We start from the raw sequence: 251,267 nt of genomic DNA on the forward strand, positions 1-251,267 counted from the left end.
AAGAAAATAGATAATTCTCAGTATGAAATCGAAAGAACAGAAGCACTAAACTATCAAAATATATTTACTGGAGCCCAAGAAAAAATTAGTTGACTGCTTAAAAGCTACAGATGGTAAACTATTTGGTCTAAAGAGTCTAATTTCTTTATAATGTCAATGAGCCGAGCCAAATGAGCAACAGATTCAGTAAAACTGCAACAGCGACGACAGGTCAACATTGAAAGAGAGACTTTCTTTACAGACTAATTTAAGCATCCGAAAGCTAGAAGCTACAAATGGTACGAGAACTATGAGTTTCAATAATGTTGCAGTTGGAGCATTTTTTATCCTTTTGTAGAGACATTAGGTAATTTGGAAGCAGGGAAGATGAAAGATGAACAACCGCTTTCGCCGGGAATCGAACCACGGAACTCTGGAATATGCACCCACCGTGCAGACCACCGTACCACGAAGACGGGAGAAATACCTTATATACTCCCCCTTTTAAAGGGCGACTGGGGTTTTTAGGGGACCCAGTGGCCAAATCCTGGGTGAGGAGAATCATTATCCACAACCCTTTTAGTTCGGGCGGCACTTATATAATCGTTAGGTTTATTTCGGAAGCAAGAGAGATGAAAATTATGCAACGCCTTCGCCGGGAATCGAACCGAGGACCTCTGGATACGCGCCCAGCGTGCAGACCACCACACCACGAAGGCATGGTGGGAAAGCTGGAGAAATACCTTATACTTTTAACAGAAACCCGTGACAGATATTACCTAAACAGGTGACAATACTTCTACACGCCGCGAAGCTGCAGTTTCATTTAATTCTAAAACTAATTCTAAGATTATAGGCCTTTAACTTCGTAGAGAGAACATAAAGTGTAACTACTATTATATATACGCATGCAGTCGATCGCATACAGAACCCATCCTTATATTTTTAAGGAAAAGTAAATAGCAAGAGTTTTAAGCTCGGGATATTACCAGGATTATGGTCTGAAATTTACGACATTGGATGGATGACGAAAAATTTGTTTCTATCGTTATTTTAGAAATGTATTAGTTTTAAGGCACCTGAGCAATTTTCTATTCTCCTGGTTTTAGGTGGGCACTCTGCACGTACCAAAAATCTTATAGCCGTAGATTCCTCAAGAGATTTGCTATGCTTAAAAGTGCAAACTTCTAATAGGCCTGTTTTAATACTTTTGATATCTCCTTTGTGAAACCTTTAAGCTTTTCGTTATGCAAAAGAACTGAGGAAATAACTCAATTGCAGTTTCGAAAAAAAAAATGTTTCAAATATTAATTCTTTTTTAATTTGCTTTTTTGTTCTGCCATAATGAAAACCGCTGACCATAGTTTTGTAGTACCAAGAATGCTACTTTCTAATGAAAACATATTTTTAAATATTTTTTCGGAGATAATTTATATCAACTTGAGTGACATCTCCCTGAAATATGCTGCCTAATGTATGCAATTATCTATAGGTAAAATTGCACAGACGCGCATACTGTACCAATAAAAGTTTCCATTTTGTTAAGGAAGTCCATTCAATTGACGATATTTTGGCACGGCTTGAGTATTTTTGGAGGTCTGTAGTGGATGTGCCTGTATTAGACAAAGAACAATCTTTCTTCTAGTATACTGTGGCGCCTGAGATTCTCACACAAGTTCGTAAAATTAAAAAAACTGCCAAGAAATTATTTCGAAAGACGGGGGGGGGGAAGAACATTTTTTTTAAACTAATTCTCTCGATAAAAAGGGTTTAGAAAATACTCTAAAAAAGAAAACAGAAAAATAAAGGCGAAGTAAATGTTAAAGCGTTATTTAAAGATACACAGAAGAAGGAAATGTTACAGTGGATATTACAGGTTATAAGATGTTTTCTCCACCTTCCAAAATGCTTTCGTTGTGTAACGATAGCAAACTCGGAGCGTATTCGAGAGGTCCAGGTTCGAGTCCCGGCGAGGGAATTGCGCATTTTTAACCTAATATCTCTACAAGTGTTAAAATTAATGCTATGGAAAAAGAAATTAAAAGATTAGTTGTCATAAAACATAAATCCGCACCATATTCAAAGCTTAGGGAGAAGAATGTTGTTAATGTACTGATACTAGCCAACTTACTCCACATCTAATGAGAGTTTGGTGGTAGAAGTATACGATACCCTCGGATTCCATTCCCTTGGAGGCCCTTGGGCAAAACTGGAGTGGAGCTTAGACAGATTACCCTGGTGCTTTGTCTATGTTGTTTTTGAAAATTTTTGCTCTTTAAAGAACCTTGAGAGTTAAATGCAGTGGTTCGTGTAAAACAGAAATTCTCTGCTCCAGAAGTATAAATTGCACAAAGTTGAAAACATAAGATTTAATCGGTTACTTCCTTTCCGTTTAACAAAACAGATGAACATATCGTGTCAGACTATGACACATTAGTGGAAGTATACGATGGATAACATATGAATGCACTTGACTGGTACACCATGATTTGAGCCTGCATAACAGTCCATTCATACAGGCAGGTACTTAGTGATGTAGAACAATTATGCGCAATGCTTGGCTAGATTCCTATTACTATGTAGTCTTGCAGTGCGTTGTTCCATGCTAGGACTTTATCGCATTGCTGCACCACGCTCGAGAGAATCACGGTTACTGGCCACGTCGACAAACACCTAGGATAGGCATGGCAAGAAAGGACAGTTTTAGCACCATCAGAACTGGGACGACACACAGCCCTTTCTCTCTCCGTCGGGAGGTTTGTTCTGCGCAATTATATAGTTCATTTTTTCTGCTCATCGAAGTCGCGAACGGAAGGAATGTAAATTTTCAACAGCCTATATTAAATAGTCTAATTTAATCCACGTTTGATTAAGGGCTAAATTTCCTGTCAGGAGCGCAAAACATGGGCTCACATTTCATGTGATGGACTTGTATTTAAAAACACTGAAATTGTCTAGCTTGTGAATTATTTGGCATTAAGAGTATATTTACCAACATAGTTTCAGAGGCTGTGCTTTAACTGCGCTTTCATAATAATTTACCTTTTTTATCGCTGAAAAGGAGTCGTTAAAACTGAGTACTATTGATATTGCAATTACTTTTTTACTGAGCCAGATTTTTGCTTTAAATTAGTTTTCAGTTTTATACCCTGTACTGGCCAATCTTTTCCTACAGAAAAACGAGTTGAAATTAAAATTAAACAAAACATTAGTAAAAAACAACAAGGCAATCAAAGGTCATGAAATGAGAGAAGTACAAAGTATTTCTTAAGAAAAGGTGTGCTTTTGTATCATATATAGCAGCAGTGCATTACGATCAAACTTCAAATGAGCGAATGTAAAGTTATAGATTTATTGCAGTAGTTTTGTTGGTACAATATTTATTTCCTCTAGAAAGTTAAGATACTGAATAAGGCTATTCAGTAATGTATAGGGCCATTCACACTTTGGTTTATCTGAGCTAAAGGAGTCAATTCCATGTGTCGACTAGCTCCGCTATAGTTCAGATTAAATAGTTCTCTCGATAAAAAGCTGCTGTTCGATAAAATTAAATAGCTGTTAAATAGTTCAAAGTTTTCAATTTGCTGCCCTATGGGGAAAAGCTAGTTTTGAAGATGATTCAGCTACGTCAGCCATGTTCGTTAGCTCAGATAAATCCCAGTGTGAACGGCCTTTATGAGTCATTTTGGTCAGTTGGCTATAAAGTCATTAAAAATTAAAATACCGCCCCAAAAAGGATTAGTTTCTACAGAAAATAACAATTTTTATATGCACAAAATTGCTTAATTTTATATGCACAAAAATAGTTTTATGCGTATAAAATCGTTATTTACGCCATTTCAATTTTAACACCATCAGATAGTGAAAAATAATAATTTTGTGCTAAAAATAGTTTGTATGTATAAAATTCATCACTTTTAGGTATATCAATTTTTATTTTATATAAAGTAAACACCTTTTATTAATAACATTGCACTTTGTAGGGGATTTCCTTGGTGATTTTAATTTAATTGTTAAAACTACGTGCATGATTGTAAAGAATTATAGCATTTCTTCATGCGCGCTCTTATAGTGTAGGGTCGTCAGCACGTCCATCTAGCTCTGGAATATCCACGGCACAGATGATGTGTGAGAATACAGTTGATTTATTACGTTTCCTGCGGCTTTGAAACATTTAAGTGATCTTTACAGCGACGCTCGAGCTAAAATGCGACGGAAGATATTTTGCTATCACCTGGATTTGATTCATTGGGTTCCGAGCCTCTTCCCAGGGGATCTTTAAGCGGGGAATAATGTAAGGAATTATCACATTTCCCCGTGTGTGCGCCTTCGTGATATATGCGGTTAACATAGGAATATAACATGGTTCAAATTCCAGAGAGGGTACAGTTGATTTTTCACGTTCCCTGGTTTCAAGAAGATATAAATAGTCTCTAAGGAATAATTTAGAAACCTGAAGAACACACTTTTGTTCTAAATATACACATTGTGCTGAGTTTCTGTTTTTTATCAATTATTACCTTTGGGCAAAGAATAGATCTGTTGTTGTTGTGTTATGGCTTATCCCATTCGATAAACAGTAACATCAGATTAGGTATCTGAAATCACAACACGACAGCGAAATTCATCGGGGCAAGGAGTTCAGATAGCGCCTGCCTTTGGCAAGAGCCTTGAGCACCATGAAGGTGACAATATGACTTTGCAGCTCCAGTTTTCAAGGAGAGCACCCTGGGGATGTGTCCGAGGGTCTTCCCTACCACCAAATCTCGAGAGGACTTTCAGCTCGCAGCATATTTAAAGTGCTCCTATGCCCCACAGACACTATACATTTACAAACATCCGTGCCTTCTCCGGGATTCAGTACCATAGTCAGAATCGCTCACCTCTTTCCTAGTTGGGCGGCAAAATAGATCTTGAAATGATTAAGGCACTTTGAACTACTATGCGCAAACTGTGTTCTAAAAACGAATTATTATCCTTTGTGCTACGCTATACCTGCCAATAAATTTTAAGAAAGTGTAGTCTAGAAAATGTCTTTCATATCATCTTCATCTGATTTGGAACCATAAACTCTTTCTTTGCAATTTTTTTAACTCTTCCTCAAGTTTACTAACTTTCCTGTTTCTGGATTCTCGAGCTAATATATGGAACAAAGCAAATGGAAAAATCCCTCGTTCTACATCTTTAAATCAGAAATTTTTTCTAAGTTATACAAAGTTGTCCATCGGTTAACATCAAAATAGTTCTGAATTACTAAAATTTTAATTAAAAAATAATATGGCATCCTAATTTTACTATATTTATGGTTCTAAATAGCTATAACATAGAAAATATAACTGAGCATTAACTCCTTTTTAATATAATTTTCATGGGCTGGCCCATAAAACGTTTCTCGAGCTCAAATTCTTGAAGTTCAGTAGCTATCTGAAACAAGTAAGAAATAAAGAGCCAAAAAGTGTACAGTTAGGCTTCCATATGGGAATATGAATAATTTAAAGATGGACACACTCATCTGCTTGACGCTCTGCATATGTCTCCGAGTTTCTTTCAGTTACTTAAAGAAAATACCAGATAGTTGACACATAAACAACTTCCCAACGAGAAAATGTTTAGTTTGATCATTGTAATTATTTTGCTAGCACAGTGAGTAGAATGTTCTTTAAAACATGAAGAAAATTCAGGATGTTTGAGGTCTGAGCATAAGGCCGATTTACAGCATTGCTGTAAGCACAATTTTGAATCGATCGGTTAAATACAACATGCAGAATTCAAGTTGATCCTTAGTTTCCATGAGTAAATAAAAAGCAAACAAACAAATAACAGAAAAACCCTTCATTTTTGTGCATTAGTGTAAAAGTAAACATGATTTCCACATCCGATATAGTATAAAATGATGGTACATTACAACACGCTCAAGATCAGGAATCCAGCTATCAAATATAAGTTTTAATTACTCAAATTACTTAAGTTAAGACACAATAACACGCCGAATAAATACCAATTCAGAAGTCAAACAACAAAAATCAGCGTTATATTTACAAAATTTTCACAGAACTAGTTTCGATGGTTTTACCGAACCACCATCTTCAGCTGCAAAACCGGTTTTTTGCATTTGCGGTTTTGCAGCTGAAGATGGTGGTTCGGTAAAACCATCGAAACTAGTCCTGTGAAAATTTTGTAAATATAACGCTGATTTTTGTTGTTTGACTTCTGAATTGGTGATTACTTAAGTTGTTCACCGAGTGAAATCATAAACTTTCTTTCAGAGTGATATAAAAATTGTTATTTTTTATATAATTTCTTTTCCTTATATAATAAAAAGTACACATACATATATGTATTCCTTATTTATTTCTTGTATAAGAATATATTTATTCCTTCTTATTTCTTCTTCCTTATATACTTCCTTCTCCTTATATAAGTACTTTATACACTACCAGTAAAGCATAATATTTCAAGAATGTGCAACCAAGAAGGAAGCTCAGAAATTATTAGAAGGATCAGAGATTTTACCAATAAACAGGAGATTCCCTATAACAAGGCTGTTATTTATTAGTAACAGCTGTAACACTTCTACTTAGCTTCTCTTCTTCGTTAGTATGCTTTTAAATACAAACTGCGTACTGTTGTAAACACAAGTAGTAATTATATATTCCTCTGATTGAATTTCTAAATCTAAAACTCAGTGAAATGGCGCAGAAAGGATTGGGAAGGGCAAAAATATATTGTTTGGTACCTGTTGTTTTATATCTGGATATCAAGTAACGTAGCGTAAGAAAACATTACTAGGAGCTTGTTAAGCACTGTAGCGCATAGGGTACATTTCGTTTCTTGTTAACTTTGACAAAAGGCAATGGTAGTCTCGCCGTCCACGGCATGATTAAGAATGAGAAATAAAGATGAATTCTTCGACTGATTCTTTAATGGAAAGATTATATGAATTGAAAACGCTCTCAGTTTGTGAGAAATTAATGTCATTCAGAGCGCAGACCCATGACTGATAAATCAAATTTAAAAGACTCTGTCAGTGATGCTGCTGTCTGATAGATCATAGTACTTATATTAGGTTTCGGACACAGAAAGAAGACAGAGATACGATCTAATAGAATCATCATAAGAAACACTTCATTCACCAGGCTAAAGGAGCCAGAAAAAAGCTATATATTAAAACACTGAAAATTGCGCATACAACGAATACAGACGGTGTTTACATATTTTGAGAAGAATTTCATAAAGAATTAAAAAAGAAAATCATTTGGAATGAAAGCTTCAACAACAGCTCACTGTTTAAAATGAGAAGTATCATCTACTAGATTTAAATTCATTCTTCTCTCAAAATGCAAGCTGCGGATTGGAGAATATGTTTTTGCTCTTTCAGAGAGAAATGCTCCTATTATATAAATCAGAGAAGTTGGGAAATATATGGTATTAAAATTTATAAATGGAGAATAAGCAACAGCATTAATCAGAGAGGGAAAAGCTGTCAGTCATTACATCTACGTGGCAAGAAGACTACAAACGGTACTCGGAAAAAGTACGTACTATTTCAAGTGTTTCTAAAATTAAGTCATAGTAACAAGAAAATCCGTCGATGCAAAAATCAATTGCAAAGTATTTATTGTTATTTCAGATGTATTTTACATCTAAAACAACAATAAACAAAATAATAAACTAAGATTTACAACTTAAAAATGCTAAAAATGTAAAGTTCACCAGCTTTTACAGATACATGGGGCTCAACGAAGAACAATTTGTAGAACCTTATACGAACATTATTTTGCAGGAGATAAATGGAAATACATTGTGACCCTTGACGAACAAAAATAGTTATATTTATTACAGAAAATTAAGAGGAAAAAATTTACAAACCTGGTTCTATCGATGCAACGAAAGTTTCAGTAAGGAGTTTATGATTTTCACAGCATTCTCTTACAACGAGAACGACTAACTATCAAGAGAAAAGGAATGTAAAAAAAAAAAAAAATGTTAAAATCAACTCGACATATTATCAACAGAAATTTTTACGTGAGATATTTACAGAAGAAAATCCATTTCTTTATTCCAACGACTTTCAAAAAGAGAAAAGTATTCTAGAAAAAGCAATAAGTCATACTTCGAAAAGCACCACTGCATTCCTTGAAAAAATTAAGATTGATACTGGTATTGCATATGCACCTTTTCAACCTATTCCTGCGAAGTCCCCTGACGTTTCACCTTTGGTACTATTGTGCCTTTGGTTTTTAAGTCACGGTTGAACTAATTACGGTTGAAGTAGTGAAAAAGGGATGGAAATCAACACTCCTAGGAGATTCACGAAAAGCCCTTCTATCATGTAATCAGATCGAATATTTAAAAAATACTCTTTGTCTTTTAAACATAAATTAAACGGCCCCGAATTTGTTTTAAAAATGTGTAAACACCCTTTGTATATCCGACTTCTAAAGATACTTTCCAAAGACTTTCATACATTCAAACTTAAGCTTCTCGTTTCCTTTGAATCAAAAGGTAAATAAATGTTATTATGAGATTCAGAAGGCGCAAACGAAAGACAAGAAAACTGTAAGTTACATCCAGGTCCAGCCTCAAGCAGAGACGACGGTAGTGCATAACATAGGCAAGCATAAGCAAAATATAGAACCGATTTTCGGAAGTCGCAAGCTAAGTTATTCTTACAATTGATAGCTGACAAGGGTATATTTTTCTTTGATTTATTAGTATGTTTAAAACATATAGATCGTCAGCTGTACTGATCACCTAGAGGACCGAAAATATAGGAGTCTGACTTAGTAACAACTTCTCTTAAAAAACTAAGTACGATGCAGTATTTAGACTAAGATAAATTTTAAATAGTAATTGACTGCATGAACGAGATAGAGTTTACATAAAAAAGTTGTGGCCATGCTTAAATTTGCAGTTGATTTTAATGAGGAGTAGTAAAAAAAAAAAAAAAAAAAAAAAAAAAACTTGTAAGTACGTTGCCTAAGAAGTTTAAAATAGTGCACTCAGAGATCCGTTCTGCTTACAAAATACAGCGCTAAACCTGAGTCATTTGTAATCAAGAAAATAAATTATGTTACATCAACAATAATCAATGTCTTAGAAACATGCTTTAATCTTTATTTTTACATAAGTTTTAATGCAAAAGTTCTCAGTATTATTCTCTCGCTTTCTGCTTGTGCTCTAATTTATTTCATGCTTATGAGAAGGTCAGGCAATTAAAATCGGCGATATCAAGAAGTTTTTTATGATGAAACGGCAGTGTAAAGGCGAAAGACAGCATGCAAGTTACTCTGGCATTTTTAGCAAATTTTTGTCAACAAGCAATACTAAAATTACTTTCGTTTCTGGACCTGGAAACATATTAGAAAGCAAAGAAGATGACACAATTATTAAATAATGCTCCCCTTTCATGTATAATTCTTAAACCCTGTAATTCGTAGACGGCTCATTGGAAAATAATTAAATTTGATTCTATAGTTGTTTAAACGAGGCTCACCATAATAAACAAAATGGGAAGTAAATCAAGCATTTGGGTTACGATCAGTTACAGATCATTTGAATGGGAATATTTCTTGAATAGATTATTGGAATGTTTAAAAACACTAAGGATTTTTATTGCAGTGGTTTGTCAGAGAGCAATCATATTTCTTATGAGCTACTTCAGCATATACAGAAATACTTGGTATTAGAAAGATTTCCCTTACTACTTCTTTTGTGAAAAAAATTTGGTTTTCTGAGTTTTCCTGTCAATTTTTAGTTTTAAACGTTAAGTGTAATTTTGATTAGAACGTGCTATGTTAAACTGAAGGAAAGAAAAGGTTCTACATATTTAAACCCTATATATTTGCAAAGAAGAGGAAAGTTCAAAAGCTATTGCTTAAAAGTATGTTTTATACTGTAGTTCCTGAGTAAAATAGTTACACCATGTAAAAACAACAATACAATACTAAAGAAGCCTAAGTTATCCCGTAAAAATTTGATGTAAAAATTACAGAACGAGATAACTTCAAAAACAAAATGTAATGAGAAAAACTAATAAATTTTAAATCAAAAATTTTAAATTGTTAAATGATGCAAGCAAATAATTAAAAAAATTTCAAATACACAGAAAATATGTACAAAGAATTGCAATAAATGGTAAATTAGCCCAGCTCGAGGTTTAAGCCGGAATTATCAAGGGAAAAGGATCTCAAAACTCGAATTCAGCTAATGCCGTTAGCGCGTTTCGTCAGATGAAAATAATTGAGACTGAAAGCGGAATTTCATTAATAGAATAATCAAACTAAATTATCTTAATATAGTAAGTCTCAATGGTTTTGTTTCTTTTCCCGACGCACCTGCAAATTAAAATTGTAAATGTAAAACTTACTATTTAAGCAAGTAAAAACTATACAAGAAAGCCTAGTTAGGCAAATGTACAATTAGAATAAATAACTAAAAAGCTATTAGTCAAAAATTACACAATTTTAAGGGAGATACCAACGAGCATGAAGAATATAAATTTCTTTAAAATAAAAAAGACTACATAATAATAACGTCTCAAAATGGGTCCTGCTAAGTCAAAGAAAAATAAAAGAAAAAGACAAACATACCTGTGTCCATAGCAGTGGCCTGACCAAAGTAAAGTGAGCAAGAAATTGCTGAAAAGAGTTGCCGGAAGTAGAAAAATTCAAAGGAGTGCTACTACAAAAGAAAAGTAGCCAAAATTCTCCAATTTAGGTGAGAAGACGAAAAAGGGGGGAAACAAAAGTAAAGAAGCAGTAGCCAATGGTACGTAACGGCCAGTGGGCAAAACCTCGTATTGATAAATTTTGGGGGTTGAAGGCGGAGAACGCATGCTGTTCTTACAAAATGGCGTCTTGTTCAATATATATATATATATATATATATATATATACTTGTTATATATATATATATATATATATATATATATACATATATCCATTAACACATATATACATCCATTTATATATATGAATGGCTATATGTATTTCCTTCAGTTTAGCATAGTACGTGTAATTCAGAATTATATTTAATGTTTATATACACATACATACATACATTACATATACATACATTCCGATATATATATATATATATATATATATATATATATGGCATAATAAAAGCACAAGGAAAGACAGAACACTGTAGATGCGTGATTAGATTCATATTGAAGAAGATTTTGATTGCGTAGTATGCTAGTAATGGTAACTTGGTATTATCTAAAGAACTTGGCAGTCGAGGCAGTTTTAATTCCATTTTTATTTGCAACTGATATTTGTGGCCACAATCACTTGGCACTCTAGTCGTGCTTTTCCACAGAAGATTTACATTTTTGATATTGTTGAGATAGAACGCAAGCCAGCGAAATTACATCTTAGCACAGTAGAGAGCAAAAGCTGAAGTGCGTAGTTATGAAGGATGGAAGCACGCGAAGAGAAAAGTTTTGTTTTACAATGGCAGTTTCAGTTCGCAATTATTACGTTATCAGAGCTGCGCGGGCCATAGTGAGATCTAGAAATGACGCAATGCAGAGAAGTTATTACGATTTTAGAATAGAGAGGAAGAATTAATGTTTATAATTATATTATAATTCTGATTCATATAATTTTATCTTACATATTCCCCCCTTCAAAAAGAAAAAGGCGTAGCGATAGAGAAGCCTTTTTAAAGAGAAAGAGTTAAAGCACTAGCAAATGTAAAAAAAAAAAAAAAAAAAAAAAAAAAAAAAATCATAAAATTTTTGTCCTGTAAAGTATAATTTAGAAATGTCAATTTTTTTAAATAAATTTTTAATTTTTAGAGTCCTATTGAATTTTTCAGCATTTCAGTTCAGAAGTCTTTTTGTTTGAGAGTTCACATAATCATAATTCTTCAGGGAAGGTTCTTGTTATCACAGATTATCACAAGATAAAACTTTTATATAACTATTATATTACTTATAATTAAATGCACATAAATATTTATGATATTAAGTTTCATATTGATAAATTATATTTTAATACCATATAATAATAGGAGTAAGCTTCAGAAAATATGGTTTCACCGTTATTATCTTTCATTTACAATTCCTGTATTATACCAACTGGAAGGCTTCGCAATACTTCTAAACAAACCATATCCATCAATAGGGCTGTCCTCTTGAGCAAACCAGTGTGTTCTATGCACTGGTGGACCAGGGTGCCTAGGCAGTTTACTTGAAAAGTCCTCCGTTCCTTGCATTAAGGTAACTGGCCTTTGAGAACTGCACTAATACATTCCATAATAAAAAAAAGTATAATAATATAAAAAAAAATTACACACACTCATAAAATGGGAGCCTCCAACATTATCTTACTTGAAGAGGGCGAAGGGAACAACTGTACAGTGGTAATTACAGACATTCTGCTTAGGAACCCAGTACTCCCTCGACATACACTATACTTAACATACAATCACCCATGAATTTAACATGTATTTACCATAATTTCATATTACGTATCTGTAATAATTTCACTTATTTTTTACACCTACTTCATTTTTAGAATAATTATAAAATTCGCATTCAAAATTCTTAACAAATTTTCAAAAACATAAAAACTTAATATCCTTCCCTATGAATAATTTAAATAGCTTAAAATTCGTTACTTAATTTGCTCACACATAATTATGAAAAATTAAAAAAATTAATGAACAATAATTTCAGATTTTCTCAAAACAAATTGCAGAAATTTTAACCAAAGTTGAAATGGTTGAAATTAAAGTTGAAATTAACCAAAGTTGAAATAGAATCCGCAGCACATTAAATAATTTAGTTCCTGAGCTAGATTCACACGAATGTAATAATTTTTGAGCTGTTGAAAAAGCGGAAGTGCAAATAATTTTCTGTCGCACATACTTGCAAACACTAACTCAGATCGACCTCGAACCCGCTGTAATGCTTAATATCTACACGGTAATTCACTGATGATTTCCTTTTCACTAGGCATTCGAATTTCTCAATTTATCAAGAGATTACTTTCAATCTGTAAACACTACGCGTGATTATTTTTTGAAGCACTTACAAAACACCACAGCAGAAGAATGATCTGTTATCTTTTAAACACTGAAAAAACAAATTTGATGATTCACTTCTTTCACATTATCTTGGATTTATCACAAAAAGATGATTTGAAGAGCTGAACTAAATTTTCCATTGAAGTTTCAGGCTGAAGGAAACTATCCTACCGACTTAATTGGCATAATAAAAGCACAAGGAAAGACGGAACACTGTAGATGCGTGATTAGATCCATATTGAAGAAGATTTTGATTGCGTAGTATGCTAGTAATTCTAACTTGGTAATATCTAAAGAACTTGGCAGTCGAGGCAGTTTTAATTCCATTTTTATTTGCAACTGATATTTGTGGCCACAATCACTTGCCACTCTAGTCGTGCCTTTCCACAGAAGATTTACATTTTTGATATTGTTGAGATAGAAAGCAAGCCAGCGAAATTACATCTTAGCACAGCAGAGAGCAAAAGCTGAAGTGCGTAGTTATGAAAGATGGAAGCACGCGAAGAGAAAAGTTTTGGTTTACAATGGCAGTTTCAGTTAGCAATTATTACGTCATCAGAGCTGCGCGGGCCATAGTGAGATCTAGAAATGATGCAATGCTGAGAAGTTATGACGATTTTAGAATAGAGAGGTAGAATTAATGTTTATAATTATATTATAATTCTGATTCATATAATTTTATCTTACATATATATATGTCATAACAAAAGCAAAGGAAAAGACGGAACAAAAAAGACGGAACACTGTAGATGCGTGATTAGACCCATATTGAAGAAGATTTTGATTGCGTAGTATGCTAGTAATGTTAACTTCGTAACATCTTACCATCGTAGAGAGCAAAGCTGAAGTGCGTAGTTATGAAAGAGCGAGGCACGGCAAAGAGAAAAGTTTTGGTTTGCAATGACAGTTTCAGTTCCTAATTATTACTTCATCAGAGCTGCGCGGGCCATAGAGGGATCTAGAAATGACGCAATGCAGATCTGTGAGTTCAAAAGTGAAAAGTATGTCGAATCAAGGTCAGTGTCGCCAAAGTAGTGAAATATGGTTAATCTTCCTTGCTCGCTTCGAATATTCGCAATGTTTATGCATCTCCGATCATCGCGTAAAAACAAAATTAAACATCCAAAGTGCTTTGAAGGTCATCAACCTCATTAGTGAAATAAGGAATGCTAAATGGGATTTTGTGCTCTCTTGCATGTTCAGCGCTTTATTCGTCTAATTCTTCCTATTCAAAAAAATGCAATACTATCAAAAGTCATGAAATGTGATCATGAAGTGATATTAAGTTCCAAATTGAGTTTATTTCGTTTCGGAAAAGAAAAAAAAAAAAAAAGTTGCATTTTTAAGTTATTGTTTTATGATTTATTAATGGTAGTATTTTGCTTACATCATATTAAGATCAATGTTAATAATTCAAAAATATTGTGATTTATTTAAAATGTAGTTTTGTATTTCTGAATTGGGAAAAAGAAATTATTGAATTTGGTAAAAATTAGGAATGTTTTACGTAGGGAAGGTTTTTAATGCGAATAATATTTTTGTACTGATGTTTAAATTTTTTTTGAATTTTTACTATATTTTAAGAATGAAATTATTGTTTGAAAATTTTAAATTCTAGGAATTTCTTTAATGTTTTTATGATAAGCGTTGAAGGCTCTCACCTTATGAAAAAATACCTTTTTTTTTAAATCTGAGTATTTTTATTTTTTCATAAAATGGAGTGTGTTTTTAATATTCATATGGAAATGACAGCAGTTCGAAAAAGGCCAGTTGCCTCTACAGAAGGAACGGAGGTCTTTTCTACAGTAACTGCTAATTTGGCAAATCTTTTGGCCACTGGTGAAGAATATTAAACACCAGTTTGCTCAACTGATAAACCAATATGATGGAAATGCTAGTATTTAGATAAAGTTGTGGAGTCTTCAAGTTTTGTAAAGAATAAGTAAATTTTAAATGTCTTAATAATAGTGAAAAATTTGAAATTGTGTTTATGAATGGTGTTTTACAAAATTTTTATATTTTAAAATGCCTTCCTTGAAAAACATAATTAAATAATATGAAAATTGGCATCTTAATTTTTGGTATAATAGAAATATTTTCATCAACAAAAATTTGAAAGAATTTTATTTGAACATTTAGTTTGTGAAAAAATTTGAACTTTTACCATGTGGAACTATCAAGAACCTTACAAAATTTCATTGGACATTTTTATCTCAGAACTCTAAAATGTGCAAGTGTTTTAAAAGAATACAGTGCTAAAATTAATAATTCAATTCAAAATTTTATGACTTTCAGTGAAATCTTTCAAAGTGTCGGTCAAAAGTTTATGAAAATAATTTTTTGTTTAAAAGTCAATATGTTTGTATTTTCAAAATTATATCTTTCACATTTTGCTGCTCTAATGCTTGTTCTTCCACCCTGCTCACCCAACTTTTCTTTTGAAGAGGGGATATGTAAGATATAACAAAATATGATAGCTGTTTCAAAAAAATAATTGACGACCTCAAGATTAACATTCTAAATTTGGTAATCTGCCCCTAAATTCATCTCTTCTCACAGGTTCCAGACTTTTCTATCTTATGTAACGTTTTAATGCAGATGCCTCTAGTCCAATCAAATTAATTCGAAACCAAAACTGTGAACTGAAACTTCAGCCTTCTTGCTATGAAGGTACTATAGCCTTTCCCTTTTCCCCGCATAGCTTTCCTGCTGACAAGACGCTTTAACACCATGCTGCTGCTTACTTAAGATGACGTTCTAATTAAAAATGTAATTTAGGTATTCAAATATAATTAGGAAGTATCTTATCTGAAAAAGGATGATTTGATATGCATGGAAAAAATAAAGATTGTGATTTTTTAAGATATGTTGTGCTAAATTGCGTCATCATGCTTTCCACTCTGCCACCTTCAAACCACAATTTCATTACAATGATATGGCGCAGCCAATTTTCGACCCTACAGGCGTGGAACTTCAGTGTAGTTTATTTCAACTAATCTCACATCGTTTAACGAATGGATAAAATAAAAAAGGTAACTATTCATCTGAATTCCCAATCAAGCCACTACGGCCTTCTCGGTCATCTACGTAGTATCGTAAGCTGTTGGGAGGTCCACTGCTTTCATCTACGCATTTGAAATCATTACATTTTTATAAAAAATTAATAACTGTAATGTTTTCAGTTATTCCAACACATCGTGGGCGAATGGTCAGGCTATTCCATTATACGTTCTGGCAGATGGTTGACGAAGCTGGGATGTTTGAAGCATGGAGAAAAATGACGACTCAGGACTCAGCTGCGCGGGCCATAGAGGGATCTAGAAATGACGCCATGCAGAGAAGTTATTACCATTTTAGAATAGAGAGGAAGAATTAATGTTTATAGTTTAACCTATAATTTTGATTCATATATTTTTATCTTACATATATATATATATATATATATGAATGTATAATATAGGGTGGCGCATTAAAAATCGATTCTTCTGCCTACGACGAGACCGATCTATAGCGCTTCTTTGTTGAAGAGAGAGTGCGTCTTATTGAACTCATCCAGATGGTTTTTGCACCTGCGTCTTTATCGCTTTTCTACTGAAAATTGGATAGTCTATAATAACGAAGTACGCGAGAAGAGTTAGTATCTGTATACGCACACAGGTCTTTTTTTCGTGTGCTACGTTGTAGTAACATACATAGATACCTACATACGCACACGCACATACACAGACACAAATACATATATGTAGTATTTCAATTGCATAGGAAGTATTCGGTACCTTGAGTAGCTTGCAGTCGTGGCTGAGGGCTGAAAGCCTACAGACGCAGATATCAAAATTGGATTTTTACAAATAACCAATCTTTATTTTCGCACATATCAAATCATTTCTTAGCAGATAAGATACTTTTAGATCATAAGCAATTACAATAATTTTTATGTACACAGGTAAAGGGATACGACGTCAGTTTAGGCAAGTGGGCAGAGCAGCGTGCAGATGTTGGAAGGCGTGTCCTAGGAAAAGGAATGACGTATTTGTTTTTGTTTTGCAAAGCGTATTTAATCTAAGTATGATGCATAAGTACATCAAATCTGTAATTGGTTAATTTTAGGTTGTTATGTAACATGGAATGATCTCGAATATGGGAGAACAGATGAGCATATGGGGGGGAGAACACTAAATTTAGAATAATTAATTTTGAGGTCGCCAATCTTTTCTTAAAGCAGCCATCGTATTTTGTTATATCTTACGCACACACACACACACACACAGATATATATATATATATATATATATAAGCAAGGCATAATTAATTATATACGTATATAGTAATCTAATTAATTATAGAAGATTATAAATATATTAATTAGATTAATTATATCAAATTATAAATAGATTAATTATAAGATATATAATAATTAATTATATTACTACATATATATATATATATAGTAATATAATTAATCCTTACTTGTTGAAATACTAGTTCTATACTAAGTTAATGTAACAGAAAAACCTTGCCTATTAAATCATACCAGGCAGCGCACGTCTAAAGTTTCGCTGCTTACATTGCAAAAAAAGCAGTGATGTAAGTTCTAACTTTCGTTTACTTATTCATGCACATTTACTTCAGATAAAGAGAGATATAGCATATCAAGGGGCGCTTCTGCTTAATTTAGAATTAAAGCAAGGAAAGTTGACGTATTTCTGAGTTAAATAGATAAAGTTATTTATGTGGGGAAATTAAAGTCTGAGTTCTAATATTTTCCCCAGTAGAGCGTGCTATTGTCACATTAATAGTGCAGTTCCTATATGGAATTAGATAAATTCAAAACTTTAATTTTATAGCAGGACATCATATTAGTTGCTGTTGTTTGTCTCACTTGTCTGACAGTAACATCGGAACAAGTTCACGAAATTTTCATTGACGAGAAGTGCAGAATTGTGTATTCTCGTATACATGAGTCTTGCGTACTTTACAAATGACAGTAGGACTTTGCCCACTTTGATCCCATTTTTGAGAGAGCCAAGGGACTCCCATCCCTCTTCCCTTACCAGAAAACTACTCAATAAGACTTTCGGCTCGCCGTGTATTTTAAGGTTCCCCATCTTGCAAAGACATACATTACAAAAATCCGTAAGTTTTCTTGGATTCAAACCCGGGCCTTAAGACACGGCAGCCAACAAAACTAACTTTTATACCAACCAGGCTTGTCTCACTGCGAGAGAAAGGAGAACACCGACGTCTTTAAAGGCCAAAATTAGAATCGGATTAGATGAAAACATATTACAAATATGGCAAATAAAAATGTGCTCTCCTTCTGGCTATAAAAATGAGGAAGGTTTCTTAAAATGATTGTGAAGGCATTTTCAAATATTATTTAAAATTTATTATTACACACGAGCCCTTATACATACATGTACGTGTATACACGGATAGAAGGTAAAATAAAGCATTTTATAAAGTAATAGAGCCTAATAAACTATACTTCTAAGAGAAAAGCTGTATAGAGCTCAAATATTTTATCACGGAAGAAATAAAGGATCTAGAAAATGCCTTTATATCATTAATATTACTCTTTAAGACAGACTCATTTTTAACGCGGAAACGGACGCTCGTTTTGTCATCCGGTGTGAATCTGGTATATTTTCAGTTTGACGGAAATTTGGGTGCAAACAAGAATGTGAAGAAGTTTGAATGGGAAAATATTTTAGAAAACTTTATGTAACTCACTACTGATGAAAGTAAAGAAAAAGGAGTTATTTCTGCATACTATAGTAAGCATAAAAAGCCAAGGCTCTCTAAATCAGCGTATCAAATGAAATTATTCTTGAATACATATAGCCGAAGCAAAGGAGGCTGATTTAAGACTGAAAATTGAAGTTGCTGAAAGCAAGGGTAAAAAAGTATTTTTTAACGCCCAGTTTTATTTTACATTATAAAACATTTTACTTGCTTTGTTACGGTTAACGATACGGACATGCATAACTTTACAGCTATGCGAAATAAGGCGATAAAAAATTTAATACTTAATTAAATAATTTCAGCTTTTGCTGGTTATCTTAGAAACCTCCTCTTACTAACATATAAGGAAAAAGTAAAAGTAATTTTTTGAGACATAAAAATTTTCAGATTTTTTAAATTAATAATTAAACGTAAGACCAAGATTAAAAATCATTTGAAATTTTTAGATAGCACATGTGATGAAATATTGCTTATTGCTATAAAAATGTCATACAAATTATGACAAAATTATCACAACCTCCGATGAATTTGGAATGAAATTTTCATAAATGTTCAATTAATAAATATGGTCTCTCTGCAAAAATTCATGGTAGTTATTTAGGAACACGTACTTAGATCGATGCTTGCATTTCTTAATAAGAATTCTCAACATAATTCTCTGAAGGCCACAATCGGTCAGATCACATTCACTCGCGATAACATCGTTCAACAGCACTCGTAGACGGGGATATTTCATTTGGAAATTACCAGAAAATTGTTATTAGATTCAGTAGTTCAATCGCAGAGAAACTGACTGCCGGGAAAGGAGGATTTTGGTTGAATTCCTCATCAAAACTTGAGGTTTTACGATTCGTCTAAAATAAAATTCTGAAGATGTAGGGGAAGCAATCTAGTGATGTTGCACTAATCAGGAACATGCCCAACCCTAAACAAAACGGGGTAATTAGAAGTAAGAACTATTATTTACAAAAAACAAAAATAATGAACTTACAACTGGGAACATCTTAATGACGGAGATGCCATTTGATTACGAACGCTGTTTTAAGGTAGAAAAATTACTATACATAAATTCCTGTCCCTATTTTAAGATTCCATTTCAGTTTGGTTTGGTTTATTTGATTATGTCAAATCATTCGAGGGCTATCTGCCTAAAGGGAAGGATGACTTCGTGGAGGACAGTCTAAGGGAAACACGGGTCGTAAACACGTTACACATAGGGAAAACCACGAAAACGTCCATGCAACCAGCTCGTTGACTTAAATTAGATTACTAGTGTCGCTACCAGTGTCAAGCGACTTTACCGCTCGGAAACTGATGAGTCGAATTTCATTTCAGATTTTATTGTTTATCTCTCTATATAAAAACCTGTATGAACGTAATACATATGTATATGTAATAATTCGCACGTTGAAAATACGTAGATGGGTAAAGAATTAGTTGCAGACATGGCCTGGTTTGATATTTTTTATTTTCGCTAAGAAACACTTATTTGTGATGTATCACTGTGTAGAGACATTAGGTTAATTGGAAAAGCCGGAGAGATGAAAAATTAGCAACGCCTTTGCCTAGAATCGAACCACAGAGCTCTGGAATACGCTCCCAGCATGATGACCACCATACCATGAAGGCACGATAAGAAGGCGGCAGAAATACCTTATATAGTCCCCCTTTTAAAGAGCGACTGGGGTTTTTAGGGGACCCAATCGTCAAGTCCTGGGTGAGGAGAATCATCATCCAACACCCTTTTAATTCGAGAGCCACTGTAGAGACATTAGGTTAATTGGAAGCAGGAGAATTGAAAACTTAACAGCGCCTTCGCCGGGAATCGAACCACGGACCTCTGGAATACGCGCCCAGCGTGCAGACCACCAATCCACGAAGGCACGCCAAGAAGGCGGGAAAAATACCTTATAACTAATAATCTGTTGCTAAGCGCTTCCAATCTTGAATGATTTTTTTAGAAGGTGCTGTAAGAAAAGCATTGACCGCAATCTATCTAGACAAAGAAGCAGAGAGCGAATGCGATGTGTCCAAAATGAATGTCCCGTGTAGAAAAAATCAGTATGAGTTCAGATTAATACCTAATAATTGTTAAGAGTTTCAGTTGTCAAGAAATTTTTTAACTGGCTGAAGCTTTATGTAAGTCCCTGCGTCATTAGCTTTATGCAAGAATCATATGACAGCGACTAATTTTGATATTATGCTGCTTAGAGAGGTTTATTATACGTACATACAATTTCTAGGACCAAAAACGGAAATAATTAAAACGGAGAACCAGGGGAGTATTGAAAATTAAAGTTAAAATTTCGACTAACGTACTTTTTATCTTAAACACACACACACATTATGTATATGTTACCGTGAAAGACCGAAATTGGAGAAGGTCGACTTTCACCGGAGAATGTCAACATTCACCAAATACGTCGGTGAAAGATCGAATATTTCTTTACATTCTTGTACATTCGGACCCTCACCGGTGTATGTCGACAATCACAGATATGCTCTGGTGTAGGTCGAAAAGAGAGGAGTATATATATGTACACGCTGCCATTCCAAAAGGAAGTGTTCCACAAATAAATGCAGTTGTAAAAGCAAGGGCCTCTTGTGCAATTCAAAGTGTCAAAATAGTTTAAGTTGTTGCAATAAATAAGATTTGAATCACATAATTTAGTAAGTTTATAACTTCTATTATTTTCCTTTCTCATTTTGAATGTACTGTGTGTTTTAAGTTCTTAATGTTCTTAAGTTCTTATTCTGAGTCTCAAGTGCGTTTATTCGCGAAAGAATTACGGATAAGGAAATATAATATTCTTATATGTTCAACATTCACCATGGTGAATGTTGAACATAGACCATGGTGACATAGACAACATTCACCATGGTGAATGTTGTGAATGTACATGGTGAATGTCGACATTCACTGGTGTAAGTCAGAAATAAGAGTATTTGGAAAATATTTCGGACATACACCAAGCGACTATGTGAATGTTGACATTCACCGGTGAAAGTCGACATTCTCCAGATTTCGGTGTTTCACCTAACATATATATATAAAATGTGCAGTCTATAATAATGAGCACACATTTACCAAATATCATTCCTTACCAAAATTGATTATAGAAGCATTAAAATTAGCGATTACTCTACTCAAACTAAGCTGCTATTTAATCTTTTAGCATTCCTGCTCACATCCTATATAGTAAATCATTCATTTTTCATTTACTTTATAATACAATAATTTATGCTACTTCGAGTTAGGCGAACTCAAATTTAAGCAGTTCCTTTTATTTAACTTTATCTTTATGCTTGTAATTAATTTGCATTTGAAATCGTCGATTATTTAGAAAATGCTGATAAACAAAGCGTTACTCTGCCCATATATCAGAATTAATTTTAAAGGAATAATACGCATCAAAGCATAATTATCTGTACTAAATGCTCTACAACTTCTCACCTCCCTCAAAATTGCGGTTAAATTATAACTATGTTCATAGACGGTACATTTGTTCTACTTTTATGCACAAAGTGCAATCAATATTTTATTCTTTGAATACAGATAATGTCAAGAAAAAGGTATGATATTTTTAACTTGTTCTTTAACTCCGCTTTATAATTATGAATTGATTAATTTTTATGGAGCAAAATAACTCTTTTTATGTAGAATGTTTATTTTAATACTATTTTATATTGGCGTGTATAGAAAATACACCCTTTATTACATTCTTTTCTATAAGCAAGTGGGTTTTTAGCTCCTTCGTTCTATTTAACTAAAATCCACATGCATTTATGTGAAAAATTAGAGACCCCAAATTTACGCGCTTTTCGTCAGTCCCATCTATCATGTAGTTTTCGAAAAACTGAAGAGTTTATTTTTTAAAAACAATACGACCATGGGAGTTTATGTTTTTTCTTTTCGTTTTTCTTTCTTTTTTTATTTTTATGTTTTCCCTAAACGTAATTTGAAAGTACTTGATGAAAGGATTTTGAGACAAAATTAAAATCATTGCAATTGTACTTGTTTTTTTATTTTATAAACATTCCTTTTTGTAGCAATTAATATGACTTTATTTCATTAATAAAAAGAAATAATAATAAGGAAAAGTTTAACCATAACCAAAGAATAAAAATTTATTTTTACATTTTTCTTCAATTATTTCAAATTACGACACATATTTTACATTAAAAAATAAAAATTTCCAGATTTTTTATTAAAGTTTTATTAAGTGTGTTGCGTCTTGTCTCGATAGCTGATTTATTTTCACTTGCTTCAACAATGATCAACTTCTTTTCAGAAATCGAAGTAACCCACTTCAGGTTATTCAGAAAATTTTAAAACAAGCGGAAACCGCAGTCAGACGTGGAAGATACGATTTGCGAGTGGAAAACGCAATAATGTTTTGCAGATCCCAATATAAAAGCCCATAATGAATTAGTTTATTTTCTTATCTGTTTTTACTAAGCGTTCGTGTGAATATAAATACCTAATACGATTAAATTGTTTGACGGAACGAATTAACATTAAACCGCATTTTTTTTTACAGCCAGCAACCGAGCAACGCTCCTTCTTGCAGGTAGGAAGCGGAAAATTATCGAATGACAAGTACAGAGAAATTAAAATTCAGCGACCTTTTAATGAATGAGTATGATCTGTGGTCGTTCTGACTTTCGCCCTGTCCAGTGTTTGTAAAAGGAAATGAATGAATCAACGTGAGTGAGCGTTGATGTTGCCACAAGAGACCTTCATAAGAATTGCTGCTTGCAGACGAGCTCTCAGTTTAGAAACAAACGCGGAATCGTGAGGTTTAAAAAAATCATCGCTCTGACTGAACACCTCTTTACAGGATTGCTCTTTCTGCAAGAAGACAAGTTCAAACTTTTAAATATTACATGTGCTAACTATGATGTTGAATATAATTATTCCAGCGTTTGTAGTATGTTGTTTACTATTTCCTTCTCTATCTTTTCCTGTAAACGATGAAGAAGAAGCAGCAGTAAGTATAAAAAAATTTCATTCAGTTTTTCTTTGATCAAGTGAATGTAATATAGCTATAGCTTATATAACTAGAATATCCTAGCTCTGTAAACCAAAATATACTATCATTGGTTTTAAATTAAAAAGTCTAATATGTTATTTATAAATATACGCATAGAATTGGATACAGATAGATGGAAAGATAAAGAGAGTGGGGAGAGATAGATGGAAAAAAGAAATATTTATGAAAAAAATCACATCTTATTGCTCATTACATGTACGTTATGTGGTGGTTGGAAACTAATTATATGAAACCGTTTAATATAAATTCGTATTTGTAAGGTAAAGGCTAGGCTATAGTATGAGTTGGCAAAAAAAGCTTTTTTCTCCTTTTATTTTATAAAATTTTGAATAAAAGGAGCAAAATTGCTTTCGGCTTAAGATTAAAAATTAAATAATTAATAAAAGAAGACAGAAGAGATTAAAATATATGTTCTAAAACGTCAAGTAAATTAATTGTTCAGTATCTCTTTTATTATGGAAAGCATTTCAATAAACAAAACTGATTTTTTAATGTAAGAAATGGATTGAAATACATATTATTTTGCTTAAATACTTGAAGAAGAATAAATGTTTTTCACTATAAACATTTTGAGATCCTAAAATTCGAAGTTCTTTCTTAGTAAGAATATGAGCTGTTGTACTGAGGTATTATAAATAACATACCCTATTTATTCGACTTTTATGCATCATTGATTAAAATAATTATATGCCGCCAAAAATGACATCATTTTATGATTAAACTAAATTCAATTCTCTCATTCGCATCCATTTACAACTATGGAATTATCTTCTCGCGTGTGAATTCTTGTTAAGAGAATAACAGCAAATAAAGGTAGATTAAATTTTTTAAAAAAAGGATTCTCGTAAAAAACTGCTACTATGTGGAAACAAATTTAATTTTTATTATATTATTCAGAGTGCCTTTTTTAAATTATAAAAATTAAAAAATTTGCTGAAAATTTGACTTTGTTGAAAAAAAAAATAAAATTTCTATTTAGTTATTCAGAGCGCCTTGTTATAAATTATAAAATTTAAGAAAAACTGAAATTTAAAATTCGTGCACATATTTTCATGCAAAGTAATAAATTCTAAATTTCTAGAAAACAGGCTGCATAATCTTTAATACAATAGTAATGGAATTAATTGACTATTCATATATCAACGTCAACTGACGAGTGATCATGAAGAAGCTTTCTTAAAATATTTTCACTAACAAACCAAAAACTAATTCTTATTTTTAAATTCCCTGAAGACTTAATAGCTATTTTAAATACTAAAAAAGTTCCTCAAACATACATATGATTTCTTAATAAATGCCTCTGGAAAATATGCATGAAAGGCTCATGTATAGTTTTTAGCATGGTCGATTTTATATATAATTTCTTAATAAATGTGTCTGAGAAATATGTATAAAAAGTTCATATTTATGAGAAAATTATATATTAATTATATTTTAAATTTTAAATTTGACCAAGCACAGCAATTTATATTGAATAGTAAGCACTTTGTCTTTTTAAACAGTTCAAATTCAATGATAAAAAAGAATAAGTAAGAAGCGTAAGAATCCTACTTTAAAACTGAGATTCTAAAACTTCGAGAAATTCTTTTTAGAACTTTATCAGATAAACTCATAAAAGACTATCAGAAAATTTTAATATATAATTTATATGAAGAATTTCCATTTTTCATAAATATATCTCTTACTGCAGGATTTATGTCTCAAAAGTTACTTATCGACTATTTTTTAAAAATAGATCTGCTTTATTATTATGGAATTTAATTTAAGAGTGGCAAATTTTGTATCAGGTATTGTTCCTGCATTACTCTTAATGTAAAATTAATAAAGAAACTTGCTGTTATGCATTATTTATCACTTGAAGACAGGTTATTTCTTCCTGAATTAAATTCTATTCTGAATATTTTAGGAATTTACGCGGAACCATTTTAAAAGCTATTAGTTTATTTTGTAACAAAAATATTAACTAATTTAGCGTAACAATTGCCTTTGAGGTTATAGTATTTATTTTCATAAATGTGAATCGACTACTTAAAATGCAGAATTCCTTCCCCCCATCTTTTCCTATCCCTTTCTTTCATGCATAACAGCATTAAGTACAAGTACATTTCTGGTATTCAATTTCACTTGGGCATATTTAACTAAAATACCTAGAGGGGGATGAGATTTGGAAACGAGGTCTTCTGTTGACAAATTCACGCCGAACGTGCAGTGAATTTCACCAGTTTCTCAGCAGGAGAAGATAGGGCTTGAAGAATCAGCGTCCTATTTAATTATGTTTTATTTTTTAATTAATAAAGTTTTTATCCACTCTACTCAATGAAAATGCTGAGTATATAATTAGATTTTGATCCAGTTAGTTGTTAAATTACGTTGCGCACTTAATTTGATTTTAGGGTATTGTAAAGATTTTCCAAACTTGCTCCTTAAAAATTGTGATAAATTTCTAACGTGACAGACTTTGTTTTGAATTCATAGCAAAATGGACTGTTATTGTAGAGTATTATCCTGAAGCTGTTAATATCGGTAAGAAAAATATTATTATGCAGTCACCATCAAGAACTAACCAATAAAAATTTCTCATTGACATCAACAAATCAACAAAACTGTTGAAAACATTTTGAAAACTAATACGGCTCTCTGTTGTGTGAAATCAACTGCCAGACTGTGGTCTTTTGCTTATTAAACAGATATATCTTATTACAAAAGCAGTTTAGAGTGATGCACACTACTAAATGAAAATTATTATAAAGAATTATATATATATGTATATATATATTGACGTGCATTTAAATGCAGATAATTGGAATTTGCTTAGAAATCTCCTGAAATAACAAACGTTATTTCCGAATTCTTTTACGCAGTAATATATCTAAGAATTGTTTACTTTAATGGTCAATCTTTCAGTTTTCTTTTGAGATTTCAATGACCTAATACAACCCGAGCTATCACAGTGCTTTCAACAAATCTGAAGATAAAGCATCATGGTCTTATGACATTTAAGTTACAGAGATGCGATAAGTAGAATAGAGATAGAAGCTGCATTGTAAACATAACATTAATTTAAAGTGAAGTTGTTTTTGGATTCTAAGTATTGCACAAAACGTGTCTTCAGGCTACGTGAATGGAAACCACAATCTCATAACTTAATACTTTATTTGAAGCGTACCTTTGTGTTCTCAAAAGTGTTTGCATGACGAAGAGGCAGCTGCAGGCTTCTTAGGAAAAAAAACTGGGTTTATTAAAAAAATTATGAAATCTGTTTTGAATGTTACGCATGTTATATATTACATTTGCTGGGGAAAGGTAAGGGACAAAATGCGTAGGTGATCGGTAAAAGAAAAGCATCCCTAAATTTCTTTTTAAATAGAAAATTCAATTAACATGCTGATTACGCTCTAGATAAATACCATAAAAATATGTTTCATAATAAGTTTCTTGACTGTGGTTGCGGAGTCGTGAGAAAAACAGAATAGGTTATAGGAGGATTCCATAATAATAATAGTAATTTTTTTAATATGTATTTGCTAACAAATTTTTTGATATGTATTTGCTAAGAGGCTTACGCTACGTAACAGTAATTACAGCCTAATCGTATACCACATAACAATCAATTTACGGCACATTAGAGAACCCATCTGTTTATTAATAACAATAATTACCAGAATGGCAAATTAATAAGAGTTCATAATGGAGTAAACATCTCTCGCACCACTATTCTATTCATTCGGCAGATAAGGATTAGCTTGGTACCCAGGTGTGAACCAAGTTCTTGCAATCAGTCTCAAAAACCGCAAGGACTTGTCTGAACTCAGTAAAATATCGTTGACATCAGTAAAACTTTCAATATCCGTTAATATTTCTTATTTGGTTTTATGGAATCCGAATTTCTACATGCAGTTTTACTCAAACGCTTTTAAAAAGTGTCACTGACATATTAAACGTTCATAATAACAATAACGAGCGAAAAAATATATAGGTAATTATTTTCAGTACTGCAGTTTATAGAAGATATAAATAAACTTTAACTGTTCTTAACAGCTGTTGTCGCTACTCAAAGCGTTGTAAAGCGCGCAAAAGCATATAAAATTATTGCTTTCAGATATTTTCTCAGCTAATGCTTATGTATGAATTGATTATTATTTTTCATTTTTTATGCATTCAACACAAAAAGTAGGAACAACTCTAATTATAAGCACACTGTGAAACTTAGAGATGAAGGCTGATTTGCAATTCTAGAACTAGTGTATACTTTTAGCGATATTACGAAGACATTTGTTATGCTGCTGAAAGTTTACAACCGAATTTTAAATCTAAACTAAAAAGATAAGCGTAAAAGACAATAAATACGACTGCTATAGGAAAAAAACCTAGATTAAAGTTTTAATAATATTAAATTTCATATTTTGTTATTTAAGACGGAAAAGGTCTGCTAGTCATTTACTATTTTAAATTAGCATCTTTACTACACATGAAATAACTCATCATTGTTTAATTTACTTGCATGTCGCAGTAAATAACCGTTCTCCTTTTCTTCTAAAACATAAGCATTCCTGAAGCAGTTAGGGAGTAGTTGAAGCGGTAGAGGAATATTACTACTCTTATCGAATTTTTACAATATTTCATGTATGGCTAAAGATATGTTAAAAGATGGCTAGGCTAAGATTATTTGTTTATAACAAAGCATACCAGAGAGCTCTGCGGATTAAAAAGCGTGCATTTATGAGTACTTTATAAAAGAAACTGACCTATAGTTACGTCACACGGGAGAGAATAAATAACGCGAACATTTCATGAAACTAGCATTTTTAATAGCCGAAAATGAATCTGAGCTTATCTATTAGTGTTTCTCGGCCTTACCTAGAAGAACAAACTATATTGAAGAACAAATTATATTGAAAGATCTAAAGAATTATTCATCATCAATTGAACAGTTTAACTCTTGGGACTCATATTTAGATTTGGGGCCCGTGATAAAGGGCAAAAAATTACAATAAAAATAAACTCACGATCATATATTTGAATATATTACAAATAGTATTAAATTTAGTTCCGTTACAATAGTTAACTAATTCCGTTAGTTACAAATAGTTTGGATATTATTTTAGTTAAAATAAAGTGTGTTGGTATGGTTTTAGTCATATTTCCTTAAGTGCGATTTTCTTATATCTGGTATACTGATTAACAGCAGTTAACATTACTTTTAAAAGACATAATAATGATATTTGTTTAATACGCAGTAGTGAATGTAACCTCTAAATGACAGAATGAAATTACAAAAATTGTTCGCAGGATACTTACATGATTGTTTCTCGGAAACAAGAAAATGAAGTTAAATTAGGTACTTACTTCCTTCTAAAATTCTGCGTCAAACCCACTGTGTTCATTTTTAATATGTGAAATACAAATAGAAAATAAAAAATTCGATCTATAATGCTGTTAACAATAAAGGTACAAAAAGAGAAAAAAAATTTACGCTGAAGGCAATTTCTGAAACTCGTCTGGTTAGTATTCATAAATCCATAAAAGTAAAAAAAAACCGCTTTAAATAATCCAATGTATCATTGTCTTCCTTTCCTTTTCCAAAACCTCCGGAAAATCAGAATTAAAAATATGTGTGATTACTTTAAAGTGTTATCTAATTTGCTTTTAATTTATAAAAATGATGACATTATTCAGCGTTTATGTTTTGATGTTCTTCATTTTTTCTCTCGGTTAAATGAAGACATTAAATTTCTCTCTCACCATTCTTCACACACGCATTTCATAGAGAATATCTTGAAACTAATATAAGTAAGACTAAAAAAAAAAAGCATTTGTGCGCCTTTATAAACTGAAAAATACCCAAAATATTTAAAATTGTAGAAAGAGCAGATTACAGAACTTGTATGCTATTCAGTTACAAGAATATGTGTAATAAATAATTCATTTATGAATCAAGCCATTGGCATTTTGTGATCTTCATTTTTAAGACACTATATAAAATATTACGTAAAGAAAGAAGAACGGAAAGTAACTATCATAAATTCTGTTTAGTATCAACAGGCAGTAACTATTAACTGGCAAAATTCTTGCAACAAATAAATAAATGACGGATTCGGATGGAATATAAATAACGGATTCTGACGGAATATAAATAACGACGGAATAAATGACGGAAAAATATATGTAGTTAACTTCAAAAGTAGAGCGCCCATCTTTCATTATAGAAACCAAAAGGAAAGAGTACACGCTTCTCAAGCTACAGCACCAAGTAGAAAAATAGGGGAAAATGCTACAACAGTAAAGTTGGTATTAAATAAAGGGATAAAACGGAGGGTTCGGTTGTTTTGGTTTATTTGATTATGGCAAAGTTCGAAAGGCTATTTTCCTAAGCGGAGGGATGCCTTTGTGGAGGACTTTTTAAGGGAACTGACTCGTATACGCTTACACATACGAAAAACGCCATGCTGCTAACCCGGTCGCGAGATTCGAACCTCGGGCCGAACTACCAGTTTTCAGCAACTTTATCGCTCGGCCGCTGGTGAGATTCCATACGTTTCGTATAATCGTCTAGTGTTCAAAGTGTTTAGGAACGTTGAACTATTGACTATTAAACTATTGACTGAAACAGTTAAACTATTGACTGCAGCTATAGCAAAGGAAAAGCTACTTTTATAAACTATGTGAAAAATGTAGTAACAGTGGTCACAGTAAGATGAAACTGTGAGGAATTATGGCATTTCTCATTTCGGGCTACTTTACGGTGTAGCAGTTATCATATCCAGTTAGCAAACTCGGAAAAGTGTGCTTTGATTCTCGACGAGGGAGCAGTTGATTTTACTCGTTTTTCAAAACGCTAACAGTTTCTACAGTAATACCTTTGCCTTAGTGATGCCCATGCTCTTTCTAATATCTATATAATCTGACACAATGTTCGTAAGAAAGTAATCTGTGAAAGTAAAAATTCCTTCGTAACCTCAGTTCTGTATAACCATTAGTTCAGTTCCATCAGTAACACTTCAGTTCCACATAACTTTAAAATACGTTGCCACAGTTAGTTAAACAATGAGCCAATATCTGCGCAAATAAAAGTTTCTGATATTTAAATACTTGTGGCGTTGCACTCGAACAAGTTTCATTTTCAATAGCACAGCGGCAGACTTTTGACCCCTTGTCTTAAGATTTACGATATTTTATTGCATTCTTAAAAAAATGAATTAATATTTTGAGGGCTCCTTGCAGATACGATATCACGATTGCACATCACCATAATTTCGCCTCTAGCAATATCATACTTCTAGTATACTTACACCAAATGTTCTCTCGTGAAAGATCCATTTTAGGTTATTGTGTATAATTCTAAGACCCTATACTTGAAAATGTTCTGTGACATCAGTGTTAGTAATTGTTAGCTCTTGTTTGTGAATTTTACATCTGTAGTCTATTGAAGTGTTTTGCTAAGTATGCGCATTATTTCCTGTGAAAGAAATTCACGCAATTCATTTTGAAGAATGGCGATGTATAAATATTATATAGTTCACATAAAATACAGCATCTGCCATGTATAGTTGGAATTAGTCTTTACATACAGCATATATCAAAGAAAATGTTTTATTTCCTACTTCTCCTTTTATATTAGTTACTATAAGTAACGCAGAATTCAAATACTTGTGTCTTCCAATTATCAGCTTGTTCAGAAGATAGAATTTATAGAATTTGTTTTAGTTAATACTAAATTAGTCAATTCGTGTAGTTGTATGAGTAGCGGAATCCTAACCCATGTATTTTTATACTTTTATATCATCATTTACTTACGTCTTCCATTACTTACTTATTATAAGCATACTGAGTACTTTCTATATAAAGCTCATATGCAACTAGGTAAATATCGAATTCTATAATTGACTTTACTTACGCTTCCAAAGACATATTCTTCCTTTTCTTGGAAGAATTTCAAACAAATTTTTTCAAATGAAAATCTTTTTTTTTTTTTTTTTTTTTTTTTTTCAAACGAATGTTTGCGAAAACTACCATTTCAAACATTCATTTGAACATCTACACAGGATTTGGTTAAACTACCTATGAATTTAGTTACGTATCTGTCACCGAATTCCGCGTAACGTCGGAAGTCTAAACGCATGAAATCGACTTTAGTGTAACTTAGTACAAAAAGCTCAAACTTAGGAATTTCAATAAGAAATAACTTACATCAAACCCTATGTTTAGAAACAGAAGGTTCTAATGCAAAATTAAATTTATGTTAGCGTGATTTATATGCTATCATAACGGCTTTTCTTCTAGATGTAACTTCGTAACAGAGGAGAATACTGAACAAGAGACAAATTTTAATACTAATAATATGAATACTTATACACTTGTTTTAACAGCTACTTTCAATTTTAATATTCTTAATTTATTACAAAGAACCGAAAACTTAAGGTTTCTAATTTAAAAATAATTGAATAACCTTCTTGCTCTTTATCCGTATACAGGTCTGAAATACTTATATTTAGTGGTTTCTAACATTAGTAATAACGTTACACAATTATGAACGCTTGTTTATAACGAAAATTAAATTTTTAGTATAGTTTTAAATTGAAAGTTTTCCCCTAATAGCCGGAACACTTGCTTCATCCGAAACGGTCGAGCATTTAGAATGTTGCCTGGGGTGTATTGCAGAAGGCGACAGATATTACATCTCGAAGAGAGCAGGCGAGTCACATGCAGCCAAGACATGAGGGAATCGACTCCATACTTCGGGTTTTGGACTAGCAATCAACACCCGCTAGCTACACTATTTTTCAGGATAGCTTTGGATTTCAATAAGAAGTACTGAGTTTAAATAGCAGTGTAATGAAAGGCAAGAACCATTTACAATGGAATGACTGGGATTAACCAGACTATTTTACAGATTTCACTTTGAAACTATGTTAAAGTTATTTTGTCTAATTTATAGGCTGTATAGGAAAGCCAGTAGTGTTAAAATTTTGATCCTGTCCATTGTTACGTCATTTATCCTTCCAATGCCAAGTTTTGCAGATATCATCAAATATCGAACGTCTACCGCGAATCTTCTGTAAGAATTTTTGTATAAGTGTAATACATGCACTGTATATACAATACTGTATAAGATTTCGCTTCTTTTTTTTAAAATATATCTACTAATCTTATATAAACCTGAGTGGAAATTTGACTTAGAAACTATTTTAGAGAAACAAATTAGAGCGAATAAGCTTTACGCCTGTTTACTACGATGATGATGTGTGATTATGGCAAAGCCTCGAGGGCTATCTCGCCTAACGGGAGGGATGCCTTCGTGGAGGGCTTTCTAAGGGAAACTGGCTCGTATACACGTTACACATGGGGAAACCACGAAAACGCCCATGCAGCCAGCCCGTTCGCGGGATTCGAACCTCGGACCGAACTACCAGTGTTCAGCGACTTTACCGCTCGGCCGCTGGTGGGCTTACTACGATGATGAGTAATTCACATGTTACATTTATAAAAACAAAAATTTTCAGCAAGAAGTATGAATTCAATGCATGTAAAAAAAACGCACTAAAAGCATTTTATGCTATTTCAATACTGAATTAATAGATCACCAATGATTAAACGGAACGAATTTGCAAAATTTAGCAGTAATTAATAAACGCTATCTCAGAAAGGAAGTAGTAACTTCGTTGGATCTGGACAGTTACTTTAAATCAAAGATTTCAGTTTAAAAGGAATTAAATTCCGGATTTTATTCGGAAATAAGTGTTGTTAAATTTTTAAAAAGGAAAAGAAACATAACTATTGCTACTATTGAACATGATAAGCTATCGATGAGACGAAAGGTTTTTAAGGCTTAAAAATTAAACGAAAGATAGTGTAAAGAAATCATTTGTGGTTTACAATTTTAGGTAATTTTGGTTACCCGAGCTTTAGCCAGCTTTGGTACATATTCACAGGTAAATGTGAACAAATCAAGCAGTATCTCTATAGTAATACTAGACAGTGTTACTGGTTATTGTCTTCTGATAATAGTTTGAGATCTCGATCTGAAAAACGCAATTTTTAATAATTTTAGGTGATTTTATTGTTTTTATTGTTAGGAACATCGTTTAACCTCTCCCACAGAAACATAGAATTCTGTAATCTTTTTCATTAAAAATATAGAATATCTTTTAATTCAGAAAGCAATCAATTCCTTCAAAAAGAAATAAACATTTTAAACGTTTAAAATTCTCTTGATTAATTATATATGCTCGTATAAAATCTGATTTCCATAAAACTTGTTTCATGTAAAAATTATAAGGTATTTTATGTTAATTAAGGAACTATTATTATTTAAACTTCTACTATAACTTCTACTTTCCGTAGTCCACATCAGAATGCAAATTAGTTGTTTTCGTATATAAGCTGAGGTTTTAAATGTTTAAAATAGATTCTGGCAGCTGCATCTTAACTGTTATTTACTATCGCCAGCTCTGCCTAAGTTGTATGTTAACTTTAAAGGCGCAAGCAAGCAAGACGCTAAAGCCGGTGTTCCGGATTTAGAGTCTTGCTAGCCGACGTTTAAAATAGCGCTGTCAAATAATTTGAGCCAGCATAAAAAGTATATTTTATGTGTAGTAACCTTCTACTATGCTAGCGTAAAAGCCCGCAAGTCGCGGAAGTAAGACTGTCGCAATGCTTTTTTGTTCGTTTAATACTTAAACAAAAAGTCATTGTAGCATTCTTCAGACTTTGTGATTTGTTTCGGACTCATGGATAACTCGCTATCAGTCTAGTAGGAACTGCAGGACTTTGACACAAGCTTCTAGATACAGTATAAGATTACAAAATTAATATGAGATTCATATAATAATTGGAATGTTATTTTACTTCAACTATAAAACATTCACATAAAATAATGGGCTGTGAGAAACTTGTAATATCAGGTAAATGACACTGAAGAATTTCGTGATAAATTTTTATTTTCAATGATTAAAAGATAAGAATTCAAAATAAAAACACAATATTTTTCCTGTGTTGTTGGGTCTTTTTTTCATAACTTTAGTATTTTTTTTATGTTGATACAAGGTATGTAAAACATGAATGCGCATTGCGTGTGCTGAAATTATACTCTCTCTTGATTTTCATTATCAGGTCAATAAACTGTTTCAAAACTTCTGCTTTTACCGATATCTTGACAATTTTCGGTAGATGTTATACTAAATAATCAGTTTTAATCTATCTGATGCAAGTTACCTAACCCCTTTCGATAGTTCAATAACTCAACTATTGCAAGGCGCATGTAGACCACGGGTTTTCATGTAGCTAATTAGGAGAAAAAGGCTAACGGCTTTTGGGGAGATTTGAGTTCGCGCTCATCTAGCCCTGAAAACGTTCTGCATTCAGGTCTTAGGTGATGGAAACCTTTAAACACGTTCTAGTTTTGAAAAGATGATGCAAAATATATCAGGTATCAAAATGCATTTAGAGAGACAACTATTTGGAAACTTGTCTGCAGCAGAATTTGAAAAGAGACTGGAATACAAGTGCTGCGTTTATTATTTCAATTCTTGTTTACATAAAGGTGTTAACTTTTAAGCAGTGATGTTCTTACCATGTTTCTGACAGTCATGCAAAAAAACTGAGTTCTCCCATTTAGAAAACCGGGAACATTAAAAAAAAAATAACAATTTCAAAATTTTTATCTGTAAATTACGCAACGAATGTTTGCATAGATCAAAATTATATCTGTAAAAATTGCAATAAATAGAGAAAATCAAGAACAAGTGGATTTTATAAACATGTTGTCCCATTTCCATGCAAGATGAGAAATTTGAGATTGGAAGGACAAGTGGCGCAAAAATAAAGGAAATTAAAATTGTAATACCATACACTCTTACATATAGCTTATAAATTCCACGAAACAATAAAACATGCTCACAAATTATATTTATTTTTCTTACGTATTTCAGTAAACAGTGTAATCATAAAGGATCCAAAACATTCTAATTACAAACATTTGTTTTCGAAATTTTCTTGCAATAGTATTATGTGTAATACATGATTTCTCCCTAATAATATTTCACAACTAAATCTCGCATCACAGTCGAGTGAACAGATTTATTCGCATAAATAATTTTTATCTCTTTCTGAAAATCTTCATTTTTATTTGATTTCTCTTATTCATTATTTCGAATGGCAAATATTGTAAATAAAACATGTCCCTTAGTCATCGTAACTTCTTATGCGTAAACACATTAACCCATAAGTACATTGAAATAAAATATAAAATGCTGCAGACCTTTTAGAGTGTTTCTTTATATCAGGGTCCATTTTGGAATTATATTTGTATAAAACTATTAAAACAATGTCGTAAGGTTATGAAACTTAATAAAGCTTCTTACTTAATAGAACAAATTTCAGTAAATTACATAAGCCTATGATATTCGCACCTTTTTTTTCTTCTTTTTCTTCGATATGCCTCTCTTATTTATGATCGACTAAATAGGTTTGAAACAATATCAGACCTTCTCGATAGATTTTTTTTTTAATTCAGAGTATTTAAGAAAATTACATACTTATAGCTGATTAGGCTTTAAGAAAGCTTTATGTGATACTTACTGCTGAAAAAATCATTTAAATATATTAGCTATATTTTTCGAACACTAAATTTTTTGGGAAAGGTTAAAAATTATTATGTCATATTAAATAATGCAAGGAAGAATGAGAAATTTTTGCTTACGCTTAAGTAAATAATAGTTTTGGAGTACATCTCTACAGCAAAAGAGCAAAAATATTTTTCGCAAATTATATACTTTTTCCACGGAGAGATTGTGGTGCTCATTTAGCTACAATGCATCTAGCAACACAAGCGTAACGCCCAGAGAGAAAAAAGCGAGCCATTTGTTTCAATTCTTTGTGTCGTGCATTAATTTAAAAACATTTGCTGACTATTGTTCTCTATTATTATTTCTTTGCCGTGCAAAGTAACCTTGCATAAAAACCTGTCGATCCTTAAAAGAAGGGCGCTAAAAGGTTTAGCGCAAGGTAAATCCTTGTTGTTGTCATGTCCTTGAAATAAAAAAATAAAATGCTTGCATTGACGCATTCTCACAATAATGCTATAAAGTTTAAGTCAATTTTTCTCCCTTCATTTACGTAAAACTTAAATGATATAAAAAATTGATTCTCCATATTTAAGCTCATTGTAGATGATTTTTTGTTGTTGTTGACTGAAAGCTCGTGCATTGTGGTTTTTCGGCAGAATTAAGAAAATGAAGAATTCTGTCACATACTCTCACAATCATACTGCAAAGCTGCATTAACTTATTTGAAACTATATAAGCATAATATATAAGGACCAAAGGCGTCTCTAGTCTCTATCTTACCTTTTATCCTAAATGACCAAAAAAATTTAAAATAATAATAATGAAACCAACTATTCATATTTTTAATTTAATTTATTAATTTCCATAAGCATACTGAAATTTCATAAAAGCAATACTTATCTGGCATATTAAATTATTTGTAACGTACAAAATTTAAAAAACTTTCAATGGCTATGAGTTTAAAATGCTAATAGAATTTTCTAGCGTTAAGCAATTTGTAACAAAAGCAAGTATAAAAGTAATTAAATTATCACATAAATATAACTTGCTGTAATGTACGTTTGATAATTTAATAATTTTTTTTTCTGTTTAAACTGATTTCGTATTTTTATCACAACTAAACACTAATGCAATACTGTATGCTTTCCCTTTCAGTGAGTTTACGTTTTTTGCGCACATTTTAAAACTGGCATTTATCAACACACAATTGATGACAAACATATAGTTACTAATTCAGAAGTCAAACAACAAAAATCAGCGTTATATTTTCAAAATTTTAACAGGACTAGTTTCGATGGATTTACTGAACCACCATCCTCAGCTGCAAAATCCGGTTTTGCTCTTTAGGCAGATTATGCTCTAAAAATCAACGTGTTCATATCTCAGGTTAACAAGAAGTTTAAAAAAACTCCTCAAAACATGTTTACTGTACTATATATCACCACTATGTAACTTTAATCCTGTTTCTAAACATCATCTGAATCCAAATATACAGAAGTAAGGCAGAATGCCACTAAGACATTATTTCGTAATGCTTTCACAATCCCGTTAGTTTTTATCATATTTTTGGATTTAACATTCAACCTGAATATAAAATCTGAAGTGGGATGATTTTTAGAAAGGCCTCTGCTGGGAAAGCCTGAAATGGGACATAACCGTTAGAAGCATGTGTATCCAAAAGAAACCTTCAGTAATGAATCCTGGATAAATAAATTAAAATCTAATTAGAAAGTTTAGATCTTCTAATAATTCTGTCATTTTCAAAAGTTGATTTCGCTTATTAATTTTAAATAAGTAAAAGAAATCTAAATGCCTTAGATGAGAGTCGATAATTAAAATTGAAATGCAAACCTGCATGCATGTCTCATTCAGTCTAAAATTGCTTTCTTAAATGAACTCTATATTCGACGCACTCTTGCTAAAATACGTTAAGAACTACAAACAAGAAATTGCTTTAGGAAAGTTTAGAAAGTAAGATTTAGAAAAACCGAATTGTTATCAAGAATGAGATAAGAAAATCAATAGACCCCAAAATTATAAGATTATGCAAGTTAATATATATGAATCACTTCAGGCAATTCCAGCCGGTATTTATATATTCTCATTAATAAACTATATTCATAAAAATAGTACACTAGAAGAGGATTAGATAACCCGAAAAATGAATTATTAACAGGAATTTCTAACACAAATTTGCATGATATTTAAAACTTTTGTTACATGCCAAGGAAGTTAAATGTGATTTCACTTAAAACTTCATCCATTCGACTTACGTAGCATCCAGAAATGTCGGTCAGGGTGGGATTAGCCACAAACAAACAGCATTCAGAAATAAATTTTAAAGAACTTAAATTTTCAGAAATACTCATTCCACTTCGAGGAAAGTTTGCATTTCAATGTCATCTGGAGATTGCATTTTATGTTAAGCACTGATAAATTATCTACGATATTTTTACGCTTGCAGTAAAAATCGTTGGCCAGATATCTGAAGCCATCCTGCTTTTAAAGCAATTGATCATAAAAGGAAACGCAGAGAATGATCCTCAACAAAGAATGATTTCTAAAACCCAAGGAAATTAAATAAAACTTATTTATTAAACATCAATTATGAATTAATTTATTCCGTCTAATTTCGAATTCTCTCTAATTCAATATTACGTATTTCAGACACGTTCTTTCATCTTATAGATAAATTAAAAACTTTTAAAACTTCTATAACTATATGGTTAAACATTCACACACATAAATAGACGAATTTATTATGGCGTAAATATGTTTTTAAGTATATTATCATGTTCAATTTTATAATGATATAATTTTTATTTTTCTCCGAATTACCGCATAATGTTTTTAATTTAAATTTATTTTGCAGTCTTCAAATGTTATATATACATTTCAGTAGTTCTGTATGTTAAGGAAATAAATATATATTTAATTATATTTATAAATTTATGCAAATTGAGGATAAATATTTAACTATAAAAACGCAAAACATTTAAATTTGGATCAGTGCTACTCCCAGAATATCTGTATAATATTAAAATGGGGTAGCGTATCATATAGCCTTCGTTTTTATCTTTAAAATGGCATGAATGTTCAGCCCGTGATGATAACAGATATTGCGCTGTGTAAAAGCAGGAAAATTTATATGCCAATAAGATCTTGAGAATAAGAAATTTCTATTTTTAAATCGACCTGAAATGTACTTGTTTGCGTCTAATGTTATTTTATCATAAATTAAAAAGCGAAGTAGAGAATTAAAATATTTCTGCATATAGATCAGCTTGCTTAATTTTCTGTAAATGAACCACCTTTATTGACAAAACGCTATTATTTTGCAATATCAAGCTACAATATAGAAAAAGAATTTGATTCTAAGAATATAAGAACAAGCGTTTTGTATAGCATGCGACTTTAATTATTATTAACAATTATATTATTCAATCGAGGAAAGAAAAATTGCTTTTTACGCAAGAGGTTCTTGGTATTTGATTAGAGTTAGATTTTAACTATTGTTAAATGGAATTCGATAGAAGATTAGAGTATTTAAAATTTAAGTTCTGAATTTTTTTTCACTTTATGCTCCGTGGTCAAATGATGAATGAAATTTACCCGAAAATATAAAAGTAAATATACGAAGGAAACTTGACAATTATTAAAGTATGTCACATAAAGGACATTTAATAGTTAATAAACCATTAAATAAGCAAACATTTTCAGTGGAGAAAGAATGACAATCCAAGTAAAATTGAACGTAAGAAAAACAAAACAGTGATTGATTTAGATATTATTTCAGCAGAAGCTCTTTTAACAATTCAAACAGCATCGTTTTCTTCATCTGCAACAACAGATAAGTCGATTATAGTTGAGGCTGATTCCAGTTAAAACAACTAAAATTTAGTTCAGGATACGCAAAACCGGCCCGCAGGTTGAACGTGCCTTTCTAGTTGCTTAATGAGGCCCGTTGTGTAATTCTGTGCAACGGTGTTTTCATATCTTTCCTTTCCCATTTTATCCGAAAACTACAGAAAGCAGCAGCAAGAGTGTGCATCTATTATTACATTGTATATGAATATATGTGTACTATGTATATATTGTATATGCGCATATATGTATGATTATATTAACGATCAGCCTAAGCTGAGAACACTAGATATGGTAGAATAAATGTCTAATATATAGTCCTATCTTTCTAACAGCTTTAATTTACAAATTAAACAATGAAATACAAATATTGTTGCAATAAAAAGACCGATCAGAGAAGGGAGCTTAGGGGGGGGGAAACAGTTTACCTCTAAAGTGTTTACTTGAAAATGAAACAGCATACATGTGTATTATATTTGATGACCAACAGCAAGAGATCCTGTTTATAGCGTATTTGAAAATCCTTTTTTAACTTTAATTTTTTAAACAGTTATAAGGTATTTCTCCCGCCTTCTTAGCGTGCCTTCGGGGTGTAGTGGTCTGCACGCTGGGTGCGTATTCCAGAGGTCCGTGGTTCGATTCTCGGCGAAGGCGTTGCTAATGTTTCATCTCTCTGGCTTCGAAAAAAATCCTAATGTAATCTAACACAGTAATTGTAGTTTTTGAAAAAAAAATCTACTGATGGGGGTGTTTCTATTCCCCCATGGAGGCCTGCAAAATATGTACGCATTACAAAAGATTATCATGGCCCTGCCCATATGACGCTCGAAAAAAGAGCTTTCTGGCCAGTGGTTAAAAGTATTTACTCTCCCTGGTTTAGCTAGATGCAGGTTTAGTTGCAACTGAAAAAAATGATTGTGCACGAATCAGCGAAAGCGCATCTGCTGAAATAAAATCCATGTCGATTAATGTTGTGATTTCTTACACTTAAACATATTCGATGTTTTTGTATAATGCTTCTTTTGTAAAATTCATGAACAAAAGACAAATTAAAATACATCAATAGGCCTTAATAACTTAACTGACTCTCAAATTACAAAGTAATCTCTTACTTAATTTTATTTCATATTGTTAACTAAATAACGAGGGCTAATTTAAAAATAATTAAAGAAATTCTGAATGCTTGTTAATGCTTTCAATTTGTCAATGCCGTACATCTAGTAGTAGTTAAATTTGCGGACTACGTAAATGAAGCCTGAGATAAAAGTTGCTGAGACAGAAAACAGACTTGAAAAATGATAATCAGTTGGTGAAAGACTTAAAGAAATAGCAGAATAATGAACAACTCTGTAGACGGTTATTTGTTAGAGGATTTTAAATGCAATATTAGCTGTGATGTTAACTTGGAGCAGGAAGATAGCATGTACACTGGTGTGCAAAAATTAAGGACGAGACGGTTTTTTCAATATAACTTTGTACCAAAGCTTTCCAAATCAACACATTTAATACCGTAAGATCCCCAATACGTAAGGACATGAGTAATGTAAGCAACACTTACTAAAAGAGAAATCAGAGGGATAAAAAGAAGCTTTATTGAAAAAGTAGCATGGAGCGCAATGCGACTGAAGGCCGAAACATCCCTGTGATGGGTGTCCAGCAAGAAACATCCGGTCTTTAATAGGGGATATGATCTTCCCTGACTGCTAGGCAGGTTTCACAGCGTCTGCCCATGCTGAGAAGGAGGGTGTCAATGAGTTGTTGAGGCATTGCTGCCCATTCGTCTTGCAGCTCCAATCGAAGCTCCGGAATCGTTACTGGTGGTAAGGTACGAGCTGCCAAGCGTCTGCGTAGAAAATTCCATACATGCTCGATCGGATGGAGATCCGGAGATCGTGCCGGTCAATCCATACATTCAATATCCTCACTCTCTAAGAGCTGTTCGGCAGCTACTGTGCGATGACATGGTGCATTGTCGTCCATGAAAAGGAACTGCGGACCCATAGCGCCTCTAAAAAGACGCACATATGGAAGAAGAATCTCGTTACAATAACGGGTCCCGTTGACTGAACCTGCGTCGAAGATGTGAAGGTCTGTACGACTACCAAGCATGATACCTCCCCAAACGAGAACACCGCCACCTCCATACCTGTCCCTTTCAATGATGTTCGAGGGATGATTGCGGCTTCCCCGCTCTCTCCAGATGAGTATGCGATGAGAATCGCTACTCAGACTGAATCTGCTCTCATCTGTAAAGAGTACTCGTCCCCATTCATTGTCTCTCCAATTCCGGTGTTCCCGGCACCACAGAGAACCTCCGATGGGCAGGCGTTAGAGGTACACACCGTACAGGGCGTTGTGCAAACAGACCACCATCGTGCAGTCTTCTGGCCACGGTAAAACGCGATATCGGTCGTCCAGTCGCCTGTGTCGTGTGTCCAGCGATTTCTCCCGCTGTCTGCCGCCTGTTTCTTCTGGCCTGTAAGGCAATATACCGGTCATCTGCGGGTGTGGTTCCTCGTGGACGACCACTACTAAACCCCCGGATAGCTGTTCCTGTAGTTTGAAATTGTCTCCAAAGTCGTGAAACGATGCTGTGAGCAATTCCGAACTCTGCAGCCACACTTGTCACACTGCGGCCTTCCTCCAACTTCCCAATGATTCGACCTCGGGTAAAAGCATCCAGATGTCGTCTAACAGATTGATTATTCGCCATTTCTCGCTGAGGCAGCAACTCGGTGTGATTTTAACTGCTATACGGCGTGCAATCTCTTTGCCAGAAATACTGATCTTACACCGACAACATGCTTTATACTACTCAGACACTCCCCCATTACGTCTACCTGCATATCTGCGCATTTGCTACCGTACATCACCTTACTTAATCTCCTGATTGGTCTTTCTGTCCGCTCAGCCTCTTCGTTCAGCTGATATGCTAATTTTTCGACTTCGTCCTTAATTTTTGCACACCAGTGTAGATTGACTAACGCAATGCACGGTTTTTGGTGCATTTGGCTGCATATCTTCACAGTACTGATCTGCTGTGACGGTCTGCCTATGCAAGAGGATTGAATGGTGAGATGGCAGACTAAGACAACATATTAAAGAGTTCACCTGGATAGTGCAGGCGGTTTTGGTTTGACAGTACGACAAAGCACATGAGGGCTATCTGCCTAAAGGGGGATGCCTTTGTGGAGGACTTTCTAAGAGAGACGTGTCCGTATACACTTTACATATGAGGAACACCACGAAAACGCCTATGCAGCTAGCCCCTTCATCTGGAATCGAAACCAGGTCGGAACTATCAGTATTCAGCGACTTTACTACCCGTCCGCTGGTGGGCCACAGGTCGTTCTGGAGCACTTCTTATAATTACAGGAGCAATGAATTGCTTCAAATTTCGATAAATAAAATTTTTGAGGGCTTTTTTTGGTATCAGCATCGGGACAAGAATGCTACGAACGAAATATTCGCGAAGGAAGCATCGGAAAGGTCAAAATACATTTGTGCAAAAAGAATTTTGATACAATCAAAGACTTTGCTAAATATGATGAATAGCAAGATATCGTCCGACCACTGAAGTAAAGTGAAACATAAACTCAGAAAGAAGGCTGTTTTCACTTACATACATAATTCTGCTTTTAGGGCTTTAATTAGATGAGACATGCCTTTTATTAATTATGCTAATGGCATAAATGTTTATAAAAATTTAACTGATGGAATAATATCTTCTAAAATTTTTAGGTATTTTCATTTACAAAAATAAAATGGATCTAGTTTATGGAATATTTCATTCATAAAAAACGCGGAAGGCTCATTTTTTGTATTATGCCATAAAATGAGAACTGAATCTGTATAGAAGTTTCTAACGTCAAAATGAAATAAAAATTTTTTGTAAATACGCTATCAGAATGCTTCCTTTCTTTTTGCAACACCGGCGACCGAGCAGTAACGTCACTGAACACAGGTAATCGATCCCGTGTTCGAATCCCAGCGAATGGACTGACGGCATGGGAGTTTTCGTGGTTTTCCCCACGTATAACATGTATAGGAGCCAGTTTGCCTCAGAAAATCCAGTACGAAGGCGTCCCTCTCCTTAAGCAGATAACCCTCGAGAGCTTTGTCATAATAAAATATACCATACCATACCTTCTTGTAATACCGTTGTAATATTAATAGAGTTTTGATGATTTAAAAGACAAATAAAAATAGAAAGCATTAACAAGTATTAAGAATTGATTTAATTATTTAAACTTAGAATTCATTAATTAGTTAACAATATAAAATTAAATTAAGAATTACATCTTTATTTGAAAGAAAGTTAAATTATTAAGGTCTACCAATGCATTTTAATTGCCTTTTGTTGTTGAATTTTACGAAAGTGACGTTATACGAAAACGCCGAATATGTTTGAGTGTAAGAAATCGCAACGTTTATCGGTATGGATTTTATTTCAGCAAAAGAGCTTTCATTGATTCAGACACGATCACCTTCATCAATTGCAACTAATGCTGCATCTAGCTAAACTAGATGTGGTCAAATATTTTTAACACCGGTCCAAAAAGATTTTTTTTTTCGGGTATTACGCGAAAAAGGCTGTGATGATCTTTTGTGGCTTCTCTATTATTTGCAGGATCCGATGAATGAACGGGAATACCCATTTCGGTAGAATTGTTTCTAAAATTATAATTAAAATTGAAAAAAAAAATTAAATTTAAAAAGAATTTTGAATTACTCCAAAAACCGAATCTGTTTCACTAGTCCTCAAATACATCACATGTATACTGTTTCATTAAATTAATACTAAACTAAATACTTACTTGTCTACCTACAGGGCAGCAGTGTTGCTTACTGGTAAGCACTTTGATTAATTAAGTTTGTTGTTCTTTTTGCCTTTCTTTTTACACAATTACCACAATGAATTAAGCCAGTTAATTTGCAACATCCCAACATTTCTTCATATTCATTATTGATTTTGACATATTTCAGCTTATTCTAATGCAGTAGTTCTCAACCTTTTTTACCCCATGTACACTTTTTACCATCGCCATACGATCGTCCCCTCCTTTTTAAAACTCACAGAACACGTATACATTTGTTTAAATTCATATTATTTTTAATCTGTTTTATAAGTTAAACAAGAAAATGTATAGAGAATGTTGTTAAATACCTAAACTTGAATAAAAGTAGTTTTTTTATATTGATAAACTAAATCTAAATACTTAACAAATAAATAAAATCTGACCGCATCCTTCCGACACTATGAAATTACCCCCAAGGATGCATTTTTCCTCTAGCTGAGAACCCCTGTTCTAGTATTTATGTGCAATATAACTATTTTATATTTCATGTTTTCATATATACACACTTAAACGCAAATATGAAATGATTTTAAAAAATAAAGTGATTTTTTCGTTTTTTAAAGGATTGCGTGTTATAATGTTGTTACAAATTGGGAAGAGGCTAATATAATATTTTTAATGTAGAATCATGTCTATACTATATATTGTAGTTCTTTTAATTTAATTTTAAATAATAGAATTTTTATAGGAGTATTTCCCTTTAATTATAATTATGTTTAATTAAGTCATTGCAGCTTCGACAAAAAGTTCTTAATAGCCCTACCTTACATTTAATTATTTGTTAGTATATATATATATATATATTAAATAAATAAATAAGCTCTACACTTTTCAACATTATCGTTTAATAATTAAAATTAAATTCTGACAATTTGTAATAGAATGTTTTATTAAATAAATGCTTTAATTTCTTATATTGTTGAGTAATTTAATTACAAATAGTCATAAGTAATTGGACTGAATATTCAGCTACTGATATTTTGTAGCTAATATTTTAGATTCCACAATTAAAAACATTTTTGATTAATTCTACAAAATTCTTCAACAATTTTCAAAAAAGCTTGTTCCAATTATTTTAAACTTTTGGAAGCATCATTAGTAACATTATTTTTAAAAGCGTTGCAGTGCAACAATATCAACACATTATGTAATCACTTGAACAACATGAAGTTACTATGTGGTACGTTACATTACCTCCACACACGTAAAGGTAAACTGGAAGGTAAAGAACCAAACCCTGGTAGTGACGAAGTATTGTTCACCACATTTTAGTTGGGCTCCATTGTGTACAGTCATTTACAATCTTTTTTTCAAGCCTCGAAATTGAAGAATCAGCGAGGCCCTCTCCAGAACTCGAAGTCCGAACCTCCTGATTGCTATTCGTATATGTTTCTAATTACACCATAAAGGCAGGCTGTAAGGAGGGAGAAAATACCTTACAGGGTAATTAGATGTCCACAGGAATAAGAACAACTATGTCCAGCATTTGTTGTGTTGCAATATGTCGGATATATCTCAATACATATATTGACATCGAAAATTTCCAGAGACGCTGAATTTCTTTTTTAGTATATTTTTATTCAATTGCATTTCATTTGCCTCCCTATTTTATTAGTTTATATTAATATTTACTAGTTTTTAAGATGCTTGCTAATGACCAATCAGTTATTAGATCCATTTATATCGGATTTCATAACTTCAGTCTTTCAAGAGGTTATTATTATGAACTCCTCTAAAATTTTCTGTTAATATGTTTTCTTACTTTACATTAGACATCAAAGGGCTTTAAGAGAAAATAAAAGACACGCACTCAAGGGTAAAACCAAAACAAAACATAAAAAAAAAAAAAAGTCTAAAAATAAAGAAGCATTACTGGGAAATGAAATAAGTTGTAAGAGCTAAAGACATATTTCAAGGTCAAAGGCGACTGCTCTCGAAAATTTCCTGTATTTCGAGTTAGCCTTCAAAACTCTTTTAATCGGCCGAACTTGATTATCATATTAAAAAATAGCGTGTAAACAACATATATATCAAATATTCCACAAAAAAAAAAAAAAAAAAAAAAAAAAAAAAAAAATGCATTACTGGAATGAGAAAATTACATGCATGCCTTTTATATCCTAATATTGTCTTGTACAGTATTTTTAGATCTTAAAACTCAACAAGTAGAAATAAATTCCTAATCAAAATCATTTTTCGTTATACTGAAGGTTAATTATATATTTTTAGATATAATAGCATGCGCACTCCTGTAAGAAGTTATCGCGATCTCTCTTGAGTACTCTCATGATGTAAGTGGTTAGTGGTTAGTAAGTCTAGCTAGAAATTGGAAGATCTGTGGTTAGATTTCTGGAGAGGTCTAGTTGTTTCTTGTATCAGAAAAGCCTATTAATCTCTATTTGCTGCTCGGACTCAAAACGCGGTTGGCGATAACTCTTTACTGTCTTTATCTTTACTATCTAGATTTTGTCGATTGGGTCTCGTGCCTCTTCTCAGTTAGATTTCAAATAGGGGAGAAAGTAAGGACTTAACGTAACCCCCATAAGTGCTCTTGTGAGCTGGGGCAAGTGGTTAGCACGTTGAGCTAACAGCTGGAAGATCCTGACGTTAGCTCAAGTGGCTTCCCATTCTTTTTGCTCCGAGAAGTCTAAATAATCTCCTCCCTCGTACTTCCGCATCATAAAAACAAACTGTGGATAAATACAGAAGGTTGAAAGATTCATTTTGCACAAAATGACTTAATAGCTAGGATAATGTTCTCATCATGAATATTGATTCAGTGATAATCAAAGTTTCATAAAAATTGTAATTCGTGTTCCCCAAATATAACACAGAGTATTAGGAATAATTCTCATTACATAAATTATTAAATGTGCGCAGTTAATTCATTTACCGGATTGCTTACTTAAAAACTATATTTAACTGTATTTGAGTTTTTAATAGTAGTTAAAAAGATTGTATAGAGTTGTAATCTAAATTCTGTGCTGTTAATATTTAGACGAGCTTCGTCACTATATTATTTCAATAAGTATCAATATATAAAATATCATCATTTAGATAAAAAGTATTTTCTCCTTCTTTACCGCGTGCCCTCGTTGTGTAATTAGATACCACATCCGGTTAGCAATCGGGAAGTCTGGTGTGTGTGGATCCCGGTGAGGGCACTGCTCATTATTCTCGTCTCCTGCATGATGACTCTGCAAGTGGCGCAAGAACTAAAAGGTGGTGGACGCTAATTCGTCACCAACAGGATTTGGAGATGGGGTACCCTCCCTCCCATTCGCGCACTGAAAAGGGAAGTATATAAGGTATTTTCTCCTTCTTTACCGCGTGCTGTCGTGGTGTAACTGGATAGCACGTCCGGCTAGCAATTGGGAGGTCCGATTTTCAAATCCCGGCAAAGGCACTGCAGATTATTCACGTCTCCTGCATCAATAAACCTAATGACTCCACAGCTGTTAACCATTTAATTTCTAGAATGTTAAAATTTTGAAGCAGGGCTTCCTTTGTTCCTATCAATATACAGCACAAAGTAGCCGTAGCATATTTATTTAAAATATTCTTCTAATTTCTCTAGTAACAGACTATAGGATTATTTAGACAGGTAAGAGTTTCTTACCCATAAAAACAAGCAATAACTGCGCAGCTGCTTAACATTAAAAATGCAGATTCTTTCCTTTATGCGTTTCTAAATAGATCAGGCACACTATAACTAATTTGCCTCTAATATTTGAATTTTATAAGTTTTGTTTCAGAAATTTTTGTTTAGTTTCGAATCGTTTCTTAAAAACAAATCAATACATTATTTCACAGAGAAGTCTGCATTTTCTTCCTGTCTAAATACCGAGAAATTTGTAAAATGTTAACATAAAATACAAATATCACTGAAACAATGGCCAAGTAAGAAACGAATGCTTAGTATTGGTACTAGCTCAACCTGGGCACAAATCTCGGGGAACGGGTTGGTTATGTGGACGCTTTGGTGGCTCTTCTTATGTGAACTGTGAATGACAGCTGGCTTCCCTTGAGAACCTTTCCACGCAGACTATCCTTACTTTTAAAAGCAAATGATTATACAAAAGATTATAAAAACAAACCCTAAAAATAGATTTATCGATGAATTTAAATCACATGCTTCTGATGTGTAATCTGATCATTTCAAACTTTTAAAATTCATATTATAACAGTCACATTTTCTTCTGATTACTATTTGATTAACTATCACTTTCTCCTTTCTCCTTTAAAACTAGACAGGTTTATTATAAAATTTAATCAAAAGTTATAAGGGTTTTTTCTTTAATACGTAATACTTATCAATTTGCAGTATCAATACATCCATGATTTCATACGGTGAGCTGGACCGGACTCCAAACAGCAGCGTATGCTTCAAATAATTATTATTATTTTTTAACTACTTATTTACTTACCTCATAATCAATACTAATTTACATATTTTATCAATTCTTTCTTAGAGGAATTTTCGTGAAGACAGAAGGTCATGACACTTGGCAAACATGACCCTTGGCGGCAAATTCCGTCCAATGTTGTTCATCGGAAAGTAATCTGGAATTGGATATTTTTTAATTTTGTCGGATATATAACTTTATCATATTGCTTAGCTAATTAAAATAGCAGACAGAAAACAGGCTTTATATACGTTATCTTCACTTTTTAGGCTTTCTAAAGCTATTTTAATTAACTTTTTGCATACATTAATTGAAAGAACAGTAGAGTAACAGACGAAGATTGATTAAAAATTTGCTCCTGTCATGATAAATTAGGAAGCGGTTCTTAAGATAGCAATTATAATAATCAATATTTTACCTAAGCTAAAGTATTAATTTAACCACGTTTCATAGCAAAAAATATTATAACCATCAACTTCTATGTCTCAACATATGAAAAATAAAAGACTATATAAATTAGTTTATAAATATGATTTCAAATATATCAGACAAGAAATATACCTAAATCTAATTAAAAAAACTTCCAACATTGATATTTAAAATCAGATAATAGCCTAACAAACAACATATATGACATCAGTATTTAAAAAAAATAATAAAATAAAATAAACATGATCTATGTAGTGTTTGGAAGTATGATATTAGAAGAAAAGTAACAGAACTACTGTTTCCAAGTAATAAAAAACTATTTAGTGTTTGTTAAGCAATTATTTTTGTTTTCATGTGATTTTCATCAATGTGAAGACTCACAGTGCGTTTTTTGGTTTACAATGCATTACATTAACTTTTAACATAAGCAATATTATTTATATCAGTCATTGCTTGATTTAATTTTCAAGCATGAAGTCAGTCTTTTTAGATGAATTGCAGATGGTATCTTTATCAAATTACTTGCAAGAACTGCTTCATAACATGACATAGGTTTCATATAGTATAAAGAGACGGTAAATGCTGCTGCCACACCTTTTACCTTTGCCAAAATTTTCGAACGTTTAATTTGCTGCAAAATAAGCTAGATATTAAATTCCTATACATCAACCTATTCCTGTATAAAAACTTTCCAATTTAACAGCTATCTCAAAATTATTTTCAAGACTATCATCATTATTTGTCAAATTTTCAGCAAAAGTTAAAACATTCTGAAATTCACTCCACAGTGTGGTTTTTTTCATTTTATTGAATATGTGCTTTACTGTATCTAAATGAAGAGGCTTGTTGTTATAAAATATTTCAACATTCATTCGTTTATCTATTTTTAACATTTTTGAATGTATGGAGCTCAACAAAAGCATAAAATTCAACAAACAGTTCATCAGAATTTTTACAGACCATGAATTTTCTATTTTTTTCACAGCTTCTCTAAAATAATATCGATATTTATAATCAATTTATCAAACCTATTAATTTCGTCGTTTTTCGTGGAAAACTGTGAATATTTCTTCCTCTTTTCTTGTTAATTCTTCCGCTCTGCTTCTCCTCACTGCCGGTGCCTTTTCAGTCGCATGTATTGGACAGCCGTTTAATATGCATCGCCTTTTAATATTAAATATTTTCTCGGAATTCTTAAAATTGTTTTATTTTTATCACTAAATAGATATTCTCGCACAATCATATCTTCGCAAAAATGCTTTTCACGAATGATACTTGGTTTAGAGGGCACTAAATTCAAGCGAGGAAACTTACGGTTCCGCAACTGCTTTTTTGCGTCAAAATTCGTGCACGCTCACTTAATTCTAAGCTTCAACATAATTATAATGACACTCAGGTACACAACACTGATCAGGCATTGCTATCAATACTAACAAAGTCATCACTAAACAAGACACCATACTGACAAAGTCATCACTAAACAAGACACCATACTGACAAAGTTATCACTATACAAGAACGTCGTAGTAGTCACAAGACTAATGGTCGAAAAATGATGGCTGGAAAGGATCTTCTTTCTTGACGATCACCACCTAGAGCAACGTTATACGTCTGAGAGGCTAAATGACAGACGGGTCCGGTTATTACCGACGAAGGTTGCGTTAGCAAAGACTCCGACATTTGAAAAAAATAATATTAAAATCTCTATAATTACCATTAAATCTCTTTTATTGATTAGATTTTAAGATACTTCTCCCGCCTTCGTAGCTTACCTTCGTGGTGTAGTGGTCAGCACACTGAGCCGGTATTTCAGAGGTCAGTAGTTCGATTCCCGGCGAAGGGGTTGCTCAGGGGTTTTTCCCTTAGATCTCAAAGCAGAAATTGAGTGTGGTACTTATAGGTTAGTTCATTCTAAGGGCTCTTTCCACATTGCCACTATACTCTCGTCCACCCATCTCTCACAAAAGATGTAATATGGCTTAAGCATCTACCAAAAGGACAGGACTTAGAAATCTTTTCTGATGGCTCTAAAGTTTCAGAGCAAGTAGGTGCAGCCTATGTCGCTTTCTACAACAATACAGAAATTCACTCAGCACGGTTCATACTTAGCGACCACGCCTCGATTTTCCAGGCTGAGTCCTTCGCTTTCAAGAAGACAGCTCTCTGGGCAGGCAACACCAATTTTCCATCTATCAGCTTCTACACGGACAGCATGAGCGTCCTGCAGGCACTGAACAAGAACGGCATACAAGCCTTCCACATCTCTTCATTAAAAGAAGTGCTTTTTACCCTATCTTCTTCCAGGCAAGTGTCTCTATGCTGGGTACGAAGTCATAAAGGTACACAAGGTAACGAAAGGGCCGACTTTTTAACTAAAGAAGCCACAAGTCACCCCTTCATCGAATCAAAGTTACCACTTTCCATAGCCGCTGCCAAACACAAGATCTTCTGCGCCTTCATGTCCATCTGGCAAGCTCGCTGGGACGACTCAGACACCGGTCGACACACCTACTCCATCTTTCCCGTGGTTTCCACCAAAAGGCTCAAAACAGATTTCTATCTACAACAAGCTTTAATAAATCACGGAAGATTTCCCGCATACCTCAGCAGGTTCTGCAATCAAAACATAAAATGCGCCTGCGGTGCTTCAGCTTCTTCAGCAGACGCTTCACATTACATCCACGACTGTCCACTCATTTCTCCCATCAGAGCCTTCCTTCCTCAGCTCCAGAAATTACATAGCCTCAAAGACCTTCTTCAGGATTACTACGGACAGCGGGGCGTCAGAACTATCATAGAGTATGTCTATTCTAAGAGAAACATAATCATAGCAGATAATCAGGTCTAGGCACCTGACGAAATGTAAAGGCAGCAAGCCTCTACTCATGTATATATATAAATATCTCTAAGCTAACTAACCCTTTCTGCTAATTTTATACTAACATTCCCAAAAAATTGTAAGTTGGAGCACCCCCAACAAAAGTAATAACTACTGTTAAATCTGTTTATCTATAATAAGGTTGAAAAGATAAACAGCCAAAATAGGTCGATGTAGCAACGATCAGAATAACATGACTGACCTGTAGTGCCCATTGAGAGGTGAAGCAGGCGGAATAATAATAAATAAAAATCTTTCTGGTTTTTACAATTAACCTAATGTCTCTAGAAGTTAATATTCTAATTACCGTTTAAAATTTTGATCTTTCATTAGAAACAGCTGCTGGATAGGAATTAAAGTAATATTGATTAAATTCATTGGTGCTTTTAGGATTATCCTCTAATCTTAACAATATTTAAAACCAGCAAATAATAAGGCGTAGAAATTTAGGAGAGTAAAATTATCTTTCGTCGCAATGTAGAAGTATAAACTAAATTTTTCGAAACAGGAAACTACATATTTTGTAAAGATGCATTTCAGTCATTCTTTTATCTTTATAAGTGGAACGTAATTCTAAAATATTTTGAAAAAGAAAAATGCGTTTTTAAAAATTCTTCATGAAGATAAAGATTGCTACCTTGTGTAAAAAAGGAGTCTGTGTGTGATTTATCATTTTTCATGACTCATTAAACGAAGTAATGAGGAGTATTAAAAACATTAGTTAAAAATAAGTTATACCTTTTTAGAGTAATATATTTATCATTTACTGATAAGTAATTATACATATATATTTTTTTCATTTTCAGTTATATTTACAAAAATTTGGTTACCTTGAAGATTCTACAGGCTATAGAGTCGGAGCAATTTTAGGGCCAGATGCAATATCAAACGCAATTAAAGATTTTCAAAGATTCGCTGGTCTCAATCAGACTGGTAAGTATTTGCACAAAAAATTATATAGAGTATTTATTTATATAGTGCAAATTTCTAAATAAAACCCATAGATTACAGACTGCATTACCATACCATTAGTCATAACACAGAGATATAAAAAGTTTTTAAGAATGTAAATTGTTTATACTACTTATTTAATACAAGTTTAAATACAACTTTTCCCTTCTTAATAGCACAGAAAAGACTAGTACACATTTGACTGTGCTTTTAGCAAGTTGAATAAGTACTTTCATTATTAATCTAAGGCAGCTTCTAAACAAAATTAAGTTGATCTTAGTATATATTTTTTGCGTAAGAATAGTTTTCAGAAATTTCGATCATTTTTACTCTTCCGTAAGTCAATAATATTTTGATATTCCAATAAAATGATTTGGTTTCTTGGGAAACATCTTTAAATGTCTTAGTAGGATTATAACAAAGCATATTTTCGTAAATAAATAATTAACAACTCCCCCCCCCCAAAAAAAAAAGAAAAATTTTGTCCTCTATTCTTACTAAAAAAATTTCTTGAAATATATTTGTTGTAATGCTATAGAATAATTACAGCAGGGGCTTCTAAAAAACTTCAATTTAAGTCGAAAGTTAGTAAGCATTTTCTCAGAAACTGACTTCGAGAGCATCAACTTTGAGGAATATGCATGTTCTGATGGATTTCTAATGGAATAGCAAGTATTTATATAACATACGACACTAAAACATACAATCAGCAAGAAGACAACCTATTCAGTCACAATGAAAGTAAAAATCGTTATGAAATGTCTAATGCTTTTTTCTGATACAATAAAAGACAACGTTTCATTTTATTTTAAGTAGAATCTAATGTATCTTTTATTTGAGAGTGTAGTAATTAGTTCTGAGTAGCTTCTCATATAACTATATTGACGACTAAGTTTCGGAAAAGTTATCAGTATCTATATTAGTATCAGTAAGATATCAGTATCGACGCTATAGATTACATTTGATCTACTTCATTTAACCTCAGAGTGACTAGGCAAATTAAATAGAAAACAATAACAATTAATTGTATTATATATAAAGTATTTTTTTTAGTTTTAAGCCAAGAGTTTTCAATACAGTCTAAGGATCAGATTAATACGTCTGAGTTATTCATGCTCATGAAACAAACTTGGATAAATTTCATAATGTGAAAGGTTTTGCTCACATTTGATTTAAAAGTTTGTAAGTTAAGAAACTGCTAACAAAATAGATCAAATTAACTATGATAACATAATATTAATAAAAGATTAGAAGACATACAGTTTACAAAAAGAGAAAAAAATGAAATTGGGTTAAATGACATCTAATGTAAAAAAGTGCTAGCAGTTTTAAGTACGCACTAAATTGGTCCGAGTTCTTCATTACATCATAGAATTTCAATAATATATTTATTAAAGTGAACTAAAAATGATGGAAATAGCACATAAAATAAATCTGAGATCATTATCCATGCATAAACTTATATAACAATAATGAGATATATTATATAACAATAATGAGATACGTACTATGTTCCTTATACTTCATGCGGTGTTTTATCTCCATGTTCGTTCAAAATCTTTGATTTCCTTAAAATTCTCTCAATAATCTTTATTAAAACTGCAATCAAAGATAAAACGTTTTGACGCTGATATTTTGAACAGAACTTCATTTCACTAATGTGTAATAAAAATGAGATCAAATGCAAATGTCCATGTGTCATTGAACTAAAGGATTATTATCTATGTAACGATTTCAAGCAAGAACTTCTATAGATGGAGTTTAAAAGAAGTCTCTGGCTCTGGCTTTTGAGCTTTGCGCAAAGAAAATAATTCGAAGATTTATATTTCAATACGTAAACATCTATCTTCTTCAATCAGCAAGACATGAGTTTATTTGCTAGTGATACTTTTCATGTGTGAGCATATGAAGTACGTATTAACTGATTAAAATGAGATATTTTCTGAAGCTCAGCACTGCTGGAGACTTTAATAAGAAAAAGGAGAGAAATATAAAAGAAATCTTCGCAGTTTTTGCCGAAACGCTTCACTTAGGATATTTTGTTTTTTATAAACTATAAAATATTTCTTTGACAATCAGGAATTCAATCCATGCAGAAAATATCCTTCTTCGAGTGAAGAACAGAACCTTTAATTCAAAACATTATTTATTATAACACATGATATTTTTTAATACTACATTTCCTAGCATAAAGAACGCATATAAACGATTATTAATAAAGAGTGCATATAAATGGTTATAAATCTAAGTGAAATATAAAATACTAAAATAATGTTTAATAAAAGCAGTTTATGGTGTGCGCAGTAATGAACAACCCGATTAAGCAATTTTATTGTGAAACTTTCTAATCTTTCTATTATAATTTTATTGTGAAATTCTGTCCAGCAAAAAATTGGGAAATACTGTTTTTTTAAAAATATTTTTAATTTCATATATAATTTTGAAGAATTTAAGAAATTTTAAAATAAATAATTAATAAAGGAAATCAAAATATTCATAAAATCGCATTAGTATATAAGCAACTAAAAGTTTAATTTTGAGAGATAATAGCATCTCCTTTTCTTCTTCATAAGCTCTTAGAACTGAATTCAGTGCCTAAATCAGAAAAGATAATAAAGTAAGAACCGCCTCTTCAAACAAATCTACATACTAGTTAAAGTCAAATACTTAGTAAACCTTCGCAAATTTTCTCTTCAACTGATTACTCCGTTTAATTTGCTTAAATTTCACATTCTGAAACTAATTGGTTTTTTCCTTTACTCTGAAAGAATTATAGTCATTATTATTAAAAAGAAAGATATTAAACATATTTAAATTCTACGTATTGCCTTGTTACTCATATCTCTTGCAAAAACTCACTGAAATGCTTGCAAAATCTTGCCTAAAACTGTAAAGTATCTAGCATTTTTTATTAAAGTGACTGTATAACTCATAATATCACACATTTCGAGCTGAGAGACAGATTACATTATTTCGAACTGCATAAGTAACAAGAACAGAATGCAAGGGAAGAATATTTTATTATAGAAAATTTTGAACTACGCAAAATGGTATCGTCAAAGAAATGACTAGAAAATTAATGTTACGCATAACAGTTAACAGAATTTTAAACTTATGCAGTTAATTATTAAAGTTCATTATTTAATTAATCTCTTTTATAAAGTTGTATTGATAGATTTTTGTGAAAAAGTAGCCAAAAAATTATTAGAAAAGGAGAGATGAGTACAAGATTTAATTTTTGGTAAAAGAATATCACATTAACAAGGTGAAAGAAACTAATTTTACAATTTGATAATTAATTAAACGGTTTTGATGTCGGTAACCTCATGAAGTTTCTCATCTTCATTTTTCTAATCAATTTATTATTATATATTTCCCTTTCATACTTAAATGCATAAGTTTAAAACTGTACTGTTATGCGTATCATTAATTTTCTACTCATTTTCAGTTTTTGAATGCTTAAGTTTCCTTCTTGCTCTTTTAACAAAAGATTATTAATTAATTAAAAAATATGAAATAAAAATGTCATTCCGTCTTTCCCTCACAAACAATTATGCAAATATATAGTTATAAATGTTAGAGCCTAATATATGTCTTCAATGTTATGGTCATGCGAAGACTTTAAGCACTTTACTTTTTGCCGCGATATTTTCTACGACAAGGTTTTAAAACTGTGAATTTTTATAACCGCTTTATTTTCAGCGACGATGTTTTATACCATGATGTAATAGAATTGCTTTGTTTTCTCTCTGTTTTCTTTTCTCCCAAGGTATTTTCGCCTTGCATTGTTTCTCCGCAATGTTTCGCTTGTCACCCAACTATCTTTTCAAGAGTTGCAACAGTCGCAGTTCCTCTTATGAATAACTCGCTAACATATAATTTTGGAGACTAATAATTTGTTTGCTTAATTCAATACTGAAAGGTATACGAGTGCTATCTGCCAGATGGAAGATTTTCTAAAACCTGAATTGGATTCACGCTACATATGAGGAAAACCAGTTTAGAGATTACTAGCATAATACCTAAAATAAAACTCCTCATTACTAGTGATATATTTGCACATATATATACAATCAGGCTACTGTCTGTAAACTACTCTTCAAATATTTTAAAAGATTTTTGAGATTTCGAATATAAACCTTATAGAAAATTAAGTTGATATGAATCAGCATGACATATTATTTCACTCATAATACAATTCACAGAGAAAAGCAAATTCACAGAGAAAGCAAAGAAAACAGATGGCCGATTATGTGTGATTTGCTATACACATATAGAAAAGCAAACAACCATTACAAACAAAATTATTATATCAAATTACACAGATTGCTTCAAAATAAACAGAAAGGCGGAAAAAATTAAACTAACAGCACTATCTATAAGTAACAAATTATTAGTAACCCTAATAACTTTTAAATGGAAAGAACATCAATAAAGCAAGCCGTGATTCAAACGCATGACCAAAAAACACAAGATTCTGGATTCTTTAAATCCATAACCTGGACAATAGTAGTTTTCAGTGGCTTTTAAGAGACGTCGTGCAAATCCATATAAAAGTGTATACAGTCCCTGATTTCTCAACTACACTTTAATGTTTACTTAACTTTTCTGATGAATGAAATGCGAAAATTCAGTGTATACAGTCCCTGATTTCTTAACTACACTTTAATATCTACTTAACAAGTAAAGAGTATTAACCTTTTCTTATGAATAAAATTTGAAAATTCAACTATGCTCTCGTAAGGTTCGGACCACGGGTCTTTCAAATGCTAGCCAGACATGCTTTCACAGCAAGAACACGCTAGGAAACTGTACCTGAATTGGATTGTACTTAAAACTGAGTTTCGTGCCCCTAGGGATAAGATTGTAAGGATTAGATAATTCCTTACAATCTTATCCCTAGGGGCACGAAACTCAATTCATTAAATTCGAGTGGTTACGAATTATCGTCTGCCATATTTTTAGTTCCAACGCTACTTTACAGTTTATTAGACTTTCCCGATGCAGGTAACGCGAAAACTCAACTGTGCTTTAGCCAGGATTCGAACCATGGAACTTCCAGTTGCTAATTGGACGTGCTAACTCTTTACACGAAAAAGCACGCACAGAAATACTCAACAATTCCTTATAAAGGAAAAATTCGTATCCTAAAAATGAGGAAATAATACCATGCTGCGATCTCCGTTAAAAAAAAACTGCTTAATGACATTAATATTGCTACGGACTTTGTATTTAGTTGGCTATTTTAATATAATTGTACTTAAAATTGTTTTACTTCCCCGTGCAATGCAGCGCGTGACGAGTTTTAAGAGAAAGCTACGTTGAAAACGTAAAAATACAAGAGCACGAGCATTTAATAAATAGGATATCTCGTAATTTATATTTAAACTGTATAAATGTAATTGACTGCTGTGTTAGCTATGACCGTAATTTTTACGCTTTTTGCTTTCCAGAAATTGCTAGGATTGTCTCGTGCGGCCGATTTTAAAAGCTGGAGAGAAACTTCTCAGTTCAGTTGTTTAGATAACTGTTGTTTGTTGATTGCAGCGAATTCGCAGAGAGATCGGATTAGCTTTCTCTACGCTGTGTATTGTGTTCTTTTTAACGTTTTAGTAGTTTAAATATAGCTACTGATTATATTGCGTGATATTGTACGAATATCTTTGAGGAAAAATCCAGCGTTTTGTTATATTTCTTGTGATAAGAATAAATTTTATTAACTTTTTATCGGTCTTGTGCATTCAATCTATTACGAACCCGTACGCATGCAACAATATATGCTTGAGTTTAGTAGTTTCACAAAGTGGTAAATTTTATACTTCACATTGCATTTTCTGTCTCTGCGATTACAGACTAATGCATTCATTAATAGTTTCATAATAGAAACATTTCTAATAATAGAAAATAATAGGACAATTTCTCATTTAATTTTATTTTCGTTATTGCTAGGTAAAATGAAACAGGAAAGAGGAAGGGCACTCCTTTTTAATTTTTTTATATCGTTCTAAAACACAATCTTCAGAACAAAGTTCCAAATGCTGTAATATTACTGCAAACGTTTGTCAAAACACTGCTGTAAGTGTTAAATTAGATCGATTGTCCTTATCCTTTCACCGTATTAAAAAAACTAATAATAATAATCATACGATAAAATTTTCTAAAAAGTTTCAAAATTGGTAAAAGTTGGAAACAAAAGGGATATGCAATTTGAAAATATTGTTAGTACAGGATGTTTGAAACGTATGGACTATTATATTGAAAACGTTGATAAATTTATTTTCTTATGAGCAAAGTAAATCATGTTGGTAGCTGAAAGAATTAATGTTTTTTGCGCAAAACTGAGGGGTTTAATTTGTGTTGAGGTTTAGAGTGGAATTAAGCAAAAATTACATAAATTAGATTCAACAACAATACTAAGTTAATATCATGTTGTTGGTAAAGAACATTTCAAAGAATCAGGTGAATGTTGGATGAACACCTTTCAGATGGGCCATCAGTATTGATACAAATTATTTAAATTACTGAGGAAGAGCCGAGATGTCTTAAATCTTCTGTACAGGAACTGACTAGAAAACTTGGTGTTTCCTAGACAAACTTTTGGAGAATTCTACTCTATTCTACGATACGAATTTTTTTTTCAGTTAGATACCTACCATATTAGGTACTTCATATTCTCTCAAATAATCTAGATTATGCATGCACATTGATCATTTTTAGACTGCCGAAAATGAATATCTCGTGTCACATGTTTTGCTAACTACTGAGGCTAAATTGCACACATAGGGTATAATTAACCTCCACATCAGAAAGTTATGGGTTGGTGAATAGTCTCATATCCCATTTCAGTTAATGGCATAACTGCAGGGGGATGGAGGGGGCGGTACACCTAGGAAGGCACGTTTTTCACATGAAGCATTATTTTATAGTGTTTAATCATGTTCATAGTCGGGGTGGTAGAGGAAGTATTCAAAAAAATTGCCTTGAGATTTCAGTTTGTTAAAGCTTTTTTATACCGTAAAACGTTTGATTGTAAATTATGAAAATCAATTAAATTATAATTGCGGTGACATTAATAAGGAAAAATTTCTGATTCAGAGTTTTATTTAAGTTATTGCTAGGTAAAATGAAACAGGAAAGAGGAAGGGCACGCTGTTTGAATTTTTCTTAGATCGTTCTAAAATACAATCTTCAGAACAAAGTTTCAAATGCTGTAATATTACTGCAGACGCTTATCAAAACACTGCTGCAAGTATTGGTGGCTGTTAGAAGAGTTTTCTAAATAAAAACATTTAAAAAGTATTTAGAACTACGAATGTCTATGCATTTGAGAAACTTTTCTATTCTATTTATATATCAGCAATAGGTGAAATCAAAGTAGATCTTTAAATTGTCATCCATGATTTTGCGAACAAAGTAATAACAATAATAATTTTAAAGCGCTAGAATTAAGCTTTTTTTTTTTTTTTTTTTTAATAAACGTAAGAGTTTTGTTTCCCAATATGTCCTTTTTTTAAAAAAAGCTATTTGCTTATATATCCCGAGAGGCGGCAAATTCAGAGGCCGCCTATGACAGCGAAAGCTCTAACTACGCCATTGATTTCAGTCTCTAAAAGATTTGCCTAAAGTTAATGTCTGAATTTAATGTGATTAAAAGAAATGTCTATGGGTCATTCATGTTCCCCGGGGTGGCAGTGACAAGCAGTTACTTCCGATATGCTATAAATTTTCTTTGCTCCGCAACTACCTCCACTTACGCTTCATTACGATAGCTCTCTGCACCATTCTGCAAACACCATGAGTAAATTTTCCTGTTCCTAAGACCTTGGGTTAAGAAGTGCTGTAGGCTTCATGATCACCGAACCTGATACACTTTGATTTCTTTTCTTGAGATCATATAAAGTCAGAGCTGCACAGCGAGAAGACTAAAAACAATGGCCACCTGAAATTTAGCTTTTCAAACATTGTAAATGCCAAAAACGTTTCAAATTAGCTTAAGACAGGTCAGAGATCTGCGTCCAACGAACCATCAATAAATCCTTTTTTTTATAAAAGGGATCTAGACATTTGCATATAAAACAAAATAACATCTGGTGAATTTTAACGCCACGGGCATTTAATCAATGCACAGTAAACTCTGCGTGTTTGCTGAATTTCTACAACTGCTTGATAAGTTTATTATCATAATTAACATTATAAAGAATTCATTAACATTCGTAACATTAGTTCACTCATAGCTTATCGGTGCATAATGAAGGCAAAAAAATTCCCTCGTGTCTCTAATAATAATAATAAACTGATAGAATTTCATTCACTGTTTTTACTGTTATACATTTTAAAATGAATATTTGTCATATTATTTTTGTAAGTAGAACAAATAAGTAATCCCTCCCATAACGAAAGTACTGTTTATGATAAGATGCTTAATACGTTAAGGTGGGTGAACTAATTCATTTCATTAAAGCGTAGCACATGAGGGCTGTGAGTGCAGAGCATAAAAGCTCACATGAGGACAGGGTATGTCTAATATCCATCCCAGTTTTGACCGAGAATATTCCAGAAGTCAACAACAAGTTCAAATAAAACTGTGAGAAAATGATTATTTTATCAATTACTGGATTAAGACTGACTATTAAATTAATGAAACACTAAAAGGTTTAGGGTCGACGGCGTACTTCTGCAATGAGCAAGCTTAAAATGTATGTAGCGTTTAATACTAAAGCACTTACGATTCCACCATAATTTGGAAAAAAGTCATCATTGCTAAAATTGGCATAAAAATTTCAATGAATGCATATTAAAACCAGGATACTGTCTGATGTGTAAGAGTCACCAGAATTCAGCTAAAAAACAAGGACTGAATTTATTGAACTACAACAAAAGTTTCCTTTATTAGTGCATTTTATTAAACTATTTACTGGATGCGACTGAATGTTTGCGAGTTTTCTCAACTGAGATGAATCCAATGTAAAGAGTTAAATTACTTCATCTATCAGCTTAGGATGTTATATCAGGCAAATGCACGATAAGTACCTTTACCTCGTTTAAATACTTTTCTTACAGGAAAATGCTATATTGCGTGCAGATTGTGCATTATGTTCAAAAGAAAAAGCATCAGTCATTTATTGAAATGCAGTTGCACGTTAAACAACTCTTTTGGCAAATACAAAAGGATCGAAAATTCATGTACCATGAATGAAACTTGCGTGCAATTCGCGGCAGAACACATGTAATCAAATAGGCCCTTTCTCATTGTATGGATATGCGAATGCACTTAGATTTTACTCCGACCTACTAACTGTGCCTTTTGTGGTATAGCTCAAAAATTCAAGGCTATCTAATGTCAAAATAATTTTTTAAAGCAAGAATAAAACTATATTTTACGTAAAACTTATGGATGTTCCTGCATAGAACAGCAAGATAATGACCGGCAATAAAAATAAATATATTTAAAACTAATTTATTAAAACTGGTGAGCTGTGGAATTAGTGATAAAAGAGGAGGTTATGCGCAGTTATTCGAAATTTAAAAATCATTATGATTTAGCTCATTATGAGAGCTCAAAAGACTTTTTAGAATATCGATCGCTCTTAAGTAAGGCTCTTAAGTAAACATGGGTTATTTGATTCGTTCCTTTTGAGAGCTAATTTTTTAAAAGCTACTCATGCGATTTTTACAAAACTTGGCAATTTGGCATAATTTGAGTCGTGAAATCGAAATATGGAAAACAATGGGCATGTCATTTAAAAAAAAGTCCGATTTTGTGTCAAAATACCTATATTAGAACAATGCTATATATAAATCTAATACTTATCTTTAGTCGCGCTTTCGAGGCATGGAAAACGCAATCAAAATTTTGTCAATCGACCGATTAGAACGGGATATATAGAACAGTTACGCCTTTATTTTATTTTATTTTATTTATTTATTTTTTGCGGGGCGCAGTGTACAATTGATACAAATACATTTAAACTTATGCATTTAACACACTGAAGGTTAAAATTTCATGGTTTGAGAGGAAACTTTCTGCTTTACAATTCTTAGCGACTGTATATCTTGTATGACGTACAAACATACTCCAAACTCGCTTCGTGCATCACGTATGATGCAGAAGATAAATAAAGGACTAAACAATCAGGTAATTTAAAATAGCAATTTATAATTCGGCTGTTCTTTCATTTTTTTAAATCATTTCAGCAATAATTCTTAAAAGTTGAAACAAATTAATTAGAATTCTTGCCACTATTTTCCTTTAACTTAAATACAGTTATAACTCTTGGCACTCTCTTCATTTCAAACAAATTCTATCATAATTCTTGGCACTGAATTCATTTTTAAGATACAGTCTCTTCTCTCCAAACAAAAGTTAAAAACTAATATTAACTCTTCAGGACCTTTTTTCATATATTCACGAAAGAAAACAATAGAATGACTGAGGCGTTAATACAGATTATGAATTAATTTTGTTCATTGAAATTTGGCACTAAAAATTAATTGCGAGATTAAAAAGTCTTTTTTAGTTATTTATTTGTTTTATCATGTCATTCTTACCTAGCCGCGCTGGTCTTTTTAAATGATCTTACAAACGTCATTATGGATATTTAAGGCAATTCTTTACTTTTATTTCAATGTACATAAGCAAATAGAAACACCATCTCAAATTTGTAATTTATGTTGTAACTTCATTAAAGTAAATTGTCTTTAACAGCGTAAGAAATACTACAGCTTTTCAAGGTCAATGTCTAGAATGATGCTCACTGAGAAGATTGAAAAACTTTGGGCGTTTTAAGAAAGCTCTTGCGAATTCCTCCAATGCTTCGCTTCACTTGATGTAATTCTAATGGAAAAGAAAGCAGAACATATGGCAAAATGTAAGCTGAAATATCAGGAAGATCTAATGCATCTGCAGTCTTCTTTTACTATCACTATACGGATAAATACAAAAAAGGAATAACTTTTTGTGTTTATTGTTTGTATTAAATTAATAAATCTCTTAAATTACTTGACTCTCATCTACAGAAATTTAATATATCCCGCATTAAATGCTTTCCCCTCTTGCTCTCAAAACAGAGTGTTTGAGTTTCTAATTAAAATTTATTATTCTGAAATATCGCGCAATTTATTCATTCGGTTAACAACATTAAGCTGAACTATTTAACATCTGAATGAATTATATCTACATTTTGTTCTAATTTGTAATTTCATATTTCCATCTTTTTTTCTCTCTTTAAGAGCTGTTGATGTCAAGTAGAAGCTGAAAATAATTGCCTAAATATAAAGGTTTGTTGCATACAGTAAATAAATTAAACGTACCGTATATTTCCTTGAAAAGACGCTCCAGGTGTAAAACGCACCTTGATTTTGGGATCCGAAAATGGAAAAAAAAATAAGGAATTATTTGGTTGACGGAATGATTTTTATTAGCCTGTCAGATTACAGTTTAATAGGAAAAAACTTTACGTAAAGTTATTGAAATAAGCGTTTATTCAGTATACAACTCTCATCAGTGTAAAAAATTCCCATCCATTAGCTATTCTGTTTCTACCCTCCCCCTAAAGTATACAATAGCATAAGCGTCAGTTTTCTGAAATGCATTGCATCAATTCATCTTTATTATAGACATTCTTGTCCTAAAGGGGTACTTTTGTGGTTTCTTATCTTTAGGTTAAAGGTTATAAAGTATTTCTCCCGCCTTCTTAACGAGCTTTCGTGGTGTAGGGGTCTGCACGCTCAGCGCGTAATTTTTCAATTAATCTGAAGAAAAATAGCTAAGGAAAAATGATAGGTTTCACTTAAAAAATCTACGAAAACTCATAAGCACATCCTCAACATTATGTTATCGATAATTTTCGAAGGCATATTTCCTTTTGCAGGCAAACCTTGGACTAAACTAAAAATGCTGACGATAAATCATAAGTTTCCCTTGTGATCAGTTCATAGGTTTCCCCAATCATATTTAGTTGTTTTTTTAACTAAATGCTAGAATTAATAACTAACTGCTAATTCTTGGCTAAATCTTCATTATTTGCTTGTAAAATTATATAAATCAGTTAGAAATCATAAGAGAATAAAAAAAGGAAATGCATGACAACTTAAAATTCAGATTCATAAATATAGCAGATTCAAATTAAATAAGGGAGTATTTACTATATCTAGGTACTACTTCTTACTGTAGAATTTTATTTTCACTTCTACAATTTTTACAAACTATCTGCTTATTATTCATCAACAAAGAGGAAGTAATTCCATTTAAAGAAAAGTAGTAACCACATTTAAGCACAACTTCCTGGTTAACGTTTCAACTGACTAATTTAATGGAAAAATACTCCGTTAAGTGTATCGAGTGACATAGCATATATTACAGTTCTTACATGGCAAACTATTTTGCTTCAAATAATAATTAAATCAAGTTTACGGCTCGTATTTTCTTAGTTTCTGAAATTTATTTGAGTCTCATACACAAAACCTGCAGTTTCGCTTCTATTCGCTATTAAATTATCCACAGGTAAAAGCAGTAATTGAGCACCTATTATTTGACAAATAGTGGTGTTTCTTTTCCTTCTACTATTGTTGAACGAGACCATTAAAGACTTCAAAATATCTAGTTAGTTGTCCAACTATTTCTCAGTGTTAACAGTTTTGGCGATGCTAAAGTAATTATTTGCTCTAGATAAATTATTACAGGGCTTGTTTGAAAAGTAGCAGAATATACCAATTTCTTTTTCAAGAGAAGGATAGGTCACTTCATTACATAAGAACTAATTGAAGAACAGAATCTTTAACTACAAATAATTTTAATTCAAGAAAATTTGTATTCCTTCTTTTTTTTTTTTTTTTTCTTTTTACTTGTCAGTTGTCATTCTTCTGTAAATCTTTCATTGAAAGAGAAAATGTTACAAATCTGTAGTTGATTTACAAGTTTGGAAACACGGCTGCAGCAAAATACTAAATATTCTCGCATAGCTAATAGGTATAAAACATAAAATTTAATGAGATTCGCTGTGATGTAACGGGTGTTTTCATGTACACTTTTTTTTTCATTGGCGGACACTTAGCTGAATTAGGTTTGGCCGCTAATAAGGTCGGAAGGGGTGGCCACTTAATTGTGAAAGCACCTAGTAAGGGGACCACCGTTATATCTTATGGCCCTTTGGTATCGCAGTAGGTTCCCCTAACTACTACCATCTGGGCGGCTTTCACTTTTAAGTAAACGCTTGTTTTCACAAAGCTATTTCTGGTGTCGTACCTGCAGTAAAAAATTTAAAAAAAAAATAAACAACTAGCAAATAATGAATAACTAATTTCAGATGTGGCATATGTCAGTCATTTTACATTAAATTCAAATATACATCTAATTGTGAGGTCAAAAGGTTTCCAGATCGTTATTTGCACAGATTTTGACATGTAAACAGGTTTCTCCTCTGTTTGAAAGATCTAAATTTTATTGAGTGTTTTATATATTTCGGCATCAAACTTTAGCATTTGTTGTAATATCTACCATGACCAGTAATCGATTGCTACTGCAAAGTGATTATTTCTTGTACTTAATATTGGAATAGGGATTCACCTTTAATTTTTCTTGTCGTCTAATGGAAAAATCCTTTTAGCAGTGTAGACTTTTTTCATGCTTTATGCGAACACACATTCATTTTTATATTATATTTAAATACAAGTATGTATTTCTTAATCTGAAGTCGATCGTATTCTCAGTTTGCCACTTTTTCAAAATAATTTGATAGAGTGCCAAACTACGAAGTCAAGCTGACAAGTCACAGCCATGCTGTCAAATTAATGAGGAAATACGCCAATTCTCAGATATTAAATCTCAGACACGCTGATAAACACATCAGATTTCCTCTGTTTTGGATTGTGTTGTGCGGTTGGCTCGGAGAATGTAATTTAATATTCGAATTTGCACGAAAAGAGCCAGAATGTCGCACAGGCATAGTAATCGATTATTCTGCTTACAAAAACGCTTTTATAATTAGGTTTTTGATAGCTATGTGGAAGCTACACATTTTTCTCTTTTGAGTTTTTAAGAATCTTCCAATTAAAATAATAATTTCAAGGAAATTCGAGTTTTATCGCTTTCACGAAGATTGGGAGCATGATTACTCTTTTTCAAAAGTAAAAGAAAACTATTGTTTTTTAATATGTCATCCACCTGCATCTAAAACTGAAAAAGGTAACTCGGAAAGACATTTTATATTTTTCCATAATAAATATCAGTTGGAATATCCATCAAACAGAGATTTAAATAAAAGTAAAATTAGATGAGTTCAAGTTTAAATTATTAGCACAACAAAAACAGTTATTTTTTTTAAACAAAATATTTAAGAAAAACTCTATTAAAATCACTTTTAGAGGCTGGTGTATCACTCAGAATTATTTATCTTTTAACCCCAAATAAGCAAATAAAGTAAAATAAAATGCAAGATATCTTAATGGTGAATTTTCAAAAAATACTTTCTTGAAACTATCAGATTCAATTGTGAAAATTTCGAGTACAAAAGTGACATTCATGGCAATTATCACAAAACACTAAACTGTGGGGGTTTGAGGAAACGAGTGAAAACATAAGGTGATTAATTATAGAGTAACAATAACTAACTTATATTTTCCGCTTCAGTTCCACGAATTGACAGTTGTACATTATACAATTCAGTTTTTGTTTTCATTCTCATAACTTTTGAAGATCTTCCTTTAAAGAAGAAATAATGAGACTGATTCCTTTGAAAGATAAGTCCAGAAGTCAAGATATATTCAGTGCTTTAAAAATTAGTTTCAAAGTTGAAAGAAATCCTTTTTTAAGCTAAAATCAGTTTCAACGGATGTAGCAAGAGAAACTATGGATCATGTGAATAGATTTATAATATTCTATTAAAATGATTGTGAATTTCTGAATTTTGCCCTCTACAACTGAATAATCCGCAAGTATATTTCTACCAATAAGAGATTAAATGCGAAAGAAATCTTTGATTAGAATGCTCAAATTTTTTCAGTCAAATCAAAGAACGTCGAACAGTGGCCAAACGGACCACCGGTTGAGCAATTCAAAGAAGCAAAGCAATTTTAACTACACTGGTTATCATAAATTAAGGAAAAATCACAAAAATCACGATTCCTGAAAAAGTTACATGTAGAATTTTATGAAACTTACCCACAAAATACAACACATAGTAAGGTATCAAACAACATAAAAAGAAATTACCAGACAATTATGGTAGTACAGAAATTAGCACATGTATAAAATGAACAAATTGAAGATGTCAGTTTGCTGTAGTAAAAGTACCTTTAATATGGAATATAATCGCCTCTAGAAGCAATACAGCACATTCAGTGATGTGTGATGCTTTCAATTATGCGGTCTATCAGTTCCATAGGAAGCGAGAGCCATTGCTCTTGCAAAGCATTTGCAAACGCGGCAAGGGTCTAAAGAGGCGAATTGAAAGCAGCTAGACGTCTCCAAAAAGCATCCCAAACGCGCTCGATAGGATTCAAGTCCGGGGATTGAGCTGGCCACTCCATGCGCATAATTGTTTCCTGTTGAAGATAATCATATACGATGCGAGCCCTGTGTGGTCTTGCATTGTCGTCCTGTAACAGGAAAGCATCACCTATTGCCCCGGCATATGGGCGCACATAAGCATCAAGGATGTCATCTCTATAAACATGAGCATTCATGATTCCCCTTGGAAAAACATGAAGGTCTGTGCGTCCACCCAAAGAGATGCCACCCCAAACACAGACACTGCCCTTCCGTATGCATCTCTTTAACGGATGTTTGACGGATGATAACGGGTTCCAGGTTCTCTCCATATCAAATAACGCCTTTTATCGCGTTCTAGACTAAACCTGGATTCATCCGTAAAGAGAATAGCCCTCCATTGCTCAGGCGTCCAGTGGACATGTTGTCGTGCCCACTGCAAACGTGACTTGAGCGGCACGCGAATGGTTGTTCCCCTCGCGTACAGACCACCTTCGTGAATCATTCTACGCACAGTTGATGTTGACACCAACCTTCCGGTGGCTGCAGCAAGGGAGGATCTAAGAAGAATCGGAGTAGCGGTTCTATCCCTGAGTGCACATAATGTCAAATATCGGTCATCGGCGCTCGTCGTAGCAGTTGGCCGTCCTTGGCTGAACCTCCTTAGGTGCCGAATCTATGATTTGAAATTGTCTCCAAAGTCTATGAACTACAGAGGAACTCACATTTAGCCATCTGGCCACTTCTGTTTGACTTTGTCCTGCCTCTAGTCTCCCAAAGGCTTTCTATCGTAGTAGGCAAATTATGCCTGGAGATCATTGTTACGAATTGGCTATCTCAGATTTTTGATGTCACTATCACAGTGAAATATGCAGGCTTGCTCTCAAACATGGACTTTTATGCTCCTCGCAGATGACATATTCCGAGTGCAGCGCCACTAATTTGCATATTGTAGTTTTACTCAGCTACTCTTACTTAGCAACATATTCAAATTTTATACGATTTAGCTTGTTTTTGAGGGAGTTATCGCTATTTTTGTGATTTATCCTTAATTTATGATAACCAGTGTATTATATTCAAAAATTAAAACCCGAACATCCTGTTTGAGGTTTTTCTCTAACACGTGTAAAACTATGCGATCTGGACTTTGTTCAAGAGTGGTGGTGGTAGTATTACTTTGTAGTGGTGGTACTAAAGGTTTTCAGTTTTTGTTTAGATGTTACGGATTAGTCAAAAGGTTCAGAACCCTGACCTAGAGTATAGGATGGCAATGTTCACGTAAATTGCTTGGAAGGTTAAATATTCTAAAACAATAAATTTTCCCAAATATCGAGATACTGAATATAGAAATTTAGATGATGAAAGCTGGCTTTGTGATCTAATACATCTAACAGATTTTTAGTCTAAATTGAAGAACATTTGGAATTTAGACGTGAAAGAAAACAATAAGATGAATAATAATGTTTAAAAAATCAGTTTTTAATGTCAGTGAATCAAAGATCTCTAAACACACTCCTCTTACCTCCTCTCCCCCCCAAAAAAACTTTTATCACTTTCCAATTAAGAATGATAATTTCTAAGAATATCTGAATTCATCTTTGAAAAATACACCGTAATAATTAAAACTGGAGAAAAAACCGATGTTAGTTTCTAAAGAAGTTGAAATATTATTCAATATCTGTATTTTCTATTAAAAGCAGATTTAAATCTTAAATTCTTTCTTGAAAAATCTCTGATATTTTTGGCATGGAGCGAAATAGTCTAAAAAATAAAATTATAACATTGCAATTTTCTCTAGTCTTCAATCAAGAGATTCGAAGAAAGTTTATGAAAACATGTTAATCAGGAAAATTATACAGATTTTTAAATAAATGTTAAACATATCTATTCTTGTTTGGACCCATATACTTATATGAAACAGCATTTTAATAAAGCCGTTACGAATGCTCGGTAATGGATATGAATACACAGATTAATCATTCATAAACTTTAAGTTAGCTTTTGTTTTTAAATATTTAGTTTTATCTTCTTCGAATGCATCACATCTTTAATGTACGTGTACATTTTGTTTTACACAAATATTTTTAAGGAAGTGAACTTCAGCTCATTCTCTATAATAATAGCCTAATTATTAGTTAGAATTTTCTTAATATGTGTGCTTCGAATGCAAGTACATATGACCTTTTAACTTGCATTCAAGAGCAGCTTAAAATCTGGAATGATAGAACTATAGCCTTCGGACGCCTATTCATAAGAGTCTTTACAACTTTACTTCTTAAATATCTAGTTACCCACAATTAGAGAAAACTTCTGTTTTATTATGGTATACATATCACAATCTGCGTTTTTGATTACTTCAAAAAACGCATATTGGGTGTGATGAAACACAAACTGAGTGTGATATATTTTTTAATGTTAATAGATAGCTAGGGAATGATATTTTAAGCGAAAGACTGAGACTTAACGACAGATAAATTTGAGGTTCATGTGTATTATGTAAATTAATATGCTTTCTTAAAATTTAAGCAGTCCAAACATTCTTCAAAATTGCATAAGTTTTGATGTCCATTTATACAGGGTTGAATTATTCATGCTTTATTCTTTTGCTTGTACTGCTTCTATCATTATTTTATGTCGACGATATTTTAAGTTCTAAATAGTAATGCGTTCTAATAGCACCTAAAGATTTGTGCAAGACGCTGTAAAAAGGAAACCCAGAACACTTAAATATTGTTACAAATTTTGCATACATGTAAATAATTTTATTGAACTGATACGTAAAATTGTAGCATATATTGTATAATGTAACATGAAAAGTCTCAAACAGTGAAGCTTTCCTGGGAAAATAAGGTTTTAGGCGCATGTGCACTTAACATTGAGGTAAATAATGGCTAGCCAAGTTGGCGATGATTTTGTCGCCAAATTTGGTAAAAAAATCCCCCAAAGGCGCCAAACTTAACGAGCGATTGGTGACAATTTAGTTTTATCCCTACATAACTGTAACTGGTCTGATCCCTATATGTAAATGTAACTGTATCCAGCTCTATATATTATGAATCATAACTGTTATGACTTCCAGTAACTGCAAAAAATCGAAGTTACTGAAATTCTTCGGCGTCCGGGGGAAAATATATATAATCCTGGAGGGAGCATGAGTTCTCAATTTAGTTCAGAGTTTAGCTCAAAATTGAGTATACTGAGAGAGCACTGTTCAAGTTTACGCATTGGAGACTTTTTTTTTTTTTCGTTAAACGTTCTTAGTTACAAGTGGTAATTACAAATTATTCTCTGGCCGTAATACTGAAAAGAGCTGAACGAGTACTTTCGAGAAAATTACCAGAATTGTTAAGTATTTCTTTTGGAAAGTAAACTTTATCACGTTATCATCAGGTCTGTGTGCATTCAATCCATTACGAGCCCATACGAACATAATAATTTTTGGTGTCAGAAGTGGGCTTGAATGCCGGTGACATGAGTAACGGATGAGTAAGTAAGAAAGCTGGTGACAGCATTTGCTGCATTCCAAGAAAAGATGGATGCGGACCAAAAAGAGATGTAAGCGGACTAAGAAGAGAATAAGGGACCGTCAAATCAGTTCAAGAAAAGATGGATGACTCCATCAAGTCATTTTAAGAAAAGACTGAAACAGGTCAAAAGGAAATTAGAGAGAAATGACTGCTACAATAAAAAACGAATTCGAGGCTATGGAAAGCAGAATAGAAACAGTTTAAAATAAAGTTGAAGAAATCGAGCAAAGAGTTTTTTACTGTCGCACAGCAAGTCGAAGGCAAATTTTCTGCCATCGACAAGAAAGTTGACAGATTAAAGAAATTCATAGTGACAGCAGAAAAAAATTCTGAGGACTTTAAATTTTTGTGCTTTCTTTTCCTTCTCTAAAGCTATCCACGCTTTATAGAAAGACCTTCTGGCAAATGTACAACACTAGGTTCTCCAAATGCAAATGGATATGTTTCTGAAAGTAATGCCTGCCATCTCGCTGCTTCTGTGAGAGCAGACGCAGCGGATATCCTTCAAATTCTGCTCGACAAATCAGAGGCTAGACTTCGCCAGATGGATACAACAACAACAACAACAAGCTCTTATAACTGCGGGGCTACTGGAAGCAACTGTGGAGTTTTGTAATGATTGCTGCCAGTAAGTCGCAAGATGGATATACAGAGACTCCAATACGACATCACTATCCGTCATCGAAAAGAATCATCACACGGATACGCAGATACCCTGTCTAGAAGACCCTGCCCTCGAATCTCCGAGTATCGTTTCAGTGTCGATGCAAGCTAGCTATGAGCTAGTTAATCCGATCGTACGTCAGGTTACAAATTGAACATAGTCTGACCTAGACCAATGGAGTGACAAAAAAGTTAGGAAATACCAGTTGGAAGTCGGTGACATTAAACCCATAATAGAATAAATAGCGTCCTCAAATAGAAAACCTACCTGGCAGGACATTGCGATCTATAGTACAACAACAAAACAATGTTGAGCTGTCTGAGACTCTCCCTTTTCGAAAAGGAGTTTTATACCCGAAGTTCGAATCGGATGATGGAAAGTCTTTCCGAAGTTAACTGATACTTCCAAGATCCCGGACATCCTTAAAGAACTATACAGTATCTCTACTGAAGGTTACTTCGAATGCCAGTCTTGCTATACCGATGCGGTAAGAAAGGACAAAAAAACGTAGCCGAAGTAAGCTGCAGCCTTACAATGTACGACAGACTTTTGAATGCTTCGCCTTCGGCATTCTGGGATCTTCGCTACTGTCTGCTGATAGCAACAAATACATCCTCACTGTCACAGATTACTTTACAAAGTGATATGTTTACAAAGTTTTTCATATCTCTGATCAAAACGCTGTCACGGTTGCAAAGCTAATGATACAGCATTATACTTCCAGCTCTGGAGTGTTCTCTTAAGTTACATTCTGATCAAATGAGGAATTTCATCTCAACTTTAATTAAAGAACTCTGCAAGCTACTGAGAATCGACAAAATCCAAACGATACCTTTACATCAACAGCCAGATGGCATGTTAGAGAGGTTTAATAGAACCATTGTTAATAAGCTTTCTCTGTTGGTTTCGCAGAACTAACAGGACTAGAGCAAAAAGTTTCTTCTGTTCTTACTGGACTATTGCAGTGCTGTTCGTGAGATTACCGGCTGTTCCTAATCCCAGATGCTCTTCGGTCGTGAACTTCGTCTGCTTGATCTGTTGTTTGGTCGCACTCCGGATGTGCTTTCATCACTTGAGATAATAAGGTGTTATTATGGAATCCATTTCGAAGGAAAGGACTTTTTCCGAAACTACAGTCATCCTGGGAGTATCCGAACAGTCCTAAATGGGCTAAATGACGTCGTAGCTCGGATCGGGAAGTCATCAAATTCTAATCAAATTTTAAGCAAATTCATTACCGAAAGCCTAACCCCTTCCTATGGCTATAGTACGTACTCCCACAGTGTAACTAATGTAAATAGTTTTACGAAGACAATTGTCCTATTGCATATAAATTCGAAAATCCATGCATTTATTTATTGATTTAACATTTGGTTTGTTCTATGTTATTCATTTAAATTACTATTTTTATACTGCACTGATTTTCTTAAGTTCTAAATACGTACAATCCTTGGGAAGTGGCAATGTTACGAATTTTGTATGTAATTTTAGTAAAATTACATGTAAAATTGTAGTATCTGTTGTATAATGTAATATGAAAGGCCTCTAGAGAGTGAAGCTTCGCCGGAAATATAATATTACGAGGCAAATGGGTAACTGGCCAGATAGCGCAAGTTAGCAGTAGCTTCGGCGATTGATTTTTTACACCAATTTTTGTCAAGTTTGGCGACGAAACATCAATTTTCCACACGTTTGGCGACCATTTGGCGATATTTTGGTTTGATCCCTATATAACTGTAATTGATCTCATCCCTATATGTAACTGTATCCGGCACTGCATGTAATTGTAACTATATATACCTACCAGCATTACGAGAAATCGAAGGTACTGGAAATTTCTCTGCGGCTGGAGGAAAATTTTATAAGCCGGGAGAAAGCATCAGTTCTGAGTTTAGTGCACAATTTAGCTCAGAGTACTGAGAGTATAGAGAGAGTATTTGTGAGAGCTAACGCATTGAGGCATTTTGTATTTTTTTGTGTTTAACGTTCTTAGTAGTTTGAAGTACTAGTAACTACTGATTATGCAATGTCATACTGAGAAGAGCTTCACAAGAACTTTTATGAAAAGTTCTAGCACTGTAAAGTGTTTCTTTTGAGAAAAAATTATCAAGCTATCATCGGTTCTGTGTGTATTCAATCCATTATAAACCCGTACAGACGTAACCGTATTATTGGAACAATACGTGTCAAAATAAACTGAAATATCTTACAACTGCGCGTGTGGTGTGCAATCGTGGCTGTAAAATGTTTCATTTCAAATTCAATCAAGTTTCATTAATTTGGCGGATAAACTTTTCAGAGAGGAAAGAATATAAAACCAAAAGAACGAAAGCGTGATTTTGAAACAATGCAAAGAACCTTGACCTGCGCAATCTACCAGCTGTCAGAAGGCAGAGTAGGATGAAAACCTGATCTCGAATAACCTCGTTGAAATTCTGTTTAGATTATTCTAATTCGCGACATTTCTAACTAAATTGTTATGTGAGTCTAGAATTATAAATAGAATTATTATATTTCCTTATAGTTTAAAAAATAAATAAGTATTTTTTACATTTACTTATAAAACAGTATATTAGCAGTGATTTTATTATCAAATCGGAATAGTTGTATTTTTTGCTCATCCCTCACTGGAAGCGTAATTCTGACCATAAGAAAAAAAAAATCCTTTTTCTCATAAATCCCTTTTGTCTCAAAACTAGGGTTCAAAATAAATTATAAGGCCATGATAAAAGTCTTATATAATTTAACAATGCTGCCTGTAGTTTCAAAATTTTATTCCATTTGTTACTGTAAATTATTTTTTACGTGTTCATTTTGTATTTCATTCATTCTGCCACGTTTATTTCATTAAAAGGATATTCCATCTTTCCCATTCGTACTTAATAATTCCTTTAGGTTACAGAGATTATAGTATACTATTCTAAAACAATCTGTAATGATTTTAATAACTAATATTAAATTTTTCGGTGTAGTACTAATAAAGATCTAACTTATAAGTTTGCTCATGGATTTGTAAAACTGAAAAGCATATATTTCAGACAAGTAAAATTGCTCTAACTTTGCTACAATATTGTGAAGGAATTCTACAGCTTGTATGTATGAACATGCATGTCTGGAGTAAAATACTGTATGATATTTAAAAACGAATGCTATTTTATGTTAAATTTGAAAAGAGTTATAATGGATTTTTTTTTCTTTTCTTTCTTTCTTTTTTTTTGGGGGGGGAAGGAGCAGAGGGAATTTTGTCTAGTCATTTAACTGTTTTAACTACGCCAAACAAACAAATGCCTTAAGTTATCTTACTGGTGAAATGTCTAAACAACAAACAAACAAACAAAAAAGAGGGCATAACTACTTACTTGTCATGAAATGTTTTGTCAATTCTGATAGCAAATTCTTAATTGATATCAGCAGAAATGCTACATCAGATGCTGTCGTTCAAAATTTGTATTTGTTAAAACTAGTATGTGGCCCATTAATAATTTGTATCATGTTTAAAGTTGTCTTCTGAGAAATTATGCTTTAAAATATAAATTTTGTACTACATCGCGAAGATTCGAAAGAAAAAATAATTTTGAAATTTTATATAAATATACATTGCTACATAAAATATCATCAACGTCTTTCTGGATTTGATACACAATTCTGAAAGAAACATATTCCGGTATTTTTTGAGGAAAATAATTTTTCTAAAAGTAATTCTGCGCATTATACCATTTCATCGCTTGCTCAAAATAACTCACTTCAGCACCATTCGATTGAAAAATATGCAGCAGATAAATAAACATGAAGGACACAGCGATAGTGATGATGTCACACGTTACGTGCACCTCTCACTACACAGACTTAACCGCAAAAATGGCCTTCTTTTGATAGGCACAAAATGGTTTGGCGTCATACCTAGATATTGCTAGAGAAATGATGTAAATTCCCACCGAATGATTATGTACGAAAAGGGCTTTTCCGGTTCAAGACAAGTCATTACCGCAGCTGCGACTTCTGTCTACGATACCATTTCTAATTTTTAACCCCCTAAAAAAAACGAGAAACCGTACGTCAAGGTCTGAGAATGACGTTCATAGTTCTTTCATTAAAATATTTTTTTTATTACACCTATGATTATTTTGTTGGGATTTTTCTCACATGGATTTTCGGCAGACTACTCGTCTCTCCTCCTCCCCACGCCTTTTTGCACCGAAAAGGAAAGTTGCAAGGCGATCAGTTCAACAGTTGTGGTTAAACTAAGACGCAAGACAAGTACATTAAGTATGCAACAGATGCAAGCAATAGTTTCTTTTCGAGCTGGGCAGGACATGCTCTATACTACTTTAAGTATTTCATTTATTTTGGGTGTGGTGGTTTTGATTTAAAAAAAAAAAGACACAGCAAAATTTATACCTTTAGTTTGGAGGAAATAATATTGAACAAGAAATTATTTTTCGTGCACACTTATCTTTTTTATGCTTTATATATGCTCATTCAACACACTGCAAAATTACTTATTAATTACAATTAAACACACTTCGAAATTTCTTTGAATATTCTTGAGACAACATATAATCATTAATAAACACTTGAAACACGAAAATCCTTCATAGATAGCTCCTTTTCTTCCGGAAATAGAATGTAAACAAAACAATAAGCGTTGTGTAGTTTTATCTAATTCGGACCCATTCTACGGGTGGAGTATGAATTAAGAAGAAGGGGTAATTATTTTTTAAAAAAAGATAAATGTGAGTCGTGTGCAGAATAATAGACATTTGAATCCTGTGATAACAGATACTAATGTAAAAAATTTAATCTATAAAATCTTTTGCTTCGATGCTTTAAATTATAAGACATAGCATAAAAGCTTACTAAAGAATGCTATCTTCTGCACGAGAAAAGAAGTGAGTTTTCCAGTGAAAACTGTAAGATTCTTATCCTTCAATTAACACTTTATAAAATGGAGGACATGAAGAAATGTCTTTTAAAACACCAAAAATTTGAAAAAATTGAAATTCAAATTTTATAATATAAATACCACATGCCTATAATAAAATATTGTATGAAATTAATGAGAAACCGTACAATCGTATTTAAAAAAGAGTTTTACATACAATCGTACTTGAAAAACAGTTTTTAATTTATGAAGTACTTGCTTTTCGTTAAAATGAGAGGCATAAAAGCTTGTAAATTTTTATTTATACATTTGTGGCATATTTAAGCAAAGAGTTAACTAGCTTAGAAGATCAAGAAACTTACATTTTTGTCGATATTAGTTTATCAGCTTAACCTTCAAGGTTGCTTTCCTCATTGCGATCTGATATTAAATAATTATATGCGTGCATTTTGTGTCTGATTTGAAAATAAGAATAAATGCCAGTTTTTTCAAATGCCACGCTCTCATTGAAGTCTTATAAACAAATGGTAATTTTAATTTTACAAAATTCACTCCCGAGATATTTATATGTTTCTTTTACAAATATATGATACACAAATAATCTTTCCACTTAAAACAAACCCACTTTCCGAAATAAAATTCCATCTATTTTAATAATGATTAGTAACTTTGATCTACTTAATCCCACTGTATTCTCCAGCTTAGAAGAAAAATGAGTTATGGTCTAGCCCCAACTTCTAATGCTTTCTCAAATTACCGTGCAGAAGTTTAATTTGTATCTGATAAATTATCACCATCGCAGAAATAAACTAGATAATTGCTAAATGAGAAGATATAAACAATTAAAATATTATTGTTATAATCTTGTTACCTTTTGTTACTCGAAGTTCTATTTGGAAACTAAAAGTAATCGACGCTTAAAATCTGCTGCGATTGGCAGCAACCGAAAGTTGGTAAAAACAGATGTGTCAACAAAAATTAGAAATCCTAGCTGAAAGGATAAAACGCTAATTTAAGTCCCTATGAAATTCTAAACTATAAAAAGTGATTTAAATTTTATTTACCGAATAAGGATCGGCGATACTTGCTATTTGTTCATGTTACTGATTTAATCACCTCCAGTAGGAATGAAAGTTACCTAAAATACTACACAGCAAGACTTTTTCACAAGTTTATCAGTTAACAGCTTTATCTCTAACCGTGCCACGTTTTATTTATTTGCATTCCTTCAAAGTGAGTTATGCTAAAAAATGAGAGCATAAAGGACAGAGCGAAATAAAAACGAAACAGTCAGTTTAAACTTAAAGTGGAACCTTTAAATATTATACTTAATTTCATATTTAAGTAAAAATAAATGAACTATAATGGCAGATTCATAAAATTTTGTGTTTGATACTGTATTATTAAAAATAAAGTAATTATAAATTTTTGACATACAACAGCAAATTTTCTTAAAAGATGTGTCATCTTCATTACCTTGAGTGGAATGCTTTATGGAAAAAATTTAATTTGTTTTTCTAATGAGCTCAGGTGCTTCATAATGCCAATAAAGTATTTCTTGAAATTCGAACTAATTGTAGAGATCAATATGTTTTAGTTATGTAACTTGATATAAAATAGGTATTCACGTCATGCTTTACATTAGAAAGACAAAAAACAAAGGACACTTTTTTTTTTAAAATACTCAATGCTTACCGCCAAAAGGATAGCAAAAATATGCTGGATATTATTTAAATACAGAATTAAAAATTCAAATTAAGATGCAAAAAAGTACATGAAGATTAATCCTTTTACTGTAATCGGAAGTGGGAAAATGAAGAAATGGAAAAACAAAGAAAATTCTTCGTCATGCAAAAACACATCACGCAGAGAACAATGTACAATAACATATCCGCTACAATTCGTTTAAAACGCGTAAAAAAACAGAAAGCGTTGGACATAAAGAACAAACAAAACCAACCATCGGTATGTCGTATCATCACCTCAATGATTGCAACGTAAATCACTCATCACAATGTTTCGCGGTCATATTTCAAGGAAAAGGTACAATAGCGGATAAAGAAGAAAGTCAATCGAAAGAAGAGATGTGTACGGCACAGTCGCGATTACAGAACATTTCGGCCCACTTGTTAAATAGGTAAAAGGGAAACGAAGACAGGGAAACCACTTGTGTATACAACGTCCTTCGACACGCAGAATGTGACGTCATTAATAGGTGTGTTTTGTAGGGAAGGTCATGAGAACAAAAAGAAAAAAAGAAGTTGCTTTATTGTATTATTCAGACTGAATATCTTACATGTTAAATAAAGCCTACTTCAAATATAATTGAGAGAAAAATGCAGGTAAGAAACTCGAAAGTAAAGAATTCGCACAATAAGTTCAACTTAACTCAAACTTAAACTTCAATGAACTTAGCACTCACTTAGCACATTCTGCGAAGTTCTTGTCATTACGTTTCTGCTCTGAGATAAACAAATATAAGGGGGAAAAAATGTGCGTTAGTACTGAAACTGTCTTACACCTTCATCAAAAAATGCAGCAACAGGCAAAAAATGATGACATTTTCCATCATTGTACTCACATCAACATTTCAATAACTACACTCACGTGGGTGTTAAACTTTCTTAAACTCTTTGAAGGCCTAAATAAGATTTGATTGCCATTAATAAGAGAGTCATTCGCAAGCATTGCAAGGAGTTTAAAAGATGCTTTATGAAATGGTTGCAAGTGAAATCTTTTTTTATTTTAGACCTACAAGAAAGGCCATTTACACTTTTTATGTTTTGAATAAAAAAATATTTAAGGCTAATAAAACAATGAAATGAACTGTATGTAATATTTTAATATTTCCCGGTAAAATGAAAAGTGTTTCGCTCGTTCGTGCCCATTAGCCATAAGGATTTTGTTAACAATAAATTTTGAGTCGTACTAAAAAATGCTTTGAAAGCAAAAAATTGCTGCATACCTTTTTAAAAACTTAAATTTCTTGTGACGCAAATTCCCCAAATAAATATTCAGAGAACTTGGTTCAAATGTGGAACAGCAAATAAGTAATTATCTTGTGGAAAACCCACGACATTAATTTTAATTTTCTTTGCCAAGCAATATGAACACGATCCTTACGTTACATCTGAGAATCAAATATTTAAAAGAACTAATCTATAACTGACACTGCCAAAATATCCACAATTTTTTGTAATAATTTTATACTACTGCGGAAATTAGAGAACGAAACTTTCCAAGAGTTCAGTTCTAAACACGAAATTGTTTAATTTAGAAGTCAGACAACAAAAATCAGCGCGTTATATTTGTAAATTTTCACAGGACTAGTTCCGATGGTTTTACCGAACCATCATCCTCAGCTGCCAAAGCGCAAATGAACGAGATAAGATATAGTGATTAGATAAGAATGGCTGGACAGATGTTAAAAGCTATTGGCGCCATCTGTTGATGAAACGAGAACTAAAACATAATTTCCTAAAAGGCTGAAGGCAATGATGAATTGGAACTAGGGTTTTTAACTAGAACAGAAATATTTTTTTAATGTGAAACGTCTCTAGAAAATCTAATTCACCAATGGAAGATGTTTTCCATTGGTGGACATCTTCCCCCATCCATCATTCCAAACATCCATGCTTTTATGCTGTGAGTGCTTAACACATCTAACTAGTACTGGAAAATGCGTGGTTCGAGTTTCAGTGAGGGCACGGTTGATTTTTCATGTTTCATTTCTCTGAAAGGCATAATAATCTCTCCAGTTTTAGCAGTGAAAATTGTCCAGAACTGTGAGTTTATAAATTTGTGCGACTAATCAAACGCTAATGTTAAAACTCTTTCAAAATTATTTTGACTGGAACTGTTGAATTGTGAAAGAAGAAGGGAAAAGGCCTTGATTTTTAAAATGTTAATAACAGGGTATTAGATTATTTACCAAAGAAACATGAAGTACCTGATATTTAGAGAGTTATATAAATATAATACATTTAGAAGTTAACACACGAGATCTTGGCCCATTAGAATCAAAGTGGTGAAAGCTCTAGGACACAGGTAATCTTATTCTGAGCTTGAAATCCATTCGGCTAAAGGCGAGTTGCTACATGAAAAAATGCAACGTTAATAGCCCACTTTTCCAATTTATGATCATTACATTTCATTCGTCTATTTCTTTTTCAAAATGCGATGGTAAAATTTCGTTCTATCCGTTTTTACATTTTTAGAACCATTTTCTTTACTGTCAACATTTAAACGAGCTCCTAACGTTTACACATTGGCTTATACATTATAAATAAATAAGAGTAAATTAGGCATTCTAGTGCTAGGTTTTTGATAAATTTTACGACGCACATAGGCGTGATTGTAGTTCTGTAATATGGGATAGTCACCCCTGAATTATACACTTTAACGCAGGTTGCAGGTTAAGTGCAGCTTGTGTAGCATAGTAACAGGTAAAGGTAAAGGTAAAAGTATGGGGGACACCAGCGATGTACCATAGGTCAACTGGTAATGCCTTCCCATACTAACTCTTTGAGAGAGAAAAAAAAGGGGTTAATTTCAAGTTTTATAAGAATTTGCATAGACTGAAGCTTTTCAAAAGGTCTAAGGTTTGCCTATTATGGTACATCGTGGAATTCCACAGTACGCCCCGCATCCAGTATTTATTAAAAATAATGGTATAGGGCATAAGTAGATTACAAAATAGTAGGAACACAATTTGAGATTCACAAGATAAATTGAACATCTGATTTGGTGTAACAAAAATAGGAAATAAACATAATTAATAAACAAATAAACATAATGAGATAATTATAATTAGTACTGGCAACACAATGTTAAATGAATTGTTATAATAATGCTAAAGAGGTAGGGGCCCATGGGTTATTTCAGATATATTGGTTTATTGCAGTCTATAAAGTTCACGAGCGGATCCATTTTGTCCATAATCACAGCATGTAAAAGTTCACTAAGTTTAAACTGTATGTGGACTTACACTTGACAGAGATATAGGCCGTTGGAAGAGAGTCGTTGCATAATTTTCTGAAACTTTGGATATTGATGTTTATCTTTAATTAAAAATCTTTGGAATGCCAGGAGGTCAGTTCTTGGGGATTTTATGTGAATATCCTCAGTTAAGGGGCATGAGAAAACGTAGTGATTAGGAGATCCCTGTTCCCCACATATGCAGATGTCAGAATTTACCAAATTTCTTGCGTAGAAATATGTGGGGAAGGGTCCATGTCCTGTTATAAAGTAATTTAGGGAAGGATTAGAGTTCAGAGATGCTAAGCTTACATTGGGCATCAAGTTATATGTGCGTCTTCCCTGTGGAGCATTGTTCCACAAATCTTGCCAAGATTTTGAAGCAAGTTGTTTTAGTTGGTACTTGAAATTTGAGCGAGGCCACGGAATGATGATTTCAGTACCATCTTGATTAATAGCTGCTTCTTTGGCTAGTTTATCTGCCTGATCATTACCAAAATGGCCACTATGTCCTTTGATCCATGAAATTTGAATTTTGTAGTTTGGGATTTTTCCAAAAAGAGAATTTATATCGGATATCAATGGAGAGGAAGGTAAAGGATTTTTAATAGCTAGAATAGCTGCTTCGGAGTCAGATTTTATGCTAAATTCGTTGAGATTTTTGAGAATGGCTATTTCAATCGCTGCTTTTATAGCTGACAATTCCGCTTGGAAAACACTATTATTATTATGGAGATGGCCTTTCCATTTGATGATATTTGAGGGGGTAATTTGAAAAAAGACTGCGGAACCAACTTTTCCTTCAATTTTTGATCCATCAGTATAAGCAATTGGAGATGAACTTGAATTTTCTTCAGACGTGGGGAATATTATTTTGCTGAAGCGAAGCGCTGGATGGATAAGATTGGGGTTAATTTTCATTTCATAGTTGGATGGCCAAAAGGTTTGGTTGTTGAATTCTGCGGCTTGGTTAAGTTGGAGGACTTTCATATAGGTGCATTCCATTTCTGCACTGATTGATAACGAAAGAGTACCAGCTAGAGTATCAAGTGCTATATTTGAAGTTGTGCGATACGCCCGAGTAATGCAAAGAGTAAAAGGCCTTTGAATTGAATTTAAACATTTCATCTTTCTTACTGTCATTGGTTGTGCCCAAATTCCGGCTCCGTAATTTACCATTTTTGAGATGACTGTTTTTAGAAGAATACGTGTTATATGGGGATTTAAGCTCCAGTTATATCCATGCATACATCGTAGGCAGTTAGCTATTGATGTTGTACGAAGTTTAATATTTTGTAGATGAGGAATGCAGGAGAATTTCTTGTCGATTGTTAAACCGAGGTACTTGATTGTGTTTACAGATTTGATCTTTTGATTGTCAATTTTTAGAGCTAAAGCTTTAGTTATATTTTGTCCTGGTTTATGGATCACTAAGACTTGGGACTTACTATGTGAAATTTGTAGTTTTTGAATTTTGCAAAGTTGTTTAAATAACTGGAGTGTTTCGTTGCAATTATTCTGTAAAATGTCTCTGGTACGGCCACTTGTAATAAAAGCTACATCATCTGCAAAAGCTACAATTTTTGAGTGATCTGTAGCATAGTAACAGTATGCAAATTATTAGATCTTATATTGCTTGAAAAAGAAAACATAAATTAATCGCATTTCTCTATATCTGATCAAACATACAACCGCATAATTAATTTAATAAATGTATTAATGCAGAAGTTTTGCATAGTTAGCATTATTCTCATTATATAATTATGAATGTCAAATTCGTATCCAGAAGCTCGTATAGATGCTAATTTTGATATCAACATTAGGAACGAAAGGATTGAGACTTCGACAATTACAATGTATCTAGTTTATGGACAGCAATTTATTAATAACTGTTAGGAACACTGTTGTCTTCTACAGAATGACTTCTTTCATCTTTTGGGATTATGTTAAGGTCTAATACACTAGGGAACAGACTGCTCTCCATTTGATCACAAAGTGAGCTAAGGCATCTGTTTTCATTCTTCATTGTTCTGTTCCTTTTCATGTTGGATATATAGTCTCAGATCTCTCTTCTCACTTTTCTTTCCACCTCATTCAAAGAAAGTAAAATAAAATATATATTTCCAATATCCGACATAGCACAGAATATCCTCAGGATGTGCTGTTTAAGTCGCATTATCCCTGGATCCAGAGTATACTGATTTTCAGTTGTTGTGAGGACATGGTAATTTAGCATCCCGAGGATGTTTTGTTTAAGCTGCTGGTGTCCAGGCCTTATGTGAAGATGCTGATTCTTAAATGTCTTGAGAACTTGCTGCCGAGATACGGTCCAGAGACACATAACAATAATGTTATTATGTTATTCAAACGCATGAATTAATGAGGAAAATGCATGGCATAGTAAATTATTCTTCCCAATTGTGGGGATTTATTTAGTTTACTAACAGTTAATTTTTAGTTAAAGCAACTTTCCTTTCAGTCTCGTTTCTACGTACGCTTTCCTGCCAGAATGCTAATAAGCTAGGGCGCGTGCATTCAAGCTGAGGTAGAAAGAAGTGCTGTTTAAGGCAAGGTTTTGGAAGGTGATTTTTAGAAGGTGTTTATACCTGCTTGAAGGGTACGTTGCTATTTTGAATTACTAGCGATTTGATTTTGTGGCGTTGAGTGCTTCTAGCCATTAGGCTTGGGTTACGTCGACTGCTAAGACTCAGAGCCTTCCCGCGCGTTAAATTATTCTGTGAGCTGTTAGGCTAAAGTTAATAAATTTAAGTTCAATTTTACCTGTTTGAGTTAAGTCAGAAGTGTTGGCTTGTATAAGCCCAAGGGGGACCATCTGTGCAAATATATTTTATTGAATAAAGTGATGTTTTACACCCTTTTTTCTGACTTTTTGTTATCATTGAGACCTGTGGATAATTCCTCATACAGTCTTTTAGAGATCGTTAGTTTTATGCTACAAAAGAGAACGAGACTCTATGCAGTAATCAAAAAAATTGTATAAATCAAAATTAAATTCTAAAATATGATCAGAGATGATGTAAGTGTGAAATATATGTGAAATATTATCACAATAACACTCCTGCCCTTAACTTTCGGACTCAGATAATGTTATATACTACACTGATATCATACGGTGTTGACAATTAATACAGTAAGCACGAAAATTTTTTTATTTCATTATGGTTCAGTGCTGTTGTTATCTTGAGAGATGGCCACGTCAAATTTAGAAATATAATTGCTTTAAAATATTTTGAAAACTATACATTTTAAATGAAAATGAAATGCTTTTGTATTTGAATTTAAAGCTTTTGTAGATTGGTCTAGTATTGGCGATAAATCTAATTAAAAACCATAATTCTCCAAACACTCGAAGAAATCGTATGCTTGTTGAAATAAATGTTCTCCAGCCAACTTAAAAAGCTCTCCCTTTTTCGATTTTCCTTGTTTCATTCATAATTTTTTTCTGCAACTATACAAAATATACGAATTTCATTTTTCAGTATCTACTTCTAAATCAGACATTGAGCCAACTAGTTGATTTAATGTGGAATTAATGGAATCAATCTGATACGCCATCAAAACAATTTTCAGAGAAAAATTAGTTTTAATTTTTTTGAGGGTTAGAGATGACTATTTGTTAAAGAAAACAAAGAATTCTTCCATCATATGAAAGAAACGCTGAAATGGCACGCTTTTTTTAACACCTCCAGAAACATTGAAGTGGAAAAAGAGGATGGAACTCCAAGAACTCCATAATATTAAAACCATGATAAATGGTTTTAATGTTATGAATCTCAGATAACAGAATAATTTTCAAAGTGCTCGTTCTATTAAACAGTTTTAACTATAACTATAAAAACTAATTTATAATAAAAAATCTGGAAAATGGAAGGAAAGACTAGATTTTTTTCTGAATTTATCGTATAACGCAACTGAAGAGCTTAAAATTACATAAATCAAAACGCAATAATTCATCTTCGAGTTGCAGTTTTATTAAATTTGAAAAAATTATGTACGCTTTCTTTAGAGGTAAAGAAATTTTTAGAAAACTTTAAATAAGATAATGGATATCAAGTTAACCTCGACGTAAATCAGGTGTGTACAAAAACTAAAAGCTTTTCGAGATGTAAATCAAAAGCACAGCAGAATATTATTCATTTCGCAGGGCTTAAATTCAACCGAAGCCCACAAAAGCACGAGTGCGACATTTTCTCAGATTTTGAATGAAATGATAATTCAAGCTGGAGCACCAGATAAGGAAAACTCCAGTTTTTTTATTTATTTTTAACTATTTATCCTTAATTCAGCTTAATTTTTATCTGTTTGCGTTTTACTTAATTTTAGTTTTTCATTACTTTTTAGCATCAGAGTTGGTATTAGTCTCGATCCTCCCTTCTTTGTTCATATCACATTTGCGTACGTATCACTTCCCAAATAAAATGTTAATGCCGCCAGATGTTACCGCCGTGTATTATTTTCAAAAAAATAATGCAGAAGATATAAAAAAAAAATGTATGAAAACACAAATAAAAGGATGTTATCACCAACTGTTATCGCAATATATTATTTTTAAAGATGTAATGTAACGAATATAAAAACTGCAGGGAAAGATGTATGGCTATTTCGGCAATTCCAAAGATATTCTGCTGTTTAAATACTTTGCGATTCTGTTCTTGAATTTTACGTGGTGTAAGTGCGAATAAAGTGATGTTTAATCGATACAGTTAAAAAGGCCAAAAGTTAATAATAAAAAGACAAAAAAGTTGTATAATTCACTATAGAATTATACAACTGTATAATTCACTATAAGATATCTAATCATTCATATGATCAACTGAGAAAGACTGGAAAAAAATAATTGCAACATTTAACACTACATCGGAAATTCTGAATACAATCTGTTTATAGAAATTTTGCGATTTTTCGTTGAATTTTAGGGCGCGTAAGTGAAACAAAACCATGTTTAAAAAGAAAAAATATGTTGTGTAAGTCGTCTTATTAAAAAACCTGAAAGAACAGAAAAATGTATATCAACACGTTATTGGGAACTCTAAAAATAGGCTGCTTTTTAAAAGTTTGTGATTTTGCTTCTGAATATTATGTGGTATAAGTGCGAAGAAGCGATGTTTAATATTTAAGTTAAAAAAGATAAAAAAGTTGTGTTTGCAGGAGCGAGTCCGAGAGGACATTTGTTGTCTTCGTGCTCAACCGAGAGTATAAAATATCTTAACAAAATACTCTGGCGCGTCGTTAAAATCTAAATCCTCTCAGATTTTCTTTTATTATTGTTATTATTTTATTTTTTTACCTACTTTTTATTTACTGTACGGCCTCTAATAGGGCTCCGACACTTCTAATTCTAGAAATTAAGCACCTGCTATTTCTATAATTAGAAGACGAAAGTTTGTATTTTCAAAAAAAAAAAAAAAAGAAATTAGTCTTCTTTAAAAATGCATTTACACTTTTTAATCTCAAATTTACTGCATATTAAACAATGTTTTGATTATTTTTCGTAGCATGTACTGGCGCAGTTTCAGTCTTTTATTTATATATTTAGTACCTTTTTATTAATTTTTAGACTTATTCAGGGAAGTATGCACTAAAGCATAATAAGCTATACACAAATAACTTATATTGCAGGTGAATTGGACAATGACACAATTACCATGATGAATACCCCACGTTGTGGTGTAAAAGACAAAATAGGGCATTCGGATGCAGCCAGAAAGAAAAGGTATGCACTACAAGGTATGTAACATTTAAAATGTTTTGATTCCAAAAATTATTACGTTTTTATTTCTCGTATAAATGTATAAATTACCAAGTTTTTTAAATATGATACTTATAAATATACAATAAGTTTAAAATAGCTCATACAAGTAACAGAGTAATTTTGAAGGAAATGTAGAGCAGGCAAGCAAAGTTCATTCGAGTGATAATAATAAAGAAAGGAAAGGGGAAAAGAGCTTAACAGGATCTTAAAATTGTTTTTATAGCCGAAGAAGCTAAGAAAATTACGAACATCTCAAGTAAAACTGAAAACCCAAAGCTGAACTTTAAGAGCAAGCCATAAAGAAGTATTATTTTTTACTTCCTTGTACGAAGTAAAAAGGAAGTATTGTAATCGCGAAAAGTTTCAGGCAGCATATTTCACCGAAAATATCCATTCTGACCGCTATCGAATGCAATTTAACGACGTTTTTGCGTGATATCTGTACGTAAGGACAGAATAAAATACTCTTTTCCTTCAAAAAATTATAAAACTGCTTTAAAATTAATTCTGAAGAGAATTTTTCGTGGCGTCTGTACGAACGTATGTACGTACGTATCTCGCATAACTCAAAAACGAGAAGCCTCAGAACGTTGAAATTTTGTATATAGGACTGCTATAACATGTAGATGTGCACCTCGTATTTTGGTTGCAATTGGCCGCACCAAACGTATATAAATATATTTATATATATATTCACTCTGTTACCCGGCTCAGTGATCTCAGTTTCTTTACTTTTATATGTTTGTAAATTGTACATTTTTTGCTTTAAAAATGATTGAATTATGTTGTTTTTATCTTCCGGTTAAGGATTTTATGTCTTTAGTAAATCTGTGTGTAATATTTTTAGAAATATCAGCAATTTTAAAGTTGTTTAATTGCCGCTAAGCCTTTTTTAATGGCGGCCATTGATGTTTACATTTGAAACAGGAGACTAGTGAATTTGTTGCCAATCTAGAGAAACTTAGCTTCGCAACAACAAAGATAGCGCATTCATTTATTATTGCCAATTAAATCATGCTTAATTCTTTCTGGAATTTTTTCGAGGAAATAAGTGTTTGAGATTTACTTCGTAATTTTTAATATAGATATTTTTAAGTTTTTATGTATTTTTGCCTTCTCGCGAAGTGAGAACTGAATTAATTAAATGAGAAATACTCAATCGTCTGTGAAAAACTGTTCCTTTTTTGTTTTCTTTGCTTAATTTCTTTTATACATCATTCTAGCTTTATTATAGTATTTGAATAGAACATGTGGCAACGATTAGATAATTCTATTCTTTAAATGATATAAATTTTGTGCATTATGAGTTATAATATGAACGAAATATATAATAAAATAATTATATAACAGTTAACTTAGTTTCCGTTATATAATTATAAGTTAACTGTTATATAATTATTAATACTGTTAAGTGAATCTAGCGCCAGAGTGTCGCTATGGTAAACAAATACTAGAGTGAATTTTAAAGAATTCATTTATTCCATTGTGGTTTATGCGCTATCGGCGAAGTAGATTTAATTCAATCCAATAAGTAGTAGATATAATTCAATCCTAAATAATTTCAAATTTTTTAATTAAAGTATTATATTTTAATTGCATCTTTAAATCATAAACCAACATGCTATGTGCAATAAAGTTATCATGATATTATGAAATCAAAAATTACTAGAAATCTCAGAAAAAAAGTAATAAGGATAAATGAAGTTCGCATGAAACACTACATGACCGAGTGTCACATTTTAAAAAGCGACGATATGTCTCATCACGAGTATTGAGCACGCCGTGATATTAAAAGTTTCTTTTCTGTCTGCCTAATATTTCATTATGATCTTTTTACCAAAACAAGGCACTTTTGTACTATTTCAAAGTATATTTTGGATATAAGTATGCGCTATATACTTCACTTGTTGCTATCCATTTCGTACAAAATATTCTACTGAAGAAGCACATATAAAGGTTTTTTTCATGTTTTGATGAAGCAGTAAACTAAAACAAATATCATATATTAAAAGCGGATGTTCTAAAACTTTTTTAGGAAACGTTAAAAACCGCTTTCTTACCGAACATAACTTTCTAACTGAAACTGACGATTTATAAAGATAAATCGGAGTGAGCAAAGCGTTAAACCTTAAATGTATATATAAATAAATTTATGGTTGCTATAAATAAATGAGAACATGGCTCGAAATTATTCCCTTCTTTAACAACTACAAACTACTGTTTCATTTTCCTCTTTTAGGATCATCTTCATCTGATATCTGCTTAAGACATGACAGGATGCTGATCTGCGTCAGTCATTTCCTGCAAATAAACGTGACATCCGTTTGGTCGTAAAGATTGAGTAAAAAACAAAGGAATTCCTCTAGAATAAAAAACTGATAACGAAGCATTGAACTACCAAGTTGTATGAATATTTTTCAGTAACAACTGAGTAGATAAAATCCTTAGATATAAAAATTGTTTACATCTGATCTGTATAAAGCGAGCATTTATTTATCGCAAGAAAGCACAAGATTCAGTAACACCATTCAGAAAACTATCTCAGTTTTAGTTTTGAGTATTATTTACTTAATTTGAAATTTATTCCAATGCTAGCTCCTTATCAAAAATGTATTAAAAACAGCAATATATCTTATACAAACATAATATTAATATTTTACTATATATAATACTAATATTGCACGCTTGGTACACACTATTTTCAAAGAAAGAAACATAAAATATTTAATAACTAATACGAGTATTTAGATTACACAATTATTTTTATTTAAAAAATTTTATATAAATTATTTTTGTATTAAGAAAATATGACGGTTATTTCTGAAGAATGTCTTATTGCATACATTAACTATCATTTAAATGAAAGTTTAGAAAACAATGTAAACCAGTTTCTGGTTTGATTTACTTTTGGCTTTGTAAGGATCTTAAGTTTTACTAACGTTTATTTTATTTTAAATCTTTACTATCACTTCTTATTTTCTACTTCCGGCCAGAATTAAAAGCGTTAACTTATTTATGCAAAATTTGTCTGGCGAACGCCAAATACTTAAGTTGTGGCTTTTTGCCAAGCGAGAGGGAGGAAGGAGTTAGTCGAAGCAGGCCGCTTGCCTTAGAAGTTTTACTCGGTTGCTGGTTGCCTTCCAGGCCAGAGGTTTAATCCTCGTGATAATTTTTAAACGTATTGTAGTGTTAACAGTTCTCTGTACTACATACGGCTTCCTGTTAATATAAAGCCAATCTTCCATGTTTATGATTCCAAAGTTAAGTTAGAGTTTAGTTATATTTTTATTCTTACGTTCAGACCACAAGTAGTTGGTCTCTGTATTCCGAAGTACGGAAATTATTGTAAAGAGTGAAAAATAAAAGGTTTTGTATACCCTTCCTGTGGATCTTGTCTATTTCCCACAGTTATTGAACATAGCTTTAGTAAGCTCCCTGTTCCGAGTCAGGTCCTTGCATGTTCCCAAACAAAGTAAGACGGAACATTGAACCTGATAGTGGCGCCCAACGAAGAAGAATAACCATGGCCGAGTTTCAAGAAGAACCTGTGCTGACTGCAGAAGCAGCTCAGAATCCAGAAATGCCAGCTGCCGCCCTGGAAGGATTTGGTTACATCGTCCAGACCATGCGCGCTTCGATGAAACCAGAAGCAACATTTAATGGAAACTCACCGGTAACCAGTTTTTTGGAATAATTGGATGAGAAAATTGGAAAAATTGGATGGAAAAATTGGATTTTTGCGTATGCCGTTTGGCCTTTCAGGGGCACCGGTAACATTTCAGCGATGTATGGACATTGTGTTAAGGCCCGTTCTTGGAAAATCCACATTTATCTATTTAGACGATATCATTATTACTAGTGATAATCTCGACCAACATGTACAGGATTTAAGACAGGTGTTTGCTTTATTAAATGAGGCCGGTCTAAAAGTTAATGTCGAAAAGTGCAAATTTGCAGCCCCTGAATTAAAATATTTAGGTTACAAAATATTTCAGAAAGGAATCGAGACAAACGAATCAAAAATAATTTCTGTACAAAAGTATCCGACTCCAAACACGGCGAAGAAGCTCTCTTCTTTTCTAGGACTTTGTTCATATTATAGGTCCTTTATAAAAGATTTTGCAGCTATTGCTGAACCAATGTTAAAATTAAAAAGGAAAAAGGCAAGATTCTCGTGGACGGCCGAAGCCAATAGTGCGTTCGAAAAATTAAAGCAAGCATTAACGCAAGCCCCTGTGTTGAAATTTCCTGAAAAGGATGAGAATTTAGAAATTTCAGCGGATGCTTCGGATTAAGCGGGAGGAGCGGTACTTTCACAAAATCAGCAGCCCGTGGCATTTTTTGCCGAACTTTAAATCAAACACAAAGAATCCTATTCCGCGACCGAGAGAGAGGCACTTGCAGTTCTGTTAGCAGTGCAAAAGTTCCGAGTCTATTTTGGAAAGGCGCCAATAACAGTGTACTCTGATCATGCGGCGGTAACTAGATTGTACTCAGGGAAAAACTTATCCTCAAGGTTAGTAAGATGGGCACTCAAGCTACAAGAATATAATCTGGTAATCAAGCATACCCCCGGAAAGGAAAATATCGTAGCAGATGCCCTATCCAGAATTAAAATAGATGAAGAAGGTAATACTGTAAAGGTGGCAATGCTCACAGCATGTACAATAAATTCCCGAGAAACTGTAATAACCGAACTGGGTAAGGATCCTGAGTTTGGAAGCATTTATGAGTATTTAAAGCATCCTGAAAATTTTAGCCACCAAGATATTGTGGCGATAAGAAATAGGGCGGCCCATTACGAACTAATAGATGGTCTATTATTCTATACAAAAACTACGAATTCCAACAACGAATTTCGACCTGTTATCCCAGCTAGTCTTAGATTAAATATCCTGCAGGAGCTCCATGACAGCCCTTTAGCTTCTCATGCTGGTATTCGAAAAACTATACAACGCGTACGCGAGGCAGTCTATTTTCCTGAACTGCAAAAGTTAACAAGGGCGTATGTCCAGTCCTGCCCAACATGTCAAGCAGTTAATTATATTAATTTCCGCCCGGCCGGGTTTCTAAATAGTATTAAATCCGAATTTCCAAATGAAATAATTGGCATCGATTTATTGGGCCCTTTCCCAAAAAGTCAGTTAAATAAAAGTCGGTATCTCCTTGTTATGGTTGATCATTTTAGTAAGTGGACCGAAATTGTTCCCTTAAAACGAGCCTCCGCGAAATTAGTTACTGATTCTATTTTAAAATACGGGGCGCCCCTAAAAGTTATATCGGATAATGGTCCTCAATTTGTAAGTAATGTATTTGAAGACATGTGCCAAAAACTGGGCATACGTCATTTAAAAATGGTCCCGTATCGGTCGCAATCAAATATAGCGGAACGGGTCAATAGAAATATAGTGAAAATTATCCGTAGTTATGTTAAAAATTTTCATAAAATCTGAGATAACTATGTCAATGAGTTTGCTTTCGCCCTTAGGACCGCAAAACATGATACAACGGGCAAAACTCCTGCTGAGTTATTTTTAGGCAGAAAGATTATAACGCCGTTAGATAAATTATTTTATGTGCAACAAAGAGCCCCAGAATTTAAAATGGGTGATATAGAAAAATTAATTAAAGAAGCAAAAAAGTATACTGAAGTAGCACAGAGAAAACAGAAGTTTTATTATGACATGAAACGACGGGGAGTAACTTATAAAGTAGGGGATGAAGTGTTAAAAATTAAGCATTCACTTTCTTCAGCACCAGAAGATAAAACTGCCAAATTTTTTCCACGATTTGAAGGACCATATGTCATAGGAAAAATAACTCACGCTGTAGCGGTGTTAAAAGCCAGAAATGGTGAAACGTGCTCCGCAAACATTGATCAAATAAAACCCTACTATGATCGTAATAAAATGCAAATTTTCAAAGATCTTTTGCAGGATCCGGCACGGCAGACACGGCTGGCACAAGCTCCAGAGGTGGAACAACGTCAAGCACAAGGACAAGCCATTAGGAGGCAGGAGCAATTGAAAAGAAAGTTTCCCCGCTGGAAAATTGAAGGTAACAAGAAAAAGAAGCCGTTCCACCGTCCAAAAAAGAGAGCTCACGAACACCCCCAGAATGAAGAAGGGAGAAGTACGACGAATTCAAAGAAAGCCAGGAGAAATAACGGCAACTATAACCCGGCTTCCAAACGGAAGATCTACTCATCGGACAGGACTCTCCGCAGCAAATGTCGCCGAACTGCGGAAGGGCCACCAGCGGCGGAGGAAAAGATACAAGGAAAATTTGAACGGCCAGCAACGAGGTCCAAGCAGGAACGAGAAAGAAGTGTCCCGGTTCCGCCAAGACCAGCTGCCACCAAACGGCCAAGACCACAGGCAGAGGCGAAAAAGAAGGTATTCAAGGGTGACCGAACTGGAGGAAAAAGAAAGCTTCTAGAGGAAGGCACTGAAGGGCGAGCCCGCACAAGAAGGAGGATAAATCAAACCAGAATCTGCGCTACCTTTCAGGACTGGGCTCAGAAAAGAATGTCCGAATATCACAAAGATAAGTAAAATTTTATGTTACTTTGCAAACTTAAGTTAATCTTTCAGTCTTACTGCAACTGGCAGATTTCAAGAAGTTTTACCTCATGTGAGGTCTACCTTTATCGCCAAAAAGGCGAGAAATGAGTTGTTAACGATTTTGGTATTATGTTTTTCAATTACTCGCGCGTAAAACTAAAGTTGATGTATAATAGGAATGTGTAAATGCTTAAATATTGTAAAAGTTATTGTATAAATTTTATTTAAAACATTCTGGCAAGAAAGAAGTTTTAGTCTGAAAGACTTTTTGAAATGTAGTATTTCAATGTAGAAGAATTGGCACTTGCTTTGAAAAGAATAGAAGTTAACAATGTACTACTAATGTATGTTTTAAAATGCGTAAAATTAACGGCATGTTAATATGTTCTTATATACAATGTGAATTGTTATTTTAAATGTTAAGAAATACTATGATATGGTAAAAGTGAAAGTAATGCGAAAAAATTTTAAAACTTATTCATGTGACTGAAAAAAGACCAAATTATGGTGAATATGTGTTAAAGGTTGAATGAATGTAGTTAGGCTCTCTGACGCTACACTTCAGAGTTAGCCACTTTCAGAATAGTACCTCAGGGTTTAGAGTTGAAGATAGGGTGTGTTACGAGGTCTTGTGATGTTGAATTTTAACACGTTAGTGTTTTGATTGTAGGAGGAAGTGTTGAACACGTATACATAAACACATTCGTGTTTGGTGTTCTTTTACAACACATGTCAGTGAGCACGGGGAGAGATAATTAAAATAGTCATGAATGAAATAAGAATGTTAAGAGAAATATAAATATGCATGTTACTTGCCATTTTATTGTGTAACATTTCATTAAACTAGTTTTCCTTCCAGATCTCTGGAAGGAACCAGATTTGAATAAAAGCTCCTGTTTAGATGCAGTACAGATGAAAAATTGGTTGTCCATGGAGCTGCTATTGTTAAAACAATTTTTTTTTTAATTTCTAGTTTCTAGTGAGAAATGTTTGTAAAAGATTGGCCTCGCGTTAGATTCTATTTAAATCTTTACGATCACTTCTTATTTTCTACTTCCGGCCAGAATTAAAAGCGTTAACTTATTTATGCAAAATTTGTCTGGCGAACGCCAAGTACTTAAGTTGTGGCTTTTTGCCAAGCGAGAGGGAGGAAGGAGTTAGTCGAAGCAGGCCGCTTGCCTTAGAAGTTTTACTCGGTTGCTGGTTGCCTTCCAGGCCAGAGGTTTAATCCTCGTGATAATTTTTAAACGTATTGTAGTGTTAACAGTTCTCTGTACTACATACGGCTTCCTGTTAATATAAGGCCAATCTTCCACGTTTATTATTCCAAAGTTAAGTTAGAGTTTAGTTATATTTTTATTCTTACGTTCAGACCACAAGTAGTTGGTCTCTGTATTCCGAAGTACGGAAATTATTGTAAAGAGTGAAAAATAAAGGGTTTTGTATACCCTTCCTGTGGATCTTGTCTACTTCCCACAGTTATTGAACATAGCTTTAGTAAGCTCCCTGTTCCAAGTCAGGTCCTTGCATGTTCCCAAAGAAAGTAAGACGGAACATTGAACCTAATAGCTTAGCTGATTATAACAAAGTACGCTAGGGCTACCTGCCTAGAACCTTCATGGAGAATTTTCTAAGGAAACTAGCTCGTATACACGTTATACATGGAGAAAACCAAGCAAGCGTCGATGCAGCCAGCTCGTTCGTCTGGAATTGAACCCAGGTCAGAAGTGCCAGCATTCAGAGATTTTACAGCTTGGCCGCTGGTGGGCACCAGAAACTGAGACATGAAAAGAAAAAAATAAAGGAAGTAATGGAAAGATCAAATCTTCAGATCGCATTATTTTAGGAGTAAGATCCCAGATGCTAAAGGTCCCAGATGCAAGACTAATATATGTATAGAAAAATCGTGAACAACGAAATTTAGTATAACTAAGATAGCCCTAGGAATTTTTCCAAAAACGTTTCATAAAGGCATATAAATATTCAGCAGCGACGATCAAGCAAAAGAGCATGGGAACTAAACTTTCTCAAATTTCATCGCACCATCATCCAGTAAGAGCGTCCATATACCCAGCTTTTTGTTAGTTAATAAATGTGTAATTTTTTTCCAATAGCAAAATGAAAGGATTCGGAGAGGGAAAGAAAGAATTCTGATTTGCATGCTTTAATTAAAACTATTTATTTTTTCTTCTTTACATTTCCCTGATAAAATTTTTGGAAAGTATAATTTCTGAAAAATTTCAAAACTAGTTCAGTCACCTTTCTTCTTGACACAGACTTTCAGTTTATGACAGCTGTTTGCTTATACTGGTTAACAGTTACTATATCTAAGGTTGATAACATATATCCCCATTTGGGTACACCTGAATTTGTTTTAACATTTTAAAAGGTGCATGAACTTCCAAAAAAAGACGGATATCAATACATTACTTAATAGTACTAAAAACTATAAAATATTTATTTAAGTATTCCGATACATAACTTAATCTAGTTAAATCATAAGTAATAGTTTTTATTTTGTGCATGTTTTTTTGTTTTAAAGGAAAATCATTGCAATTTCTTTACAAAACAATAGCTGAAATGAAGCATAGCTGTAAGCGTCGTGGTTCTTATGTCACTATTCTTCATATACATTAATTTTTAATGTCATTAACAATTGTTATATGTGTGAAATAAATAAAATTCTTCACAATCAAAATAAGAATATAAACTAGAATTCTAGAACTTCTGTATAAAAAAAAGAAATTTGAACTCCTTCATAAACGTAGCTTTGGTTTAGTTTATTATGGCAAAGCACCTTGGGGCTGCCTGCTTAAGGCGAAGGATGCCTTCACGGAAGACTTTCTAAGGGAAACTAGCTTTTTATACACGTTGCGCATGGGGAAAGCCACGAAAACGCCCATGCAGTAAGGCCGTTCGCCTTAATTCGCCAACCAGTGTTAAGCAATTTTATCGCTCGGCCGCTGGTGGGCTTCGAAAAGTGGCCCAAAATGCATATAAAATTAATTTTGAATTTACGTTAAATATGTTTTGTTATTCCTGTTATGTATTATAGCCTTTTATTCAAGATGATTATTTTTCAAAAGTTATATATAGAATTACATTTGCAAATAACAGATGTGTATAAATAAATGTTTTTATCAAATTTTGAGAATGTAGAAAGAAATAACATAACTATTGTAATTCATTTATCAAGCAACCGTGGCTGTAAAGGGATTTGTCGAGATGAATTATATATGAAGTATGAGGAAAGTTAGTGGGCTGATCTTTGGAATACGGTAACTGGTAGTTTGGCGACATTTTGGAGGCGATGAAGGTTACTACCTAGGACTTTGGTAATAATGTGAGAAGTAGTCAGTTCCGATTATGCATTATTTTGTGTGAGGGAAATGAGAGATCATGAGATATGTCATGTGACATTAATGGACGAATTACAGTTCTTTAATCGGAAAAGGGGGGGGGGAATTTGGAAAACTGTAGTACTATATCATTTTGTATTAAGCTTCATTGTGTGTTGTGTGAAATAGTGGAAGTGTGCGTGCCATATAATGAAGATTCTGAAGATTAGGTAAGTTAGTATTTTTAATCATTTGAGGATATTATTTTTATGCATTGTTCTAAATGTAAGGAGTAAATAAATTAATATGATGATATTGGAAAATTGTTATTAGCAATGATTTAGTTTAAAGTAATTAGGATTGTAATCTAATGTTTATTAATTTAATGTATGTGCTTATTTATATTTTAAGTAGTGTTTTTTAATTTAATTATATTTTAATTTAATGATCGTGATTTTGTGAGTTATATGTTTGTAGTATTTTGGAATACGTTGAGTATTTTCATGCATTTTTCGTGAAATTTTTCTAATTTATGAGAAAAAAGCAGTGTACATGGATATAGTGAAGAGTGTGCGCAATGCCATTTTTGTGCAATTCTGGGATGTTTTTTAAGTAAAAATAAGTCGACGTGTACATGGTTTAGTGATATTTTAATTAAATGATAGTTATTTTGTGAATTTTATGTTTGTAGGAATTTGTATACGTTTCAGTTGAAGTAAACGTATATGGAAATAATTTAAATATTTGACACTAAGTATTTGTAACCATTTATAATGTTTGCGGTATGAATTCGTTGGTGACGTTTATAATATAATAGATAATTTAGAGGTAAAAGTTTTTGGATATTTTATTTATTTTATACGTGGAAATGTTCATCCTTGGAAAGGGTATATACTTTTCCGCGATCAGGTAATTTCATATATGTGCTTTTTACGGAGTTTAAAGATTCACAGAATTTTTTTTGCATTTTCGTGCATATTTTTGTAATTTATGAGAAAATAGCAGTGTAGATGGATAAAGTTAAGAGTGTGTGCAATGCCATTTTTGTGCAATTCTGGGAAGTTTTTTTAAGTAAAAATAAGTCGACGTGTAAATGGTTTATGTGTATGTGCTATTCTGAAAAAAGCGCAAGGAGTTTGCGATTGTGCACTTTTTTCCAATTTTGCTGTTAATATTTGTCATGATTAAGCAGTTTTGTTACATAAAATTTCTAGCATAAGTGTAATTCGGCTAGTAGATTGTTGGGAAAAGTGTTCAGTAAATAAAAAGAAAAGAAACATGTCTTTACTTCGTGAAGACAAAATGGCGGCGAAAAAAAAAAAAAAAATAGAAGTTTGCTGTAGCAGAGTTGGTCGCCAAATTTTCGCCAAAAAATCGCCAACTTACCATAATCCAAAGATCAACCAGTTAGTGTTTAGAATCAAACTTAAATTAAACCGGATATAAGAAAACCTAACATTAAATTGCAAAGTCATTAGGTTTATTGAAGCAGGAAATTTAAAAATTATGCGATGGCCTGACCCGGATTCGAAGTCTGGACCTCCCGATGCTAACCAGAATTACACCACGAAAACATATAGTGAAGAATGAAAAAAATCCCTCACAAACTTTTGCCAAATCAGGAGGCAAATCTTCTATATATTTTAAATTAAAACTATATACTCAATCCGTTTCTATTTATGGGATAACATCTGAGAATAATATTGTTTCAAGATGTAGGCTAATATTCGAAACTTTATATTTTATTCTTTGATAATGATTGTAAATATGCAAATTACAATTATTTTAAGTGCTCTTTTAACCAAAATGTTAAAAATACATTTTCGCGACAAAATTATGTAAAATTTATTCGAGAAACAGGTTTTCATTTTAATTTATGCATTAATTTACATAAATATACCTTAGGAAGCAAATGGAGAGTTACCCATTTAACATATCGAATTACAAAATACCCTACAAGGCTGAAGGATAGGACAAAGGTAGATAAAGAAGTAGCTCGTGCTTTCAAGGTAAGTAACTTATAATATTCTTTCTTACACCAGCTATTTCGGAAAGAATTGCTTACAACAGAACATTCTATAATTCAAACTTAACGCCTCAATACATTTTAGATTTGGAGTGATGTAACGACGCTGTCATTCGAAGAACGTAAAAGAGGAAGAGTCAACATTGATATTCGCTTTGAAAGAGGAGAACATGGAGACGGGGACGCTTTTGATGGTCCGGGAAAAACATTAGCTCATGCCTTTTTCCCACAGTTTGGTGGCGATGCCCATTTTGATGACGAAGAAAAATGGACTATTGATGAAAGGTCAGGTAAGACAAAGCATGCAATAAATGTGTTTAGAAATAATTTCACATATTCTTAAATCATTAATTAAAGTTGCATTTAGTATCAGTTTAACGGATATATTTTTAAATTTATCTCAAATACCTGAAAGTGTTACCCGTTTTGAACGTATATGTTCGAAATTTTTCCATTCCAAAAGCAAGTTGAATTAATCTTACTAGACTTTTAAAACGTGCTTTAGGCAAAAACGAAATAAATAAAAATAAAGAAAATTATTATGCGACCAGTAATGTTCATTAGGTTAGGTTATTTGAATACGATGTAGCACACAAAGCCTAGTTGCCTAAATGGCGAGATATACCTTCCTGGAGGACTTCATAAGAGAAATAGAGAAATGGCTCACATTCACACAAAGCATGTGGAAGTCCACAGAAGTGAAACATGAAGCCTGGATTTGATATTCGCCTGGATTCGAACCCAAGACTAACTACCAGTATTCAGCAGTCTTCAACCGCTCGGCTACTGATGGGGGCTCATAAATGTTGACCCTTATTTGTGTCAGCAAAGAAAAAAAATTAAAAGGAAAATATCTTCAACTAATAAGCTCTTCCCAAAAAGACGTGTAAGAACTTATAAAAGAACACTTCACTTCAGCGGAATACAGTTTCCGGTTTTTATTTAATATTTCTCCTTACAAGCCAGTTTTCCTTCCATGTAGGATTAGGATTAGGAACGGGGAACGTGGGCACCATCCCTTTACCGTTATGGTTAATTGGTTTAGCGCCACGTCCTCCAATACCCAGAGCAAGGCCAGAATAAGGCCACACGTGAGACTCGCACCAGACGCCCAGACCCAGCACCCTATTCATCCGGGTAGCAGTCCATCCGACCAAGTGCTCCCGAGGAATACTCTAAGCCAAAATGGCGGGTCCAGTGTTAATTTGTTTCCAGGAACAAAAGGTACAGTGCCAAACAAGGGCAGAATCTTTACATAGGTTAACATACGAGGGTTGGAACTTTAGTAGTGGCAACTATTTATTTACAAGGAATACAAAAGTGATTCATGTCACCATGTTTTACAGTCCTTCAATATAGTCGCTAGCATTGTGTACAACCCGTTTCCAACGATGTGGAAGTCGCAGAATACCTGTAGCAGCGCCTGTTTTGTTGATAGTTTGAATGGACCGGTCTACTGCCGCAAGAATCTCTAGAACAGTTTGGAAGCGAGTGCCACGAAGTGGTTCCTTTATCTTAGGAATTAAGTCATAGTCAGAAGGGCTTAGATCTGGGGAGTATGATGGATGGTAAAGCACTTCCCAGCCCCATCGCTTGAACAAATCAGTCACAGCTTGCGCTGCATGCGGCCGAGCATTGTCATGCAAAATGAGAGGAGCGTTCTGCAGAAAGGGTCGCCGTTTTTTTCTCAAAGCTGGTCGGATATTGTGCTCCAAAAATGAGCAGTAATATTGCGCATTGACAGTCTGCTGTGGGGGAACGGTATGCGTTAGGATGACACCATCACAGTCGTACACGAGAATCACCATAACTTTCACATTGCTGGGATTCTGACGAAATTTCGAACGTCGTGGTGACCCGTGATGACGCCATTCCTTTGATTGTCGTTTCAGTTCTGGCTGGTACGATTGGGCCCAAGTCTCATCCAGCGTAATGATATGGCGTAAAAAAGCATCTCGTTCACGCTCATAGCGCTCCAGGTAGGTTCGGGCAGCATCGTATCGTAGCCATTTCTGCATTTCCGTCAATTGATGTGGAACCCATCGTGAAGCAATTTTTCTCATGGACAGGCGTTCCTCCAGAATGTGCAGCACAGTCGTATGCGCTAATCCTGTTTGTTCGGCCAGCTGACGAATCGTTTGGCGATCCATTAGTGCGGCAACAGCTTTCACGTCTGCATCGCTGACACTCGGACGACCTGGCCGCAGCATGTCTGCCACGTTTTGGCGTCCTTCATTGAATGCTTTCACCCATCTTGCTACGGTTCTGTAAGGCAATGCAGATTCCCCGCAAGCCTCTTGAAGCCCTTGATGACACTGTCGTGCTGTACGACCTCTGGCACATTCAATTTTTATCCAACATCGTTGTTCTTGTTTTGAAAACATCCTGACAACACACTTTAGACCACGAGCTAATACAAGGAATCGTTCTTCGCGTCACTCCGCATGCGCGTAACATAGGCAGGACGAGTCTTTTTGCTGAGAGGTAAGATAGGTATGTAGTTTACGTGTGGTATACGTGATATTCTTTGGTTTTGTTGCGTAGCATTTTATCAGCTCTGTTGCCACTATTAAAGTTCCAACCCTCGTACAATTACGCGGCCGCAATGAAAATGAACCAAGGGGTATTTAAAGTAGAAATTAACAATTAAAAGTAAACATTACCAAATTGTTGTCAAGGAATAAAAATCATACAAATAAATAAATAAAACAGCGTTATTGTTCGCAGAACATGCAGCAAGACGGCATAATTCAGATATTTGCGGAAAAACATTGTTGCCTGTGTTGAACTTAGAAACTAACTTATATTTATAGAAGAAAGCACAATTTTTTAGCCCCAAACTTTTTTTTAATCTAGTTGAACTAAAAACTTACCGTACTTAAATCTCTTTATAAACGAGCATAATGGTCTAGTCCGAGAACCTTTGAGAGTGTATGAGTTAGGTGCTCGCGAATATTTTACAAACTAAATTTTGATTTGGTATTAAATTTCATTAGAAAAATTACAATAATACCATGAAATTTAAACATAAAGTGTCGAAGAAATGCGCATCTTATGAAAGAAGGAATCGAACTCTTTAAATATAATAAATACTCTGATAAATAGGGAAAATTCAAAAAACATCTGAAACGGTTTAAAAAATCACTAAATGATGGCAGCACTCCTAAATCGGTTAACACTTTAAAATATGACTAGTTAGCTTAATTTGATCTAGGAAAGGCTGATGAAAAGAAAATGTGATAATTGTTTATGCCTTATAGTTTTAAAAATTATTTTTTTAGAATTGTAGCCCGCAAAGCTATCAAATGGAATCAGCCAGCACTCGTTTAAACTCATACAAAAAACATTCGGAAATCTTATCCCAAACCGGTACTATTCCGTTTTGAAGACCGTAAAAAAATTGCAGCGAAAATGTATGCGCAAAAGCGCCAATTCTAGCAAAAGCGCCCGTTTAACAGAGCGCCAAATCTAGCGTACCCGCTGATTTCAGAGCGCGCACAAGTTTATATAGTTCTATATTTCTTAAGACGCCATTGAAATACTAGTTTAATTTTTAAATCCTTTTCTGATTTTAAATCCTTTTTTGATATCCTATGAATTTAACAATTTGGGAATGACGAAAAATCTGCAATAGAATTTTGGGTAAAGTGCAGAATCACCCATTGCTTGACGCGTTTTTAAGAATTGGACATACTTGGTATCCATGTACACATCAACCTATTTTCACTTAAAAAAAAAAAAAAAACCATTTGCCTCTTGCAATGTATTCGAAATAAATTTAGACATTTGGATAAAGTTTATCAATGGGAGATATAGCTCTAAACGTACGGTGATATCTGGAAAAAAATTTAAAAAATCGGAAGCTTTTTTAAGGTAAATGGCTCATATTCACTTTACCGATGGGAAAAACCACGAAAACTCCCCTGCAGCCAGTCTATCCGACGTGATCTGAACCCATTACGAATTACTTGCGGTCACAGATTTCACCTCTCGACCGCCGGTGACATTGCATTCCTCAAACCTGTAATTCGCTTCATTTCGCTAACTGTAACTGTTTCAAAATATACTGCCTAGATTATTTTTTTACTGCACCTCATTTGTGCTATACATGCAATCTGTAGTCAGCGTATTTATTATAGTGTAAAGTGTATTCTATCTGAATGGCGCTAAAATAACTACAGTATGAGACATGTTTATGCAGCAAAATCATTCCTGGAATATTTTGTATTCTGATCTAACTTTTTAAATATTAAACCTTCATTGGTACTATTTTTTTGTGTGTGTGGGCAGGAGCGGTTACTTAAGCTCCAACTCCTGGTGTTCATAAAATGTATCACGAGGCTTACAAAAGTAAGTTATAGCAATAACAGAGTAAATAAATAAATAAAAAACACAAAAATACTATAAAAAAGGAATAGAAAAAATTAAATAATAATTTTAAAAAGTAAAATTTTAAAAACTCAAAAATTTTAGAAATTCAGAATGAAATTTCAAAATCTGTAAATTATTTCTTCAGTCTGTAACAGTTCGTGTCGATCAGCAAAGTCGCTGAACACTGCTAGTTCGACATGGATTCGATTCCAAGCCAAAGGGATGCATGGACATTTTCGAGGTTTTCCCCTTGTGTAACATGAATAACAGCCATTTTCTGTTAGAAAGTGCTTCACAAACGGCATCCCTCCGTTTAGGCAGATAGCCCTAGCGGGCTTTACCATGATTAAATAAACCAAACCAAACCACAATATTTTACAAGATATTAGTGCTTGAGATGCAGGCAGATCCTTTGACAGTAGTCTGAAGGATCATTCTCTGCTGGACATGGTGAATACACTCAAAAAGAATATGAATAACGTCTTCATCGCCGCTACCGCGACTGCGCAAAGCATTTGAAGCAATGCTAATTGACAGCCAAAATATGTACCTTTCTATTGTTTTCACTGCATTCAATATTTTATGTTTTTATTGAAAGAAATGATCAACTTGAAAACTACGAATTTTGAAAACTTAACTTTGGAATTCTGATAATTGCTAATAGCATTGTATCTCTAAATCTGGTAAATTTTTAGGAAATTTTTATTATTATCCATAGAAAATTAGTAGCTAATCTTTTACGATTATTTATTTCTAGATGAGTGAATGCATACATACTGTTTTTAAAAAGCGAGAGTTTAAGACTGGAAGGCCTTCTTTGGGAGTACTTGAACTCATTGGGTCTTTAATCTACAAATTGATTAGTTGACTCTAACTGCAAAGCTTCTCGAGGTCTCTTCTTTATTCTCTTTCCAAAGAGGTTCGAAGGCGAAGGACACAACTAGAATATCCTGAGACAATCGGTTCCACGACCTTGAAAGTATGCTCTATAGAAAGTTCTGAAATTTTTAAGTTGATAGCAAATCCCCAAATTTCGGCAACTTGCTGCTAAAACTGGTAGATTTACTAGACTATATCTCCCACATTATTTCAGCTATTTACACAGTTCCACCGTTTTTACACATAGCGAATACTGCTGTACAGTAAGTCTTTAAACGCATACAAATACAATTTTACCTACAGACTAAAACACTGGTACTTGCATATTAATGCAACCACCTTGGCGCAATTTGGATTACAGATGAAGGAGAAAGTTGGTAATTTTCATGTGTTGTTTTTTAGATAAATTTCCAGTTTATTTATAGTTATCGTAAATCGGTGAACATTATCAACGTATAAAAAGAAAACATACTTCAGCAATTTAAAATTTAAAAAAAAATTAAAAAAAAAAAGAATTACGTGACACATTAAAAAAATAAAACACTTATTTTCTTCAAATCTTTCTGTGATTTTTTTGCGCTGTTCATCTCCCGAATTATACAAGGATGTGTTTCCGCTTAAACAAATATCTGAAAATTGCGGAGACTCGATTTCGTGCAAACCTCAGCAACAGCGGCTATCTAGAAACGCATTTCCTAGCTGTTCCCTTTAAAAAAATTTCTATCAAAATTCTGTATTCTTGCAGAAATCTTACCGCAGTTTCTTCCATTGCTGGTAAATTCCATAAACTCGTATTTTAAAACCAAGTTTAAAGCAAAATTATCACGACTTATTTATAAAAACAGTTGAAACTTGGAATATAAGAAACACAAACGCATACGAAAATGGCGGCGTTGCTTGACTGAAGGATTGTTATGCGTAGGGTTGCCAGAGTTTGGCACATTCTGAAAATTTGGCGACTTCTCTTAAGGTGGTTATGTTAATACGTAAGTACCAAAAATTTTTAAAAAAATACAATAAACAAAAACAAAGTTATAATAAATTAATGCGCAAAATAAGTAAAAGAAAGGAAGACATAAAGAAAGGCATAAAGGAAGAGCAGGGAAAATTAAAGAGAATCCTTGGAATGACCTATTAATTGGCAAAAAATATACTTCATCTTACTATTGCATTAGAAGCGAAGAGCTAAATTCAAAGGTAAAAAATTTCAGAGTATGTTATAAGAATACGTCAAAGTACACTAAAAAATATAGATGCTTAAGGCAGTTCTCGATTTGCACATATTTGGCAATTAATAGTAAGAACGTAATGAATCAGTACGAACTGCATCGTCATAGGAAACTTCATCGAATATATCATTAGTAAGTGGTACATCGTAGGTTCGTGTCTCGTTTTGACACAGTGCGAAATTTTAGATACAGAGCCGGTTGTAATTAAAGTGACTTTACTCAGATCTCACCTAATGCTACTTACGTCCCAATCAAAATTGGTCTTGCTTAGATCCCAATCTGATTTGTGACTCGTCAGATGGAAAAAGAGAGAAAACAGTTTCCATCACAAAGTGTATAATAAGAAGTAATAAATGGTGCAGTATATGTTCTTGTCTCACTGTGCTACACCGCGGAATTTCAGATACAGGATGGTTTAATTAAAGTGACCCTACTAAGACCTGCGTGGAACCCGTTCTGGTTGACATATTTTGCTCAAACTTTGTATATACGTTATATGGACAATGCGGAAAAGAAAATTGCAATAAAAAATAACTACTCAAAGCTTAACGATAGACAGATGAAAAGGGGAAGCAAAAAAATGCAAGAAACGTGAACTGGAAATATATAAATTTATTTAATTGCAGGGGGTATAGACTCCATTTGCTTTCAATGAAATCATTATCTTGTGATTGATCAATATGTATTATATCTGCATCAATCAGTTGGTCAAAGAGCGTTATAGCATGTTCCAATATCTAGCATGTTCCATCAAAAACTATGGTGTGAAAAGTTTTTGATGAACTGAAAAACATGACGTATTACATAATTCTTCAAGAATCGTTACTTTCAATTCAGGCACAGTTCGTATGTTTCCACCATAGACACTATCTTTCAGGAGACTCCACAACCAGAAATCACAGATATTCAAGTTTGAAAAAGAAAGAAACTAGGTATTCTCAAAACTTGCAATTACCCCATCATCTCAAAAGTTAGAACAAAGTAGCTTCTTTAGTTGTTGGCCAGTATGGGCATTAAATCATTTTACATGAAAATCATAGTCTTTAAGCATTCGCGTTCATATAAGGCAAAAGAAACTTGCTGCAACAGGAATTTGCATTAAAGGGAACTCTCGATACATATTAAGGCAGGGATAAATAGAAGGCCTGGGTCATTCCTTTGTTCGACTCCTCGCCGACGCGAGCCTGATGGTGCTGGTGTATTTAATTATGGCAAAGCACACTAAGGCTATCTGCCTAAGGGGAGGGATGCCTTTCGTGGAGGACTTTCTAAGGGAAACTGGCTCGTATACACGTTACACATGGGGAAAACCACGAAAACGCCCATGCAGCCAGCCCGTTCGCGGGATTCGAACCTCGGACCGAACTACCAGTGTTCAGCGACTTTACCGCTCGGCCGCTGGTGGGCCGAGCCTGATGGAGGGGGTCAACTGGAAGTAATCTGACGTGTCTGAGTTGCACCTGCTTTGATTTCGTGCATTTAAAACTGTAGTTTCATTCAGTTGCGAGACGATTTTTCTGGAGGTTGCATATCCCAAATTAATTTTAATCATACATATTTGTTTTATAATAATGCAAATATTTAATAATTTGTGTGTGTATATATATAGTTTTAGTCATCCTTCCTTTTAAATTCTATATTTAAAGTATCCTTTATGTAATATGGCTTCTTGTGCTGTAGCAACGTGCCGTAACACTTATAGAAATACGAAATGAAGATATATTGTATTTCATGCTTTCCCAAAAGACAATTTGTTTTGTCGAAAGAATGGATACATAAATGTGTGTGTGTGTGTGATTATGGTAAAGCATCGAGGGCTATCTGCCTAAGGAGAGGGATGCCTTCGTGGAGGACTTTCTAAGGGAAACTGGCTCGTATACACGTTACACATGGGGCAAACCACGAAAACGCCCATGCAGCCAGCCCGTTCGCGGGATTCGAACCTCGGACCGAACTACCAGTGTTCAGCGACTTTACCGCTCGGCCGCTGGTGGGCGGATACATAAATGTCGAAGACAGGATTCTATTAATGTGAAAAATGAAAGAATTTGCGGCGAACATTTTCTGTGCAGTGATTATGAAGATGACATGAGAAATAACTTGTTTGGATTGCCGCAAAAGAAACTGTTGAAATGCAATACTGTGCCGAAAGTAAATTTATCCTGTGAAGTAAACAAAATAACACCAAGAAATCGGAGACATTTGAAAAGAAAACTAATGCAGAGTGCTTTTGAAAGACTACAGGAATTAAGCCTAAAGAAAATTTATTTTGAGGCCGAAAACGAAATTGAAGCTGACAATAATAAATCAAATGTGAATGATTTTGAAATAAAATTCACAAGTGGTAATGCCTTAAGTGACAATATCCCTGAATGACCTAAGTGTAAAGATAAACAAGAACGTATTGATAATTTGAAGAACAAAATAATATTCTTAGAAAATTGTAATAAAATATTGAAAAATAGAGAAAACAAAAATTTTAGTATGTTTGCTCAGCGACAAAGAAGGTGGACGACATTTAGAAAGAAATTTGTATCGGAAATTCAGAAATTAAAATCCCAGATAGCGAAATTTAGGAAAAAACAGCACAGATCAGAGCATTTGGAAAAACGTCTGAAGCATATTTTTACAAAGACGCAGATTAACGCATTGCTAGAAAAGAAGGAAAAAAATCAGGTGGACTAGTGAAGATATTTCACGTTTCACTGTCATAAGAGCTCTGTAGAATACGTTTCTTAAATAGAAATGCATATGTTTTTTCCCAAAGAAAAGCAACCCAAAAGGCAAAAAAAGTAGATTGCTTCGATAAATAATATTTCAATAACTTGTAGTTGCATTCTGACTGTACAAGTAAGCATATATAATATGTTTTGATTTGAAATATTTCTAAATGACATTTTAGAAGTTAATAGCGTAAAGCATATTTCAAATGAGAACTAATTCTGTTAAGTTGTTGTTAAACTTATTTTTATTGTATCTTGTGTTATTATTGATTCGAGTTTGTGCTAGCTTAGCATTCTAGATAAAATATAATAGTATAACATTAAAGTAATTGGCATAAGAAAACCTGCCTCCTTAACCCCCACTTTTGAAAAATTAAATAATTTATTTAGGTACTGTGAGTAAAGTTCTTTTGTCTAAATTAAGATAACAATCTTAATGCATTTATTTAAATGTAATATTGATGTAAGCCTAAGTTACAAAATTATTAAAAATTATATATGTTATTATATTGAATCCGGAGAAAAATATGCCAATGTAAAATTTACAATTAGGCTGAAACTCAAACTTAGATTAGCAGAAAGTTTGAAAACTGCCAATTTAAGGTTGTTTTTTGATTAATTTTAAATAGCTGTTATTATAGTTATCTTAGAAGCAGTAGTGCAGTTCTCTTAGTTAACATGCAGATAAAGAAATGATTAGAAATAAACAGGCACTTAAAGAAAAAAAAAATCCCTGCAAATTAAAAAAAAGGAACTTTATGCTAAGAGTAGCGCATTTTATCTGTTATTTTAAAATTGAGTAAGTACTATTAAATTTTTTAATGTTCAGTGTAAAATGCATACTGCAGTAACATTGTCTCTTCTAACTTATAGCTATCTCTCACACGCAGCTCATTTTAAACGCTGATTCTTCAGATTTAAAACGCTAATTTCTATGTTGTCAGTTGCATCTCCATGCTCAGTGTCATCATAGCTACGTCATCACTCCCCACTGCCTGTTTCAGGGGGAAAAGCTCTATGAGCTAGCCCTTCTCTTTTAAGTCCTGTATTAAGGCTTTAATGCTTTATAGACCCATGCAGGGAATAATCAGAATGCAGAACATTTAATGCACAGCACTGGGACTTATATGTGACAGTTATGAGTTTTCACCTCTCCGGCTATGTCAAAATACATGTCGTTTGACCACAGAATATTCTAAGATCATACATTGTCAACGGTTAGTCTCGCTAAAAATCGGAATGAGCATCTTGCACGGATACCACTTTAATGTGGATTGCAAAACTTTTCGCACCGTAAACTAAGGCATAGTCCCTCGAGCCCTTGTCGAAGAATATCAGAAACAAAATTCTCTGCCGACCAGAGTAGCAGTGACTTTTTCAGTTTTCGGTTTCATTTGAAGTCTGTTTCAGTCCACTTTGCAGCACATCCAACTGGCTAATCTCTTCAGATGAAATAATCATCTTTTTCAAAATATGTTAAAACACAGGCCCTTTTCGCAAGCCTTTCAAATATCAACTTTCTGGCAGATGCAACTAAGCTATTACTACAGTTCTGATAAAATAACTTGACCGGTAAAGTTTGTTTTTTGTTCTGTGAATTAAGTGACAAATTATTTTACGACACAGACTACTAGCTCTTTAAAGCTCCTATTTTGCATTCCGTCCTTTCTTCATTGCAAGAAAAGCTCTACCTAGTGGTCGAAGTTTGAACTATTAATTTTTATTGCAGTTTTGTTTCCCCTATAGTCCTTAAAATGTTCATGACAAGTCTCAAAGAAATATGTCATTCGGAACTGGCTATATATAGCTCAACGTGGAATCACTCTAATTACAGCCAACCTATATATATATTCAAAGGTGTGCGCAAAAATTGAATTTTTTTGCTTGTTTTTCACTTTAATTACTAATTTTTATAGTTCTTTCACATTCATAGAAATTCAAAGCTTTATTGTTATTAATTATTTAAATTTTTATTACTATTATTATTTGGTACAGTATATTTTGCACAAAATAATAATAGTAATAAAATATGTAACAAATTATCAATCAAAGAAATATAAATATTATACAAAATTACAATAATATCAAGGTGATATACATTTCCTTCTGTTACTGATAGAGAGCTAGTCCACTGTGTAAGCAAATTGTGATATATATATTTTATCAGGCTTCGATTATGAATTTAAATTTATTGAATTTTTTAGGAACGAATATGTTTCAAGTCGCTGCTCATGAATTTGGCCATTCGCTGGGTCTTTCGCATTCCGATGAAAAAAGGGCTCTCATGGCTCCTTATTATAGGGGATATCAACCCTCATTTAAATTAGATGTTGACGACGTCAAAGCAATTCAAGCTCTTTATGGTAAGTTTATTATTTAATTGATTACCTGTTCTGACACATATCAAAAGTATTTCTGGTAATGGCGGGAAATATACATTTATATTCTTCTTTCGCTTAGTTTCACATTATTAAAATAATTTTAAAAAAGCCTAAAAATAAGCATTTTATTATAGGGCAGCAAAAATTATTGTATTATTGATTTACCCCTCAAAAGGCTGTTGTTATGTTCCCATGAAATGCTGTTTTACTCAAAATCGTGTTATACCAAATAAACACATATCATAAAAACGGTATTTAATCTTTCAAATATTGACAAAACTATGTTATTTTCTTTTGATAGTTCACAAATATTAACTATAAAAGATATATTATATTATCATATCATATAGAAATATTATATTATTATAATATTTACATTATTATATAGCTTTTATATAATTTTCTTTCTTATGAAATATTCTAATTTTCTAAGCTTTCCACCTAAAATTTTTTTTTCGTTTGTTTGTGTTGTTTTAACTGATGTTATTAAATTTCATTCTATGCAGTTAAGTATTTGTGAAACAATGATTTAGCTTTTTGGCCTTTTTGGCTTATTATTTCCCTAAACATTTCCCGCAAAGTTTCAAAATAATATCTGGGATTGCATAAACATTTTGCTTTATTCGGTAACAATATACTGAAATTCTTTTAAATGCTTAAGTTTGTTTATACTTCCCCCCCCCCCCTTTCTGCTTGTATGGCTTGGCTATAAATTAGAATTTTAACCAAGCAAACCGATTTTTGAACAATGCCTCACGTGAAAACATATTGCTTTGATAAAAGAAACTTTTCACTATATTAAATTCTCTTAAAATATGATTAAGTTTGTTTGGAATTCCCCCCCCCTTTCGAGTTGTATAGCTTGGGTATAAATTAGAATTTTAACGAAGCAAACTGGTTTTTGAACAATGTCAATGATTGCAAAGATGCTTTGTAATAGAAGATTCTCTGTAATTCTTTGATTGTATTATACTAAAAACCCTACTGTTGGAATGTTATATGGCGGCTGCAGGTACATATTACGTATGCGTTCTTCTTACATACTTCATCCTTCTAGAGTAACTGCGAACACATTTTCTCCGATTATATTCCAGCTATAACTTTAAATAAACTTCCTTATACTATATTAGAGAGCTGAAACGTAGTTACTCAAAGCCCCGGTTTGGGACAATACTAGAAATGCTTTGATACCGTTTTATAAAAGGAGCTTTTCACTAGATTAAACGCTTCACGCCTAGTAATTTATATTCATATTCTAGGAGCTATAAGAATTTATATTAAAACATTTCCGGCAGGGAGAGAATTGTCTGTTTTGCTACTACCGTACCCGCCCTTTATTAAACTCGCCTATCAATAAAATCAGCCGCTTACTACATTCAGATTTTCAGAAAACAGAACAAATGTATATTAATCAGATGAATAAATAAATTGATCTTCAATTGATCATCTGATTGATTAATCAGATGATAATAAATTGATCTTCGCCCTTTATAAAACTCAGATTTGCAGAACACTGATTTTTCAATGTCAGAATTATCCACTGCTATCTATCAAAGTAGTTTGCAGTTTTTCCATTTAACATACTGAAAACATTTAACTTACCGTGTCTTATTTATTGCTCAGGTATGTAGTGCTTCAATCAAAACGGTTTGGGCGAAATTTCGGCTAATGTAGTAATTATCCTTTCCGTCACTCTGACTTACAGACACTACTTGCGAGGCCTTTTGTCTAGACCAGAAGATGACAAAGACAGAACTTCTTCATCTAAAGGCTAAAAAAAGGTGGGTTTTCTTACAGTACACTGAATGTTTCTTACGAATTCCATCTGACAGAGGGTGCAGATGTAACCTCTCCATCCCCATCTTTCAAGATTTCCATAATCAAAATATTTCTATTTGGATGCCACATTATTTTATAATGAGCTCTCGGAGAACTTCATGAAACTTTTTTTAGCATTATCGTAGATTATTAGGTTTTGAATGAAAAGGAAGTGATCGGTTTAGGTTGAAAATGAAGCAGAGAGAGCATTAGTCATGCCTGTAATAGTGAAGCGGGAGCCCCCTTAACACAGTGCAATTTGATTTAATCGATCGAGATTGATTTGATCAACGAAGTGCTGGCTAAAAACACGAATTTTAATATTAAACAAATCACTGGAAGAAGCACGCTTTAATGAAATCTGTGCATAAATTTATAACATGTCGAATATGCCTAGTTTGAAGCCTGGAAGAACAGTATAAATTGTAAAATATTTCGATTCTTTTGGTAAGTGAAACCAAAGAAAAAGTACACTAAAACTTGGAATTTTCCAAAGAGAATTCTGCAATTTTAAGAAAGAATTATGAAAAACTAACAGAAAATATAAATTTCTCATGGAAGTACAAAGAGGATAGAAAATTGAAACTTGTCTCTTAGAATGATTTCAAGCTATAAGACTAAAATATATTCCTATTTCTAGAGTTTTCTTGACTGCAAAAGCTGTGGCATTCACTAAAATGCTAAGAGAGAATGGTTACCAACATATTGTCAGATCTTGTATTTTTACCAGCATTGTCAGATGGAAAGATGCAGATATCATTGTCTATTTGAAACTGTAGGCTAAGAAGAAATAGGTGGCTGATAACTAGATGTATCCTGTGGTTGATAACTAGATAAACTTTTACCTGGACTGCTAAAGGAATATGAGCTACATGAAACTTATAATACAGATGAAATTGGTCGGTTTTACAAAGTACTTCAAAAACACATACTAATGTTAAAATCTGAAACAACAGCTGGCTTTATGAAACTGAAGGAGTTGCTGTACTATTAACATGAATATGTATGCAATAATAAAGAATATTACCATTGGTTATTGGCAAAAGCAGAAAATCTCGATGTTTGAAAAGAGTCAAGAATTTCCCTCCAACTTACCGTAGCAACAAAAACCCATGGATGATTGATTGGCAGTACTTTTACTTATTTTATTCTGAAATCGAATAGCGAATATATGAAGTAAATAATATAAGGCAGCTTTAGTGCTATATAACTGTATCGCGCACGTTTTTGAACTAGTTATGAAAAATATTTAATTAGTGTTTCTATCCAGCAAACATAACTTCTATCATTCAGCCCCTACAGTGCATTACAAAAGCTTTCAAATATCATTATAAAAACTTTGCTGTTCAAAAATTTGTAAAAAAAACTTAATCTTTCGAAAATGCATGCACTTAGAAGGCCATAACCAAGCCGAACATGTTACGCGTACTATCGTCAGTGTATGAAAGAGAAACTAATGAATCTGCAGTGGTGCCTGAGCTAAAAAGGTAGTGGATGATGATTCTTCACCACCAGGATTTGGCGATTGGGTCCCCTAATCCCCAGTCGCCCTTTAAAAGAGGGAGTATATATTTTCTCTCTCCTTCCGGCATGCCTGCGTGGTGTAACGCTTAGCACACTCGGCGCGTATTCGAGAGGTCCAGTTCAAGGCCCGGCGAGGGCACTGCTCATTCTTCACGGCTTCCTAATAAAAAAAACCTAATGACTCTGCACTCTTAGTAAGTAGACGGTATTTTAAAAACAGCAAATTAAGGTAACAATTATCCTTTCACAGATTCCCTGTGGTAGCTTAAAAGAGTCAGCATATCCTTACACAGACGAGGTGTGGCCGATTAATTGGGATTTTACTACATCGACCATTAAGACAGTTCAACACATTAAAATTTGATATTTGTGTGTACACATATTTATACTTGGGAATTAAAATGAAAGCAAAGACTTAAAAGATATCTTCTTCTCTGTAAAGGTTCCAGAGACCAGCCATCGCCACCAGAAGATGATGAGCCATCTGGTCCACCGCCAGATACAAGTGACGCACCAGATCTATGCCAAGATGCATCAATAGATACAGTCACTAGAACACAGAATGGTAGTAGCTATGTATTTAAAGGTGAGATTTAAACAAATATTTTCGATTTTTTATTCGAACAAAGAAATATTTTTAGTCCGTCTGTATCTGAAAAACTACTACAAAAATAATAAATATTACGTGAATTCTCTTAAACAAAAAAGGACACGAATAAATGAATATTTAGCTGCGAAATCACTAGCACTGGATATATCCTTAGGACGAATTCCACGATTCCAAGCAAATTAACCTTCCGTATAGGTTATCGTATAGAGAGATGGTGTTTAATAACAGCATTTATTTATTTTATAAGAAATATTAGTCACATTTAAAAGTAAAAGCTATGAGAGGTTTCATTATATTATGAAAATCCTGTTAACTTATAGCTATTTATTTTACCTCTGATCGTTTGAACTAATTAATTTTGTTTTTGTTTCAAAGTTGCATGCATTGCTTTTTAGATTTCCAATGAAGCTATTTTCTTTTAAATTCGTAGCATATTTGACCCCATCTTAATTATATAGGTGAATTTTATTGGAAAATTCTCAAGGATGGCATTGCCGATGGATATCCTAGAAAAATCTCTGAAGACTGGGATGGATTAGAAGGAAATTTAGACGCATCCTTTACTTGGTCAAATGGGAAAACTTACTTTTTCAAGGTAATATGCATTTTGAGATAAACTCTGCAACACAAATGAATGCAATCTGCGTTTGTTAATAATAACAGCATGACGTAATATAGTTAAACATTTTGAAATAGCGCAGCAATTATAATGTCGTTTTTTATATCTATATCTATGAGCACAAACTGCTATCTTATATTTTCTGCTCCCTGGTGAACAAAGAACAACTGCTTGATTTTCAGTGTAATCAGCTCTGATTTTACATACATATTTATTCTGCAATTACAATTTTTTTGTTTCAGATATTTGTTCAGATGATTCATATGCGTTTTGTTCATATTTCCTATATCTCTTACGCACTCACTCAATCGATGTTTACTTTCATACTTTTAATTATTTTGTGCATAGACAAGATGGTTCAAAAACTCTTAAACAACTTTCAAAGTTTGCTCGTAAATATAAATACAAACCATTTTCACACAAGTACGTAGCACCAAACATCCTTCGGGTCTGCTAGGTGTGCATTGTTTGCTAATTAGGCAGAGCGAATGATTATTATACAAGACATTGATTTTGTGCGATGGAAAAATTTTCTTTATAACCACAGCAATCACGTAAGTCGAGTCTTTTAATTTCTTCATTTGAGGTTACCTCAGATGCCTTGAGCGTGAATGCTCAGAAGCATTTGATAATAATCTCGTCTCAAGAGTAGTTGGATAAGCCTGGTATTTATGGACACAAACAAGCTTTGACATTGCGAGGCACGCAATGCAGTGGATGGAATAAACGAAGGTTAGTATTCAAGCAAGATTACACTCTTCTCATCTGGGACGTAATTTCTTACAAAATTGCAAGGAAGAAGCCGCAAAGGGAACAGTTGCTTTTGAGCAGATTAGGATATCACACAAGAGCAAAAACACAGCAACCTTGGAATGAACTTCTCCGGGAGTTGTAAACATGGTACGCATGTTTAATAAACATGTTTTATAACCTTACTTAATTTTTTTATCTTTCTTTCTCTCCGTATCTCTAGCTTCTACAAGATGCGTTTGAGATTATACATTCCTAAGTAAAACTGCTTTGTTTATAACACTTAAAGAACATAGTCTAACACCATTTGAACCAACCTGTACACTGATGATTAAAAAATATCTGTCATAGATGTAAAGGCAGCTAGAAAGGACCGAAACTTTTTGCAATAGAGCATGTGTACGGAAATGATATGTTGACATGGTACAGAGGGCTGTTAAGCGGTAGATAAAAGTGTTCTGCTTGTGTAAATCGTCATTCCTCGTACGAATTTTAAGGGATAGATATCACTGCATTAAAGAAGAGCTTCCCGACGTCTATTTTATACATAAAACTGCCTCTGAAATAGAGCAGCTGCTCCATTTCTGTCCGCAACACCCTAGATGAAATACATGTCAGTAGGCTTCGGCTTCGTGTAGCAATGATTACCGCTCCGGGGATGACAATTTATTCCAGAAGAACGCTTTTATCTATTGCCCAATAGTATCCCGTACTACCTCAACGGGTCATTTTCGTACACATATTAAGTCCCAATCAGATATGTTTCCGCTACGAGGGACTGGACGTCGAAAGGGACAATTCTCAGAACCCGCACATTTCCACAAAACTTACGTAGCTAGGTTACCATTTTCTCTTACTACAAAGACTTGAACAGTAAACGTCAAAACAGTAAACGATTATCTCCCAGATTGGGATCACGTGATCCTTCAGAAGTAAAACTTTCGTCTGATTGGTTGATCTCTACCCGGGACAAAGCTGCAGCCGAAATAATTTCGGCGAGGTTTCATAACATTCCACGTAGCCGGTACATTGTTTCCGTAGCTAGGCGGGACTTCGCTTCCAGCGGAGCTGTTTTTTCTAAGAATCCTTCTATTTAAGTCAGCGCTAACAGAATCTCGTTTCTCAGAAATGTCCCGTCTAGCAGGGACCGTCGCTAGATGTCATAACCTCTTTACATTGTAAGGTTTTAAGTTAAACTAACCAAGTTTCTTTTTAAGTTACCCTTTCCTGTGAACTCTTATTTCAACTTCCCTTCAGAATGAGCGCGGGGTTCAGCTTTATGCTAATTTGTGTTGGAGCCAAGTTTTGTATTTAAAGGTTAGTGAGGAACTTCTCAAGTGTGTGAGAGAGCTTTTAGTCTCAGACCACGTCGGCTCGGTGGACGTTCGCCAGAATAATTAGTATTTAAATTCTTACGCCTTAGCGCTATTACTCTAATACTGATTGAAGTAATTTAAGTGCGTTAGTACTTAGCAAAGGCTTGCTACGCACCATACATAGGCCAATTTCGCGTTTAAGCTCTGTGACAGCGACTATTTAAATGTCTACTGAAGTTTTACTTTAAATTGCTTGATTGTTCAGTTTGGACCCAAGGGCGGTCGTTATTTTTTCTGTTATCACTCCCGAGCTGGGAGTTGCTGTAAATAGTGATTTAAATAAAAGGGTCTTTTACACCCTTCTTACGTTGTAATTCTTCTAGCACTCACAAGAACATAGCTGCATTCAGCTCACTGTTCGAGTTCAGGACATTGATACTGTCACCATTCTGTTTGCCAAAAGTATGCATAGAACACTAAGTCCTGACAACATAACCAAATTTGCTTATTTGGCTTAAATGTGACATCCCTTTACTTTTCCCAGATATTTTTTAATCACCCAGTATATTGCGCATATGCATATCATAAGCGTGAGTTTCCTGGACGTCTTCGCGCAGCTTCCTGGTCCCTTTGCTCTCCAATATTAATCGAATTACTCTATGAAATTACCTTTCATTCACGTCATTCTAAATAGCAGCTGTCTAACTTATTATGTGAACATTATACAGGCAAAATTTTTAGAAGAGTTTGTAAAAATTTGCATATCAATATATCAGTAAATTTATCAAAACTGAGAACCGAACGAAATATTTGTCTCTAATTTTTTTGTAATGAAATTTAGAGTTTCGGTTTAAACAGGAAAAATTCCATGACTTAAAATTTTCAACATTTCGGCCTTCGGTGGAGAGGGTGACCTTAAGCTGCTGATGACCTCCAGAACAGTTAACTAATTATATTCTCAAATTTATTGGTCATTTTTAGAGACAGCTGACTTACGAAATTGATTGCAATAAGAGGCTATACTACATTTCTTTGAAAAAATAAAATTGTTAGAGAACTAGTTAATTTTACGAAAGTAAGACGATTAAGAGGCTAATTAGAGCTGTCAAATGGACACTGGAGAAATTAAACAGCGTTCGAGAAATTAAATGAAGAGAGTTAAGATAATGCGTATACGGAAAATCATGTTCCGCAAAATCCACGTTTAGCAAGGGTTTTATCCTTGAAAAGCGAGGAATGTATTTTACGCCAGAATTATTTTATAGCAAGTTGAATTTTTTTAACAAAGCGTTATTAAATGAATATAAGCGAATTTGAAGATCTTTGGAAATGGTGGAGCCGAGCTGCGCGAAAACGTCCAGGAAACTTACGCTTTGCTTACGCTCTTCCCGGTATTTTGTATTTCAAGATTGGTAGCTATGACTTGCTATTAAGTTTAGTTTACATCATGTACACCTTCTGTTGATAGCATGAGGTTGTGGACTGTATATTAATTCATAAACGTCAAGTTGACATTTATTTTCTTTCATGCGCAATAATGCCGCTTAAAAGGGCAAAGAAGGAGTAAGGATTACAATTGACTGCCGCCTTGACCGAGTAGAGGTGGTGGTGTGGTGTATTTAATTATGGCAAAACACACTATGGCTATCTGCCTAAGGGGTGGGATGCCTTCGTGGAGGACTTTCTAAGGGAAAATGGCTCGTATACACATTACACATAGGGAAAACCACAAAAACGCTCATGCAGCCAGCCCGTTCGCGGGATTCGAACCTCGGACCAAACTACCAGTGTTCAGCGACTTTACCGCTCGGCCACTGGTGGGCCTGACCGAGTAGAGGAAAGGAGATTCGGTGTGGACCGAGAGCTTACTTATCGTTTACTGATTAGTACTGGGCTCTCGCCACTGACATTACGTGGCGCTGCAAATGTTAAACCAGTGCAAATACACAGAAATATTCTATCCGAGACGGAACATCTCCCTTGCCAATTTGCTCCCTTTTTTGAATTAAGGTAATGAGAATTTTGTTAAAAGTGATAGTAACTTAGTGATAGCAAAAGCAGAATTTATTTAACACATTAACGAAGGAAATATGTTCCTGTTAACTTCTATTAAAGTTATCGTGTTTAAAAATATTACACTAGATTAGCTTAAAATCACCGTTTTTTAAAGTTTCTGATGCTATTTCTAATGCATAATTATATTGCTCTTTAGATGATGATATTGAACAAAGGAAATAGTGTTATAGTGCCCTTTGTGCAGTATACAAAAGCAAGAGCTATGAGTTCATAATGGAAATAAAATGGGTGTCATCCTGTTTTTATTATAGCAGCTTATTTTAAAGCATAATGTAAATCAATTTACATTACATTAAATACTTGAATAAACAACTGTGTTAAATTATTGTAGTATTTAAATATTTAAAATTTACTATATCTTTCATAGGGAGGAAGATATTGGCGTTTTACTAATAAAGATATGGATAGTGGTTATCCTAAACTATTAAGAAACGGTTTTGACGGCGTACCAGACATGTTGGACGCAGCTTTTGTATGGAGTGGTAATGGTAAAACTTACTTTTTTAAAGGTAATATATACTTTTGTATTTTCCGGCAGACAAACCTGTTCATGAAATTAAAATGCTACGAAAATAAATATTAATTTAACGCAATGACAAATCTGTCATGTTTGCAAATATTTAATCAAAGCACCATATTTTACAGTACCCGACATTTAAAATGCAACTCCAAGAAGGAGTGGCCAGAAAGTGCTAAAACTCGGCAAACAGAAAGAGACAGCAACGAGCAATAAGTAATCCTTATTTCGAAATGATATGCATAATACGGAGAGAGACGAGCTTCAGCTCAATAAGTTGTAGGACCAACTTGGACGGTGATACACGAAGCAACACGTCTAGGTACAGAGTCAATGAAACTACGGATGGCGTCCTGAGAAATAGCTCTCCATTTTCTGTCAACTGTCTTGTCACAGTTCGTCTTCTAAAAGCGGCAGTGGCCAGAATCTGCAAATGGCGTCCATTCATATCCCAAATGTGTTCGATTGGTGAGAGATCAGTACAGAACGGAGGCCAGGGAAGCATATGTACCCCTTGCAAAGCACCTTTGCTGATGCGAAGTGTTGGGTAGGGCATTGTCCTGCTGATAAAGGGCATTTCGCACTCCCTGAGGTTAGGAGAGTGTCACCAGTCGCAGTACATCCTCCACGTATCGTTGGGAAGTCATAATGCCCTGAATACAAACTACAGATGACCTGGAATTGTGTGCAACGCCACCATTGCTGACGGGTTGGACCTGTCTCCACATCGCTGCCACACTCGTACATGGCGCCTATCATTGGAGAAACAGAAGCGTGACTCATCTGAGAACACGATCCTATGCCATCCCATCGTCCACATCGCTCGAGCCCGGCGCCATTGCAGGCGTTGGCGCCTATGATGTGGGGACACTAGCAGTCTTCTTAACGGACGCCACGAGTTCAGGCCACTAGTCACCAATGGACGGCAGATGTTTCTGGTCGATATGAGGACATCTAGGATGTCTTGAACATGCTGCAGAATGGAGGTAGAAGTGGCGAGCCGGTGCGCCACCGCTTGTCGGCGGATGCGTCGAACAACGCGTGCCGACGTCACTCTGGCTGCACCGGCACCCTTCGAACTTGCCACATTTCTTTGTTCCAAACATTGCCGCTATAACCGCTGCACTGTGGACGCGCCCAGGCGTGTGTCACTCCAGGTCATTTGCTGTATGGACCAACCTGGCTATCTCAATCCAATCACCATGCCCCTCATAAAATAATCTGTCTGCTGGAACTAGCTTCGTTCACGACGGCCTGGCATTCTCTACTATTACATGCGTCCACTGAGATAAGACCAAATTTTCTACGATGACTTCCAAAGCAGAAATAACGGCACGAAAATTGAGCATTCTACAGATTCCTTCCCTTATATTTTCTCCAACGCGTGCTAGAAAGCTGGGCATTTCTCATCATTCGCATAACTCGGTGAAATGCGTCTACCCTGAAATTTGCATAATTTTCGGACCACTCCTTCTTCGTGTTGCATTTTAAATGTCGTGAATTATAATATAATTATAATTAAATATAGTGTACTATAATTAAATTAAATATAGTGTACTGTAATTAAATTTAGTGTATTATAATTAAATAGTATTATGAAACACAAATTTAAGCTTTCTTTATATATTCTTTATCACTTTATCACACATTTTGCAAATAAGATATTTTAAAAAACAGTTTCTCTGAATACTTAGTTTGTAAAAACTTTTTTCTATTATACCCAGTTATTTTTAATTTCAAAAATTTTCCTTTCCCTTCTGATTTCAATTTCCTGCCAGAATGTAAATTTACTGACGTATGTGCAAATCTAAGTGAGTTCGAAACAGTATTTAAGCAGCAGTTTTAAGAGTTCGCAGTAGTTCAAAATCTTAGGTAAAGTAACCGGCATTTATAACGTTTGTCTCCATAACAATTACATCCCGCTAGCCTCGAAAGAAGCCAACATTCGAATGCTTCCCAAACCTGAAAAATTTCAGGACAACCCGGCCAATTATAGGCCAATTAGCCTGCTGTCGTCCCTTAGTAAGATCCTGGAAAAACTCATCTGAACTCATCACAGAATGCAGAAACATTTTAACTACTTATCATATCACCAGCACGGTTTCCGTAAGCGTCTATCTACAACAACTCAGCTGGCTCGACTAACGGAATACATCGGAGTTGCGCTACATAATAAGGTGAGTGTTGCAACCCTGCTGCTAGACTAGCCAAGGCATTCGACCGCGTCTGGCATCCGGGATTCACCTACAAATTGATTCTCTATGATTTCCTCCGGGAAATTATTCTTGTGAAAAGATCTTTTCTTGCGAACTGGACCTTTACGGTCAAATATGGAAGTGAAGTTTCAAGTGAAAAGCACATTTCTGCAGTAATTCCACAGGAATCAAATTTAGGACCGTTGTTGTTGTTGTTGTTGTTGTCCGAGGAGTCAGTGCAGAGAAGTCAAATAGGACCGAAAGTATCCAGAACAGCCGCAGCAACATTAATAACCTTCGAAGAATAGAGGAGTTGGTGCGAGGGAGCTATATCTATACTGAGGAGCCTGGACAAAATAGCAGGACAGTCGAAGAGATGGTCTGGAGAAAGTTGGATATCAGTACAATGAGGACAGCTATTATAATTTCGCTGGCCATCAGGGGATACCTTCATTCCTTTAGAGTGTTTTGTCCTCAGTCTGGCTATGGTTGTAGAAATGGCACGGTTACAATTTAAGGCGGGAATGGAGTTCTTCTTGATTGATTAAGAGATAAGTCTTCGGCTGGCTATTGAGTCAGCATCGGTAAAGGTTAAACTCTTGGAAAGTTGAGAACTATTTCGGGCGTCTTTGGCAAGGCCATTAGCCTGCTCATTTCCGTAAATATCAACATGCGCTGGTATCCACTGTAGTGTTCAGGTCCTTTGGGCTGCAGTAGTTTTGTTTATGAGCACGACAATGTCCTGGGTAAGTTGAGAGTTGCCTCTTAGAAGGCTTATAGGAATTCTGAGGAGTTCAGTCCAAGAAAGACCACCTCTTCAGAAGCTCTGGCAAACTTCCTTTTCCATGGATAGTGCAATATTGGAGTCTGATCTTAGGACCGCTCTTTTACATAATTTACACCAACAATTTCCTGAGCTTCAAGGAAGATGTGAACACTCTTCTTGCCTGCTATGCCGATGACACGGCTCTAGCCATCAAATCTATGAATCCAAATCATGCACTTACCAAAATACAAAAGAAAATCTCTATTATTGGAAAATGGTGTAGCGGGTGGAAGACTTGCATCCAACCAGAGAAATAAAAGATTCTGCTAATAAGGAAGCACAGGAAAAGAAAAATAATTCACTCTGAAGTCAAATTATTTGGTACTCCAGTCCCCAGGATTGACTAAGCAATTTATTTAGGGTTCACCCAAAATTAAAATTTCCCATGAGCCGATCACATGTATAGATCAGTGGCAAAGCTTTCGGATTAGCATTTCGGCTATTTTCTGTGTTGAAAAGCAAGCATCTGTCACTCAGCGTTGAAAAGAGACTTTGTCTCTCGGTCATCCGACATATAGTCACGTACCCAGCATGGGCAACAGCTAGTGATAGTGAAATTAAGAAACTGCAATTACTTCAAAACAAGATGTTACGCATCATCACCGATTGCACCGTATTACGTAAGAAATAAGAGTCTACACTCTGACTTGAATATGGAAACCATTCCGAACTTTATTTCCAGAATGAACGAAAATTTCTTCAATAATCCTGCCAATTTTGCAGACATCCCAGCATACGAAATCCTAGCAGAAACTACGAGATACCGCCCTTTTGCCGCCCATCTCCTAAACTAGACCAATTAGCCTAGCAGCTAATTCCAGAAGCAAGGTGCTTCACTTTCTTTTCCCTTTCAGATGTACCTCGACGGGCAACCATACATTTTACACTGATGGTTCTAAACATGCTGAAGGCGTTGGCAGTGCTTTCCTCCACTGTTGGCAAGGCCAAGAATTACATCATTGGAAAGGCCACCTAGGTGACAGCAATAGCGTCTTTCAAGCCGAAGTGATAACAATTACAGCTGCTGTTGAATATCTAATAAGCCAGAAAATCTCAAAAGCTTATCTCTATACGGATAGTATGTCTGCCTTGCTGACCCTAGGCAAACACAACCACGTTTCCCCGTTGATCATCCGCCTTCCACAACTCTTAAAAGATAACCCACAGGTACACGTGGACATGACGTGGTCAACGCACGTCCCATCGCTGTTCCGGCGCCACCTTCCCATCTTAAAAAACTACTGAAAGGCGCAGCAGTCCAGTGGTGGCAAAGAGTATGGGAACATGGAAACAAAGGAAGAAGAGTGTATGGCTTTCTACCGATGGTGACAACGGAGAGACTCATAGCAATCGCTCCACTTACAAACTTTGTAACTGGGCACGGTCCCTTCCCGGACTACTTCAACAGACGCACTATTTCTAACACGGATCACTGTGTATGCGGGGGAGAGGGGACACCCGATCATTATATCTTCCGGTGCCCACTCACAGAACAGTGCCATTTCCCGGAACCCACGGATATGCCAGCCTTCCAAAAGTTTATACTTAAAAATAAAGCGGCAATCAACACAGTTAACACCATTAAGGCCTATGGCCAAGACCTTTGCCTCCCATTATAAAACAGTGCTATTCATAATAGTCTCAGTGACTGCATTCTGCCTTAACAAACTGTGCAACAGCACATGCTGCATGCTGTATACCGCTAGTGTTTCAGTTGTGGGTATCGCGTACATTCTGCGCAATTTACCGAAGTGCTGAAATGTGCCTTGTACCGCCACTATAAAGTACTACTCCTGAAACTATACTGAACTGCCACTATAACTGTGAACCTTTGCATAATGTATGAATACTATTCTGCACAATATAGCATTCTGTACGATAAGCATATTGTATGAATAATGTAGTGTATCCAGCATTCCGTATGGATAAGGTAATGTATAATGCGACGAATATTTGTTCCGCATGTTAAACGTAATGTGCCTCGGTGCGTTCATGTTAAACATAGTGCGTTTTGATTCTCCCGTGCTCTCATGTATTTTTCGTTTTCCTATATAAGTAGTTTTATGTGTTTAATGTAATGTGTGCGTTTAACGTAATGTTTATATATGTTTTATGCTGTTTAATGTCGTATTGTGTGTACTTTGTATCGTGTACTGTTATGTTTTGTATATTTCGTGTTGAGCTGTGTTTACTCTACGTATATTTATTTGTCATGTATTTCAAATGTGTGTGCTCAAGCTGCATGTATGACTTACCATTAAGATGCCAAATCGTATGTCTACCAAGTATCCATTGTACACTTAAGACGCCCCTGTTTGGCCACGTGAACAAACTCATTTTAATATCTCTATAAACTCCCGGGGCGGGCCTCTTGCGTCTCCAGGGAGTTGTTGCCTCTGGTAGGGGAGAGCGTGGGACACATGCCTGTTTACCTCCGTTAAACATCAGGCGTCCCCGTCCTCCGTCACCTGTCACCTGTACCTCTACGGGAGAAAATCACTCTACGGAATCATAACCGGCAGGCCCAATTTTGGATACATCAAGGAATGGCAAAAGTAGGCTAATACTTCGCCTGCTGGAAACCAGTATAACTCCAAAGTTCACAGTAGGAGAGTTAGTTCCGAATTTATGCTGCGTGTTTGAAGTAGTGCTATAAGTGAATAGTTGGTGCTAGCCACTTTCTTTAGATTGTATTGATAATCTAGGCTCAGCTTCGCTGTGTGTAATCGCCTATTTAGCGGTTTAGGTAAAGATGGAGCCAGTCGTATAGCAATCTTTATTTTATTTTTTTATACATTTTATTTTCTGCTCAAGTTACTTAGCCACAAGTGATTGGTAATTGTGAGCACCGAGAGAGCGCATCTTGTTCAGTTCAATAAATATAAAAAAGTTATTATAACCTTCTTCTTCAGTCATCTGTTCTTTCATGACCTAGCGAGAATTCGGTACCTAGTCTTTCAGTAGGGTCTTCTAGTTGATGATCCCGAAACACACATGAAGACTCTACAACTTAACATAATTTTTCACACTGTATAACTTTCAGTTTCCTTTTATCTTTTCGTATTAATTTCTAAGTGTTAATTAAATACAAAATAATATAGTAACACAATCATCAAAACAATATAATTAACAACAGTTTTGTTTGGAGTTAAAATGTTTTTCCAAATAATAATAGTAACAATAATATACACTCTTAGACAAAAAAACGACGCACCGAGAAGCTATAAAGCAAATTAGACACAAAATGATATGCATACAGGTTTCGACGGAAAATGCAAAATTTTACATTTTGGCTGCCAATGAATGAACGGTTGTCGCTACAGCGCATCTGATCTGCGCAACTGGCAGGATATTTAAGAAGAGAAATTACGATTCCAAGTCATAAATTCTTCCCGAATTTCATTCCATGTACTCTGGTAGATAGTAACTATGCCTGGCATACAGGTGCGCAAACGATATGCGCAGATGTCAGAATTTGAGAGAGGTGGTGCAGTTGGTCTCAAAGAAGCCGGTTAGTCTCATCGGCGAATAGCTTGACATTTCAGCAGGAGCGATGTCACTATTAGACGATGTTGGTAGGAATGGGTGAGCCATGGCCGCACTTAGCGTCAAGAAGGAAGCGGTAGGATTAGAGAAACGACAGAACGTGAAAACTGAGCAATCGTCATAGCGGCACTCACAGCCCCAGATGCATCATTATCATCGATTGCACGTGCAACTAGTGCTTCAGTGACCGCAAGGACCATTCATAGACGGCTCACAGAAAGGAGGCTGAGGTCACGGCGCCACTTGCGCCGACTACCATTGACCTCTATACAACATCAAGCTCGTTTGCAATGGTGTCCGGCTCAATCGCACTGGAATGTCACTGACTGGAGTAGAATAGTCTTCAGTGATGATTCCCGCTTTGAACTCAGCCCCGATGACCAGCGAAGGCGAGTCTGGAGACGCCTCGGACAGCGGTATGATACCAACCTGACTGTCTTCCGGCAGACAGGCCGACAACCAGAAGTGATGGTCTGGCGTGTCATTTCATTTCATAGTAGGATCCCTTTGGTTGTCATCCGTCGCAACCTTACAGCACAGCGGTACGTCGATTAAGTTCTAAGCCTGTTATGTTGCCCTTCATGTCACGCCACACTCGGCTTACATTTCAGCAAGATAATGCCCGCCCACACACTGCACATGTTTCTACTGCTCGCCTTAGTGCTTGCCGAACATTACCTTGGCCAGCAAAGTCGCCGGATTTCTGTCTTATTTAGCACGTTTGGAGCATTATGGGCAGGGCCCTGCAACCAGCTCGGGATGTTGACAATCTAACTCGCCTGTTGGACAGAATTTGGCACGATATCCCTCAGGAGGATATCCGCAACCTTTATCAATCGATGCCAAGCCGAATATTTGCTTGCATAAGGGTCAGAGGTGGACAAACGCGTTACTGACTTTTTCACTTTGTGAATCTCTATCACTTCAATAAATCATGCAAATTTTCTGAAACTGTAATCATTTGTTTTTCTGTACATGCACATCACTTCTACCGTTTTTCGTTCCATGCGGATAACTCCTTCTTGGTGCGTAGTTTTTTTTTTTTTTTTTTTTGGTCTAAGAGTGTATTAAGTTAAAATTTTGTGATACAAATAGCTATTTATTCATATTTTATGACAAATAAAAATTCTATTCTTGAATTTAGGAGATGAATATTGGCGTTATGACAGTAATAATGACCCACCAGTAAGTGAGAGATACCCAAAACCAATCAGTAACTGGCGTGGCTTGCCAAATAATCTGGATGCAGCATTTCAGTGGGAAAACAGCAGAACATATTTTTTCAAGGGTGATAAATACTACAGATTTAATGATATAAGTTTTGAGGTATGTAAGCATTTTTCTTTAATGCTGAAAATATTAACTTGCAATAGTTACCAATGGCTTCTCTTAACTTTTGTATTATTTCAGCATCCCCTACTGCATCTTTAATTGAACTACTTTTTGTTTCTTTTCTATTGTATTCAAATGTCACTGTCTTTTAAGTATATTATCAATTTAGCTATAAACAACAGTTTTTAGAACAATATATTTGATGATATGTATTAGTAATCAATATTATGATGAAAGTTTTTTTTTTTTTTTTTTTTTTTTTTTTTTTTTTAATATTGCATGTGATACGTATGCTAAAAAGAGCAGTAAGGTGGCTCAAATAACATGTTATACACAAGATTCGATTTAAAAACTGAGAAAGATAATTAAATCAAATCAACTTTAATAATCTAATTACGTAATATAGCCCATCACAATTTATATTATTGTGTGTTTTTACTTGATCTGGAACTAATAACCCCATCAGATGTGAAGCGAATTATCGCTAAATCCGAAGAATTAAATAACCTTTCTATATAATCAGAATTCAAAACATAAATGCACTTTCTTGTGCCAACAATATCAGCCGCAGCTTCTGGTGATGTAACTAAACAATCAAATTCAAGTGAAACGTATAACAGTAATCAAAGACTGTACAGTTAAATTTTACTCTAAGCTGACTCAGTAATTTTAACTGGAGCGTCAAAATCAAATTCTCGTCAGCAAATATAAAGCCAAATAATTACAACCATCAGCGCTGGCAGGGTCTCAACGGAGCGTGCAAGCGCAGACAAGAAACACGTTGTATCTTATAAATCTAAAACCCTCAGTTTAAATACTAGCCGTATCATTTGCATTCTAGTGAGGAAAAGGAAAGGAGAAGTCATATTAAAGTCTGAAATTAAAAATAAAAAGTTAATTTGAATAATAAACTTATAATATTAATTATACAAATAATTACTGATTTTAATTTCTGAAGTGAATTCGGAGCATGCCTCTAAGAATCCTCCGAATTCACTTCAGAAATTAAAATCAGTAGTATAAGTTCTAGCCTAACTGCATCCTTTCAGATAATAAACAAGGCTTAGTTTTTGATTTATACGCGATTCTATTGTCAATGAATTTCTCTCTATTTAAGCCAATTATTCCTTCATGAATGTTATTTCTAGTCAAGGGACAAAATTGCTCTTGATTTTCTTAGGACAAGCTCAATTCTACTTTAATTAACAATAGCGGATAATATTATGATAACAGTGCTTGTGGGTAAATCCTTGTTCCAAGAAGTGCCAGTAATTTTGCTCAATGACAGTAAGTATCTTGTATGAATAATGGACTATCTGTTTGGTTCAAGGATATTTACCCACAATGCTCAACATCTTGTGAGTATGTACAAAAGTATAAAAAGTAGATTCTGAATCATCAGTGCATCCAGTTCTAGTTTTGATTTAAATCTTCAGCTGGAAGTGAGTTTCGTCGCTAAACCAGACACTTTTTCTATTATTTTTTCTATTTTTATATCATCTTGACCAATACATTTGCATTGCTTCATCTGACCTCTTTGTGTCTTTACCACTGAGTGACTAACAAAGTTGTAACTTTACGAAAAGAGATCCTTATCCCATTCTTTCAAATGAGCTACTCGGCATTCCTTGTAATAGCTATGAAACTGCTTTCTAATGAAGTTGATGAATGAAGTTTCTTTCACATGTTTAATACTCTCCTTTTATTTATCTATTTTTTTCTGTCATAACAGAACGTTTGTTGACAGACACTTTCAGTAAAGTTTGGCCTTTCAGTAAAATGGCTTTCGTCTGCTATCGTACAGTAAAATCTATGTCTCTTTGGGAACATAAACTTTTAAAAAGACTCTTGAAGAATTATCTTCTAGCCTTGTGAAATTAAAAAGAGATCAGAAGAACGGTGTATGAGACCCTTTTATTCAAGCATAAAATTAACTAATGACCCAACTTGGGTTACAAGAAGCCAGCACTTCTGGCTTAACAAAAATACATAATGAATAATAATTTCAAGGTGTGGTAGATTAGCTTAACGGCTCACAGAATAATTAACACGCAGGTTTGCTCTGGTTTGTAGTAAACCAGCGAGACAAGCCTAATGGCGAGAACACCGCTAACGCAAGCCGCTAATAATCACAGCACAGCGTGGCATGATAGCCAGACACACTCTAGAAATAACTTTCGAAACTCTTGCTTAAGTAGCCCTTCATTCTACTTTAATCTGAATAAACTCCTGCTATCTCGTTTACATTCTGGCATGAAAAGCGTGGGTGAAGAGAGAGTAATAGGTAAGCTTTTAATAGTTTTTAACTAATAGTTCATTTTAAGTCAAACTTAAAATGAACTATTAGTTAAAAATAAATAGATAAACCTCACAGTAGCATTTAACTGAAATAATAATAATAATAAAGTCTCCCTAAACTATTACTCATTTACTCGCATTATTTTCTCCTCTAGCGTAATCCCCCCCCCATTTTGTTTTCAGCATACGACTTAGAAACTTCTGATTTACAGTAACAATATAAAATATATGCACAAATAGAAAAGTATTCTGTATAGCTATAACAATATTAGTTTGCCTTTATGTGTGCTTTTAAATATGTTGTTTCAGAATTTAAGTCGTCACTTCAGAAACAGTACATTGCACATATTTTTCCCCTCCCCATTTCAAGCGGTAAAATTAGTAGAAAAAGTGGGGAAGTACTTGAGTTAATGCGGTAAATAAATAAAGGAATAAATAAATAATAAAAACTGCAAAATCTGAAAGCTTACCGTATTATTACCATTTCATTAGCAGCTTTCTTTGTTCTTATTTCTCTTTTCAATTTCATGTTGACTAATCCAATTCCTTTTCGTACGTTTTCCTTTTGATATTCTTCAAGGATTAAGAATTTCATGTTAAAATTTGTTTCTGTCCAATAAAAAAGATTGTATAATAAAATTTCAATGGAATAGTTTGACACTGAGGAGTTCAAGGCCAGGAAAGGCATTTCGGATCAGTCCACAGGCGAAAATTAAATTACAGGCGGAGTGAGGAGCAAGCTAGCTGATACTGGAGAGAACAGTGCGAGTGAAATAACAAATTGATTGGTCAGATGATGTAATAATTTGATATGAGATTAGGTGTTAGGAAATATTTTAGCCATTTTCCAGCTATAATTTCCCTATATAATTTTAAACTTCCCTTTAATTTTTAACATTTAAATATTATATATATTGTCCTGTAGAAACATTAGGTTATTTCGAAGCAGGAGACATAAAAAATGAGCAATGCCCTCGCCGGGACTCGAACCTCGAACCTTACGAATAGGTGCCGCATGTGCTGGTCATTACACCCCAAAGGCATGCTAAGAAGGCGAGAAAAATACCGTATATACTTTCCCTTTTAAAGGGCGACTGGAGATTAGGAGAACCAATCGCCAAATCCTGGTGGTGGAGAATCATCATTCACCACCTCTTTTAGTTTGGATGCCGCTGGAGAAACATTAGGTTATTTCTAAGCAGGAGACATGAAAAGTAAGCAGAGCCCTGGCCGGGAGTCGAGCCTCAGACTTCTCGAATACGCACCGAGTGTGCTGGTCATTACACCACGAAGGCATTTTAATAAAGGTTGGAGAAATACCTTATAAACTAACATCGGTATGTATAATATACTCTGACTATCTTATCTTGTAAATGTTAATTCCCGTTTATATCGGCACCTTATTTAGCTTAATAATTTCGCTTTCGTTCTTAGCTAATTTCCTACTTTCATCGTTCACCTCATTTGCTTCATTTTTATTTTATTTAATTTTATTATTATTTTACTTATTTTACTTAATTTTTGACACTAAATGTTTAATTTCTTTCATATTTTAAAATTTTGTAACTTACAATTTCGTTCAGCTTCTTGTCTAATTTCTTATAATTTCCCTTTGTAAAGAATCAATTTTTCCCGGAATTTTAGCATTTGTCCGTACGAATTCCGTTGTTTTACTTATTTTCATAGTCTCAAATTCATTAGCATTTATAATTTATACTATTAATATCATTACTATTTGCGCTTTTAAAACCTTAGACGTGAATTTAATTCATCCCAAGAATATAATCACATCGGAATACTATTAGACTGAGACAAAACATAATGAACTTGATATTTACACAGATGAGTCCGGAATTGAGGAGAAATTACGAGGTAATTTTTGTTGCCTATTATTATGGTAATGAAATAATGAATGAAAAATTTTAATTCGAAAATTGTAACTCTATTTTTCAAGCGGAACCTATTGCAAGTTTTAAAGTACTGCAATGGGTACAAAAAAAGAGAGCCTATAATGGAAAAATTACTATACAGGGTATCAGCACATCATTGACAAACTTTCAGGAGAAAGAGAGTACACCTACACGATGGGAAATCACATAGGAGTGCAGGGTCGGCAACGCTTTCCTGTGGCGGTAGTGACGACACAAAAAGCCAAAAAGGAAGGACCCAAACAGCGAGACAAAATATATTTTATTATGTTTAGTACAGCAGAAACGTAAAAATAAGAGCAAAAGCAAGCAATGATCGTCATTAAAGAAAGTGTTCAAAATTACGACTTCGAACCGTGATACAGGCCTTACCTCTCCGCATGGAAGTTCTGCATCACAAATGGAAGATACATGACGCGCGGTTCCTGCATCACGGTCCGGGTCGAAATTTCGAACACATTCTTTAATGATGATCGTTGTCTCTTCATGTTGTTTTTCTTTCTTTTTTTTCTTTTTTTTTTTTTTTTTTTTTTTTTGTGTGTGTACTCCGAATAATAAACATGTTTTCTCACCTCGTTCGTGTCTTTTCTTTCTTGATTTTGTGTCTTCACTACCGCGCCAGGAAAGTGTTTCCGACTATGCATTCCTATGTGATTTCCCATCGTCTAGGTGTACTCTATCTCTTCTGAAAGTTTGTCAACGCTGTACTGATACACCCTGTATATTCTGATTGTTTCTTGGCTTACAAGCACTCTCCAACTCGGACCAGCCGAATATTTTGATTCAAACAACCAAAGAACTATATACAACCTTCTTATGAAACATGAAATTAGACTTAACTGGATTAGACGCATGTGGGTGCTTATGCAATGAGAGAGAGGATGTCCTTGCTAACGAAGCGACTTTATAGCCTAATACTTCAAAAGCGGAAGTACCGGGTTCAAGAAAAAAGGCCATTAGAATCATGCTAAATAATTTGTACAAGTTCCATGGCCATGGCCATGTACATGTTCCATGGCCGCTTGGCCATGGAACATTTCCCTGCTATTTTGGCTATCTCGTTTATTATAGGTTTTTATAATAAACGAGATTTGGGCTTCAAGATAATAATAAATGCAGGTTATGCAATATGGTTGGAGATGCTTATCGTTTTGTTGAAAAGTGTGCTATCACTAGAGATACAGAAGTAGCCGACAAGGACTTTAAAACATTGAATTACAATAGTGTAACAGTGAAAAGGATTGCCGAGAAAATTATGACAAGGATAGGTCATTTAGGATAGGATTTTCTTTTATTTAAGTTTAGTTTCTACGCTGTTTTTTCCTTACTATCCTTTAGTACTGCATGAAATATAAAAAACCAGACATATATGTATTAGTACCTTCTGATCGTATTTCATGATTTCTCTTTTATGTTTTTCTAATTTTTTTTTTTTTTTTTTTTTTTTTTTTTTTTTTTTTTTTTTGCGAAGGGGGTTGGCGTTAGCTGTTTAGGTGGTTCTGATTATAACATTTTATCACTATAAGTAAATCAGTGGAATAGCCTATTAAATTTTTTGAAGCAGGAAATGTCAGTTGTGCTTTTGTCGAAATTTGGACCTTAGATTTTCCAGTTACTAGATGGACATGTGCGCCTATTATTAAACCGAAATGAAAATTTGGGATCCCTTTAATTTTTTAGCATATGTAAAGCAGTTATAGCAAAGCCTAGGATCTATCTAAACGAATGTCATCACAAAAGATTTCAGAAGAACTCTTAAGTTGCAGCAAAAATAAACTCGCTCACATTACACTATATGGGCCGAATATCGGCGCGATAGCAGAGGAACAGGTTGCCATAATCTTGAGCCAGGATTCGCATTGGATGTATAATACGTTGTGCTGCATGGCGAGACTTAAAATATTGTTGAGCCAAAAATCGTCTCGATAGTTTGTGGTAAAGAGGTAGGAAACCCTAGAATTCGTCCCATACCTATAGTTATTCTCTATAAAACTGGAATGAATGAAACCCCTTTCACACGGGTATAATTCTATTATCGTATGTGGTTCATCCAGTTAACGTTCTTAATAATGACACGGCTAAATGACAGATGAGTTTAGTCATTCCCGATGAAATCTCAACTTGTGTCCGGCCTTTAAAAAAATGGTAAATAATGTATTCCATAAAGTTGTTCAGCTCTTTCAGGACTTGGAGAAGAATCTCATTCTAGATTGGTTCATATAATTATGGCAAAGCAGCCATGGGGACATTCTCGAAAGTTCTGTTGTGTGAGAAGCTGTGAGAAAGAATGTTATGCAAGGTAAAAGCGTATTCTTGTTCTTTAAGCATGAGCATTCATATTCCTTAAGCCTTGATCTTTCAAAATCTTATTTGTTAAGCATGAGATTGATGTACCTTTAGTAAACCCTTTATTCTCAGCTGTTTCATCATTTCACGCTGAACAACTCCAAATTCTGGGAAGTCGTCGAGTTATATATTTAGAGCAACAAGTATTTGTGGTGAATTTCCAGAGAGATCTTAGGAGTACACAATACCACTACGATTGATCGCCTGAATAAACGCAGTATAGGGAGAAAGTTTAGGAAAGAGTTTTGGTTCTGCCCATCAAAATCACTATATGAAAACCCCTGCTGTTCTGCTACGGCACCTAGTGACAGTGACATGTGGGACAAAAAATTTTACTTCTACAAAAACACACAGGAAACTTGCAAGGAATGTCTTCCAACTTTTCACTTTAATTTTTTTCTGAAAATATAAATACATACGAATCTATTAACATATAAATACATAATAATGACAATTTTCTTGCTACTAATCTGCAGACAAGCAATTCAAATTTATGAAAAATAAGAGATCTGGCGAATTGGCAAATTCTTTTCTTTTCCTTCATCAACTGTAGCTTTCCCTGGGCTTCATAGTCTTTTAAAACTTTGGAAATCAAATTTCTCAGTTTAAAATCCTCTTAGGTAAAACGTCTCTTCAATTTCAAGTGCCTTGCTATATAAACTTGAATGAACTTGCAGATCACATTCTACGCATTATCAAATAATGACCAAATTTAGTATTAGAAGTCAAAACCAATGTTTCATTAAGTTTTAGACTTTTTAATCAACTTGACTAAAAGTCAAAAAAAATTTTTTTAAATATCAATTCCTGGATGTAGACAGAAAATTTAAGACACAGAATTACCTATATCTGGTAACACAGCGCTACTTTGCAAAATTTAAAATTCTGCCAGATTTTGTCAAAACGTTCTAAATTGGCAGAAGAAACTCTATAGTTAAGAAACTTTTTGAATCATCAAAAGAATACTAGAAGTTAATTTTTTTACTATTATGTATTTCTAAATGAGTAGGTTCGTATATATTTTATAGAACAGTAAATAATTCAAGATTGAAAGAATTTCTTTCTTAGAAAATGCAGAACGAAACACGTAGGCCTTAAATAGTCATCTGCATAAAATCATGTATATTTGATAGATAGCATCATTATTAATGCTGCTGTCATGCGCTAATACCATCCCTAACTGTACTATTGGAAACTATAACACTTCGTTGATAAATTCGTTCAGAATACGTCCGTAGCACGATGCAAAGAACATACAGTGGATGGACAAAAATATGGAAACACCTTGTGAAATGCATGTTTGAAAAGAAAGATTGATTTTAATGAAATATGTAGGTGGCGCTGGCGTTTTTGACTACTGACGCCACCTATACAACTTCGTAAATGTGCTAAACAGTTCAGTTGTTGTCGGAGTACTGTTATGTGAGGTTATCATTGCATTATGTCAGAGTTAAAAGACTTCGAACGTGGGCAAATTGTTGGAGCACGTATGGTAGGTGCTTCCGTAAGCAAGGTAGCCGAGGTGTTTAGTGTTTCAAGAGGCACAAGAGGACACCCATCTTAAAAAAGTGTTTGAAACTGTAATACTAATTAATTTTTGGTTGCACTGTCAAAAGGAATATCCAAGCATAAGCGAAAAAGCGATACAATTTTTAATGCCTTTTGTCACCACTTATATGTATGAAACTGCATTCTCAGCCTTGGTGTACTTAAAAAATAAGCATCGAAACAGATTGGATGTCAAAACTAATTTGAGAATAAAATTAACATCATTAAATCCTAATTTGAAATTACTATGTGATGAAAAACAACATCATCCTTCGCACTAAGGTCAAAATATGTAAAACAAAATTTACTTCATTTACTTTAAGTTTTAAATGAAGATAATGTATTGTCTTTAATTACTTATGTTTTTATTATATAATTATTTTGCAATTTTTGTGTATAAAATAAACAAACAAATAACTTGAAGATTTATTCCGCATATTTGAAAAGCGGAAAAACATCATCTGCTAAACCACAGCGCGGACGAAAGTGTGTCCTGAGTGATCGTGACAGACGATCATTAAGGGCAATTGTGACGAAAAATAAGAAGACCACAGCTGCAAAAGTTACTGCTGAAATGAATGTTGTATTACCGAACCCTGTGAGTACCAAAACAATTAGAAGGGAGCTTCATAAATAGGGAATTGCTGGCCGTGCTGCAATTGATAAGCCACTCATCAGTGATGCTAATGCCCGTAACAGGAAAAGGTGGTGTTTAACTCATAAAGCCTGGACTATAGAGCAGTGGAAGCGAGTAATATGGTCTGACGAGTCTTCTTTCACATTGTTTCCCACTTCTGGCCGAGTTTACGTCTGGAGAACGCCATCTCAAGCCTATAATACAGACTGCTTGTTGCCAAGAGTGAAACATGGCGGTGGTTCTGCTATGGTTTGGACAGCCATATCGTGGTTCTCTGCTAGCCCCATGATAATTGTGTCAGGGCACATGACTGCCAAGACTTATGTTAACATTTTGGCCAATCAAGTTCATCCCATGGTACAAACTTTGTTCCCCGATGGTGATGGTGTCTTCCAAGACGACCAAGCCCCTGTTCACACAGCTCACATTGTCCAGGACTGGTTTTCTGAGCACGAGGATGAGTTTTCCCATCTCCCCTGGCCACCACAGTCACCAGACCTGAATATTATCGAACCTTTGTGGTCTACATTGAAACGGAAAGTGCGTTCTCGTTATCCACCGCCAACATCGTTATCTGAACTTGCCACCGTTTTGCAGGAAGAATGGTATAATATTCTCTTGGCAAACATACAGGAACTGTATTTATCCATTCCGAGAAGACTACAAGCTGTTTTGGATACCAACGGGTTTCCTACACCATATTAAGCAAAGAAACATGTTTTTTTAAAGGTGTTTCCATATTTTTGTCCAACCCCTGTATATGGCTTGAGGACCAACCCGAAATTCGGCTGGAACACTGGCGTAGCTATAGATAGGCAAGATTAGATGCGTAAAGGCCCACGCTTTTTAAGTACCATTACTTTTTTTATTTTTGAATATTCGAAAAGTAATAATAAATTAATAAGTTTGTTTCCGAACCCATTTTTGATATTTTATATGCACATATTTTATTTTAAATCTTGTGAATAAATTATGTTATTAATTATAAAAGAGATTTATAGCTTTTATATCGAATACTATAAAATATAGAATTAAAATTGAATGCCATAGAAGCCTATCTCGTTTATTATGAATGTATGTGTTGTGTAATGAATTTCTGCAAGTATTACACTTATTTTTTTGTTTACATGTACGAAATCTAACCAAAACTAGTTTTTTTTCCTTTCTTGAAAATAATTTTGCATTTGTTTTTACTACATTTTTTGTAACTGAGCATCAGAAGGCTTTCAGCATAACAAAAAATACTGTAAAAAAACTAAATAGTCTAATTTTGGTTAGACTGCATATGCCCATTTAGTGAAAGTCAAATGAACAACCAGAACAGTTAAGTCCCCATTTCGTATAGCAGTCTGTGTGGGGAATGGGACTATTCGCCTCGCGGTCCAGACGTTTCGCCTTCAAGACATATTTTTCTTTACATGACTATTATATCTTGCCGTATTATGTTAAGTTGATTTAAATTAATAATTAGTTTAATATATAAAATGTTTTTGTGTATAGTTTTATACAAATACACTGTTACACATGACATTTAAAAAGAGTAATATAATAACAAGATTCTAAAGTCATTCCGTTTCCCATTCAGATTTCATAAAAATGTGAATTTCCTGTTCGTATGAGTGATGTCTCTGAACTGGCCGATTAAAATTTTAAGAAATGTTGGCGAATCATGTAAACATTGAACCCGCATAATTTTAAAATCGATAATAAAACTTCTGTTATATCAGAAGTTTAGCCCCAGTTCTCTCTGATACTGACATAATTTTCCAACTATGTGTAATTTCTTTATATCTCATATTTGCAAATTACCATATATATTACAAGCAAACTTTATTAAGCATACAAAAGGTAAACAGAATTATTAAACTAAATAAATTTAATACGCGTATAATACGGCAAGATATACAGTCATGTATATATGTGTTGACGGCGAAACATCCCGACGACGAAATATCCCGACGGCGAAATGGCCAAAGGGCCACGGTGAAATGGCCATGACGAAGGGGGCCTCAGGGAAATGGCGACGGCGAAAAGTCCTAGACCCGTCTCTGTGCTGCTATGTTTAGTTCTGCAAACTCTTAAGAACTGTTTTATTAGTTATTGGTTGGAAATTGAAATGTAAAGCTAAGAAATATTAAAATAATTATAACACTTAAATTAAACTATATATATTATAGTATACTATATATATTATTAGTCAAAATGGATAAGAAAAAAAACAAAAGAACGAGACCCAAAAACGTAAAGAAAACAAAGGACAGGCAGATGAAGGGAAAAGTTCCCAAAATTAGACAGCTTTGTTATTTAAACATCATACCCATAAAAAGAATCTTCAGTAGATATTGTCTCTGTCAATAAGGTTGAGCAGCCTGGAATAGAAACCTATATTATCGGTTGAAGTCGCCTATACTAGTAAAAGTATACTGTATACTGACAATCAGCATACAGAAGGAACAGGTACTTGCACATCACCAGATATACTAGGTAATTATGTAGGTAAACATATTATCAGGACTTGTATTCCTCTTTACTTGCTTTGGAAACATGAACTGTCCTGACTCGGAACAGGGAGCTTACTCAAGCTATGTTCAATAATTTGTGAAGTAGACAATACACACAGGAAGGGTATACAAAACCCTCTCAGTCGCGGAATAATTTCTTTATTTTTGATTTAAAGTTCTACTAAAAAATGCCACGGGCTGCTGATTTTGCAAAAGTACCGCTCCTACCGCATAATCCGAAGCATCCGCTGAAATTTCTAAATTCTCATCGTTTTCAGGAAATTTCAAAACAAAAATTAACTTGCGTTAATGCTTGCTTTAATTTTTCGAAAGCACTATTGGCTTCGGCCGTCCACGAGAATCTTGCCTTTTTCCTTTTTAATTTTAACAATGGTTCAGCAATAGCTGCAAAATCTTTTATAAAGGACCTATAATATGAACAAAGTCCTAGAAAAAAAGAGAGCTTCTTCGCCGTATTTGGCGGCGGATACTTTTGCACAGCGATTATTTTTGATTCCGCCGTCTCGATTCCTTTCTGAGATATTTTGTAACCTTGTAAGGATCTTAAGTTTTACTAACGTTTATTTTATTTTAAATCTTTACTATCACTTCTTATTTTCTACTTCCGTCCAGAATTAAAAGCTTTAACTTATTTATGCAAATTTGTCTTGCGAACGCCAAGTACTTAAGTTGTGGCTTTTTGCCCAGCAAGAGAGAGGAAGGAGTGATTAGGAGCAGGCCGCTTGCCATAGCAGTTTTACTCGGTTGCTGGTTGCCTTCAAGGCCAGAGGTTTAATCCTCTTGATAATTTTAAACGTATCGTAGTGTTAACAGTTCTCTGTACTACATACGGCCTTTCTGTTAATATACGGTCAATCTTCAAGTAGACACTTGTTTATTAATCCAAAGTTAGTTTAGTTAGAATTTAGTTAATATTTTTATATTCTTACGTTCAGACCACAAGTGGTTGGTCTCTGTATTCCGAAGTCCGGAAATCATTGTAAAGAGAGAAAAATAAAGGGTTTCGTATACCCTTCCTGTGTTTCCTGTGTATCTTGTCTACTTCCCACATTTATTGAACAAAGCTTTAGTAAGCTCCCTGTTCCGAGTCAGGTCATTTTATGTTCCCAAAGCAAGTAAGGAGGAATACTGAACCTGATAACCTAAGTATTTTAATTCAGGGGCTGCAAATTTGCACTTTTCGACATTAACTTTTAGACCGGCCTCATTTAATAATGAAAACACCTGTCGTAAATCCTGTACATGTTGGTCCAAATTATCACTAGTAATAATGATATCGTCTAAATTAATAAATGTGGTCTTTCCTAGAACAGGCCTTAGCACAATGTTCATACATCGCTGAAATGTTGCCGGTGCCCCTGAAAGGGCAAACGGCATATGCAAGAATGCGTAAGTGCCAGACTTGGTTATAAAAGCAGTCTTAGGCACATCTTCTGGTTTAACACCTATTTGAAAATAACCAGTCGTTAAGTCTAACGTAGTCATATATTTCGTAGAAGTTATGTTCCTTAAAATTTCTTCAATAATAGGTAACGGATATACCGTATATTTAGTCATGGAGTTTAATTTACGATAGTCAATTGCAAAACGCCACCTTTTCGGATGTGTTACCGGATAGTCATTATTTTTCTAACACAACACACCCGGGCTAGCATAACTACTTGAGATGGGCGTTATGATCTTTTTACGTAACATATCTCGAATGTGCCACTCTATAATTTTTTCTTTATTCTTATCATACCGATATGGTTTGTGGCGAACTGGCAGTGAATCTCCGGTGTCGATACTATGGTTAGTAACTTGAGTAAATCCGGGAATATCACTAAATAACGAAGCAAATTCACTTACCACTTGTCGAATTTTTTGTTGCTCTCCGTTAGGCAAGTGGTCGAGGTTTAATGTGGGTGGTTCTCTTTTTTCTTCCCGAACTGGTTGCATGGTCAGCTTAAGGGACGCTTGGTCGAAATCCAGCGTTGCTTCTGCCTCTGAAAGGAAATCTATCCCTAAAATGGCATGTGCTTGTAAATTTTTTACGATAAAAAAACATGATCTTTGCTTGCTCGTCCTTCATGCGAATATGTAATGCTATTTTACCTATGCATTTGCATCTTTCTCCCTGCGCAGCTAACACTGTATTATCCGAATTATATATGCGGTATCTACGGAAATACTTCTTAAAAAAATCTTCTGCCACACAGGAACACTGCGCGCCTGAATCCAGGAGTGCGGTGGCTGGGATGCTGTTCACCAAAACTTCAATCTTTGGAAGAGTCAAATTTTTCACAATAACCGTATTTAACTTGAAGGAAGAGGGGTTTTCTTGACCTTCGGATTTCCGCACCCTCTCGTCAGCAGAAATCCGTTTTAGTTTAAATTTTCTTTCTTCCTTTCCATGCCTTCCTTCTTTTTCCGCTGGCCTTCAGACTTTTTTTCTGGCTTACTATTGAACTGTCGACGTTCGCCGGTTGTTTTTGGATACTCAGGTTTCCTTGCCCACTGATTCGATTTGCTTTCGTAGCCGTGTTCTTGCCTTTGCTGTGGTCTTGGCGCACCAAATTGGCTTCGTTGCTCATACTGGCGTCTTCTTTCAATGTCCGCCGTTCTTCTACTTTCAAACTGGATTGCTAGCTCAAATAACTTTTCCAGTGTAGTCGGATTCCTTAATTCAATAAAGTCTTGTACTTGGGGAAGTAACCTCGGCAAAATCACTTGGATTATCTCAGGATCCGGACGGCTTCCATACAAGAGTTTAAAGACGTGAATTTTTCTTAAAATAAAGCTTGAGAGATTTTCAATTCGTTTCTGGTATATGCTGAAAAGTTCCGCTTCTAATTTGGAACGATTTCTTACGACAGGGAAGGCTTTTACTAAGGCAGTCTTGAAATTTTCGTAAGTATAGGTGGGGCTTCCCGCTTGACCCAAGAGGTTTCTGCCTATACATTTCAACCAATTAAGCGTTTGGCCCCTCAAAGCGCTGGTAGCTAAGGTGACTTTCTGGAACTCATGGACTGAATACAACATGAAGGGGTCATCCAATTTTTCCAAAAAACTGGTTACCGGTGAGTTTGCATTAAATGTTGCTTCTGGTTTCATCGATGCGCGCATGGTCTGTACGATGTACCCAAATCCTTCCAGGGCGGCAGCTGGCATTTCTGGATTCTGAGCCGCTTCTGCAGGCACCACAGGTTCTTCTTGAAACTCGGCCATGGTTATTCTTCTTCGTCGGGCGCCACTATCAGGACTTGTATTCCTCTTTACTTGCTTTGGAAACATGAACTGTCCTGACTCGGAACAGGGAGCTTACTCAAGCTATGTTCAATAATTTGTGAAGTAGACAGTACACACAGGAAGGGTATACAAAACCCTTTATTTTTCTATCTTTACAGCGATTTCCGGAACTTCGGAATACAGAGACCAACCACTTGTGGTCTGAACGTAAGAATATAAAAATATTAACTAACACTCTAACTAAACTAACTTTGGATTAATATACAAGTGCCTAACTTTAAGATTGGCCGTTATTTAACAAAAAATCCGTATGTAGTACAGAGAGCTGCTAAAACTACGATACGTTTGAGATTATCAAGAGGACTAAACCTCTGGCCTTGAAGGCAACCAGCCAACGAGTAAAACTACTATGGCCAGTGGCCTGCTTCTAATAACTAAACGAGAAAATAGACACTAAATAAGACACTAAACGAGAAAATAGGCATTTTAATACAACATGTTACACATCCATCACGAAGCACGGATAAATATTACGACATTCTAAATTATTGGATACTGCATATTGCAAACCCTGTTAATTTACATTACAGTCGTTTACTGTACTGGCAGAAATCTGTACTCTAGCAGTCTCTGCATTGGGGGGATAAAAACACTGAACTTTTCGGTTTTATTTGCTCTGTGGTGAGCTTCTCTCTCGCAGTAGCTCGGGTAAATCCCTAAGCCGGGTAAACCAGCGACTGAGGGGGTGTGGAGAACTCTCTCCTCCAGCGCGAGATGGCTCCCCAGTACTGGCAAAAAGCAATTTTTGACCAGCAGTCAGATTTCCAGGCTTTTATATTCCCGTCACCGTGGTCTCAAACTCCGTCTGCCTTGAAGATGATCCCTGGTTATGCGGCATGACTGACATACGTCTAGATTCTCTGCGGGTTTTTGACTGGCAACCCACCTTCTACCTTATATGAATCAAAAATTGGGTATACTGATGGATATTAATGAATTAAAAGTTGAAGAAAAAGTTGGTTCAGCAGGCTATTTTGCTAATTCAAATATCATGAAATGGAAGGATCATCTCTATAATATTAATATTTATTTCCAGATTGAATCGTCAGCCATAAAAGCAGCGTTTGAAATAGCCATCATAAAAACTCTCAACAAATTTACCATAAATTCTTATTTCCAACCAACTAGTTTGGCAATTAAGAATCTCTTAACTTCCTTTCCATAAGTTTAAGACGTAAATCCTCTTATTGCTTTTATTCCAAATTACAAAATTCAAATTTCATGAATCAAAGGACATAGTGGCCACTTTGTAAATGATTAGGCAGGAGAATTAGCGAACGAAGCAGCACTTAATACAGATGGTACTGAAATAATCCTTCCACGGTCTCATTCAAATTCAATACCAACCAAAACAACTTGCTTCCAAATATTGGCAACATTTGTAGAATATTGCTTTACAGGCAATACGAACACATAATTTGATTCCTAATGTAAAGTTCACATATCTGTACTCGAATCCTTCGTTAAATTACTATGTAACAGGATACGGCCCTTCTCTACATATTTTTGGGCAAGAAATATGGAAAACTCCGACACTTGTCTATGTAAAGAATAGGAACTCTTGATTATTACACTTTCTCATGCCCCTTAACTAAGGGTAATTTCCACAAGCTGATCTCCTGGCATTCCAAAGGTTTCTAATTAAAGGTAAGCATCAGTATCCTAAGTTTCAAATAATTATGCGACAACTCTCTTCCTACGACTTAGATCATTCTTAAGAATAAGTTCTTCACTCTGCATTATTTCAATACACTTTTATATCATGTGAATATGTTCAAAAGGATTCCCCTTAATAACTTTACAAACTGTAATAACCTGCTCCAACATACTATTTTAAGTACATTTTAAAAATTGTGTTGGTTTCTTGTCAAAATCCTTTTCTATATTCTCAATTTCTCTTTTCCCATATCCCTGAGATCTCATATTCTTACTCATAGTGTTTTTTCCTGTTATTCTAAAACTATTTAAGCTCTTGGACACTTATTTAGTACTATTAATACAGTTTATTATATTATTGTGTTCCGAGTACTTACTGTATTTACCTAATTACGTTTATCTATTATTTATTATGATTACCTGCTATTTTTTTACATCAGAACAAACGTTCTCAATTTAATTTGGGAATTTCAAATTGCATTGAGATAGTATTGTAAATTCATTATGACCTAAATCATTATTTTTAATAAATACTGGATGCGATGTATACGGTGGGATTGCAAGATGTACCATAGCAGCTAAACTCTAGATCCTTTAAGAAGCTTCTTCAGATGCTCATAGGCGGAACTCAGCCTTTTCTTTGTAAACTTTTATAAAGCTTGCAATTTTTTTCTTTTTCTTTTCTTTTTTTTAAGATTAATTAGCATGGAGAGGCATTACCAGCTGACCCATGGTACAGCGTTGGTGTTTCCCATGCTTTTACCTGAACCTGTATTTGCATGTGTGCTTGCCTAATGGAGGATACGTACAGCTGGAGCCGATCCGTGTAGTCTTCAGATCGAGGAAAACGTAGGGAATTAATTTTCAAACCTTGATGGTTGTTTTCTTTCATAACTTTCTTTGTTAATTTTGATAGTAGTTGGCGTTCAGGTATGAAACATTGAAAATATTTTACGGTAAGAATTAATACCCACAGTTCTTATCACATGTGGAAGCGAACGCTGCGTATGAAAAAAAAATGACTCTTGATAAAGACCTCGAAGAAAAAAATTCATTATGAATGATACTTTTGTAAAATGACTTTAGAACGGATATTTAACATTACATTTATGATATCAAAAATGTGTTAGCTTTTCTTGAGCATATTAATAGTTTATAAGTACTAGTTATAATGTCAATGTTCTATTGCAGGTTAAATTATTAAGTAAATGTGACAACGTTATGACACAAGTTTTTCAAATACTAGTAAGTCGCCCAGTAGATATTTGAGCCCTACCATATAAAATGAGTTGATTCAATCTGCTGGTCATAATTTAGAGAAAATTTTGGTGAACCAGATAAATGCATCTTCCCTTTATTCTTCCTTATTAGACAGCATTTAAAATATATCGGAGACGGACCAAATAAATATCGTTTAAAGACATGTTCCTATTGCAAGAGACAATAGTTCAGAATCTTCAATTTTATAATCAAAGAAAGATTTATCGGATTTTGTGGTGTAAAAGCACATTTTTCCGAAGAATTGAAAGAGTTCTAGCTTAATTATTTTGGATAAAAAGGAAATTTCAATTAAAAGGTGTTATATACATGGATATGACAGCACTTATATTATGAGTGTTGTCAATGATGGCTTTAAACGCTAAAAGGTCAATCAGCAAATATCCAGCAAAAGCTAAAAAATATTCAAGCGAATTTTGAATATGCACACCGTTTGTCTCATATATTAAATTTCGTCATTAATAAAGATGTAAGTTGCAAAGAAATTACCCTCTTTTTAATATATTAAAAGATATATATTTATTCTATAATAAAAATATAAACTGATGGGATTTATTAACAAATTTTACAGCCGAATTAGAAATATATTTTAAAAAATTAAATCTGACTATTTGGTCAAGCAGGATTGCCTCGCTAAATGCAATAAAATTACGCTACGGTGATATTCTGACACCTTAGAAACAATAAAAAAGAAAAACAGGAAGAAATGCTGCAAATAAAAAAGAAAATGAAAAAAACAGAATTTATTTCTATTTCTATATTTCTGCATTATGTATTAAATGAAATAAATTATATTTCAAAAATATTACAGAAAATTAATATATGTCTAGATGAACATACGCAATGTTTAAATAACTCATACATAAATAAAAAGAAGCTACGAAACGAATTTGAACTTATTTTTAGCAGAAGCAGAATCCAAAACAAAGGGCTATAAAACGGGATATAACTTGTCAATTTCTCGCAAAGAGACAAAATAACACCAAATGTCATTTTGATGAGTTTTCAACGTATCATAAAGTTCAACCCCGGGAAGTACACTCTTAGACAAAAAAAAAAACGACGCACCAAGAAGGAGTTATCCGAATGAAACGAAAATCGGTAGAAGTGATGCACATGTACAGAAAAACAAATTATTACAGTTTGAGAAAAATTGGATGATTTATTGAAAGGATAGAGTTTCACAAAGTGAAAAGTCAGTAACGCGTTTGTCCACCTCTGGCCATTATGCAAGCAGTTATTTTGCTTGGCATCGATTGATAGAGGTTGCGGATGTCCTCCTGAGGGATATCGTGCCAAATTCTGTCCAACGCGCGCGTCAGATCGTCAACATCCCGAGCTGGTTGGAGAGCCCTACCCATAATGCTCCAAACGTGCTCAATAGGAGAGAGATCTGGCGACCTTGCTGGCCAAAGTAATGTTCGGCAAGCACTAAGGCAAGCAGTAGAAACATGTGCAATGTGGGGGCGGACATTATCTTGCTGAAATGTAAGCCCAGGGTGGCGTGACATGAAGGGCAAGATCTTCGTCGACGTACTGCTGTGCTGTAAGGTTGCGACGCATGACAACCGAAGGGGTCCTACTATGAAATGAAATGGCACCCCAGTCCTTCACTCCTGGTTGTCGGCCTGTCTGCCGGAAGACAGTCAGGTTGGTATCACACCGCTGCCCGGGGCGTCTCCAGACTTGCCTTCGAATGGTCATCGTGGCTCATTTCAAAGCGGGACTCATCACTGAAGACTATTCTACTCCAGTCAGTGACATTCCAGCGCGAATGAGCCCGACACCACTGCAAACAATCTTGACGTTGTACAGAGGTCAATGGTAGTCGTCACAAGGGGCGCCGTGACCTCAGCCCCCTTTCTGTGAGCCGTCTATGAATGGACCTTGCGGTCACTGAAGCACTAGTTACACGTACAGTCGATGATAATGATGCATCTGGGGCTGCGAGTGCCGCTCTGACGATTGCTTGGTCTTCACGTTCTGTCGTTTCTCTAGCCCTGCCGCTTCCTTCTTGACGCTGTGTGCGTTCATGGGTTCACCCATTCCTGCCAACATCGTCTAATAGTGGCATCGCTCCTGCTCAAATGTCGAAATATTTGCCGATAAGACCAACCGGCTTCTTTGAACCCAACTACATGACCTCTCTCAAATTCTGGTATCTGCGCATATCGTTCACGCATCTGTGTGTACTCGGAATGAAATTCGTGAAGAATTTATGACCTGGAATCGTAATTTCTCCTCTTAGATATCCTGCCATTTGCGCAGATCAGATGCGCTGTAGCAACAACCGCTCATTCATTGGCAGCCCAAATGTAAAATTTTGCATTTTCCGTCGAAACCTGTAGGCATATAAATTTGTGTCCAATTTGCTTTATATCTTCTCGGTGCGTCGTGGTGCGTCAAGAGTGTATATTTTACTGTGAATGTATTTTATGGCGTCTGAGATATTATTTTACGGCAAATAAATTATCGATTTATTGGCATGACACATGTCACTTGGTTTCTTAGAACTTTAGATTGACTTTGTTTTTTTAGAACTTCCTTATATAAACCACGTTAAATAAAGTTTAGTCGATATTTATTCCGAAATATTGTCACCAGAATTTACAGTTAATAAATTACATTTGTTAAAGATGACCTTATTGAAATTATGGCCTTTAATGAATCTGGGAATTAAATGTTAAAAAAACACCGTTCACTCGAAAGCGACTTCTATGGAACGCATAGTTTTCTTTCTTTCTTGTAACTTTTGCTACAATTGTTTTCAAAGCAATAAATCATTTGTGATTACAGAAGAAATACGACTGGACAAACATGATTAAGTTTTCTTTCGCTTGCTACCATCGAGCATGAAAAGGAAAGTATAGCAGACCTGAAAAATAATATATAATACCAAGATTTGCCGCAAAAAATACGTAAACGACCGTTTCGATTCTGTATTTCATTAATCCATTCATTTTCGGGAATGTGACTTAATCAGAATTTTTTTCTTTTTATAGTTATGTTTTTTAAGATTGTTTCTGAGTGGTTTTGTTGTTATTGAATTTTGTTTAACGATAAAATAGTCTTGTATTGTTTAAAAAAATTAAACATTGAGTAAAATGGATTTTCAATTCATAATTATCTCTGATAATATTACATTTATTTCATTATGTACGTATACATACTTATTTTAACTTTTGCCTAAAGGCCCAAAATTGCTAAGTACGCCTCTAGCTGGGAAGTTTTGTCTTATAACAGCTATATAAGCCAAATCTCGCATTAATAAACTTCATTCTTTCGCAATTACTGCTCAGAATGTTTGAAGCTTAGGTTTTCGTCAACGAAGCCAAGTTGACTGAATTACTGGAAACTGGACTTCGCTTGTCAGTTTTATTCGAATAAGAAAGGATCAAAATGCTTGAATGAATCCGGATGCTTGAACGTAAGTCGAAAAGCATAATGTCAGTGGTATCTGATTTCTGCGATGATCAAACTCTAGCTTAATATGAAATATATATTCGTAGTTTATTCATATGGTGACCACGATTGTCCTGTTACACGGTACTCCTCGTAAAGAATGAAAACATTCACACAGCCTGTACCACCACGAGAATTAGACCATATGCTACAAAAAATAGAATTAAGAGATTTAAGTCTTTACACTAGGTGGCTTTTCCTATGAAGGCATCTAAGTTTTACATGCTCAGAAATATTCTTTTATGAATTTCAATTGCTTAAATCAATTAACAAATCTTACAAAAAAGCTAAACAAAAAAGCATTGGATTTACTCACGAAGTTTAAAAAGACAAATGTTTAAAAAACTGCGCACTGGTTTTGAGCAATACGTCATGAAAATGTTAATAAAATAAACACTCTGTCTTTTGCATTTTAGCATGTAATTTACTTTTAGGTGGATTCCGGTGATCCTCCATATCCGAGATCAACTTCTGTATGGTGGTTTGACTGTCAATCTATTTCACACAGGACAAATGCAACTGAATCTACAACAACTGACGAAGAACTCGAAATAAGAGGTAATAACACAGTGATAAGAACTAACAATGATGCAAGATCTGTTTAACAGGAATCAAAGCATATCTTATACGCTTTATTCACTGATATACGTGGCTAGTCAGGATTTGCAGACACAAGTAATTTGAAAGAATTCACTATGGCATGTTGGAAAATAAACATATTTAATTACAAAATGTGTGCTGTTTTTTTTTTTTTTTAATAGTGCAGTGGGTTAAAATTATATAATGAGATTTTGCCCAATTCATTATGCTGGATGAAAATAAAAGTAGGGAATTTTTAAAAGGTATTTGTGCTTAGTTCATCATCGCAGTTTAGTTCACTGTGCCTTTAATGCACAGTTTGTACACAATAGCAAGAAATATAAATATAGCCGAACCCTCGCTTAGCAGACACTTGCAGGACCAAAGCTTCCCTCTGTAACCAAGGAATGCTCCCTGAATGGGAACGCTTCGTCTTCTACTTCCAAAATCCAGACTTTTAGGAATAATGCCCATTAACGGAGTTTCTATAGTACGTTAGGTCATCCCATAATTGATGAAATTTTGAGAGTATACTAAAATTCTTTACTTTTATTAATATTTATGGCTTGCAGCTTTAATTGCTTAACTAAATACCTCGAATTTATTTCAATTTTCTGACATTAGAACTCTTTTGCTTTAATCCATTATACTTCAAATTTAATATTTTTCCGTTAATGTGGTATTGAATTCTTTGAAGAAGATAATAATCTAAGAATTTAGGATATAGCTGATGAGTCAGTTTCCATTTCAAACTGACTTAAAATTTTGCAGTGTTTCTTGCACCGTCTGAAATCTTGTGATGACATAATGAAAGGACACGTTTAGTCAGTGCAGGATTCTTTTCATCTACCGCTTCCTTTAGTCATATCCTGCTCAGAATTTAGTGACAATTTAAATTTAAAAAAGAGGCTTATATTAATTACTTCACGAACACGCAGCGTTATCTTCTCCAGATCAAGTTGTTAAATGTTGCATTTTCTGCCTTGCCTTCATTTTGAACCTTTCATGCTTCATATTTCTTTAAAAAATCAATTCCGTTTTATATCTAACAACTTGATTAAGAAAACGGTTCTTTTCTAACCTAGAAATGTAAGAATTGCAAATTTCTTTTTTTTTTTTTTTTTTTTTTTTGTTGTTGTTGTTGTTGTTGGTTTTAAATTCCTATTTAACAGTTCGTGACAAAATTTATATTACGTATAGGATGACATAACATTTTTGAATGGGTAACTTTTTACACGAAAAAAAAATATAACAAGCAAAACTTAGATTTATCTGTTATTAACATTAGAAATTAAGTGAGTTTATATAAATTAAACTCTGAAATAAAAGCTATTAAGTATGAAATATTAATGAAAACGTAAAAATATAAAGCATTAAAGCATAACACAGCTTTAAATTTAAATATTGCCGTTCATATATTTAAACTGAAAATTCAATTTATTCCAACTCTAACTACATATTTTATTTTGCATTAATACTTATTTAGTATAAATAAAAATTAACAGCAATTGAGAAAGTTTAACAACTCTTTAACAACTTTTAACAATTTTCAGTTGCTGCAAGGTTATTTATTTAGTATCTGCATGAATCACTTCTTATAAAGTGATATGTTTTTGTTAGTGTATATGTATGAAAGTCACTGTGATCGCTGACATACTTTTTTTAAATTATACATGAAAAGAAGTTTAGAAATATGAGGTAGAATTTCCTTAAATAATTAAAATTAATTAATGTATTTCAAAATAATTTCTCCCTTTTCTCATATAATGCATTATTCCTTAATTATAAGAATTACTAGTGTAACTCATACTTTGAATAATCAGATTAACCTTTATGAACTTCAAAAACTGCTCACTGCAGGAAATAAACAATCGCACTCAGTACAGCATTCCTTTAAAGATACTCGTGGCTAATCAAAGAAACGGAACTTATTAATATGAGATAAGCATTTTTGGATGATCTCTCTTATGAGATATCCGTATGCTGTATACATTTTATAGCTGTCTTATATTTACATCACCATTTGACATTATGAAACTGTACAATGTTTCACAGTTACATACAAAACTGTCACAATTTGGGAAACAATTAGTGCAACATATTGACTTAGCAGACAAAAGTAAAATATTTTAGTCTTAAAGAAAAGGTTCAAATAATTGTATAAGACTAAATAAATGTTTAAATTAGTTTGAGCTTTGACTAAAATACAAGCAGATTCATATCTTCAATTTCTGCCATTCTTATCAAAAGATATAAAGCTCACATAGTCAGTCAGCTTTTATGATCATTAATTTAACCATTATATTGCAAATCGAGAAACTGTGTAGAATATATTATTGCTTTAGGTATGAATCATTTATTTCATAATATTTGAAAATAAATGTAGACAGTACCTTAGTTCTTGCTTTATAATTCCTATGGAAAACAGAATTAAAATTATTTTAATATGCAGGGTAAGTCAAAATGAATATAGCGATTGCAAATGGCTATAACTATTTATTGAAAACGAATTTATCTTTAAGATTAACACATAATGCAGAAGGAACTTCAAAATTTTGTATACATACGTCATAGATGTTCTATGTGACTTCCTCGATCACACGGACGACATCTAGGCGGTAGTCCATTTCACGCCATACATTCTGAAGCATTTGTAATGTCTAAGTAATTTCTAGGTTTTCTATGGGGTTATGTGAAAGACAGGGTGGTTATGCCTCCCATGCTCAAAACAATTGAAGAACTCAAAGTACGCATTTGTAATGCGCTTGCGTCGGTGATTGAACAAATGCTTCGAAATACACTCATGTCCATAAATTAAGGATAAGTCACGCGGAAATCGAACTCTAAAATAAATATATCACCTGTAAAATCGCTACACACATCTTCAAGAATCATATGCAAATTTCAGGAAGTAACCAGATGATACCGATGGTACGCCACCATGACGAGAGTGTAAGAGAGAGATATATAAGGAATACAGGCAAAGAAGTAAAATTGTTCGCAGGCGCTTTATAAGCATTTCAGTGCAATAACCGAATAGTTTGACACAAAGGACGCATTTGGATGATTTTTTACGTGGTAGAATTATTGGCCGTCTGGAATGTGGGCGTACTCAACTGGAAGTATCACACGAACTTGGAATTGACCAGAGTGTCATCTCTAGGCTTTGGCAACGATTCCAAGATTATGGTAATGTGAGTAGACGTTACAGCACAGGTCGCCCCAGAGTTACAACGCCGAATGAGGACCGGTATTTGGCAGTTACTGCCAAAAGAAACAGACGGAGCACAGCCTCAGACCTGTCTCGTCAGCTCTCTTCAGCCACTGGTACGACAATTTCAAGGCAGACCGTGTACAGACGCTTAGGGCAGATTGGTCTATATGCTGGTAGACCTGTCAGATGCGTTCTACTTACTGCAACTCACTGTCGCCTGCGGTTAGCCTGGAGTAGAGAGCATGCATTGTGGACACCGCAACAGTGGGCTTGTGTGATGTTTTCCGACGAGTCCAGGTTTAGCTTGCAGTCTGATTCTCGCCGGACTTTCATATGGAGAGCTCCAGGTACCCGCTACCACCAAGAAAACATCATTGAACGACACCGTTACGGTGGTGCAGGAGTGCTCGTTTGGGGTGGAATTATTCTGGGTTCCAGAACTGACCTGCATGTTCAAGTTGGAACCATGACAAGCTAAATCTATCGGGACGTCATTCAGGAACAACATGTACGTTTGTTTCGGAGCGCCATGGGCGCACAATTTGTGTTTATGGATGACAACGCCCGTTCTCACCGTGCAATCATCGTAAGCGAATGCCTTCAATCGGAGGATATCACCCTTATGGACTATCCAGCATTCTCACGGACTTGAATCCAGTAGAGCACGTGTGGGACATGCTTGGCCGACGAGTTTCAGCCCGTCAACCTCCCCCTATATGTCTACCGGAACTTCGGAGAGCAATGCTTTTTGAGTGGTGCAATATCCTCCAAGATGAGATCGATAATTTGTTACTCAGCATGCCTAGGCGTTGTACGGACTGTATTGCATCGTCTGGGAGACATACAATGTATTGACAATCATACCAACCATGTAATATTGGTTTTTTGTAAATAGGTTTTATTTGTAATTTGCTCCAGGGAGAAAAAATCGCTAATTTTTATAATAATATCAAACATATAGCATCTTTTTTTGCTCTTTACCTTTTGTTTAATAAATAAGCTTTACAAATAAGTCAAATTTGTTTTGCTTATAACTCTTCCTTTGCCTGATTTTGCATTATCCTTAATTTATGGACATGAGTGTATATGGCGTGAAATGGACTACGGCCTAGATGTTGTCCGTGTGACCAAGGGAAGTCACATTGAACATCTATGACGTATTTATACAAAATTTGAAGTTCCCTCTACATTATATGTTAATTATAAAATTAATTCCTTTTCAATAAATAGTTATAGCCATTTGTAATCGCTATATTCATTTTGACTTACCCTGTATATGTTGTACCGCCCAGGCGGAAAAGTGGTTAGTGACACTGACTGCTGTACCGAAGTGACCAGGTTCGAATTCCGAAGGAAGCATGCATGTAAATTATCTGTCTCTGCATAGGAGGCAACGGTGGACCACCAATTAGGTGCCTCCATAATAAAATAACCACCCCTTCCGGCCTTAGGAATGGCCGATGCTTAATAATGACTAATGCCCTCCATTGCGAAAAAAAATGTTGTGCTGATGCAGAAACATTCATCTGCCTGCTCTATTCTCTAAACCCAGAGGGAGTTAGTTCACAAGGAAACCATTTTTAGTTTAATAAGCATAGAGCAAAATTAATCTATATAGAAGGTATGTTTTTCCTTTCTTCCGCCTGCCTTCACGGTGCAACTGGAAGCATGCGTAATAGGGAGGTCCGGAGTTTGAATCCCGGCGAGGACATTGCACATTTTTCATGTCCTGCTTCATCAATCAACTCAATATCTCTACAAACATATATATTATTTATGAGGATATAAATTACAAATCAAATGGTTATTTACCCAAATGTCATAAAAACTATAGAGATACCACTGCTTCTCTCAATACTAATGTGAACATTAACAATTATGAGTATAGCTATCGAATATTTATGCGTAGAGAATTTCACAACATGCATATCAAAACGTACTATAACAATTCATATATTTCGATTCAATATAAACTTCTATTACTCTTAAATCAAACAATCCAATATTTTGTCACCAAATGCATGACCACTATCAACATCAGTAATACCACACTACAAATTAAAACAAACATTTCACTTATAAAATACACTTATTATATTTAATACTAAAAATATCTAAATTGAAAATAAATGCAGACATTACTTCGTTCTTGCTTTATGATTCCTATGCAAAACAAAATTATAATTATTTTAATACCCATGTTGTGTTGCTTTAGACAAATTCTTCTCCATGCTCATTTCTCTAAAGCCAAACAGAGTTTACAAATATACCATTTTGTAGATTATTAAGGACAGAGCAAAATTAATCAACATATACATTATTTATGCGGTACAAATTACAATTCAAATGACTATTTACACAAATTTCGAAACAACTATAGAGATATCAATGCTTCTTTTAATAGTAATGTGAACATTAAAAATTATGAACATACATATACAATATATTTATGCATAGAAAATTTAACAACATGCATATCAGAACATACTATAACAATTCAAATATTTAAATTTGGTAAAATTTATGTTAGTATTAAACCATACGATATTTTATGGCATCAGATGCATGACCACTATGACACATCATTAGTACCACATTACAAATGTTCTAAAAATTCAAATTGTCTTCAGTTACTTTTCCTACAAACACTCATCATACACAGAGAGACCCAACAGCGGCCGAGCGGTAAAGTCGCTGAACACTGGTAGTTCGGTCAGAGGTTCAAATCCCGCAAACGGGCTGCCTGCATGGGAGCTTTCGTGGTTTTCCCCATCTGTAACGTGTATACGAGCCAGTTTCCCTTAGAAAGACCTCCACGAAGGTATTCCTCCCCTTAGGCAGATAGCTCTCCAGGCTTGGCCATAATCACACACACATACGCAGAGAATTGAATGCACATTTCTTGCTTTTATATTTTCCACTGCAGTAATTTTACAGAATTAAATATGCAGCATTTTTATATTAATCATGCTAATAGCTTTAAGTTTTTAAACATTCAGTTACATGTAATCTCTATAAAGAAAAATAAACAAAATTAATAATTTTACAGACCGATCCAAGATTAAACTTGTAACAGCAGATTCAAAATACAGACTAAACTATTTATTTTATAGTCATCAAATTATTAGAAAAGAAAAAGCAATTGCATTAGGTTCTGCCCTACAAGTATAATTATAGAACTACGTTGGGTATACAAATTTTGAATAACATGCGACCTTTTTTATCAAAGAAAAAAAGAAAGCAGTTTCAGCATTATTTGAATCAAATTTAACAAAATGTTTCGCAAAATATTTCAAATGAAAGAAATTCCACTTATTGATAAAAGCCAGCATTAATTTTTTATAAATTTTGTCTATATAAAACAGTTTTAATTTATACAAATCATCCAGTTAATGAATTTCTGTTTATATTAAAACGTCTTGTAATTGATCAAATTTGACATCCAACTGAAAGTAATATTGGATTCAGTTCATGACTTCATATACTACACTAACTTATTTTTTGAGTTTAAGGAAATGCTTGCTAGAATTCAGTAATAAAAGAAGTATAAATAAATAATATTTATTAATAATTTTAGTTATTTATAGCTAAAAAAAGACTTTATAAAAATTATGCATTTTAAGAAAACTGAATCACTAATAAACAAATAGTCAGATTTTCAGTAAGTTGGAACATGATTAGATAGGGAAAATGAATTTATTTCTTAAAGCGTTCAATTTACATATTCGTTTGAAAAACATTTATGACATATTTGTTGCTCTAGACTAAATATTATTTCTTTTATTTTATTGTAACTAAGAAACGTCATAATAAAATGATAAAGAACATTTACAAAATTTTATTCTTCTCTTAGATACAAATTTCAGTTCCAGAAAAGTTACGAATCTTCGTGTAATATCTAAAAATCATGCGCTTTCCTTGCCTTTCTGAAGTATATTAATTTGAAGCTTTTCATTGAAAACCTTGATTCAGTTTAAAAGTCTAAACACAAATAATCTTATTCTTCTCTTATTCTTAGTCTTTTAGTTTTAGCCTTTAAATGGTCTTCCTTTGAAAGAACAGATCTCGGCATTTGCCAAGATAGCATTAGTACTGTCAGGTTATTTATTTGCTCCTCACGAAATCCTGGGTATCACCAAAACTCAAACAGCAGGAAGAGTACAAAGATTTAGAGTGGCACTATAAATAACGCGGAGTTATTACATTTAGCTACGTGGTATTTATGTTAGAATTTAACCGATATCAAGAACTGAGTTACACGTTTCTATGCACTACAACTTTTACAAGTAAAAATAAATAAATGAACATTTTCGTTACATTAAGGAAATTAAATATTAAAAACATTCATCAAAAGCAAAATTTCTTTCAAAGTTCAAAAATAACATTTGACTTCTCAAGAGGACTTGACACTCAACTTCTGTATTGAACAAACACAAAAGAAAAACTTTTTACACATTCATGGTGATATCTTGTGATTGTCTGAAGACTTCTAGTACCTGAAATGCCAAATAAATCAATTTTTGCTCGTGATTCAAAAAAACTCTGTTTTTATTTCAGTTTATACAACAAATGAATCTCTAAATCACATAATTGTTTTTAAATAGCAGTGTATATACTCGAGGCTCTTTCTTCTCCTGAAATGACTTTATTAATGGATTACCATTTATCCATTAGTTATGACAATACTAAAAGCCTGGACACTATATAATTGAACAGTACCATGGAACATTATCTACTACCAACAACATACTTTTAGGGTTTACAGACTTAAGGAATAGAACCCACCAGAGCAAATAATTAGAAAACAATCCCTGTTTTAAAAGTTTTCCAAATTTTCAGATCTCTGTTTCACGTTTCTTCTCCAAACTGCAGGTAGATCTGCGATTATATTTGGAAATTTAGTTAAACCTGGCTTTTCTTAAAGTTTGAAAATGTATCTTTTTCATGCTTATGAAAACTTACGGATTAAATGACAATAACCAAAACACAAATATTTCAAAATTTCGCTTAATGTTTTTCAGTTTCTTGTAAGGTGTAAATGTTCTGAAAAAGCAGATGGATCGCGTGCGAAAACTCCTGTATTTGTGTTTAATTGCGACTCCATTATGTCAACCTAGAGTTATTTATCTCATTTTGTAATTTTGGGGGAGGGGGAGGGAACAAGATTTTTTTTTTTACTAATCGAAAATCGAGAAGCAAGAAACAAGCAGATTTTTCTAAGGTAAGGCTGTACCGATATTAATTCATACAGGAACTTTAATTAATACAAGGCATACTTCTATGAGAATTCTACTGAAATTTTCCTCTTTAAAGAGTATACAAATAGTCAACTTCTGCCAGATGTAAGGATTTTATTGAAATGATTATTAGTAATTATAAGGCTTCTGAGAAAATCATTAAATGGGCTAATTCACTACATTCTTTGATCTATTAATTAACAGTATTAATGAGTTTCTGACTTTGTTTGTCTTCTGCATAGCCGTCGCTCTCTTTGCCGTGTGCCTCAGTTTCATATCCGCTATTTCCAGCATTTTGTTAGAATAAATCATGATAAGAATCATCCACGATGTTGCAAATCCTGTTTTTCTTAAAACTCTTCTCAATTATTATTAGGCGCCATTTATTTCTATGTATCAATCATTTCCATGAGTCAATCAGTCTTTGTCTTCAAATTCAATCATTATAGGGTACCTCTAGGCGACAAGCTGACAAACAATGTTTATTTCCAGTGATCTATTTCGCAAATAAAATCTAAATTGAAAAACGGAGATGCCAAGGGTTAATATTTAGTTAAGTTTTGCAAGAATGTAAATCATAACTATTCGCCCTCTTTGAATAAACCTTTTACTCAAATGTCACCATGTAACGTGTAACGCAATCATATTTTCCACAGTAAAAAAACTCCGATGTTTTTTCCTAGAAATTATTGAAGAACATAAACAAGAAAAGATACACTCAGAAATAAGAGTAATTTTAGTTTTATGAAGTTTATATTCAGGGTCGCCATTAAAACTACTCAGCTATTACTACTTAGGGTTTCAATCAAAATTGACCTTGCTTAGGTCCCAAACTGATTTCTGACTTGTTAAATGGGAAGAGAGAGGGAACATTGTCCATCAGAAAGTGTATGATAACAAGCAATAAGTGGTACCTTGCAGAAGGTTCTTGTAGCATTTTACTACACTGCGGAATTTTAGGTACTATGCGGCTGTAATTAAAGTGCCCTTACTCAGACTTTCGTGGAGCCCGTTCTGGTTGACATATTTTGTTCAAGCCTGGTATATGCGGCATATGAACAATGCGGGAAAGAGAATTGCAATAAAAATCAACAGCTCAAAGCTCGACGACAATCAGGTGAAAACTAGGCGCATAAAATCAAAAACAGGAAACATAAAAATTTATTTAATCACAGGTTATAAATTCCATTTCCATTCAATGGAATCAATGTACTGTGATTAATCAATATGCATTCAATGGAATCAATGTACTGTGATTAATCAATATGAATTCAATGGAATCAATGCACTGTGATTACTCAATATGAATTCCATTTGCATCAATCAGTTGCTCAAAGCGTGCTATAGCATGTTCCACAATGGCGTGAAAGGTTTTTGATGCATTGAAGAAACAAGGCGTAATAATGTAATTCTTCAAGAACTCTTGCTTTCAACTGAGGTCCACCGTGGACACGATCTTTCAGGAGACTTCACGATCAGAAACCACAAATAATCAGTTCCGAACAATAAGAAGTCTAGGCATTCGTAAAACGCTAAATTACCTCATCATTTCCAAAATCAGAACAAAGCAGTTCCTTCAGTTGTTGGCCAATATTGGCATTGCATCACCTTACATGATAAGACGATAGCCTCTAAGCATTATAGTTCATGTAAAGCAGAAGAAACTGCTACAAAAATTTGCAGTAACGGGGCACTCTCAGTAGCTATTAAGGCTTTTAGAAGGACTCCCTTCAAAGAAAAACGCGTCAAGAATAAAGTCGGCATTAAAATTACTCCATAGACTCATGCAGAGGAATAGTCAGAATGCAGAGCTGTTAATGCACAACATTGGGACTTGCAGTACACAGCATGTGACAGTTCTGAGTTTTCACTGCTCCGCCTAAGACAAAATACGCATCGTTTAACCACAGAATGAACCAAAATCATACATTCTCAACTGTTAGTCTCCCAAAAAATAGGGATATGTATCTTATATGGATACGGTTACTCAGATGAGAAAGTGGTTCGTGATGGTCGACCATCACGAAGTGGTTAGTGACTCTCACTGCCATACCGAAGGGCTAGGTCTCAAATCCCGGAGAAGGCATGGATGTAAAATTCCTGTGCGTTCATAGTAGCCAAAGGTGGTATTCTGTGCCTCCATAATAAAGTGTTCGCAGCTTCCGTCTTAGTAATAGCCAACGCCTAGAATGGCTGGTGCCCGCCATTGGAAATAAAAAAAAAGTCGTGCATGGACACCACTTTAATGTGGATCGCAGAACTTTTCGCTTCGTAAACTAGAGGATAGTCCTTCGGGCATTCGTCGAAGAAACTCAGGAACGGGATTCTGTGTTAACCAGAGTAGCAGCGTCTTCTTTACAGTTTCTTTTGGAATCAGTTTCCATGCCCTTCTTGGCAGAGCATCCGACTGACCAGGCTTTTCAAATCTAAAAATCACCCTTTTTTTATTATTTTTCGACACAGGCCCTTTTCGTAAGCCTTTAAAGCACCAATGTTCTCGCACAGCGGCTAATCTATGACTGCTTTTCTGATAAAATAACTTGACCAGTAAAGTTTGATTTTTCTTCCCTGAATAAATCTAGGATGATTTTACGACATTGACTACTGGCATTTTAAAGAGCTCCTAATTTGCAATAAATCCTTTCTTCATTGCGTGAAAAATTATCTAGTGGAATAAATTTGAACTATTATTTTTTATTGATATTTTCTTCTCCCCATAGTCCATATAACTCACATATTAAGTTTGAATGACGCACGTCACTAAGACCTGGCTTTACGTAGGTTTGAGTGCAATCACTCTAATTATATCTTATACATATATCTTCATTGGTGTGTGCAAAAATTGAATCTTTTTTGGTTTTTAATTGTTCTTATATATCCATAGGACTTGGATATTGGTATTAATTCCATAAATTTTTTTCATTATGACTATTATTATTTGATGCAGCGTATTTTACTTCGAATAATAATAATAATAATAATAATAATGTACAGCAAAAAATATGTTACAAAATAACAAACAAACACAAATAATGCATAAAATTACAATAGTATCAAGGTGTGGCTATCGATGAACCGCTAGCCCGTGTAAGTGCATGGCGACAAATAAATTTTATTTATGATTATGAATTTAAATTTATTGAATTTTCCAGGAACGAATATGGTTCAAGACGCTCCTCATGAAACTAGCCATTCACTGGGTCTTTCGCATGTAGTTGAAAAAAGGGCTCTCATGACTACTTATAACGACTACTTATTAGATCTCTACGACCTCAAATCATTTCAACCTCATTATGGTAAGTTTATCATAAATTGATTACCTGTTCTGATTCATGTTATCAGTACTTTTGGTAATGTTGGGAAACGTACATTTATGCTTTTCGTGCTCTGAGTTTCGCAATAATCTAAATAAAGCCTAAAAATAATTACTACTTTACAGCGCAGCAAAAATCATTGTATTATCGTTTGCTCCTCATAAGGCTGTCGTTATTTTACCATGTCGTGTTACTCGAATTCGTATGATGGAAGACAAAGACTTATCATAGAAACAACAGGATTTAATGTTTCAAATTTTGACAAAACTACATTATTTTCTCTTTATAGTGTATAAATATTAGCTATAAGAGGTATATTATATTATTGTATATAAGTACTAAATAATTATATTATTATCATTATAATAGAGCTTTCATATAGTTTCCTTTCTGATGTAATATTATAATTTTCTAAACTTTCCCCCTTAAAAATTTATTTCTGTTTGTTTATGTTGTCTTGACTGATCTTACTAAATTTCATAGTATGCAGTTAAGTAATTGTAAAAAAAATCATTCGGCTTTTTGCCCTTTTTGACTTGATATTTCCCTAAACATTTCCTACAAGTGTTTTAAATAAATCTCTGGGATAGTTTACATTTTTGTACACTGCATATTAAATTATAAAAATTTTGCTTTACTTAATAGCAACATACTTAGTTTTTTTAATATGCTTATGTTTGTTTGTCCTTCTCCCGTTTCTACTTGTATGACTTGGTTATAAATTAGAATTTTAACAAAGCAAACTGATTTTTGAACAATGTTAATGCAAAAACGCATTGCAAAGATGCTTTGTAATATAAGATTCTCTGTTATTCTTTGATCGTATTATACTAAAATCTGTATTGTTGGAATGTTACATGGCGGCTGCTGGTACATATTGCGCAGGAATTCGTTCCTCTGCCATACTTCATTCTTCTGAAATGACCGCGAACACGTTTCCTCTCATTAAATTTGAGTTATAACTACAAAACTTGCTTGTACCACATGAGAGAGCTCAAATATAGTATCTTAAATCCCGATTTGGGATAAAATGTTTTCATACCGTTTTATAAACGGAATTCTCTTTATAGGAAGATGTAGCTTTTCACTAGACTAAACGCTTCACATTTAGTAGTTTCAATTCGTATTCCAGAAGCTATAAATATTTATATCAAACCCTTCCAGCGTAGATAGAATATTTGCTTTGCTAAAACCCAGACCCGCCGTTTATTAAACTCACCGATTAATAAAATCAGAAGTTTATAACTTTCAAATTTCCGAGAAACAGAACAAGTACAAACTAATAGAAGAAAACCGCTTTTTATTAAATTGATCTTCGCCCTTTATAAGACTCAGCTTTCCAAAACACTGATACTTCAACAACAGAATTATCTAATGGTATCTATCAAGGCATTTTGTAGTCCATCTGTTTAACTTATACTGAAAACCGTAGCCTATTTATCGCTCATATGTGTAGTGCTTCAATAAAACCGGTTTGGCCTAAATTTCGGCTAATGTGGTTTTATCCTTTCCGTGCCTTTGACTTATAAACACTATTTGGGAGGCCTTTTGTCTAGATTGGCAATGAGAGAGACAATTTCTTCCTCTTAAAGTTTAAAAGAAAAGAGATTTGTTACACATACAGTAAATGAGCGAGTGTTACATTATGTTTATAATAAAGTCTCGGAATACTTCATGCTTCATGAAATAGTTTTTAGCATTATCGGTGTTTGAATGAAGGGAAGTGATCGGTTTAGGTCTAAATGAAAAGATTTAAGCCTGGAATGATAGGATAAATTGTTAAACGATTCCGATACTCTTTGCAAGTGGAACCGAAGAGAAAGTACATTTAAACTTAGAACTTCCCAAACAGCAATATACAGTTTTAACAAAAAACCAACTATGAAGAATTAATAGAAAATGTAAATGTCTCAAGGTAGCGCATAGTCATTGAAGCTGCTTTTCTAGAATGATTTCAAGCCATGACGCTAAATATGTTTCGATTTTTAGAGTTCTCCTGAGCAGAAAAAAAACTGTGTAATTCACTAAAATACTAAGAATATTATTCCAACTGAGTCGTGACTCGTCTAATTGAAAGAGAGAGAGCACGTTCTCCATCAGAAAATGTATGATAAGATAGGCGGACTGCGAAAGGAATATCAGCCACGTGAAACTTATAATACAGATGAATCTGGTCGGTTTTACAAAGTATTTCAAAAATACAAATTAATGTTTAAAACTGAAACAGCAGCTGGATTTCAGTAACGAAAAAAAAAAAGAGTTACTGTACTATTAATATGCAACATGGTTGTAATAATTAAGAATAATACCACTGGTTACTGGTAACAGCAGAAAATCTCAATGCTTTAAAAGAGTCAAGAATTTACGTTAAACTTACCGTAGCAACGGCCATGACAAACCATGACAGCCCGCGCTGATGATCAATGCCAGCGTGTAGCGTAAAGCAACATAATTCAGCACTAGAAATTGAAAACCTAATCTAGTATGTCAGAGGTCTCATACGTCTATATCAGAGCTTTAATATCAAATAATTCGTGCATAACAATAGTACTACCATTAAAAAGCTAAATATTTTTCTAGTTAATAATTTCGTAATTTCAGTAATGCACTGTGCATCAACAGATTCCAGAACTAAATGTTTAAAATCTCGAATTTTGAAAAAAAAAAAAAAAACACTTTATCACTTATTTGTCACATCTACATGCATTCCTTTAAATGTGGTACATGATCTTGAATAGCAGAGTTTCTGTATATTAACAGTTCAGTCGTTTGAATCATCGTTAATTGTCTGGCCCATTTCTTAAATATTTGTAAGGCTTTCCTTCTTTTGAAAATATAACTTCACTTTATGAACAGATCACGCCAAACCCGGAAAAAAGTGCTTATGCTTGAAGTTGCACTATGCGAAGAGATGTATACTTTCTCGCAGTTCAGTTTTTGAATCCATAATAGCTAATATCGAATTCACAAAACCATTGCTGGATCATTCATAATAACACTCCTGTCATTAATACCATTCATACCATTAACATCCAAAACATTAACTGCTATGATTTTGAAAACTTATATACCTCACTTCCTCTAGAAGAAATCTATACCAGTCTACTTGATGTACCAAAACTTTTCCCTAATATACTCAATATCATGACTCTTGACAAATGGAAAACCTACCTAAAATGCACACTTTTTCATAACTACATCAAGTTTCAAAATCAACTTTTTAAACAAGTCAGAGGATTGCCAATGGGCTTACATTCCAGCACCTCGATCTGTAATATCTTTTTATTTGTCAAAGAATTTAACTTCCAAAAAAATCTACAACCACAAGAGTTAAATTACTACAAACACACCTACAGATATATTGATGACCTTATTACAATTAATAATTTTGGTAAAATTGAACACTCCGAGATTTATCCGAATTGTCTTACACTTAATAAAACTAATAATTCACAAAATAGCATAGACTTTCTAGATCTTCAAATCATTAACTACAAAAAAATTTTACTTTTTGACAAAACAAGAAACTTCAATTTCAATACTAACAAATTAATAAATTGGAACTCCAACATATCCAAAAAAGTAATTAACAATACTATAATTAATCAAGTACAACGAATTAAAACTATATGCACGGATACAATAGATTTACAACGCGAAATTTTGATCCTTATCAAAATTCTCAAAAATAATCTAATTCCCTTTCAATTTATCAACCATTGCCTTAAAAGAGCAGGCGTTAAATACTCACTCTAAATCATTTAACTGATAAGGATATGATAATTTATTCCTAAACCTGAGAAAGCGGTATAAGTTGGATGACTGTCAGTTGGAAGATTTGTATATAGTGTAATTACTCAATTGTATATATTGTAAAAAGCTAATTGTCTTCAGACATATACTGTTACTATACTGTTACTAAAAAAATGGGCCTATTTCATGCCTTTAGACTGTCTATTCGCTCTTGGACAGTGAAAATGCCTTTTTCTTTTCTTAAATTCTTAATCATTTCGACACGACAATTAGCCAGAAATTAATTAATTTCCATTCACTAGTATTTTCAAAAAAATCTTAACAGACGGTCTCTCTCAGATAAGAACTCCACAAAATACATCCCTCAAGAATTCCAAGTCCCACCCACTACCATAAATTACTTCACCCAAGTCTTACCGACTGATATTATTCAAAGCCCCTACTGCCGCTAAGAATTTTCGGACACCCTACACTTCTGAGTCAGACACGAAGAGAACACTTTGCCAACTCCCCCACTAGAAAGAATGTAAGTTACTTAATACCTTTTCTGGCCTTTATATCTTCATGTACATTCACTGATCTTATTTATTTTCTATATTATTTTTATATTTTCTTTGATTTGTTTTTACAAAGTTTGCATTATTTATCTTTTTTTTATAATCTTCTATGTTTATTTCAACTTTACTTTGAATTCGATTTCATAATGACAATTTCCAATGTTTAATTTCTACAAATAATATAGTACTCAAATGCATAAACATGAAAGTGTCGGGGACGGTTACTCGAGTTTTATAGGATTTCTCTACAGTAATTGATTTTTACTCCAAATTGAATTGACTAAAATGCTTCATAAGAATAAGTTCTTTGAGTATCAGCATTGGTTCATAATTCCTACTATTCGCGGAAATATTTGGCCTGACTAGAATTGCCGGTTTGGCTTTAACTTATAACTCGAGTAAAGACGAAACACTTTCGTATTTACGTATTTTTATCAATTATTGTTCATTGAACGGGAGTTGGTTTGTTCCCCTTGAAAAGTCAACTAATTTCCGATCAATGACAATGATTACATGTTTTAATTTTCCTTTTACAATTGAAATATTATTCTTCGTGATGATTTAACTCCAGTCCCCGTTAAAACATTATTAACATTTTGCTTTCAAATTACTTCAAAACATCTTTCAAAATATAACTTACCAGTATGGATGCACACTTTTAAAATAATTCTACTTTAATTAAACTTAGGAGATAATATAATCAATTAATCAATACTGTTTAGGAAATAAATTATTATTAATTAACTTTGCAGCAATTGCGCAAGTAATAATAACTTGTATTCGCACTAAATGGATTTAAGATCATACAACATTTGATATGCTAAATAGCAGCTATTAGCGCTATTTATCTCTTACCTAATGTACCCACTTTATATATTATCTCCATCCTTTTTAAGTTTTAAAATTCTTATACAAAAACTTTACTGTATTGAAGGTTAGCAGCCTCCTTACTTTTATATCTTGCTAGTAATAATTACATGTTTTAATTTTCCTTTTACAATTGAAATATTATTCTTCGTGATGATTTAATTCCAGTCCCCGTTAAAACATTATTAACATTTTGCTTTCAAATTACTTCAAAACATCTTTCAAAATATAACTTACCAGTATGGATGCACACTTTTAAAATAATTCTACTTTAATTAAACTTAGGAGATAATATAATCAATTAATCAATACTGTTTAGGAAATAAATTATATATATAATATATATATATATAATATACTTGGGAATTAAAATGAATGTAAAAACGTAAAAGGTATCTTCTTCTCCACCCAAAGGTTTCAGAAACCAACAATCGCCACCAGAAGATGATGAGCCATCTGATCCACCGCCAGAAACAAGTGACGCTCCAGATCTATGCCAAGATGCATCAATAGATGCTGTCACTAGAACACAAGATGGTAGTAGCTACGTATTTAAAGGTGAGATTTAAAACATATATTTTCGATTTATTATTTGAAAAGTAAAATTTTTTTAAATTTTTCTGTATCAAAACATGTACTACAAAAATAAAACGTTCTCTAGCAGACAGATAAAGACTCCTGAGCTAAGAAATATTGGTTAAAATTTAACTTTAAACAGGTATAGCACACAAACATATACGGATAACTGTAATTATCAAGCATAAAAATAATTTCTTGCGTGATGGGAAGAATTTCTGTTATTGTTACAAATTTAGGCAGAATGCTTCCACAGGAATATTTATTTCTGTATTGTAACCTGAAGTTTTGGAATAGTACAGTAGATCATCCATATGATATGTTTAATAATATGAAAAAAATAACAGATGATAAATAGAAATAACTCAAAGTCAAAACCATGCACAAAGAAAAGCGGATGGCTAAAATACTGATCATAATAAATACTACATTTTCATCCCTCTATTGTAGATCTAGCAGCATGCGATCTTATTGTCCAGACAACTTTTGAAAAGGTGACATTTTAGTTTGAACTAGATATTCTTACATAATAATATTGATAATAACAATACAAAAGGTGCAATTTTTCTCTCTGGAACTTCCCCAGATTTATAATAAGCATTTATAATAAGCATTTATCAAAAGCACGACTAAGTAGTAATTGCTCAAACCTTTCAGATTTCTATCCATGTATGCCTCTTTTCCTAACATATTTTTATGAGTAAAATTATTTGCAAAACTATAGTATATCTTATAACATGAATTGCCTCGAAAAAGAAGCTCTAATGGAAAAGTAAGATTACAGAGGCAAGTCTGTTTAACATTGACGTAGATGGTTATCTCATTAAATTGGCGAGATATCGCCAAGCTGGAGAGATATCTTTAATTTAACCAGATATCTTTGACTTTTGTTATTAAACTTGGGAAGAAATCACCATAAGTCGCCAAACTTGGCGACATTAGAGTCCGGTCCCTCTATAAATGTAATCGGTACCGTAATTGAATAACTGTAATTGATCCCTACAGTTAACTGTAACCGTACATGCCTTTCAACAATTTCGAGAAAAAGGAAGTACAGGAAATTTCCCGGCTTCCTGGAAACTATATAAGCAGTTTTCAGTTTCAGAGAGCGCAACAATTCTCAGTTTTTAGTTCAGAGTTAAATCTCCGTGCGAGCTTCGCTCTTAACTTACGCTTTGCATTACCTTCTGTTTAACTTTCTCAGTAGTTTAAAATTTGTAGCTGCTGATTGTGCTCTGTCATACTAAGAAAATCTGTATGAATACTTTTGCAAAGTTCTAGAACGATAAAGTATATCTTTTGTGAAAATAAATTTTATCAATCTATCATCGGTTCTGCATGCATTCAAATAATTTAGAACCGTACGCAAGCAACAACATGTAAAGGATGGCATTGAATTGAAAATCGACAAATTTTGCAAATGAACTATTTTCGAACTTTAATTTGTAAAAAAATTCCGAGTCGCTTGTGAAGAACCTCTAGAGAATTTTAAAATGTTAGTTGAAGATGGTAAAATATCCACTAAGCTTGTTAATATTTCAATCACAATTACACTTATCTTATTCCCTTCTCTTTCCGAAGCCTTCCAAAAATGCGCATCTTAAACATCCTGCTTTAAAAACATGCATCTGAATAGATTATCTTTATCGAAAAGAAATCAGCAACAAGCAACACAGTGGTAGTAAACGAACGTTTCTAAATTCATGCCATATTACTCATCTTTGACATATCTATTTTTATACTTAATTTTAAAACTTTCTATCCTTTTTATACATAATATTTGATACACTATTGATTGCTTTCTTTGTTAAATGTAAAAATTTAGAATTTTAATGTTAGAATTTTAATGTTTCATTCGATAAAAACGAGCAAACTAGTGCTCAGAATATTTCGCAAGTATTCAAACAGTCTATTAGAGATCAATACCAGGTTACCAAGTTTATTAGCAATTTATTTTATTAAGCCATATCTGTCATTTTAATTCTCTTTCAATCTGTACTCATTCTAAAACTTCTGTACATTAAATTATCTATGTAACATTTTTAACGACTCAAAGAAGATGGCATTGTTTTTTAACTGTGAATTTCATTCTATGGAACGTAAGAACTATTACCACTTCACTAGCAAAGAACATATATTGCAAGACTCAAATGATGCAATGAAAAAAACTGCACAGCTACGTCTTGAAGAATTTTCTTTATTAAAGAAGTATAAAAATCTCTGCGCGACATACGGATACTGCAGCATACAATAAGATTGAACTTATAAGTACGGAGCACACGAACGCTAGATATCGGTATACAGACATGCCATACACAGATACTGAAATACATATTACGTCAATTATGTTAGGCAAAGAAAAAAGAACAAAATGAGTGAACATTTAGCTGCGAAGGCACTAGCATATACCTGTAAAATTAATGCCAGGGTTCTGCATGAATTAATCTTCTGTAGAGGCGGTCGTGTTAGAGTGATGGTATTCGGTAACAATATTGAATTATGTTTATACGAAAACTAGTCGCTTTCAAAGGTAAAAGCTATGTAAGGTTTCACTATGTTATGAAAATCGCATTATGTTCTAGCTATTTATTTTACCTCTAATCCATTGAACCATTTTTTTTTTCTGTTGTTGTTTTAGAGTGGCATTTATGCTTTTTAGATTTCTAATAAATCTCTTTTTTTTTTAATTCGTAGCATATCTAACACCATCTTATTTATTAAGGTGAATTTTACTGGAAAATTCTCGATAATGCCATCGTCGACGGATATCCAAGAAAAATATCTGAAGACTGGGATGGATTAGAAGGAGATTTAGATGCAGCCTTTACGTGGTCAAATGGGAAAACTTATTTTTCAAAGGTAATATGCATTTAAAGATAAACCCTTATAAGGTATTTTCTCCCTCCTTTCTGGATACCTTCGTGGTGTAACGGTAGCACACTTGACGGGTATTCGAGAGATCCAGGCTCGAGTCCCGCCGAGGGCATTGCTCATTGTTCATGCCTTCTGCTTCAAAATAACCTAATAACTCTATAGTGTCAGTCGAACTAAAATGATGGTGGATAATGATTCTTTACGTCAGGATTTGACGACTGGGTTCCCTAATCATCCTCAATGGCCCTTTAAAAAGGGGAGTATATATAAGGCATTTTCTCCCTCCTTTCTGCATGCCTTCGTGGTGTAACGGCGCGTATTCGAGAGGTCCAGGCTCGAGTGCCGGCGAGGGCATTGCTCATTTTCATGTCTTTTGCTTCAAAATAACCTAATAACTCTACACCCTGCAATACAAATGAACTGCAGTCTATGGTTTTCAATAATAATAGCATAACTTAGTATAATTAAGAATTTTAAATAACGCAGCAATTTTCAATGCGTTTCTTCATATCTATGAGCACAAATTGCTTTCTTTTATTTCCGGTTCCCTGGTGAACAAATCAGAACTGCTTGTTTTTTAGCGTCCTATTTTTGTTTTTAGTTACTTTTTTATTCCGACATTATAATTTTTTGTATTAGTAGATTTTTTTTCAGAAGATTCATATGTGTTTCACTTAAATATTTGTAGATCCCATACGAATTCACAGAATCAATATTTCGTATTTTTCATTTTTTATGTATATACAATGTAGTTCAAATGATCTTAAACAAACTTTAAAGTTTGCTCGGAAATATAGAAACAGACCATTTTTACATTAGCATGTAGCCGCATATATCCCTCTGTTATGCTGCATGTGCATTGCTTGCTGGAAATTACATCGAATAGAGCGAATTATTATTATTCGAAGCGTTGATTTTACAGGATGGAAATATTTTCTTTATCACCACCGCAATCACGTAAGCAGACTCTTTTCAGTTCTTCATTTGGGATTACCTCAAAAGCCTCGAGTGGCAGTACTTCGTTGCGTCTGATACTAACGTCGTCGCAAGAGTCGTTGGAGAAGCCTTATATTTTTGGACAAGCACGCGTCGACGTTGCGAGGCACGCAATGCAGTGGATGGAATGAACCAAGTTCAGTAGAGAAACGAGGTTACACTCTTCTCAGTTGTGATGTAATTTACTTACAAAAGTGTGCTTTTGAGCAAATTAGGAATCAATGACGTCACACAAGAGAAAAACCGTATATTATAGTAACCTTGGAATGAACTTCTTCGGGAACTATAAACATTGTACATATGTTTAATAGACATGTTTTATAACCTTACTTGATTTCTTTTATCTTTCTCTTTTCCTTATCTCTAGCATCTACAAGATGCGTTTGAGAACACACATCCCTACATAAAACTGCTTTATTTCCAATGCCCTAAAAAATTTAGTCTAACACCGTTCGAACCGACCTGTATATAGAGTGATTAAAAAATAATCTGGAAAAAATGTAAAGGCAGCTAGAAAGGACCGAAAGAAGCTCATTTTGCAATGTAGTATGTGGGCGGAAAATGGTATGTTGAGGTGGTACAGAGTGCTATTAAGCGGTTAGATAAAACTTTTCTGCTGGCGTAAATTGTCATTCTGCTTTGAGCAGCTGCTCCATTTTCGTCCGCAAGCCCCTAGATCAGCGATTCTCAACCGGTAGTATGCGTACAACTGGTGGTACGCAAGAGAAAAATAGGTGAATAGAAACAAGATATATTTGACTATTAAATTCAAAAATGAAATGCCCCAATACCCTGTTTAAGTTTTTTCTCTAACGCTCGGAAATTTATGCGATCTGAGCGTTGTTCAAGATCATAGACTTTAGCAAAATAATTCGTTTTTATTTTCATAAATATGCTTTTAGCCATATGCATACCAAAATTTCTCATAAAAGATGTTTTTGAAAGGAGTAATAGGAATGGATGTTGTATGTTGTATTTAATAGGAAATAAAAAATAAGTTCCTATAGAAAGTTCCTATATATATTATTTCGCTAATTCTAATTAATCTCATTAATAATAGTATCTCGTTACCTACACTTTATCTCGCGACCGTTTCCTGGTTCATATTGCTCTATTTTTAATTTGATTAATTTTTACGTCGATTTGCTGTCTCTAACAGCAGGTATTTTGAAGAACTCATAATATATTGTGCATTTAAATATTTGTGAAAAAGTAATAAAACAAACCGAGCTTATCAAAATGAAAAAATGTCTAAGATTGACTAAGCGAAAAAGTGATGATTCACAAGTGATGGATCCAGGAAAATCTATAAAGACTAAGAATATTAAAAGGAAAAGAAAAGTTGCTTATAGAAATTATAATGAAAGTTTTTTATCATTTGGGTTTACTTGGAATGGAGATAAAATGGACCCTCAAACTCAATGGGTTGTTTGCGGTGAACTGTTATCCAATCAAAGTATGAAACCATCGTTTCTTAAAAGACATCTTGGATCTAAGCATTTAAAGGATAAATCTGAAGAATATTTTAAGAGGAAATTATCGGAGTTCAAAAATAGAAACAAATAATGAAATGTGTTGTTATTTCAAGTGAAAAAGCTTTGGCAGTTATTTACTTAGTAAGCCTAAGAATTGCCGAGACTAGGCAGGCTCACGCTATTGAAGAAAACATTTTATTACTAGCAGCTAAAAATTACGTTTTAACATTAAAACATTAAAAAGTGGCTAATGAAATTTAAAACTAACATTAAAAACATTAAAGATTTTAATATTAAAATGCGGATAAGGAACTTAATAATAGTCCTTTATTAAATGATATGGTAACTATGATGTAATAATTAATGAAATGGCAAATTCCATAAAAGAGGCACTTATTCCAAAAATAAAACACAGTGAGTATTTCGCATTGCAGTTGGATGAAAGTACTCATATAACGAACTTTATTAGTTTACATACGTTTCGAAGAAGAACGAATTGCCGAAGAGTATTTATTTTGTGAATCTCTTCATGATAGAGCAACTGCAAATGAAATTTTCAAAGTAATTGACAATTTTATGTTTGAGAAGGGTATGCCTTGGAATAAGTGCTTTGCCGTTTGCAGTGACGAAGCTCGGGCTTTAAAAGATAAACAATCCGGTGTTATTTCTCAAATAAATAAAGTCGCGTGTAAAACCAAATTTACTCATTGTCCCATTTATCGTGAAGACTTAGTAGCCAAGATAATCCCCGAAACTTGAAAACAGTTTTGAATCAAGCTGTTAAAATTGTTAATTTTATTAAAAGCCGAGCTTTTAATTTAAGACTATTTACGACTTCATGCCAAGAGATGGGCAGTGAACATGAAACGCTTTTGTTACATTCCGAAGTAAGATGGTTATCCAGGGGCAAAGTTTTAAATCGTCTTTTTGAACTTTGATCAGAAATTCAAATTTTCCTCTGTGATTCAAAATTTGAATTGAAAAATTGCTTAGTTAGGGAATTATGGTTATCGTATTTATCATATTTAGCTGATATTTTTAGAAAGTTAAAAGAATTAAATTTTAATATTACAAGGACAAAGCGTTAATTTGTTTACCATTAAAGACAAAATAAATGCAATGATAAAAAAAATGGATTTAATATTCAAAGACTTGGTTATTGAAAATAAGAGAAGAATTAGCATCCGACATTAAAAATCATTGTTTTTCCATAAATAAATAATTCCAAGGTGTATTTTCCCGAGGATTATTAAAACGAAAATTGCATTAGAAATCCGTTTTGTTCAAATGTATTTGAAATTTTATCTCATGAAGGAAAAGACAAATTAAGAGAAATTTCCTGTGATCGAACTCTAACTGGAGACTTTAAAAGTAACTTACTTGGTAACTTTTGGCGGAATAAAAAAAAAAGAATTTAAATGCATTTCAAATAAAGCTATTAAACTTTTATTGTCTTTTTTAAAACTTATTTGCGTGAACAAGGTTTTTTTTCCATGTTATATTTGAAAACTAAATACAGAATAAAATTAAAATGATCCTAATTTATGGTTAAAACTAAGTGAAATAAGACTAGGAATAAAGAAATTGGTCACTTTTAAATAGGCGCAAATTTCGCACTAAGTTTTAGAATTAAAGTATTATAACTTAAATTTTGATAATTAAAATGGTAACCAATTTTTATGTGTGCATATTGAATACAAACAGCCTATAGGTTATAAATATATTATATAATATATTTATAATAAATAATATATGTTATAAAATATTATATATATATAGGTTATAAATAAAGAGTAAAGTAATACTCTAAATAAATAAATAAAGATTATAGTTATATATATATATATATATAACTATAATCTTTATTTATTTATTTAGAGTATTACTTTACTCTTTATTTATTCTTATATATATATATATTATTCTATATATTGTAAGGATCTTAAGTTTCACTAACGTTTATTTTATTTTAAATCTTTACTATCACTTCTTATTTTCTACTTCCGGCCAGAATTATAAGGTTGAAGGATTTTATGCAAAGTTGTCTGGCGAACGCCAAGTATTTAAGTGTGGCCTTTTTGCCAAGCAGGAGAGAGGAAGCAGTGAGTTCGAAGCAGGCCGCTTACCTTAGAAGTTACGCAGTTGCTATTTGCCTTCCAGGCCAGAGGTTTTAATCCTCTTGATAAATTAAACGTATTGTAGTGTTCACAGTCTCTGTGCTACATACGCTTCCTGTTATTATAAGGCCAATCTTATTCTAAAGTTAAATTAGAGTTTAGTTTTATTTTTATACCTTTTACGTTAGACCCCGAGTGGAGGGTCATTGTATTCCGAAGTACGGAAGTCATTGTATATAAAGAAAAATAAAGGGTCTTGTATACCCTTCGTCTGTATCCTGTCTACTTACTACAATTAGTGAACATAGCTTTAGTAAGCTCTCTGTTCCTAGTCAGGTCATTGTATGTTTCCGAAGAAGGTTAGAAGAAACATTGAACCTGATAGTGGCGCCCGACGAAGAATAACCATGGCCGAATTTCAAGAAGAACCTGTGCTGCCTGCAGAAACGGCTCAGAATCCAGAAATGCCAGCTGCCGCTCTGGAAGGATTTGGGTACATCGTCCAGACCATGCGCGCTTCGATGAAAGCAGAAGCAACGTTTAATGGAAACTCACAGGTAACCAGTTTTTTGGAAAAATTGGATGACCACTTCATGCTCTACCCCGTGCACGAGTTTCAAAAAGTTACCTTAGCTACCAGCGCTTTGAGGGGCCAAGCGCTTAACTGGTTCAAATGTATCGGCAGAAGTCTCTTGGGTCAAGCAGGAAGTCCCACCTATACTTACGAAAATTTCAAGACTGCCCTACTAAAAGCCTTCCCTGTTGTAAGGGATCGTGCGAAATTAGAAACAGAACTTTTCAGTATATATCAACAAAGAATGGAAAACCTCTCGAGCTTTATTTTAAGAAAAATTCACGTTTTCAAGCTCTTGTATGGAAACCGTCCGGATCCTGAAATATTTCAAGTGATTTTGCCGAGGTTACTACCCCAAGTGCAAGACTTTATTGAATTACGAAATCCGACTACACTGGAAAAGTTATTTGAGCTAGCAATGCAGTTTGAAAGTAGAAGAACGGCGGACGTCGAAAGAAGACGCCAATATCAACAACGAAACCAATTTGGTACGCCAAGACTACAGCAAACTCAAGCACATGGCTACGGAGAAAAAGCGAATCAGTGGGCAAGGAAACCCGAGCATTCAAAAACAGCCGGCGAACGTCGACAGTTCAATAGCAACCCAGAAAAAAAGTCTCAAGGCCAGTGGAGAAAGAAGGAAAGCACCGAAAGGAAAAATAATTTAAACTAAAACGGACTTCTGCTGACGAGAGGGTGCGGAAATCTGAAGGCCACGAAAACCCCTCTTCCTACAAGTTAAATACAGTAATGGTGAAAAATTTAACTCTTCCGAAGATTGAAGTCTTGGTAAATAATATCCCGGCCACCGCACTCCTGGATACCGGCGCGCAGTGTTCCTGTGTGGCAGAAGTCTTTTTTAGAAAGTATTTTCGCAAATACCGCATATATAATGCGGATAATACAACAGTATTAGCGGCGCAAGGAGAACAATGTAAGTGCGTAGGTAAAGTACCTTTGTACATCCGTATCAAGGACGAACAAGTAAAGGTGATGTTTTTTATAGTAAAGAATTTGCAAGCAAATTTAATCCTAGGAATAGACTTTCTTTCAGACGCACAAGCTACACTGGATTTTAATGCAGCGTCCCTTAAGCTGACTATGAAACCAGTGCGTGTAGAAAAGGTTGAACCGCCAAGGTTAAATCTTGACCACCTGCCTAATGACGAGCAAGATAGAATCCGACAAGTGGTAAGTGAATTTGCTTCCTTATTTAGTGATATTCCAGGATTTACTCAGGTTACTAACCATAGTATTGACACCGGAGATGCATTGCCGGTTCGTCAAAAACCATACCGGTATGATAAGAATAAGGAAAAAATTATAGAATGGCATATTACCGATATGCTACGTAAAAAGATCATAACGCCTATCTCAAGTAGTTATGCTAGTCCGGTGGTTTTATGTAAGAAAAATAATGATTATCCTTTGGAGCATCCAAAAAGGTGCAGATTCGCTATTGATTACCGTAAATTAAATTCCATAACGAAATATCCGGTATATCCGTTACCGATCATAAAGGAAATTTTAAGGAACATAAAATCAACCAAATTTATGACGACTTTAGACTTAACGAATGGTTATTTTCAAATAGGGGTCAGGCCTGAGGACGTGCCTAAGACTGCTTTTATAACCAAGTCTGGCACTTACGCATTTTTGCGTATGCCGTTTGGCCTTTCTGGGGCCCCAGCAACATTTCAGCGATGCATGGACATTGTGTTAAGACCTGTTCTTGGAAAGTCCACATTTATCTATTTAGACGATATCATTATTACTAGTGATAATCTCGACCAACATATACAGGATTTAAGACAGGTGTTTTCTTTATTAAATGAGGCCGGTCTAAAAGTTAATGTCGAAAAGTGCAAATTTGCAGCCCCTGAATTAAAATATTTAGGTTACAAAATATCGCAAAAAGGGATCGAGACAGATGAATCAAAAATAATCGCTGTACAAAAGTATCCGACTCCAAACACGGCAAAGAAGCTCTCTTCTTTTCTAGGACTTTGTTCATATTATAGGTCCTTTATAAAAGATTTTGCGGCTATCGCTGAGCCATTGTTAAAATTAAAAAGGAAAAAGGCAAGATTCTCGTGGACGGCTGAAGCCAATAGTGCTTTCGAAAAATTAAAACAAGCATTAACGCAAGCCCCTGTGTTGAAATTTCCTGAAAAGGATGAAAATTTAGAAATTTCAGCGGATGCTTCGGATTATGCGGTAGGAGCGGCACTTTCGCAAAATCAGCAGCCCGTGGCATTTTTTAGCCGAACTTTAAATCAAACACAAACTATTCCGCGACCGAGAGAGAGGCACTTGCAGTTCTGTTAGCAGTGCAAAAGTTCCGAGTCTATTTTGGAAAGGCGCCGATAACAGTATATTCTGATCATGCGGCGGTAACTAGATTGTACTCAGGGAAAAATTTATCCCCAAGGTTAATAAGATGGGCACTCAAGCTGCAAGAATATAATCTGGTAATCAAGCATACCCCCGGAAAGGAAAATATCGTAGCAGATGCCCTATCACGAATTAAATTAGACGAACAGGGTAATACCGTAAAAGTTGCAATGCTGACAGCGTGTACAATAAATTCCCGAGAAACTGTAATAACCGAACTGGGTAAGGATCCTGAGTTTGGAAGTATTTATGAGTATTTGAAGGATCCTGAAAATTTTAGCCACCAAGATATTGTGGCGATAAGAAATAGGGCGGCCCATTACGAACTAATAGATGGTCTATTATTCTACACAAAAACTACGAATTCCAACAACGAATTTCGACCTGTTATCCCAGCTAGTCTTAGATTAAATATCCTGCAAGAGCTCCATGACAGCCCTTTAGCTTCTCATGCTGGTATTCGAAAAACTATCCAACGCGTACGCGAGGCAGTCTACTTTCCTGAACTGCAAAAGTTAACAAGGGCGTATGTCCAGTCCTGCCCAACATGTCAAGCCGTTAATTATATTAATTTCCGCCCGGCCGGGTTTCTAAATAGTATTAAATCCGAATTTCCAAATGAAATAATCGGCATCGATTTATTGGGCCCTTTCCCAAAAAGTCAGTTAAACAAAAGTCGCTATCTCCTTGTTATGGTTGATCATTTTAGTAAATGGACCGAAATTGTTCCCTTAAAACGAGCCTCCGCGAAATTAGTTACTGATTCTATTTTAAATAAATATATTTTAAAATACGGGGCGCCCCTAAATGTTATATCGGATAATGGTCCTCAATTTGTAAGTAATATATTTGAAGACATGTGCCAAAAACTGGGCATACGTCATTTAAAAATGGTCCCGTATCGGCCGCAATCAAATATAGCGGAACGGGTCAACAGAAATATAGTGAAAATTATCCGTAGTTATGTTAAAAATTTTCATAAAAGCTGGGATAACTATGTCAATGAATTTGCTTTCGCCCTTAGGACCGCAAAACATGATACAACGGGCAAAACTCCTGCTGAGTTATTTCTAGGCAGAAAGGTTATAACACCGTTAGATAAACTATTTTATGTGCAACAAAGAGCCCCAGAATTTAAAATGGGTGATATAGAAAAACTAATAAAAGAAGCAAAAAGAATACGGAAGTAGCACAAAGAAAACAGAAGTTATACTATGATCTGAAACGACGGGGAGTAACTTATAAAGTAGGGGATGAAGTTTTAAAAATCAAGCATTCACTTTCTTCAGCACCAGAAGATAAAACTGCCAAATTTTTTCCACGCTTTGAAGGACCATATGTTATAGAAAAAATAACTCACGCTGTTGTAGTGTTAAAGGCAAGAAATGGTGAAACCTGTTCCGCAAATATTGATCAAATTAAACCCTACTTCGATCGTAATAAAATGAAAATCTTTTCAGATCTTTTGCAGGATCCGGTACGGCAGACACCGCAGGTACAAGTTCCAGAGGTGGGAAAACGACAAGTACAAGGGCAAGACAATGAGAGACAGAAGCAAGTGAAAAGAAAATTGCCCCGCGGAAAAACTGAAGGTAAAGAGAAAAAGAAGCCGTTCCACCGTCCAGAAAACAGAGTGCACGAACACCCCCAGAATGAAGAAGGGAGAAGGACGACGTATGTGGAAAGGACCGGGAGAAAGGACGGCAACTATAACCCGGCTGTGAAACGGAAGATTGACTCATCCGACAGAACTCTCCGCAGCAAAAGTCGCCGAACTGCGGAAGGGCCATCAGCGGCGGAGGAAAAAGTACAAGAAAAATTTGAACGGCCAACAACGAGGTCCAAGCAGGATCACGACAGAAGTTTCCCGGTTCCACCAAGACCAGCTGCCTTCAAACGGCCAAGACCACAAGCAGAGCACAAAAGGAAGGTGTTCAAGGGTGGCCGTACTGGTGAAAAACGGAAGCTTCCAGAGGAAAGCACTGAAGGGCGAGCCCGTACAAGAAGGAGGATCAACCAAGCTACTATCAGCTATACCTTTAAAGACTGGGCCCAGAAAAGGATGTCTGAATATTACAAAGATAAGTAAAATTTTATGTTACTTTACAAACTTAAGTTAATCTTTCATTCTTACTGCAAGTGGCAGATTTCAAGAAGTTTTACCTCATGCGAGGTCTACCTTTATCGCCAAAAGGGCGAGAAATGAGTTGTGACCGATTTTCTTATGTTTTTCAATTACTCGCGCGTAAAACTAAAGTTGATGTATAATAGCGTTGTGTAAAGACTTAAATATTGTAAAAAGTTAATGTATAAATTTTATTTAAAACATTCTAGCAAGAAAGAAGTTTTAGTCTGAAAGACTTTTTGAAATGTAGTATTATTTCAATGTAGAAAGAATTGGCACTTGCTTTGAAAAGAATAGAAGTTAACAATGTACTACTAATGTATGTTTTCAAATGTGTAAAATTAACGGCATGTTGATATGTTCTGGTATACATGTGAACTGTTATTTTGAATGTTAAGAAATACCGTGATATGGTAAAAGTGAAAGTAATGTTAAAAATTTGTTATTCGTGTGACTGTAAAGATTAAATCATGGTGAATATGTGTTAAAGGTTGAATGATGTAGTTAGGCTCTCTGACGCTACACTTTAGAGTTAGCCACTTTCAGAATAGTACCTCAGGGTTTAGAGTTGAAAGTAGGGTGTGTTAAGAGGTCTCGTATGTTGAATTTTAACACGTTAGTGTTTTGATTGTAGGAGGAAGTGTGGCACACGTAGACAGAAACACATACGTGTTTGGTGTTCTTTTACAACACATGTCAGAGAGCACGGGGAGAGATAATTAAAATAGTCATGAATGAAATAAGAATGTTAAGAGAAGTATATTCTATATGTTAATTGCAATGTCATTCTGTAACATTTCATTAAACTAGTTTTCCTTCCAGATCTCTGGAAGGAACCAGAATTGAATAAAGCTCCTGTTTAGATGCAGTACAGATGAAAAAAAAAAAAAAAAGATTGTTGTATATCCCGGGAGCTGCTATTGTAACAAATTTCTTTCTTTTAAATTTTCTAGTTTCTAGCTAAGTTATGATTGTAAAAGGTTGGCCTCGCGTTAGTTTTTAGAGCTAAAAGTTTTCAACAAGGTCGTTTTAGACCTCAGTTTCAAACAAATTAACTCTGGCGGGAAGTACGTAAGGATCTTAAGTTTTACTAACGTTTATTTTATTTTAAATCTTTACTATCACTTCTTATTTTCTACTTCCGGCCAGAATTATAAGGTTGAAGGATTTTATGCAAAGTTGTCTGGCGAACGCCAAGTATTTAAGTGTGGCCTTTTTGCCAAGCAGGAGAGAGGAAGCAGTGAGTTCGAAGCAGGCCGCTTACCTTAGAAGTTACGCAGTTGCTATTTGCCTTCCAGGCCAGAGGTTTTAATCCTCTTGATAAATTAAACGTATTGTAGTGTTCACAGTCTCTGTGCTACATACGCTTCCTGTTATTATAAGGCCAATCTTATTCTAAAGTTAAATTAGAGTTTAGTTTTATTTTTATACCTTTTACGTTAGACCCCGAGTGGAGGGTCATTGTATTCCGAAGTACGGAAGTCATTGTATATAAAGAAAAATAAAGGGTCTTGTATACCCTTCGTCTGTATCCTGTCTACTTACTACAATTAGTGAACATAGCTTTAGTAAGCTCTCTGTTCCTAGCCAGGTCATTGTATGTTTCCGAAGAAGGTTAGAAGAAACATTGAACCTGATAATATATATATATATATATATATTATTCTTATATATATATATATATATATATATTATTCTTATATATATATATATATATATATTATTCTTATATATATATATATATATATATATATATATATATTATTCTTATATATATATATATATATATTCTTATATATATATATATATATATATAAGAATAAATAATTATTTCTTATATATATATATATTATTCTATATATATATATATATATATAAGAATATATATATATATATATATATATAAGAATAAATAATTATTTCTTATATATATATATATTATTCTATATATATATATATATATATATATATATATTTTATTCTTATATATATATATATATATTGTTATATATATATATATATATATATATATATATAAGAATAAATAAACAGATAAAGAGTAAAGTTAAATTAAATTTAAATAAGATAAGGTCTGTCTCCTGCCAGCCTGATCTTGGTAAGATCTGTCTCCTGCCTGCCTGATCTTAATAAGATCTGTCTCCTGCCTGCCTGATCTTGATAAGATCTGTGTCCTGCCTGCTCAACAATTATTCACTTATACAAATTATATAGTCTTAATTTTTTTTAATTTTGGGGATTAATTTTTTGGAATATTATACATTTTTTCCATGGTTTTAGATACTTGCACTTAATTTACATATGCTCTCAGAATTTAAATGATATTGTGAATTAATTCGCAGAAATAACTAATCTTCTATTTGTATGCAATTAAAATTATATAACTTAATAATAATGCCATAATCTCAAATAACACAGACCTAAATAAAGTTCCTAATAAAAAGCAGACCAATAAAAACAGACTATGATAACCAAATGATAAAATTTGAAATGAGAGGCTAATTGAGGAAAGTTTTAAATACAAGGCAATTTAAACTTAAATTAACTTTAAATATTAGCTTTATACATATAGAGAATATTTGTTAAATTAATATATATATATATATATTTATTTATATATATAATATTTCTATTGAGAAATTGGAAAATAATCATTGTAAAATATAGTGGTGGTACTAAAGTTTTTAAATTTTTGTTTAGATGGTACGCTTTAGTCGAAAGGTTAAAAACCACTCCCTTACATGTTGGCGAGCTTCGCTTTCGTGTAGCAGCTCGAAACCTTTCGGAAAATGACAATTTAACGGCCAGTAGGATACTTTAATCTGTCACTCACTAGTTCCCCGTACCGTCTCCACGGGCCATTTTTGCACACACATTGCATTACCAAATCCACTTATTTCTGTCGCGTCTACATGCCTTCACATTTTTTCAAGATATTTTTGAATCCCTTGTACAATGCGCCTATGCATTTTGAAATTTAGTAGTTAGTGTAATTTTCCCTCCAATATTAATCGAACTACTCGATGAAATTATTTTCTTTCATTGATGTCATTTCAAGTAACAATTGCACCACTTATTACGTAAACATAATACTGTTAAAATTTTAAGATTAGTATACAAATTTGCATATTAACAAATTTAACAAAACTTAGTACCATTGGAAGTATTTTTGTCTAAAATCTTAACAGTGAACTTTAGAATTTCTTTTTAAAGAGGAAAAATTTAATATCACTTAAAGAATAAGTGAGTATTTATACAGGTGAATCTTGGAGCTATTCAGAGCGTGTTTTCGCGAGCCAGCGCACCTTTCGTTTGTGATCTTTTTGTTACGCTAATACGCTCCTTGGCCATTTCGAATAATTGTCACGCCTGTTAGGTTTATTGAGTCACCCTAAGTTAGTCGTAACTTAACTTGCTAATCCAGCACTTTTCTTTTTAGATTGAATTGACTTATGTATTAACGTTTAAGTTCTACTACAAGTTGTCGGTGTTATTGTAAAGCACGAAGTACGTGCCCTTCCTATTCATAGATGGAATTAATAAAGGGTTATTTTCACCTTTTTCTGTGCTGGTATTACTTCACGCATGTGCGAGAATTCGCCAGGTTCTTTTGTAGGATGTAAATTAGTTTATGTGGGAAAAAAGAAATAGATCTTATATATTGTCTGCGAAATGGAATGGCAGTGCACAAAGAATATAAGAAGGTAAATATTCTAACCACAGAACAGGCCAAGGGTATTTAATTCGAATGAGAGTGAAAATTAGCAATTAAACGTAGCTTAATGTAATAAAAACTTAAGGTCGTGTTTCAAATGTCTGAAAGAACATTCCTCTTTTCATTGAGACTAAGGAAGTGAGCTCAAAAGCAACATATGCCGAGGAACATACATAGAAAAAAATATCAGTACAGGCTTTGCAAAAATGACAAATAAATTAAAATCAAACGCAATCGAACTCTTACGATGGATACTGATGAAGCATCTAAGGATGGACACTTGTGAAATAATTAATGACTAATGCATAAAAAACAGATGATGATGGGGGCCCGTCAGAGGTCAAAAGGTATAACCGACGAATACTGATAGTTCGACTTAATTTCAAACCCGACTAATGAGATGGCTGCATAAGAACTTTTGCTTTTCCTCAGATGTAAATTGAATAGGAGCTTGACTCTTTTCAACAGTCCTCCACGAAGGCCTATCTCTTCCCTTACGCACATAAACTGAAATGCCATAATCCTAAATAACACAGACCTAAAAAAGAGTTCCTAATAAAAAGCAGACCAAGAAAAACAGACTATGATAACCAAATGATAAAATTTATGAGGGCTAATTGAGGAAAGTTTTAAATACAAGGGACTACAATGCTGGCCATTAAAATTGCTACACCGTGAAGACGACATGCAGCAAATATTGACGAATCGGATATTTCGAGATCATATAACACAGGTTTCATTTAAGTGTGCATGTATGTTTTCATCCTTGCCAATTATCTGACTACCATTAATAGGTTTTGGAAACAGTTCTCGCTCACTTTTGTATCAATAGATGGCATTAAGAAATTTCATAAAATGTTCTCTTCTCCGCCATTTGGATCAATCTTCACTGCGAAATCAGACAGTTTTTATGCCTTTTTCTTAACAATTTCTTTAAGTTTGCGTAAAATAAAGGCGCTTTCTCAGCTTCTTATTTATCGCTACTTTCACTGTTGGCATAGTATCATCCAATTCTTCATCCGTAATTTCTCGATTAATTTTTTTACTTCTCTTTCTTTCGTATCTGAAAATCTTCTGTTGCCATTTGCTTTTGCAATTTGTACAATTTCTTTGGCTTCGCATTCAGTCGATGGAAATCCTTTAAAACTGTTGATAACTTTCTGCCCAAAGGTTATGCCATCAAGCGTTCAGTGTTGACCAATGAAAGCTGAACCGGATAACGCGTATACGAGAAATCGTATTCCGCAAGGGTTTTCTGTAATATACATCAGAAATATATTATAAATAGTTTTAACCAAGGTTTAAAGAGAGAATTCAAGTCAATTTGAAGTTCTCTGGAAATGGGGAAGCTGCGCTGCGTGCAGATGTCCCGGAATCTTTCGCTTTGTGGCGTGAGAACTTCCCGGTCTTTCATATTCCGAAGCTGACAGCTATGGCTTCCTGTTAAATTTTACTTCACATCATATTTGTCTTCCGTATTTGTTCATTTCCGTGCTAATTTTCGTCCTTTTTTGAATTAATGTAATGACAGCTTTGTTAAAATTGTTAGCATCTCGGTGATACCAAAAACGAACCCATTCGACAGATTCATGAGGGAAATTTTCTTCTCGCTGACTTTTTGTGTATTAAAGCTACTGTGTCTAAAAATATTAAATCAGATCAGCTTTAGATCACGTCTTTCTAAAAAAATTCTAATACTACACTGAAGTGCCACTGAATTAGGAATAGACATGGCTATGCAAGTTGTGAAGAGCTGCGTCGCATTTATGCTCCTGAGGACGCTGTGTTAACTGTATATATAGCTACTACTGTGATTGTTGTTAATCAGTCGTTTCAATTACCAGTATGGGTAAAACTTATAATTTATAACCTTCAATCATGGACAAATAGTAGGCATTCAACCCATTGATCGTTCAGCTTCCGAAATCGTGAGAGAGCTAGTATTTTCAAGGTGGGGAGTGTCAATAGTATACCGAGAACACACGGATAGCGGGAATAAAATTAACGAACGGGCAAACTTCAAAAGACAATTAGGTTTGAACAAACGTGAGGTGAGACAGCTCAGTCGTATTGTACATAGCAACGAAGCCAAACACTAGCTCAAATTACCAACCTGCTGACTCTAGAGATAGAAAACTTGAAAGGTAAACTAGAGGGTAGTTAAAAATTACCTACTGAGAAAACTTTTCCAGAAGTAGTAAAGGAACAAAGGTCGGAAATACGATCAGTCCCAAAGAAATATAAAACGAAGAAAAACGAACATATAGCATTGATTTTTCCAAGGGCTAAAGGAATATCCTCAGAAGAAGTTAAAATGAAAATTGTTGAAACTATCGATCCAGTAAAACTAAAAATTGGAATCAGGAATGTAAGAAAAATTAGCAATGGAGGCATTGTGGTTGAGTGTTTAAATAATGAAGAAATTGACAGATTAGAAGAAGAGATTAAGACAAATATATTGTTAAAGGAAGATATTGAAGTAAGAGAGAGCTCCTATTAAGAAAAATCCAAAAATCATATTGTATAATATTGATTCTGATGTCAAGAAAGATGAATTGCAGGAAGCAATTTTAAAACAAAACTCAGTATTTGAAGAAGGTGGATTTAATCCCCTTTTTCAGATTAAAAGTAAAAATAATAAAGTGCATTGGGTGGCGGAAGTCCAGCCCCAAAAATTTAAATCGTTAATGAATCAGGGAAAATTGAACTTTAAGTGGTTTCGTATAACAGTTAAAGAATATTTAAACATCGTAAGATGTTATAAGTGACAAGAGTTTGGACACTTTCACAAAAGGTGCACTAAGGAAATGGTTTGTGCAAAATGTGCGCGAAAGGTCATAACCATTGGGATTTCAATAATAGTCTGTGTGTATTAATTGTGCTATGGCTAATAGTAAATATAAATTGGGACTGGATGTGAGACCCTCAAGCTTAGACAGAAATTGTTGTTCATGTTTAAAAAGACAATTTGAATTATTCATCAAAAGACCTAATTATGGCCTTTAGTTCTTTTAAAGGATTAAAAGGGGTTCAAATAAACTTAACTTACATCATGCACGAGCTGCAGTGTCTCAATTACAACTACGTTTTAAAGAACAAAATTATTCTTTTGCGCTCATTCAAGAGCCTTATCATATAGACAATAAAATAAAAGGATTTTCTTCACAGTACAGTTTGTATTATTCTGATAAGTAAATTCCTTTAGCAGGAATTGTCATTTTTGATAACGCTCTTTCTGTTATAGAAGTTTTTACTTCCAATTGTTTAGTTATATTGAAAGTAAATTTTGGATTTAAAGATTTACTTTTGATTTCTGCCTATTGTTCTCCAAAATCCGATTTGGCAAAACATTTGAGTGAACTTTCAATGATTTTTAAATAAAGAAAAAACTAACGACATTTTAATTGGAGCAGAGTTTAATGCTAAGAGCGACGTATGGGGTATCCAAGAAGATTTCACTGGAAAATTAGTTTTAGAATTTATTAATACTCACGATTTATATATTCTGAATAATTCAGATTCTTTTCCTACATTTGAGGGAACTAGAGGTTCCTCATGGATTGATTTGACTTTGACTCATTCTTCTTATTGTATTGATTGGAAGTTGTATCGGATGTTTCCTCTAGTTACCATAATTATATTGAGATTGAAACTGACAAGAAAAGACTTTTGTCAAATGTTAAGAAGAGATATAGTCTTAGTAAATGATTTTAATGGAGCAGTATATTAATAAAGAGGTGAATGTTGGAAATCTCGAAGATATTGTTGAAAGTTTCACAAAAGAGATTGTTTCTATGTGTGAAAAGAATTGGCTGTAAAAGAGCTGGAGCTCAGAAAAAAGAAAGATAATATGGTGGTCGAAAAACGTGGATCTTTTAAGATCTAAATTACGTCTTGCAAGAAGGAAAGTTCTTCGAGCCTTCAATGTTAATGATAAAAAGTTTTCAGAAGACAATTAATTATAAATGTCTGAGAGGTCTTTATAAAAAAGAAATAAATGCTGCTAAAAATCGTTCATGTGAGGATTTATGTTCTCAAACTAACTTAAATTAATCATTTGGTATTCCTTATAAGGTTACCACTGAAAAATTTAGATCAGCTTTAACTCTGAGCCAACTTAAAAAGGATGATGGCTCTTTAACAAGTTCCATTCAAGAAACTTTGGAATTTCTGGTTAAATATCATTTTCCAGAAGATGTAGCTTTTGATGATACGGAATTTCAAAAAGAGATAAGACAAAGTTCCTTAAATTATGTAAATAATTACAATGATTTGGATTTTACAATTGAAGAAATTCAAGAAGTAGTGAATTCAATGGATAAAGGTATTTGTCTAGATTTAATTGAGGAAATTTTAAGAGCTGACTCAACATTTATGTGTAGAGATTATATAAAATATGGAATATTTCCAAAAGCCTGGAAAGTCGCTTCTTTGATTCTCTTTAATAAAGAGGGTAAAGAGGAGAATGATCCATTTTCCCATAGACCTATCTGTTTGTTGTCTATTTTGGGGATAGTGTATTTAATTATGGCAAAGCACACTAGGGCTATCTGCCTAAGGGGAGGGATGCCTTCGTGGAAGACTTTCTAAGGGAAACTGGCTCGTATACATGTTACACATGGGGAAAACTACGAAAACACCCATGCAGCCAGCCCGTTCGCGGGATTCGAGCCTCGGACCGAACTACCAGTGTTCAGCGACTTTACCGCTCGGCCGCTGGTGGGACGTCTATTTTGGGTAAAATTTTGGATAAACTTATGACCAAAATATTATGGTATTATTTGAACTCATGTCATGCTTTGAATCCTTCTCAATATGGTTTTATGGAGGGTCGAAGTACTACTCTAGCTATTCAAGACTTATTGGAAAAAGTGAAAGAAAAAGTGAAGAACGTGCATACTGCATTAGTTTCATTGCACGTAAGGAGTGCTTTTAATAATGTATAGTGGCCCTTCGTCCTTTTTCAGTTAAAGAGATTCAAATGTCCTTTGAATTTATTTAATTTATTTGTAAATTATTTGTGTCATCGTACAGTTACATTTCAAGAAGAAATCTCTGTATTTTAAGAAAGTATAGTAAAGGCTGTCGTCAAGGATCCAATTCAGGTCCTTTATTATGGAATATTCTTTGTGACTCATTATTTGAGTTACCTTTTAAAGATAATGTGGTGATTCAAGCCTATGCAGATGACATAATTGTGATAGTCTCTGCTAGTGGACGTCATACTATAGATCAAGATATTGATCATACTTTGAACTTGATAAATGAATGGTCCAAAAAAGTTAAATTGAACTTTGATCATAGAAAATGTGCAATTATGGGCATAGCAAAGAAAGAAAAAATGATTACACTTCCTAGAGGTAGACTCAATGGACATTCACTCAAAGGTGTTTGTCAAATTAAATATCTTGGAGTGCTGATTGACGATCAACTCTCCTTCCTACCTCATCTTAAAATGATTAAATCACAGTGTTCTGTAATTTTGAACAAGCTTTATGCTATAAAAGGTATCAGTAGTAAAATTAAGATGATATTTTACAAGAGAGGTATTGAGAGAAAAATTTTGTACGCTTGTCCTGCTTGGTATAAAAATAATGCAAGAATTAATAATATGATGGTACAAATTCAAAGACTTGCAATGCTTAGCATTACAAAATGCTTCCGAACTGTTTCTAATGCTAGCTTATTTATATTGAGTGGCTATTTATTTGATTGCACAAAAGGATTGTATTATCTTTAACTTAACGTATGGTCGGAGTTCTGACTTTGTTTTTGATTTATCTGTAGATACAGTAAATGTTGAGATTTTAAGTTTAAAGAATGTTAAACATCCTGCTTTATATTCAAATATTGATTGGGACAAGAATGTTCCTTCTGGTGAAGGTATTGAAAGCTTCACTGATGGTTCAAAAATTTCAGGAAGAATTGGATGTTCTTTTGTAGCGTTTTCAAATGGTTAATTAAGTATTGTACAGAAGTTTCGTTTGAGTGATAACTCATCAGTTTTTCAGGCGGAAGTTTACGCTATTTTAAAATCCTTGGAGTGGATCAAGGATAAAGACTCTCAAGAAGATATTGATTTGTATTCAGATAGCCAAAGTGCTATTCAAGGTTTAGTTGCTTCTAGGATTTATTCTGACTTGGTACTTAAGGCGTATAATTCATTCCTGGATACTCCTAAGAAAAGAAAAATTAATCTCCATTGGATACGTGAATACATTGGTCATTCAGGGAATGAATTGGCAGATCTTTATGCAAAGCAAGCGTCTAGGAAAGAGAATATTGATGTATTTCTTCCGACTTCGTTTGTTACTTACATGAACTTATTAAAGATTAATATTTCACAAGTTTGGCAAACGTATGGAATAGTAATTCAAAAGGTAGATTTACTTTTAAGTTCTTAAAAGAAGTAAAACTAAAAAATGTATTGGAAATGGTTATCTTAATCAATTACTCACAAATCATGCCCACGTTCCGTCTTATTACAATAGATTTTACATTAAATCTATTATGTCTTAATGTGGAGAAAAAGATGCAGATGTTGAACATGTTTTTATTTGTGAAATATTTGAAGGAAAGTTGGTATAAGTTTATACCAAAATTGAGATTTGAATTGGATTTGGTCAAAATCTTCAAGGACGAAAAATCTAAAAATGGAATAATAGAAGTAATGAAGATTATTACTGAAACAGAAGAAGATATGTTCTTAAGATCTCAGTAATGTTAAAGAATATTGTAAAGACTTTAAATATTTAAATTGATTGATTAATTTATTTGTAATGCAATCTTCTTGATTTGTTTATGTTAAAAATTGTATATGGTATATCTATTTAATATAATTCAAAGTTTGGAGTTATTGTTTTATTTCACGATCCTAGTTGGATCATTATTGTATTGTTGATCATAATCAGGTTGATTCTAATTATTTTTGTATATGTAATTTTGTTTTAAATAAAGATATTTGCTGGCGAGGCCAGCGAATCTTCTATTCAGGGAAGAGTATAGTATGGTGGTTGAACTAATTAATCGAGTAGTTCTAATAATCCCTGCATATACCGAAAGGTTCGCAAGAGTTAATAGCCAGTCTTACCAACCTGCTGAATCAAGGTGCCAGTCATACAGTCAGTAAACGGACTGGTCAACGCTCGCCTCACCGTATGAGCTACGGGAGCTGTAAATCCACGAGATAACCATTGTTCAATGCACGGCTTGCCTGGGCAAGAGAACACAGAAAATGGACCCTAGAGGGCTGGAAACGAGTAGCATGAAATGATGAGTCTCAGTTCCGATTATTTAAAGCCGACGGGAGGCTGAGATTATGGCTTCAGGCTCATAAAGCTATGGATCCTTCATGTCAGGTTAGATATGTACAAGGCCATAGCGGCTCATTCATGGACCAGGGGGTTTCGTCTTGGCAGTGTTTGGGATCTTTGGTACTTCTCCTAACCTCCCCTAGTGCAATCCGGTACATAAAGTTGAATGACGATCAGCTCCATCCATTTATGTTGTTTTATCAGTCAAACTTTAATGGAGTATTCCAGCAAGATAACTGCACCTCTTATAGATCCCACTTGGTTACCACCTGGTTGAATAAGCAATCCTCTGACTTTTGTGTCATGAATTGGCCACCTAGAGATCCTGACATAAATACTATTGAGAATCTTTGAGACTATTTGACGAAAGGTGTGAAAGCAGATCTCACAACACTAGCGAACCTTCCTGAATTATGGACAGCTCTGGCTGGTGTTTGGCAAGCCATTCCTGTGGAATGCTTCCGCAAAATTGTTGAATTTTGCGGAAGCCACACGTGAACACGTGCCACACGACGAGGCCGTGTGGCAACTGTTATCAAGGCCACAGGAGGCCCAGTTTCTTATTGATTTGCAATTCCTAATTCAGTGAAACTTCAGTATTTGCATAATTATATTGCTCTTTATATACTGATACTGCACAAAGGAAGTAATTTTTGTGTTCACTTTGTGAATATAAACAAACCAGCATCATGAGTGCCCAAAGAAAAGAAAATGGGTGTCATCCTGTCTTTATTATAACAGCTTGTTTTAAAGCAGAATGTACATCAATTTACAATATGTTAAATATTTTAATAAACGATTGTTTTACATTATTGGAGACTTGACATAATTAAATCTGACTACATCTTTCATAGGGAGAAAGGTTTTGGCGTTTTACAAATAAAGATATGGATAGTGGCTATCCTAAACTATTAGGAGATGGATTTGAAGACATACCAGACATGTTGGATGCAGCTTTTGTATGGAGTGGTAATGGTAAAACTTACTTTTTTAAAGGTAATATACAACTTTTTATTTTCTAATAGCTAATATTGATCATTAAATTTTAATTCTACGAAAATAAACATTAATTTAGCATAATATGAAATCTGTTATGTTTTCAGTGATTTAATGAAACAATATATTTCATTACAATTAAACAATTTATCAATTATGTAACACAAATTTAAGCTTTCTTTATATATTCTGGCACTTAAATCGCACATTTTGCAAATAAGATATTTTAAAAAACAGTTTCCGTGACTAGTTACTTATCATAACTTTAGGCAATATGTAACTTTTTGTTTCCTATTACTTCTCCGTATTAATTTCTGACGAAGAAGTAAATACAAAATGCTACAGAAACGTAATCACCATAATAAAATAATTAACTACCATTTTGTTTCAAGTTAAAATGTTCTTACAAATAAGTATAATAATCATAATAATGCTTTCAGATAAATTTATTATGATACAAATATCTCTTTATTTACATACCTAGCACATTAAAATTTTATTTCTGAACTTAGGAGATCAATATTGGCGTTATGACAGTAACGATGACCCACCAGTAAGTAACATATTTCCACAACCAATCAGTAACTGGCGTGGCTTGCCTAATAATCTGGATGCAGCATTTCAGTGGGAAAACAATGTCACATATTTTTTCAAGGAGGATAAGTACTACAAATTTAATGATATAACTTCCGAGGTATGTAAACATTTTTCTTTTAATACTGCAAATATTAACATATAATAGTTACCAATGGCTCCTCATCATTTTATGTCATTTGAACATGCTATACTGATTTTTAAATTGAATTACTTTTCTACTGCGAATTCACATGGCCATTTTCTTTCAAGTGTATTATCAATTTAGCTATAAGCTACAGATTTTATAAAACCATACTTAGTGATAGGTAAAAGTAATCAATATTGTGATGAAAGGGTTGTTAAGATACCTATGTTAAAAAAGGACAGATTCGAGGTAGCTCAAATAACACGGTATAAATAAGATACGATTTCAGAACTGCGAAAGATAATTAAAACAAATCAGCTTTAATCATTTAATTATGTAACATAGTCCACCGGAATTTATATCATTAATTATCAAATAATTTCTGATTTTAATTTCTCAAGTCAATTAGGCATATTCATGTAAGAGCTCTCATAATTAAATCCTCACAGATAATAGTTTTCAAGGATTTAGGCTTTGTTTCATCGGATCCTATTTCCAATAATTTTTCTCTGCATTTAAGGAACTTATTCCTTCATTGGATGTTATTTCTAGTCAAGGTGGAAAATGTTTCTAATTCTCTGAAGACAAACTCAATCCTACATTAATTAATAGTAGGGGATCATGTTATGATAACAGCCTTTGTGCATTAAATATTGCAACAAGAAGTGGCAATAATTTTGCTGATTGTTAGTAATGCTTTCTATGAATAATAGACCAGCTATTCGTTTCTAGGATATTGCCCAAAATGTGGACTCTCAGTCGTCAGTGCTCCCAGTTCTGTTCGTTACATAAATCTTCAGGTGAAAGTGAGCCTTGTCGCTAAACCAGATACTTTCTATAGTATATTTCCATTTTTATGTCCATCTTAACCTAATATTTCATTACTTCACCTAACCTCTTTATCTTTATCCTTGAGTAGCTGATAAAGTTGTAACTTGTACGAAAAGAGATCATTATCGTACTTTGCAAATGAACTTTTAGGCTTTCCTAATAGCCATGAAACTTTTTATGGTGGAGAGTTGTTCCGTTCACATATTTTATACTCTCTCTTTATTTATTTATATTTTCGTTCTGTCATAATAGAAAGTTTGTTGCCACATCCATCACTTCTTCGAATAAAATGGCTTTCGTCTGCTATCGTACCAATTAAACAAAGAATTTAAAGTAATAATGATGATAAGTAGGTCTCTCTAAAATATACCGCACTTACTCGCATATCTCCCTCCCAGTTTTTTCCAACATATAACTTAGAATCTTCTGATTTATAGTAAAAATGTAAAACATATGGGCAGATGGGAAAGTATTTGGGCTAAGTAAAAAGAATATTGTTGAAATTGAGAAGTCCTTTGAAATACGTAATATAATAATATTACCTATGTATGCTTTTTAATGTGCTGTGTTATAATTTAAGCCGTCATTTCATAAATAGTACACTCCACATAATTTTCCCCTCCTGGTTTCAAGCGAAAAAATTTATAGCAAAAGGGGTAAATACGGAGAATAAATAGAGAATAAATAAATGACAAAATAAATAATAAAAAAACTGCAAAACCTAAACCTAAAAAACTAATCTTATCACTATTTCATTAGCAGCTTTCTTTGTTCTGATTTCTCTACAAAATTCATGTTGAATGTTCTCAGAGTACCAGGCTTTGCGGACGAAAGTTTTTCTATAGAGCATCTCAGGACATGTACCATCAAGGTCCTCTCTGGATGCTGAGCGGAAGCCAAGAAGAACAGATAGTAAAGTTTCTGTTCAGCGGGTGTTATGATGACACTTAAACGCCCGTTGAAATTGTTCAACCCCTCTGTTGCTAGCTGGGAGACAAGGGAATTTGAAAAGCGAATTCCTAAAACTTTGTTAAGTAAGGAGACTAAATGATACTTAGATTGCTATCTTTAGTCCGTAGTTATAATTTCCGAGTCTCCTAATCTTGCGATTCAATGTGTAAAAAATGTACAAGCAACTGTTTCAGCTGTAATATCCTGCGTAGGTGTCGCCTCAGGCCAATAAAAAAAAGATCTACAAAGAGGAAAAGGTATGTATATGTCTCACATGAAGGCAAGAGCCCCACGATGACGGCGCCTATGTTACGAACGGTGTTTATAATGGCTCATCCAGCAAATGAAAAAAAAACTATTCAGCCAAATAACAGAATGTTTACACTGGTCGTCTCACAACTTAAACCTCATCATCAATGACGTGGTAAGAGGTTGTAAAGAAATTACACCATTTTGCGATACATTAAAAAATGTGTATTTATTTTGTGGTAAAAGTTATAAACCGATCTGATTTGTTAACAAATTTTGCTTCCGACTCAGAAATATCTTAAAATCCTAAACCCTACTAGTTAGTGAGGTAGGATTACATCGCTACATGCAGTAAAATTACGTTATGGTGACATTCGCAAAGTTTTAGCTGAAATCCACTTTAAAAGTAATGAAAAAGAGGAACGAGAAGAAGTGCTGCAAATAAAAAAGGAAATGAGAAAAATTGAATTTACTATTACAATATTTTATGCATAATGAGTTAAATGAAATAAATTATATTTCAAAAATATTACAGAAAACTCATATACCTGTATCTTTAGATGTAGCTACGTAATCGTTAAATAACTTCTGCATAAACACAAAGAAACTACGAAATGCATTTTAACTTATTTTAGTGGAATCCAAATGCCCGAAGAATGGGATATAATTTCACAATTTCTAACAAAAGACAAAATAAAATAAAATGTCATTTTCATTAGTTTTCGACACATTATAAATTTCATTTCGATGAAGAATATTTTAAAGTGAGTGGACATTATTTATTTTTAGACATTATTTTATCCCAAATAAATTATCGATTTATTGACATGACAAATATGAAAGTTGGATTTGACTTTTTGATTTTTTGGAACTTCCTTATATAATTTAAGCTGAAACTGAATTAGTATAAAAATACCACAATTTAGGGTAGATTTATTCCGAAATATTGTCGCCAAAATTTACTTTACAATTTATAAACGCACTACGGTTGTGTTAAGATGACCTTAATGAAATTATCGCCAGTCAGGAATCTAGGAACTTAATGTTGAAAAAATACCTTTTACTGAAAAGCGACTCCTGTGAAATGTATAGTTGTTTTCTTACCTTTTTAATGATTCTTCTAACTGTTGCTAAAGTAGAAAGATGGTTTCCAAAGCATTTAAATCATTAAAGCCGACAGAAGAAATACGACTGGACAAACACGATTAAAGTCTCTTTCGCTTCTTGCCATCGAACATGAAGTGGCAAGTATAAAAAAGCTGATAAACATTATACATCTTTTTCGCCTCAATAAAAACACGCAAACAACCGTTCGGATTGTGTATTTCATAAATATATTCATTATTTGATATGTAACTTAACAAGTATTTTTTTTTCTTTTTACTTGTTTAATAGGATTTTTTCCTTAGTGGTTTTGTTGTTAATAAATTGTGTTTATTATTAAGAGAGTATTACATGGCATAAAAACATTAAACAAAATTTAATTATTTCAGTAAAATGGATTCTCAATTCATAATTAATTATCTCTAATCATATGACATTTAATACATATATATATATATATATATGTATATGTAATGATATTTTTAAATTAATTGATTAAATTAAATTCTAACAATATTGCTTAATAACGTGTTGGCGATTCTCTACCTAAATTGCATCCCTGTTCCTAAATTTTGGCGAAATCCTTTCTTTAGTATACAATATATTAACCTGTTGGCGCCCGCCAAATCGCCAAACTCATAAATCTGTCATATTACATAAAGTACTTAAGAACACTCCTGATGAGAAGATAGCGTCACCTCGTGATTTCAATTAATATCGCTGATTGGAGGAGCCTCGTGACGTACACATATGTATAAGTAGGGCTTCTGCTCAAGGTACGAAGAGAATGCTTGTGAGATGGATGCTAAAATAAACCTACCACTTTATATTCCAAAATTTGTCTCATTCCTGTTGCCCCGGCTGCACAAAACAAATAATGTATGAGAAATTACATTTCAGAAAGCCGGTAGGATACCACCTTCAAAGGGATTATCTAAAAAAGAAGATACCCCAAGGATTATACGGATAAAATGTTACGCACTTAAGATGAATTTGCCGCTGTGCGACTTCTATGTTTCTACATTTTTCTGTAGGCGTTCTTGCTTCAAGAGAATCATCCTTCTGTTACTTGTATTCTGGTATACTGCAGATTATTTTACGTCCAGAGAAGCATCCTTCTGCCCCCTGTGATGTGTGATCTGTGTTTCCATCGTAAGTTCGTCGTTCATCAAATGTGCTCTTACCGTTGACCTACTTTTGAGGATGGAAATCTTTCCCTACGTCTACGCCGTTCTGTGTTGCTCTCGAGAGCTTTGTGCTTGTGTGGTGATTGATTGTGTTTTGCGAAAAATCTAATCAAGAGTGCACAAAAATGTGTATTTTCCTGTCGATTTCATCACTCGTATTCTCGTCACAATAAGTCAAACAGAAGCACTTAGTAAAACGATTGGCGATGCAAATGATATTATTTCTATTGAATTATAATTACTGATTTAATAATAGTGTTTTTATTTTGAAAATTTTAAAAAGTATTATTTTGGTATAAATGTATTTTAAATTTGGTATTTTTGGTATTTAAAGGATGTATTTTGGTTTTAATATCGTTTTGGGAAAATTTAAAGAGTATTATTTTTGAGTTAGTTTTATTTATGAATGTATTATTAGTTTTATTTATGAAAGTATTATTAAAAGAATAATGGCTAATGAAAACATCTCTGATCCTGATGATTCATTAAGGGCAGCTAGCGCTGAACCTGAAACAAGTATAATTCCCTTTGACGCGCAGAATGATATGGATATAAATTCATGGCTTGAGTACTTTAACAAAACTCATTTAGATAAAGATGAAACGTGGAAGCTTAATAATGTAGCTCGATATCTAAAAGGTAATGCACTTAGCGTATATGTCAAAAACTGCCATAAAATTACTAAGTATGTGGAATTAGTCCAAATTTTAAAGGAAAATTTTTTCGACCCCACTTTTAACTACGTTTGGTGATTTTGCCAATTACAAGTACAATCATAAAGAGGACATAACGCAATATTTTCGCAAAAAATTAGATATTGGTAAAAAATTAAATCTAACTCATGAAATGATCTTGGAGGGTCTGACGGATGGCCTTCCTATAGAATTAAAATCCTTAATGACGATCAACGCACCCTCTGACCCCATCTCTTGGCTTACCCATGTCCATAAGCTTATTAAGATTAGCGAAAATCAACAAATCAAAAGTGCACCTCCCAGATTTGTTACTCCGATTGGGAACAGTCCCCAAGATTACAATCGATTTAATAGAAGTAGAATTTCAGCTACTGTGAGACAAGATTCTCCTAGACCCAACAATTTCCAACGTTTTCAGAGACCAAGTAATTTTTATAATCGGTTCAGTGGTCCAGGATTTACAAGCCATCATAATTATAATTCTCAGAATAGATTGCCATTGCCACCCAGTCCCTGTAGACTTTGCACCCGTAACGGAATCCCAAATGCTTTTCACTGGTTTCAGGTTTGTCCTTTCAGAAGGGAGAGATCTGATACACCTAATGTTACGCCCCTTGCAATAGAACCAACCCCAGAAACCCCTCACAGTAGTTGACTATTAAAGGTGTCGGGATATTTGCCCAATAAGAAACGTCTAGAGTGTGTTGTAGACAGTGGTGCCACCATATCAATAATTTCTTCCAAAACAGCTAGACAATTATGTTTAAAAGTACAAAGAGTTAGATCATTTTCAGTAACCCAAACTAAAGGAAAAATAATCTTCAACAAAATATGTTGTATACAAATGAAAATTGGACGGATTATTAAACAAATTACCTTGTTTGTTCTTGATAATAATTTAAATTATGTAATTTTAGGACTTTATGAATGCAAATTATTTGAGTTGAGTATTGATTGTACTAATTTAAAAATTAAACAGAGAGCTATAGTACTTAATGATGACTGCCATTTTGACAGCCGACCCATATCTCTACACCTCCAACTTCAAGGTGGTACAACAAATGTTTATCCATGTGTTAATAATGATGATGATGTAAGAAATTTTCCAACCTGTAAATCTCGGACTACAATTCCAAAGGAATTAGTTTCTCAGTCTAACATTTATGTGAAAAATGCTGTTTCTAATACTTTCGATAACAAAGAGTATAACTTGGAAAAATTGTTAAATGATTATTCATCTGTGTTTTCTAAAAATAAGTATGATGTAGGAAAAATTAATATTGAACCTCAACGAATTAATTTAAATTCTGATTTGCCTGTATCATTAAGACCTTATAGAACATCCCCTATGGAAGAAGAGGAAATTAAGACCCAAATTGATCAATTATTACAAGCAGGTATAATTAAAGAAAGTTGTAGCCCATATTCGTCTCCCGTGACTTTAGTACTTAAACGTGAGGAAGGAAAAAAAACTAGATTGTGTATAGATTATCGAAAATTGAATTCCCTGGCTAAAACAGATGCAAACCCTCTTCCTCGCATTGACACTTTGTTAGACAAATTAAGTAAAGCAAAAGTATTTTCTACAATTGATTTGAGATCTGGTTTCTGGCATATCCCGATTCACCCTGCAGATACTGAGAAATTAGCTTTTTGCACGAATTTTGGATTATTCGAATGGTCAAGACTCCCTTTTGGTTTCAAAAATGCTCCTGCAATTTTTAACAGAACAATTAGACGAATATTAACAAAAAATAAAATTAATTTCGCTTGCAGTTACTTTGATGATATCATCGTTTACTCTTCCTCTGAGAAGGAACATTTAGAACATTTAAAAATTTTATTTGAGGTGTTTAAAGAGGAGCATATTAAATTGAATCGAAACAAATGTGTGTTCGCCCGAGATCAGATCACATTTCTTGGCTATGAAATAAAAAATGGTAGAATAATTCCCGATAACCATAATATAGAAGTTATTAAGAAACTTAAAAACCCCAGTAACACCAAAGAGTTACAAAGAGTTTTGGTAAGTGTGAATGTGTATCATAGATTCATTCCGAATTATGCAACTATTAGAGCTCCATTAAACAGACTCTTGAAAAAAGATGTCAAGTGGGAATGGGATGACCAATGTCAAAAAGCTTTCGACGAAATGAAAAGAATACTGATTTCCAAACCTGTTTTACAATTGTATGATTCCAGTAGGCCATGTCATATTTTTGTTGACGCTTCTCAAACTGCTGTTGGAGCTGTTTTGAAACAATCAGATGAAAATGATGTCCTTCACCCTGTATCATATCATTCCGAACTTTAAGAAATTATGAGAAAAATTATACGATTACTGAGTTAGAATGTTTGGCCATAGTAGATGCCCTAGACAAATTCTATTACTATCTGCATGGACAAAAATTTGTTATACATACGGACCATGCGGCCCTCGTTTGGCTCAAAAATGTTAAAAATTTAAAAGGTAGACTCTTCCGTTGGTCCCTCAAACTAAGTATGTTCAATTATGAAGTAAAGTATCAGAAGGGCTCTACCAATATTGAAGCTGACATGCTTTCTAGACATCCTGTTTCACAGCACCTCCAACATTATATACATTTACTTGATAGAAATGAAATAATCCAACAACAAAAAACTGATAATGTCTCCGGAAAAAATTACCAAGAGATAAATGATATGATGGTAATTAAGAAAAAGAATTTTTATAAAATTGTAGTACCTAAATCTTTAAGATTAAAATTGTTGAATAAAACCCATGAAAATTTTGGTCACCCGGGAGTTCAAATTATGCTTAACTTAATCACCCCTCAATATTATTGGCCTCATATTAGCGAAGATATCGGAAATTTTGTTAAACATTGTCATACTTGTCAACTTAATAAAAAGAAAAAACAGAAAAAATTTGGTCTTATGCAAGACGTACCCCCAACCGACAAACCTTTCGAATGTCTCTCTATTGACACTGTGGGAGGATTTAATTATTATAATTCTACAAAAAAATATTTACATATAGTTATTGACCATGCAACAAGATATGTCTGGGCTTTTCCCTCTAAAAGTGTAACTTCAGAAACCTATGCCAATTGTCTAAAACAAATATTTCAAATACAAGTCCCCGAAAAAATTCTGAGTGACAGGAATGCAGCCTTCACTTCCTCTAGATTCAAAAAATTTCTTAAAAAACATAATGTTAAACAACTTTTAACTTCATCTCACCATCCCCAGACAAATGGTAAAGTAGAAAGAGTAAATCAATCAATAGTAAGTCGACTAAAATGTAAAGTAAATTCTTCTTCTAAAAACGTACCGTGGACTAAAGTGCTAGAGCAAGTTGTTATCGAATATAACAACTCCCCTCATACGGTAACTAAGTTCACCCCAGCATACTTACTATTTGGTAACCTCCCTTTTGAATCTCCAATTGATCAAAATAAATACCCTTCCTTAAATGAAGCAAGGGCTTTAGCAAAGAAAAGAACTATAGAATACCACCGAAAGAATAAAACTAGATATGACATCAGATTTGTAGAATCTAAATTTCAGCCTGGAGATTTTGTCCTTTACGAGGAATTCGAATACCCAAATACTAGAAAATTGACTTCACCCTATTCAGGCCCTTATCGGATTATGAATAAATTATCTGAAGTTAATTATGAAATCGACAGGGAAAATTTTCACACGAAGAAACCAACTGAGATTGTACATGCGTCAAAATTAAGGTTCTATTATCCACCCGAGAACTTTAAATTACATCATGAATAAATCAAAATTTATAAATCAATAAACTATCCATAACCCTTCTTTTAGTTTTCATCCTGTTGTCCCCCTTAATAGTTGATTTATCTCTCAGTGTCTGAAAAGTTTGTCTGCCCTTTTCTTTTACTGAGCTCCTTCAAACTTGAGTTTCAGGTTCAATGCACTTTCCGTGTGGGAAACACTCAATTGAGGCTATACTACAAGTAGAGTACTATACCCTCACATTTCCTTGAGCTCATGTTTTCCTATGTTTGTGTTATAAATTGTAACAACAGTTGAAAAAGTTAAATTTCAGTTGTTGAAACTTCTGAATTTCATTTTATGTTTCTGCAGCATCGTGTACAAAAAACTGGTATGGATGTTGGAAGTTAAATTTTGTTTTGTTATCATTATTAAGAGAAAAATAGAGTGACAAAATATGTTAAAAACCTAGCAAAATGTGTATTTTCAACAAGAGTATAAGAGCTCTAGTATCGTGACATAAAAACTCAGATGTTTTCAGTGACAATGTTGATCCATAATTCTAGCGCTAATTAAATGATCCGGAGATCTCCAAAGACCAGTAAAAGACTGAAGATGAGCCTGAATGACAACTCTAATGATTGTACGGACTCATACACAAACTGTGAATGGCATGCCCGAAGATATAAACTTACAAATTCAGTTATATTACTAGTTCCTATTATCGCGTAGCTAACCAGCAATATGTTATTAGTGCTTTATTTGTTCTGCACTTAGTTACTATATTATAATTTCATTAATCATTTATTATATTTTATACTGTATTAATAATTTCATTAATCATTTATTATATTTATATACCGTATTAATTATATTCAAATATTTTATGTCATATTTTATATAACATTTTGTGTGCCTTGAGGTAAATCCAATCAGTTTTCCTACTCACTTAATTTCCTAATAACTAAATTTTCTGCTCTCACTATCTGGACTGTCTTGGGTCGACGGCCGCGACTGCAAGCCTTTTCAGATGGGGGGGGGGATAATCTGTAATGATATTTTTAAATTAATTGATTAAATTAAATTCTAATAATATTGCTTAATAATGTGATGGCGATTCTCTACCTAAATTGCATCCCTGTTCCTAAATTTTGGCAAAATCCTTTCTTTAGTATAAAATATATTAACCTGTTGGCGCCCGCCAAATCGCCAAACTCATAAATCTGTCATATTACATAAAGTTCTTTAGAACACTCCTGATGAGAAGATAGCGTCACCTCGTGATTTCAATTAATATCGCTGATTGGAGGAGCCTCGTGACGTACACATATGTATAAGTAGGGCTTCTGCTCAAGGTACGAAGAGAACGCTTGTGAGATGGATGCTAAAATAAACCTACCACTTTATATTCCAAAATTTGTCTCATTCCTGTTGCCCCGTCTGCACAAAACAAATAATGTATGAGAAATTACATTTCATATATATATATATATATATATATATATACATACTTATTTTAAGTTTTGCCTAAGGGTACAAAATTTCTAGCTACGCCACTGGTTGGGAAGTTTAGTCTTTTCCAGATACATAGCCCAAATTATACACTAATAAACTGCGATATTTGGCGATCGCTGCTCGGCATGTTTGAAGCGTACGTTTTCGTCAATGATGGCAAGCTGACTGAAGTACTGGAACTGGACTTCTTCGCTTGTCAGTTTTATTCGAATGAGAAAGGATCTGAAATCTGCTTGAACGTTGTTCGAAAGTCAGAATGTCAGTAGTATTTGAATTCCTAAATGATCATCATCTAGCTTAAATACATATTCATTGTTTATTCTCTGACGGCCACAGTTATCCCGTTACACGGTACTCTCCGAAAACCATAAAAACAATAACACAGCCTGTACAACCACCAGAATCAGATCATGTGCTATAAAGTACAGAATTCAGAGAATTAAAATCTTTAGATTAGGTGGGTTTTCTTATAAAAGTATACGAGTTTTACATTCTCAGAAGAATTATTTTCTGAAATTCAATAACTTAAATGAATTAAATCTTGCACAAAAAAAAAAGGTAGCACTTCATTATGTCACGAAGTTTATGAAAAGAAAATGTCCAAAAAAATTGCTTACCGGTTTTGAGCAAAACATTATAAAAATGTTAATAAAAGAAGTTTTCTGTCTTTTTCATTTTTTGCATGTAATTTACTTTTAGGTGGATGATCTTGATCCTCCATACCCAAGACCAACTTCTACATGGTGGTTTGGCTGTCAGTCTCCTTCACAGTCGACAAATGCAGCTCAGGCTACAACAACTGTCCAAGAATTCGAAATAATAGGTAATAATACAGTGATAAGAACTAACAATGATAAAAGAACGGTTTAACAGGAATCAAAACATAACTTATGCGCTTTATTCACTGACATAGGTCAGAACTTTACTCACTGATACATGGTCAGAACAGAATTTGAAAACTTCCACTGCAACCTGTTGGAAAAGAAACATTTTTAGTAGCAAAATTGTGTGCTGTTTCTTAAATAGTGCATTATGTTAAAATAATATAATGAGAATTTGCGAAATTCATTATACTGGATAATAGTTACTAAATCAAAATTTCCCTCCGATTTAAAAAAAATGCCAAATAGCAAACAAATTTTAAAAGGTATCTGTGCTTATAGTTCATCCTTTCAGTTTATGTCAATGTAGATTTAATGTACAAGTTGCACACAATAACAATAAATATAAATACAATCGAATCTGACCTTAGCAGACACTTGCAAGACCAAGATTTTCATCTGCTATTAAGGAATGCCCGCTAAGTGGGAGAGCTTTGATCTTCTAATTATAGAGTCCTAAAATACAGGAATTAACTGTTAATGAAAAGTGCCAATTAACGGAGATTATATGGTATATTTTATCATTCCATAATTAAGGATATTGTGCGTTGAACAATATCCTTAATTAAGGAGTGCGTTTGAACATTCTGTTATATTTACTTTTATTCATATTAATAGCTTGTCGCTGACTAAAGTTTAATCGTCAATTATCTGACATTAAAAACTCTTTTTAGTCCACTATACTTCGAATTCAAATATTTTCCATTGAGATCATTTTCGTTGATGAAGTCTTTGAAAAATATTATAATCTAACAGTATAGGATATGGTCGATGAGTCAATTTCCAATTCATACTAACTTAAAATTTTGTAGTGTTACTTACACCCACTAAAACCTTGTAGTGATATAATGAGAAGACACATTTAGTTTAGTGCATATATTTTCTAATCAATCGTTTCCTTTATTTATATCCTGCTCAGAATTTAGTGATAATTTAATTTTTATAAAGCAGCCTATATTTTACTTCCATATCCCGCAACACCAGGTACCAGAAAATATTATCTACTTACCAACAGCACACTTTTAGGCTTTCTTTTAAATTCACCATCTTAAGGAATAGAGCCCAATCCAAATTTACAGTATCTTTCTCGTGCTTATAGAAACTTACGGAACAAATGGCAATAATAAAAGAGCAAATATTTCAAAATTTCGCTTATTTTTAATGCTTTTCACTTTCTTGTAACATGTAACCTTTTTGACGAAACAGATGGGTCGCGTGCGAAAGCTCTTGTACTTATGTGTATATGTGGTTCCAAGGTGTCAACCTAGAGTAATTTATCTCATTTTAAACTTTTTTTTAAATTGTACACTTTCGGATTAAAACCTTTTACCTGCTATATATACACTACAATTAATCCACGCTTTTTTCGCAATTTGGGGGAGGGAAGGGCATAAGATTTTTTTTTTTTTTTTTTTTTTAACCAATCGAAGATCGAGAAGTGAAAATTAGGCACATTTTTCTAAGGTAGGGCTATACCGATGTTAATTCATACAGGGACTTTAATTACCTGAAGTCGTAATTTTATTAGACAGATTGAAAATTTCGAAATTTTTTAAATCGTTTGAAATTTTGCTCAATAAACGACATGTAAGTAGTTCATTCTTACCTGATATAAGTAGTCTAAATAAATCAATTATTGGTACCTATAAGTATTCCAGGAAATTATTAAATGGGATAATTCACTACATTTTTTTAACCTTTTTTTTTTCGGGGAGGGGCCTTGTGCACCGCCATTGCTTTGTCGTGTGCCGCAGTTTCATGTCCGATATTTTAAGCATTTTGTCAGAATGAATCATGATATGAATCATCCACGATGTTGAAAATCCAGGTTTTCTTAAATCCACGTTCTTTTTCTTAGTTATTCAGAAGTGTGTGCGGTATAGATAACTATACCGCACATTTTTCTGAACTAATTCTGAAAAACATTAAATTACTGTTTCTTCCAGCAAACATAACATCTAACATTCAGCCTCTAGACCAGGGAATTATAAAAGCTTTCAAATGGCATTATAAAAAATATGTTGCTCAAAAATCTATAAAAAATGGATCTTGAAAAAATAAAAGCACTTTGAAAGCTATAAACTAAGCCTAAATGGCCATGCATATTATAGTTAAGCAGGGTTGGGGGGGGCAATATCTCAGCACTGAGATAGTATTGAGAATAATATTGAAAAAAAACTGACTATGATATGATAAAAAATGTCAAAAGAGCTGCAGAAACTGAAACTGACATTGAAAGTAATACGGAAGAAGTAACGATGGGACAACCTGAATTAAATATGCTTCATAGAATAGCAACCTTTGACAAGCTCGTGCTGATGGCAGATGTCATAGTAGAGAGTAAAGTAACGTAACACTGCTTTAGAAACTGAAAGCTGTATCAGAAATGTCATAAGTCAGAGCTCTAATGTCAAGAAATTCGCAATTCTGATTATACCCATAATACTCTCATCAAAAGCAAAATATTTATCTATTTAAATAATTTTGTAAGCTCAGTATTGCAGCAACAAAATTTGGAAGTATGTTGTTGAGTGGAAGTTCGAAGGCCCAGTGGACAAAGAGATCTTTCCCATGTGTTCTTCAGCAACTTGAGTGTAGGCATTTTCATCCGGATTATAAACTTACTCACATTTTGATCGGTCATGGGAATTTTGGAACTTACTTCGTTTCAATATTGTTTTTAACGGACTCTGTGCTTGCGGCGATGCTGTGGAAGATGGGGGACATATTTTATTGCATTGAGGTTGCATGCGACTGCCAGAAGTGCATTTAATGTGAGTTTAGGAGACTCTTTATTTGCTGGCCTTCTGTTTTCTATGATCTTCTTAGGAGTTCTGAGACCTTTGCAGTCTTGCACGACTTTACTTGTTCTTTGAACTTTTAGTATTATCATTTATATTATTGGATTTTTACCTTTTATGTGTCACTGTATTATTTTGCGTATGGTCTATGTATGATTATGTTATTATGTATTGAAGTTTCTTTGATGTATTATTTTTCCTTGTATTAGTAATATTTTAAGTGTTATTTCATCTTTATTAATAATGTATCATTTTAAGTTGGTTTACTTTCTTTTACAGGAGTATTAACATATTTTAATTATCCATGAGATATTTTAGTATTTTTATTATAATAGCATCTGTTTTTTATATATTTTCTTTCTTTGCTCTTTCCAGGCCTAGATTTTATGTTTTTATTATTGAATTCCTTGTACTGTGAGTTGTTTACTTACATCTGTAAGCCTCGTGGAATACTTCATGGAACACGAGGAGTTATGTATCTGTTTTCTTAATTTAAAACAAAATGTGCAAAATCACGATATTTGAAGAAAACCTTTATCTTAATTCAAGGAAATAAGTTTTATTTGTGGCAGTAATGAAAGAATCATGCTCCAGTTAAACTGAAATGCATATGGTTTAAGCTCGAAGAAAACGCTACAAATGAATCGTAAAGAACATACTTAGATAGTTTTCGCTTTTGAAAACAACTTAATTTTCCTTTCAGAAGTCACATTTTTTCCCTCTTGAAGCTAGTAAATGACACCTAGATTTCAAAAGATATCAATCTATAAATTTTAATGAACTATTGAAATTTTATTTATTATCAGATTTTATTGCTGATCTTTTCCATCTTATCCTTTTAATGCTGTATATGATCTTGAAACGTTCCAGAGTTTCTGAATACTAGAATTCTGTCGTTTGCATCACCTTTATTCTCCTGTTTTCATTTCCTAAATATTTGAAAAGCTTTTAAGCGGTTGCCTTTGAAAATAAAAATTCACTTTACGGAACAGATCACACCAAAGCCATCAAGAAAAAGTGATGTTTAAGATCAGTTATATAATTATTTTTAAAACAATAGCTTGACGTTGCACTATGCGAAAAAGAATATATCTTTCTCACTGTTCAGTCTATGAACTCATAACAGCAAATATCGACATCCCAGAATCAAATAAAGCATTCCTTTTATACCCTAAGAAGATGATATTTTAAAGAAAGCAAATTAAGGCATTGTCGACAGTTATCCTATAGCAGTTAACCTGGGGTAGCTTAAAAAAAATTCAGCATAATTTTGCACGGACGATGGGGTCGTTGATTAACTGGGCTTTGCCGGCTATTGAGATAGTTCAAAAACTGAAATTTGTAGATGCACTGTATGTAAACATATTTATACTTCGGAATTAATATAAAAGCAAAGACTTAAAAGGCATCCTCTTTTTTATAAAGGTTCCAGTGGCCAGCCATCGCCACCAAAAGCTGATGAGTCCTCTAGTCCACAGCCAGATACAAGTGCCGCACCAGATCTATGCCAAGATGCATCAATAGATACAGTCACTAGAACACAGGATGGTAGTAGCTACGTATTTAAAGGTGAGATTTAAACACATGTTTTCAATTTATTATTCGAAAGGTGAAATATTTTTTATCTTCAAAACTATTACTACAAAAATAAAACGCTCTCTACCAGAGAGAATAAGACTACTTAGCTAAGAAATATTGGTTAAAATTAAACTTTAAAAGCTGAAAAATAAAAGCATAAATTGTAATTTGAAGCTATGAAAATAATTTCTTGCTTGATGGTAAGAATGACTGTTACTGTTACTCATTTTTGACGTATCCATTTGTATATTTCCTGTCAAATTTTGTTACACCTTTTATATATTATATTTTCATTCACTATTGATTAAAGAATTACGTTGTGTTTGTGAATGTGTCATTAGGATGTAAATAAAATCATTCCAAGATATTTATCAAGGACCAGGACACTAGAAGTCTTCTCTGTATAAAAGAAATGCAAAAGTAAAGAAGTTTTGTCTCTAATTTTAAATTATGAGAAAATTAATATCACAGCGAGTTTTCGCGATTAAACGTTTGGCGTTATTATTTTGAACTTCTATCTTTAAATGCTCATTTATGTTTTCTATTTCTAATTTATGGGGATTTATTCTTTAACTAGTAGGCCTGCCATAACCCTATCATAACTCTTGGCCTAAAGCTGTTTCAGATGTTAAACTAGAGTATGAGCACAAAGATCAGACTCCAATTATGTATATAAATAATAAATTATGCTTATAAATATATATTTTGAAATTTTTTTAGACTAAAATTTTCAAACCATACCTGCTTAGAGGGATGGAAAGGAATTTTTTGTGACGAGTTTTAGGATATAATTTCATATCATATCATTAGGTAGCAAAAGCATCTTAACTAAATATGGTTTTATCAGCCTTCTGATGCACTTTCCATCAAAGGGCGTTATAAATATTCATCAGTCCTCTATGCTATGTTTTCTTCAGCAGAAATTAATCAGAAGTAAAATTACGAAAAATGGAGATGGAGCCTATTTTTCCATCATTAAAAAATTACATAAATAGAAAGCAATTGAATTAATTTATAAGTCCGCCAGAGATGCTCAAGATGAACAATTTGGTACCAAATTGTTAATCGAAATTATAAGACTGTTTACCGCGGATATAGAAAGATTGTATTTTTTGTTATAAGGTATTTCTTCCGCCTCCTTAGCATGCTTTCGTGGTGTAATGGTCAGCACACTCGGCGCGTATTCGAAAGGTCCGTGGTTCGAGTCCTGGTGAAGGCACTGCTCATTTCTCCATGTCTCCTGCTTCGAAATAACATAATGTCTCTACAGTGGCGCCCGAACCAAAAAAGGTGGCGGATAATGATTCTTCCCCACCTGGATTTGGCGATTGGGTCCCCTAACCCCCCAATCACCCTTCAAAAGGGGGAGTATATAAGGCATTTCTCCCGCCTTCTTAGCATGCTTTCGCGACGTAATGGCCAGCACACTCGTCGCGCATTCGAGAGGTCCGTGGTTCGAGTCCCGGCGAGGGCATTGCTCATTTCTCATGACTCCTGCTTCAAAACAATCCTAATGTCACTACATTGTAAACACGGGATAAAGATATGCTAGATATCGGTATACAAACATACCTTTCACAGGTACTGAAATAAATATTGCGTCAGTTGTCTTAATGAAAGAAGAAAACAAAGTGAACATTTAGCTGCGAATGCGCTAGCATAGTGAAATAAATATTTTTAAGACGAATTCCACGGTTCCAGACGAATTTATCCGCCTGTGGAAGTAGTCGCGTTAGAGCGATGATGTTTGATAACAATATTTATGTATGTTATAAGAAGTATTGATCGCATTCAGAGGTAAAAGCTATGAGAGGTTTAATTATATTGTAAAAATCGCATGAATTCTAGTTCTTTATTTTAACTCTAATCCTTTGAACCAATTATTTTTGCTTTTGTTTTTGTGTCATGCATGCTTTTTTTAATTTCCAATCAATCTATTTTGGCTTTCTTTTAAATTCGCAGCACTTCTGACCTCATCTTAATTATTTAGGTGAGTTTTACTGGAAAATTTTCGATAATGCCATTGCCGATGGGTATCCAAGAAAAATATCTGAAGACTGGGATGGATTAGAAGGAAATTTAGACGCATCCTTCACAGGATCAGATGGGAAAACTAATTTTTTCAAGGTACTGCGCATTTTGAGATAAACTCTGCAACACAAATGAAATGTAACGTGTTTTTTGTTAATAATAATAGTATTACTCAATATAATTAAACATTTTAAATAACGCAACAAATTTAAATCTAGTTTTTCATATCTATGAGCAGAAATAGCTTTCTTTTATATCATCTTCCCTAGTGAACAAAGAACCTCTACTTGTTTTTCAGTTTGATTATTTCTGCTTTCACTTACGTATTTATCTGTCATTATAAATTCTTTGTGTCACACGTTTATTCAGATTATACTTATGCGTTTTATTCATTTCCGATATCCCATGCGAACTCAATCAATCAATGTTTACTTACGTATTTCTAATTTTTTATGCAGAGAAAAGATGATTGAATAGCTTTTAATCAAACAATAAAATTTATTCGGTAATATAAAAACAAAACATTTCTACATAAATTTGTAGTCACAAACATCCTTCGGGTCTTTTTAATTTAGAAGTCAAACAACAAAAATCAGCTTTATATTTGCAAATCTTCACAGGACTAGTTTCGATGGTTTTACCGAACCATTACCCTCAGCTGCCAAAGTGCAAATTCTGCTTGGTGTGCGCTGCTTACCGGAAATTACATTGGTCAGAGAAAATTTTTATTATTCGAGGCATTGATTTTGCGAGACGCAAAAGATTTCTTTATGACCACCGCAATCACCTAAGTCGTCGACAGTTTTAATTTCTTCATTTGGGGTTTCTTCAAAAGCCTTGAGTGCGAGTGCTCCATAGCGTCTTACACTAAACTCGTTGCAAGAGTCGTTGGAGAAGCCTGGAATTTTTGGACACACACGCGTCGATGTTGTGAGGCACGAATTGCAGTGGATGGAATGAATCAAGGTCAATTGTAAAACAAGGTTAGGCTCTTTTCGACTTCGACTTCATTTACTTGCAGAAACGGAAGAAAGAGATAAAATAAAATTTCCGATAAAAAATAAGATCTCCGATAAGTTGCACAATAGAAAAAAAAGATATCAATATGTATCTTAAACAGCATATTGCATTACTTAATCAATTACCAGGCATTTTGCATCTCTCTGGGGCTTGCAAATGTCGTTGGAAACTCTACATCAAGACAAATTGTGTGTAGACGACTTGTACAGTTTCACCCTACTCTAACCGTTAACAGCTAGAACTGCTTTGGATATAGGTTAGATTCAACATGCGTAAATGTTAATTAAGTTTTTTTCAACTGGGTATTAACTGTATGCGTGTTAACTCTGCTCTAAGACTGCATAAGTTTAATTGTTTACTGTTCGCAGTAATAATAAAATGTGTTTTCGTTTCAAAACAAAATCATAATTATTTTGTACATTAGGAAATTTATTAATAATTTCTTCAGCATTTACTCAGATCTTGCAATAAGCCCAATTCAATGAGATTCAGATGCTGTATTATGCTAATTACAGAATATAACTTAGATTATTTGAATATGGAGAAGCGTACGAGGCCTATCCCCAAAAAACAACAGATACCTTACTGTATACTGTGGAGGGTCTTCTTCAGGAAATCTGACCCGAAATTACATCACGCATGAGAAACCACAGAAACGAACTATACAGTGAGGTCGTTCGCATGGGTTCCAATCTGTACAGAATGGGTCAAAACAGAATGTGTTCAACAGTCTTAACCTCTGGGTCACAGGTAACGCTAAAAATGTAGAGAAAATGGGAGGTATACCAAAAATAATAGTGAAAAATATTAAAGCTTTATATCAAATATGGTATACTGTCTGCGCAAAGCAACGAAAATGTGCAAAGAATATAAGCACAATAAGACGAATGTTCTAACAACACAGGCCAAGTTTATTTAATTCGAATGAAGGCGAAAATTAGCAATAAGGCATAGTACAATGTAAATAAAAATTGAAGTTCGCACTTCGAATGTCTGAGCGAACATTTCCTTTTTCAACTGTGAGTAGGATAATAAGCCCATTAGCAACAGGTGTCACACCATCTACACAGAAGGAAAACAGTAGAAAAGGCTTTGCAAGCGGGATAAGTAAATTAGAGAAAAATGTAGTCGAACTCCTACAATGCATCTACGAAGCACCTGAGGATGGACACTCTGAAATAATTAATGACTAATATATAAAAACAGATAATGATGGCGTCCGTCAAAGACCAAAAGGTGAAATTGACGAATGCTGGTAGTTGGACATGGTTTCCCAACGACAAACGAGCTGGCTACATGATAGTTTTTGTTTCTTCTCAGATAAAGTATAAGTACGAGAACGTTTGCTTTAAATATTCTTCCACAAAGACATACCTCCGCTTACGCACATAGTCTTTGAATGTAATAATGTAAAATAATCTAATCCTAAAAGAAATGTGTTCCTAATAAAAACCTCAACAATGAAAAGAGAATATGATAGCTGAATCATAAGATCTGAAATGAGAAGCTAATCGAGGAAAGTTTTACACACAACGTACTACACTGCTGGCCATTAAATTTGCTACACCGCGAAGGCGACATGCAACAACTATTGGCGAGCAGGAGATTTCAAAATCATATAATACGAGCTTCATTTAAGAGTTTAGTGATGCCTTCGGTAAATATATTTTGATCCGTGACAGTTATCTGACCTTGATTAAAGGATTTGGAAAACAATTCTAGCTCACTTTTCTGTCAATAGATGGCATTAAGTGCTTTAGTTTCTGGTATTTTTGTAGAACTTTTTAGGACGTTTTCTCTCTGGATTTACGCCTTTGCGCATGATTCTCTGGTCTCATTTTCGTACTTTTTCAGGAAGAAGTCCTTCCAAGCGCTTCTTCATAGTTGCCTTCGACTTTTCATTACATATCCGGGTCTCGTGGTAGATCACCGAGTCTCCTGGTATTTAATTTTTAGCATTTACATGGAAATTGTTTTTCGGTAATAAATGAAATTTATTGATTTCATTTTTTAACACATACAATCTCCTCGTGCACCACAAATGTAAAACACGGGGCTTACAAAAGTAAGCTAACTGAAGCATCAGATAGTACATGCATAAATAAAACGAACAAAAACAGAGAACAGATGTCTAGACGTCACAAAAACAGATAAGTTCATTGGCCAAGTCACTACAAACTTTTTCAAACCGTTCCGTAAGCATAAGCGAAGGTAGGGTAGAAAAAAATTAAATATTCCACATCTTGGGAGGTACTCGTTTTAAGCACTCATATAAATTATTTGATCTTAGATTGAAACAAAACAGGTAACTTGCAGATTTACCGTGACCAGATAAAAGCTGAGATACTTTAAAATTAATAAACAGAAAAATGGTAAATAGAAGGAAAAAAACTTTTTGGTACAGAATCGAAACTAATTACAGAAATTTATGGGCACTAAAACAGCTGAATGAGGAATTTCGGGGAAGGGGACATTTCCATTTATGCAGTCTTCCAAAATATCAGTTGCTAGTGCCTCAAAAGTATTATTTTTATATTCAGTTTTGAAACCATTAGATGGAACTCATGCAAGAAAAAAATAGCCTAATAGCTTAATAATGCGAAGAACAATTCTTCGTTGAATTTTTCTCAGATTTCTTTCGTTAACCTTCTTTGCGAGAACATGTGCCCAAGCACGACAGCTGTACGAAATAAAAATCACAATACATCAGTTTATTGGCTTAATAGCTTACTCCAAAAATATTTTTGGAATTTCGGTGAAAACCATTAAAAATATTTTCACATTTAGTAGAAAGGAATTCAATGTGTTTTTTCCACGTTAATTTTTGGTCAAGTATGACACCAAGATACTTAACACGCACTACAAGTTCCAACGGAGAATCATCGAGTATCAAAGGAGCAATATTTTGTTCATCGAAATTTCGGGAAACAATCATAGCTTTACTTTTTGTAGAACTGAAATTAAGTTTATGCGAGATCGCTCAACTGGAGGCAAAATCCAGTCCTGCTTGTACTTTCGAAAGAATGAAGTCAAAATCGTTCCTTGAAAAATTGCAAGTCATGTTTAAATGCAATTTTCAAGCAACCGCGGAGATGACTTAAAAGATCATTTATTGTTTTGCTCAAAAGAATAGATCCGGACACAGAACCCTTATACCTTCGGATACAAGCTGAAGTTCAGCGGTCCTCCCGTTTAAGAAGGTTTTAAGCAGGTTATAGATATTTTGTATTATTCCACTTCTTTTAGAGTTTTTAAGATAGACGGCCACCAAGCATTATCAAAAGCATCTTTGAAATCCAGAAAAACAAAAATTGTAAATATCATTCGCTTTCTACAAGATATTATTAAGGCGATTAAGGGCACCTTCATCAGACCTCCGAAGAGTAAACCCGATCTGAGAATCATTATAAAAACATTTCTGTCTCAAATACCAATTTATATTATTAATGAAGAGAGATCCGAGACATTTTTCCCAAATATGTAATAGGCTAATGCTTCTAATATTATCAAGATAAGGGATTAATGTATCTAAAGTTTCAAGGATCAAAACAATCCGAACTCTCTTCCATTGGGTTGGAAAAGTCTGTGCAAAAAAGTGCTATATAATATTCACATTTTGCTATTATGTATAGTGAAAAGTGCTGTATAATTTCACTGTATAGAGAGTCTAGCCCAGGTGAGTCGTTCTTCTTGAGACTTTTAATAACACTGTTAACGTCTGAAGTAGAGAACTGACAGTCCGTCAATGAAATATATTGCATCTCTGACTCAGTACGCAAAGCTCTGTGAGAATTCCTATCATCACGGGCATCATTCCTATCATCCTATCATCATATTCTCTTGGGAAATTATTTTCCATAATAGCAAAATTTGTGGCACTGAATAACGAAGTAACACTGCCATCCGGGATACTGATTTCAGTAAACGCAAATTGGGCAAATTTTCTTTTCCCACCCCCTAGTGATTTTCAGCACAATTTTTCTCAGTAAATTTTATTTGATCTGAATTAACTTAATTATTATTAATTAAATAACTTATTTAATTTTGTTTTACGTTAATATATGGAACATTACCAAGTGCGTCCAAACCATAGTATGTACAAAAATTGTTAATTTTATTTTCATCATGTTTAGAAGTACTTTGAAGAAATAAAGCTTTCCTTCATTACTCAGGAATTTCTCAGTAAAAAAAGTGTAAAAAAAATTATAAAAAGAAATCAGCCAACGAATATAAAATGTATAGAATACCTAATTAAATATACAGTAAATCCTTACCGAACTCGGGAGTTAGTCATTAATAAATTACGCGTACGGCAAAATCGCATTCCGCAAAGTTAACATGTCAGGACTGTTGTTCCTTCTAATTGCCTTTGGAAACAGAACTGAAGTCCTGAGTATGAATAGGGAGTTTACTCAAAACTATGTTCGTGCATGTGTAGAAGATACAGTATAAATAAAAAGGGTTAAATTTACCCTTTATTTCTCACATCGTACCGCCCTTCGGGATACAGAGACCAGCACTTATGTTCTAAAGCGCAGAAAATAAAAAAATAGACTAACTTAACTACATAAGAACTAAACTTAGATGCTCTACAGAGAATAGTAACGCGAAGATTGGCCTTTTAGCATTACATATGTAGTAGCGAGCGAAATGCAAAACTACGTCTTCAAATATCAGTGAGAACTAAGTTCTGGTCTTAAAGGCAGACAAAAACTGACTGAAAAGTACGTGTGTGGTAAGGCAGCAAAAAGTGGCTCTCTCTCTCTCTTTTGGCTAAAAGCCATATCTTAAATACTTATACAGTTCCCAACCTCATTTGCATAAACAAATCTACTTTCGCTTATTCTGGCCGGAAATGGAAAATAAGAAAGATAGTAAAGTTTTAAAATAAAATAATCTTTAGTAAAACTTAAAATCCTTACAAACTTTCTGTAGAAAAGATGTATTATACATAATTGATATTAAGAAAGTATGTATAATTTAATGAAACCTAAATAATTTTTTAATAGAAAGAAAAAAAACAAATGTTAATTCAAAGAATTTTTATTACTGTTTAATAAGTATGCGGTACAAATATTTTTTTTAAATACTTGGTAATTTTTTCTTGGAACAAATGCTGACGTAATTCTTGACACTTTCTGTCACTTTTCTTAATAATTCGTTTAACTTCTTGTAAGTTAAAGGCGCTCATCTTCTTATTTATTCTTGCTTTCACTGTCGGCTGGTGTTATAAGATTATCTAATTCTTCATTTATTATTTCTCAATTAATTCTTTGACTTTCATTTGACTTCATTTCATAGATTTCATACATTTCATTTGACTTCCTAAACATTTCACTTTCTTTCATATAGAAAAATCTTCTGTTGTCATTTGCTTTTGAAGTTTGTACGATTTCTTGAACTTCACTTTTAATCGATGAAAATCCTTTAAAATTGTTGATAATGTCTGGTCAGAGCTGAAGCCATCAAGCATTCAATGCTGATTAATAAATATCAAACCGCATATGAATGAAATTCTAGCAGTTGACAAATTAAATGGAGCAATTAAAATAACGCGTATACGAGAAATCATGTTCCGCAAATCCTCGATCGGCAAGAGTATTTTACATTTTACATCAGAATCATGCTATAAATAAGTGTGGAGTTTTGAACAAGCGTTACAAAGCGAATTTAAGTCAATCTGAAGTTCTTTGGAAATGGCGGAGCCACGTCCCGGGAAGTTCTGCTTTGGGGGCGCAAGATCTTCCTGATTTCTCATATTTCAAGGTTAATAGCTATTGGCTTTCTATTAAATTTTATTTTACATCATCTACATCTTCCCTGCTAATTTTCATCCCTTTACTAATTAAGGAAATGAGAGTTTTTGTTGTAGTTTGATAGTATCTTGAAGATACCAAAAAAGAGAATTCATTTAACAGATTAATGAAAGAATTTGCTTTTTCTGCTAACTTCTGTTCTAATCGTATCTTTTTAAAACATTTCAAGAACTATTCGATAATTATATTTCTCTTTATGCGCTGATACTGCACAGAGCAAATATTTGTATATTCCATTTGTGCAATGTACATAAACAAGAGCTAAGAATGCCTAATGAAAAGAAAATGGGTGTCATCTTGTCTTTATGATAAGAACTTATTTTAAAACAGAATGTAAATCAGTTTACATTACGTTAAATATTTGAATAAACGACTGTTTTAAATTATTGGAGAATTAACATAATTAAACCTGACTACATCTTTTATAGGGAGGAAGATATTGGCGTTTTACTAATAAAGATATGGATAATGGCTATCCTAAACAATTAAAAGACGGTTTTAATGGTATACCAGACAAGCTGGACGCAGCTGTTCTGTGGAGTGGTAATGGTAAACCTTACTTTTTTAAAGGTAATATAGATCTTTCTAATTTCTGACACCGAAAATTGTTCATAAAATTAAAATTCTACTAAAATAAATATTAGTTTTACACAATAAAAATCTGTTATGTTTTCAGTTATTTAATGAAGCAACATATTTCATTACGATTAAACAATTTATCAATTATGTAACACAAATTTAAGATTTCTTCATATATTTTGACACTTTAATCGCACGTTTTGCAAATAAGATACTTTAAAAAACAGGTTCCCTTAATTAGTTACTTAGCATAACTTTTCGCAATATGTAATTTTCTTTTTCCTTTTAATTTTTCCGTATTAATTTCTAAAGAAGAAATAAATATAAAATGGCACAGGGATGTAATCATCATAGTAAAATAATTAACTACAATTTTGTTTGGAATTAAAATGTTCTTATAATAATTATAACATTATATTGAATTAAATTTTTTATGACAGAAATAGCTGTTTATTCGTATTTCCTCGCACATAAAAATTCTATTCTTGAATTTAGGAAATCAATATTGGCGTTATGACAGTAACGATGACCCACCAGTAAGTAACAAATTTCCACAACCAATCAGTAACTGGCGTGGTTTGCCTAATAATCTGGATGCAGCATTTCAGTGGGAGAACAATGTCACATATTTCTTCAAGGAGGATAAATACTACAAATTTAATGATATAACTTCTGAGGTATGTAAACATTTTTTTTTAATACTGCAAATATTAACTTATAATAGTTGCCAATGGCTCCTCATCATTTTATGTCATTTGAACATGCTATACTGCATTTTTAAATTGAATTACTTTTCTACTGCAATTTTACATGGATTTTCTTTTAAGTATATTAACAATTTAGCTGTAAGCAACAGATTTAATGATAAAGGGGTTTGTTTTAAGATACGTATGCTAAAAAGAACAGATTCGAGGTGGCTGAAATAACGCGGTACAAAAAAGATACAATTCAAAAGCTGCGAAAGATAATTAAAACGAATCATATTTAATCATTCAATTATGTAATATAGTTCATCGGAATTTATAGCATGAATTATGCAAATAATTTCTGATTTTAATTTCTCAAGTCAATTAGGCATATTCGTGTAAGACCTCTCATAATTAATTATTCACAGAAAAGAGTTATCAATAATTAAGGTTTGTTTTATAAGGGATACTATTTCCAATGAATTTCGCTGTATTTAAGCTAATTATTCTTTCACAAATGTTATTTCTAGTCAAGGAGAAAAAATGTTTATAATTCCCTAAGGGCAAGCTCAGTCGTACATTAATTAATAATAGCGAATTATGTTATGATAGAAGCTTTTGCGTATAAATTTTTGTTACAAGAATTGCCAACAATTTTGCTCATTGACAGTAAGTACTTTGTATGAATAATTGGACACACATATTCGCTTCACGAATATTGCCGAAAATGTAGATTCTCAGTAATCAGTGCCCCCAGTTCTATTCGCGACATAAATCTTCAGCTAGAAGACAGCCTTGTAGGTAAAACAGATACTTTCTATAGCATATATCCATTTTTTAAGTCATCTTAAACATTATATTTCATTATTTTACCTAATCTCTTTATCTTTACCCTTGAGTGGTTGACCAAGTTGTAACTTGTTTCGCACAAGAGATAATTATCACACTTTGCAAAGAACTTCTCGGCATTCCTAACAGCGATGAAACTTTTTCTTTCCTAGTGAGATAGATAGTTACATATTTTATATTCACATATTTTCATATATTTTATATTCTCTGTTTAAATATTTTTTTCCTGTCTATCATAATAGAAAGTTAAATGTTAGATCCAGCATTTCTTTCAGTAAAATGCCATTTGTGTGCTATCGTACCATTTAACTGAAGAAATTAAAATAACAATAATGATGATAATGATGAATAGGTCTCCCTAAAATATACCGCACTTACTTGCATATTCCCTTTCCCAGTTTTTGTTTGTTTGTCTCCCTCCCAGCATATGATTTAAAAATGTCTGGTTTATTGTCAAAATGTGTGCAAAAATAGGAAAATATTTTGTGTAAGTAAAAAGAATATTATTGAAATTGAGAAATCCTTTAAAATACATGGTGTAATAATATTAGTATGTCTTTATGTGTGTTTTCTAATGAGGGGCTGTGTTATAATTTAAGTCGTCACTTAAGAAATAGTATACTCCCCATATTTTTCATCTCCTGGTTTCAAGCGCTACATTTAGGAGTAAAAGAGGGAAAAGACTGGAGTAAATACGGTTAATAAATAAACAAGTAAATAACAAAAAACTGCAAAACCCAAAAGTTTACCGTGTTATCAGCATTCCATTAGCAGCTTTCTTTGTTCTAATTTCTTTACTAAATTCATGTTGAATAATCCCATTCTTTTTCTTAATATTTTCTTATCATATTCTTCAAAAAATAAGAACTTCATATTAAAATTTGTTTCCGTCTAATAAAAAAGATTGTATCAAAATTTCATCGGAGTACTTTCATACTGAGGCGTTCAAGGGCAGGAAAGGGATTTCGGATCAGTCCGCACACGAAGTGAGGAGCAAGCTAGCTGATATTGGAGAGAAGAGTGCGAATGAAATAACAAACTGGTTGGTAGGATGACGTCGTAATTTGATATGAGATTAGGTATTAGAAAATATTGTAGTCAATTCTGACTTAAATTGCCTTACATAGTTTTAAGGTTTCCCTTGATTTTTAACCCTTGTAACTAATGCATATATCGTTACGAATGTTGTACACGGATACACAATTTTAGTGCAGTTATATGTGAAAGCGTTGTATTTTTCTGCATAATGTAACATGAAAAATCTAGAGAGAAAAGCTATGCCAAAAAAGTAAAAATACAGGGGCAAGTCCATTTAACATTGAGTAAATTGGTATCTCGGTGATTTAGCGAGAAATCGCCAAAAGTTCTCAAACTTGGCGACATTTTGGCCCGGTCCATGTATCACCGTAATAGGTATTATTGTAATTGAATAATATAATTGATCACTATATTAGCTGCAACCGTACTTATATTGCATTTTAGTAATTCGGAAAAGCAGAAAGTGCTGGAAATATCTCAGCGACCAGGTGAAAACTATATGAGGACGGAGAGACAATCTGCTCTCAATTGCTGTTAGCTGTTAGCTCAGCGTGAGTTCCAAGTACTATCTCCGGTTTAGCTTCGCTCTTTAGCTGCGCTTTGCATTTCGTTGTGTTGTGTTTAACGTTCTTGGTAGTTTCAAGTGTCACTACTGATTCTGCTCTGTTATACTGTGAAGAACTGTATCAATATTTTTGTGGAAAGTTACTGAGCTTTGATGTGTTGTCCTCAATAAAATGAATTGTACTCGTATTAACCTATCGTCGGATCTGTGTGCACTGCATTCATTACGAATCCGTACGCACGCAACAATATATATGTAGAGATAGATAGATAGATAAATAGATAGACAGATATAGATATATATATATATATAGTATTACACACATTCTTTACTATATAAATATCCCAAATCATTTCCGCGCTAAATGCTGCTGAAATAAATAAATTAATCATAGACAAAAAAAGGGGGGATGAATTTAGAACCAAAACAACAAAAGCATCAAATAATTAAAATATAAAACCAATACAATCCCTAAATCTCTCAATAAAAAAGCAAAAAGACCCGATTACCTCGATGAATGTAAACCAGAAGAAACCCTAAAAAACAATAGAAATAAAAAAAATAAAAAGAATACATAAAAGGGAATTGAAGAGGAACACAATCAAAATTTGATTAAACATTATCAAAAGGATGTCGATCAGATCCCAATTGAGTCAACTTGCTAGGAAAACGTTTGTGTTTCTGTTCGCCTAAATTTAGCTGGTGTAAATTATTTAATCATTAAAGTTCATCCAAAAATTTGTAATGCCTCCTCTACATACCCGCTTTCCTTTCAATAATACATAGAAGCAAATATAAATTAAATAAATTCAATTTTCCTAATAAAGAAAAAAGTAATATACACAGTTATTAATATTAAAACGAAAATTACTAAAACTTGGGAGTTCATGTAATATTAAAACAATTTACAGAGTACAAAAATGTTTGAACTTATCTGTCACCAAAACAACGGAAACTGATTCAAAATGGGGAAAGTGATGCCTAGGCTTGCCTCTTTGGCGCAATTGGCAATGGAAAGTTTTAAATCTCTCAGAAGATGAATTTGTAATATGATTAAATTAAAATTGAAAAGCATTAAGAAGTAATGAAGATTTTGTAATTTTCATTTTAATTTTATTGTTTATAATTGTGCATAGTACTGTTTGTTTTATTAGACAGATTGAATTTATTTCATTTATATTTATATTGTTTCTATGTATTACTGAATGAAAAGCGGCTATGTAAAGGAAGCATTCAAAATTTTCGGATGAGCTAAAATGATTAAATAATATTAAATGGTTCGTGAGGTAATTTTGGGTTAACAGAAACACAGTGGTTTTCCTAGGAAATTGATTGAGCTGACCTCCTCTTGATAACTTGAATCAGATTTTGATTGTGTTCCTCTTCCTTTTTATGTATTTCTATTTTTTTTTTTGGGAGGGGGTTCTTCTGGTTTGAATTCATTGAGTTGATAGGGTCTTTTTACATTTTTATTCGGAGATTTAGGGATTGTACTGGTTTCATATTTTATTTCTTTTATGTCTTTGTTGCTTTGGTTCCAAATTCATTACTTTTTGTCTATAATCAATTTACATATACATATACATAAGATACCCCTTATATTTTATCTTATAATATATATATATATATATAAGACCCCTAATATTTTATCTTGTAATTGTTAATTCCTGTTCATATCTGTACTTTCTTAACTTAATTATTTCCTTCTCGTTCTTAACTTATTTCCGACCTTCATCGTTCACTTCATTTGCTTGATTTTTATTTAACTTAATTTTTCACAATAAATGTTCAATTTCTTTCGTATTTTTAGTCTTTATAACTTACAAATTTCTTCGCATTTTTATTTCTTATATTTTCCTTCTATAATGAATCAATTTATTCCCACAATCTTCCATTACTAATTCCATTGTTTTACTTAATTTTATAGATATGTCTTAAATTCCTTAACATTTATAATCGTTATAATTTGTATTTCCCTACACAGTTTCAGATTGCTTTTACATGTTTAACTTTTCTTTACATGTTCTATTGTGTATTTGTTTACGTTTTATGGTTTTAAAACAATAATCCTTTATTTCATTCTCATAATCTTAATTTTTACTGTTACTAATTCAAATATTTTCATTAATTTTAGACGTGATTTTAACTTATTCCGCAAATCAAACTTTTATTATTGTCTATGTATTCTTCATTTTCTTAAACTTTTTATCACATCTGTTGTATTTTCTGACCATAACTGCATTATTTGGTGCACGATTTTTATGCATTTCTAAGTTATCAAATTTCCGCGAAAGTTTTGTTCAGCAGTTTTAATGTCACAATTTACTATTATTTTTCTTTAATATATGTATTTATTTCTTAATCTTTCTCATGTATTCCTAGCTACACCGTAGTTTTCTACTGTAATGTTTAGTTTCGAAACCCGATTACCTTTAAACGAATTAAGTACAAATTTCCAACTTTGAAGGTTGATATTCTGGAACGAATTCATAACTTTCAACCGTAACTTTTTAGATCATGTTCACTATTTCCAAAATTCACGCTATAACTTTATCTGTTAACTCTCGGTATTTGAGTAAATTTCATTCATCACATGTTATTTTCATATTTTGATGCACTGACTACAACACTATTTTTCATTTATTAGTCTATGCCTTCTATAGTTAAGATTCGCTACCTTCGAGGACAGCTTTTGGATGGAATTTGCACACATACGATGAAAACTCTAGAAATACTCTAGAAAACCAATTCTTTCAGCGAAATACAAATGTTTAAAGAATTTCTTTAAATTGCATTTTGAAATTTTACTCTTAATTCTAACTTATACTAAAACCTTCTCATTCAATATTAATTCACTATCAACATAATTAACTATCACACCAGCTTTCTTTCCCTCACAGTCTATTTCAGTCATTCTAGTACGATTTTTATCCATTAAAGTGCAGAATTCTTAATTATCATTCGTTTTAGAAATTATTTCCACAAACATGACACGCCCCACATTAGCTGAAGTTATAGGTGAAAACATCGCGGACGAAAACGTCGAGGAGAAACCAACCCAAAACGAAAACGTCGTCATACAAATCATCATCCATATAATACGTCGATGGAGAAAAGAAAGCAAGGAGAAAACATTGTCGTCGAAAATAAAGTGTCGAATAAAGTCGAAATAATGCGTGTGACATTACCATTACAAATGTTGTTGCTTTTTTTCTAACTCTGATAGTATTTGGCGTTGAGGTGTTATAGTTTGGAAAAATTTAATGATAAGAATTAAAACCGACAGTTCTTCCAAATCACGCGGGAAAGGGAGCACTGCATATGAAGCATGGAAGAAAAATTTGTGTTTTAATAAAGACGTCGAAAAACACATTGTATACAAGTAATCTTTTTCGAAAATGGTTATATAACGGTTATTTAATGTTGATTCATGCTCTCAAAAAATGTGTTAGCTCTTCCAATGGCACAAAGAAGATATAAATATTACTTACAACGGCAATTTATTTGTCGGAAGTTAAATTACAAAGTAAATATGACAACGTCACGAAACAAGTTTTTCAAATTTTTGCCAGTAGGAAGTCTGCCATATTTGAGCCCTACCACATACACCGAATTAATTCAATCTGCCGGTCACAATTTAGAGCAAATTTTTGTGAACCTTAAAAATGCTTCTCCCCTTTATTTTTTATTATTACACTGCTTAAGATAGATATAGAGAAGACGCATAAAATGAGTGTCGTTTTAAGACATGTTCATATTGCAAGACATGATAATTCAGAACTCATAAAATGAATAATTAAACACGGATTTCTCGGATTTGATGCTCTAAAACAGGGGTACCCAACCTTTATGTACTTAAGAGCACATTTTAGAATATATGTTAGACGGCGGGCACCATTTACGTTTTCAAGATGAATTTACAATTGTAATAATACATGCACATTAAAAAAAAAAAAAAAGAGAGATCGGTCGCATTTCGCTTTCGGTTGGTATCTGTGTTGGACGCAACTTCTATTTCATTAAAAATGAGAAAAACTTCCGCATAGAACTTTACTGAAAACTAAAACATTTTTATTGTAACCGCACAGCGGTAGGCACACATTAAACATTCGGCGGCCAGCAGGCATAGGGTTCGAATCCCTGCTCTAAAAGATCAGCCTTCCCAAGGATTGAAAGAACTCATTCTCAATTTTTTCCATAAAAAGAAATTTCAATTAAAAAGTGGTATGAACAAGGATAGGATGGCGCACATATCTTGAAGGTCTTCCAGCAAAAGAATTATATGTTTATGTAAAGCAAAAGAAAAAACTTCTAGCAAAAGACAAAAACTATTCAGCCAAAGACAGATATATACACTGCTCGCCTCACAACGTAAACACCAGCATTAATGACATTGTAAGAGGTTGTACAGATATTACACCATTTTGTGATACATTAAAAAATGTATATTTATTATGGGGTAAAAGTATAACCGTCAGGATGTGTTAACAAATTTTACAGCCTGATCAGAAATATCTTTAAAAAACTAAACCCGACTAGTTGGTCGGGTAAAATTACATAGCTAAATGCAATCAAATTTCCTTATGATGACATTCTGAAAGTTTTAACTAAAATCCACCTTAAAAGCAATAAAAAAGAGAAACGGGAAGAAGCGCCGCAAATAAAAAAGGAAACGGGGGGGGGAGAAGAAACTGAATTTTATTGTTATTATATTTATGCAAAATGCGTTAAATGAAATATTCGTATGTTACATTTAAAAAATATTACAGAAAACAAATATATATCTAGATGTAGTTACGCAAAGGTTAAATAACTTCTGCATAAGCACAAAGAAACTACGAAATGCATTTAACTTTAGCAGAATCCAAACAATTAACCGCAAAACGAGATATAACTTCACAATTTCTAACCAAGAGACAAAATAAGATAAAACGTTGTTTTCATTAGTTTTCGAGACATCAAAAATTTCAATTCGATGAAGAATATTTTTAAGTAAATGTGTTTTACTGCGTTTCAGATATTAGTGCAAATAAACAATCGATTTATTGGCATGACAAAAGCGAGAGATGGGTTTCTTTTTTTGGAACATTAATTTCTTTACAGTATTTTCTTTACAGTGTCGTAGTGCGAAAAGGAGAGTTCACCGAAAGGATCTCAAACTCACAGGCGCAATGCGCAATAAACTCGCAGGCGGAGTACGCGAAGGCGTAGCATATAAGAAGGGATGTTTCGGGATTTTTTATTTAGTAGATAAAACCGAGATTCGAACCTGTAACAAAAGGAGTTCATAGGGTAATACTATGATTGATTGTCTTAGAGCACTCCCCCATGATCTCTAGTCCCTTATTGACAAGAAAAAGGTTAAAAATAAATTATATTTTTTTAGGATTGTCCCCACCACCACCTGGTGCAGTTTATTGCACCTCGACAATCCCGAAAATTTAGAACAGAAAAACTCATGTATAACTTTATGTAAGATTTCCATAAGTTTTTCAAGAGGTCGAAAAGTAACACTATACTAAAATACCTATAGTGTTATGAAATCTTAAAATTAAAGAAAGTAAAAATTAAATTAAAAAAGATTATATATAAACTAAATGTACTTAATATCATTAAACATTAAACAAAAAAAATCATGATATACAAATTTAATACACAGAACTCCATTAAATGCAAAAAAAAAATTATGAAAAATTAATGAATAAAGACATTAAAACTAAATATATAAATTGCGTTAAATATAAAAGAGAATTCAACACATACATTAAAGTAAAAATTAAGAAAGATAATTATATAAAAACTAAATATATAAATTGCGTTAAATATAAAAAAATTTACAAGTTAAATATGCAAAATATCATTAAAAGTAACATTAAACTTTACATGAAATACGTTAAATAATCTCAAATTACGGAAAAGAATATTAAATGTTAATAGATTAAGAAATAATTAAATATATAAAAAAAATTAAATGGTATAATGCCCATAAGCATAGCTGTTCACACTATCTATCAGATATCGCTTATCGTCATAGGGCCACAAAGTCACTTTGTTGGCTTCAACAGTGAATAGTTTGTGACTCTGGCTAATAATTCCATATTGCACATATCGTGATCGTGTCTCATTGAAGAGACATTCTTTGTAGTTTATATGTTTAACTCCTTCACATCCAATCCGCCCGACACGGCCCTACATTGAAACAACGAGAACCGCCCGAAAACGGCCGAGATTGTAATCTTCTTTTCTCCCCTCCCCCTAGGGTATGCAATAGCAGGTGCACTTTCCCCAAATGCATTGTATCAGTTTACTGCAGATAGCTTGTCCTAAGAGGTTTTTTTTATCTTTAGGTTGATCCTGACATTTCTTTGTTGATTCTTTTGTGGTACAGTGTGCTTTTAAGCTTTAAACAGCAGTTTAAGGATTATATTTATTTTTAAACAATTTATTCCTTTCTATAAAAATAACGAAAATAAACAAAATCTCAGTCGTGATCATATCAAAGCCGGAAAGGCTTGTTGATCTGACCTTCAGAATAGTTTTATAAAGAACGGGGGTCAAAGGCTAATGGAATCTTTGTTAGAAAGTACAAAGGATGTCACTGGAAATGTTCACACCTATTTTCTGCGTTAAGGGACGAGGAGAGGAGGAAATTGCTGTGAAACTGGAAAACTATTTCGGGCGGTTCGGGTATTTTGAGGATACAGCTTAGCAAAGGGTCTGGATTTCAAAGAGTTAATATGCTTCCTTAGCACAGTTCTGCTCACCCCTTTCGCTGTTTCTTCTCTCCACAGGGAGTCAGCAAATAATACATTTTGGCTTTTAGTCCGACGAACTCGTAAACAGGTGCTCCATTCAATTCTTTAAGCAGCCAATTCTCTTTTTATTCTTCTCACTGTAGAGGGGTGCTCCTTCGGATACTCGGAAGTATCATACAAATCTAAATGTAGACTCATATCCCTATAAATGTCCTCTGTTTGCACAGAATAAATGAATCTGTGTCGGTGAAAAGAAGTTGAGCTTTTGATCCATAGTTCTGCTTCATGTGTTCGTAATGAAACTTATACATGTGCAGCTTGCTCAGTTCCAAAATGGCAAAATCCGCATAAATAGGTCGATTCAATGTAATGATATTTTTTACACGTTGAATACCTACTAAGTCTTCATCAAAGATTCTAAACTACTTGAAAGATGGAGCCGTCTTTCTTACATTATTGACAATTTGAAAATCCACCCTATTTCTTACGTTTTCCATTAGTTTTCCGTACATTGAGTCATTCATCAATTTGAAAAAATTCTTTTCAAATGTGGTATTCACTTTTTTTCTTTCTTCGGTGTTGAATTGAATATATTGCAATAACCAAGGCTTCTGTAAAAATTTTAAGATCTTATGCACTTTGGTTAATTTTAAACCTTTTTCCAAATAATATTTCAAATTTCTGTAATGAATCACATAAATTTGCTTCTTTTTCAAATTAGTCACTAATTTCTGTATTTTTCTTGAACTTTTTCGTCCTTCCTTCTGCAATAGAGAGAATGAATAGGGAGATAACTCTTCAGTTGTTATGCAACACTTTTCAGGAGTTAAAGGATACTCAATATGCAGATCATGCAATTCCCGAGGGTATTCCAAATCTACTACTATCTGTACTATCAAAATATAGCCGACAGCTCTCTCTTCAGGGGATGACAAAATAGCTTCTATATCAATGGCAGATGGTGAGATCTATTGAAATCCTCCATAAGGCAGGGCTTGAGACATAGCCCATTCATATAAATCATTCGCATCCAGATATATAATATAACTGGATGTTTTGCTTGGATCACAATGGGGTAGATATTTATTGTTAGCTTCTGCCCATCGGTGAGATATCATGGAAATACCTCTTTCGATGAACATGTGCATATCCAGATCTGTCAGAAGCTCTAATTGAATTCTAGTCATTTTTAAACATGCCTGACACGCTAGCCCCGGTGACGTCATAACATGAGCACAGTCCAACTCATAATTTTTCATACATAAATTTCGAAAGTTTTCAAATATGTCCGCTAAAAGAAGAACATCGGATTTAACATATAAATTGTGATAGTCTCCTAAAGTTTGGAGATTTAAAGTCTCCCAAAAATTTAATGCATGGGAGTAATCTTCATCAGAAATGTGTTCCTCCCCGAGAACATTATAAAATGCCTCTTTCGATGGTAAGCAAGTTTCTTCACATTTTTTGAAGGATGACATGTACTCATAATTATACACGCCCTTGCGCCGTAGCAGTTCACACGGCTAATCTTTGGAATATGGTAACAGGTAGTTTGGCGACATTTTGGTAGGCGATAAAGGACTTTGGGAATAATGTGAGACGTACTCAGTTCCGATTACGCATTATTTTGTGTGAGGGAAATGAGAGATCATGAGATATGTCATGTGACATTTATGGACGAATCACAGTTCTTTAATCGGAAAAGGGGGTAAATTTATAAAAATATCTGCCGTACTTTATAGCATTAGGTTCATTCTATGTTCTGTGAAAGTGTTGCTTAATATTTGGATCCCATTGCCCTATGTAAAGTAAATCCGAAATTTTTATTGCGTTTATGTGTAATCGAAAAGAATTGCTTGAATGGTGTATGAGTGTAGGATTAATTGCGGATAAGTATGAATGTCCAACATGTGGGGAATGAAATGAGATTGTGTGAAAGGAAGTATATTACAGATAAGTTTGAATGGCGGTGCAAGAAATGTGGTGAAAATGGACATTTTGTGAAACGGAGTGTAAAGAAGAGTACGTGGTTTGCTGCTGAAAGTCGTTTGAATATGCGGGAAATTTCTTATTAGTGGGTGAATAGACTGCCAGTTGACTACTGGATTATTTAATCTATAAGAAAAGTTTGTCCGCCATGCAATCAAGATTGTGAAGAAGATTAGGTAAGTTAGTATTTTTAATTATTTGAGGATATTATTTTTATGCATGTAAGGAATACATAAATTAATATGGTATTATTGGGAAATTGTTATTAGCAATGAATTAGTTTAAAGTAATTGGGATTGTAAGCTAATTTTTATTAATTTAATGTATTTTCTTATTTATATTTCAAGTAGTGTTTTTTAATTTAATTATATTTTAATTTAATGATCGTGATTTTGTGAGTTATATGTTTGTAGTATTTTGGAATACGTTTGAGTAGAAGTAAATGTGCATAGAAAGAATTTAAATATTTGACACTAAGTATTTGGAACCATTTTTAATGTTTGCGTTATAAATTTGCAGGTGACGTTTATAATAGATAATTTAGAGGGAAAAGGTTTTGGATATTTTATTTATTTTATACGTGCAAATGTTCATCCTTGGAAAGGGCATATACTTTTTTGCGATCAGGTAATTTCATAAATGTCCTTTTTACCGAATTTGAAGATTCACAAAATTTTCCTGAATTTACGTGAAATTTTTCTAATTTATGAGAAAAAAGCAGTGTACATGGATATAGCGAAGAGTGTGCGCAATGCCATTTTAGTGCAATTCTGGGATGTTTTTTTAAGTAAAAATAAGTCAACGTGTACATGGTTTAATTATATTTTAATTAAATGATAGTTATTTTGTGAATTATATGTTTGTAGCAATTTGGAATACGTTTCAGTAGAAGTAAACGTGCATGGAAATAATTTAAATATTTGACACTAAGTATTTGAAACCATTTTTAATGTTTGCGTGATAAATTCGTTGGTGACGTTTTATAATAGATAATTTAGAGGGAAAAGTTTTTGACTTTTTATTTATTTTATACGTGCAAATGTTCATCCTTGGAAAGGGTATATACTTTTTCGCGATCAGGTTAATTTCATATATGTGCTTTTTACCGAGTTTAAAGATTCACAAAATTTTCCTGCAAATTTTTCTCATTTATGAGAAAAAAGCAGTGTACATGGATAAAGTGAAGAGTGTGTGCAATGCCATTTTTGTGCAATTCTGAGATGTTTTTTTAAGTAAAAATAAGTCGACGTGTACATGGTTACTGTGTATGTGCGATTCTGAAAAACGCGGCAAGGAGTTTGCGATTCTGCACGTTTTCCCAATTTTGTAGTTAATATTTGTCATGATTAAGCAGATTTGTTCCATAAAATTTCTAGCATAAGTGTAATTCGGCTAGCAGATTGTTGGAAAAAAGTGTTCAGTAAATAAAAAGAAAAGAAACATGTCTTTACTTCGTGAAGACAAAATGGCGCCGAAAAAAAAGGAGAAGGTTGCTGTAGCAGAGTTGGTCGCCAAATTTTCGCCAAGAAATCGCCAAGTTACCATAATCCAAAGATCAACCGTTCACACTCTTCCTTTCCAAAATGTTTTGTTAAAATGTGAAAATTTTCTGCCTTCATGTTGTTCACCAGCTTTTAAAAAGGGGTATTCAAAAATTGAACTATCTACAAACTGTAGACTTAGTTTATCCTCCCTATTTACTAACGTGAAGGAAATGTATTTTTCCATACTCGGTGCGATTACGTTCACTTCGTGATCTTTCCCGTTTTTCAGTCCTTGAAGGATGTGATGGGCATTGTAATTTTTTAAATTATGAAAAACCACAGGTATATGAATCCCTGCATTTTTCAGACGATATTGTAAATTGCAGCTGGAGTCCAGAGCCCTTCGGTATTGCCCAGTGATCTCTCAATCTGTCCTTCCCCAACGCGTTTTTGCAAATAGAACATCGAGTCGCTGAGAGAAAGTTTTGCTCGTTTTTTTAGTGAAGAACATGGGAGCGACGTGCGTCACCTGCCCGACTAGTTCTTTTTAGACTTGAATGAGGGATTGCACAAAATGTTCCGCGGCATTTTCGCCTCTGTATACTGTTTTTATCGGCCAGTTTCTTAGGCAGAGGGATGTAACTGCTACTTGAAAAACTTCATAAAGAGCGACATTTAACTAAAATTTGTTAATTTTCTCCAACACCCAGCCTGATCCGTTTTTAAAAATTCCTAAAAAATTATTTTTTATTTTTTCAAAGTGCTCTTCGACTGTATACACTCACTGGTTTCAAAACGGTGCTGTTAGGCCCAATCAGTACATAGGCATACCCACACGGCTGGTGTTGTGCAATTTTGTTGGTAAATGAAATGCTTTCACACTGTCCATCGGCACAATCAGGGATTCAAAGTCCGTATATATGATGAAGGGCGCACGATGCTGGACCTGAATGTTCTTGAAGGAAAGTATATTGTTCCCTTCTTCCGGCACTTTCACATGTTGAACAGAATGCTCGGCGAAATACTGAAGGTGTTCCTTCAACGTCTCTTCCTTCTGAAATCGATGCAGGCAGCAATAGCAGATATGTTGACAAATATTATGTTTATTGGTATAACCCAGGAAAGGTGACATGTTCCGAATCACGCAGTAATGCTACCTATCTTCGCTGATGAAGAACAAATTGCACTCCTCTTTCGTGTCTTTAGATATATGCAGGAGGAACACTTCTTGGTCTTCATACCCGAACACGTTAATTCGCAAATTATTTAGCTTTTCTATAGATGCAATTTTATGCAGAGGAACAGGGCAGGTGGTGTTCCCCAACTGGATGCTCGATTCGTGAGGTTTGTAATGAGAAAGGCGGTGAGGAGTATTTTGCCAAGAAATATTCATTTTGTGGGCGATTAAATACCACACAAAACATTTATCCTCCTCATAATTTTGAATATTTAAGATGGCCTTTTTATCGGCCAGTTTCTTAGGCAGAGGGATGTAACTGCTATTTGAAAAACTTCATACCGAGCGACATTTAACTCAAATTTGTTAATTTTCTCCAACACCCAGCCTGATCCGTTTTTCAAAAATTCCTAAAGAATTATTTTTTATTTTTTCAAAGTGCTCTTCGACTTGAGAGACTACATCATGCGTATTGAACAAACGGGCATATTTGCTTCGAAAGTAGGGGGTAGCACACTCCTTCTCTCCATCCCCATTATCACAACTCAACAAAACATTGATGACCCCATACCATTTCAAGCTGCGATGAACACTTAAATTTTGTTTCCAATTTTTCAGTTAACAGAGGTCTCAAATATCCGAAAAATACGTCTAGATCATGACTGTGTTCTGCGTTTGGGAAGACAGTCTCGATCGAGAAGATGTCTCGAACGCGGGTCGTTTAGAACCGTTTCAAAGCGCTGGCAGAAGGATTAGTATTACGGCGTTTTTCTTGGGTTCGTGTAACACTACACGATTATGGTGTAACAGTTCTACACGATTATGGTGTAACAGATCACTATTTCTAGTGAATGTTTGTGAGCACTCTGGACAGACAAAAGATCTCAAATGAGACAATTGCGTGACGTCTTAAATTGTTAAGGCGGTTAAAACTCAACTGACAGGTGCTACATTTAAAAGCAACTTCATGCGTTTTCGTATGAGTGTTTGAATCACTCTTATTTGAAAATACCTGTGAGCACTCTTGACAAGTAAAAGATTTTAAATGAGATAATTCATGATGCTTTAAGTTATCAGCTCGCGTACATTTCATCGAACAGGTTGCACAATTGAAAGAAGCACTTTTATGGGTTTTCTTTTGCCGATTAAAATCACTGCCGCGACTGAATGACTTTAACCCTCCGAACAACAACAACCCTTCGAACATATAACTACATATCAGTAACGAAGTAAGTTACTTTTACAGTTTAATCCTTTCACATTTAGCTCTTCAAGAAAAATTTAAAATATAAATTTAACCCATTAAGTTCAGCGTTAACTTAGTTCATTTTCTAAAATTTACATTCTCTATTTAATATAAAGAATTCATGTTACAAGTTTAAACTTTCCAAAGAGTTATTAAAAATTCAAATACTCAAAACATATACCGATACTAAAAATTCACTATGTAATTCCTACGAAACATTTGCCCACCAGCGGCCGAGCGGTAAAGACGCTGAACACTGGTAGTTCGGTTTGAGGTTCGAATCCCGCGAACGGGCTGGCTGCATGGGCGTTTTCGTGGTTTTCCCCATGTGTAACGTGTATACGAGCCAGTTTCCCTTAGAAAATCCTCCACGAAAGGCATCCCTCCCTTTAGGCAGATAGCCCTCGTGTGCTTTGCCATAATTAAATACACCACCACACACCACCTACGAAACATTTAGTATTCCTAACAAAATACCGAAAAACTTTATGTGTAGTATTTAATTTTATATTTGTAATATTTAATTTTAAAAATTTTCCGTCACATAAAAGGTCTTAAAGGGGTGATCCAACCTTAAAGGGGTTGTTATTTTTATATTTTTGCAGACAGTTTGTAATGATTTTCATATAACATAATTTTATATATGTTTAAGAAAGGTACCGGTACGGTATCAGAAAGTGTAGTATAATTGTAAATGATAACGATAAAAGCCTCGGTAAGCCTTCTCTGTTTAGGATAAGAGAATTGATAGTTGACCTTCGTATAGCTAGTTAAAGGCTATTAGGCGAGTTTTGAAAGCATACAATAGCTTACTCTGCTCTTTGTTTCTTTCTTAGATATGCCCCACTTGGGGTAAAGCTTTTAGCATAACTTGACGCAACACCTAAAGATCCATTCAGGGGTGAAAAAGTTTTTTTTTGTGATATGTGTGAAAAGTCATTCAGTCGCGGCAGTGATTTGAATTGAAAAAAAAAAAAAAAAAAAAAAAAAAAAAAAACCATGAAAGTGCTTCTTTCAATTGTGCAACCTGTTCGATGAAATTTACGCGAGCTGATAATTTAAAGCATCATGAATTATCTCATTTAAAATCTTTTACTTGACAAGAGTGCTCACAGGTATTTTCCAATAAGAGTGACTCAAACACTCATAAGAAAACGCATGAAGATGCTTTTAAATGTAGCACCTGTCAGTTGAGCTGAAACCGCCTTAACAATTTAAGATGTCATGAATTGTCTCATTTGAGATCTTTTGTCTGTCCACAGTGTTTACAAATATTCACTAGAAATAGTAATCTGTTACACCATATTCGTGTAGAACATATTGTTACACGAACCCAAGAAAAGAGCCGTACTACGAATCCTTCTGCCAGCGCTTCGAAACGGGTCTAAACGACCCGCGTTCGAGACATTTTCTCGACCGAGACTGTCTTCCCAACGCAGAACACAGTCATGATTTAGACGTATTTTTCGGATATTTGAGACCTCTGTTAAATGAAAATTTGAAACAAAGTGTAAGTGTCCATCGTTACTTGAAATGGTATGGGGTCATCAATGTTTTGATGAGTCGTGATAATGGGAGTGGAGAGAAGGAGTATGCTAGCCTCTAATTTCGAAGCAAATATGCCCGTTTGTTCGATACGCATGATGTAGTCTCTCAAAGTAGAAGAGGGCTTTGAAAAAATAAAAAATAATTTTGAGGAATTTTTGAAAAGCGAATCAGGCTGGGTGTTAGAGAAAATTAACAAATTTGAGTTAAATGTTGCTCGTTATGAAGTCTTTCCAAGTAGCAGTTACATCTCTCTGCCTAAGAAACTGACCGATAAAAGGCCATCTTAAATATTCAAACTTATGAGGATGATAAATGTTTTCTGTAGTGTTCAATCGCTCACAAAATGAATATTTCTTGGCAAAATACTCCTCACCGCCTTTCTCATTACAAGCCTCACGAATCGAGCATCCAGTTGGGGAACACCACCTGCCCTGTTCCTCTGCATAAAATTGCATCTATAGAAAAGCTAAATAATTTGCGAATTAACGTGTTCGGGTATGAAGATCAAGAAGTGTTCCTCCTGCATATATCTAAAGACACGAAAGAGGAGTGCAATTTGTTCTTCATCAGCGAAGATAGGTAGCATTACTGCGTGATTCGGAACATGTCACCTCTCCTGGGTTATACCAATAAACATAATGGTTGTTAACATACCTGCTATCGTTGCCTGCACCGATTTCAGAAGGAAGAGACGTTGAAGGAACACCTTCAGTATTGCGCCGAGCATTCTACTCAACATGTGAAAGTGCCAGATGAAGGGAACAATATACTTTCCTTCAAGATCATGCAGTTACAGCATCGTGCGCCCTTCATCATATATGCGGATTTGAATCCCTGATTGTGCCGATGGACAGTGCGCAGCAGTGTGAAAGCATTTCATTTACAAACAAAATTGCACAACACCAGCCGTGTGGGTATGCCTATGTACTGATTGGACCTAACAGCACCGTTTTGAAACTAGTGAGTGTATACAGAGGCGAAAATGCCGCGGAACATTTTGTGCAATCCCTCAATTAAGTCAAAAAATAACTAGTCGGGCAGCTGACGCACGTCGCTCCCATGATCTTCACTAAAAATACCGAGCAAAACTTTCTCTCAGCGACTCGATGTTCTATTTGCAAAAACGCGTTGGGGAAGGACAGATTGAGAGATCACTGGGCAATACCGAAGGGCTCTGGATTCCAACTGCAATTTACAATATCGTCTGAAAAATGCAGGGATTCATATACTTGTGATTTTTCATAATTTAAAAAATTACGATGCCCATCACATCCTTCAAGGACTGAAAGACGGGAAAGATCACGAAGTATGGAAAAATCGCAACGAGTATGGAAAAATACATTTCCTTCTCGTTAGTAAATAGGGACGATAAACTAAGTCTACAGTTTGTAGATTGTTCAATTTTTGAATACCCTTTTTTAAAAGCTGGTGAACAACATGAAGGCAGAAAATTTTCATATTTTAACAAAACTATTTGAAAAGGAAGAATGTGAACTGCTACGGCGCAAGGGCGTGTATAGTTATGAGTACATGACATCATTCAAAAAATTTGAAGAGACTTGCTTACCACCGAAAGAGGCATTTTACAATGTCCTCGGGGAGGAAAGCATTTCTGATGAAGATTACTCCCATGCATTAAATTTTTGGGAGACTTTAAATCTCCAATCTTTAGGAGACTATCACAATTTATATGTTAAATCCGATGTTCTTCTTTTAGCGGACATATTTTAAAACTTTCGAAATTTATGTATAAAAAATTATGAGTTGGAGTACGCTCATGTTATGACGTCACCGGGGCTAGCGTGTCAGGCATGTTTAAAAATGACTAGAATTCAATTAGAGCTTCTGACAGATCTGGGTATGCACCTGTTCATCCAAAGAGGTATTTCCATGATATCTCACCGATGGGCAGAAGCTAACAATAAATATCTACCCCATTATGATCCAAGCAAACCATCCAGTTATATTATATAGCTGGATGCGAATGATTTATATGGATGGGCTGTGTCTCAAGCCCTGCCTGATGGAGGATTTCAATAGATCTCACCATCTGCCATTGATAAAGAAGCTATTTTGTCATCTCCTGAAGATGGAGCTGTCGGCTATATTTTAGAAGTAGATTTGGAATACCCTCGGAAATTGCATGATCTGCATAATGAGTATCCTTTAGCTCCTGAAAAGTGTTGCATAACAACTGAAGAGTTATCTCCCTATTCATTCTCTCTATTGCAGAAGGAAGGACGAAAAAGTTCAAGAAAAATACAGAAATTAGTGACTAATTTGAAAAAGAAGCAAATTTATGTAATTCATTACAGAAATTTGAAATATTATTTGGAAAAAGGTTTAAAATTAACCAAAGTGCATAAGATCTTAAAATTTTTACAGAAGCCTTGGTTATTGCAATATATTCAATTCAACGCCGAAGAAAGAAAAAAAAGTGAATACCACATTTGAAAAGAATTTTTTCAAAATGATGAATAACTCAATGTACGGAAAAACAATGGAAAACGTAAGAAATAAGGTGGATGTTCAAACTGTCAATAATGTAAGAAAGACGGCTCCATCTTTCAAGTAGTTTAGAATCTTTGATGAAGACTTAGTAGGCATTCAACGTCTGAAAAATGTCATTATATTGAATCGACCAATTTATGCGGGTTTTGCCATTTTCGAACTGAGCAAGCTGCACATGTATAAGTTTCATTACGAAAACATGAAGCAGAACTATGGATCAAAAGCTCAACTCCTTTTCACCGACACAGATTCATTGACTTATTCTGTGCAAACAGAGGACATTTATAGGGATATGAGTCTACATTTAGATTTGTATGATACTTGCGAGTATCCGAAGGAGCACCCCTCTACAGCGAGAATAAAAAGAGAATTGGCTGCTTTTAAGACGAATTGAATGGAGCACCTGTTTACGAGTTCGTCGGACTAAAAGCCAAAATGTATTCTTTGCTGACTCCCTGTGGAGAGAGAAGAAAACAGCAAAAGGGCTTAGCAGAACTGTTCTAAGGAAGCATATTAAACATATGAACTACAAAGAAAAGAATGTCTCTTCAATGAGACACGATCACGAGATGTGCAATATGGAATTGCTAGGCAGAGTCACAAGCTATTCACTGTTGAAGCCAACAAAGTGACTTTGTGGCCCTATGACGATAAGCGATATCTGATAGATAGTGTGAACAGCTATGCTTATGGGCATTATGCCATTTAATTTTTTTATATATTTAATTATTTCTTAATCTATTATATTTAATATTCTTTTCCGTAATTTGAGATTATTTAACGTATTTCATGTAAAGTTTAATGTTACTTTTAATGATATTTTGCATATTTAACTTGTAAATTTTTTTATATTTAACGCAATTTATATATTTAGTTTTTATATAATTATCTTTCTTAATTTTTACTTTAATGTATGTGTTGAATTCTCTTTTATATTTAACGCAATTTATATATTTAGTTTTAATGTCTTTATTCATTAATTTTTCATAATTTTTTTTTTTGCATTTAATGGAGTTCTGTGTATTAAATTTGTATATCATGATTTTTTTTGTTTAATGTTTAATGATATTAAGTACATTTAGTTTATATATAATCTTTTTTAATTTAATTTTTACTTTCTTTAATTTTAAGTTTTCATAACACTATAGGTATTTTAGTATAGTGTTACTTTTCGACCTCTTGAAAAACTTATGGAAAGCTTACATAAAGTTATACATGAGTTTTTCTGTTCTAAATTTTCGGGATTGTCGAGGTGCAATAAACTGCACCGGGTGGTGGTGGGGACAATCCTAAAAAAATATAATTTATTTTTAACCTTTTTCTTGCCAATAAGGGACTAGAGATCATGGGGGAGTGCACTAAGGCAATCAATCATAGTATTACCCTATGAACTCCTTTTGTTACAGGTTCGAATCCCGGTTTTATCCACTAAATAAAGGCCCACCAGCGGCCGAGCGGTAAAGTCGCTGAACACTGGTAGTTCGGTCCGAGGTTCGAATCCCGCGGACAGGCTAGCTGCATGGCCGTTTTCGTGGTTTTCCCCATGTGTAACGTGTATACGAGCCAGTTTCCCTTAGAAAGTCCTCCACGAAGGGAGATCTGCCTAAGGGGAAGGCATCCCTCCCCTTAGGCAGATAGCCCTAGTGTGCTTTGCCATAATTAAATACACCACACACAACCACTAAATAAAGAAATTCGAAACATCCCTTCTTATCTGCTACGGCTCCGCGTAGTCCGCCTCCCCAATCCGCCTGCGAGCTTATCGCGCATTGCACCTGTGAGTTTGAGATCCTGTCGGTGAACTCTCCTTTTCACACTACTCAGTGTATTACATAATGAATAAGTACAAAAATGTGCCAATTTAGTAGATATTCATTCTGAATTTACAATTTACAAACGCACTACAATTGTGTAAAAATTAGCTTACTGATATTACGGCCATTCAAGAATCTTAAAAAATTTATTTAAAAAAATACCGTTATTCTACAGCGACTTCTTTGGGACGTGTAATTTTCTTACTTTTATAGCGATTCTTGTTAACTGTTACTACAATAGTAAGATCGTCAACGCTCAAAATCATCAACGATTACAAAAGAAGTACGTCTTGACAAATATAATTAAACTCTTTTTTTGCTTCTTACCATCAAGCATGAATAAACAATTAAAACCAAACTCAGAAACATTTTTTGCCTCAACGAAAGCACGCAAATGAAGGCTCTGATTTTAGTAAATCCATTATTATTGCAAATGTAACTGAATATTTTTCTTTTTAGTTAGTTATGTTTATTAAGATTGTTCGTGAACTTTTTTTGTGAATAAATCTTGTTCATTATTAAAATAGACTTAATTTGCAAAAAAAGAACATTAAATAAAATTCAAATACTTGACCAAAATGGATTTTTATTCATAATTAATCTCTGAAAATGTGACATTTCGTACATATATTATGTGATGATTTTTGCAATGATCAACCTCTAGCTTAATACTAAATAAATATTCATAGTTTATTCTTAGGATGGCCACAATTGTCCCGTAAAACGGTACTTGCAGAAAAACCGTGAAAATATTACAGAGCATGCACCACAGCCAGAATCAGATCATGCACTATAAAATACAGAATTTAGTGATTAAATCATTACCCTATATGGGTTTTCCTGTATACGTATATGAGTCTTACATTTTTGGAAAACTCTGTTACGAAATTTAGTTACTTAAAACAATTAACAAATCTTGCTAAACAAAAATAGCACTTCATTTACCAATATGTTTATAAAAAAATGTTGGAAAAACTGCCCACTGCAAAATAAAAGCAAAACATTTTTAAAATGTTAATAAAAAAAAATACTCTGTCTTTTGCATTTTAGCATGTAATTTACTTTTAGGTGGACTTTGGTGATCCTCCATACCCGAGATCAACTTCTGTATGGTGGTTTGGTTGTTAGTTTATTTCACACAGGACAAATGCAACTCCTGCTATAACAACTGTTGAAGAACTCGAAATACGAGGTAATAATGCAGTGATAAGAACTAACAATGATGCAAGAACTGTTTAACAGGAACCAAAGCATATCATATGTGCTATATTCACTGATACAGGTGACTAGTCAGGACTTGCAGATACAAGGAAATTTGAAAAATTCCATTCTAACATGTTTGGGGGAGACATTTTTGTCACAAAAATTTGTGCTGTTTTTTAAATAGTGTTTTATGTTAAAATATTAATTCATTACACTAGATGATAATTATTCAATCTGATTCCGAATTCAAAATTTCCCTCCACCTAAAAAATAAATTAATAAATAAAGCAAAACAGCAGATCATTATTTTAAAAGGTCTCTGTGCTTATTTTATCCTCACAGTTTTGGTCACTTTATTTTTATTGTACAAGTTGTACACAATAGCTAAAAATATAAATACAGTTGAATACAGTCTACTATAAATACAGTCTACTATCAAAGGAATACCCACTAAATGGATGCATTTCTGTCTTCTAACTTTTACAGTCTAAAAATTCAGGAATTAGTAGTTAATGGTTAGTGTCCATTAACCCTTTGTTGCTCAGTGTTCCTTTACATGAAACACCCAACTTAAATCGCTTCTGAAACCATTAAATTCAACCAGAAATGGATAAAAATGCCTTTATAATATACTTTGAACTTTTCTTTTTAAATAGTGGCAGCATATCACAAGGAGATCCAAAATTTTCACTTATGATGTGTTATTAAAATCCACTTATTTTCAAGTAATTTTCTTATTGCGAATGTAATATTTTTTTGTGATGCTTGAAAAAAAATTTCTGTATAATTTTAATGGCTGTACTCTATATTATGTGTTCTATACTTTTTAAAAATTTTTCATACAAAAAGCATGTGCAGAATCATCGAATAAAACTGGGTGTTCCATCAGCAGGAACACTGCGCCTTTAGCGATCTCATGCTATTACGCATCAGAACATCCGTTCTTAGGAGAAAACATCTGTTGTATAAGTTTTCTGTTTCTGTTGTTTTGGGGGGAATGAATTCAAACAAAGCAGTATTGAGGGTGAGGTGTGGTTTGTTTTATGAAAGCCTTAATATGGGCATCTTGAAATATTTGTGTGTTCAGGCGGGAATTTTATCAGTAGCTCGAGTCATCACAAAAGTTTTGTGTGCAAAACCTGCAAAGTTGGTTTGTGCTTCTATCAAAAAGGTGTGACATGCTTTGAACAATTTCATGAAGCTAAGAAATCAAAAAAATTTTTAATATTTTTTTATATAGGACTTGTTTATTCATATATATTCAAGAATATTGTGTATATACAGAAAACCATGTATACAGACACAATACACTGTTTTTCATTACTATACAAAAGCTTCTACTCATTTTCGTGCTTCACTGCAATGCTCGCTTAGTCGCACTTTAAGAGCTCTGGTGGCACGGTGTTCCACCTCATGGAACACCCACAAAATTAAAACGGTAAGTGCAATTTTTACAAAATATCACATGTGTACTCCTTTAGGCCTAAATAGACAGAATACAACTTTTTTGTTGAAATTCCGACTTTAAAGTATAGTGCGTCACAAAGGGTTAACAGAGATTAACTAGTATAGTATATTAGATCATTCCATAATTAATGAGAATTTGAAGCAAATTAAATTTAAAAATTCCACTATATTTACAACTTAACCTTAATTTTTCAATAATCTGACATTAGGAACTCTTGTATTTCGTCTGCCATAAAACTGAATTTAAATATTTTCCATAAAGGTGATTCTGAAGTCTTTGAAAAATAATAATCTAACGATGCATATATGATTGATTCATCACTTTCAAATTCAAATTGGATTGCAATTTTGCAGTGTTTCTTGCACCTCGTGAAGTGATATGGCGACATAATGAAAAGATACAGTTAGTGCAGATATTTTTTTCATCTATGGCTTTCTTTAGTCACATCCTGGAATTTAGTGATAATTTAATTTTTCACAACAGTTCATCTTAATTACTCACATATTTGACCACACCCACAGCGTTCTTCAGACATGCCACTAAGTGTGACATTTGGTCCTTTATCTTCCTTAAACAACTATCTTTTTAAGCATCATAGTTTGTGTTACCACAGACTACTTCATTACCAAAACAATTAGTTTTCTAACCCAGAAGTGCAAATTTCTATTTGTTGTTTCAAATTCATATTCAACAATTCATGAGTAATCAATCAAATTTACACTGCATATGGGACAACATAACAACTCTGAATGGGTAAAGTTTTACATGAAAAATATAACTACAAGCAAAATTCCAATACATATGTTATTAATATTAGAAATTCAGATTATATAGTTTAAACACTAAAATAAAAAATCAAGTATATTTACAAAATATTAGGCCTTAAAAACATTAATGAAAACTTTAAAAATGAAAATCATTCCAGAATAAATACTGCTTTAAGCTTAAAATTTTGTCATTCTTATATTTAATCTGAAAATTCAATTCATTTCAACTTTACTACATAATTTACTTTGCATATTTAGTATAAATAAAAATGAAAAGCAGTTGAAAATTTGAATAACACTTTAACAACTTTTAAACTCTCATCAAATAGCAGTTGCCTTACGATATATATGAATCACGGCTTATCAAGAACTGATATATTTTTGTTCATATATATGTATACATTCTTCTTCAAAAAAAATCGAAGCACCAAGAAGGACTTTTGCGATCATGATGAAATTTGGTATGCACAAACATCTTGATCAAACATGCAAATGATCAAAGTTTCAATGCAAATAAATAAACAGGAATTGCGATTATAGCTCGCATTTCTAGTGCGCAATTTGCAAAGTATAAAACCACTAACAGAGGCAGAAAATTTATCTTTTCTTGTTGCTGCCATTGTAATTCCGTAAAGAAGCAACTAAAGATGCCATTACGATATCGAAGACCTTATAGACAACTAAACGACTTCGAACGTGGTCGCATTGTAGGGTTGCGTGAAGCTGGTGGTCATACCAAGCAATAGGCCACCACCTGTAGTGTACAGACACAGCTGTGCAAAGAAGTTGGCAGCAATGGTTGCTACAAAGGAAATTGCCGCTGAAATGAAGGCTCTGGAAGGCCAAGGAGCACAAATGCAAGGCAAGATAGGATGATTGTTTGCAAAGCCCGAACCACCCCAACGCTATCACTGTCAACTACTCAACACACTACAACCACGTCTACACCTCCCGTGGTACTGCCCACCATCTTACGGCGCTTTTCTGAGGACGGGTTACACTCATAGAGGTGAACAATATTTTGACTCTAATATTTTTGTTTATATTTTTCTAACTGCAGCTTCTGAGTAATATTGCACAAGCTTCAAGCAGATGTAATCGTTTTCTTTATAGGTTTTTTTATTCATTATCTATTCATATTATTATTATCTATGTTTTGTAAAAGTTTATGTTTCAGAGAATGGCAACATACTTTGATGTTGTTCTTTTTAGAGAGTTAATGTAACTTTTGTTTTCCTCATTTTGAGAGTATGAGTAAAGGAATTATTTAATTATTGTAGAGTCATAAATAACTAAAGAGATATAGATAGTTATTTCCGAGTAATAAATAGTTCTTGAGGTAACAAATTTGGTGAGAATTTTTGAACATTTGGCGTCCATGACAGGACTGTTATCTGTAAGTAGAATTCTTTCGTTTATTTATAATGGATGTTTTGAAGTGAAACAATCTCAATTTAGGAGATTGTTTTCAAAAGCTTTAAATGATTTTGAGAAGAATGAAAATGATTTATCTTTAGGCGGAAAAATTTCGAAACTTAAATTAGTTGAGGACAAAGCAAAACCTATGATTGAAATAGAACAGACTTATAGAGAAGAATCGATTAAAATTGAAAAAGATGAAACTGTGATAAATAACGAGTTTGATGAGCCGGAATGCTATATTGATAAGTGGAGAATGGTAGAAAGTAAATTAGTTTCGCTTTTAGCTGAAAAGGAAAACGGTTCTGTTGTTAATGAAAGCTTAACTCAAAATGCTACTATTCGTTATCCTAAGCTTAAACTTCGGATTTTTGATGAGAATATTAACAGCTGGTTAGGATTTTGGGGCCAGTTTAAAAAGATCGATAATGATCCCAATTTAGATGATCATGATAAATTTGCATATTTATTGCAGTCTATGGAAAAAGGGTCATTTGCTGAAGAGTTAATCAAAAGCTTTCCGCCCGATGGCGAAAGTTATAGTAAAGCTTTAGAACAACTACAATCGCGTTTTGGGAAAGAAGACCTTCTTATAGAAGTCTATGTTAGAGATCTACTTTCGTTAGTATTATTAAAAAACTCTCAGCAGAAATTTTCAGTACGAAAACTCTATGATAACTTAGAATCGAAACTAAGAGCGTTAGAAGTTCTGGGTGTTGTTAGAGATAAATATGCGGCGATGTTATATCCTCTAGTCGAATCGTCATTGCCGGATGATACATTAAGAGCATGACAAAGATTCTGAGTTATTAATCGCAGTCAGAGAGAATCTGAAAGTAGTGAGCAAAAAGAGAAAAATGTGTCAACACATCGCATGGATTTAGATGGTTTGCTTTCATTTTTGCTCGATGAAATTGAAGGTGAAGAGAGAGTATTTATAGCTACTCAGTGCTTTACTAAATATCAGACACCTAAGCCTGGGAATGCTAAACACTTTGGTTTCAAAAACCGTGGAGAATTTTCCAAAATACTTTCTGCTTCTACTCTAATAGCAACATCTGAACAAAATTCAACTGGATGTATTTTTTGTGCTGGAAATCATGCATCTGGTGATTGCGTTAAAGCAAGAAAGATGATGTATGAGGAAAGGCAAAAAGCAGTCCTAAATAGTCGCAGTTGCTTTTTATGTTTAGACAGAAAACATGTAATAGCTAAATGTAAAAAACGAACATCGTGTGTGATTTGTGGGAAGAAACACCACATACTTTTATGTAGAAATATCCAAGCTGAATCAAAATCTCCAGTTTCTGTTAGCACGAATAAGGATGAAAATACGGATGCAGTACCTGAATGAGATGAAACCCTCGCCAATTTGGCGAGAACAACAAATGTGTTTTTGCAAACTTTAACGGTTACATTGAAAGGGAGACATAGAAAACGCCAGGCCCGTCCTATTATCTATTCAGCTTCACAGAGATCTTATATTTTAAAAAGCACTGCAGATGAAATGAAATTTGAGAGTACATCTAAAGAAAGATTGAGCCATTCATTATTTGGCGGGTCATGTACTGATGTCATAAACCACGATGTTTTTACAGTGTCCTTGTCTAAAACGGATGGAACTTATCATTGTAACTTCAAAGCTCTTAGCCAAGATATTATTTGTGGAAGTATACCACCAGTTGCTAATGGCGAGTGGATTCAAGAGCTTAAAGAGAACAATATATCCGTATGCAACGATAGTAATGGACCAATAGAAATACTTATTGGCGCTGACATTGCAGGGAAGTTGATGACCGGAGGATTTAAATTGCTTACTTCAGGCCTTGCTGCTATAGAAACAAAACTTGGTTGGACTCTTTTCGGGAAAAATGGTATGCGTGAGATCTCGGACAATTCCGCACTGCTCGTCACGTCCATGTTGAATAAGGAAATATTGATATCCGATCTATGGTCTCTAGATTCACTTGGAATTCTAGATCCATCAGAGACGAAAAGTAAACTGGAACTTCAAGAAGAAGCAAGAGATCATTTCTTGTCTACTGTAAAGGTGAACGAAGAGGGGCGTTTTCAAGTCAGCTTGCCATGGCTTGATAACCATCTACCGTTAAAAGATAACTATGACTTAGCTGTAAAGAGATTAGCTTCTACAGTAAAATGACTAAAAGCTGAGAAACTTTATGATGCTTATGGAGAAGTTTTTAGTGAATGGGAACAAGAAGGCATCATAGAAGAAGTACCAAAAAGCGAAACTGATGTAACATGCCATTATCTACCAACTCGACACGTAGTAAAAGAAAACAGTACTACACGAATCAGGCTAGTGTTTGATGCCTCGGCCAAACAAAAAGGATCTCCTAGTCTCAATGATTGTCTAGAAAAAGGTCAGAACCTTATCGAACTGATTCCTTCAATTCTTCATAGATTCCAAATGAACAGAATAGGAGTTTCTGCAGATATACGAAAAGCATTCTTACAAATAAGTCTCAACCCTAAGGACAAAGACTATCTAAGATTCTTATGGTATAGAACTGATGGAAAACTGAAGTATTACGGGCATTGTAGGGTAGTATTTGGAGTTACAAGCAGCCCTTTCTTGCTAGTTTCTGTAATTCACCATCTTCTAGAATCCACTTTGAAACAACTAAACCCAAAGTATAAAGTGGATATTATTGAGCAACTGAAGAAGAGCTTTTATGTAGATAATTGTTTAGCGAGTGTGAAAAATGATTTAGAATTGCAACAATTCATACAAGTTGCTTCAGATACTTTAGCTACAAGAAAGCTAGAATTACGTGGTTGGGAATATAGTGACCCAACAAAATAATTCCTCTAGTACCACAAATGTATTAGGAATGATTTGGGAACGATGTGGAGATTACCTTTGCCTTAATATTACTAACATCACCTACAATCTACCAGAAATTTTGTCTAAGAGAGAGATTTTAACTACTACACACAAAATATTCGACCCTTTAGGAATAGCTTGCCCCGTAACTCTTGTCCCGAAACTTTTACTTCAGCACCTATGGGAAGTTAAGTTATCTTGGGACCAAGAAGTTGATTCAAATTCAAAATCACAATTTTGTAAATGGTTGAATGATTTGCAGTGTCTGGAAAGAATGAGTTTACCAAGATGGTTAAACTGTGATCGTGACATTGAAAATATCTCACTTCATTTCTTCAGTGATGCGAGCAAACTTGCATATTCAGCTGTGGCTTTTGTTTGAGTACAAACAAGAGATTCGGTTCAAGTTCATTTGGTGCAAGCTAAAGCGAGAGTTGCACCCAGCGGAAGGAAAAAGACAACAATAGCTCAATTGGAACTTCTTGGAGCTACAATATGTGCACATTTAGCATCCAGCATAATACCTGAATTTCAAGCTGATGATATTTATTTTTGGACAGATTCGTCTACTGTGCTAGCTTGGATACAGAGAAATGAAGTATGGGACGTATTTGTTCACAACAGAATTAAGGAAATAAAGCAACTGACTTCTATTGAATCCTGGAGGCACGTACCAGGATCACTGAATCCTGCTGATTTGCCCAGTAGAGGATGCTCTGCTTCTTATTTAATTAAATCCAAATGGTGGGAAGGACCTAAATGGCTATATTTATCACCTGAAAAATGGCCAAAAGAAGATTTTAGTGCTGATGAAGAAGAAATAGCTCTTGAGAAAAAGAAAAGGATTATTTCATCCTTAATAAATCTTAATGCTAGTGAAATAGTTGCTACTAGATTCTCAAGTTATCGTAAGACAATCAGACTGGTAGCGTGGATGTGTCGTTTTGTTTACAACTGTAAACATCAAAACAAGAAAAAGGATAAACTTATTGTATCTAAGTTAAAAGAAGCAGAGAATATCTTGATTTGTTTAATACAAAATGAATCCTTTAATGGAACAGAAGATAAAGGGATTTTAAGTCTTAATCCAACCATTGATTGTGGGATCATCAGAACTAAAACAGCAATATTTCAAAGAGAAGATACATCTGAGTTCAGAACTCCTGCTATTTTGCCAAGTGATTATCCTCTTATAAAAAGTTTAATAATGGAAGAACATAAGTTGAAAGGACATGTTGGAGTTTCTCACGTCCTAAATTCCTTAAGAGAAAGATTTTGGATATTAGCTGGAAGGAGAGTTGTGTCATCCGTTTTGAAAACTTGTATAACATGTAAGCGTTATTCAAACAAAAATGTTAACCCACCAGCGCCACCACTTCCTAGAGATCGGGTACTGGATGCCTCAGTATTTCAAATAACTGGCATAGATTATACTGGACCTATATTTCTAAGAGACTACAAGAATGCATGGATTTGCCTATTCACTTGCGCAGTGTACCGTTGTGTTCATTTGGAACTGGTTACATCCTTAACGACAGATACATTTCTACAAGCGTTTCATCGTTTTTCTGCTAGACGTGGGAAGCCATCCATAATTTATACTGATAACGGAACAAATTTTGTTGGAGCATGCAATGCACTTGCTTCAATCGAGTTCAATGAAATTGGAAAAAAAGGAGCTAATGAACGTATTATTTGGAAGTTCATTTCCCCAGGCGCTCCATGGTGAGGTGGCTGGTGGGAACGCCTCATAGGAATAATGAAAAGAATATTAAGAAAAGTTCTTGGGAGAGCCTGCCTTAGTTATGAGGAAATGTGTACCGTTTTATGTAACTGTGAAGCTATCCTAAATGATAGACCTTTAACAGTTGTATCGGCTGATTCAAGTCTCACTTCGATAACACCTGGAAATTTTTACGAGAAATACAAAACTATTCAGTGCCAATTGTGAAACATGACTTCAATTCTAGCATTTATAAACGTAGATTGCGTTGTATCCAAAATGTTAACCAAGTTCTCAAAAAAAGATTTCGCCAGGAATATCTGGGAACTTTGAAAACAACAAGCAAAAAATTCGCTAGAAGTTGTAAATTAAAAGAAGGAGACATTGTCTTAATTGGAAGCGATGACAAAAGGAGATTAAATTGGCCTCTTGGTAAAATCATACAATTATTTCCAGGTACCGACGGTGAAAGTCGACGAGCCAGAATTAAAGTGCAAAATGGAGAAGTCATAAGAGCTGTACAAAATCTTCATCCTTTGGAATTATCGACTGCCGAGGAACTTCCATCGAAATTCAGCGGAAGTGAACGATGCGAAAATATTTCGGTAGAGCAAACTCCAATTAATGATGTACCTGTAGAAACAAATAGAATAATCCATACCCATTTAAAATCGCCCACGATAACCAAATCAGGAAGGATAATTAGAGTCCCTCATCGATTGGACTTGTGAGAACAATGTTTAATTTTTTATTATTTTGCAATACTCAATCCCGAATTTCATATTGCAAGGTGGGAGGATGAACAATATTTTGACTCTAATATTTTTGTTTATATTTTTCTAACTGCAGCTTCTGAGTAATATTGCACAAGCTTCAAACAGATGTAATCGTTTTCTTTATAGATTTTTTATTCATTATCTATTCATATTATTATTATCTATGTTTTGTGAAAGTTTATGTTTCAGAGAATGGCAACATGCTTTGATGTTGTTCTTTTTAGAGAGTTAACGTAACTTTTGTTTTCCTTATTTTGAGAGTATGAGTAAAGGAATTATTTAATTATTGTAGAGTCATAAATAACTAAAGAGATATAGATAGCTATTTCCGAGTAATAAATAGTTCTTGAGGT

General features: G+C 33.7%; 1 protein-coding gene across 2 annotated transcripts; it reads left to right on the forward strand.

Annotated features, from left to right (window-relative positions):
• Positions 1-23,504: 23,504 nt before the first annotated feature.
• LOC118183209 (stromelysin-3-like) lies at positions 23,505-242,254 on the forward strand. 2 transcript variants are annotated; one of them, XM_035352675.2, is made up of 22 exons: positions 23,505-23,750; positions 53,619-53,745; positions 88,938-89,045; positions 100,877-100,980; positions 101,083-101,287; positions 112,404-112,562; positions 116,365-116,508; positions 116,991-117,127; positions 121,661-121,802; positions 129,522-129,703; positions 151,107-151,230; positions 162,855-162,998; positions 168,608-168,751; positions 171,492-171,628; positions 193,225-193,366; positions 193,879-194,060; positions 205,042-205,165; positions 209,450-209,593; positions 211,593-211,729; positions 218,898-219,039; positions 219,544-219,725; positions 241,779-242,254. In XM_035352675.2, exons 1-22 carry the CDS (start codon positions 23,658-23,660, stop codon positions 241,836-241,838), a joined length of 3,063 nt encoding a protein of 1,020 aa, XP_035208566.1. In that variant the 5' UTR covers positions 23,505-23,657; the 3' UTR covers positions 241,839-242,254. The 2 variants fall into 2 exon arrangements, with proteins under 2 accessions (XP_035208566.1, XP_085664049.1); XM_085807923.1 differs by lacking the exons at positions 162,855-162,998; positions 168,608-168,751; positions 171,492-171,628; ... (6 more) ...; positions 219,544-219,725; positions 241,779-242,254 and having other exon boundaries at positions 23,523-23,750; positions 151,107-151,404.
• Positions 242,255-251,267: the final 9,013 nt, after the last annotated feature.

This window comes from Stegodyphus dumicola, chromosome X1, assembly GCF_044657685.1.
Source record: "Stegodyphus dumicola isolate Sdum_Otavi_A_Nest chromosome X1, ASM4465768v1".
In the NCBI taxonomy this organism is placed as follows: Eukaryota; Metazoa; Arthropoda; class Arachnida; order Araneae; family Eresidae; genus Stegodyphus; species Stegodyphus dumicola.

Bases quoted from the DNA above. Each gene is read 5' to 3' on its own strand.
- LOC118183209 (XM_035352675.2), top strand. From the start codon at position 23,658: ATGATGTTGAATATAATTATTCCAGCGTTTGTAGTATGTTGTTTACTA. The intron at 117,128-121,660 runs GTAATATGCATT...TATCTTTCATAG, and splicing joins GGAAAACTTACTTTTTCAAG to GGAGGAAGATATTGGCGTTT. The intron at 121,803-129,521 runs GTAATATATACT...TCTTGAATTTAG, and splicing joins TAAAACTTACTTTTTTAAAG to GAGATGAATATTGGCGTTAT.